Source organism: Bombina bombina, chromosome 4, assembly GCF_027579735.1.
Source record: "Bombina bombina isolate aBomBom1 chromosome 4, aBomBom1.pri, whole genome shotgun sequence".
In the NCBI taxonomy this organism is placed as follows: domain Eukaryota; kingdom Metazoa; phylum Chordata; class Amphibia; order Anura; family Bombinatoridae; genus Bombina; species Bombina bombina.
In genome coordinates, this window is record NC_069502.1 from 1,124,944,290 (window position 1) to 1,125,210,895 (window position 266,606).

Consider the following 266,606-nt stretch of genomic DNA (forward strand, 5'->3'; position numbering starts at 1 on the left):
GAAAATGGAAAAGTGCTGCAGTCATTAAGGGGTTAAGGTAGCAAGGTAGTTCACAAAATTTATGTAGCCTGATGAAACGGCTTGCAGCCGAGAAACGCGTAGCGAAGTTTTAAGATTTTTAATAAAAGTTTTTATATTGTTCTACCTTGCTTGGAATCATTGTACCGACTGGACATTAGAGAGTAGTGTGAGAAGGATCGCAGATTGTTTTGTTACAAGCAGCTTGTCCCTATTTGGCAGCCAATTCTACATATAGATCTAACACACTTGCTCAGCAGCAGTTACCATTGTTGGAAGTCAGCCGAACGGCTTTATAAAGTTTCGGTCCGCCTGATATTGCACTGATTGTGCACACACGTTTGTGAGTATATATACCTAACTCACTGTTGTTCGTCCGACATTGGTCGGGGTTATCTGCACCAAAGGTGTTTTGTGTTTTACTCCACTTAGGGGTGTGTTCATCGCCAGGAGCAGACCGGGAGAGCAAGAGTCAGCCGAACGGCTCTGAAGTTTCGGCTTGCGAATTATTGCACTGGAAGTGCAAATATCCTTGTGAGTATATAGTATACCCTATATTGGAAAATCTCACTCATTGTTGGGTTTATCTGCACCAGAGCACCTCTTCTTTTTTGTCTTTTCCAGGACAAAGTTTATCCTCACGCTTATTGTGGAGAGAGCCGCTGTTTGTTTTGGGGCTACCCTCTTTGCCTCTTCAGAATTTGTGGGACTCTTGTTTTTATTTGTGGGACACTCTATACATATGGACGATTGTGCTTACAACATCAAGGAATTCATTTAAGTATTCATTTTTTGCATTTATTTGTTATTGTTGATTATTCATACATTTACAGAAATTTATTTTTATTGTTGTATTATATTTTACAAAACATACTATACTTAGAATTTAATCCTTGGGAATAGCATAGAATAGGCGCACCTCTCGTTTCTAACACATTATCTATTGTGTTGTCCTCTCTTTCTACAATTACCATACACGGTTATTAGAGGTTTCATTGCTGCCATCATGCTATTGGTTAATGAACGTATTAACAAAAGGCTCACATTAGTTTCCTCTGTGTCTCCAGCCAATCCTGCACTCTGTGAAAACACTGATATTGATAGTTTGTATATACACTCATCTTTTTCTAAACTAGAAGAACTTATAAACACTGAATGCAGACATTGGAAGGATGCTGAGATGCTAAGAAAATATATTGAAAGGAAACAAATCCCTAGGGGATTGAGAATTTTTAAAAACTGCTCCTTCAAAGATGACACAGAATTATTATCCACATGGGAAGAGGCCCTAGGGGATTGTTCCATACGTTTAATGAAAATTCTGATATCACATAGGGAATCTTTAGTTACTAAAGTTACATTAGAAATTGAGAAAGTACAACTACATTTAGAACAATTCAAAACATCTACCGAATATGAAGAACTAAATAAATTAACACTGCAGAAAATAGATAATTACCAAAAAGAACTTTTGGAGAATAAGAATAGGAAATTACTACGAGACGAGGGAGACTATAATAGAGGCGAAATTCACACGTACAATCATGGAAGATCTAGAAACATAAACAGACAATATAATAGACACAATACTCAATCCTTCAATAGAATCAATCAAGAAATTGCAGAAAACACTCAACCCTCGGTGAACTTGTCCCATATGCAACAGTCGAACATTCAGTCTAATAGTGGTAACGACCCTAGGAATAGTGAGTGGACCGTTGTAGATAGAAGGAATCACTTTAGAAACAATAGTAACCACAATGGGATTAAACATACAGCACAACCCAATAGGACACATCAGTATTCTAATTCCTATGCTAACCCTACCAATTCATATCATCAAGGGAACGCATCTTCCTATTATTCTTCACAACATTCTATGTATCCCACAAGAATGAATAATGACAATCATAATAGACCTGTTTGGCATAATTCCAACCCTCTGAGTGATACTGACAATAGACGAGAATTCAATAGAAGAGATTCATATGATCACTCTATATCTGCCAATGTTCCAACATCTAATAGATTTGAAATACTAAATGAGCCTATGGCCCCCTTAAGGACTGATGTGGGAAGACAGATAACATCTGCTAATAATGAGAATTTCAATGAGAGGACCCACCCAATAGAAGTAGATAGTACGTTTTTTTTAGAACAAAGACAGAGACCACAATCTTGGTCACAGAGGAGAATTGCAAACTATCTAGAGCCAATCACCACACAGACCCAATTCCAAAAAGGAAAATGACCCTACACAGACGGGGGTGCAGAGGGCGTGGGACCACCCACAAAAAAACAAGACTACAAAAATTAAGTAAGGGTATATATAATTTATCATCTCATAGTCTAACTGACGATGAGATACGGGTATTGGGAAAGGGATTATCTTTCAATTTGTTTGTGGACTTGAACAGATACACACAGAAGCTCACAATGCAAAAATATTTCGCTGAGAAGAGTTTGAAAGAATCTAATGCTTTACCTATTCTCACAGATACCATGGAAGCCAGGATCACTTCTGGTTTTCCAATATATGAACCAGATACTCTTTTGGAACAATTAAATGAGGGTTTTATACAAACAAATTTTAAAAATAAGTCTAATTTTAAACCACAGATATCAAACGATTCTTATATTGAAATTTTCAAAGAACTTGTCTTAGAAGAGTTAGAACAACTCCCTAAAAACATCTCTAACCAAAATGTATTCCCGAATGAGATTAAAGCTTTAGATACATTAAAAAATAACAACGAACTGATAATTCGCCAAGCCGATAAAGGGGGCGGTATTGTCCTACAGAACCTTAGTGACTATATAAAAGAAGCAAATCGTATTTTGGAAGATAAGTCCTATTACTCCCTTCTTAAAGAAGACCCTACACCTAGGTATTTACAGACTCTTACAGGTCTAATAAACTTTGCCCACCAGGAGGGTATAGTATCCAAAAGAGAGAAAGAATTTCTGATTCCCAAGGAACCTGCCTGTGCCTTCTATTACCATTTGCCAAAAATCCACAAGGACACAGCCAACCCTCCGGGCAGACCTATAATAGCGGGCATAGGCAGCCTCACTGAGAATGTATCTGCATACATCGATTTTTTCCTTCAGAAATATGTTATCAATCTTGAATCATATATTAGAGATTCATCTGATCTTTTGGAGAAACTTACACACATCCCCATCACAGGTGATCTATTATGGATCACCTGTGATGTAGAAGCACTCTATTCTAATATCCCCAACAATCAAGGCGTAATTGCAATTTCCAACTATTTGGAAGAGGATATATACATTCCACCATTGCAAAAACAATTTATTTTACAATTAATTTTATTTGTTTTACAGCATAATTATTTTTTATTTCAAGATAAATATTTCTTACAGATCAAAGGAACCGCCATGGGCACCAGGTTCGCCCCTAGTTTCGCGAACTTGTATATGGGAAGTTTTGAGAACCAATTTATTTACCAATCGGAATTTGGGGCGAGCCTGGTGTTCTATGGTAGGTTCATAGATGATCTTATATTTTTGTGGAATGGCACTAAAGACAAAGCAGTAGAATTTGTTAATCACCTTAACACCAATGAAAGGGGACTTAGATTCACCAGCTGTATTCATTCAGAGAGTGTAGTCTTTTTGGATTTATGTTTGTGTTTTAATGGGAATGGAGGAATTGATAGTTCCACCCACTTTAAAACTGTGGATAGTAACAGCTACCTAGATTTCTCCAGTAATCATTATTATCCTTGGAAAAGGAATGTTCAATACGGACAATTTAAAAGAATAAGGAGAAATTGTAGCTTGTTAACAGATTACGACAAACAGAGTCTCATTCTCAAAGAGAGATTTAAGGAAAAACACTATCCAGTGGAACTCATCGAATCCAGTTACCAAAGAGCTAGAAATGAAAGAAGAGAAAATTATTTTATTCAGGAGAAGAGTAATAAACAAATAAGACTAGGAATTGATAAACCAGTAGATATTTATTACACAATTTAACAGCAACTATAGAGAAATTAAAAATATATTCCAGAAGCACTGGAGAATTTTAAAGAGAGATCCTATTCTCAACGATTTGATTGGTGATAGTCCATCTATAGTATACAAAAGGGCACCTACCCTGAAAAATATTTTAGCACCCAGTAAGGTCGTTAGACATCAAGCTAACAAGACCTGTAATATCACGAACAATTCAAACAAGGGTCACAATAATAGCTGTTCAACTAAGAATAGGGGAGCCTACAAGTGTAGGATCTCTAAATGTTAAATGTGTAACCACATTGGTCATGGCACACTCTATTTCTGTTCTCATGTAGACACTAAAACCTATAGAATTAAGAGTAGGATGACCTGTGCCTCCAATTATGTAATATATCTAATATCCTGCGAATGTGGGGTTCAATATATTGGCCGCACAATTAGACGTCTGAGTCATCGTTGGTCTGAACACTACTGTAGTATCCTCAGAAATAAGAAATCCCATAGTGTTATTAAACACTGTCATAAAAAACATGGAGGGAATCCTAACTGTTACACGATTGTGCCAATAGAGGAGATTCAACCATCTAATTTATATAGTAGATTCCCGAGGCTTAGGCAGAGAGAGACATACTGGATTCATAAACTAAAGACCATGCATCCTTTGGGTCTTAATCTCAATGTGGACTTGGCAGCATTTTAGATCCACAAAGTATTATTTACCCACCAGTGGTCTCTCTCTGCCTGATCTTGTAGGACTTCTTCACTTGCAATTATAGAGAAATGATGTTTCCCTATACATATACATGCAATACTATATATATGCATGTACATATATATGGGGGCCACCTTAATGCAAATCTAGTGATAATTATATATAGAAAAAAAAATATATATATATATATATATATATATATATAATTAATTAATGTGATTTATTAAAATGAGTGTTATGTAGCAAGGTTAGTCAGTAGTTGCTTATTTAAATTTTATTTCAGTTATAAATACACTTGTTCACTAAAAGATCTAAGTTATATACACTTTATTAAATCATTTATAATGTTATTATTATCTTGTATGGCACTATCACTATTAAATATTAAATATCAACAGCCACACTTATAGGCAACACAATACCACTAAATAGTAGTATTGCTATTATAGTATCACTTTTATCACCACATTACATTCATATTCACTACGTTAATGGAAAATACCCAGTATAGGGACTTTTGTGATTTTAGCATTATGCTATTGATATACCTATTCACGTTAATGAAAATTTTAGATTTTAGCATTATGCTATTGACACACTTATGCACGTTAATTCCTAACACGGGGGGTCCCGAAGTTGAAGTTTAGGATTGTATGGTAATTTATTTACAAAATTCACATCACTTTTTATATTCAAAACCTTTTATCTATATACAAGATTATTTTTAATTTTATTTTTATAAAAATCAATATAGACCATAAATGTTTAGAAATATTTCAAGACTTATTAACTTTAAATGAACACTATGGCACCCATTTATTAAATTACAATTTCCATGTATTAGGTTATCAAATTGTAATTATATATGTATTATGCATTGTATTATATATGTATTGGGTTATAGAATATAGAATATAGGATATATACGATTCAGGTATGGTAATACTTTATATTATTAGTATCTGTAGTTATATTTAGCAACAGTATAGTGGGAGTCACATTCATTCCCTGACTACACCTGCAAGAGGGCACATATGTATATAGTAGGAGAGACCTCTTGAATTTAGACTATTGCGCACATTTCAAATATAGGATATAAATTTGTATACCACGTATAAAATTTAGACCATCGCGCACATTTTGTGTTTCAAATATAGGATATGAATCTGTATACCACGTATTATCTGCAAAAAGTTGTATAATGTTGTTAATATTGCAATCTGTGGGTTATATGTTAATATCACTCGTTACAATGTACCATTGACAGCAGAAATACAATCCTGTTAGTCGTTTAGCTCTTGTGAGAGGCGTAGTACTAATCTGATTAATGCACATGTTATGATGGGTGTGTAATGTGTAAACTATTCTCATTGGTCAATCCAGCCTTTTTAAGGTAGCAAGGTAGTTCACAAAATTTATGTAGCCTGATGAAACGGCTTGCAGCCGAGAAACGCTTAGCGAAGTTTTAAGATTTTTAATAAAAGTTTTTATATTGTTCTACCTTGCTTGGAATCATTGTACCGACTGGACATTAGAGAGTAGTGTGAGAAGGATCGCAGATTGTTTTGTTACAAGCAGCGTGTCCCCTGTTTGGCAGCCAATTCTACATATAGATCTAACACACTTGCTCAGCAGCAGTTACCATTGTTGGAAGTCAGCCGAACGGCTTTATAAAGTTTCGGTCCGCCTGATATTGCACTGATTGTGCACACACGTTTGTGAGTATACATACCTAACTCACTGTTGTTCGTCCGACATTGGTCGGGGTTATCTGCACCAAAGGTGTTTTGTGTTTTACTCCACTTAGGGGTGTGTTCATCCCCAGGAGCAGACCGGGAGAGCAAGAGTCAGCCGAACGGCTCTGAAGTTTCAGGCTTGCGAATTATTGCACTGGAAGTGCAAATATCCTTGTGAGTATATAGTATACCCTATATTGGAAAATCTCACTCATTGTTGGGTTTATCTGCACCAGAGCGCCTCTTCTTTTTTGTCTTTTGCAGGACGAAGTTTATTTAAATAAAAAATATATTGAAATTCTATAGGGGAATATAAAATATTTTATAAGCTACTTATAGCTAAAATATACAAACAAGATTCAAAAGTGGATCCACTTAAAATTAACAATAAAATATGCATTATATCTATATAAAAAACAATACAATTGTGGTTAAAAACCACAACAATATACAATCTTAATCACAAAATAAATTACAATAAAACAGCTATTAACTGATAAGCTGGTTGATGGTTGGATAAAAAAAATATAAATATATAAAAACATCAATTTACTGAGTAGGTGTCCATAAATATGTAGGTCCCAAACTTTAAATTCTTTCCAGAGAGTGAATGTCCAATATGAAGATTCTATTTTAAAACAGTTATCCTTATGTATACCTCGATAAACGGTGAAATGATGAAGTGTGTAAAAAAGAAAAACGTAGTGGTTTTCAAATCAAATTTCAAAAATTATTGTGAATATCCAAAAAATCCTGAAAAGATGATGTGATGAAGTGGGCGTGAATAATCAAAAATATGTGTACCCAAAAATGAAAAAAGAAAAAAATGTGAAAAAAATAATCCAAATGAATATTTAGGATGTGTTAAAGTGAATAACACACTTATAAAGTGCACTATGTTATATTTGTTTTATTACAGGTATATCTTTGAATGAATTGATCCCTGAGACATAGGATCCATTTTTGTATTGTTTCATCGTTTACACACAGGAATAACTTTTTAGGAGCATCTCTTCACATCTTGTATTCACATAAGGGTCACTTTATAAGTGTGTTATTCACTTTAACACATCCTAAATATTCATTTGGATTATTTTTTTCACATTTTTTCTTTTTTGTGTACACACATTTTTGATTATTCACGCCCACTTCATCACATTATCTTTTCAGGATTTTTTGGATATTCACAATAATTTTTGAAATTTGATTTGAAAACCACTACGTTTTTCTTTTTTACACACTTCATCATTTCACCGTTTATTGAGGGATATATAAGGATAACTGTTTTAAAATAGAATCTTCATATTGGACATTCACTTTCTGGAAAGAATTTAAAGTTTGGGACCTACATATTTATGGACACCTACTCAGTAAATTGATGTTTTTATATATTTATATTTTTTATCCAACCATCAACCAGCTTATCAGTTAACAGCTGTTTTATTGTAATTTATTTTGTGATTAAGATTGTATATTGTAGTGGTTTTTAACCACAATTGTATTGTTTTTTATATAGATATATGCATATTTTATTGTTAATTTTAAGTGGATCCACTTTTGTATCTTGTTTGTATATTTTAGCTATAAGTAGCTTATAAAATATTTTATATACCCCTATAGAATTTCAATATATTTTTTATTTAAATAATCTTGTCACTACTAGTGTCTTAGCCTTTTAGGAGGCGCTCTGTGTATTTATTTTTAGCACTACATTCACCTTTTTGGGGGCGCTGGTACCCACAATACTAGGAGCTACAGACACAAGGTTGAGCGCTGTCAGATTTTAACAGATTTTTACTATCCTGCCTTTTGTTCAGCAAGGTCATTTAATGTCCTCAATAGACTTACAAGACACTTATCTTCATATTCCGATTCATTCAGACCATCTGTTTCTAAAATTCTCTTTTCTAGACAAGCATTACCAATTTGTCGCTCTTCCATTTGGCTTAGCGACAGCTCAGAGAACCTTTTAAAAAGTTCTTGGTGCCCTTCTATCTGTAATCAGACAGCAGGGTATTGCAGTGTTTCCTTATTTGGACGATATCTTGGTACTAGCTCAATCTTTTCATTTAGCAGAATCTCACACGAAACAACTTGTGTGGTTTCTTCAAAGACATGGTTGGAGGATCAATTTACAAAAGAGTTTCTTGATTACTCAAAGGTCATCTTTTTAGGTTTCCAGATAAAGAAAGACTCATGGACAATGAATCTAACATACAAGAGATGAATAAAGTTAGTTTTATCTTGTCTAAACCTTCAGTCTCTATCATTCCCTTCAGTGGCTATGTGCATGGAAGTTTTAGGTCTCATAACTGCAGGATCGGATGCGATCCCCTTTGCTCGTTTTCATATGAGACCTCTACAGCTTTGCATGTTGCACCAATGGTGCAGGGATTATACTCGGATATCACAGTTGATATACTTAAATCCCAACATTCAACACTCTCTGACTTGGTGGCTAAACCATCACCTTATTGTTCAAGGGGCCTCTTTTGTTCATCCTTCCTGGATTGTGATCACAACAGATGCAAGTCTTTCGGGTTGGGGAGCTGTCTGGGGGTCTCTGACAGCACAAGGGGTTTGGGAACCTCAGGGACCGAGGTTACCAATCAATATTTTAGAACTCCGTGCTATTTTCAGAGCTCTTCAGGCCTGGCCACTATTAAAGTTAGAACTTTACATTCGATTTCAAATAGACAATGTCACTACAGTGGCATATGTCAATCATCAAGGGGGGACTTGCAGTCCTTCAGCAATGAAAGAAGTATCCCTGATACTTTCTTGGGCGGAATCCAACTCTTGTCAAATTTCATTCATATCCCAGGAGTAGACAATTGGGAAGCGGATTAGCTCAGTGTCAGACTTTACATCCGGGAGAGTGGTCTCTCCATCCAGATGTATTTTTTCAATTGGTACAGATGTGGGGTTCTCCATAGATCTGATGGCCTCACGACTGAACAAGAAGTTTCCAAGATACCTTTCCAGGTCGAAGGATCCTCGGGCGGAGATGGTGGATGCTCTAGCAGTTCTTTGGTCTTACCAATCTGCTTATATTTTCCGCCTCTGGTTCTTCTTCCAAGAGTGATCTCCAAGATCATAACAGAACAATCTTATGTGTTTCTGATAGCAGTAAACTTGGCCTCTCAGGTTTTGGTATGCGGACCTTGTCAAGATGTCCAGTTGCCAGCCTTGGCCACTTCCTTTAAGGCCAAACCTTCTGTCTCAGGGACCGTTTTTCCATCAGGATCTCAAATCTCTAAATTTGATGGGATGAAAATTGAACGCTTAGTGCTTAGTCATAGAGGTTTCTCTGACTCAGTGATTAGCACTATGATACAGGCTCATAAGTCTGTTTCAAGGAAAATGTATTATCGGGTTTGGAAATTCTATATTTCATGGTGTTCAACTCATGATTATTCTTGGCATTCTTTTAGAATTCCTAGAATTTTATAATTTCTTCAGGATAATTTGAATAAGGGTTTGTCTGCAAATATTTTGAAAGGACACATTTCTGCTCTCTCTTGTGAGTCTCCTTATCTGATTTTCCATCAAGATAAAGCTGTTTTGCGTACTTCATTTAATTTTTTGCCTAAAGTTGTTCTAACAACATCAATAGGGAAATTGTTGTTCGTTCCTTGTGTCCTAATCCTAAGAATACTCTTGAAAGGTCTTTACATTCTTTGCATGTGGTAAGAGCTTTGAAATATTATGTTGAGGCTACTAAAGATTTCAGAAAGACTTCTAGTCTATTTGTTATTTTTTCTGACTCCAGGAAATGTCAGAAAGCTTCTGCTATTTCTCTGGCTTCTTGGTTGAGACTTTTGATTCAGAAAGCTTATATGGAGGCATTGCATTCTAAGCCTCAGAGAATTACAGCTCATTCTACTAGATCAGTTGGCACTTCTTGGGCTCTTAAGAATCAAGCTTCAGTTGATCAAATTTGCAAAGCAGCAACTTGGTCTTCTTTGCATACTTTTACTAAATTTTACCATTTTGATGTATTTGCTTCTTCGGAAGCAGCCTCTGGTAGAAAGGTTCTTCAGGCAGTTGTATGTTTGATTCTGATGCCTTTTGTTTTGAGTTTTTTTTATATTTTAAGAAAACGTAATTATTTTTTGGATTTAATTTCTCAGCAAAAATAGCTGTTTTTATTTTATCCCTCCCTATCTAGTGACTCGTGGACTTCCATGTCTTGGGTATTATATCCCATGTCACTAGCTCATGGACTCTTGCCACTTACATGAAAGAAAACATAATTTATGTAAGAACTTAAAGGGACATTATACACTCATTTTTTTCTTTGCATAAATGTTTTGTAGATGATCTATTTATATAGCCTATGTTATTTTTTTTTAAAATGTATAGTTTTACTTATTTTTAAATAACCATGCTCTGATTTTCAGACTCCTAACCAAGCCCCAAAGCTTTATGTGAATACCGTCAGCTACCTTCTCCAGCTTGCTCCTGTTTGTGTAAAGGGTCTTTTCATATGCAAAAGAAGGGGGAGGGGGGAGTGTCTTATTTCCCACTTGTAGTGGGCTTTCCAGCTACTTTTTCAACAGAGATAAACTAAGAGGTTCTAAGTAAGTTTTTAAACATTTTTATACTGGATTTTTATATCAGTATCTGTGCATCTTATTCTTTATAGTAGTGTCTATTACGTCCAGTTATGTGAAAATGAGTGTATACTGTCCCTTTAATTGATAAATTCATTTCTTTCATAGTGGAAAGAGTCCATGAGACCCACCCCTTTTTTGTGATTATGATTTTTTGTATAAAGCACATTATTTTCTCCAGTTCCTCTTTTTGTATGCTTTTTACTCCCTTTTTTTACACCTCACTTCTTGGCTAAACGTTAAACTAAGGTATGAGTGAGGTGGGAGGTTTATTTATTGGCATTTTCAGGTTTGGGAAACTTTGCCCCCTCCTGGTAGGAATGTATATCCCATTTGTCACTAGCTCATGTACTCTTGCCACTATGAAAGAAATTAATTTGGAAGTTCTTACATAAATTATGTTATTTTGACAAAATAGACACATCAAATTCAAAAGATAAAGGGTGTTTAGATAAAGTGCAAACTGGCCTTTTCAACATCTGACAACATTCTAAGAAGATTTGCAATAATGCTATTATACTGTACTTTTGTAATACACTCTGAAATGGTGACAGCTGCCATTTTAGATGTAAATATCACTATAGGGTCTAGATTTATTAAACCTATATTCACCCCTATTAGTGGGCAGAACAGATATTTACATATATATATATGGATTTAATAGACAGATATGTGATATTTTGTACAGCTGACAGGCAACGTGAGAAAAAGGAAATCACAATTTAAACTTTTGTTTTCTCACTGAAATTATTTACACACAACTGCTGCAGTCATAAGAAAAATGGTTGTAAACGCTTCTCTAGGATACCCTCTGTTGTAGAAATAAAAAAACATGTATGGCTTTCCCATACATATGGTTTCTGCAATTAGAAGACCACTAATTGCAGCTGTGCACCACACTTCTGAAATTCCTGGCAGTGAAGGGGTTAAAGGAAAATGAAACCCAAATTGTTTTCTTTCATAATTCAGATAGAGCATGCAATTTTAAGAAACGTTCTAATTTCCTCCTATTAATTTTTTTGTTCTCTTGGTTTCTTTATATGAAAAGCAGGAATGTAAGATTAGAACCCTTACTTCTTTGTTGGATGTTGGTACTAACTACATCAACACATTTAATAGAAGTAAATTAATAGAAGTAATCTCTATTAAAATTTAATAGAAGTAAATTAGAAAGTTGTTTAACCCGTTCATGCTGGGGCCAAGTGTTTAACATTGGAAACACATGCTTTAAAAATGAAATCACACGAGCATCGGTGCGATCACGTGATTTAAAGGGTGGGATCGGATCATGAGGGACTGCCTTCGATAACAAACTCCCTAGTCCGAGTTCCCATTCTGAAAATGCAGGAGGCTGTAGATTGGTTAGGAAGTTCCATACCGTCCTTAAGGTGTTAAAGCCCAGCGCTGTTAGGACGGCATGGGACGTTGTAACGGCATTAAGTGGTTAAAAATCACATGCTCTTTCAGAATCATGAAAGAAAAATTTGGGGTTTCATATCCCTTTTAATAAAGATAAAGCTATTTATTATTTTAATAGTGTTTTGGGTTTTTATACTCCATAATTTTATTTTCTGCTCTTGGTGATAAAAGGGTTAAACACAAAGTGTTGATTCTACAAAGATAAACTTTTGTGTAGCAGTTAAACCCAAAGTTTCTCTCTCATGTTTCAGATAGAACATATAATATTAAACAACTTTCCAATTGACTTCAATTACCACATGTTATTTGTTTTCTTGGTATCCTTTGAGAAACAGGGATGTAAGCTCAGGAGTGTGCACGTGTCTGCAGCACTACATGGCAGCAGTTTTGCAAGAGCACAAGATGGCAGCACTATTTCCTGTCATGTAGCGCTTCAGGCACGTGCACGCTACCTATCCTGATATCTCAACAAAGAAGAACATGAGAACAAAGCAAAATTGATAATAGAAGTAAATTGGTAAGTTTTTGAAAATTGTATTCTATATCTGAATAGTCAAAGAAAAATTTGGGTTTCATGTCCCTTTAAAACCCACAACATAGTAAATGTTAGATATGTGCATTCGGAGGTTTCGGATACCTCAAAATTTAGCCATTTTCTGAGCCAAATTTATTCTTGTGAACCTGCAACACTCCAAGATCTGTGCACATCTATGGCCCGATCCGATATGCAGCGTCGCCCGCTGGTTTGGGATCCTATATACGGCGTAACATAGAAGTTACGCTCATATATTTCTGCCTTCGCCCGTAGTTTTTTGCCCCATAGACTGACATACACAACACGCGCAGTTTGGTATCCAATATACAGCGTAAGGACTTACGTGGCGAAAATGGAGAAATCTTACTCCATTTTCACCTTGCCACAAAATGCAGGCGTAGCAAGCCTTACGCTGAGTATTGGAGCACCGTAACTCCCTAAACTGCCTGCAAAATAAAACCTAACACCTAACGCATGCGCAATGTCTATCTACCTGTCAACCGCAATCCCCCACCGCAATCCCTAATAAATAGCTACAATGTAATTATTAATTATATTGTAGCTATCTTAGGGTTTATTTTATAGGTAAGTATTTAGTTTTAAATAGGAATAATTTAGTTAATAATATTAATATTATTTAGATTTATTTAAATAATAATTAAGTTAGGGGGTGTTAGGGCTAGACTTAGGTTTAGGGTGTAATATATTTAATATAGGTGGCGGCGGTGTAGGGGGATCAGATTAGGGGTTAATATATTTAATGTAGGTGCCGGCGGTGTAGGGGGATCAGATTAGGGGGTAATATATTTAATACAGCACACCAGCAACTGTGCCACCACTACACCCAGCACATACAGTTCGCCAGGCACCAGCAGCTGTGCCACCACTACAACCAGTGCATACAGCTCACCAGGCACCAGCTACTGTGCCACCACTAAACCCAGCACATACAGTTCGCCAGGCACCAGCAACTGTGCCACCACTACAACCAGTGCATACAGCTCACCAGGCACCAGCTACTGTGCCACCACTACAACCAGCACATACAGCATGCCAGGCACCAGCTACTGTGCCACCACTACACCCAGCACATCCAGCACGCCAGGCAGCAGCAACTGTGCCACCACGACATCCAGCACATCAGGCAGCAGCAACTGTGCCACCACTACACCCAGCACATACAGCTCGCCATTCACCAGCAACTGTGCCACCACTACAACCAGCACATACAGCTCGCCATTCACCAGCAACTGTGCCACCACTACACCCAGCACATACAGCTCGCCAGGCACCAGCAACTGTGCCACCACTACACCCAGCACATACAGCACGCCATTCACCAGCAAGTGTGCCACCACTACAACCAGCACATACAGCTCGCCATTCACCAGCAACTGTGCCACCACTACAACCAGCACATACAGCTCGCCAGGCACCAGCAACTGTGCCACCACTACACCCAGCACATACAGCTCGCCAGGCACCAGCAACTGTGCCACCACTACACCCAGCACATACAGCTCGCCAGGCACCAGCAAGTGTGCCACCACTACAACCAGCACATACAGCTCGCCATTCACCAGCAAGTGTGCCACCACTACAACCAGCACATACAGCTCGCCATTCACCAGCAACTGTGCCACCACTACACCCAGCACATACAGCACGCCAGGCACCAGCAACTGTGCCACCACTACACCCAGCACATACAGCTCGCCATTCACCAGCAACTGTGCCACCACTACAACCAGCACATACAGCTCGCCAGGCACCAGCAACTGTGCCACCACTACAACCAGCATAAACAGTTTGCCAGGCACCAGCAACTGTGCCACCACTACAACCAGCATAAACAGTTTGCCAGGCACCAGCAACTGTGCCACCTACTGCTCATACAACTCAACCGACTCTAGTCTGGTAACCTAGGCAGCACATACTACTCGAGTCGCCAAAACGCAGCTGCGACACCGTAGTTTAAATGTTGCGCTAACGGTCAGATGGACACAGCGAGTAGCCAATCACAAGAGAGTTAGGAATCTTTCTCAAACTTCTGCCTAAAGAACATGACCTATGATATGCTCACTGTAGTGCGATAGGCCAAGTTACGGACGGGGGTTGGTTATGCCCAATAGGATGGATTATAGTGCTGCACATTGTCCAATAGCTTGTTGGGTGCTGTTGCTGCTGATCCAATCACAATCGCGTTCACATCAATCGTATTTGATGCTGTTGGTTGTTGTCGCTTATGGATGGCGCGTAGTTTGAATCGCTGGCTGCTGATTGACATGAAGTGAGAAATATAAGCTGATATTTGCTGCGAGTTTCCGCTTGTAAGGTCGGTAGTATATTTGTGAGTAAGAAATGAGTGCCGAGTAATACGCGCAATGATTCTTTGTGTTCCATCCCCGGTTGTATTTTTCTAGCATGAAGTCCGTTGAGATATTAAACGCAATCTCATTTTGACTACATGTAACACTTGAATTTATGTGCACACGCTCATACTGTATATACTCATCTCATAAATACACAGCTGCATGTACAGGGTTTTTGACAAAAATGCAATTTGAGGACACATCCTATACTTAGGTATCGTGAGGTATAACTTCTGAGGGGACTCTATGGGGCAGGCCATACAGACAGAGGGAGGGGAATACAGACACACATATTGTTATTGCAATGTTACTTAAAAAAAGGGATCAAACTAAAGTCAGCTCCAATGACAGATGTGTAGCTACCAATCACCAGCTAGCTCTCAGTAGTACATTGCTGATGCTGTGGAGAGTATGTGCATATGCTTTTAAAGGATATCAAACGAACAAAGCAAATTTGATAATAGAAGTCAATTTAAAGGTGTATAAAAATGACATTCTCTATCTGAGAAAGGGGAACTTATTTTTGCAGTGTTTGAAAAGCACCACAATGCATTTCACATAGAATCGGAACCATATTTGTATCAGGCTTTAACCCCTTGCCATCCAAAGTTCTGATGTAAACAAATAAGTTAAAAAGTGAAATCACGCGATCGTTCATGCGATCTCGTGATTTCAATAATGGTATTGTGTCTGGGGGGGGGGGGTGCTTATTACGCTAGGCACGCCCTGCAGCCCGCGATCCTATTCCTAAGGGCGTTAAAGCCCAGTGCAGTTACGGTATAGAACGCCCTACGTGCTGGAAGGGTTTTTTTATGATTAAAAAATAGGGTAAATACATTTTGTTTTTAAAAATAATGAATTATTAGCTTACAGATGAGGCCAGTTCAAAAGATATTATTTAGGGAAAAACACTAAGATAATCGCTGCAAACTTTACAGCAGCAGTAGTTTTAGTTATGCTGTGCTCAGTGTGCTGTCTACACACGTGCGCGCTCACAGCAAAGCAGAGACTTCTGGGTTTGTCTACATAACTTTCTGCCATGTCTGCACGGAGCGGTCAGAAAGTGAAATAAATGTAAAAAAAGAAAAAAAAAGTAAACATATAATAAAAATAAATAGCGAATTGCATTTAAAAAACATGAATAAAAAAAACAAAACAACCTAATGACAAGTGTTTAAAGTCCCTTTAAACACAAAAAGTACAACTCAGGAGCTGTAGGGAACTGCTGGTCCAGAGAGGAAACTGCTGCTGATCCAATCAGGTGGGTTGTGCAAATAGCAATGCTGATTGGATATGGAGCAGTTTTATAACAGGACCAGCAGTGCACTGCGGCTCAGGAGTTGTACCTCCACTATGTATTTAATCCCTTTGCAGGGGTTAAACACATAGTGTTGCTTGTGACAAAACAACAACCTCTAACAAATAAGAGCATTTCATTTTATTACGATAATGTACCTTTAATATGCAGGGAACCCAGTATAAATACTGCTATTGGCTGCATCTGTTTACAGTGCATGTGCTATGACTATGAACAGAGGACACACGGTAGATAACTCTGGACGTATCTAACTTGCCGCCATATTGGCAGTTAAAGGGACATGAAACCCAAATATTTTCTTTAATGATTCTGAAATACTACAGTTTTAAACAACTCTCCAATTTACTTTGATTATTTAATTTGCTTCCTTCTCTTTTTGCGGAAAGGTTTATCTAGGTAAGCTCAGGAGCAGCAAAGGACCTAGGTTCTAGCTGCTAATTGGTGGCTGCATATATATCGATTGTCATTGGCTCACCCATGTGTTCAGGTTGAAACCAGTAGTGCGTTGTTCTTTCAACAAATGATACCAAGAGAATGACGCTAATTTGATAAGTAAACTGGAAAGTTTTTTTAAAATAGTATGTGCTACCTAAATCATGAAAGAAAATGTTTGTGTTTCATGTCTCTTGTGATAATGCTTATAATGTGCCTTCAAAATTTAGCTTGGCATCTGGATTTTAAACTCCCAGGTGTTGCACGGTAATATTAATATACTTTTTACCTCTGAAATTACCTTGTATCTAGGCTTTTACAGACTGCCCCTTTATTTTAGTGCTGACCCCTAGGTATCTCCACGTGTGTGAGCACAATGTTATCTATATGGCACACACAAACTAACGCCCTCTAGCTTTGAAAAATTGTAAAAATGCCTTGAGATAAGAGGCGGCTTTCAAGGGCTTAGAAATTAGCATATGAGCCTACCTAGCTTTAGCTTTCAACAAGGAATTGCAAGAGAACTAAGCAAATTTGATTATAAAAAATAAATTGGAAAGTTGTTTAAAATTGCATGCCCTATCATGAAAGTTTAATTTTGACTAGACTGTCCCTTTAAATACAGTGTGCGTTTGTTGTGACTCATAGTATACTGACCCTCCAATTAAAGGGACAGTAAACACCTTATAATTACAAGACATTTCTATTGTGTTGTCTTAGAATAACAAATCAGCCAAGCTAAATGTTTTAAAACACATTAACCTTTTAGCGCCGTTATGGCGTTCTATTCTGTCCGATCGGCGCTGGGCTTTAGCGCCGTTAGGGCAGAATAAAACGTCATAGCCGTTTTGGCTGTCCTGAAGCCAACAGCGCTTCCTGGATATGATTGCAGTCTGGAGGGCGTGCCTAGCATCATAGGGAAGCCCCCCAGACCCGATCCCATACTTGAAATCTCGTGATTGCGTGCACGATTGCAGGATTTCAATTTGTCCACATCGGAACGTTGTTCCGCTATAGACATTATGACCCGGTCATGAAAGGGTTAACAACCTCATTTTTAATGTTGATATTTTTCAATAACCAAACTCCACCCACCATTTCCATATTTGGTGGAGCTAATCTTGCCTTTCATCTGCAGACAATAATGATAGTATAAAATGCATTGTTTTGTAGTTGTTGCCTGTTAAAGCCAGTTTGAGAAATGTATGTAGCAGGGTTAGCTTTGAGAAACCAGAAGGATGCATCTCAAATTCTGAAAATTCTAGACATTTTTGAGAGCTAAATTACAAGCAAAAGAGGGAAATAAATAATGAAAATATATTGCAAAGTATCAGTATGCATAACTAAAATCTAGTGTTTACTGTAGCTATGTGCATTTGGCAGTTTTGTTCACAAAGCGGAACAGACAGCCCCTTGTGGCCTGCGGCTCTTTTTGGAATCAGAATTATTCTTGTGAAAGTGTAGCACAGTGTGTTGCACTTTAAAAAAAAAAAAATTTGGCTCCATAAAGAGCGAATGAAACTGCTGAATACACATATCTAGTTTACTGTCCCTTAGTTTAAAGCATCATGTGAGAACCTGAGCTGAACAGAGTAGCTCTCCTCCTTACCTGCATATAATATGGGGGGGCTGACACTGGAAATTATGAAAAAGTTTGTTAAAGGGACATTATACACTAATTTTTTTCTTTGCATAAATGTTTTGTAGATGATCTATTTATATAGCCCATAAAGTTGTTTTTTTTTAATAAATGTATAGTTTTGCTTATTTTTAAATAACATTGCTTTGATTTTCAAACTCCTAACCAAGCCCCAAAGTTTTATGTGAATACGCTCGACTACCTACTCCAGCTTGCTCCTGTTTGTGTACAGGGTCTTTTCATATGCAAAAGAAGGGGGAGGGGGGAGTGTCTTGCTTTCCAACTACCTTTTCAACAGAGCCAAACTGACAGCTTCTAAGTACATTTTTAAACCATTTTATACTGGATTTTTATATCAGTATCTGTGCATCTTATTCTTTATAGTAGTGTCTATTACATGCAGTTATATGAAAATGAGTGTATACTGTCCCTTTAAAGGGGCAGTCTAGTAAAAAAATAAACTTTAATGATTCAGATAGGGCATGCTTTTTTAAATAGCTTTCCAATTTACTATTATCATCAAATTTGGTCTGTTCTATTGGTATTCTTTGCTGAAAGCTAAACCTTGGTAGGCTCAAACTGATTTCTAAACGTAAAAACCACCTCTTATCTTGTGCATTTTGACAGTTAGATAGTGCTAGTTCATGTGTGCCATATAGATAACATTGTGCGCACATCTGTGGAGTTATTAAAGAGTCAGCACTGATTGGCTAAAATGCATGTCTGTCAAAAGAACTGAGATAAGTGGGCAGTCTGTAGAGTCTTAGATACAAGGTAATCACAGAGGTAAAAAGTGTAGTGCTGGTTATGCAAAACTGGAGAATAGGTAATAAAGTGATTATCTATTCTGGAGTAGAAATTTAACTTGCATGATTCCGAAATAGCATGTCGTTTTAAAACACTTTTTTTAAATTCACTTCTCTTTTCAAATGTGCTTTGTTCTCTTGGTATCCCTTGTTGAAAAAGAATACACACATATCCTACACTAGTGGGAGTTAGCTGCTAATTGGTGCCTGCACACATTTGTCTCTTGTGATTGGCTAACTAGATGTGTTCATCTTGCTGCCAATAGTGCAATGCTGTTCCTTCAGCAAAGGATAACAAGAGAACAAAGGAAATTTGATAATAGAAGTAAATTTGAAAAGTTATTTAAAATGTATGTTCTATCCAAATCATGAAATAAATTGTTGGGGTTTCCTGTCCCTTTAAGCCCTGTGCTAGAATATCTCTTAAACTCACAGCTGAGGGTTTAGACTCTCAGGTATCATTGCAATATGGTAGAGAATTACTAATTTGCTATGTAAGGCTGAGTTGTTATTTAGTGATATCTATTTTGCCAATTGAATCTTCAGTCTTTTCACCAGCTTATGCAAGTTCAAAATCTAAATAAATATATTGTATGTCTTACATTTCCTTATTTAGGTGGTGAGGTAAAAACTGCAAAATGAGCTGGGTTGTCGAAGAGTGGAAGGAAGGGCTTCCCACAAAGACTCTTCAGAAAATTCAGGAACTGGAAAGTCAGTTGGACAAACTGAAAAAGGACCGTCAACAAAGACAGTTTCAACTAGAGTCTTTAGAGGCAGCATTCCAGAAGCAGAAACAAAAGGTAATAACATATAATTTTTATTAAACGTATATGTAACATTTTGGGGTTACCCCTGTCCTCAGGCAATACAAATTATACATTCAATACACTTACTTTTATACCCTCCACCTTAGGATCCTTGCCGTTCCGGAAGTGACGTCACGTCTCTACTGCCGTCACGAGAGTTGGCAGGCGTGTATTAGTTACCATGGTTACGGGACACCACCGGTGAGCAAGCGTGGCAGGTCCTATTCAATCTATTAAAAACAATATATAGAGGAGAATACAGCAGTTGAATTATTGGTAACCTGGTTATTTCTAACTCTGTTCTGTGAGTGAACATATAATCCTACATAGCCAAATTTTTAGCTCAAAAAAATCCCTTCCCTCCAATGTGTATAAATTCATAATGGGGTCCCAGGGCTTATAGGTACATGTTAACATACTATGCAAGTACATCACTATTTATAATCAACTGCTGACAAACTACTGTCTAATAATTGTTACAGGTAGGGATGCACCAAAATTTCGGCCGCAGAAAGTTTCGGCCGAAAATGGCATTTTTGGCTATTTCGGTTTTCGTTTTTTTTGCCTGTTATTTTCGGTAAAATTATTGTGTAGCATGTTTCAAATTTGATGCTAGCCTAGAGCTGCTGTTTAAGTTTATTACTTGACTAACTGTTCTGCATATAATGAGTTTTCTAGGACTATACTTTATTTGGATAATTGGTAAAATAAAACTGTTAAATATGATTCTGTTACATAGAACTAAATGAAGAATAATACAGTATATTGATATTTATAATTGTTTTAAGTAGGGATGCACCAAACGTTTGGTTGCAGAAACATTTTGGCCGAAAATGGCATTATTTTTTACCTGTTTTTTTATTGGTAAAATTATTGTGTAGCATATTATTGTTTTAAGATATTTTTGTCCAATGTTAGTGTGTTACTTTCAATAAAAGTGTGGGCTTTTTTTTATTGGCTCTAATTATGCAAAAAAAAATTAAATTTTAAAAAATACATTTTCGGTATCGGTTTCGGTTTTCGGCCAAGTGCATCCCGGATTTTCGGATTCGGTTTCGGTCCAGAATTTCCATTTCGGTGCATCACTAGTTACAGGTGATCTAATGTCAAAATTTAGAGTCCATGTTATCTGTTCCTATATTAAATGAAACAGTGCCAGTCCAAACTTGTGTTCAGTCCTCTAGGCACCAATGTGCCCAGTGTGTATATCCATCTGGATTCATTTTGGAGTAGCGTTTTCGCTCTATCCCCACCTCTGTTTGGCATGGGAATGTGGTCTATGATTGTGTATCTAAGATCCGATTCTTTATGCCGTGCCTCGTCACTGGCTGTTCTGTCTCCTTTTTCTCTAAGGCTGTTCTTATGACCATCCTATGGTTTGCCATACGAGTTCTCTGGGTGTCTATCGTCTTACCCACATAGAACTTTCCACACGGACAGTGGAGTAAGTATACTGTGTGGGTAGTGGTGCATGTTACTCTATGTTTTAAGTATTATTTCTTATTCTTGTAGGAATGGTTGAAGAATTTTCCTGTGGTTAATCCATTACAGGTGACACAACCTAGACATCTATAACATCCCTTGGTTTTTTGTAACCAGGTGGTGTTAAGAGTAACATGTTCTTGGATCTGTTTGTATTAGATGATCTCTGAGCGATTTTGCTCTCCTATATCCCACTCTTGGAGGCCTTTGTCCCTTAAATGGTAGATTTCTCCAACATTGGTGTGTCCGGTCCACGGCGTCATCCTTACTTGTGGGAATATCTCTTCCCCAACAGGAAATGGCAAAGAGTCCCAGCAAAGCTGGCCATATAGTCCCTCCTAGGCTCCGCCCACTCCAGTCATTCTCTTTGCCGTTGCACAGGCAACATCTCCACGGAGATGGTTAAGAGTATGTGGCAGAACTTCAAGGTTCCTTGCTACGGGTCCAGATCCAGGGATCCCAAGGCGACTCTAGTGGATGCACTAGTAGCGCCTTGGACCTTCAACCTAGCTTATGTGTTCCCACCGTTTCCTCTCATTCCCAGGCTGGTAGCCAGGATCAAACAGGAGAGGGTCTCGGTGATCTTGATAGCTCCTGCGTGGCCACGCAGGACTTGGTATGCAGACCTGGTGAATATGTCATCGGTTCCACCATGGAAGCTACCTTTGAGACAAGACCTTCTTGTTCAGGGTCCATTCGAACATCCAAATCTGGTCTCCCTCCAGCTGACGGCTTGGAGATTGAACGCTTGATTCTATCAAAGCGTGGGTTTTCAGATTCGGTGATTGATACTCTGGTTCAGGCCAGAAAACCGGTAACTAGAAAGATTTACCATAAGATATGGAAAAGATATATCTGCTGGTGTGAATCCAAGGGATTCCCTTGGAATAAGGTAAAAATTCCTAAGATTCTTTCCTTTCTGCAAGAAGGTTTGGATAAAGGATTATCTGCGAGTTCTCTAAAGGGACAGATTTCTGCTTTATCTGTCTTACTACACAAACGACTGGCAGCTATGCCAGATGTTCAAGCATTTGTTCAGGCTCTGGTTAGGATCAAGCCTGTTTACAGACCTTTGACTCCTCCCTGGAGTTTAAATCTAGTTCTTTCAGTTCTTCAAGGGGTTCCGTTTGAACCTTTACATTCCATAGATATTAAGTTGTTATCTTGGAAAGTTTTGTTTTTGGTTGCTATTTCTTCTGCTAGAAGAATTTCAGAGTTATCTGCTCTGCAGTGTTCTCTGCCCTATCTGGTGTTCCATGCAGATAAGGTGGTTTTGCGTACTAAGCCTGGTTTCCTTCCAAAGGTTGTTTCTAACAAAAATATTAACCAGGAGATAGTTGTACCTTCTTTGTGTCCGAATCCAGTTTCAAAGAAGGAACGTTTGTTACACAATTTGGACGTAGTCCGTGCTCTAAAATTCTATTTAGAAGCTACAAAAGATTTCAGACAAACATCTTCTTCTCTGTTTGTCGTCTATTCTGGTAAAAGGAGAGGTCAAAAAGCTACTTCTACCTCTCTTTCCTTTTGGCTTAAAAGCATCATCCGATTGGCTTACGAGACTGCCGGACGGCAGCCTCCTGAAAGAATCACTCCACTAGGGCTGTGGCTTCCACATGGGCCTTCAAGAACGAGGCTTCTGTTGATCAGATATGTAAGGCAGCGACTTGGTCTTCACTGCACACTTTTGCCAAATTTTACAAATTTTATACTTTTGCTTCTTCGGAGGCTATTTTTGGGAGAAAGGTTTTGCAAGCCGTGGTGCCTTCCGTTTAGGTAACCTGATTTGCTCCCTCCCTTCATCCGTGTCCTAAAGCTTTGGTATTGGTTCCCACAAGTAAGGATGACGCCGTGGACCGGACACACCAATGTTGGAGAAAACAGAATTTATGCTTACCTGATAAATTACTTTCTCCAACGGTGTGTCCGGTCCACGGCCCGCCCTGGTTTTTTAATCAGGTCTGATGAATTATTTTCTCTAACTACAGTCACCACGGTACCATATGGTTTCTCCTATATTTTTCCTCCTGTCCGTCGGTCGAATGACTGGGGTGGGCGGAGCCTAGGAGGGACTATATGGCCAGCTTTGCTGGGACTCTTTGCCATTTCCTGTTGGGGAAGAGATATTCCCACAAGTAAGGATGACGCCGTGGACCGGACACACCGTTGGAGAAAGTAATTTATCAGGTAAGCATAAATTCTGTTTTTTGTCAGTTTCTACAATTGGCCAGTACTTGCAAATGGTGGCAGCCGTTCTTTCATCCCCAAACATATAGGTGTCATTGTGCGTGGATCCTCTTCTTTATTGTCCCCTCTTGTTCCATACAGTAATGATTGTTGTGTATCCTCCCTTTGTTGTTCCTGCTTTCAGTTAGCAGTTTGTTGCTGTACCCTCTTATTTTGAATTGTTCTTCCAATTCTTGCAATTGTTTTTCCCTATTATCGGGCTTGGTGTTATTTCTCTTTTTAATGATAGAGGATGGCAGCTCGCTGCGTGTAATAGGGAATTTTTGTCTGTTGCTTTCCGGTATAAGGGGGTCTTTAGTTTCCCATCCTTTTTATACACTCTCAAGTCCAGGAAGTCTATTCTTTGCTGATTGTATTCTATCTTAAAATTTAAGGTTGGATGTACACTGTTTAACTCTCTGTACCATGTCTCCAGTTCCTCTGTTGTCCCGTTCCAAACTACAATCAGTTCATCTATGTACCGTTTGTATAGAATGACCCTCTTGTCCTTGAAGGCTTGGGTGCCTGTAGTTTTAAAGTCTGACATGTATAGGTTCGCATATGCCGGGGCCACGTTGGACCCTATGTCCGTCCCCAATGTTTGCAGGTATTATTTTTGTTCAAACCTAAAGTAATTTAACTCTAGGCACATTGGACCACCAGAAGATCTGAGCATGGAGTTACTAAGGATGTGCCTAGAGTTAAATTACTTTAGGTTCAAACAAAAATACCGGTGGCGTCCCGTAACCATGGCAACTAATTCACGCCTGCCGAATCACGTGACTGCAGTAGAGACGTGACATCACTTCCGGAATGCCGCCGGCAGCGACGAGGAGAGGATCCTAAGGTGGAGGGTATAAAAGTAAGTGTAATGAATGTATAATTTGTACTGTCTGAGGATGGGGGGGGTTAACCCTGAAAAGTTACATATACTTTTAATAAATATATGTTAAGACCCAGTGAGTGCTCCAATTTGCTTTGAATTGTACGTGGATTATTCGTTATGCACCCTGGGCAGATGAGAGGGCGCTAAACAGCGGCCATGGAAATAGGAGTACTTTCCAACACAGGAGGAATATGAATATATATATCTCCTCCAGCCTGTAATGCCAGTTAGGAAGCCATTATGGCTTCAGGGCAGCAGAACGGCTAGGGCATTCCATCGCCTAGCGCTGTTAGGACGGCACGGAACGTCCTAACGGCGGGAAGGGGTCTGTTTTGCAGCAAAATGTTATATTTTTGATATGATATATGAGCAAATTAAATATCTGTTTCAAATAACTTCTATGTACTGGATTGGAAAAGCTTGCCTAGATTCTTATAAATCATTAGTAAATATTCAACCCTCAATAGAGGTTTTTGCCTACTTTTAAAGTTTTTAATTATTTGGACAGGTTGATAGTGAAAAAGGTGAAGTGGTAGCACTAAGAAGAGAGAACCAGAGTTTGATTGAATTGTGTGACAATAATGACAAAATGAAGCAAAAACTAACCCATGATTACCAGATGAAGGAAACACAAGTCAACTTCCTGGAAGGACAAATGAGTTCAAGCAAAAAGCAAATCGAAAAACTGGAACAAGAACTGAAAAGGTTAATAAGGGTTTTCTTTTTTATTTATTTTTTTGCTTAAAGGTATAGAAAGGTCAAAATTGAAGTATAAGTATTTTTGCAATATACTTAAATTTTTAAGGGCATACGCACATATGCTGTGATTGTCCTGCACCAGTATGCAAACTCTGGGAGCTGGCGGTGTATATTGGCTAATGGAAGTATATTGCAAAAATACTTAATTAACTTAAAGTGAATGTAAATTTTGATGCTAAAGTGCCCGATTTTTAAAAATTTGATTAAAAACAGGGGCACTTTAATTCATCAAAATTTACATTTCACTTGTGTTGTGAAAAAATACTTGCCTTTTAATCTTGACAGCCGCTCCAGCTTCCTCCGCCCGTCGCTCCTGGGTCTAAAATGAGGAATCTGGCTTCCTCCAATCACGGCGTTGAATCAGACACTGATTCCCCCGGGGGGAAGCCGTGATTGGAGGATGACCCATCCATCATTTTTGATGTCAGAAATGGCTTGCGATGACTGGGAGAAGCTGCAGCGGCTGTCAAGTTTAAAAGGTAAGTATTTTTTTACGAGTGAAATGTAAATTTTGATGAATTAAAGTGCCCCTGTTTTTAATCGAATTTGTAAAAACCGGACACTTTAGCATTAAAACTTACATTCACTTTAAAGGGACATAAAACAAATTGGGATAGAGACAAAATATAATATGTACTTTAATTACTTTACCTGCAAATTTGTACTGAAGTGCCTCGCCATTAACCCTTTCTTTTTAGTTTCTGAATTGTAAAACTAACTCCCCCCACACATTTCCTTCTATGACTGTATCTATATCTATTGTTATTTTGGTAGAATGCAAAAATGCATAGGGATTATCTGCTGGAGCATGCCTAGAAGCTGTGAACTCAGTTGAAATACAATGCCTGTGTCTAAACATTGATAAGGGGGGTGGAGTTTGCTGCTCCAGGCAGCTAAGCTATGTAATTAATTTTGCTTATATTTGAAAATATTTTTAAAATACTTGCCAGCAATTTTTAAACATTTTTTTTAATGCAAACTATTTAATTAATTAGTCCTTTTAGGGTATGCACAGATCTCAACCTGTTTATGTCCCTTTAAATGCACCCATACAAGTTTCTAAATCAAACACATGCCTCTAGAAAATCTTAAAATTATAAATCAGATCTGCAAACATCTCAACATTAAACTGCTAGCTAAATATAGCCCCCAATCAACAAGCGCTATCCAGGTGCTAAACCAAAAACGGGCAGGTTTCTAAGATTTCATTCCTGCTTTTTCAAATAAAGATATCAAGAGAACGAAGAACAATTTGTGTTTAGTGTCCCTTTAAGCAGAACTACTAGGAGCTAGCTGCTGATAGGTGGCTGCACATATATGTCTCATGTCATTGTCTTACCTGATATGTTCAGCTAGCTCCAAGTAGTAAATGCTCCTTCAATGAAGGATACTTGGAGAAGAAAGCAAATTTGATAATAGAATTAAATTGGGAAATTGTTTAAAACTGTATGATCTATCTGAATAATGAAATTCTAGTGCCCCTTTAAGCTGCTCTGCCTTTAAAGGTAAAGATCCTATGCTACAGCCTCAAATGCTCATTCTTAGTGACGTCTTTGTAGCAGGCGGTATGGCTTTTTATTAGCTGTCCCTCCTGCAACGTCAAATTAAAAATAAATATGATGGCTGGCAGTGAGCCAGGGAAGAAGCACCAATCTGGGTTCTAAAATAAAACTCTGATGTCTGTTTCATGTGTCTAAGCAGTAGTGTTGCTGCAATGCACTACACTGCCACATGTTTAGACATTGTAAAGTCTACTGGTCCTCTAAAGGGACATTATACACTCATGTTTTCTTTGCATAAATGGTTTGTAGATGATCTATGTATATAGCCCATAAAGTTGTTGTTGTTTTTTTTAAATGTATAGTTTTGCTTATTTTTAAATAACATTGCTCTGATTTTCAGACTCCTAACCAAGCCCCAAAGTTTTATGAGAATACCGTCAGCTACCTTCTCCAGCTTGCTCCTGTTTGTGTAAAGGGTCTTTTCATATGCAAAAGAAGGGGGAGGGGGGAGTGTCTTATTTCCCACTTGCAGTGGGCTTTCCAGCTACCTTTTCACCAGAGCTAAACTGAGAGCTTCTAAGTAAGTTTTTAAACTGTTTTATACTGGATTTTTATATCAGTATCTGTGCATCTTATTCTTTATAGTGGTGCAGTTATATGAAAATGAGTGTATACTGTCCCTTTTTAAGGGACAATCTAGTCAAAATTAAATGTTCATGATTCAGATAGGGCATGCATTTTTAAACAATTTACTTTGATATTAGTTTTTGTTCGCTTGGTATTCTTTGTTGAAAGTTAAATCTAGGTAGGTTCATATACAAATTTCTAAGAACTTGATGGCCTCCTCTTGTCTGTGCATTTTGATCGTTTTTCACAGCTAGACAGCACTAGTTCATGTGTGCCATATAGTTAATATTGTGCTCACTCCCATGGAGTTACTTATGAGTCAGCACTGATTGACTAAAATGCAAGTCTGTCTAAAGCACTAAGATAAGTGGGCAGTTTGCAGAGGCTTAGATACAAGGTAATCACAGAGGTAAAAAGTGTATTATAATCGTGTTGGTTATGCAAAACTGGGGTATGGGTAATAAAAGTGTTATCTATCTTTTTAAACAATAAAAATTCTGGAATAAACTGTCCCTTTTAAAGGGACATTAAACACTTTGAGATGGTAATCTAAAATGATAAATCACATGTAAAAAGAAGTCTGCAATATACTTTCATTATTTATTTTGTCCCCTTTTCCTGTAATTCCATTTGGAAATTATGAGCCTTTCAGTTCCTGTTAGAAATGGAAATGCAGAACACTGTCATATTGCACACAGCCATTGGCTGCACACTCTAGTGACCTATTTATAACTGTCCCTAATTGGCCACAGCAGAGAAGGTAACCTAAGTTACATTGTTTTATAGACACTAAAACTTTACACTTATTTTGTCACTATTTAAACAGCTAACGACACTTTAAAAAATATGTCCACATGTTATTTAAAGACTAATAGTTTGTTTGAATGCATTAGTGTATCTAGCATTTATTTAGTGTTCAATGTCCCTTTTAAGGCTGTTTCTGGCATTCTGCAGTTTTACTTTTGTAGGTTTGAACTAAAATGGTTTTAAAGCTTTTATGTTTTTTTCCCCCTCTATTCAGATATAAAAATGATCTTGAAAGAAGCCAACAATCGTTCAATGTCTCGGACATGTCTTTGTGTGCGACTCCTCAGAAAAACTGTGCTACTTTTACTACCCCTAATAAATACAACGGTAATTCATCTAGACGTTATTTAATAAATGGAACAATATTTATTTATTCAAATTAAAAATATTTTGTGAACAATTCTAGATTCAAAATATGAGGAATTGGAAGAAAAGTACAACAAAGAAGTTGAAGAAAGAAGAAGGATTGAAAATGAATTAAAAATGCTACAGTTGAAAGTAAGCTTTTTAGAATTTAATTTAAATGGACATTTAAGCTCGTGGCGCTACTGAGTGGGTCTGTTTTCTTCTCCAAAGAGCATCGCGGGCTATTAAACTCAATGTAGCTCACTCCCGCTCTGGTAGCGGTAGCGAGCTACATTGAGTTTAATAGCGCGATTGGGCGCGCTGTGACTAGACAGCATGCCCGCGATGCGCTTTGGAGAAGAAAACAGACCCACTCAGTAGCGCCAGGAGCGGCGTTCTGTTTTCTTTGCAAGATATCTATTTAACCCTTCTCTTTAGAAATCTGGCGCTAAGCTAATGTTGTATAATTCTACACTATGTGCAGAATTATATAACATTATTTGCTAGGCTTTCTGGCCCTTTAAGTGTAATAGTTTATAGCAAGTCGAAATAAATGAAATGTCTTTCAAGCATTTAAACCAAATAGCATTGTTTTGCTAGCTCTTAGCAGTACACTGATTCGTTTATCTTATCTCCTTTGCTGTAGCCAAGTAGGGACAAAAATAAATGAACTCCTGCACTGATCAAGCAATCACTGTGTAATAAGTAACTAGATCAATGTTATTGATTCTGCAGGATGTACTCCAGCCTTTGATTAATATTCGATTGAGTCTACTATGAATATTTCTCTGTGTGAAAAAAATGTTTGAGGAGATTTGGTTCTGAGTTTAATGTCACTTAAAAGATCAAATTGTATTTTAAAGGGACATAAAAGCCAAACATTTTCTTTCATAATTCAGATAGTGCATGTTATTTTTTTTTTCCACTTTACTTCTATTACTACATTTCCTTATTGTCCTCTGTTGAAATACAGGAAGGTTTGCTCAGGAGTGTGCACGTGTCTGCAGCACTATGTGCAGCAGTTTTGTAAGAGTGTTATACATTAGCACGAGCACTAGATGGCAGCACTTTCTCCAACATAGGTGTGTCCGGTCCACGGCGTCATCCTTACTTGTGGGATATTCTCCTCCCCAACAGGAAATGGCAAAGAGCCCAGCAAAGCTGGTCACATGATCCCTCCTAGGCTCCGCCTACCCCAGTCATTCTCTTTGCCGTTGTACAGGCAACATCTCCACGGAGATGGCTTAGAGTTTTTTAGTGTTTAACTGTAGTTTTTCATTATTCAATCAAGAGTTTGTTATTTTCAAATAGTGCTGGTACGTACTATTTACTCAGAAACAGAAAAGAGATGAAGAATTCTGTTTGTATGAGGAAAATGATTTTAGCAACCGTAACTAAAATCCATGGCTGTTCCACACAGGACTGTTGAGAGCAATTAACTTCAGTTGGGGGAACAGTTTGCAGTCTCTTGCTGCTTGAGGTATGACACATTCTAACAAGACGATGTAATGCTGGAAGCTGTCATTTTCCCTATGGGATCCGGTAAGCCATGTTTATTACGATTGTAAATAAGGGCTTCACAAGGGCTTATTTAAACTGTAGACTTTTTCTGGGCTAAATCGATTGATTATTAACACATATTTAGCCTTGAGGAATCATTTTATCTGGGTATTTTGATATAATAATATCGGCAGGCACTGTTTTAGACACCTTATTCTTTAGGGGCTTTCCCCAAGCATAGGCAGAGTCTCATTTTCGCGCCGGTGTTGCGCACTTGTTTTTGAGAGGCATGGCATGCAGTCGCATGTGAGAGGAGCTCTGATACTTATAAAAGACTTCTGAAGGCGTCATTTGGTATCGTATTCCCCTTTGGGTTTGGTTGGGTCTCAGCAAAGCAGATACCAGGGACTGTAAAGGGGTTTAAAGCTTAAAACGGCTCCGGTTCCGTTATTTTAAGGGTTAAAGCTTCCAAAATTGGTGTGCAATATTTTCAAGGCTTTAAGACGCTGTGGTGAAAATTTGGTGAATTTTGAACAATTCCTTCATGTTTTTTCGCAATTGCAGTAATAAAGTGTGTTCAGTTTAAAATTTAAAGTGACAGTAACGGTTTTATTTTAAAACGTTTTTTGTACTTTCTGATCAAGTTTATGCCTGTTTAACATGTCTGAACTACCAGATAGACTGTGTTCTGAATGTGGGGAAGCCAGAATTCCTATTCATTTAAATAAATGTGATTTATGTGATAATGACAATGATGCCCAAGATGATTCCTCAAGTGAGGGGAGTAAGCATGGTACTGCATCATTCCCTCCTTCGTCTACACGAGTCTTGCCCACTCAGGAGGCCCCTAGTACATCTAGCGCGCCAATACTCCTTACTATGCAACAATTAACGGCTGTAATGGATAATTCTGTCAAAAACATTTTAGCCAAAATGAACCCTTGTCAGCGTAAGCGTGGCTGCTCTGTTTTAGTTACTGAAGAGCATGACGACGCTGATATTAATATCTCTGAAGGGCCCCTAACCCAATCTGAGGGGGCCAGGGAGGTTTTGTCTGAGGGAGAAATTACTGATTTAGGGAACATTTCTCAGCAGGCTGAATCTGATGTGATTACATTTAAATTTAAATTGGAACATCTCCGCATTTTGCTTAAGGAGGTATTATCCACTCTGGATGATTGTGAAAATTTAGTCATCCCAGAGAAACTATGTAAAATGGACAAGTTCCTAGAGGTGCCGGGGCTCCCAGAAGCTTTTCCTATACCCAAGCGGGTGGCGGACATTGTTAATAAAGAATGGGAAAGGCCCGGTATTCCTTTCGTCCCTCCCCCCATATTTAAAAAATTGTTTCCTATGGTCGACCCCAGAAAGGACTTATGGCAGTCAGTCCCCAAGGTCGAGGGAGCGGTTTCTACTTTAAACAAACGCACTACTATTCCAATAGAGGATAGTTGTGCTTTCAAAGATCCTATGGATAAAAAATTAGAAGGTTTGCTTAAAAAGATGTTTGTTCAGCAGGGTTACCTTCTACAACCCATTTCATGCATTGTCCCTGTCACTACTGCCGCATATTTCTGGTTTGATGAACTGCTTAAGGTGCTCGATAGTGACTCTCCTCCTTATGAGGAGATTATGGACAGAATCAATGCTCTCAAATTGGCTAATTCTTTCACTCTAGACGCCTCTTTGCAATTGGCTAAGTTAGCGGCTAAGAACTCTGGGTTTGCTATTGTGGCGCGCAGAGCGTCTTCCAAGAACAAGCTACTAAACATTCCTTTCAAGGGGAAAACGTTGTTTGGTCCTGACTTGAAAGAGATTATCTCTGATATCACTGGGGGTAAGGGCCACGCCCTTCCTCAGGATCGGCCTTTCAAGGCAAAAAATAGACCTAATTTTCGTCCCTTTCGTAAAAACGGACCAGCCCAAGGTGCTACGTCCTCTAAGCAAGAGGGTAATACTTCTCAGGCCAAGCCAGCTTGGAGACCAATGCAAGGCTGGAACAAGGGAAAGCAGGCCAAGAAACCTGCCACTGCTACCAAGACAGCATGAAATATTGGCCCCCGATCCGGGACCGGATCTGGTGGGGGGCAGACTCTCTCTCTTCGCTCAGGCTTGGGCAAGAGATGTTCTGGATCCTTGGGCGCTAGAAATAGTCTCCCAGGGTTATCTTCTGGAATTCAAGGGACTTCCCCCAAGGGGGAGGTTCCACAGGTCGAAGTTGTCTTCAGACCACATAAAAAGACAGGCGTTCTTACATTGTGTAGAAGACCTGTTAAAAATGGGAGTGATTCATCCTGTTCCATTAAGAGAACAAGGGATGGGGTTCTACTCCAATCTGTTCATAGTTCCCAAAAAAGAGGGAACGTTCAGACCAATCCTAGATCTCAAGATTTTAAACAAATTTCTCAAGGTCCCATCGTTCAAGATGGAAACCATTCGAACTATCCTTCCTTCCATCCAGGAAGGTCAATTCATGACCACGGTGGATTTAAAGGATGCGTATCTACATATTCCTATCCACAAGGAACATCATCGGTTCCTAAGGTTTGCATTCCTGGACAAACATTACCAGTTCGTGGCGCTTCCTTTCGGATTAGCCACTGCTCCAAGGATTTTCACAAAGGTACTAGGGTCCCTTCTAGCGGTGCTAAGACCAAGGGGCATTGCAGTAGTACCTTACCTGGACGACATTCTGATTCAAGCGTCGTCCCTTCCTCAAGCAAAGGCTCACACGGACATTGTCCTGGCCTTTCTCAGATCTCACGGCTGGAAAGTGAACGTGGAAAAGAGTTCTCTATCCCCGTCAACAAGGGTTCCCTTCTTGGGAACAATTATAGACTCCTTAGAAATGAGGATCTTTCTAACAGAGGCCAGAAAAACAAAGCTTCTGGACTCTTGTCGGATACTTTATTCCGTCCCTCTTCCTTCCATAGCTCAGTGCATGGAAGTGATCGGTTTGATGGTGGCGGCGATGGACATAGTTCCTTTTGCGCGCATTCATCTAAGACCATTACAACTGTGCATGCTCAGTCAGTGGAATGGGGACTATACAGACTTGTCTCCGAAGATACAAGTAAATCAGAGGACCAGAGACTCACTCCGTTGGTGGCTGTCCCTGGACAATCTGTCTCAAGGGATGATGTTCCACAGACCAGAGTGGGTCATTGTCACGACCGACGCCAGTCTGATAGGCTGGGGCGCGGTCTGGGGATCCCTGAAAGCTCAGGGTCTTTGGTCTCGGGAAGAATCTCTTCTACCGATAAATATTCTGGAACTGAGAGCGATATTCAATGCTCTCCAGGCCTGGCCCCAGCTTGCGAGGACCAGGTTCATACGGTTTCAATCAGACAACATGACGACTGTTGCGTACATCAACCATCAGGGGGGAACAAGAAGTTCCCTAGCGATGGAAGAAGTAACCAAAATTATTCTTTGGGCGGAGTCTCACTCCTGCCACCTGTCTGCTATCCACATCCCAGGAGTGGAAAATTGGGAAGCGGATTTTCTGAGTCGGCAGACATTGCATCCGGGGGAGTGGGAACTCCATCCGGAAATCTTTGCCCAAGTCACTCACCTGTGGGGCATTCCAGACATGGATCTGATGGCCTCTCGTCAGAACTTCAAAGTTCCTTGCTACGGGGCCAGATCCAGGGATCCCAAGGCGGCTCTAGTGGATGCACTAGTAGCACCTTGGACCTTCAAACTAGCTTATGTGTTCCCGCCATTTCCTCTCATCCCCAGGCTGATAGCCAGGATCAAGCAGGAGAGGGCGTCGGTGATCTTGATAGCTCCTGCGTGGCCACGCAGGACTTGGTATGCAGATCTGGTGAATATGTCATCGGCTCCACCTTGGAAGCTACCTTTGAGACGAGACCTTCTTGTTCAGGGTCCGTTCGAACATCCGAATCTGGTTTCACTCCAGCTGACTGCTTGGAGATTGAACGCTTGATTTTATCGAAGCGAGGATTCTCAGATTCTGTTATCGATACTCTTGTTCAGGCCAGAAAGCCTGTGACTAGAAAGATTTACCACAAAATTTGGAAAAAATATATCTGTTGGTGTGAATCTAAAGGATTCCCTTGGGACAAGGTTAAGATTCCTAGGATTCTATCTTTCCTTCAAGAAGGATTGGACAAGGGATTATCTGCTAGTTCCCTGAAGGGACAGATTTCTGCCTTGTCGGTATTACTTCACAAAAAGCTGGCAGCTGTGCCAGATGTTCAAGCCTTTGTTCAGGCTCTGGTTAGAATCAAGCCTGTTTACAAACCTTTGACTCCTCCTTGGAGTCTCAATTTAGTTCTTTCAGTTCTTCAGGGGGTTCCGTTTGAACCCTTACATTCCGTTGATATTAAGTTATTATCTTGGAAAGTTTTGTTTTTAGTTGCGATTTCTTCTGCTAGAAGAGTCTCAGAATTATCTGCTCTGCAGTGTTCTCCTCCTTATCTGGTGTTCCATGCAGATAAGGTGGTTTTTACGTACTAAACCTGGTTTTCTTCCAAAAGTTGTTTCTAACAAAAACATTAACCAGGAGATTATCGTACCTTCTCTGTGTCCAAAAACAGTTTCAAAGAAGGAACGTTTGTTGCACAATTTGGATGTTGTTCGCGCTCTAAAATTCTATTTAGATGCTACAAAGGATTTTAGACAAAAATCTTCCTTGTTTGTTGTTTATTCAGGTAAAAGGAGAGGTCAAAAAGCAACTTCTACCTCTCTCTCTTTTTGGATTAAAAGCATCATCAGATTGGCTTACGAGACTGCCGGACGGCAGCCTCCCGAAAGAATCACAGCTCATTCCACTAGGGCTGTGGCTTCCATATGGGCCTTCAAGAACGAGGCTTCTGTTGATCAGATATGTAGGGCAGCGACTTGGTCTTCACTGCACACTTTTACCAAATTTTACAAGTTTGATACTTTTGCTTCTTCTGAGGCTATTTTTGGGAGAAAGGTTTTGCAAGCCGTGGTGCCTTCCATTTAGGTGACCTGATTTGCTCCCTCCCTTCATCCGTGTCCTAAAGCTTTGGTATTGGTTCCCACAAGTAAGGATGACGCCGTGGACCGGACACACCTATGTTGGAGAAAACAGAATTTATGTTTACCTGATAAATTTCTTTCTCCAACGGTGTGTCCGGTCCACGGCCCGCCCTGGTTTTTTTAATCAGGTCTGATATTTTATTTTCTTTAACTACAGTCACCACGGTACCATATGGTTTCTCCTATGCAAATATTCCTCCTTAACGTCGGTCGAATGACTGGGGTAGGCGGAGCCTAGGAGGGATCATGTGACCAGCTTTGCTGGGCTCTTTGCCATTTCCTGTTGGGGAGGAGAATATCCCACAAGTAAGGATGACGCCGTGGACCGGACACACCGTTGGAGAAAGAAATTTATCAGGTAAACATAAATTCTGTTTTTTCCTGTCATGTAGTGCTCCAGACATTTGCCTAATACCTATCTAGATATCTCTTTAACAAAGATGATAATGAAGCGAATTTGATACGTCAGGTTTTTAAATATGTTTGAGAACATTATAAACTTTTTTCCAACCGAAATTGGTATCACTTGTATGTTGATGTATTTAATTTATTGCATTTTAAATAATGAATACATAATAATGAGTCTGAATTTGTTTTGTAGAATGTAAATCAGCCATCTCAGACCCAGAGTACCATGAACCATAGAGACATTGCTCGTCACCAGGCCTCTTCCTCTGTGTTTTCATGGCAACAAGACAGAACGCCAAGTCGCACTTCTCATAATAGTCACGAAACAACTCTGAAGAGAACGTATGCCTCATCCCAGTGCTCGTGGGATCAAGAGGAAACTCCAAGCAAGAGAGGCTTTAAACCAGACAATTCTAACAAAAGCTTCTGTGACTCCTACAATAATCAGGTTTCTGATCAGTTAAGAGTTCAAAACCAAGGTAATTTTTTTTATATTAAATTTAAATCACACGATCGTTCATGCGAACTCGTGATTTCAATGATGGGATCGGCTCGGGGGGGGGGGAGTGCCTACCTATGACGCTAGGCACGCACTCCAGCCCGCTATCCCAGTTAAGAAGCCGTTGTGGCATCAGTACAGCCAAGCAGCTAGGACGTTCCATGCCGTCAGGAAGGGGTTAAACAATAGGACTTGAACAATGTCTGTTTTGTGAACATGCTGGGATGACTTTGTTCCACTTTAAGTAATGAAAAAAATGAAATGCTTTTATGAATTAGAGCATGTAGTTTTTCCACAACATTTTCCCCTAAATTATGCTTCCTAGGGGAAGCCACAGTATCCGCTTGCCTGGGGACTGTTTAGCTCAGTACCAGGTCCCTGCAGGGTCAGCCTGCCTGGGGAGACACAGTAATGTTCATATTGCAGAACTATCTGTTTAGCTTGATGGTTTTTTATTGTGCTCAATAGAGGCTCTGTACTGTATATAAGTTAGTTGTACTGCCATCACTAACATTTTTTAAGACAAAACTATAATAGACATTCATAAAGCAATCATTTTACTGTTTTGTACATTTGCAATGAAGTTTCCTCTTTCCCCTGTTTTAAACTCTGAAACTCATTGTCTAAAGTATTTTATTTAGAGTTTTGCAGAGAAAATGACTTGTTTTTTTTCTTCAAGTATCCTCATTGTACTATTTACTCTAGTTCATAATTAGCTAAATTAGAGTGTAGATGCACAAGGGTAGAGCTGCCTTGTGTTGTTTCAGTAGGGCTATAGGGCAAGTGCAGTCGTCCGCTAATCGCCCCATAGGCAATAAACTGCAAGATAATCATCAAGAGAACACCTATAGGTGCTTGAGTGATATGGCCTCTTTCTTTTTTTAGTAACATAAAGTTGCTCACAATAAGGATTAAAAGGCACACATTAAAGAGACATGAAACCCAATTTTTTTTCTCTCATGATTCAGAGAGAGATTACAATTCTAAAAATGTTTCCAATTTACTTCTATTATCAAATTTGCATCATTCTCAGGTTATTCTTTGTTGAATAGATATCCAGATAGGTAGCGTGCACATGTTTGCATCACTACATAACAGGAAATAGTGCTTCCATCTAGTGCTCTTGCTTATGAATAACATGATTGCAAAAATGCTGTCATATTGTGCTGCAGGCACGTGCACACGCCTAAACTTACTTTCCTGCTTTTCAACAAAGGACAACAAGAAAACAAAGTAAATTTGATAACAGAAGTAAATTGGAAAGTTGTTTAAAATTACACATCCCATGACCCAGCAACATGCCAGCCCTATGTGCTAAATAGCACTCAAAAAAAGCTGTGCCGTCACCAGAGCCATATGCAGTTAACCCCAGACAGGAGAAGGTGCAAGAACCATGGGGGATTACAAAACAAATACAATGGGTGGGACAAGCTCAGGCACCACGTCAAGGTCCTTTCCAACACCTGAGTCCCTAACACAACCATACAATGCAGGCTCTCAAAGCCAGACAAACTGGGAACAATGGAGGGGTTCACAGGTATATGTAATCACCCAGCAACATACAAAACACGGAAAGGGGACTGCACTCCTAAACCGGACCAGGTACACATCCCATGACCCAGCAACATGCCAGCCCTGGGTGCTAAATAGCACTCACAAAAAGCTGTGCCGTCACCAGAGCCATGACCCAGCAACCTTTCCATTTTAAATCTTAGCTGTGAGTTAGCTGGTGAGTGCTGGGTTTCCTTTATGTGTTGTATTTGTTTTGTAATCCCCCATGGTTCTTGCACCCACTCCTGTCTGGGGTTAACTGCCTATGGCTCTGGTGACGGCACAGCTTTTTGTGAGTGTTTTATATGTTGCTGGGTGATTACATATACCTGTGCACCCCTCTCTTGTTCCCAGTTTGTCTGGCTTTGAGAGCCTGCATTGTGTGGCTGTGTTAGGGACTCAGGTGTTGGAAAGGACCTTGACGTGGTGCCTGAGCTTGTCCCATTTGGCCAGATGTGGTGACTAACCTTTCCATTTTAAATCTTAGCTGTGAGCTAGCTGGTGAGTGCTGGGTTTCCTTTATGTGATATATATATATATATATATATATATATATTATTTTTTTTCATTATTTTATTGAGAGATTCTGGTCAAGTGCAACAGGCATATGTATACATGTTAGAATACATGGAATTCCATAACAACCTTGGAACAGTTTTACAGTAGAGATGAAAAACACAAGTAGATAACAACAAGTATTTGGGCATAGAGGAAAAATCTGCTCCTCTAAGACTAGCAAGTTATGCAGAAACATTTAGGTAAAAGAGGATACAAATAATTCCAGTGTAAAATACATATATACCTTGTCTAATATAGGTTCTAATACAGATAATTTAAATAGTACCTGGTAAACAATAGCAAAAGAATACCAAAAGCTCTCATTTTCTACCCCTTGTATCTAAGCCTCTCTTGGACCTTAACTATCTAAATATTAGACATACAGGTTTTTTTTAGCTAGAGATTGGGCTACTTTTGAACCCTTATTCTACATAGTGTACTAGTAATGGATCTATCTCACTAAATATAAAGCTTTTCAAAGTCAAATTAATGTATAATGCAGCATAATAAGTCAACCATGCTAACCAGACAGAAAAAAACTCAAAATAAGTAATTGAAACCATCACTAATATTACAATTATACAGACCCAGCATATATGTAAAAATGTCCAGGAGCTTCTATATGTGCCAGCTACAAACAAACAGCATTTTTATTTCATAATAAACTGCAATCAAATAGTGACTATACAGTTTCAAGCATTGTCTTCATACATAAAGTCACTGTGAGAGCAAAAATATGGTGGGTGAGCATAGTGGTTATCATAAGGGTGTCCTTAAACACCAAATTTCACCTCACCTCGCAACATATTTGTGGAACATAAAGCCTCATGGGGAGTGCTATTATAGAGAGGTGAAAAAAATAAAAGAAAATAAAAATTGTCCCCTTTTGAGAGTTGTATTTTAGTTCCGGCATTTAGGTCGCAAGGCAATTTCCCACTTCTTGCAGAAGTATTATTTAGCCCACTCCAGTCCGATCTCTCAGTTCAACCTGCTCTCCACTACTGAGTGATATGGTTTCTGAAACAAGGAATGGTCCCTGAGACTTCAATCTGACCATGTAGCATAGGTGCCCCAAGCCTAAGCGGCAGGCCAGGGAATCGGCCGCACACTACCACCCGCCTCCAGGGCCTGGGACCCCACAAGCTGACCTCCTTACCAGGGACAGGATAGGGATCAGAAATTTTGGTATGAGATGAGGGTCGATCTTTTCCTTGGGTCTTTAACAACGTTTAGGTGGCATTATCTAGAGCCAGGTAACTGGATGGTTGTGCTCTCCGCCTGGCACATATGGCGTGCCGCTCTGAGGGCCGTGCCTCTCGCCCAATATCTTTCTTGGTAGAGAGAGCCACACGTTTCACTGCGGTGGTAGTTAGGGGTTCCGATATGTTCCCCTGCAGGTCCAAAGTAGAGAAGTCGGTCTGAGCATTGTTGTTTATTGCAATCTCTCTCACATACTCTTCAGATCTTGGTCGCTGTGATGTAGAGATTGGCTGTAAACTCTGTCTGACATTAGAAATGGAAGGATGGAAAGCTTCATTTAAGTCTTCTATCATGGCTGTACAAAAAGCTTCCAATACTTTGCTAAATTGAGTCAGGAAAGCAGTCTCCCTAGTAGTGTAGCACTTTTCACTACCAATGATCTTACGATCTTGAGGGGAAAGCGTGCCCTAACAGCTTGAGGGAACAAGATCACAGTGTAGGTCTCCCCAACATGTGCCCAGTCCCCAAGCTGTTAAGCTGAGGAACATAGGAAGATCCATATTTGTGAAAGTACTCACAGACTTCTCTGGGGTTTGTCAGGGCACCTCAGGAGTTATCCTCAGTACAATAAATCAATTTCAAGAGGGAATAATCCCTACTAGCCCAGCAAAAAAATCAGGAGCTCCCCACAAACACGTCCTTCCGCAACAGCTGCAGGCTCCGCCTACCCCATGTTATTTATTTTTTAAACATAGAGATATCACTTTCAAGTGATTTGAATATTTCAGGTGAAGTTTGTATTCTTTCTGCAGTATTCAATCACTCTCATAATTAGCTGCTTGTATAACTTTGTAATGAATACATATTTGATGGCATATTGCAGGTAAAAAAATATCATGTATTTCAAAGACCAATAGTGAAATATTTTAAAGAAAATACATATTGTATGTGTAGTAATATGCTAGTTAACGTGATCATATAGTTCAGACTTTTAATACACAGTATATAAAATTATTTACAGTGGCACTCTAATTCATTAAAATATTTAAACACATTTAAAATATTTACCATTTAGAGATGGTAAACATTGCGTCATTTCTTTGCCCACATCTCATCTTTGATTTAACTGAACAATGACGAATCCGCCTTCAGCCAATCTTTGGGTGCCCATGAGCTGGATGCCAAGTTGGGGCACGCAAGGATTGACTGAAGGCGGATTCGCCATCGCTTTTATAAATAGTGTTTTATACTGCGTATTAAAAGTCTAAACTTTACAATCACTTTAAAAGGGGTTTAATTTGAAATTGTCACCTACAGAACATACAGTATAGATGCATACCTTGACTTATCTACTGCTTACTTGCTGATAGCGACCGTTTCCAGGGTTCTTTTCAAAACAAAAAATATTTATAAAACACTTTAGTTTTACATAAATAAAAATGAGTTGTCTCTTTTTAATATCTTGTCAAAGTTTACAACTGTGTATTTCAAAGCATATGAAAAATGGAGTTATAAATAAAATCATACTTTCCCAGAATCAAAAGTTTTTTTTGAAACATGGATCAATATTTCTTATATATACAAATTGTTTATAAAGAATTTAACAAACAACCCACTTATTTTCTTTAGAGCTGCGATCAAAAATTAATGAAATGGAGATACGCTTACAAGTCCAGGAAAAAGATTTGAAAAATCAGCTTAACAAATTCCAGGAGACACAGATTCTGCTTGAGAAAACTCAGATGGAACTTCTTGAAAAGGATAAAGAACTAGCAAAAAGCAGGGATGACTTGGCACGAATGACTAGGCAATTTGAACAGTCTGTTGATAAGGTATGTGTGATAATTTTATTCTACTTGGATACATTTTTATTTAGGTGCTTTTTTTTAACATCAATAATTCTTCTTTCAGTTTAAATTCTTGGCTTTCCATCTGTTTTCTCAGTTGAGACCAGCTGGAATAGCAGATTTGAAATGTATACATAACATATATTTACTGGTTGAATCTCAAAGCGACAGTGTAGTAATAAACATAAGTGAGCTATTTAATTAAAACTTTAGATGTAGGTAAACCATGCAGAATACCAACATTACTCCTTTTGTATCTAAAGCTCCTTTGCTGTGTTTTCACTACATACGAGGTATGTAATACACGCTAATCACAGAGCTTTGGGGGTTCCCCTTTTTGAAATCAGATCAGGAATGTTAGCAATGTTTTAGATCGAGTTTAATTAATCAGTTGTAATGAAAATGCGCTATAACTAGCTTTTTAATATAGATATGAAATTCAAATACGCTGCACTCTGCCCCCCACTTCAAAAGTAAATTTTTCTGTGAGCTAAAGATTTTGAATTCTTGTCCAATCAGCGCTCTCGCCATATGGCACTTTTGTTGTAGCTATAGCGATGATTGGAGAACAATATAAACCGTTAGCTCACAGAAAAATGTACTTTTGAAGTGGGCGGCGGAGTGCAGGGGGGTCTTTGAATTTCAAATCTATATTAAAAAGTAAGTTATAGCGCATCTTCATTACAACTGATTGAAACTACATCTAAAATATCACTAACATTCCAGATCTAATTTTAAAAGGGAAGAGTTTACCATCACTTTAATATTATTTGTTTCCAGCCAGAAACATTAACAATTCTGTAAGCTCAGTCAAGCACCAGTATACCTTTTTTGTCTCACTCCCCCCATAAGCTCCAGAGAGCAGGGCATTCTTCCTCCCTAAGGATCATACTTTGCAAATAAATTATAGTGTGTTTTGTACTGTGTACACCAATGGTCATATGTTCATTGCTGGAATATTGTGCCGCTTTGCAAATAAATCATAATAGGTAATACAGTAGTGATATTATATACAATTACTTTAGCCTGCCTTATTATTAAACAGTGCAATTTGTCAGAACAAAAATTAAAGAAGGTTTCGGAAGAGCTGAGCTGTCAGAGGCAGAATGCAGAGAGTGCGCGAATCACTGTTGAGCAGAAACTGAAGGAAAGAGAAAAAGAAAACCAACAGGTAAAAACAATCCTGATACAACTGTGTGCAGTATTCCCTATGTATGGAAATAAAGCCAGTTTAAAGGTATAGTAAAGTGTTTTATTTATATATGTGTGTGTGTATATGTGTGTGTATATGTATGTGTATATATATATATATATATATATATATATATATATATATATATATATATATATATATATATATATATATATATATATATATATATATATATATATATATATATATAATTTTTTTTAAATATTTAAAACATTGTATATGTTAAGAATTAAAAGTAAATAAAAATACAGTAATTACATGTTTAATTGGATGGGTTAGAGCATTTTAATTTTAATGCTATTGTTTGCAGATAAATATGTGTTTAGCCCTTACAAAGGGACAGAAAATGGAAAAAAGAAAGTTATATAATGTGTTAACATTTTATTATTGCGCTATTGCGTTACATAATTATGTGTTTAAACCCTGTGTGTGTAGTCATCAATCACCAGCTAGCTCCCAGCAGTGCATTGATGCTTCTTAGCCTATCTAGGTATGCCTTTCATTAAAGGACACCAAGAGAACTAAGCAGATTTGATAACAGAAATAAATTAAAGTGTCTTACAATTGCATGCTCTGTCTAAATCCCTTGTAAATACATTGCAATTGTAATATGAGATGATTAATTGTATGCAGTAATAAATAAATACAACTTTACAATGTACTTTCAGGATTTATTTATTTTTAATGACACGATGAGTCCACGGATCATCTTAATTACTATTGGAAATACCACTCCTGCCCTGCAGGAGGCGGTAAAGAGCACCACAGCAAAGCTGTTAAATATCACCTACCTTCCCAACCCAGTCATTTTTTTTGCCTACGTTAAGTGCAAGGAGGTGGAAAATTAGGTGTTAGAAAAGATTCTTCAATCAAGAGTTTATTATTTTTAAAGTAGTGCAAGATTGGGCTGCTTTGTCCTAGAGTGTAGCCGTAGTCCATATCAGTGTCTTCAATAGAGCAGTGGTGGCTTTAGAGCAATGGGAACTTGTGGGGCATAATTCTCACTGCGCCTCTCATGTTTTTTATGCTGCCCTAACTCCTAAAGCCTGAGTGAAAGTACTCAGTCTTTTATTTCTCCACAGGTCGATGTGAGGGAGAGGACCTCGCAAACCTGGTGAGCTGCCTTGCTGTCAGGCAGATGTACGATGTAAGTGCTACTTTATTATTTATGGGGCAACAGGAAAGTACACTCAGGAACACTCTATTCCAAACAAATAGACAACATAAAGGGCTCAAAGTAAAAAAGGGGCACTTTGTTTGGGACACTGTAAACTCTCCTAGACTGGAGAGGACTTTTGACAGCATTAGGATGCAGGCACTAGGGCTTGGAGAGAAGCTTTTACTAGATGGCTCTGGTGGTTAAAATCTCCCGGCGGTTTAACTTGGAAAGATGCCGACCGGGAGATTGTGTTTTAATGGTAACGCCTACGATGGGTGGATCATAGCGGAGTTGTGCGCCATTTTCATAGCGCTTCAGTGTGGGACACATTTCGGATAAGAGATCTCCAAGGTCTGCCTAGAAACGCATGATTCTCTGTCAAACATGCATTTCTAAGACCGCAAAGCATCTACATTACTCTCCTGCTGAGTTCCGGACCGTCTTCTAAAATAATAGAGGAAAAAATAGCTCCGGTTTAGCGAGTCAGGTAGGCACCTCAGCAAAGCTGCTGAGGTGTAGAGGTGCTATATTGTTCTTAACTTGATTATTTAGTACTTTTTGCAAGCTCCGGTAAAAAAGTTACACTTTTAAATTTAAAGTGAAAGTAATGTTTTTTTCACTTAAAAGTTTTTATTATAAAATTAGGGTTTCTTTTTTATGACACGATGAGTCCACGGATCATCTTAATTACTAATTGGATATTCACCTCCTGGTCAGCAGGAGGCGGCAAAGAGCACCACAGCAGAGCTGTTAAATAGCTCCTCCCTTCCCTCCCACTCCAATCATTCTCTTTGCCTACGTTAGTGATAGGAAGTGGTAAAGTGAGGTGTTAGTATAGATTCTTCAATCAAGGGTTTTTAAAGTAGTACGTGATTGTGCTGCTTTGTTATAGGGTGTAGCCGTAGTCCATATCATTCTCTTCAGTAGAGCATTGGTGGCTTTAGAGCAATGGGAACTTGTGGGACATAATTCTCACTGTGCCTCCCATATATACTGTAGATGCTGCCCTAATTCAGAATATCTGAGAGCCATTTACTCAGGAATTTCTTTCTTTCTCAGGCCCATGTGGGGGAGAGGACCTCTCAAGCCTGGGGTTCTGCCTTGCTGTCAAGCAGACATAAAGGTAAGTGCTTCTTTATATTTTTCTGGAGCTAACATTGAAATGGACACTCTGAAAAGGATGGGAGCACTTCACTATTGTTTATATATAATATGGGTGACACAAAGATAACACTCTTTATTATGTTTTGGGCAGCATTGAACATTAGGATATTAAGCAGGCACTGGGTTTCAGTTGGCTATGATGCCTTTTACATTGCGCTCCTGTATTACGATCAAGCAGGGGACGACATAGGCAGAAGGTTCCAGTCTCTCACTAGAAGTGCATGTTTTAAGTCTGAACAAGCACTCCTAGGACCGGAAAACAGGGTTTTTTGTGCCAGATTGAATCCGGACCGTTTCTCTAAGTAAAAGGGAAGTCCTCCGGTTCTTGCAGTCAGGTAGGCACCGCTGTTGAGGTGTAGGGGTGTCATTTTATTTGGTCCTAAATGCTAGAAAGTAAGTTTTTTGCTTGCACAGTAAAAAAGTTAAATGTTTAAATTTAAAGTGACAGTAACGTTTTTATCACTTACAAATTTTTACTACTAAGTTGAGGTTTTATTTGATAATTACTCAATTGTGACTTAGTATGGACCAAGGGCACTTGCAAGATGTCACTTTCTCCTTATGTTTTGACGCTAATGTGGAACCACCAATCCTTTTCTGTCCCTCATGTATTGAGAGGACTTTGAATTATAGGGAAAATATTTTTTCTGAGCCAATCTCCTCTAGGGCAGATGTTGTCCAATAGGAAGGTGCTGCTGTAGCATCTGAAGGTGAAATTTCAGATTCAGAGAGTGTATTACCTATGACAGACACATAGGTGGTGTCTTTTAGGTTTAAGCTAGAACACCTTCGTCTGTTACTTAGGGAGGTTTTAGTTACCTTGTACGACAGTGACTCCACAGTAGTTGTTGTCCCTAAGAAGTCTAGTAAACTGGACAGATATTTTGAGGTTCCTTCCTACACAGACGTATTTCCAATTCCTCAAAGAGCTTCTGAGATCATTAAGGAGTGGGAGAGACCGGGCATAACTTTTTTTCTCCCTCTCCTATTTTTAAGAAGATGTTTCCAATAGCCGACTCTATCAAAGAGGCTTGGCAGACAGTTCCTAAGGTGGAAGGGGCCATTTCCACATTAGCTACGATAACTACTATTCCTATAGAGGATAATTGTGCTTTCAAAGATCCTATGGATAAGAAGTTAGAGGGTTTACTCAAGAAAATATATGTACACCAGGGTCTGTAATGACAGCCGGCTGTGTGCATTGCCACCGTCACTAGTGCGGCGGCGTATTGGTTTGATGTTCTGTCTAGATAATGCCTTTATTTTGGACGCTTCCCTTCAAGTTATCAACCTGGGAGCTAAGGTTTCGGGTTTCTCTATTCTTGCTTGCAGAGCCTTATGGTTAAAACCTTGGTCTGCAGATGTGTCAACGAATTCTAAGCTTCTAGCTATTCCTTACAAGGGGAAGACATTGTTTGGACCTGGCCTGACGGAAATTTTCTCTGATATCATGGGAGGTAAGGGTCATCTACTCCCTCAAGATAAGAGAAACAAACAAAAAGGACGACAGTCATTTTTGTTCCTTTCGAAATTTCATGGGAGATTCTTCCTCCTCCTCCTCCTCCTCCTCCTCCTCCTCGGAACAATCTAAACCTGCATGGAGACCCAATCAGTCTTGGAATAAGGGAATGCAATCCAAGAAGCCTGCTGGTGAATCCAAGACCGCATGAAGGAAATGTCCCTGATCCGGGACCGGATCTGGTAGGGGGAAAACTTTCCTTCTTAGTTCAAGCTTGGGTTCGGGATGTTCAGGATCCCTGGGCAATATAAATAGTGTCTCAGGGATACAAACTGGAGTTCAAAAGTTTTCCTCCCAGAGGCAGGTTTCTTCTTTAAAGATTATTTGCAGACCAGACAAAGAGAGAGGCGTTCTTACACTGTGTAGGAGACCTTTCCGTCCTGGGAGTTCCAGTACAGGAACAAGGTTTGGGATTTTATTCCAATCTGTTCGTGGTTCCCAAAAAAGAGGGAACCTTCAGACCAATTTTAGACCTCAAGAGTTTAAACAAATTCCTCAGGGTACCGTCCTTCAAGATGGAAACTATTTTTCCATTCTTCCCTTGATCCAAGAGTGGGGTCAGCCAGAATTGGATCTCATGGCATCCCGACAGAATGCCAAGCTCCCGAGATACAGGTCGAGGTCCAGGGACCCCCAGGCGGAACTGATAGATGCTCTGGCGGTTACTTGGAACCTCTGTCTAGCATACCTATTTCCTCCGTTTGCTCTTTTTCCTCGGGTAATTGCTCGAATCAAACAGGAGAGGGCCTCAATGATCCTCATAGCACCGGCCTGGCCTCGCTGGATTTGGTATGCAGATCTGGTGGAGATGGCATCGCTGCCACCTTGGAGACTTCCGTTAAGGAAGGACGTTCTAATTCAGGGTCCCTTCCTTCACCCAAATCTAGTTTCTCTGAAGCTGACTGCTTGGAGATTGAACGCTTAATTTTTTCCAAGCGTGGGTTCGCTGACTCGGTCATAGAGACCAGGATTCAGGCTCGTAAACCTGTAACTAGAAGGATTTACCATAAGATTTGGCGTAAATATCTACAGTATATTGGTGTGAATCCAAGGGCTACTCAAGGAGTGGAGTTAGGATTCCTAGAATTTTACCTTTTCTCCAAAAGGGTTTGGAGAAAGGATTATCGACAAGTTCCCTAAAGGGTCAAATCTCTGCCTTATCTATTTTTTACACAAACGTCTGGCAGATGTTCCAGATGTACAATCTTTTTGTCAGGATCAGGCCTGTGTTCAAACCAGTTACTCCTCCATGGAGTCTGAATTTAGTTCTTAAAGTTCTTCAAGGGGCTATGTTTGCGCCTATGCCTTCCTTAGATATTAAGTTGTTATCTTGGAAAGTTTTATTTCTTGTTGCTATTTCTTCTGCTCGTAGAGTGTCAGAGCTTTCAGCATTGCAGTATGAGTCTCCATACCTTATTTCCATTCAGATAAGGTAGTTTTACGTACTAAATTAGGATTTCTTCCTAAGGTTGTTTCTGATCGGAACATTAATCAGGAGATTGTTGTTCCTTCTTTGTGTCCTAATCCTCCTCCTCAGAAAGAACAACTTCTGCACAATTTGGATGTGGTCTGTGCTTTAAAGTTTTATCTGCAGGCGACTAAGGACTTTCGTCAGTCGTCTTCTTTCTTTGTGATTTTCTCAGGAAAACGGAAAGGACAGAAAGATACTGCTACTTCTCTTTCTTTTTGGCTGAAGAATATCATAAGAGTTACGGCTCATTCCACAAGGGCTGTTGCTTCCTCGTGGGAATTCAAAAATTAAGCTTCTGTGGAACAGATTTGCAAGGCTACAACTTGGTCCTCACACTTTTTCAAAGTTTTACAAATTTGACACTTTTGCCTCGGCTGAGGCTGCTTTTGGAAGAAAGGTTCTTCAAACAGTGGTGCCTTCTGTTTAGGTTCCCTGTCTTGTCCCTCCCGTATCATCTGTGTACTCTAGCTTGGGTATTGAATCTCATTAGAAATTACGATGATCCGTGGACTCATCCTGTCATAAAAAAGAAAAGAAAATTTATGCTTACCTGATAAATGTATTTATTTTTTGACACAATGAGTCAACGGCCCGCCCTGTTCTTGTAAGACAGGTTGTGGGTTATTGTAAACTTCAGGCACCCCTGCACCTTGACTTTTCTTTCCTTAAAGGGACAGTCTACACCAAATTTTTTCTTATTTAAAAAGATAGATAATCCCTTTATTACCCATTCCCCATTTTTGCATAACCAACACAGTTATATTAATATGCTTTTTACCTCTGTGATTACCTTGTATCTAAGCCTTTGCAGACAGCCTCCTTATCTAAGTGCCTTTGACAGACATGCAGTGTAGTCAATCAGTGAAGACTCCTAAATAACTTCACGGGAGTGAGCACAATGTTATCTATATGACACATGTGAACTAGCACAGTCTAACTGTGAAAAACTTTCAAAATGCTCTGAGCTAGGAGGCGGTTTTCAACTGTTTAGAAATCAGTTTGAGCCTAGCTAGGTTTAGCTTTTCAAAAATACCACCAAGGGAACAAAGCAAATTTGATGATAAAAGTAAATAGGAAAGTTGTTTAAAATTGCATGCCCTATCTGAATCATGAAAGTTTAGTTTTGACTTTACTGTCCCTTTAACTTCGGTCGAATGACTGGAGTGGGAGGGAAGGGAGGAGCTATTTAACAGCTCTGCTGTGGTGCTCTTTGCTGCCTCCTGCTGATCAGGAGGTGAATATCCCATTAGTAATTAAGATGATCCGTGGACTCATCGTGTCAAAAAAGAAATACATTTATCAGGTAAACATAAATTTTCTTTTTTATTTGATAATTGTACCATTGTGAATCAGAATGGACCAAGGGGCCTTGCAAAATGTCACTTGTTCCTAGTGTTTTGATGCCAATGTGGAACCACCAATCCCTTTCTGTTCCTAATGTATTGAGAGGACTTTAAGTTATAGGGATAAACTTTTTTCTGAGTGCAGGAGTCTGACGACGAGGTTCAATATATGCAGCAGCTTTCTGCTCAAGCGTCCCAAATTTTACCGCCCTCACATGCAGTGCCCTGCGCTTCCTCTCAAGCTCCCGCTGGAATTACTTTAAGGGACATCGCTTCTCTCATGTCTTCTACAATTTCAGATGCGTTGTCTGCTTTTCCAATGTTGCAGGGAAAGCGTAAGAGGAAAATCAGACATTCAGTAAGCGAGCTTTCTGACTGAGTTGTTGCTTTTTCAGATGCCCCCTCCCAGAAGCCTGAGGAGGAGGATACCGTAGTAGCATCTGAAGGTGAAATTTCAGATTCTAACAGTGTAATTCCTCTTGCTGATATTGAAGTTGTATCCTTCAGGTTTAAGCTGGACCACCTCTGCCTATTACTTAAGGAGGTTTTAGCTACTTTGGACGACAGCGACGGCCGTCAGTGGCTCAATGTATGGTGCTAATCGGTCTGATGGTGGCTTCCATGGACATCATTCCGTTTGCTCGGTTCCATCTCAGACCTCTGCAGTTATGCATGTTCAGACAATGGAACGGGGACTATACAAACCTGTCTCCGCATGTAGATCTAGATCAGGCGTCAGTAGACTGTCTTCCGTGGTGGCTTCTTCAGGATCATCTCTCCCAGGGTACTTGCTTCCGCAGACCCTCCTGGGTGATTGTGACCATGGATGCCAGCCTTCTAGGTCGGGGAGCAGTATGAGGCTTGTTGTAGGCTCAGGGCTTATGGACCCAGGAGGAGTCAGTCCTGCCCATAAACATCTTAAAGCTGAGAGCAATCTTCAATGCTCTTCTGGCCTGGCCGCAGTTAGCCTTACCCTGGTTTATCGGATTCCAGACGGGCGACATAACCTCGGTGGCCTACATCAACCACCAGGGGGGAGCTCGGAGTTCCTTGGCCATGACAGAGGTGGCCCAAATTATTCAGTGGGCGGAGACCCGCAACTGCTGTCTTTCAGCAATCCACATCCCAGGAGTGGACAATTGGTAAGCAGATTTTCTGAACAAACAGACTTTCCATCCCGGGAGTGGGAACTTCATTCGGATGTGTTTTCCAGCTTGAAACTCGAGTGGGGGCAGCCAAAGTTGGATCTCATGGCTTCTCGTCAGAATGACAAATTTCTGAGATACAGTTCGAGGTCAAGAGATCCGCAGGCATTTCCGATCATTGCTCTGGCAGTTCCTAGGAACTTCAGTCTTGCATACCTTTTTTCCTCCGTTCGCTCTCCTTCCAAGAGTCATTGCTTGAATCAAGCAGGAGAGGGCGCCTGTAATTCTCATAGCCTCGGAGTGGCCTCACAGGATTTGGTATGCAGACCTAGTGGAAATGTCATCCTTTCCACCTTGGAGACTGCCTCTGAGGAAGGACCTTCTACTTCAGGGTCCCTTCCTTCATCCAAATCTCGTTTCTCTGAAGCTGACTGCTTGGAGATTGAATGCTTAGTTTTATCTGAGCGTGGATTTTCAGAGTCGGTCATTAAGACCTTGATTCAGGCTCTTAGATTTACCATAAGATCTGGCGTAAATACTTGTATTGGTGAGAATCCAAAGGATACTCTTGAAGTAGAGTAAGGATTCCTAGGATTTTGTCCTTTCTCCAGGATGGTCTGGAGAAGTGTTTGTCGGCAAGTACTCTAAAGGGTCAGATTTCTGCATTGTCTATTTTGTTACATAAGCGATTGGCTGATGTGCCAGGCGTGCAATCGTTTTCTCAGGCCTTGGTTAGAATTCGGCCTGTGTTTAAACCTGTTACTCCTCCATGGAGTCTTAACCTTATTCTTAAAGTTTTACAACAGGCTCCGTTTGAGCCTATGCATTCTTTAGATATTAAGATGTTATCTTGGAAAGTTTTGTTTCTTGTTCCTATTTACTCTGCTCGGAGAGTTTCTGAACCCCCTACTTTACAGTGTGATTCCCTTTATCTTTTATTTCACTCTGATAAGGTGGTTCTGAGTACTAAGTTTGGTTTCCTACCCAAGGTTGTTTCGGTCAAGAATATTAATCAGGAAGTCGTTGTACCTTCCTTGTGTCCTAATCCTCCTTCTCACAAAGAACGGTTGTTACATAATCTGGATATTGTGCGAGCGCTAAAATTTTATTTGCAGGCAACTAAGGACTTTTGTCAGTCTTCTGCATTGTTTGTTTGCTTTTCTGGGGAACGCAAGGTTCAGACAGCTACGGCTACTTCACTTTCCCTTCGTCTGAAGAGCGTTATTCGCTTGGCATATGAGACTGCTGGACAGCAACCTCCTGAGAAAATCACAGCTCATTCTTTTGGGAGAAAGGTTCTTCAAGCAGTGGTGCCTTCTGTTTAGGTTCCTTTCTTGTCCCTCCCTTATCATCTGTGTCCTTTGGCTTGGGTATTGGTTCCCAACAGTAAATGATGATGATCCGTGGACTCAACGTGTCATTAGAAAACTAAATTTATGCTTACCTGATAAATGTATTTATTTCTTGACACGGTGAGTCCACGACCCGCCCTGTATTCAGTTTTTACATAAACCTCAGGCACCTCTGCACCTTGTGTTACTTCCTTTCTCTCCTTTCCCTTTGTTTGAATGACTGGGGGATTTTGGGTAGGGGAGTGATATTTACCAGCTTTGCTGTGGTGCTCTTTGCCTCCTGCTGGCCAGGAGTGATATTCCTAACAGTAATTGATGATGATCCGTGGACTCACTGTGTAAAGAAATAAATAAATTTATCAGGTAAGCATAAATTTCGTTTTATGCAGTCTGGGTACATGACATCTCAAGTACATTTATATTATCTTCTGTGCTGTTACCATTAGGGACGTGTATAAATGAGTTCCTGCATCATTCAAGGAATCTCTGTAAAGAAATGCACTGGTTTATAATTCAGAATACTGCAAAATCCACTCCATCCTTTCTTGGGTCATTGGGGATAAAAATCTTCAAAATTATTGGGGCAAAATAAACAATGAAAGAACAAGACTGTTTTTTTACTATCCATAGTAAAGATGTTTTTTTTTTTTTTTTTTTTTTTTTTTATTTCCCTTGCCATATAAAGCAAATCATAGTACTTCAACTGGCAAATTTACTTTAAATGACATAATACTCATTTGCTAAATCACTTGAAAGTGATGCTGCATAACTGTAAAAAGCTGACATGAAAATACCACCTATTACATCTCCATGTAAAAAGGGAAAATATTTTACCTCAAATTGTCTTCAGCTCGCCAGAGTAAGTGGTTTGTGAACAGTTATACTCCAGCTGCAAGTAAAAAAAAAAAAGAAGCCCATCTGCATCAGCAATGCTGAAGTTATGCATTGCCTTGCTGGGATCTCATGAGATTTCATAGAAAAATTCCTTAAACTGAATAGGAAAATAACATGACTGTGCCTGCACGTGACAGATGCACACTGCTTAAAGTCTCTTTACAGTGGGGTGTGAATACTTAGGAAATTTTGAGGTAAAATATCTTCTTTTTTTACATAGAGATGTTCAGGTGATATACTGTTTTCTAGTCAGCTTTTATAGCTATGCTGCATAACTTTCAATTGCTTCAACATTTGGATATGCCCCTTTAAAGGGACACTGAACCCATTTTTTTTCTTTCATGATTCAGTTAGAGCATGCAATTTTAAGCAACTTTCTAATTTACTCCTATTATCTATTTTCTTCATTCTCTTACTATCTTTATTTGAAAAGCAGGAATGTAAGTTTAGAAGCCGACCCATTTTTGGTTCACAACCTGGGTTGTCCTTGCCGATTGTACAGCACCAATAAACAAGTTCTCTCTATGGTACTGAACCAAAAATTTGCTGGCTCCTTAGCTTGGATGCTTTCTTTTTCAAATAAAGAAAGCAAGAGAACGAAGAAAAAATTGATAATAGGAGTAAAATTAAAATTGCATGCGCTATCTGAATCATGAAAGAAAAAAATTGGGTTTAGTGTCCCTTTAATTCCTTTGCTATTCTTTGTTGAAGGAGCAGCATGGTAAGCTACAGTAGCTGAACACACTGGGTAAACCAGTGAGAAGAGGTATATATGTGCAGCCACCAACTATCAGCTAGCTCCCAGTAGTGCATTGGTGCTCCTGAGCCTATTTAGGTAATCTTTTCAACAAAAGAGAACAAACAAAATTAGATAATAGACGTAAATTGGAAAGTTTCTGTTCTATCTGAAACTTGAAAGCAAATTTTGGGGTTGTATGTCCCTTTAAGGAAGTGATGTTAGTGTAATGTTGACCATCTTCAACACATTGGATTTCATCATCCTCTTTCTATTAAAGGGACATTATACACTAGATATTTTTTTTTTGCATAAATGTTTTGTAGATTATCCATTTATATAGCCTATACATTTTTTTTTTTTTTAAATGTGTAGTTTTGCTTAAGTTTTAATAACATTGCGCTGATTTTCAGACTCCTAACCAAGCCCCAAAGTTTTATTAGAATATTGATGTATACCTACTCCAGCTCGCTCCTGTTTGTGTAAAGGGTCTTTTCATATCCAGAGGAAGGGGGAGGTGGGGGAGTGTGCGATAGAACCACACTTGCAGAGGGTGTTCCAGTTAAACTTTTCAACAGTGCTAAACTGTGAGCTTCTAAGTTCTTAAACAGTTTTATACTGGATTTTTATATCGGTATCTGTGCATATTATTCTATATAGTAGTGTCTATTACATGCAGTTAAATAAAAATTGGTGTATACTGTCCCTTTAAGTGTTTTGCTTTGTTTTTTCCTTAGGAGCTATCACGGCAACAAAGTGCACTTCAAACTATGGAACAGCAGCTGAATCAGATACAAAACAAACTGAGCCAAGAGTCCCAACAAGCTAAAAATGACTTCAATTCAATCCAGTCGGAACTTGACAAAGTAAGATTTTTGTTGTACAGCAACTTTATGGTTTTGAAAATTTGAATTGCAATAATTTTTCTTTCAATTCTTCTAAAAAGTTATTCCATGTATCTTAAAAGGAAAATATAGTGGAAAAATGTTGTCTAATTAGAGCATTTCATTTTAGCACTAGTGATCCTGCAATGCTGTGTGTTTAATCCCCCACATTGTACCTCTCGGGAGCTGCAGCGCACTACTAATCCTGTGCAGATACAGCCCAACACATCTGTGCAACGTCCACTGCTGATTGGATCATCAGCAGCTTTTGCTCTGGACCAGTAAATCTTGGCGGCTTCCAAGCAGTACTTTAATTATATGTTAAATTTATAACATTGCAGAGTAGCTAATGCTAAAATGACATGCTACTAACTAATTAATGTAGCTATTTTTTCCACCATAATGAACCTTTAAAGGGACAGTATTCACCAATTTTCATATAACTGCATGTAATAGACGCTACTATAAAGAAGAATATGCACAGATACTGATCTAAAACTTCAGTATAAAACCTATTAAATAATTACTTAGAAACTCCCAGTTTAGCACTGTTGATGAGGTTAGGCTGGGACACCCAGTGAGAGGGGCTGGGAGCGGACACTCTCTGGGACACCCAGTGAGAGGGGCTGGGAGCAGACACTCTCACTCCCCCTTCCCTGCATATGAAAAGACAGATTAGACTAGCAGGAGCCATCAATAGTCTGTAAACAAGCGTATACATCTGATACTGTGGGGCTTGGTTAGGATTCTGAAAATCAGCACAATGTTATTAAAAAAAAAAATAAACAAAACTATACATTGTTACCAAAACACTCCCAGATGGGCTATATAAATGGATAATCTACAAATAAGATATGCAAAGAAAAATCTATGCTTGATATTGTCTGATTAAATGGTACCAATTACCAGAACAATCTGTTAGACGTGCTACATAATTCTAATTATTAAGAAGAATCTTGGAAGTGTCCAATTAAAACGATAGTGTTTTTTTTACCTGTAATTTCATGAATGTAATAGAAAGTGTCTATTTTCAGGCAACTCAAGCAAAGAAACTTTTAGAAATTGATACAGAAGAATTGAAACAGAAGCTCTGCAAAACACAAAAGGCCTTGCAAGAAAGCCAGAGTAAGGAAAGTGATTGTAAGAGACTTCTTGAAGTAAGTATCTGTCTTAAAGAAAATTGAAAAACTGCTTGAAGAGACATAAATGTACAAATATACTCTAATATGCACTGTAAATCCCTGTAAAGGGATTAAACACACAGTTAAATCCAGCTCCAGAGCAGAGCATCAATGACATTGCATATGCGTCGAGACACCAATTACTGCTAGCTCCCAGCATTATATTGCTGCTGAGGATATCAATATATACTTTTCAACAGAGAATACCAAGAGAACAAATAAATTAATTTTTGGCATTCATGTTCATTTAAAAGTATCTGAGTGGATTTCTTTGTTGTTATTTTTAAATATTTATAGTACGTTGTAAATGAAGAGTCTCGGCAAGAGTATACTACTGGTTTCAACTAGCATATAGCTGTGTGTGTGTGTGTGTCCACTTAAAGGGACAATATTTTAACATTTAGGCCCAGATATTCAAAACATTGACATACCGGCGAGAAACTGCCTGCTTGTGTACACCAGGCTCGTATTCTGTTGGTCTGTCGCTATATTCAAATAAAAGGTGCGGACTTGCGAAGATCCAGCGACTGGCGATGTGTCTCCCTTAGGATATAATATGAATCACGGCTTCAGTAAAAGTCTGCCATCATCACCACTTGTCAGCTTTTTCAGCGGGTGGGGAGGGGTTGGCTGTATTTGAAGTGTTCCTGCACAGTACGACAGCATGTTTATTGAAACAAAAACAAAAACAGTTTCTGTGTAGGAGCACTTCATAAAAATGCCTGTGTAACCAAACTTTAACTACACTATATGTCTCACGTTGTAAAGTCTCCCCACTGAAAAGGTGGCGAGACAAACATGGCTGAAACCCTACACGTAATCTGTGCTTCAGAGATTGGGCTATACCACCAGTAGTGGGATATAGTCCAATAAAAACACAGGTTACTCTCCTGTAACACCAAGCTAACTCCCACAGAATGCCTACATCTACGTTATGTTTTGCTATACCTGACTAATTATATTATAGCTATAGTAGCTATGAAGTGTTGTGGTGGTTTAGGGATTAAATAGTGTAGTTTTTTTTGCGGTGGTCTATTGGAAGTTTAGGGGTTAAGTATTTTAGGGGATAATACGGTGGGATATTGGCAGTTTAGGGGTTAATAGGTTAGGGGGATTCTTACGTTGGGTAGTTTGTGGCAGTTTAGAGGTTAATAGGTTAGAGAGTTTATTTCAGTGGGCTATTTGCGATTTAGAGGTTAAGTAGTGTAGGGGGATAATGTGATGGATGTTTGCGGTTTAGGGCTTAAGTAGTGTAGGGGATAATGCAGTGGGCTATTAGTGGTTTAGGGGTTAATATATTAGGACGTTTATTCTGGTTGGCTATTAGCGGTTAAGGTGCTTAGTAGTGTAGGGTTAGTTTGCGGTGGTGGGTTATGTTGGGTTAGGGGCACATAGGTATATTTATTAGGATTGGTGCTATATATTTAAAGTGAATGTAAATTTTCATGAATTAGTGCCCTGTTTTTAAAAATACCATTAAAAACAGGGGCACTTTCATTCATGAAAGTTTAAATTGCACCCTATTTTGAAAAATACCTTTATCTTCTGCAAAGCCGGATCGGCGTTCCCCGCCTCCTTCTTCCTGCTATACTTACACAGCAATGACGAAACCGGCTTCCTCCAATCACCGTGTGGCTTCACGAGATGGACGCTCTGATTGATTTTTCTTTTCATAGTATGCATTTTGGAAATGTAATATAATATTTAGATGGAATGGAACTTACTGACCTCTTATTGACTTATATACTTGGTTCCTAAAAGGACAAAAGTTACTTCAGGAACTGAACAATGGCATAACATACAGATACACACACATATATACTTCATATGGTTCTTGGATTAAAGTACCATGCTAATGTGTATAGACACCCAGATCCTCAAAAGATCTGTTTGCCTCTCAGCACAAATGTCTTTAGAGGGCCCAGGGTATTTTTCACAGTCTGGGTAATAATGCCTGTGCCAGGAGTCACTTGGCATCCTTCCTAGTTGTAGGACTTGATCACCTTAATACATCTGTCATGGAGCCTGTAAGATTAAACAACACGTGTGGCTAAAGTAAAACCTTGGTCTTTGACTTACTAAAAACTTTTTTTTTTTTTTTAAAAAAAGGTTTAAATATTATCAATGTTATGAATTTCTTTATGCATTTGTATTATGACCCTGGGGAAGTCTCCCTAAGGGTGAGGGGGGGAAACCAGATGTGGTCTCCTTGCCCATTGTGCTTGAAGGAATATGGCTGCACCTCCTTGAAGGGGCCCAATGAAGGCCGGAATGATCGTCTGGGGTTGTCATGTTCCTTGTTCAAGGGAGGATTGCCCGGTATTTCGGGGCTAGATTGACCTTACTGATGCAGGATCAGACTGATATATTTCCTGAAAATGCACAATTGTTTAAAATAAGCTGCTCCTGGGTGGTAACTCGCCATAGAACAAGCTACTGAGCTGTTTTCCGTTCCTGGTAGAGTCCATCTCTTTCTTTATGCATTTTGCACTGATGGAACCATAAAATTGTATGTGAGAAATGTATTCTGGGTAGCATGAGTGTAGATTAAAAAGGTGCATATACAAACATTTATAGTATTTCTTTATTACCATTCCCCAGTTTTGCATAACCAGCACTGTTATATTAATATAGTTTTTTAACTCTGTGATTACCTGTATCTAAGCCACTGCAGACTGCCCCTTTTCCTTCTTAGCTGATGAGAGTCCATAGCTTCATAACAATCTTGCATTTTTGCCAATCAGTGCTAGTTCTCGTATAACCATTATCGTTCTCCATGGGAGTGAGCACAATATTATCAATATGACACACATTAACTAGCACTGTTTAGCTGATGTGCATGATGTTTATGACATAATGTTCAATACAAGATATATATATCTCAATGTAGGTATGCCAATGCTCATTTTACATTTGTGTAATACTACCAGAAAAAAATATATGTGTGTATATACATACTATAAAATTGTAGATCATATAATATCAGGGCCTTACCTAGCTATGCCTCTTTGTTTTAGTTTGCATACCTGCTAGTATATGCCTGGCAACAGGGTACAGTGAAATGCGTATATCACTGTACAGATCCAGAACGCCATTCATACATGATCTCCCCAATATCCATCAGCACATATTTGCTGCTTAGATGGGAATATTGCTATTATAGCATTAAAGGGACATTTAAACACTTTGAGATGGGAATATAAAATGATAAATAAAAAAACTCTATACTGTTATTATTTAATTTGCCCCCTTCCTTTCCTGTAATTCCATTATGAAATTGTGAGCTTTTTTTAGTTCCTGTTGGAAATGGAAGTACAGAACACTGTTATATTCCACATAGCCACTGGCTGCACATTCTAGTGACCTTTTTAAAACTGTCTCTAATTGGCCACAGCAGAGAAGGTAACCTAAGTTACAACATGGCAGCTCCCATTGTTTTATAGACACTAAAACTTTACACTTATTTTGTCAATATTTAAATGGCTAATGACACTTTAAAAAACACATCTACATGTTATTATTTAGTGTTTAAAGGGACATGAAACCCACATTTTTTCTTTCATGATTTAGAAAGAGCATACAATTATAAACAACTTTCTAATTTTCTTCTATTATCTATTTTGCTTCATTCTTTTGATATTCTTTGCTGAAAAGCATATCTAGATATGCTTAGTAGCTGCTGATTGGTAGCTGCACATAGATGCCTCCTGTGATTGGTTCACTGTGTGCATTGCTATTTCTTCATTAAAGTATATCTAAAGAATAAAGCAAATTAGGTAATAGAAGTAGATTGGAATGTTGTTTAAAATTATATTCTCTACCTTAATCATGAAAGAAAATGTTTGGGTATAGTGTCCCTTTAATGTCCCTTTAAAGTATTGACAAATTACTTCTCGGTTCAGACACATGTAAATGCTTTGCAAAGCCACATATGATTTGACAAGCATGGGTCTGTTGGGAACCTGTGTTGTGTTTTTTTTTTTTTTTTTAAGGTTCATAATATTTATCCTAGTCAAGATTATTGTTAGATCCACGTTATTATGGGGTGGCACAATTTGCCTAAAGCTGTACTTCTTGGTATAATGCTGTATAACAAGTATGTAATGTTACATATAGCATCTCAGAAGACTGCTGGTTTGCCATTTCTTTCTGTGGAATCCTTAATATATCGCATGCAATATATTAGTATTGGTGTCCATCTGCTGCCACCGCTGACTGAAAATTAAAGGCTTGTTTCCAGCCTTTGCTTGCCAGTACCATCTGCTATGCATTGCTGCATTACCACTAGTACTTTATAGTTTTACATTGTAACAATACTTTTTGATGTAATAGTTTTAATGCTCCTTCTGCAAAACATTTACAGATTCACAATTTTAATATTACGTTTCAGTTTCTAATTTAGTCTTCCCAGCTATGCAGAAGGTTTGCTATGTACAGAACAGCTGATGTTTCATGAACCCTTTGGGAATGAAATCGCTTGCCTGTGTATTCAGAATACATACTTTCTTGCCAGTATATTAATGGCTCATTTTGTCTCCAAGTTAATCACAAATTTATTTTAATGTTGGCTTTTAATAGTGAAAATGATGTTGAGCAGTGACTTGTGAATAGTCATTGGCTAAACGTGTATCTCTTTAAAGGGACATGAAACCCAAATGTTTTCTTTCATAATTCAGATAGAGAATACAATTTTAAACAACATTCCAATTTACTTATATTAGTAAATTTGTTTCATTCTTTAGATATCCTTTGTTGAAGAAATAGCAATGCACATGGGTGAGCCAATTGAAAAAGAGGCATCTATGTGTAGCCACCAATCAACAGCTACTTGAGCCTATTTAGATATGCTTTTCAACAAAGTATATAAAGAAAATGAAGCAAATTAGAAACTAGAAGTAAATTGGAAAGTTGTTTAAAATTGCATGCTCTTTCTAAACCATGAAAGAAAAAGTGTTTCATGTCCCTTTAAAGGGACATCCAACACCAGAATTTTTGTTTTTTAAAAAGAAAGATAATCCCTTTATTACCCATTCCCCAGTTTTGCATATCCAACACTGTTATAGAAATACACTTTTTTTACCTCTGGATTACCTTGTATCTAAGCCTCTGCAGACTACCCCCTTATTTCAGTTCTTTTGACAGACATGCATTTTAGCCAATCCGTGCTTGCTCCAGGGTAACTTCACGTGCATGAGCTCAATGTTATCTATATGAAACACATGAACTAATGCCCTCTAGTGGTTAAAATGCATTCAGATTAGAGACAGTCTTCAATGTCTAAGAAATTAGCATTTGAACCTCCTAGAATTAGCTTTAAACTAAGAATACCAAGAGAACAAAGCAAAATTACTGATAAAAGTAAATTGTAAAGTTGTTTAAAATTACATTCCCTATTTAAATCATGAAAGTTTCTTTTTTGGACTTGACTGTCCCTTTAAGATAGGGAAGAAGAAAAGAGCGCACTAGGCTAGGGGTAATCTGAATATCCTAAATAGGAGAATATATATAATTATTTTTACAGCAGAAAGAGACTTTACTTATTCTGGTCTTATGTATGAAAACATTTAAAAGCCAAAGTACCATTATAGGATTGCTCCCTAATTGAACAATGTAATATATGGGTCATTTTAAATTCACTAGCTAAACATTAGGAAGGGAAATTCACGCAGGAAATTTCCACTAGAGCAGGTGATGACAAGTTTATATTAAAATGTATCTTATAATGTCTGAAAATTATTTATGATTTGAAAAATCCAAGGTAATTAAAAAAGTCAATGCTCCTTAAAACTCTCTCTCTTATTAATTTTAAAGGGAAAAAATGGATTATATAAGCTTCTTTTAGTTGCAAAAAAACCCATGGTATTAAAATGAGCTATTTTGTTGAGTACTTGGTTCCCAATCTTAAAGGTGACAAAAAACAAAAATGAGTAGCGCTTAAACAGACCCATATATGCTCTATTGAACAGGTATCAAAAAAGCCTATTATGACCGGTGAAAAGAATAAAGTATATACAGGTGGCCCTAGTTTTACAACGGTTCAATTTACACCGTTTCAGAATAACAACCTTTTCTCTTGTTAAGTGTATTCAGTCCACGGGTCATCCATTACTTATGGGATATATTCCCTTCCCAACAGGAAGTTGCAAGAGGATCACCCAAGCAGAGCTGCTATATAGCTCCTCCCCTCACATGTCATATCCAGTCATTCTCTTGCAACACTCAATGAGCCTTAACTGCAGTAGAAGCAACTGGTAGCAGGCTTATTAATAACACTACATAACCTTTAAAATGGATGTTAAAACGTTTACTGGCATGTTAATCGTTTTTGTGAGGTACTTTGGTGATAAGACTTATTGGGGCATGATTTTTCCACATGGCTAACGTATATTTCTGCATAGAAATTGATTATCCGTTTTTGGGTATTAAGGGGTTAATCATCCATTTGCTGGTGGGTGCAATCCTTTGCTAACTTAATACATTTGCTGTGAAAATTTGGTTGCTATAACTAATTTGGTTCATTGTTATTTCAACTGTGACAGCTTTTTGTGCTTCTTAAAGGCGCAGTAGCGTTTTTTATATTGCTTGTAAATTTATTTGAAAGTATTTTCCAAGCTTGCTAGTCTCATTGCTAGTCTGTTTAAACATGTCTGACACAGATGAATCTGTTTGTTCACTATGTTTGAAGGCCAATGTGGAGCCCCATAGAAATATGTGTACTAAATGCATTGATGTCACTTTAAATAAAAGTCAGTCTTTACCTGTAAAGAAATTATCACCAGACAACGAGGGGGAAGTTATGCCGACTAACTCTCCTCACGTGTCAGTACCTTCGCCTCCCGCTCAGGAGGCGCGTGATATTGTGGCGCCAAGTACATCAGAGAGGCCCATACAAATCACTTTGCAAGACATGGCTACTGTTATGACAGAAGTATTATCTAAATTGCCAGAATTAAGGGGCAAGCGCGATAGCTCTGGGTTAAGGACAGAGCGCGCTGATGATGTGAGAGCCATGTCCGATACCGTGTCACAATTTGCAGAACATGAGGACGGAGAGCTTCATTCTGTGGGTGACGGATCTGATCCAGGGAGACTGGATTCAGAGATTTCTAATTTTAAATTTAAGCTTGAGAACCTCCGTGTATTGCTAGGGGAGGTATTAGCGGCTCTGAATGATTGTAACACTGTTGCAATTCCAGAGAAATTATGTAGGCTGGATAGATACTATGCGGTGCCGGTGTGTACTGATGTTTTTCCTATACCTAAAAGGCTTACAGAGATTATTAGCTAGGAGTGGGATAGACCCGGTGTGCCCTTTTCCCCTCCTCCTATATTTAGGAAAATGTTTCCAATAGACGCCACCACACGAGACTTATGGCAGACGGTCCCTAAGGTGGAGGGAGCAGTTTCTACTTTGGCTAAGCGTACCACTATCCCGGTGGAGGATAGTTGTGCTTTTTCGGATCCAATGGATAAAAAATTAGAAGGTTACCTTGAGAAAATGCTTGTTCAACAAGGTTTTATCTTACAGCCCCTTGCATGCATTGCGCCTGTCACTGCTGCTGCGGCATTCTGGTTTGAGTCTCTGGAAGAGGCCATTCGCACAGCTCCATTGGATGAGATTATGGACAAGCTTAAAGCACTTAAGCTAGCTAACGCATTTGTTTCTGATGCAGTTGTACATTTAACCAAACTAACGGCTAAGAACTCCGGATTCGCCATCCAAGCGCGCAGAGCGCTATGGCTTAAATCCTGGTCAGCTGACGTGACTTCTAAATCTAAATTGCTTAATATTCCTTTCAAAGGGCAGACCTTATTCGGGCCCGGCTTGAAAGAAATTATTGCTGACATTACTGGAGGTAAGGGTCATACTCTTCCCCAGGACAGGGCCAAATCAAAGGCCAAACAGTCTAATTTTCGTGCCTTTCGTAACTTCAAGGCAGGAGCAGCATCAACTTCCTCCACTCCAAAACAGGAAGGAACTGTTGCTCGTTACAGACAGGGCTGGAAAGCTAACCAGTCCTGGAACAAGGGCAAGCAGGCCAGAAAACCTGCTTCTGCCCCTAAGACAGCATGAAGAGAGGGCCCCCTATCCGGAAATGGATCTAGTGGGGGGCAGACTTTCTCTCTTCGCTCAGGCTTGGGCAAGAGATGTCCAGGATCCCTGGGCGTTGGAGATCATATCTCAGGGATATCTTCTGGACTTCAAAGCTTCTCCTCCACAAGGGAGATTTCATCTTTCAAGGTTATCAGCAAACCAAATAAAGAAAGAGGCGTTTCTACGCTGTGTACAAGACCTCTTACTAATGGGGGTGATCCACCCAGTTCCGCGGACGGAACAAGGGCAAGGATTTTACTCAAATCTGTTTGTGGTTCCCAAGAAAGAGGGAACCTTCAGACCAATCTTGGACCTAAAAATCTTAAACAAATTCCTAAGAGTTCCATCATTCAAAATGGAAACTATTCGAACCATCCTACCCATGATCCAAGAGGGTCAGTATATGACCACAGTGGACTTAAAGGATGCCTACCTTCACATACCGATTGACAAAGATCATTATCGGTACCTAAGATTTGCCTTTCTAGACAGGCATTACCAGTTTGTAGCTCTTCCCTTCGGGTTAGCTACTGCCCCGAGAATTTTTACAAAGGTTCTGGGCTCACTTCTGGCGGTGCTAAGACCGCGAGGCATAGCGGTGGCTCCGTACCTAGACGACATTCTGATACAAGCGTCAAGTTTTCAAATTGCCAAGTCTCATACAGAGATAGTTCTGGCATTTCTGAGGTCGCATGGGTGGAAGGTGAACGTGGAAAAGAGTTCTCTATTACCACTCACAAGGGTTCCCTTCCTAGGGACTCTTATAGATTCTATAGAGATGAAAATTTACCTGACGGAGTCCAGGTTATCAAAACTTCTAAATGCTTGCCGTGCCCTTCATTCCATTCCACACCCGTCAGTAGCTCAGTGCATGGAAGTAATCGGCTTAATGGTAGCGGCAATGGACATAGTACCATTTGCGCGCCTGCATCTCAGACCGCTGCAATTATGCATGCTAAGTCAGTGGAATGGGGATTACTCAGATTTGTCCCCTCTAATAAATCTGGATCAAGAGACCAGGGATTCTCTTCTCTGGTGGCTTTCTCGACTCCATCTGTCCAAAGGGATGACCTTTCGCAGGCCAGATTGGACGATTGTAACAACAGATGCCAGCCTTCTAGGTTGGGGCGCAGTCTGGAACTCCCTGAAGGCTCAGGGATCGTGGACTCAGGAGGAGAAACTCCTCCCAATAAATATTCTGGAGTTAAGAGCAATATTCAATGCTCTTTTAGCTTGGCCTCAGTTAGCAACACTGAGGTTCATCAGATTTCAGTCGGACAACATCACGACTGTGGCTTAAATCAACCATCAAGGGGGAACCAGGAGTTCCCTAGCGATGTTGGAAGTCTCAAAGATAATTCGCTGGGCAGAGTCTCACTCTTGCCACCTGTCAGCGATCTATATCCCAGGCGAGGAGAACTGGGAGGCGGACTTTCTAAGTCGCCAGACTTTTCATCCGGGGGAGTGGGAACTTCATCCGGAGGTCTTCGCTCAACTGATTCATCGTTGGGGCAAACCAGAACTGGATCTCATGGCGTCTCGCCAGAACGCCAAACTTCCTTGTTACGGATCCAGGTCCAGGGACCCGGGAGCGGCGCTGATAGATGCTCTAGCAGCCCCTTGGGTTTTCAACATGGCTTATGTGTTTCCACCATTTCCGCTGCTTCCTCGGCTGATTGCCAAGATCAAACAGGAGAGAGCATCGGTGATTCTGATAGCGCCTGCGTGGCCACGCAGGACCTGGTATGCAGACCTAGTGGACATGTCGTCCTGTCCACCATGGTCTCTGCCTCTGAGGCAGGACCTTCTAATTCAGGGTCCTTTCAACCATCCAAATCTAATTTCTCTGAGGCTGACTGCATGGAGATTGAACGCTTGATTCTATCAAAGCGTGGCTTCTCGGAGTCGGTTATTGATACCTTTAATACAGGCTCAGAAACCTGTTACCAGAAAAATTTACCATAAGATATGGCGTAAATATTTATATTGGTGTGAATCCAAGAGTTACTCATGGAGTAAGGTTAGGATTCCTAGGATATTGTCTTTTCTACAAGAGGGTTTAGAAAAGGGCTTATCTGCTAGTTCGTTAAAGGGACAGATTTCTGCTCTGTCTATTCTTCTACACAAACGTCTGGCAGACGTTCCAGACGTTCAGGCTTTTTGTCAGGCTTTGGCTAGGATTAAGCCTGTGTTTAAGACTGTTGCTCCGCCGTGGAGCTTAAACTTAGTTCTTAAAGTTCTTCAAGGTGTTCCGTTTGAACCCCTTCATTCCATTGATATTAAGCTGTTATCTTGGAAAGTTCTGTTTTTGATGGCTATTTCCTCGGCTCGAAGAGTCTCTGAGTTATCTGCCTTACATTGTGATTCTCCTTATCTGATTTTCCATTCAGACAAGGTAGTTCTGCGTACTAAACCTGGGTTTTTACCTAAGGTAGTTTCTAACAGGAATATCAATCGAGATTGTTGTTCCATCATTATGCCCTAACCCTTCTTCAAAGAAGGAACGACTTTTGCATAATCTGGACGTAGTCCGTGCCCTGAAGTTCTATTTACAGGCAACTAAAGATTTTCGTCAAACTTCTTCCCTGTTTGTCGTTTACTCTGGACAGAGGAGAGGTCAAAAAGCTTCGGCTACCTCTCTCTCCTTTTGGCTTCGTAGCATAATACGTTTAGCCTATGAGACTGCTGGACAGCAGCCCCCTGAAAGAATTACAGCTCATTCCACTAGAGCTGTGGCTTCCACCTGGGCCTTTAAAAATGAGGCCTCTGTTGAACAGATTTGCAAGGCTGCGACTTGGTCTTCGCTTCATACCTTTTCAAAATTTTACAAATTTGACACTTTTGCTTCTTCGGAGGCTGTTTTTGGGAGAAAGGTTCTACAGGCTGTGGTTCCTTCCGTTTAAGTTCCTGCCTTGTCCCTCCCATCATCCGTGTACTTTAGCTTTGGTATTGGTATCCCATAAGTAATGGATGACCCGTGGACTGAATACACTTAACAAGAGAAAACATAATTTATGCTTACCTGATAAATTTATTTCTCTTGTAGTGTATTCAGTCCACGGCCCGCCCTGTCTTTTTAAGGCAGATCTAAATTTTAATTAAAACTCCAGTCACCACTGCTCCCTATGGTTTCTCCTTTCTTGTCTTGTTTCGGTCGAATGACTGGATATGACATGTGAGGGGAGGAGCTATATAGCAGCTCTGCTTGGGTGATCCTCTTGCAACTTCCTGTTGGGAAGGGAATATATCCCATAAGTAATGGATGACCCGTGGACTGAATACACTACAAGAGAAATAAATTTATCAGGTAAGCATAAATTATGTTTTTTCCCTGTCATGTGACTGCTATTGAAAAGCATTAAGAAGCAGTGCATTTATTAAAATAGTCAGTAGGTGGAGCTGTCCGCTTGTGTTGCAGCAAAGCCAAGCAAGCTTAAATTAATCAGTTTAACCAGACCTGAGCTATCGAGCAGATTTCAAAGGAACAAGATCTTCCTGTCTATAAATCGGTCCAGATTGGAATGCATAGAAAGAACTGTTTGCAGAAAATGCAAGTGAAGTCTGTGTTGTGTGATTATTTTATTAGGTTTATAATGCTGTTTAGCAAATGTTTTTGATCATTTTACTTAGTTTAATTATATATTCTGTGTTGTGTGATTATTTTATTAGGTTTATAATGCTGTTTAGCATTTAAAGTCTTCATTTCAAAGCTTTAAAAATAATGTATTAGGTGTTACTTATGACAATTTTGAGAGGGGCCTGGAACCTAACTCTCACTTCCCATTGACTTACATTATAAACTGGGTTTCAGTTTACAACGGTTTCGATTTACAACCATTCCTTCTGGAACCTAACCCCGGCGTAAACTGAGGGCTACCTGTATTTTAAAAAACTTTAGTCTTCATAAAGTTGACAAGGGAGTGTTGTCTAAATCACTGTCTCTGGTGTGATAATTACTGTCTTTGGTGTGATGTTTAGCACCTGTATAAGTTGCAACTGTATTACTTTCATATATTGATTAGTAATACAAAGTTAGTAATTCCATTTTGTAGACGATGTAGCTGATTATGTTCTATGTCAAAGAACTGCAGGAAGAAAAGGTATTACCTTAGTTTTCGGGCCGAGACTGCGTCCTTACTGACACCGCTATGGTACAGGGTATTTTACCTTTACTTAGACTCTCCAAATGTTGCCCATCTGGTAGTGTTTTACCTTTACTCTTAACCGTTTGCTGCTGTTTCCTGCCTGGATGGTAGCTCTTTGAGCTTGGTTCCACTTTCAATGTTCCACCCGGATACCAGCTGAGTCTTTGAACTTGCTGCTATGCTTTTTCAAAGTCTGCTCCTGCTGATTGGTCCTTTGATACCACGTGATTGTGGTAGCCAATAGAATGGCACTTATCCAGCGGATTTTTTGCAGGTAAAAAACAGGTAGTCTCTATATCTCGGAAATTACTCTGTGCAGAGATCTTTTCAGAAGAACTTTTATTGTATAAATATTTTCTTGATATATTGAATATTTGTGTATTTGAAACTGTTGTAATTGTCACAATTTTCATACATAAGACCAGAATAAGTAAAGTCTCTTTCTGCTGTAAAAATAATAATATATAGTCTCCTATTTAGGATATTCAGATTACCCCTAGCCTAGTGCACTCTTTTCTTCTTCTTTTTTCCTTGTTTAGCTTTTTTGATCTGTGAGTCACCTTTAAGATAGTGAACCAGGTACCCAACAAAATAGCTAATTTTTGCAACTAAAAGAAGCTTATATTATCCATTTTTTCCCTTTAAATGAGAGAGAGTTTTAAGGAACCGTGACTTTTTTTAATTACCTTGGATTTTTCAAGTCATAAATAATTTTCAGACATTATAAGATACATTTTAATATAAACTTGTCAACACCTGCTCTAGTGGAAATTTCCTGTGTGAATTTCCCTTCCTAATGTTTAGCTAGTGAATTTAAAATGACCCATGTATTACATTGTTCAATTAGGGAGCAATCATATAATGGTACTTTGGCTTTTAAATGTTTGAATTTATGTTAATGGGTCTAGATTCTAATACACTTTTATCTCTTATATTTATAATTGTCAGCTGCAGAAATATGCTTCTTCTATGTATACTAGTATGTAAGCAGAACCTGCTGATTGATAATTAAACTGATTGTAATATTTAAGGAATTAGTGCCCAGTATATAAAAATACTCTTAAAGTGCCCCTGTTTTTATTTAATTAAACTTTACAAACACGCTTTAGATACTGGGCACTAATTCCTTGAACTTTTATAATCACTTTAATAATAGAGATCTTCCTCAAAACATGTTATATATATATATATTGAAAATGCTTCTCTTTTTTTTGTTCTAGGAAGCAAAGTCTGCGCAAAATGCCATCAAAGGACAATATGATCAGAAGTCAAAAGAAACTCATAAATTAGAAGAAGAATTTAAGTCTACAAATGAAACCTTAAGGCACAACCTGGATGAAATTAAAAGTATGTGTATATATAATGTGTGTGAGGCTAGCTGCAGAATACTGGCATTATATGTAATTCCTTAGAAATATGTGTGTGTATTTATGTGTGTGTGCGTGTGTGTGCGTGTATATGTATGTATGTATGTATGTGTGTGTGTATATATATATATATATATATATATATATATATATATATATATATATATATATATATATATATATATATATATATATATATATATATATATATATATATATATATATATATATATATAATGTGTAATATTTATTTCTATTGACTCGATGAGTCCATGGATCATCATTAATTACTGTTGGGAATATCACTCCTGGCCAGCAGGAGGAGGCAAAGAGCACAACAGCAAAGCTGTTAAAGTGAAAGTAAATCCTAGCGTTTTACAAAAGCTAGGATATACTATTGAAACAAATAAAGGGCACTTTCATTCATTAAGTATGAGATATTTCATGTAGAAAGTTCCTTTATTTGATTCAATCGATAGTCGTTTTTAGATGCTACAGCAGCCCACGGTAAATCCGGCTTGGTGCCCATGGGAGCCGGATTTACCGCACGGCTATTGACTAAGAGGTGAAAACGTAATTTTTTAGCCGTGCTCTGCTGTAGGAGTTAAGAGCGGCGATCGATTGAATCAAATAAAGGAACTTTCTTTTACAAGATATGATGAGTCCACGGATTTCATCCTTACTTATGGGATTAAATCTCCTGTTAGCAGGAAGTGGCAAAGAGCACCACAGCAGAGCTGTATATATAGCTCCTCCCTTCCCTCCCACTCCAGTCATTTTCTTTGCCTGTGTCAGTGATAGGAAGAGGTAAAGTGAGGTGTTAGTTTAGATTCTTCAATCAAGAAGTTTTTTTTGTTTTAAAATGGTGCCAGTGAGTACTATTATTTCTCTTGTTAAGTGTATCCAGTCCACGGATCATCCATTACTTATGGGATATTCTCCTTCCCAACAGGAAGTTGCAAGAGGATCACCCACAGCAGAGCTGCTATATAGCTCCTCCCCTAACTGCCATATCCAGTCATTCTCTTGCAAGCCTCAACCAAGATGGAGGTCGTAAGAGGAGTGTGGTGTTTTATACTTAGTTTATTTCTTCAATCAAAAGTTTGTTATTTTTAAATGGTACTGGAGTGTGCTGTTTATCTCAGGCACTATTTAGAAGAAGAATCTGCCTGCATTTTCTATGATCTTAGTAGAAGTAACTAAGATCCATGGCTGTTCTCACATATTCTGAGGAGTGAGGTAACTTCAGAGAGGGAATGGCGTGCAGGTTTTCCTGCAATAAGGTATGTGCAGTTAATATTTTTCTAGGGATGGAATTTGCTAGAAAATGCTGCTTATACCGGATTAATGTAAGTAAAGCCTTAAATGCAGTGATAGCTACTGGTATCGGGCTTATTAATAGAGATGCATACTCTTATAAAAATGTAATATAAAACGTTTGCTGGCATGTTTAATCGTTTTTATATATGTTTGGTGACAAAACTTATTGGGGCCTAGTTTTTTTTCCACATGGCTGGTTTGATTTCTGCCTAGAGACAGTTTCCTGAAGCTTTCCACTGTTGCAATATGAGTGGGAAGGGCCTATTTTAGTGCTTTTCTGTGGAGCTAAAAATACTGACAGACATTCAGCTTCCCTCTGCATGATACAGGACATCTCTGAAGGGCTCAAAAGGCTTCAAAGTCGTGTTTGAGGAGGGTAACAATCACAGTAGACTGTGGCAGTTGTTGTGACTGTGTTTAAAAAACCTTTTTGTCATTTATTATTCTGTTTTTGTTATTAAGGGGTTAATCATCCATTTGCAAGTGGGTGCAATGCTCTGCTGACTTGTTACATACACTGTAAAAATTTTGTTAGTGTAACTGCCTTTTTTCACTGTTATTTCAAATTTTGTCAAAATTTGTTTCTCTTAAAGGCACAGTAACGTTTTTTATATTGCTTGTTAACTTGCTTTAAAGTGTTTTCCAAGCTTGCTAGTCTCATTGCTAGTCTGTACAAACATGTCTGAAACAGAGGATACTTGTTCATTATGTTTAAAAGCCATGGTGGAGCCCCATAGGAGAATGTGTACTAAATGTATTGATTTCACCTTAAACAGTAAAGATCAGTCTTTATCTATAAAAGAATTGTCACCAGATGGGTCTGTCGAGGGGGAAGTTATGCCGACTAACTCTCCCCACGTGTCGGACCCTTCGCCTCCCGCTCAAGGGACGCACGCTAATATGGCGCCAAGTACATCAGGGACGCCCATAGCGATTACTTTGCAGGACATGGCGGCAATCATGAATAATACCCTGTCAGAGGTATTATCCAGATTGCCTGAATTGAGAGGCAAGCGCGATAGCTCTGGGGTTAGACGAGATACAGAGCGCGTAGATGCTGTAAGAGCCATGTCTGATACTGCGTCACAATATGCAGAACCTGAGAACAGAGAGCTTCAGTCTGTGGGTGACGTCTCTGATTCGGGGAGACCTGATTCAGAGATTTCTAATTTTAAATTTAAGCTTGAGAACCTCCGTGTATTGCTTGGGGAGGTATTAGCTGCTCTGAATGACTGTGACACAATTGCAGTGCCAGAGAAATTGTGTAGGCTGGATAAATACTATTCAGTGCCGGTGAGTACTGATGTTTCTCTTGTTAAGTGTATCCAGTCCACGGATCATCCATTTCTTATGGGATATTAACTCCTCCCCAACAGGAAGTGCAAGAGGATTCACCCAGCAGAGCTGCTACATAGCTCCTCCCCTAACTGCCATTACCAGTCATTCTCTTGCACCCAACAAATAGATAGGATGTGTGAGAGGACTGTGGTGATTATACTTAGTTTCATACCTTCAATCAAAAGTTTGTTATTTTATAATAGCACCGGAGTGTGTTATTGCTTCTCTGGTAGAATTTGAAGAAGAATCTACCTGAGTTTTTCTATGATTTTAGCCGGAGTAGTTAAGATCATATTGCTGTTTCTCGGCCATCTGAGGAGAGGTAAACTTCAGATCAGGGGACAGCGGGCAGATTAATCTGCAAAGAGGTATGTAGCAGCTTATTATTTTCTGACAATGGAATTGATGAGAAAATTCTGCCATACCGATATAATGTAAACTCAGCCTTAAATGCAGTAGCAGCAACTGCTATCAGGCTGTCATGTATGTATATTTTACACTTCAGTATTCTGGGGAATGGCACTTCACTGGAATTATACTGTATTCATAAAACTTTAGCCTAATTTGCAGGGACTAGCAACAGGCTTTTTAATAACACTCAATTTATTAATGTTAAACGTTTTTTGCTGGCATGTAAAATCGTTTAATTTTCTGAGGTACTGGGTGAAAAAATGTTTTGGGCACTATTTTTTTTCCACTTGGCAGTCGTTTTATTTAATTTATGACAGTTTACTGATCTCTCTCTCACTGTTATGTGTGAGGGGGAGGGGCCTTTTTTGGTGCTTTTGCTACGCATCAAAAAATTCAGTCAGAAGTTTATTGTCTTCCCTGCATGATCCGGTTCATCTCTACAGAACTCAGGGGTCTTCAAAACTTGTTTTGAGGGAGGTAATCACTCACAGCAGAGCTGTGAGATTGTAGTTGACTGTGATAAAAAAACGTTTATTTCTGTATTTTTTTTCTGCTATCAGGGTTAGTTATCCTTTGCTAATGGGAGCAATCCTTTGCTAAAATTGTGTTTTTTACAAAGATTTGATGCTATAACTTTTCAGTTTATTAATTTTCAACTGTCATAACTTTTTCTGTGCTTCTTATAGGCACAGTACGTTTTCATATTATAGTAAATTACTTGAAAAGTATTTCCAAGTTGCTAGTTTATTTGCTAGTGTGTTAAACATGTCTGATTCAGAGGAAGATATCTGTGCTATATGTGCTAAAGCCAAAGTGGAGCCCAATAGAAATTTATGTACTAACTGTATTGATGCTACTTTAAATAAAAGTCAATCTGTACAAATTGAACATATTTCACCAAACAACGAGGGGAGAGTTATGCCGACTAACTCGCCTCACGTGTCAGTACCTGCATCTCCCGCTCGGGAGGTGCGTGATATTGTAGCGCCGAGTACATCTGGGCGGCCATTACAAATCACATTACAGGATATGGCTACTGTTATGACTGAAGTTTTGGCTAAATTACCAGAACTAAGAGGTAAGCGTGATCACTCTGGGGTGAGAACAGAGTGCGCTGATAATATTAGGGCCATGTCAGACACTGCGTCACAATTTGCAGAACATGAGGACGGAGAGCTTCATTCTGCGGGTGACGGTTCTGATCCAAACAAACTGGATTCAGATATTTCAAATTTTAAATTTAAGCTGGAAAACCTCCGTGTATTACTAGGGGAGGTGTTAGCGGCTCTGAATGATTGTAACACAGTTGCAATACCAGAGAAAATGTGTAGGTTGGATAAATATTTTGCGGTACCGGCGAGTACTGACGTTTTTCCTATACCTAAGAGACTTACTGAAATTGTTACTAAGGAGTGGGATAGACCCGGTGTGCCGTTCTCACCCCCTCCGATATTTAGAAAGATGTTTCCAATAGACGCCACCACACGGGACTTATAGCAAACGGTCCCTAAGGTGGAGGGAGCAGTTTCTACTTTAGCTAAGCGTACCACTATCCCGGTGGAGGATAGCTGTGCCTTTTCAGATCCAATGGATAAAAAGTTAGAGGGTTACCTTAAGAAAATGTTTGTTCAACAAGGTTTTATATTGCAACCTCTTGCATGCATTGCGCCTGTCACGGCTGCAGCAGCATTTTGGTTTGAGTCTCTGGAAGAGACACTTGAATCAGCTCCATTAGATGAGATTACACACAAGCTTAAAGCCCTTAAGTTAGCTAACTCATTTATTTCAGATGCCGTAGTACATTTAACTAAACTTACGGCTAAGAATTCCGGATTCGCCATTCAGGCACGCAGAGCACTGTGGCTAAAATCCTGGTCAGCTGACGTTACTTCTAAATCCATATCTCAGGGATACCTTCTAGACTTCAAATTCTCTCCCCCAAGAGGGAGATTTCATCTGTCAAGGTTGTCAACAAACCAAATAAAGAAAGAGGCGTTTCTACGCTGCGTACAAGATCTTTATTAATGGGAGTGATCCATCCGGTTCCGCGGTCGGAACAAGGACAAGGGTTTTACTCAAATCTGTTTGTGGTTCCCAAAAAAGAGGGAACTTTCAGGCCAATCTTGGATTTAAAGATCCTAAACAAATTCCTAAGAGTTCCATCGTTCAAAATGGAAACTATTCGGACAATTTTACCCATGATCCAAAAGGGTCAGTACATGACCACAGTGGATTTAAAGGATGCTTACCTTCACATACCGATTCACAAAGATCATTACCGGTATCTAAGGTTTGCCTTTCTAGACAGGCATTACCAGTTTGTAGCTCTTCCATTCGGATTGGCTACGGCTCCGAGAATCTTCAAAAGGTTCTGGGTGCTCTTCTGGCGGTACTAAGACCGCAAGGAATTGCGGTAGCTCCGTACCTAGACGACATTCTGATACAAGCTTCAAGCTTTCAAACTGCCAAGTCTCATACAGAGTTAGTACTGGCATTTCTAAGGTCGCATGGATGGAAGGTGAACGAAAAGAAGAGTTCTCTCTTTCCACTCACAAGAGTTCCCTTCTTGGGGACTCTTATAGATTCTGTAGAAATGAAGATTTACCTGACAGAAGACAGGTTAACAAAGCTTCAAAATGCATGCCGTGTCCTTCATTCCATTCAACACCCGTCAGTAGCTCAATGCATGGAGGTGATCGGCTTAATGGTAGCAGCAATGGACATAGTACCCTTTGCACGCCTACATCTCAGACCGCTGCAATTGTGCATGCTAAGTCAGTGGAATGGGGATTACTCAGACTTGTCCCCTACTCTGAATCTGGATCAAGAGACCAGAAATTCTCTTCTATGGTGGCTTTCTCGGCCACATCTGTCCAGGGGGATGCCATTCAGCAGGCCGGACTGGACAATTTTAACAACAGACGCCAGCCTACTAGGTTGGGGCGCTGTCTGGAATTCTCTGAAGGCTCAGGGACAATGGAATCAGGAGGAGAGTCTCCTACCAATAAACATTCTGGAATTGAGAGCAGTTCTCAATGCCCTTCTGGCTTGGCCCCAGTTAACAACTCGGGGGTTCATCAGGTTTCAGTCGGACAACATCACGACTGTAGCTTACATCAACCATCAGGGAGGGACAAGAAGCTCCCTAGCAATGATGGAAGTATCAAAGATAATTCGCTGGGCAGAGTCTCACTCTTGCCACCTGTCAGCAATCCACATCCCGGGAGTGGAGAACTGGGAGGCGGATTTCTTAAGTCGTCAGACTTTTCATCCGGGGGAGTGGGAACTTCATCCGGAGGTCTTTGCCCAAATACTTCGATGTTGGGGCAAACCAGACATAGATCTCATGGCGTCTCGACAGAACGCCAAGCTTCCTCGTTACGGGTCCAGATCCAGGGATCCGGGAGCGGTTCTGATAGATGCTTTGACAGCACCTTGGACCTTCGGGATGGCTTATGTGTTTCCACCCTTCCCGATGCTTCCTCGATTGATTGCCAGAATCAAACAGGAGAGAGCATCAGTGATTCTAATAGCGCCTGCATGGCCACGCAGGACTTGGTATGCAGATCTAGTGGACATGTCATCCTGTCCACCTTGGTCGCTACCTCTGAAACAGGACCTTCTGATCCAGGGTCCCTTCAAACATCAAAATCTAATTTCTCTGAAGCTGACTGCTTGGAAATTGAACGCTTGATTTTATCAAAACGTGGTTTTTCTGAGTCAGTTATTGATACCTTAATACAGGCTAGGAAGCAGAAAGATTTACCATAAGATATGGCGCAAATACTTATATTGGTGCGAATCCAAGAGTTACTCATGGAGTAAGGTTAGGATTCCGAGGATATTGTCTTTTCTACAAGAAGGCTTAGAAAAGGGTTTATCCGCTAGTTCCTTAAAGGGACAGATTTCAGCTCTGTCCATTCTTTTACACAAACGTCTGTCAGAAGTTCCGGACGTTCAAGCTTTTTGTCAGGCTTTAGCTAGGATCAAGCCTGTGTTTAAAACTGTTGCTCCACCATGGAGTTTGAACTTAGTTCTTAATGTTTTACAGGGGGTTCCGTTTGAACCCCTTCATTCCATTTATATCAAGTTGTTATCTTGGAAAGTTCTGTTTTTAATGGCGATTTCCTCGGCTCGAAGAGTCTCTGAGTTATCTGCCTTACATTGTGATTCTCCTTATCTGATTTTTCATTCAGACAAGGTAGTTCTGCGTACTAAACCTGGGTTCCTACCTAAGGTGGTCACTAACAGGAATATCAATCAAGAGATTGTGGTTCCATCTTTGTGTCCTAATCCTTCTTCGAAAAAGGAACGTCTGCTACACAATCTAGATGTAGTCCGTGCCCTGAAATTTTATCTACAGGCAACTAAGGATTTCTTTCATGTAATTAACAAGAGTCCATGAGCTAGTGACGTATGGGATATACATTCCTACCAGGAGGGGCAAAGTTTCCCAAACCTTAAAATGCCTATAAATACACCCCTCACCACACCCACAAATCAGTTTTACAAACTTTGCCTCCAAGGGAGGTGGTGAAGTAAGTTTGTGCTAGATTCTACGTTGATATGCGCTCCGCAGCAAGTTGGAGCCCGGTTTTCCTCTCAGCGTGCAGTGAATGTCAGAGGGATGTGAGGAGAGTATTGCCTATTGAATGCAGTGATCTCCTTCTACGGGGTCTATTTCATAAGGTTCTCTGTTATCGGTCGTAGAGATTCATCTCTTACCTCCCTTTTCAGATCGACGATATACTCTTATATTTACCATTTCCTCTACTGATTCTCGTTTCAGTACTGGTTTGGCTTTCTACAAACATGTAGATGAGTGTCCTGGGGTAAGTAAGTCTTATTTTCTGTGACACTCTAAGCTATGGTTGGGCACTTTATTTATAAAGTTCTAAATATATGTATTCAAACATTTATTTGCCTTGACTCAGAATGTTCAACTTTCCTTATTTCCAGACAGTCAGTTTCATATTTGGGATTATGCTTTAAATTATCATATTTTTTCTTACCTCAAAAATTTGACTTTTTTCCCTGTGGGCTGTTAGGCTCGCGGGGGCTGAAAATGCTTCATTTTATTGTGTCATTCTTGGCGCGGACTTTTTTGGCGCAAAAATTCTTTTCCGTTTCCGGCGTCATACGTGTCGCCGGAAGTTGCGTCATTTTTGACGTTATTTTGCGCCAAAAATGTCGGCGTTCCGGATGTGGCGTCATTTTTGGCGCCAAAAGCATTTAGGCGCCAAATAATGTGGGCGTCTTATTTGGCGCCAAAAAATATGGGCGTCGCTTTTGTCTCCACATTATTTCAGTCTCATTTTTCATTTGCTTCTGGTTGCTAGAAGCTTGATGTTTGGCATTTTTTTCCCATTCCTGAAACTGTCTTATAAGGAATTTGATCTATTTTGCTTTATATGTTGTTTTTTCTCTTACATATTGCAAGATGTCTCACGTTGCATCTGAGCCAGAAGATACTACAGGAAAACCACTGCCTGCTGGATCTACCAAAGCTAAGTGTATCTGCTGTAAACTTTTGGTAGCTATTCCTCCAGCTGTTGTTTGTAATAATTGTCATGACAAACTTGTTAAAGCAGATAATTTCCTTTAGTGATGTACCATTGCCTGTTGCAGTTCCCTCAACATCTAAGGTGCAGAATGTTCCTGATAACATAAGAGATTTTGTTTCTGAATCCATAAAGAAGGCTTTGTCTGTTATTTCTCCTTCTAGTAAACGTAAAAAGTCTTTTAAATCTTCTCTCTCTACAGATGAATTTTTAAATGAACACCATCATTCTGATTCTTTGGACTCTTCTGGTTCAGAGGATTCTGTCTCAGAGATTGATGCTGATAAATCTTCATATTTATTTAAGATGGAATTTATTCGCTCTTTACTTAAAGAAGTACTAATTGCTTTAGAAATAGAGGATTCTAGTCCTCTTGATACTAATTCTATACGTTTGGATAAGGTTTTTAAAGCTCCTGCGGTTATTCCAGAAGTCTTTCCTGTTCCTAATGCTATTTCTGCAGTAATTGCTAAGGAATGGGATAAATTGGGTAATTCATTTACTCCTTCTAAACGTTTTAAGCAATTATATCCTGTTCCGCCTGACAGGTTAGAATTTTGGGACAAAATCCCTAAAGTTGATGGGGCTATTTCTACCCTTGCTAAACGTACTACCATTCCTACGTCAGATGGTACCTCGTTTAAAGATCCTTTAGATAGAAAAATTGAATCTTTTCTAAGAAAAGCTTATCTATGTTCAGGTAATCTTCTTAGACCTGCTATATCATTGGCTGATGTTGCTGCAGCTTCAACTTTTTGGTTGGAAACTCTAGCGCAACAAGTAACAAATCGTGATTCTCATGATATTATTATTCTTCTCCAGCATGCTAATAATTTCATCTGTGATGCCATTTTTGATATTATTAGAGTTGATGTTAGATTTATGTCTCTGGCTATCTTAGCCAGAAGAGCTTTATGGCTTAAGACTTGGAATGCTGATATGGCTTCTAAATCAACTCTACTTTCCATTTCTTTCCAGGGAAACAAATTATTTGGTTCTCAGTTGGATTCTATTATTTCAACTGTTACTGGTGGGAAAGGAACTTTTTTACCACAGGATAAAAAGTCTAAAGGTAAAAACAGGGCTAACAATCGTTTTCGTTCCTTTCGTTTCAACAAAGAACAAAAGCCTGATCCTTCGTCCTCAGGAGCAGTTTCAGTTTGGAAACCATCTCCAGTCTGGAATAAATCCAAGCCTGCTAGAAAGACAAAGCCTGCTTCTAAGTTCACATGAAGGTACGGCCCTCATTCCAGTTCAGCTGGTAGGGGGCAGGTTACGTTTTTTCAAAGAAATTTGGATCAATTCTGTTCACAATCTTTGGATTCAGAACATTGTTTCAGAAGGGTACAGAATTGGTTTCAAGATGAGACCTCCTGCAAAGAGATTTTTTCTTTCCCATGTCCCAGTAAATCCAGTGAAAGCTCAAGCATTTCTGAATTGTGTTTCAGATCTAGAGTTGGCTGGAGTAATTATGCCAGTTCCAGTTCCGGAACAGGGGATGGGGTTTTATTCAAATCTCTTCATTGTACCAAAGAAGGAGAATTCCTTCAGACCAGTTCTGGATCTAAAATTATTGAATCGTTATGTAAGGATACCAACGTTCAAGATGGTAACTGTAAGGACTATATTGCCTTTTGTTCAGCAAGGGAATTATATGTCCACAATAGATTTACAGGATGCATATCTGCATTTTCCAATTCATCCAGATCATTATCAGTTCCTGAGATTCTCTTTTCTAGACAAGCATTACCAATTTGTGGCTCTACCGTTTGGCCTTGCTACAGCTCCAAGAATTTTCACAAAGATTCTCGGTGCCCTTCTGTCTGTAATCAGAGAACAGGGTATTGTGGTATTTCCTTATTTGGACGATATCTTGGTACTTGCTCCGTCTTTACATTTAGCAGAGTCTCATACGAATCGACTTGTGTTGTTTCTTCAAGATCATGGTTGGAGGATCAATTTACCAAAAAGTTCTTTGATTCCTCAAACAAGGGTAACCTTTCTGGGTTTCCAGATAGATTCAGTGTCCATGACTTTGTCTTTAACAGACAAGAGACGTCTAAAATTGATTACAGCCTGTCGAAATCTTCAGTCTCAATCATTCCCTTCGGTAGCCTTATGCATGGAAATTCTAGGTCTTATGACTGCTGCATCGGACGCGATCCCCTTTGCTCGTTTTCACATGCGACCTCTTCAGCTCTGTATGCTGAACCAATGGTGCAGGGATTACACGAAGATATATCAATTAATATCTTTAAAACCGATTGTTCGGCACTCTCTAACGTGGTGGACAGATCACCATCGTTTAATTCAGGGGGCTTCTTTTGTTCTTCCGACCTGGACTGTAATTTCAACAGATGCAAGTCTCACAGGTTGGGGAGCTGTGTGGGGATCTCTGACGGCACAAGGAGTTTGGGAATCTCAGGAGGTGAGATTACCGATCAATATCTTGGAACTCCGTGCAGTTTTCAGAGCTCTTCAGTTTTGGCCTCTTCTGAAGAGAGAATCGTTCATTTGTTTTCAGACAGGCAATGTCACAACTGTGGCATACATCAATCATCAAGGAGGGACTCACAGTCCTCTGGCTATGAAAGAAGTATCTCGAATTTTGGTTTGGGCGGAATCCAGCTCCTGTCTAATCTCTGCGGTTCATATCCCAGGTGTAGACAATTGGGAAGCGGATTATCTCAGTCGCCAAACGTTGCATCCGGGCGAATGGTCTCTTCACCCAGAGGTATTTCTTCAGATTGTTCAATTGTGGGGGCTTCCAGAGATAGATCTGATGGCCTCTCATCTAAACAAGAAACTTCCCAGGTATCTGTCCAGATCCCGGGATCCTCAGGCGGAGGCAGTGGATGCATTATCACTTCCTTGGAAGTATCATCCTGCCTATATCTTTCCGCCTCTAGTTCTTCTTCCAAGAGTAATCTCCAAGATTCTGAGGGAATGCTCGTTTGTTCTGCTAATAGCTCCGGCATGGCCTCACAGGTTTTGGTATGCGGATCTTGTCCGGATGGCATCTTGCCAGCCATGGACTCTTCCGTTAAGACCAGACCTTCTGTCACAAGGTCCTTTTTTCCATCCGGATCTGAAATCCTTAAATTTAAAGGTATGGAGATTGAACGCTTGATTCTTGGTCATAGAGGTTTCTCTGACTCCGTGATTAATACTATGTTACAGGCTCGTAAATCTGTATCTCGAGAGATATATTATAGAGTCTGGAAGACTTATATTTCTTGGTGTCTTTCTCATCATTTTTCTTGGCATTCTTTTAGAATACCGAGAATTTTACAGTTTCTTCAGGATGGTTTAGATAAGGGTTTGTCCGCAAGTTCTTTGAAAGGACAAATCTCCGCTCTTTCTGTTCTTTTTCACAGAAAGATTGCTATTCTTCCTGATATTCATTGTTTTGTACAAGCTTTGGTTCGTATAAAACCTGTCATTAAGTCAATTTCTCCTCCTTGGAGTTTGAATTTGGTTCTGGGAGCTCTTCAAGCTCCTCCGTTTGAACCTATGCATTCATTGGACATTAAATTACTTTCTTGGAAAGTTTTGTTCCTTTTGGCCATCTCTTCTGCTAGAAGAGTTTCTGAATTATCTGCTCTTTCGTGTGAGTCTCCTTTTCTGATTTTTCATCAGGATAAGGCGGTGTTGCGAACTTCTTTTGAATTTTTACCTAAAGTTGTGAATTCCAACAACATCAGTAGAGAAATTGTGGTTCCTTCATTATGTCCTAATCCTAAGAATTCTAAGGAGAAATCATTGCATTCTTTGGATGTTGTTAGAGCTTTGAAATATTATGTTGAAGCTACGAAATCTTTCCGTAAGACTTCTAGTCTATTTGTTATCTTTTCCGGTTCTAGGAAAGGCCAGAAAGCTTCTGCCATTTCTTTGGCATCTTGGTTGAAATCTTTAATTCATCTTGCCTATGTTGAGTCGGGTAAAATTCCGCCTCAAAGAATTACAGCTCATTCTACTAGGTCAGTATCTACTTCCTGGGCGTTTAGGAATGAAGCTTCGGTTGACCAGATCTGCAAAGCAGCAACTTGGTCCTCTTTGCATACTTTTACTAAATTCTACCATTTTGATGTATTTTCTTCTTCTGAAGCAGTTTTTGGTAGAAAAGTTCTTCAGGCAGCGGTTTCAGTTTGAATCTTCTGCTTATGTTTTTTGTTAAACTTTATTTTGGGTGTGGATTATTTTCAGCAGGAATTGGCTGTCTTTATTTTATCCCTCCCTCTCTAGTGACTCTTGTGTGGAAAGATCCACATCTTGGGTAGTCATTATCCCATACGTCACTAGCTCATGGACTCTTGTTAATTACATGAAAGAAAACATAATTTATGTAAGAACTTACCTGATAAATTCATTTCTTTCATATTAACAAGAGTCCATGAGGCCCACCCTTTTTTGTGGTGGTTATGATTTTTTTGTATAAAGCACAATTATTCCAATTCCTTATTTTATATGCTTCGCACTTTTTTTCTTATCACCCCACTTCTTGGCTATTCGTTAAACTGATTTGTGGGTGTGGTGAGGGGTGTATTTATAGGCATTTTAAGGTTTGGGAAACTTTGCCCCTCCTGGTAGGAATGTATATCCCATACGTCACTAGCTCATGGACTCTTGTTAATATGAAAGAAATGAATTTATCAGGTAAGTTCTTACATAAATTATGTTTTTCGACAAACGTCTTCCGTGTTTGTCGTTTATTCTGGTCAGAGGAGAGGTCAAAAAGCTTCGGCTACCTCTCTCTCCTTTTGGCTTCTTAGCATAATACGGTTAGCCTATGAGACTGCTGGACAGCAGCCTCCTGAAAGAATTACAGCACATTCTACTAGAGCTGTGGCTTCCACTTGGGCCTTTAAGAATGAGGCTTCTGTTGAACAGATTTGCATGGCTGCAACTTGGTCTTCTCTTCATACTTTTTCCAAATGTTACAAATTTGACACTTTTGCTTCTTCGGAGGCTGTTTTTGGGAGAAAGGTTCTTCAGGCAGTGGTTCCTTCCGTATAAAGAGCCTGCCTGTCCCTCCCGTCATCCGTGTACTTTAGCTTTGGTATTGGTATCCCATAAGTAATGGATGATCCGTGGACTGGATACACTTAACAAGAGAAAACATAATTTATGCTTACCTGATAAATTTATTTCTCTTGTAGTGTATCCAGTCCACGGCCCGCCCTGTCACTTTAAGGCAGGTAATTTTTCCATTAAACTACAGTCACCACTGCACCCTATGGTTTTCCTTTCTCTGCATGTTTTCGGTCGAATGACTGGTAATGGCAGTTAGGGGAGGAGCTATGTAGCAGCTCTGCTGGGTGAATCCTCTTGCACTTCCTGTTGGGGAGGAGTTAATATCCCATAAGTAATGGATGATCCGTGGACTGGATACACTACAAGAGAAATAAATTTATCAGGTAAGCATAAATTATGTTTTTTCCAATACCTAAAAGGCTTACAGAAATTATTAGTAAGGAGTGGGATAGGCCCGGTGTGCCCTTTTCCCCACCTCCTATATTTAGAATTTTTTTTCCAATAGATGCCACTACACGGGACATATGGCAGACTGTCCCTAAGGTGGAGGGAGCAGTTTCTACTTTAGCAAAGCGTACTACTATCCCGGTTGAGGACAGTTGTGCTTTTTCAGATCCAATGGATAAAAAATTAGAGGGTTACCTTAAGAAAATGTTTATTCAACAAGGTTTTATTTTACAGCCCCTTGCATGCATTGCGCCTGTCACTGCTGCGGCGGCATTCTGGTTTGAGGCCCTGGAAGAGGCCATCCATACAGCTCCATTGACTGAAATTGTTGACAAGCTTAGAACTCTTAAGCTAGCTAACTCATTTGTTTCTGATGCCATTGTTCATTTGACTAAACTAACGGCTAAGAATTCCGGATTCGCCATCCAGGCGCGTAGGGCGCTATGGCTCAAATCCTGGTCAGCTGATGTGACTTCAAAGTCTAAATTACTCAACATTCCTTTCAAGGGGCAGACCTTATTCGGGCCTGGTTTGAAAGAAATTATTGCTGACATTACTGGAGGTAAGGGTCATACCCTTCCTCAGGACAGGGCCAAATCCAATCTAATTTTCGTGCCTTTCGAAATTCCAAGGCAGGTGCAGCATCAACTTCCTCCGCTTCAAGACAAGAGGTAACTTTTGCTCAATCTAAGCAGGCCTGGAAACCTAACCAGTCCTGGAACAAAGGCAAGCAGGCCAGAAAGCCTGCTGCTGCCTCTAAGACAGCATGAAGGAACGGCACCCTATCCGGCGACGGATCTAGTAGGGGGCAGGCTTTCTCTCTTCGCCCAGGCGTGGGCAAGAGATGTTCAGGATCCCTGGGCGTTGGAGATCATATCTCAAGGATATCTTCTGGACTTCAAAGCTTCCCCTCCACAAGGGAGATTTCATCTTTCAAGGTTATCTGCAAATCAGATAAAGAAAGAGGCATTCCTACGCTGTGTGCAAGACCTCCTAGTAATGGGAGTGATCCATCCAGTTCCGCGGACGGAACAAGGACAGGGTTTTTATTCAAATCTGTTTGTGGTTCCCAAAAAAGAGGGAACCTTCAGACCAATTTTGGATCTAAAGATCTTAAACAAATTCCTCAGAGTTCCATCTTTCAAAATGGAAACTATTCGGACAATCCTACCCATGATCCAAGAGGGGTCAGTACATGACCACAGTGGACTTAAAGGATGCCTACCTTCACATACCGATTCACAAAGATCATCATCGGTTCCTAAGGTTTGCCTTTCTAGACAGGCATTACCAATTTGTAGCTCTTCCCTTCGGGTTGGCTACAGCCCCGAGAATCTTTACGAAGGTTCTGGGCTCACTTCTGGCGGTTCTAAGACCGTGAGGCATAGCGGTGGCTCCGTATCTAGACGACATCCTGATACAGGCGTCAAGCTTTCAAATTGCCAAGTCTCATACAGAGATAGTTCTGGCATTTCTGAGATCGCACGGGTGGAAAGTGAACGAGGAAAAGAGTTCTCTATCCCCACTCACAAGAGTCTCCTTCTTAGATTCTGTAGAGATGAAAATTTACCTGACGGAGTCCAGGTTATCAAAGCTTCTAAATGCTTGCCGTATGCTTCATTCCATTCCGTGCCCTTCGGTGGCTCAGTGTATGGAGGTGATCGGCTTAATGGTAGCGGCAATGGACATAGTGCCATTTGCGCGCCTACATCTCAGACCGCTGCAATTATGCATGCTAAGTCAGTAGAATGGGGATTACACAGATTTGTCCCCTCTGCTAAATCTGGATCAAGAGACCAGAGATTCTGTTCTCTGGCGGTTGTCTCGGGTCCATCTGTCCGAGGGTATGACCTTTCGCAGGCCAGATTGGACAATTGTAACAACAGATGCCAGCCTTCTAGGTTGGAGTGCAGTCTGGAACTCCTTGAAGGCACAGGGATCGTGGACTCAGGAGGAGAAACTCCTTCCGATAAATATTCTGGAGTTAAGAGCAATATTCAATGCTCTTCTGGCTTGGCCTCAGTTAGCAACACTGAGGTTCATCAGATTTCAGTCGGACAATATCACGACTGTGGCTTACATCAACCATCAAGGGGGAACCAGGAGTTCCCTAGCGATGTTAGAAGTCTCAAAAATAATTCGCTGGGCAGAGACTCACTCTTGCCACCTGTCAGCAATCCATATCCCAGGCGTGGAGAACTGGGAGGCGGATTTTCTAAGTCGTCAGACTTTTCACCCGGGGGAGTGGGAACTCCATTCGGAGGTGTTTGCTCAGTTGATTCATCGTTGGGGCAAACCAGAGTTGGATCTCATGGCGTCTCGCCAGAACGCCAAGCTTTCTTGTTACGGATCCAGGTCCAGGGACCCAGAAGCGACGCTGATAGATGCTCTAGCAGCGCCTTGGTTCTTCAACCTGGCTTAGGTGTTTCCACCGTTTCCTCTGCTCCCTCAACTGATTGCCAAAATCAAACAGGAGAGAGCATCGGTGATTCTAATAGCGCCTGCGTGGCCATGCAGGACCTGGTATGCAGACCTAGTGGACATGTCATCCTTTCCACCATGGACTCTGCCTCTAAGACAGGACCTTCTAATACAAGGTCCTTTCAATCATCCAAATCTAATTTCTCTGAGACTGACTGCATGGAGATTGAACGCTTGATTCTATCAAAGCGTGGCTTCTCCGAGTCAGTCATTGATACCTTAATACAGGCACGAAAGCCTGTTACCAGGAAAATCTATCACAAGATATGGCGTACATATCTTTACTGGTGTGAATCCAAGAATTACTCATGGAGTAAGGTTAGGATTCCTAGGATATTGTCCTTTCTCCAAGAGGGTTTGGACAAAGGATTATCAGCTAGTTCCTTAAAGGGACAGATTTCTGCTCTGTCTATTCTTTTGCACAAGCGTCTGGCAGAAGTTCCAGACGTCCAGGCATTTTGTCAGGCTTTGGTTAGAATTAAGCCTGTGTTTAAACCTGTTGCTCCCCCATGGAGCTTAAACTTGGTTCTTAAAGTTCTTCAAGGAGTTCCGTTTGAACCCCTTCATTCCATTGATATTAAGCTTTTATCTTGGAAAGTTCTGTTTTTGATGGCTATTTCCTCGGCTAGGAGAGTCTCTGAGCTATCTGCCTTACAATGTGATTCTCCTTATCTGATTTTTCATGCAGATAAGGTAGTTCTGCATACCAAACCTGGGTTTTTACCTAAGGTAGTTTCTAACAAGAATATCAATCAAGAGATTGTTGTTCCATCATTGTGTCCTAATCCTTCTTCAAAGAAGGAACGTCTTTTACATAATCTGGACGTAGTCCGTGCCTTGAAGTTTTACTTACAAGCTACTAAAGATTTTCGTCAAACATCTTCCCTGTTTGTCGTTTATTCTGGACAGAGTAGAGGTCAAAAAGCTTCGGCAACCTCTCTTTCCTTTTGGCTTCGGAGTATTATACGCCTAGCCTATGAGACTGCTGGACAGCAGCCCACTGAAAGAATTACAGCTCATTCTACTAGAGCTGTGGCTTCCACCTGGGCCTTTAAAAATGAGGCCTCTGTTGAACAGATTTGCAAGGCCGCGACTTGGTCTTCGCTTCACACTTTTTCCAAATTTTACAAAGGTTTTTACAAACGTTCTTCAGGCAGTGGTTCCTTCCGCTTAATCCCTGCCTTGTCCCTCCCATCATCCGTGTACTTTAGCTTTGGTATTGGTATCCCATAAGTAATGGAAGTAATTTTAGACCTGCCTTAAAATGACAGGGCGGGCCGTGGACTGGATACACTTAACAAGAGAAAACATAATTTATGCTTACCTGATAAATTTATTTCTCTTGTAGTGTATCCAGTCCACGGCCCGCCCTGTCATTTTAAGGCAGGTCTAAAATTTAATTAAACTACAGTCACCACTGCACCCTATGGTTTCTCCTTTCTCTGTTTGTTTCGGTCGAATGACTGGATATGGCAGTTAGGGGAGGAGCTATATAGCAGCTCTGCTGTGGGTGATCCTCTTGCAACTTCCTGTTGGGAAGGAGAATATCCCATAAGTAATGGATGATCCGTGGACTGGGTACACTACAAGAGAAATAAATTTATCAGGTAAGCATAAATTATGTTTTTTCTCAGGGAGAAATCGTCAGTTTATATCTTCCAAGAGGAGTGGAGACATTTTATTTTTCTACCCTGATGTTGATCATCTTAGCAAAAGTTATCTAAGATCCATGCTGGTTCCCAGAGAGCAGTTGAAGGTAGAGTAAAGAAACATCTTCAGTGTGGAGAACTGTGTCATGCTACAAGCAGCATTGAGGTATGTTCAGTCTTTTGTTTCTGGGTAGACTTGATCCATCAGAACAGGCTGACATTATTCCCTATCTGGGGAGGGTAATCTGTATACACTATAGTAAAACGAAATGGTGTACCTCGGAATTCCCTTTTATTTTCTTCATTTGAAAATGTGTTGGTGTTTCACTTTAAATTTCAATGGGCTGACGCTGGGAGCGGTTGCTGGCTGCTGTTATGATGCAGTGTTATTTGGCTTGACAGGGGATATATCTCTGTGTTGCGCTTGTGTATTTATAAGAGGGCACATGGCTTATATATTTGAACAGACATATTTATTTTTTCGACCCATGCGGGTCTCGGTAAAGGGGCCTATTTTCGCGTTCTCTACCGGGCAGTGTAATTTCCAGACGGCAGCAAGGTTCTGAGGCTCCGGTGGGGCCTAGCTCAGTTTTTGTACCCGAGGGTGCAGATAGACTTGTGACCATTGTCTTCAGTGTGATCTGGGGGCAGGTAGGCGCAGGGGCTGGTATTAATAGAAATTAATATAAGTTAATATACTGATAAATTGTTATATAATTGATATATACCATATCCTAACAAGTGGTGCAATATCGTTTAGCTATTTTGGGCACATATGGGCATTTTTTATTGCTGAAAACATTGTTTTGTCTAATAACAGAAAAATTGTTGGGCTTTTATTATTTAAAGGCGCAGTACATTTTTTAGTTAAACATTTTTTGTATATATTTTTGACTAAAGAGTACAATATATCAAGCATAAAACGACTATTATTGCTATTGCTAGTCTGTTTAACATGTCTGAACTTGAGGAAACTACTTGTTCTATGTGTTTAAATGCCATTGTGGAACCCCCTCTTACTTTTTGTCCTTCGTGTACTGAGAGGGCCTTACAATGTAGAGAGCAAATTTTCTTTAAGGAAAGTGTGCCTAAGGATGATTCTCAGTCTGATGAGAATCGGGGTATGCCGCCAAATTCTCCCCAAGCGTCACAACCTTTAACGCCCACCCAAGCAACGCCGAGTTCTTCAACCGCGTCTACTTCATTTACTCTGCAGGATATGGCTGTAGTTATGTCATCTACCCTTACGAGGTTTTATCTAAGTTGCCAGTATTACAGGGCAATCGCAGCAGGGCAGAAGTCAATGTGAATACAGCGATCTCTGATGCTTTGTTGGCTATTTTCGATGTACCCTCACAGGGATCTGAATTGGGGGTCAGGGAACTTCTGTCTGAGGGGGAACTTTCCGATTCGGGAAGTGTGTTACCTCAAACGTATTCGGACGTTATGTCCTTTAGATTTAAGCTTGAACACTTCTGCCTGTTGCTTCGGGAGGTTTTAGCGACTGGAGGATTGTGACTATTGTGGTACCACCAGAGAAATTTTGTAAGATGGACAAATACTTAGAGGTGCCTGCTTACTCTGATGTGTTTCCGGTTCCTAAGAGAATTTAGGAAATTATTACGCTGGAATGGGAAAGACCGGTTATCCCGTTCTCACCTTCTCCTAATTTTAAGAAAATGTATCCCATATCTGACACTGTTCGGGACTCTTGGCAAACAGCCCCTAAGGTGGAGGGAGCTATATCTACCCTGGCTAAGCATACAACTATTCCTATTGAGGACAGTTGTGCTTTCAAAGGCCCTATGGATAAGAAATTAGAGGGTCTTCTAAAGAAGTTATTTATTCATCAGGGTTTCCTTTTACAACCAAAGGCCTGCATTATACCAGTTACCACTGCGGCGGCCTTCTGGTTTGATGCCTTGGAAGAGTCTCTTAAGACTGAGGCTCCTTTAGAGGACATTTTAGATAGAATTAAGGCTTTTAAGCTGGCTAATTCCTTTATTACGTATGCCGCCTTTCAGATTGCCAAATTGGCGGCTAAGAATGCCAGATTTTCCATTTTAGCGCGTAGAGCGTTCTGGTTAAAATCTTGGTCGGCTGATGTGTCATCTAAGTCCAAGCTTTTGGCTATCCCTTTCAAGGGAAAAACCCTATTCGGGCCTGACTTGAAAGAAATCATTTCTGACATTACGGGAGGTAAGGGTCATCTCCTACCTCAGGATAGAACAGCTAAACTGAGGGGTAAACAAAATACCGTATTGTTCTGAGTATAGGCCGCACTTTTTTCCCCCTGATGTAAGTCTCTAAATCAGGGGTGCGGCCTATACTCAGTATCTTACAGTGAAAGGTCCGGGTGGGGCTTAGGTTGAAGTGCTGATGTTGCAGGGAGGGGTCCGGGCACACCCTGGGCTTCCTGGACAATTTGTGTGAGCACAGGTTTTAGACTTTTGCCCCCATAGTACTGGTAATTCCTAATATGCCGCCAGATGCCGTAGCTGATCACGTGATCCCGGAACAAGACTTTCCCTGTTCAGACGCAGGGAGCACTGTACTGGTAAGAGAAGTGAGGACTGTACTGGTAAGAGAAATGAGGACCGTACTGGTAAGTGTGATCCGAGGAGTGGACTTGACCAATAGCCCTGAGGACCGGGGTAAGTCACTCATTTTACTACGGTACTTTTGTGTGAAAATTCTCAAACTTGTACCAGTATATCACCCAGAAACAACATAGCACATCAATGTGCTCTGGATGGGAGTGAGAGGGGCTTAAGATGAGAGCGGGAGCTGCTGTTAAAGGAGGGTAAGTCAGGATTGATGAGGAGCGGGTTGTGTGAGGAAAAAGGGGGCTATGATTGGTGAGAAGGGCTGAGGGGAGGCTTATGTAAGGTAGGGGTAGTGTTAATAGTGTGAGTAGTGGGCACTGCTTGAGGGAAGGAGTGGGTTAAAAGGAAGCAGCCTGTGAGGGGGCTATGTGTGTACAAGGGAGGAGGGTAAGGAGACTTAGGGTATCTGTCAGGGCTAAGGCTAAGAGATTAAAGAGGGATCTGTGTGTGAAGAGGGTGAGAGAGGGCACTGCTTGAGGGAAGGAGTGGGTTAAAAGGAGGCAGCCTGTAAGGGTTATTTCTTAAAAATGGCACCAAACTATAAGGGTGCGGCTTATATTCAGGAGCGGCCTATACTCAGAACAATACAGTAATTTTCGTTCCTTTCGGAATTTCAAAGGAGTCCGCTCTTCTTCCTCTTCTTCCACTAAACAGGAAGGGAATTTACTCAGGCCAAGTCCGTCTGGAGACCCAACCAGGCTTGGAACAAGGGTAAACAACCTAAGAAGCCCGCTGCTGCTACCAAGACAGCATGAACGGGCGGCCCCCGCTCCTGGACCGGATCTAGTAGGGGGCAGGCTTTCTCTCTTTGCCCAGGCTTGGGTAAGAGATGTTCAGTGTATATAAAGATGATGTGTGTAGCGCTGGACTGAAAACCCAAATAAGCCTATCTAGTAATACTGTCTCCTTCCTAGACAGTTAATTCAAACATAAAATGATAAAAAGGTTAGATGGCGCTAATAGCTTTGGGTAAAATATGGTTATAAAATGGTCACCAGATATCCCTTTAAATATCTATATTCAAATAGGGTTTAAAACTTTAGAGGTAGCCTTCAGGTATGTCGTTCCAAAAATAAATTAGATAACTTATAAACACTTAAATATATTTTGTTTCTATACACCACAGGAGAAGATTTCTGATTCACTGTTATTAGATAACTTATAAACACTTTAATATATTTTGTTTCTATATACCGCAGGAGAAGGTTTCTGATTTGTTGCTATTTCCACCCATAGTCACAACACAAATAGTTTGATAGGGATTTGAGTTCGCATGTATGTATGAATGATTTTTGTTTTTAAACAGATTTTAATTGTCTGACATTTAACTGTTTGATCCTATTGGTGGAGAATAAAGTATATGTCTATTTAATATATAAATCCGGTCTAGTCTATCTTAATGGTCATAGTAAATAAGTGGAAGGTGCACTGATTAAACATTGCTATCACAATTTATTTTTGGAACGACATACCTGAAGGCTACCTCTAAAGTTTTAAACCCTATTTGAATATAGATATTTAAAGGGATATCTGGTGACCATTTTATAACCATATTTTACCCAAAGCTATTAGCGCCATCTAACCTTTTTATCATTTTAAGAGATGTTCAGGACCCCTGGACACTGGAAATCGTGTCCCAAGGGTATCAAGTGGAATTCAAAAATTCTCTCCCAAGGGGGAGGTTTCTTCTTTCACGATTGTCTGTAGACCAGATAAAAAGAGAGGCCTTCTTACATTGTGTGAAAGACCTCTTTACTATGGGAGTAATTCGTCCCGTTCCAATTCTGTAACGGAGGCAGGGGTTTTACTCAAATCTTTTCGTGGTTCCCAAAAAAGAGGGCATGTTTCAACTTATTTTAGATCTAAAAAGTCTAAACAAGTTTCTCAGAGTTCCATCCTTCAAGATGGAGACTATTCGAACAATTCTGCCATTGATCCAGGAGGGTCAATATATGACTACCGTGGACTTGAAGGATGCATATCTTCATATTCCTATCCACAGGGATCATCACCAGTTCCTAAGGTTTGCCTTCCTGGACAAATATTTTCAGTTTGTGGCTCTTCCCTTCGGGTTGGCCACAGCACCCAGGATCTTCACGAAGGTTCTAGGGTCCCTTCTGGCGGTTCTCAGGCCGCGGGGTATTGCAGTGGCGCCTTATCTAGACGATATTCTGATTCAGGCGTTGTCTTACCATCTGACAAAGTCTCATACAGACAGGGTTCTGTCCTTTCTGAGGACTCATGGGTGGAAGGTGAACCTAGAAAAGAGTTCGCTAATTCCACAGACAAGGGTTCCCTTCTTGGGAACTCTGATAGATTCCATATCCATGAAAATTTTCTTGACGGAGGTCAGAAAGTTAAAGATTCTGAATACATGCCGAACCCTTCAATCCAATCCTCGGCCATCAGTGGCTCAGTGCATGGAGGTAATAGGATTGATGGTGGTGGCAATGGACATCATTCCTTTTGCTCGGTTTCATCTCAGACCGCTACAATTGAGCATGCTCAGGCAGTGGAATGGAGATTATGCAAATTTGTCTCCTCAGATAGACCTGGATCAGGAGACAAGAGACTCTCTTCTTTGGTGGTTGTCGTCGGATCATCTGTCCCAAGGGACGTGCTTCCGCAGACCCTCATGGGTGATAGTGAAAACGGACGCCAGTCTACTAGGTTGGGGTGCAGTCTGGAATTCCCTGAAGGCTCAGGGTGTGTGGACTCAGTCGGAGTCTCTACTTCCAATCAATATTCTGGAATTGAGAGCAATATTCAATGCGCTTCAGGCGTGGCCTCAGTTGGCTTCGGCCAAATTCATCCGCTTTCAGTCGGACAACATCACGACTGTGGCTTACATCAATCATCAAGGAGGAACAGAGAGTCCCTTAGCGATGACAGAAGTATCCAAGATAATTTGATGGGCGGAGGCTCACTCTTGTTATCTGTCTACATCCCAAGAGTGGACAACTGGGAAGCGGACTTTTTAAGCAGACAAACGTTTCATCCGAGGGAGTGGGAACTCCATCCGGAGGTCTTTGCCACTCTGATTCTCAGATGGGGCAGACTCGTATCTGATGGCGTCTCGTCAGAATGCCAAGCTCCCGAGATACGGATCCAGGTCAAGGGATCCTCAGGCCGAACTGATAGATGCCTTTGCAGTGCCTTGGTCGTTCAACCTAGCTTATGTGTTTCCACCGTTTGCTCTCCTTCCCCGGGTGATTGCTCGGATCAAACAGGAGAGGGCTTCAGTAATTCTAATCACGCCTGCGTGGCCTCGCAGGACTTGGTATGCCGATCTGGTGGACATGTCCTCTCTGCCACCGTGGAAGCTTCCATTGAGGCAGGACCTTCTCATTCAGGGACCCTTTCAACACCCAAATCTGGTTTCTCTGCAACTGACTGCTTGGAGATTGAATGCTTGATTTTATCTAAGCGGGGGTTTTCTGATTCGGTCATTGATACTTTGATTCAGGCACGTAAGCCTGTTACTAGAAAGATCTACCATAAGATATGGCGTAAATATCTTTATTGGTGCGAATCCAAGGGCTACTCATGGAGTAGGGTTAGGATTCCCAGGTTTCTGTCTTTTCTCCAAGAAGTATTGGAGAAAGGGTTATCAGCGAGTTCCTTAAAGGGACAGATCTCTGCCTTGTCAATTCTGCTACACAAACGTTTGGCAGATGTTCTAGACGTTCAGTCTTTTTGTCAGGCTCTAACCAGAATCAAGCCTGTGTTTAGACCAATTGCTCCACCCTGGAGTTTGAATTTAGTTCTTAATGTTCTTCAAGGGGTTCCGTTTGAACCCATGCATTCCATAGATATTAAGTTGTTATCTTGGAAAGTTTTATTTTTGGTTGCAATTTCTTCTGCTCGTAGAGTTTCTGAGCTTTGACTCGCCTTATCTTATCTTCCATTCTGATAAGGTGGTTTTACGTACCAAACCTGGTTGTTTCTAATAAGAATATTAATTAATCAGGATATTGTTGTTCCTTCATTATGTCCTAACCCTTCTTCTAAGAAGGAGCGTCTGTTGCATAACTTGGATGTGGTCCGTGCCCTGAAGTTTTACTTACAGACGACTAAGGAATTTTGTGATTTATCTTCATTATTTGTTGTTTTTTCTGGAAAGTGTAGGGGCCAGAAAGCTACGGCTACCTCTTTCTTTTTGGCTGAAGAATATCATCCGTCTGGCGTATGAGACTGCTGGACAGCAGCCTCCTGAAAGAATTACGGCTCATTCTACTAGGTTGTGGCTTCCTCATGGGCATTTAAAAACGATGCTTCTGTTGAACAGATTCCAAATTTGATACTTTTGCTTCTTCTGAGGCTGGTTTTGGGAGAAAGGTTCTTCAAGCAGTGGTGCCTTCTGTTTAGGTTCCTGTCTTGTCTCTCCCTTTCATCCGTGTCCTATAGCTTTGGACTCGTCATATCTTGTAAAAGAAAAGGAAATTTATGCTTACCTGATAAATTTATTTCTTTTACGATATGACGAGTCCACGGCCCACCCTGTTATTTCTAAGACAGGTATTTATTTTTGTTAAACTTCAGTCACCTCTGCACCTTTGGCTTTTCCTTTCTCTTCCTAACTTCGGTCGAATGACTGGAGTGGGAGGGAAGGCAGGAGCTAAATATACAGCTCTGCTGTGGTGCTCTTTTCCACTTCCTGCTAACAGGAGATTTAATCCCATAACTAAGGATGAAATCCGTGGACTCATCATATCGTAAAAGAAATAAATTTATCAGGCATAAATTTCCTTATAGTTCAGGTGTCATCCTTCCTTCGAGCTATCTCTTTTTCAAGAGATTTTGTCCAATCTTATTTCTCAGGGTTGGGAATTGAATCTGGAGAAGTGTTTCCTTGTTCCATCTTCATGGGCGGATTTTTCCTTTTTCCTCTCTCTGCAGGCTACTGTCTAGCCAACAGCAAGTTCTAGTTGTCCGGTAGATGGCTTAACTCCAGTAGGTTGGGAGTTCGGATCTAACTGCAGCTGATTCTCCTTCACTTTTCAGTGATCCGATTTAGGAGGGAATTGGTCTAATGGTTTCCATGGGACATCATTCCTTTTTGCTAATTTTCATAAAAGGGGAGGGCATCGGATTTGTCTCAAAGGATAGATATAGATCAGTCGACAAGAGTCTCTCTACCAGAGTAATTTTCAGGATTATCTATTTCAGGGCTTGGGCTTTTTGATATATTCATGGGTGATGTGACCACGGATGCCAACCTGCTGGGCTGGTATGCTTTCTGGGTCTCGTTAAGATTATGGACTCAGAAGTGTCTGCTCTTCTCTTTAATATCTAAAGTAGAGAGCGATCTTCAATGCTCTGATAGCTTGGTCTCTTGGCATCAGTCGTTTCTTAGTTTGGTTCCAGTCGGGGAATGTCACCTCAATGGTTTAGTTCAACCAACAGGGAGGATCTAAGGTTTCCTTTGCCAAATAGAAGGTTGCTTGGATTGTTTAGTGGGTGGAAGGTCACAATGGCTGTCTGTCGTCCTCTCTCCAGAGGTGGACATTTGAGAGTTGGACTTCTGAACAGACAGATATTTCCTCCCAGGGAGTGGATGATTCTTCCGAAGGTGTTCTCTAGGTAAACCCTCAAATGGGGGGTCCAGAGTTGGCTTCTGAGGGCCTTTCGGCAGAACGCCTAGTTTCCAAGGTGCGGTTCACTGTCAAGTTATCCACTGACCGCCCTAATAGCTGTTCTGGCATTTTTTTTTCTTGGATTACAGTCTGTCATGCCTGTTTACTCTGTTCTCCTTCCACGAGTCATTGCTTGTATTCAACAGGAGAGAGTGGGAGGGATTCTAATAGCCTCTGCGTGGCCTTGCAGGGTCTGGTATGCAGACCACCTTGTAATTTTAACTCCACTTTGGTGACTGTACCTGAGAGAGGACCTTCTGAGTCAGGGTCCCTTCTTCATCTAAATCTAGTTTCTCTGATGCTGCCTGCTTGGTGATTGAACGCTTTGATTTGTTTACATAACTATACTTTTACATAACCAAAATTTTAATAACAACACAATTATTTAACTTTGTTTATAATTTGATATTGACCATTCTGCAGCTTTCTAGCCAAACAAATGTATACAACAAAAAAATTGGCTTTCTACAAAAGAATAATAATAAAATTTCCCCTTTAAATTGTTCCCAATGATCCATTGGCCTTACTTATAATAAAAATGTATTAAATAGCCTAAGCACACACAGCCAGCATAAAAAACACACTCACAGTGGGATGCAGGCTAGTTAAAGGGACATTTTACCCAAATTAAAAATTATATTTAATTGAAACTGCTGACACAGTTAAATATACTAGTGTTAGGCTTACAGTAAACCTCATTGTCTTCTCTGTAAATATTTCCTTAAAATCTCAGATTTTATATCAGTTTGCCTGTATCCCTTTAAATATTTTCTCTCCTTTTTTTTTCCCCCCGCTAGTCTCACAGATCGCAACACCAAGATTATAGACAATTTATCAGTTCAGCTTGCATTACAGAGAGAATTGAGTTACACTGCGTAAATATCTATCTAAACGGCAGATTTAAAAAGAATAATACAAAGAAAGGTCTCAACAAATATATCTTGCAAACTGCTAATACAGGGCTATTGCTACTCATGAACTCCTTTCACACGAGTGAACTGGTCCTTTAAATAATAAAATGACAATTTTCCATTGCTCTGTCTAAGCCCTAAGCTTCGGTTTTACAGACAAATATAACACAATAAAATATACTTTTCTCCAACATTGGTGTGTCCGCTCCACGGCGTCATCCTTACTTGTGGGAATATCTCTTCCCCAACAGGAAATGGCAAAGAGTCCCAGCAAAGCTGGCCATATAGTCCCTCCTAGGCTCCGCCCACCCCAGTCATTCTCTTTGCCGTTGCACAGGCAACATCTCCACGGAGATGGTTAAGAGTATGTGGTGTTTAGTTGTAGTTTTTTTTTTATTCTACTATCAAAAGTTTGTTATTTTAAAATAGTGCTGGTATGTACTATTTACTCTGAAACAGAAAAAGATGAAGATTTCTGTTTGTGAGAGGAAGATGATTTTAGCAGACAGTAACTAAAATCGATTGCTGTTTCCACATAGGACTGTTGAGATGAAGTAACTTCAGTTGGGGGAAACAGTTAGCAGACTTCTTCTGCTTAAGGTATGACTAGCCATTTTTCTAACAAGACTGTGTAATGCTGGAAGGCTGTCATTTCCCCTCATGGGGACCGGTAAGCCATTTTCTTAGTCTCAAACAGAATAAAGGGCTTAATATGGGCTATAAAACTGGTAGACACTTTTATGGGCTAAATCGATTGCTTTATTTGAACATTTCATATATGTTTATGCTGATATTTCACACTTATAAACTTGGGGAACGTTTTTTTAACGTCAGGCACTATTTTAGACACCTTTTCCAGTCAGGAAGGGCCTTCCCAGTTGTAGGCTGAGCCTCATTTTCGCGCCATTACTGCGCAGTTGTTTTTGAGAGCAAGACATGCAGATGCATGTGTGAGGACCTGAAAGTGCTTGGAAAAGTTCCTAGAAGGCGTCATTTGGTATCGTATTCCCCTCTGGGCTTGGCAAAGTCACAGCAACGGCTGTAGCTGGGACTGTATAGGGGTTAAATCTGTAACCGGTTTCGTTATTTTAAGGGTTAAAGCTCTGAAAATTGGTGTGCAATACTTTTAATGCTTTAAGACACTGTGGTGAAATTTTGATAAATTTTGAACAATTCCTTCATAGTTTTTCGTCAGATAAGCTATGTTCTTTATGTATGAAAGCCAATGTGTCTCCCCCTTCAAAATTGTGTGATAATTGTGCCATAGCGTCCAAACAAAGTAAGGACAGTACTGCCACAGATAGTAAAGTTGCCCAAGATGATTCATCAGATGAAGGGAGTAGACATAGTTCTACATCATCTCCTTCTGTGTCTACGCCAGTTTTGCCCACGCAGGAGGCACCTAGTACTTCTAGCGCGCCAATGCTTATTACCATGCAACAATTGACGGCTGTAATGGATAACTCTATAGCTAATATTTTATCCAAAATGCCTGCATATCAGAGAAAGCGCGATTGCTCTGTTTTAAATACTGAAGAGCAGGAGGGCGCTGATGATAATGTTTCTGTCATACCCTCACACCAATCTGAAGGGGCCATGAGGGAGGTTTTGTCAGATGGGGAAATTTCAGATTCAGAAAAAATTTCTCAACAGGCTGAACCTGATGTTGTGACATTTAAATTAGAGCATCTCCGCGCACTGCTTAAGGAGGTGTTATCTACTCTGGATGATTGTGACAACTTGGTCATTCCAGAAAAATTATGCAAGATGGACAAGTTCCTAGAGGTTCCGGTGCACCCCGACGCTTTTCCTATACCCAAGCGGGTGGCGGACATAGTGAATAAGGAGTGGGAGAAGCCCGGCATACCTTTTGTTCCCCCTCCTATATTTAAGAAATTATTTCCTATGGTCGACCCAAGAAAGGACTTATGGCAGACAGTCCCTAAGGTCGAGGGGGCAGTTTCTACTTTAAACAAGCGCACTACTATTCCTATTGAGGATAGTTGTGCTTTCAAAGATCCTATGGATAAGAAATTGGAGGGTTTGCTTAAAAAGATTTTTGTACAGCAAGGTTACCTTCTACAACCCATTTCGTGCATTGTTCCTGTCACTACAGCAGCGTGGTTCTGGTTCGAGGAACTAGAAAAGTCGCTTAGTAGAGAGACTCCATATGAGGAGGTTATGGACAGAGTTCACGCACTTAAGTTGGCTAACTCTTTTGTTTTGGATGCCGCTTTGCAATTAGCTAGATTAGCTGCGAAAAATTCAGGGTTTGCGATTGTGGCGCGCAGAGCGCTTTGGCTAAAGTCTTGGTCAGCGGATGTATCATCCAAGACAAAATTGCTTAACATTCCCTTCAAGGGTAAAACTCTCTTTGGACCAGAATTGAAAGAGATTATCTCAGACATCACTGGGGGAAAGGGCCACGCCCTCCCACAAGATAGGCCTTTCAAGGCCAATAATAAGTCTAATTTTCGTTCCTTTCGTAATTTCAGGAAAGGACCGGCCTCTAATTCTGCATCCTCTACGCAAGAGGGTAATGCTTCACAGCCCAAGCCAGCCTGGAAACCGATGCAAGGCTGGAACAAGGGTAAGCAGACCAAGAAGCCTGCTACCGCTAACAAAACAGCATGAAGGAGTAGCCCCCGATCCGGGACCGGATCTAGTGGGGGACAGACTCTCTCTCTTTGCCCAGGCTTGGGCAAGAGATGTTCAGGATCCCTGGGCGCTAGAAATAGTTTCTCAGGGTTATCTTCTGGAATTCAAGGAACTACCCCCAAGGGGAAGGTTCCACATGTCTCACTTATCCTCAAACCAAATAAAGAGACAGGCGTTCTTACATTGTGTAGAAGACCTGTTAAAGATGGGAGTGATACACCCAGTTCCAATAACGGAACAAGGACTGGGTTTTTACTCAAATCTGTTCGTAGTTCCCAAAAAAGAGGGAACCTTCAGACCAATTCTGGATTTAAAGATCCTAAACAAATTTCTCAGGGTACCATCGTTCAAAATGGAAACCATTCGAACGATTCTACCCACTATCCAGGAAGGTCAATTTATGACTACCGTGGATCTAAAGGATGCGTACCTACATATTCCTATCCACAAAGAACATCATCAGTTCCTAAGGTTCGCCTTTCTGGACAAACATTACCAGTTTGTGGCCCTCCCATTCGGATTAGCCACTGCTCCAAGGATTTTCACAAAGGTACTAGGGTCCCTTCTAGCGGTTCTAAGACCGAGGGGCATTGCAGTAGTACCATACTTGGACGACATTCTAATACAAGCGTCGTCCCTTTCAAAAGCAAAGGCTCATACAGACATCGTTCTGGCCTTTCTCAGATCTCACAGATGGAAGGTGAACATAGAAAAAAGTTCTCTGTCTCCGTCAACAAGAGTTCCCTTCTTGGGAACAATAATAGATTCCTTAGAAATGAGGATTTTCCTGACAGAGGTCAGAAAGTCAAAGCTTTTAAGCGCTTGTCAAGTTCTACATTCTGTTCCACGTCCTTCCATAGCTCAGTGCATGGAAGTAGTAGGGTTGATGGTTGCAGCAATGGACATAGTTCCTTTTGCGCGAATTCACCTAAGACCATTACAACTGTGCATGCTGAAACAGTGGAATGGGGACTATACAGACTTGTCTCCAGTAATTCAAGTAGATCAGAAGACCAGAGATTCACTCCGTTGGTGGCTAACCCTGGACCACCTATCCCAGGGAATGAGCTTCCGCAGACCAGAGTGGGTGATCGTCACGACCGACGCCAGCCTAGTGGGCTGGGGCCCGGTCTGGGAATTCCTGAAAGCTCAGGGTATATGGTCTCGGGAAGAGTCTCTTCTCCTGATAAACATTCTGGAATTAAGAGCGATATTCAATGCTCTCAGGGCCTGGCCTCAGCTTGCAAAGGCCAAATTCATAAGATTCCAATCAGACAACATGACGACTGTTGCGTATATCAATCATCAGGGGGGAACAAGGAGTTCCCTGGCGATGAAAGAAGTGGCCAAAATAATACAATGGGCGGAGGATCACTCCTGCCACCTATCTGCGATCCACATCCCAGGTGTGGAAATCTGGGAAGCGGATTATCTGAGTCGTCAGACATTCCATCCGGGGGAGTGGGAACTCCACCCGGAGATCTTTGCCCAGTTGACTCAATTATGGGGCATTCCAGACATGGATCTGATGGCGTCTCGTCAGAACTTCAAGGTTCCTTGCTACGGGTCCAGATCCAGGGATCCCAAGGCGACTCTAGTGGATGCATTAGTAGCGCCTTGGACCTTCAACCTAGCTTATGTGTTTCCACCGTTTCCTCTCATTCCCAGGCTGGTAGCCAGGATCAAACAGGAGAGGGCCTCGGTGATCTTGATAGCTCCTGCGTGGCCACGCAGGACTTGGTATGCAGACCTGGTGAATATGTCATCGGTTCCACCATGGAAGCTACCTTTGAGACAGGACCTTCTTGTTCAGGGTCCATTCGAACATCCAAATCTGGTTTCCCTCCAGCTGACGGCTTGGAGATTGAACGCTTGATTCTATCAAAGCGTGGGTTTTCAGATTCTGTGATAGATACTCTGGTTCAAGCCAGAAAACTGGTAACTAGAAAGATTTACCATAAAATATGGAAAAGATATATCTGCTGGTGTGAATCCAAGGGATTCCCATGGAATAAGATAAAAATTTCTAAGATTCTTTCCTTTTTGCAAGAAGGTTTGGATAAAGGATTATCTGCGAGTTCTCTAAAGGGACAGATTTCTGCTTTATCTGTCTTACTACACAAACGACTGGCAGCTGTGCCAGATGTTCAAGCATTTGTTCAGGCTCTGGTTAGAATCAAGCCTGTTTACAGACCTTTGACTCCTCCCTGGAGTTTAAATCTAGTTCTTTCAGTTCTTCAAGGGGTTCCGTTTGAACCTTTACATTCCATAGATATTAAGTTGTTATCTTGGAAAGTTTTGTTTTTGGTTGCTATTTCTTCTGCTAGAAGAGTTTCAGAGTTATCTGCTCTGCAGTGTTCTCCGCCCTATCTGGTGTTCCATGCAGATAAGGTGGTTTTGCGCACTAAGCCTGGTTTTCTTCCAAAGGTTGTTTCTAACAAAAATATTAACCAGGAGATAGTTGTAACTTCTTTGTGTCCGAATCCAGTTTCAAAGAAGGAACGTTTGTTACACAATTTGGACGTAGTCCGTGCTCTAAAATTCTATTTAGAAGCTACAAAAGATTTCAGACAAACATCTTCTCTGTTTGTCGTCTATTCTGGTAAAAGGAGAGGTCAAAAAGCGACTTCTACCTCTCTTTCCTTTTGGCTTAAAAGCATCATCCGATTGGCTTACGAGACTGCCGGATGGCAGCCTCCTGAAAGAATCACAGCTCACTCCACTAAGGCTGTGGCTTCCACATGGGCCTTCAAGAACGAGGCTTCTGTTGATCAGATATGTAAGGCAGCGACTTGGTCTTCACTGCACACTTTTGCCAAATTTTACAAATTTGATACTTTTGCTTCTTCGGAGGCTATTTTTGGGAGAAAGGTTTTGCAAGCCGTGGTGCCTTCCGTTTAGGTAACCTGATTTGCTCCCTCCCTTCATCCGTGTCCTAAAGCTTTGGTATTGGTTCCCACAAGTAAGGATGACGCCGTGGACCGGACACACCAATGTTGGAGAAAACAGAATTTATGCTTACCTGATAAATTACTTTCTCCAACGGTGTGTCCGGTCCACGGCCCGCCCTGGTTTTTTTAATCAGGTCTGATGAATTATTTTCTCTAACTACAGTCACCACGGTACCATATGGTTTCTCCTATTTTTTTCCTCCTGTCCGTCGGTCGAATGACTGGGGTGGGCGGAGCCTAGGAGGGACTATATGGCCAGCTTTGCTGGGACTCTTTGCCATTTCCTGTTGGGGAAGAGATATTCCCACAAGTAAGGATGACGCCGTGGACCGGACACACCGTTGGAGAAAGTAATTTATCAGGTAAGCATAAATTCTGTTATTACCTGAAATTCAACCCATTGTAATAACTGTGTCTTGAAAGCACAAAACTAGCTACTTAATATACACAAGGGGGGAGCTATATAGACAGCTCTGCTGTGGTGCTCTCTTTGCTACTTCCTGCCAGGAAGGACAATATCCCACAAGTTAGGATGAATCCGTGGGCTCGGTACATCGCAAAAGAAAGAAATTTATCAGGTAAGCATAAATTTTGTTTTTTATTTGTTAAAAGGTTTACTGAGCCGTTAAGTGGCCTTTTATAATGCATTTTACTTTATTTTTAAGTTACTTATCTCAGAAGCTCAGTATTTTAGAGCTTCTTCGGCCACATCCAGATCGGCTGCTTTTTATCTCATATTTAAAACTTCAAGCGATTATTACATTTGAATTGTTCTCTTAGTATCCTTTTTTTTTAAGGAGCAGCAATGCACTTCAGGGTGCTAGCTGAACACATCAGGTCAGCCAATCACAAGAGGCATATATTTGCTGCCACTAATCAGCAGCTAGCTCCCAGTAATGCATTGCTGTTCCTGAGCATACTTAAGTATTATTTTTAAATGAATCATACCAAGAATATGAAACCATAGATAATAGAAGTAAATTGGATTAAACATTTTAGGCTTCATGTCCCTTTAAGGTTGCTAATAGCTTAATTTGTGATGCAATAGTGAAAATGGTGTGTGAAAAGTGGTGCCATGGCATGCCTTATGGTTAAAGTCTCGGTCAGTGAACATTCTCTGAATGTAGACTTCCAGCTCTGACCTTTTTGAAGGTTAAAAAAAAAAACAATTTTGGGCTTGGCCTGGATGCTATCATACATCATTTATTGGGCGTAAGAAAGTCTTCTTGCATGGTAAGAAATCCAAGGGTGAACTGCAGAGTTTCTTTCCTTTTGTCACTTTACATTTCAAAAAGCCTCTTCCTCAGCTCAAGCCTCAGGATCTCCAAAAGCATCTTTTACACCCAGCTCCTCTTGGCAGGCCAAAAAGTCCACCCCCACTTCAAAGTCAGCATGAAGGTGCATCCCCCTGTCGGGATTCTCTTCCTGCTGGGGATGGGGTGCAGAATGTAACTTTTTTGAATGTTTTGGGTGCCCTCTAGTTTAGATTTCTAGGTCCTGGAAATGGTATCTCATAGATACAGAATCAGTTTTCCTCCAGGTCTCCCAGAGAGAGATTTAATCTGTTTTGTGTTATTCTGGACCTGATCTATACTCGGCCTTAATCTCTAGATGGTAACAAAGTGATGTTTCTCATTCTTTTGGATACGCTGGGTACTCAAACCTGTTTTTGTTTTCCGAAAAGGAGGGGCCATTTTGTTCTGTTTTGACTCTTAACTTCCTAAGCAAATTTGGAAGGTGCCAAACTTCACAATGGAGACTGTATGCACTATTCTCCCTTTGGTGAAGAAAGGTCAGTTCACATCTGCTACTGAAAGATAAAAATTGATACATCCTCATTCACAGGAATCATGTGGAATTCCTAAGTTTTGCCTTCCTAGACAGGCATTTCCAGTTTGTGGCTCTGTCCTTTGGCCTTGCCACGGCCCCCAGAGTACTCAAACTTCATCTGGGGGAATAGTCCTTATGATAGGAGGTTAGCAAATGACGATAGATCTAATGGCCTTTTGTTTGAACCACAAGCTTTGCCTATATGGTGCCACATCCCAGGATTTTCTCGCAATCCTGCTAAATGCCTTAATGGTATCCTGTTCATTAAACCTAATTTACTTCTTCCCTCTGTTTTACTACTCCCCAGAGTAATAGCCAGAACCAGGCGGGTATGGGCCTCAGTTATTCTGATTGCTCAGGCTTGGCTCCGAGATCTTAGTATGCAGGCCCAGTTCATATGTCCAGATGTCTTCTTGCCCACTGTGGTGTCTGCCTTTCAAGAGAGGTTTTTGTTAAGGTCTGGTGATTGAATGCATGATTCTATCTAAAAAGTGGCTTATCTGACAAAGTTATTGACACCTTGATTCTTGTGATGAAGCCTTTTACTAGACTTATTTATTATAAGGTCTGGAAGACTTATCTGACTTGGTGTGCAATTAGTCAGCTCTCTTAAAGGGACATTATACACTCATTTTTTCTTTGCATAAATGTTTTGTAGATGATCTATTTATATAGACCATAAAGTTTTTTAAAAAAATAAATGTATAGTTTTGCTTATTTTTAAATAACATTGCTCTGATTTTCAGACTCCTAACCAAGCCCCATAGTTTTATGTGAATACCGTCAGCTACCTTCTCCAGCTTGCTCCTGTTTGTGTAAAGGGTCTTTTCATATGCAAAAGAAGGGGGAGGGGGGGGGGAGTGTCTTATTTGTCACTTGCAGTGGGCTTTCCACCTACCTTTTAAACAGAGCCAAACTGACAGCTTCTAAGTAAGTTTTTAAACAGTTTTATACTGGATTTTTATATCAGTATCTGTGCATCTTATTCTTTATAAGAGTGTCTATTACATGCAGTTATATGAAAATGAGTGTATACTGTCCCTTTAAGGTTCAGGTTTCTGCCTGGTGTGTGCTGTTTAATAGGAAGATTGCCAGATTCATGATCTAAAAACTTTTTCTCCAGGCTCTGATCTGGATAAAACCTGACATTAGACCTGCAACCTCACCTTGTAGTCAAACAGATGGAAAACTTGTAACCTGTGTTTAGGATAATAGTTTTACCAATTTTGTTACATAAGTATTAAGACAAAAAAAATGAATGCAGCCTTTATAAAAATTCCAAATACTTTATTAGGGTCAATTTAAAAAGATATCCATAGCGACACCACTCCAACAGTAATACAGAAACACGCGTTTCAGAAGCACATTGCCATAATCATAGACCATAAGTATTAAGACTAAACTGCAATTGATACTAAAGCTGTGTATGGTTTATACTTTTATATAAAAGTTTATATTGAAATTACATTAAACACTTTGTGTAAGAAAATATATATATATATTTGCCATGCTCCAAAGAGAGGCTAATAAGCAAATCTGTAATCTGTAATCTGCAAATGCTGTAAATAAAATGGCTGGTTTAGGCAAGAGTTTGCTTTTTGGTCTCTTCTTCGTTGGGCAAAGTTTTTTTTTTTTTTTTAAATAAATAAATTACTGTATATGACTTTTTTCTTTACCTCTTTAATATTTAAATAAAATATTTTGTATTCTCATTAGATAAGCATAAAATCCTAGAAGAACAATTTAAATCTGCAACTCAGAATTCGCAAGTTCAAGAGTGTCCCAACTGTACCACTTTGAAAGCAACTCTGTCTAATTTGGAAAAAGAAAAAGACTTTGCACAAGAATTGCTGAAGAAAAGAGAATTTGTGTTGTCTCTAGTAATGGAAGAAAATGATACTTTAAAAAAACAATGTGAGAATAAAGGACAAGAGTGCATAGAACTTGGCAACAGGAAAAATGAACAAGAAAAAGTTAACGCTCAAGTTTGTAATGAAAAAGATTTGTTACTGAAGAAAATGAATGACCTTGAAATGTCACTTCAGTCCCAGGTACATTTGCTAGAAACTGAGAAGATAGAGTTAAATAATCAGATTAAGACTTTACAAAACATTGTTGATGTTAAAACGGCTGATTTACTTAATGAGAAAAATGCATTCAATGAACTTCAACGAGCACTAGATGCTGCTGACCAAAAATTTAAAACTGAAAATGATAACTTAGTGTTGAAAATATCTGACCTCCGAGCAAAGATTGAAGAACAAAAATCTTCCATTTGTTTGGATCAAGTCTCTGGTCTCGAGCATGTGTTACAGAAAGAGAAGCAACTGAACTTTGAGTTGCAAAGACAGTGTGAGGATCTTCTGAAAAACAAAGCGGAGGTTCAAGAACGTCTTACTGAATCGCAAGAAAACCATGAACATTTTGTCATTGAGTCCACAAGTCAACTTGAAAGCTTACAGAATAATGTTTCATCTAAACAAAATTATATTGAAACATTAGAATCTGCCATTAAAGAAAAAGAAAACGAAATTAGTGCATTATCAAATAAATTAAGAATTACGGACACAGACATACAATCCACTCAAGACTCCAATACATTGCTTAGAAATAAAATACAAGAACTGAATCTGCATTCTGAGTCATGGTCAGTTGAAAAGGAAAAACTGGCAACGCTAATTAGTTCTACTCAACGAGACATTGAATCACTTACAAATGAAAATAAAAGGATCAGTGAGGTCAACGAGTCTCTAAATTATGAAAAAACTCAATTGCTAAAAGCAAACATTGACTTAAATCATATATTACAAGAGAGAGAGAGAACTATTTCTGAAATGGTCAAAACAAAAAACGACGATGACCAGTTAATGCTTGATGATAGTAGAATTAACAGTGTAAATAAGTTTGACAACATGAAACTGGAATCGGTATATAAGGATCTGGAGAATAAAAATGAACAGTTGCTTAAAGCAAACAAAGAACTTGTTGCTTTAGTTGATTCACTCCAAAATAACGAGTTGTCCTTAAATAAAGTAATAGAAGAATTGAGATCTTGTTTAAAGGATGCAGTTAGCAAGCCAAATAAAATTGATGTCCTTCAAATGGACCTTGATGAAAAGGATGTTTGTATGGAAAATAGTAATGAGAAGGGTGCTCTAAAGGAAAGTTTTGCAAAAATAAATACAGAGAATAAACTAGAGCAAGATGAACTCATAACACTTAAGAAGAACAAGCTCCAAGAGTCTTCAGCTAACCTTAGTGTGAAAGAGCAATCTTTTGATATGGATGAAACTGAAATGAATGATGAATGTGTGAAAGTTTCTCATCTTTTGGTAGATCTCTCTGATGTCTATAGGACTGATGAAATAAATGAGAATACGTCAGAACATTGCAATGCTAAAACATTTGCTGATCATGATATACAGTATGTTAAAGGGAGTAGGTCACTTGCATTTGAAAGCAACAGAGCAGCTCTTGACAGAATTGTAGAGCTTCAATCCCTTAATGAGACTCTTAGAGTTGAAAATGTTGAGCTGCTGAATAAGTTGAAAGAGATGAGTTCTAATTCAAGAGACCTTAGACAAGATGTTTTTGAACACAGAGAGCAAAACTCTCACTTGCAGTATCGAGACCAATATGCTCTTGCTGAAGATACAGAAATCATCTCACTTCAGCATCTTAGTCAAGTAGAGGCGGCACCTTCAACTGATCAAGAAGACAACAAAACAGAAGGTAAAACTGAAAGTGATCTAAAAGATTTGCTGGCAGTTTACCAAACAGAATTAACCACTTTAAAAAAACAACATTCATCAGACATTGCAGCATGGCAAGAAAAGTTAAAAGGTCAAACCATAGAAATGGAAACAAAACTGGCAGCTGAGAAACAACATACTGAACATATATTCCTTGAACTTGAAGCAGCAAGACTTGAACTGCAGACTCTTGACTTAAGTTCACGATCATTTTTGGCATTTGACAGCGATGATGTAAGTACCCAGTAATAATTGTTTTTTATAAGTGAATATGTGTTAACTTACTAAGTTATTTTATATTAGAAAGTTAATTAACCAATTTCCTTGGTGTATTTGAGGAAATGACCTACAGAGATGCCATAACATTAGAGAATTTGTTAATAGATCAATCTGTAAAACCATAAGTAAGATTGCCATTAGACATCACAAAGTAATCTTTAGTAAGCGGATTAAGATCTCAGTTTGACACCAAACTAATCAATTAAATACAGAGAGAACCAGTGTATAAATCCAGTATTTCTTCTGTTAAGTGTGATCAGTCCACGGGTCATCATTACTTCTGGGATATTACTCCTCCCCAACAGGAAGTGCAAGAGGATTCACCCAGCAGAGCTGCATATAGCTCCTCCCCTCTACGTCACTCCCAGTCATTCTCTTGCACCCAACGACTAGATAGGATGTGTGAGAGGACTATGGTGATTATACTTAGTTTTATATCTTCAATCAAAAGTTTGTTATTTTAAAATAGCACCGGAGTGTGTTATTACCTCTCTGGCAGAGTTTGAAGAAGAATCTACCAGAGTTTTACTATGATTTTAGCCGGAGTAGTTAAGATCATATTGCTGTTTCTCGGCCATCTGAGGAGAGGTAAACTTCAGATCAGGGGACAGCCGGCATATGAATCTGCATAGAGGTATGTAGCAGCTTTTATTTTCTGACAATGGAATTGATGAGAAAATCCTGCCATACCGATATAATGTCATGTATGTATACTTTACACTTCAGTATTCTGGGGAATGGTACTTCACTAGAATTACACTGTAAGAAGTACATAAAGCTTTTTAATAAATAAGAAATTATGTTTAACGTTTTTGCTGGAATGTAAAATCGTTTTCATTTGCTGAGGTACTGAGTGAATAAATGTTTGGGCACTATTTTTCCACTTGGCAGTTGCTTAATCTTTTTTCTGACAGTTTCTGTTCTCTCTCACTGCTGTGTGTGAGGGGGAGGGGCCGTTTTTTGGCGCTTTTGCTACGCATCAGAAATTTCAGTCAGCAGCTCATTGTATTTCCTGCATGATCCGGTTCATCTCTACAGAACTCAGGGGTCTTCAAAACTTATTTTGAGGGAGGTAATTTCTCTCAGCAGAGCTGTGAGATTATAGTTGACTGAGATAAAAAACGTTTATTCTGTAATTTTTTTCCTGCTTTCAGAATTAGTTGTCTTTTGCTAATGGGATTAAACCTTTGCTAAAGTTGTGTTATTTACAAGGATTGAGGCTATAACTGTTTCAATTTATTAATTTTCAACTGTCATAGATCTTCTGTGCTTCTTAAAGGCACAGTACGTTTTTAATAATATTCTAATAGAATTGTATTCCAAGTTGCAAGTTTATTTGCTAGTGTGTTAAACATGTCTGATTCAGAGGAAGATACCTGTGTCATTTGTTGCAATGCCAAAGTGGAGCCCAATAGAAATTTATGTACTAACTGTATTGATGCTACTTTAAATAAAAGTCAATCTGTACAAATTGAACAAATTTCACCAAACAACGAGGGGAGAGTTATGCCGACTAACTCGCCTCACGTGTCAGTACCTGCATCTCCCGCTCGGGAGGTGCGTGAGATTGTAGCGCCGAGTACATCTGGGCGGCCATTACAAATCACATTACAGGATATGGCTACTGTTATGACTGAAGTTTTGGCTAAATTACCAGAACTAAGAGGTAAGCGTGATCACTCTGGGGTGAGAACAGAGTGCGCTGATAATATTAGGGCCATGTCAGACACTGCGTCACAGGTGGCAGAACATGAGGACGGAGAACTTCATTCTGTGGGTGACGGTTCTGATCCAAACAGACTGGATTCAGATATTTCAAATTTTAAATTTAAGCTGGAAAACCTCCGTGTATTACTAGGGGAGGTGTTAGCGGCTCTGAATGATTGTAACACAGTTGCAATACCAGAGAAAATGTGTAGGTTGGATAAATATTTTGCGGTACCGGCGAGTACTGATGTTTTTCCTATACCTAAGAGACTTACTGAAATTGTTACTAAGGAGTGGGATAGACCTGGTGTGCCGTTCTCACCCCCTCCGATATTTAGAAAAAATGTTTCCAATAGACGCCACCACACGGGACTTATGGCAAACGGTCCCTAAGGTGGAGGGAGCAGTTTCTACTTTAGCTAAGCGTACCACTATCCCGGTGGAGGATAGCTGTGCTTTTTCAGATCCAATGGATAAAAAATTAGAGGGTTACCTTAAGAAAATGTTTGTTCAACAAGGTTTTATATTGCAACCCCTTGCATGCATTGCGCCGGTCACGGCTGCAGCGGCATTCTGGATTGAGTCTTTGGAAGAGAACATTAGTTCAGCTACTCTGGACGACATTACGGACAGGCTTAGAGTCCTTAAACTAGCTAATTCATTCATTTCGGAGGCCGTAGTACATTTAACTAAACTTACGGCGAAGAATTCAGGATTCGCCATTCAGGCACGCAGGGCTCTGTGGCTAAAATCCTGGTCAGCTGATGTTACTTCTAAGTCTAAATTGCTTAATATACCTTTCAAAGGGCAGACCTTATTCGGGCCCGGGTTGAAAGAGATTATCGCTGACATTACAGGAGGTAAAGGCCATGCCCTGCCTCAGGACAAAGCCAAAGTTAAGGCTAGACAGTCTAATTTTCGTTCCTTTCGTAATTTCAAAGCAGGAGCAGCATCAACTTCCTCTGCACCAAAACAGGAAGGAGCTGTTGCTCGCTACAGACAAGGCTGGAAACCTAACCAGTCCTGGAACAAGGGCAAGCAGGCCAGGAAACCTGCTGCTGCCCCTAAAACAGCATGAATTGGGGGCCCCCGATCCGGGATCGGATCTAGTGGGGGGCAGACTTTCTCTCTTCGCCCAGGCTTGGGCAAGAGATGTCCAGGATCCCTGGGCGCTAGAGATAATATCTCAGGGATACCTTCTGGACTTCAAATACTCTCCTCCAAGAGAGAGATTTCATCTGTCAAGGTTGTCAACAATCCAGACAAAGAAAGAGGCGTTTCTACGCTGCGTACAAGAGCTCTTGTTAATGGGAGTAATCCATCCAGTTCCACGGTCGGAACAGGGACAAGGGTTTTACTCAAATCTGTTTGTGGTTCCCAAAAAAGAGGGAACTTTCAGACCAATCCTGGACTTAAAGATACTAAACAAATTCCTAAGAGTTCCATCGTTCAAGATGGAGACTATTCGGACAATTTTACCTATGATCCAAGAGGGTCAGTACATGACCACTGTAGATTTAAAAGATGCTTACCTTCATATACCGATTCACAAAGATCATTACCGGTACCTAAGGTTTGCCTTCCTAGACAGGCATTACCAGTTTGTGGCTCTTCCATTCGGATTGGCTACAGCTCCAAGAATCTTCACAAAGGTTCTGGGTGCTCTTCTGGCGGTTCTAAGACCGCGGGGAATCTCGGTAGCTCCATACCTAGACGACATTCTGATACAAGCTTCAAGCTTTCAAACTGCCAAGTTTCATACAGAGTTAGTACTGGCATTTCTAAGGTCACATGGATGGAAGGTGAACGAAAAGAAAAGTTCACTCGTTCCACTCACAAGAGTTCCCTTCCTGGGGACTCTTATAGATTCTGTAGAAATGAAGATTTACCTGACAGAGGACAGGCTAACAAGACTTCAAAGTGCTTGCCGCACCCTTCATTCCATTCAACACCCGTCAGTGGCTCAATGCATGGAGGTAATCGGCTTAATGGTAGCGGCAATGGACATAGTACCCTTTGCACGCTTACACCTCAGACCACTGCAACTGTGCATGCTAAGTCAGTGGAATGGGGATTACTCAGACTTGTCCCCTTCTCTGAATCTGGATCAAGAGACCAGAAATTCTCTTCTATGGTGGCTTTCTCGGCCACATCTGTCCAGGGGGATGCCATTCAGCAGACCAGACTGGACAATTGTAACAACAGACGCCAGCCTTCTAGGTTGGGGTGCCGTCTGGAATTCTCTGAAGGCTCAGGGACAATGGAGTCAGGAGGAGAGTCTCCTGCCAATAAACATTCTGGAATTGAGAGCAGTTCTCAATGCACTCCTGGCTTGGCCCCAGTTGACAACTCGGGGGTTCATCAGGTTTCAGTCGGACAACATCACGACCGTAGCTTACATCAACCATCAGGGAGGGACAAGATGCTCCCTAGCTATGATGGAAGTATCAAAGATAATTCGCTGGGCAGAGTCTCACTCTTGCCACCTGTCAGCAATCCACATCCCGGGAGTGGAGAACTGGGAGGCGGATTTCTTAAGTCGTCAGACTTTTCATCCGGGGGAGTGGGAACTTCATCCGGAGGTCTTTGCCCAAATACTTCGACGTTGGGGCAAACCAGAAATAGATCTCATGGCGTCTCGACAGAACGCCAAGCTTCCTCGTTACGGGTCCAGATCCAGGGATCCAGGAGCAGTCCTGATAGATGCCCTGACAGCACCTTGGGACTTCAGGATGGCTTACGTGTTTCCACCCTTCCCGATGCTTCCTCGATTGATTGCCAGAATCAAACAGGAGAGAGCATCAGTGATTCTAATAGCACCTGCATGGCCACGCAGGACTTGGTATGCAGACCTGGTGGACATGTCATCCTGTCCACCTTGGTCTCTACCTCTAAAACAGGACCTTCTGATGCAGGGTCCTTTCAAACATCAAAATCTAACTTCTCTGAAGCTGACTGCTTGGAAATTGAACGCTTGATTTTATCAAGACGTGGGTTTTCTGAGTCAGTTATTGATACCTTAATACAGGCTAGGAAGCCTGTTACCAGAAGGATTTACCATAAGATATGGCGTAAATACCTATATTGGTGTGAATCCAAAGGTTACTCTTGGAGTAAGGTTAGGATTCCTAGGATATTGTCTTTTCTACAAGAAGGTTTAGAAAAGGGTTTATCTGCTAGTTCATTAAAGGGACAGATCTCAGCTCTGTCCATTCTGTTACACAAACGTCTGTCAGAAGTTCCTGACGTCCAGGCTTTTTGTCAGGCTTTGGCCAGGATTAAGCCTGTGTTTAAAACTGTTGCTCCACCATGGAGTTTAAACCTTGTTCTTAATGTTTTACAGGGCGTTCCGTTTGAACCCCTTCATTCCATTGATATAAAGTTGTTATCTTGGAAAGTTCTATTTTTAATGGCTATTTCCTCGGCTCGAAGAGTCTCTGAATTATCAGCCTTACATTGTGATTCTCCTTATTTGATTTTTCATTCGGATAAGGTAGTTCTGCGTACTAAACCTGGGTTCTTACCTAAGGTAGTCACTAACAGGAATATCAATCAAGAGATTGTTGTTCCTTCTTTGTGCCCAAATCCTTCTTCGAAGAAGGAACGTCTACTGCACAACCTGGATGTAGTCCGTGCTCTAAAATTTTACTTACAGGCAACTAAGGAATTTCGACAAACGTCTTCCCTGTTTGTCGTTTACTCTGGTCAGAGGAGAGGTCAAAAGGCTTCTGCTACCTCTCTTTCTTTTTGGCTTCGTAGCATAATTCGTTTAGCTTATGAGACTGCTGGACAGCAGCCTCCTGAAAGAATTACAGCTCATTCTACTAGAGCTGTGGCTTCCACTTGGGCCTTCAAGAATGAGGCCTCTGTTGAGCAGATTTGCAAGGCTGCAACTTGGTCTTCGCTTCATACTTTTTCCAAATTTTACAAATTTGACACTTTTGCTTCCTCGGAGGCTATTTTTGGGAGAAAGGTTCTTCAGGCAGTGGTTCCTTCTGTATAAAGAGCCTGCCTATCCCTCCCGTCATCCGTGTACTTTTGCTTTGGTATTGGTATCCCAGAAGTAATGATGACCGTGGACTGATCACACTTAACAGAAGAAAACATAATTTATGCTTACCTGATAAATTCCTTTCTTCTGTAGTGTGATCAGTCCACGGCCCGCCCTGTTTTTAAGGCAGGTAAATATTTTTTAATTTATACTCCAGTCACCACTACACCCTTGGCTTCTCCTTTCTCGTTGGTCCTTGGTCGAATGACTGGGAGTTACGTAGAGGGGAGGAGCTATATGCAGCTCTGCTGGGTGAATCCTCTTGCACTTCCTGTTGGAGAGGAGTAATATCCCAGAAGTAATGATGACCCGTGGACTGATCACACTACAGAAGAAAGGAATTTATCAGGTAAGCATAAATTATGTTTTTTCAACACATTATAAATAAAGTTTGCTTGAAACCTTTGTGGCTTTTTACTGCCCACACAACATTCTACACAATGATTTCCTAATCAGTGTAGGAGCTTATTTGTAACAATCCCTAATTAGCCACAGCAAGGAAGATACACATATTCAAGGCATCTCATAAAGGGACACGAGTCAAAATTAAACCTATCATTCAGGAAGAGCAGGAATTTTTATCAACTTTCCAATTTACTGCCATTATCAATTAGTTCTGTATTTTTATATGCACACTTTCTTAGACACCATCTCCTACTGAATATGTGCAAGAGTTAACAATGTAAACGTATATCAGTCTGTAATTGGTTGATGGCTATCACATGACACAGTGGGTAGGGAAATTAGAAGCAATCTGAAATTTCTCAGAAAAAAATCTGATAATTTGAAATTCAGATTAAGTGCTATTGCATTGTGTTTTATTGTGCATTTATGGATTATTCAATTCTGTAGTTTGGCTAATGAAATTACAGTTCTAATTGCTTTTAAAATATTTACTTTGCATTGCAAAAATCTGCATGCAATGATATATTGCTGAAATGTACCATGTGTATATATTTAAATAACTGTAATGTTAAAAGGAATATTATATTTTTGTTCAATGAATACTGATGTATTTCATATCACTGGCTGAGAGGCAAAACACCCACAAGTTTATAGATAGAGAAACATACATTCCGCAAAAATAGCGAAATACTTTATTGAAAAATGTACAATGTTTATTTAAAGGGACATGAAACCCCCCAAAAATGTCATGATTCAGGTAGATCATGCAAATGCAAAAAACTTTCCAATGTACTTATATTATTTAATTTGCTTCAGTCTCTTGGTATCCTTTGTTGAAAGAGCAGTAATGAACTAATGGGAGCTAGCTAAAAGTGAATAGCAAGAGGCATACATGTGCAGCCACCATTCAATAGCTTCTGAGCCTACTTCGGTATACTTATCAGCAATGGATATAAAGAAAGTTGGAAAGTTGTTAAAAATTGTATGCCGTGTCTGAATCATGAAAGGGAAAAAAATTGAGTTTCATGTCCCTTTAAAGGGACACTGAACCCACATTTTTTTCTTTCATGATTCAGATAGAGCATGCAATTTTAAGCAACTTTCTAATTTACTCCTATTATCAATTTTTCTTCATTCTCTTGCTATCTTTATTTGAAAAGCAAGAATATAAGTTTAGAAGCCGGCCCATTTTTGTTTCACAACCTGGGTTGTCCTTGCTGATTGGACAGCACCAATACACAAGTGCTGTCCAGTGTACTGAACAAAAAATTGGCTGGATCCTTAGCTTAGATGCATTCTTTTTCAAATAAAGATAGCAAGAGAATGAAGAAAAATTAATAATAGGAGTAAATTACAAAGTTGCTTAAAATTGCATGCTCTATCTGTATCGTGAAAGAAAAAAAAATTGGTTTAGTGTCCCTTAAAGTTTAACAAATGTTCTTATTTGCCACCCTTACCCATTTTAAAAATACAGAAGGATCTCCAGTAAAAAAAAATCCAATAACTATTGGGCCTTGTCATTAATGAAGGGACTTCAGTAACTGCAGTGCTTTTAAAATATTGTCCAACAAGAATAGAACTTTCTTTGACAACTATCACTTCTTGTTTATTGTTTTTCACATAATATTAATATATTTTCTCCCTCTAGGTAACAAAAACATTTGAAGCCATGAATCAGACCATCTGCACTGTTTTGCCGATGGCAAAATTATCCATTGGTTTGGATTGCAGCGAAAGTTCAGTGTCTGAAACAGCATCTGTGGTCAGCAAAGTTGAAACTATTTTGGATCCTTTGAGTTTGGAGAAACATGGTGAAAAGTCGAGGACTTCTAAAGAACGAGATGAATATTCTTGCAGCTCTACAAGTAACAGTTCTTCACTTAATAACCCTTCAGAAAATACTTTGAGTAACCTTAAAATTCAAACCATTCTTGAAAACTTCAAGAGACAGATTCAGCAAACGTCTGGTGAAAATATAAAACTCCTTAAACTTGTTGAGGATGGGGAAAGGAAGGTGAATAGTTTATTTTTGCAAGTAGAAGATCTCAATAAGCAGATTGAGCAAGACCAGGCTGATCTTATTGGAAAAGAGAATGCAAACACAGTACTTGAAAATAAATCATTGGAACTTGAGAATGAAAGAAAACTACTATCTGAAAAAGTAGAGTTTCTTTCCAATGAGAAACTGCAGTTATCCAGTAGAGTTGGGGATCTTGAAAAGGAGCTCGATAACATTTCTAATACAATGGATATGCTTAAAAAGACAATAGATAGTTTGGAAATAGCTAGTGGAGATTGGAGAGAAAAGTATCTTGAAACTGAAAATGAGTTAAGAAGGTCAAAATCTGAAAACGCAAACATTGAAAAGCATGCTTTATCTTTGGAAGTAGATCTAGATAACCTTCATTCCAAATATCAACATTTACAAGAAGAAAATGAGGGCACTCTGAAGTCTATCACTGCTTTACAAGAGCGTCTTAATATGGTTCTAACAGAGAAAGCACAAATGAATCAAGAGATGGATAATATGGCAGAAGAGAAAGAAGAGTTTGAGCAGTTGTATCAAAAACTGAAAGAAAGGGAAAAAGATCTTGAATTACATCAAATAAATGATCGAGAAATGATAAATATACTAGAAGTTGAAATACGTACATTAAAGGTAGAGCTTCAAGCTGCAAAATCTGTCTCAGAACAGTTGTCTGCAGAAAAAGAAAGTCTTAAACTTTTAGAAGAATCTGGAAAAAGCACCCATTTGAAAATAGAAGAACTGCATGTCCAATTACAACAGATAGAGGCGGAGAAGCAACAGTTGCTGAAGAAACTGGAAGAGTTGCAAATTAAACTGAATGAAGCATACGATGAGAAACATACACTTTCCAAGGCTTTAGAATGCTGTCAGTTTGAGAAACGTGAAATAAACACAAGACTGAGCTCTACACAGGAGGAAGTTGCATTAATGCGCACTGGCATTGAAAAACTCAAAGTTAAAATAGAATCTGATGAAAAGAAAAAGCAGAATATGATCGAGAAGTTAAAAGAGAGTGGACGGAGTGCAGATAAGCTGAAAGATAGAATTGAGAGTCTTGAACGAGAGTTGCTCATGTCTGAGGAAAATCTTGAAGACGCAATCCTTCAGACAGAGGCAGCTAAAGAGGAAGTAGAAAAGATGAAGACTCAAAAGGAGGCTTTCGAGATCGATTTGAAAACTTTCAGAAGAAAAATAATAGATTTAGAAAAGGAGCTTCAGAAAAGTCATGAGAAGATAATCGAACTGGAAACAACAGTGGCAACCCTTTCAAATACGCTAGAGAAAACTGAAATTAAAATGAGCCATTTAGAGGAGACAGAGAAGGAAGTTAATTTTCTTCAGACTCAATTGAAAGAGCTGCATGACCAGAAATATCTTTCAGATCAGAGATCTGAAGCAGCTGCTGCACGAGAAGTTGATCTTGTTTCTTTAATGGAACAAACTAAAACACAGATGTTGCAACAGTTAGAGGAAGCAGAACTGAACATCAGAAATCTAGAATCATCTGGTGAGAAAATGGCCACTGAACTAGATGAAAAGACTCAGTATATTGTAATTCTAGAGAACAAAGTTAAATCTGCTGAAGACTTGGAAAGTAAATATTATGCTGAGTTGTCACATTTTGAAACTGAACAAGAAATCTTCAGAAATGAAAAGGCAAATCTTCAGATTATGCTAGATAAACTTGATTCAAAGGTCCAGAGCCTTTCTGTGATTAATGAGACTTTGGAAGGAACAGTTGCTGATCTGAAATCTACCTGCAAGGATCTTGAAATGCAATTGGAGTCCTCTACTGAGGAAAAGGTATGAGTTTTGTGTGTGTATATATATATATATATATATATATATATATATATATATATATATATATATATATATATATATATATATATATATATATAAATATATATATATATATATATATATATATATATGTGTATATATATATATATATATATATATATATATATATACTTTTAAAAGTTTTTGTATTAGCTAATTGTTATAAAGAGGTTGAATTAAGAAGCATATCACATTGAACACCTGTGTACAAAGATGAAAGTAAAAGTTGAAAATGAAATTAAACCAGTGAGGGGTAATGCATACAATATATTGCACTGTACATAATACATTTTTAAAAAATGTGAGAAGGAAACCATACAAAGACTATCAAATAAACCCACTCTCTATAACAGCTGTGAAATGTGTAGAGTGCCATTTTGGTCCAGTGTGCACTGTGTGATGTTTTTTAGACTTTTGTTATTTGTACTTACTTGGCTCTTAGTTGTCAGTACACAGATCCCTTGTACTTTTTATATAACGATCGTAACTATCACCATCAGGATAATTAGGAGTCCCTTCCCTTTGTGGCTCACTTGCAAGCAGTAATGGTTACGAAAAGTCTGATTACATTTGCTAGGAATCTTTTTCTCTGTGATTAGGCGATAGTGGGTAATCTGTAGCTATTTAACTGAAGCTGTCTTATTTTGGGTTTGCGCTTTTCATGTGAGCTGATAAGTAATAATAGCGTTTCACACTTTAAAAACCTGGATGGCTGTTGATTTTATTTATGTTTTAATTGACAATGTCTATTTCCCAGTTGTGAGTATAAATAAGTTATTTTTTATCTTCTCTAGCTTTGAGTACTTAAAGTGAATTTAAAGTTTCATTAATGAGTGCCCGGTTTTTAAAAATACTATTAAAAAAACAGGGTCACTTTCATTCATGAAACTTTACATTGCAGCGTTTTAGTTTTTTTAAATACGTTGCCTTTCATTCTAATGACTCGGTGAGTCCACGGATCATCATCAATTACTGTTGAAAATATTACTCCTGGCCAGCAGGAGGAGGCAAAGAGCACCACAGCAAAGCTGTTAAATATCACTCCCCTACCCACAATCCCCCAGTCATTCTGTTTGCCTGTAGTGCAAGGAAGAAGTGAAGTTTAGGTGTCTGATGAGAAGTTTTCTTCAATCAAGATTGTATTATTTTTGTAGCAGAGTAAACTTACTCTGTTCTTTTCTGGGGTCTAGCCTAGTCAACATCAGTCTCTTCAGTAGGGGCAGTGGTGGCTTTTGAGCACTTGAGAACTTGTGAGGTACAGTCCTCACTGCATTTTCTCAAGCATCTGCTCCCCTAACTTGAAAACCTGAATAGGTTTACTCAGTTTTTCTCTCTTCACAGGTCCATGTGAGGTGCTGCACCCTCTCAAACCAGGTGAGCTGTCCTGCTGGCGGACAGCACTTTCAGGTAAGTGCCATTTTAATTTTCTTTTGCAAGGAGATTGCTGGCACTTGTTACAACTAAAAGCTGTCTTATTTAATATGGGACTTTATTAAACCTTCATGTTTGGGTTTTTTTTAGGCAGTTTGGACATTGAGACTGTCAGGTGATTTATGGTGGCTAAGTGTGTTATAGTAGTTTTTATACTTTAACTTTTGGTCATGGAGATTACTGTTGTAAGCCGTTTTTTCCGGCAGTTAGGGCTCTGTAACCGCTCTGTATTTAAAAATGAACTGCAGGACAGGTAGGCACCTCAGTAAAGCCACTGAGGTGTATAGGTAGCCTGAGGTCTATTTGGTTTGTTGCGCTAACACACATTTCTATTTAAAGACGCAGTACACATTTATTTTTTATTTTCAAATAAATAATTTTTACACTTTATCCTTATTTATTACATAAGATGGATCAAGAGGCTTTTCCAACAATTATCCCAGGCGAAGTTGCTGCTTCTCAGTTATGTTTTGATGCTCAGGTGGAACCCCAGTTCCTTTTTGTTCCTCATGCATTGAGAGAACTTTAAGATATAGAGATAAAATATTTGTCAATGAGCCACCATTATCCCAGGCAAATGCTGTTCAGGTGTCTCCTGTTGCAGATATGCCACAGCTTTCTCCTCAAGCGTTCCAACATACAGTGCCCTGTGTTTCCTCTTGCAATCCTGTAGGATTTTCTCTACAAGACATTGCTTCCCTGGTATCCCTTGCGATATCTGAGGCCTTGTCAGCTTTCCCCATGTTGCAGGGAAGGCGTAAAAGGAAATTTAAGGAAACAGTAAGGTTTCTGATCAAGTTCTGGCTATCTCAGAGTGTCCCTTCCCATAAGCCTGAGGAAGAAGACATGTCGGTAGCATCTGAGGGGGAAATCTCAGACTCAGGCAGTGTAATTCCTTCTTCTGATGCTGAAGTGGTATCCTTCAGATTTAAGCTAGAACACCTTCGCTCATTACTTAAAGGAACACTGTACCCAAAAAATTTCTTTTGTGATTCAGATTGAGCATGAAATTTTAAGCAACTTTCTAATTTACTCCTATTATCAAATTTTCTTCATTCTCTTGGTATCTTTATTTGAAATGCAAGAATGTAAGTTTAGATGCCGGCCCATTTTTGGTGAATGGGTAGATCTAGATCAGATGTCAATAGACTCTCTTCCGTGGTGGCTTTCTCAGGATCATCTCTCCCAGGGTACTTGCTTCCGCAGACCCTCCTGGGTGATTGTGACCACGGATGCCAGCCTTCTAGGTTGGGGAGCAGTATGGGGCTCATTGAAGGCTCAGGGCTTAATGGACCTAGGATGAGTCAGTCCTGCTAATAAACATCTTGGAGCTGAGAGCAATCTTCAATGCTCTTTTGGCCTGGCCTCAGTTAGCCTTAGCCTGGTTTATCATATTCCAGTCGGACAACATAACCTCGGTGGCCTACATCAACCACCAGGTGGGAACTCGGAATTCCTTGGCCATGACAAAGGTGGCCCGAATTATTCAGTGGGCGGAGACCCACAACTGCTGTCTTTCTGTGATCCACATCCCAGGAGTGGACAATTAGGAAGCGGCTCTTCTGAGCAGACAGACTTTTCCAGTCTTTTCCCATCTTGACCCTCAAGTGGGGGCACCCGGAGTTGGAACTAATGGCTTCTCGTCACAATGCCAAACTTCCGAGATATGGCTCGAGGTCAAGAGATCCGCAGGCATTTCTGATCGATGCTCTGGCAGTTCCTTGGAACTTCAGTCTAGCATACCTGTTTTATCCGTTCGCTCTCCTTCCAAGAGTCATTGCTCAAATTAAACAGCAGCGGGCGTCTGTAATTCTCATAGCCCCGGCGTGGCTTTGCAGGATTTGCTATGCAGACCAAGCGGAAATATCATCCTTTCCACCTTGGAGACAGCCTCTGAGGAAGGACCTTCTACTTCAGGGTCCCTTCCTTCATCCAAATCTCGTTTCCTCTGAAGCTGACTGCTTGGAGATTGAACGCTTAGTTTTATCTAAGCATGGCTTTTCAGAGTCGGTCATTGAGACCTTGATTCAGGCTTGTAAGCCTGTGACTCGCAGGATTTACCATAAGATCTGGAGTAAATACTTGTATTGGTGTGAATCCAAAGGATACTCTTGGAGTAGAGTAAGGATTCCTAGGATTTTGTCCTTTCTTCTGGATGGTCTTTAGAAGGCTTTGTCGGCAAGTACACTAAAGGGTCAGATTTTGGCATTGTCTATTTTTGTTGCATAAGTCCTTGGCGGATGTGCCAGACGTGCAATCGTTTTGTCAGGCCTTGGTTAGAATTCGGCCTGTATTTAAACCTGTTACTCCTCAATGGAGTCTTAACCTTGTTCTTAAAGTTTTACAACAGGCTCCGTTTGAGCCTAAGCATTCTTGAGATGTTATCTTGTAAAGTTTTGTTTCTTGTTGCTATTTCCTCTGCTCGGAGAGTTTCTGAACTCTCTGCTTTACAGTGTGATTCCCCTTATCTTATATTTCACTCTGATAAGGTGGTTCTGCGTACTAAGTTTAGTTTCCTGCCCAAGGTTGTTTTGGTCAAGAATATTAATCAGGAAATTGTTGTACCTTCTTTGTCTCCTAATCCTCCTCACAAAGAACGCTTGTTGCATAATCTGGATGTTGTGCGAGCGCTAAAATTTTATTTACAGGCAACTAAGGACTTTCGTCAGTCTTTTGCATTGTTTGTTTGCTTTTCTGGGAAACGTAAGGGTCAGAGAGCTACGGCTACTTCACTTTCCCATTGGCATATGAGACTGCTGGGCAGCCACCTCTTGAGGAAATCACAGCTCATTCCACAAGGGCTGTTTCTTCTTCCTGGGCCTTCAAAAATTAAGCTTCTGTGGAACAGATTTGCAAGGCTGCAACTTGGTCATCTTTGCACACTTTTTCCAAATTCTATAAATTCGATACTTTTGCTTCGGCTGAGGCTTCTTTTGGGAGAAAGGTTCTTCAAACAGTGGTGCCTTCTGTTTAGGTTCCTGTCTTGTCCCTCCCTTATCATCTGTGTCCTCTGGCTTGGGTATTAGTTCCCAACAGTAATTGATGATGATCCGTGGAATCACTGTGTCATTAGAAAGAAAACAAAATGTATGCTTCCCTGATAAATTTCTTTCTTTCTTGACATGGTGAGTCCACGGCCCGCCCTGTATTCAGACAGTTTCTTTTTATATAAACCTCAGGCACCTCTGCACCTTGTGTTACTTCCTTTCTCTCCTTTCCCTTTGGTCGAATGACTGGGGGATTATGGGTAGGGGAGTGATATTTAACAGCTTTGCTGTGGTGCTCTTTGCCTCCTCCTGCAGGCCAGGAGTGATATTCCCTACAGTAATTGATGTTTATCTGTGGACTGACCGTGTCAAGAAAGAAAGAAATTTATCAGGGAAGCATACATTTTCTTTTTTCTTTAGCAAACACAGACTGTGATCCTCCCCCTGCGGCTCCTCTTTACTCAGCACTTCAATGACGAAACCGTCTTCCTCTAATCACGCCGTGACCTCACATGATGGACGCTCTGGGATGCACGCCATGATTAGAGGAAGCCGGTTTCGTCATTGCTTGGTTAAGTACAGAGGAGCTGCGGGCTTAGGAATGCCGGTCCTGGTTTGCTAAAGAAAAAGGTAAGTATTTAAAAAACAAACAAAAAAAAACCGCAGCAATGTAAAGTTTATTGAATGAAAGTGCCCCTGTGTTTAATAGCATTTTTAAAAACCAAGCACTCATTCATGAAACTTTACATTCACTTTAATCCATTGTAGTTAATTCACAAGTGATTTAATTGAATAATGCTTCTTGTTTCTCTTTTTTTGGTAATTCTACACACTAAAATCATAATAATAAAGGTACATAATAAAATGAAAAACTTTCAGCACTGTGCCAGATCTTCCATTAGATGTTGTTTTTTATTTGGGGGGGGGCACACCCCTTCCTCAGGTGTTCAGGGTTATATGCAAGTAATAGTTCAATAATATAAAATGCTCTGAGACAATAGAGCATTCTTTCCATCTTAATGGGAGGAGAGTCCACTGCTTCATTCATTACTTGTGGGAATTAAAAGGACATAATACTCATAAGCTAAATCACTTGAAACTGATGTAGTATAACTGTAAAAAGCTGACAGGAAAATATCACCTGAGCATCTCAATGTAAAAAAGGAAGATATTTTACCTTACAATCTCCTCAGCTCAGCAGAGTAAGTTCTGTGTAAAAAGTTATACTCAACTGCTCCCAGCTGCAGGTAAAAAAATTTAAAAAAATAAAGAAATGAACAGCAGCCAATCAGCATCAGCAGTGCTGAGGTCATTAACTTTTACTGTGATCTCATGAGATTTGACTTGACTCTCATGAGATTTCATTGTAAACTTCCTTTACCCGATTGGTGAAATAAGATGAGTTCACGATGCTCATCCCTTCAGATGTCCCAGGACAGACACACTAAAATGCTGCTTAGAAATCCTTTACAATGGGAGGTGGCTACTGAGGAACTTTTGAGGTAAAATATCTTTCTTTTTTACATAGAGATGTTCAGGAGATATTTTCTAGTCAGCTTTTTACAGCTATGCTGCATCACTTTCAAGTGTTTAAATATTTGGGTATTATGGCCCTTTAAGAACCTGGCCACCAGGAGGAGGCAAAGACACCCCAGCCAAAGGCTTAAATACCTCCCCTCATCCCCCAGTTATTCTTTGCCTTTCGTCATAGGAGGTTGGCAGAGAAGTGTCGGAAGATTCAGAGTAGTCTCTTATGGAGGGTAGTACTCTTCGAATTAGGACTGGAGTTTTAAGTAGTCCTGTCAGCCTCTCAGTGAGAGCATGGGTGAATGTTAGAGTCCGGAGATGCAGGGAGAGTCTTTCTGCGAAACCATCCCGACTCAGATTAACAGCTCTAAGCAATCAGCGTTGACAAGTTTCGCTGCCTGCTTTTCTGCTCTCAGGTCCATGTCAGGAGCGATGCTACTACCCTGACACAATTGAAAGGCTGTGTTCCTGTTCCACGGCATAAATTCTGGTAAGATTGTTCCATTTATACATATATGATAACGTAAGAAGACAGGGTCACAGTGTGGCTCCTTTATCTGTGTGGAATGAAGGGTAATACCCTCGGAAAGGGGGTTATTGAACAGGGGGGGATTTGTGCATAATATTATTTATTGTGTTTTTAATACTGCGTCATGTGTGAGATGAGGCTCTGTCAGTGTGTGAACAGTCAGTTTATTAGCGAGAGATTGACTCAGGGCTTTTTTGGCGTGTTTTCTTTCTAGTGCAGAGGCGGTCCTGCATGGCACTCCACGTGACAGGGTGTGGCCTCTTTAACTTTCTCTTTCTTGACCGGCGGTTGTAGGAGACAAAGCTGTTTTCTTTGTGGTCCGGGTCATAGGAGGTGGTGAGTGCCCCGGCCATTGGGATATAAAGGTACCATTTAATTTCTATCTAGTCCACAATAAAAGCGCAAGCTATGGAGGACTCTGATATGTTAGAGGGTACTCCCTCTTTAATTAAACCTAATAACTGTGTCTATTGTGAGGAGGTTCTGGTTGATCCGCCTGCTCAACTCTGTTCCACATGCTTTGATAAAATTGCAATATCTAAAAGAATAACATATTTCTCCAACATTGGTGTGTCCGGTCCACGGCGTCATCCATAACTTGTGGGAATATTCTCTTCCCCAACAGGAAATGGCAAAGAGCAGAGCAAAAGCTGTCCATATAGTCCCTCCTAGGCTCCGCCCACCCCAGTCATTCTCTTTGCCGTTGCACAGGCAGCATCTCCACGGAGATGGTGAAGAGTATGTGGTGTTTAGTTGTAGTTTTCTCCAACATTGGTGTGTCCGGTCCACGGCGTCATCCTTACTTGTGGGATATTCTCTTCCCCAACAGGAAATGGCAAAGAGTCCCAGCAAAGCTGGTCACATGATCCCTCCTAGGCTCCGCCCACCCCAGTCATTCTCTTTGCCGTTGCACAGTCAACATCTCCACGGAGATGGTTAAGAGTTTTTTTGGTGTTTAAATGTAGTTTTTATTCTTCTATCAAGTGTTTGTTATTTTAAAATAGTGCTGGTATGTACTATTTACTCTGAAACAGAAAAGGATGAAGATTTCTGTTTGTAAGAGGAAGATGATTTTAGCAGACAGTAACTAAAATCGATTGCTGTTTCCACACAGGACTGTTGAGATGAAGTAACTTCAGTTGGGGGAAACAGTTAGCAGACTTTTCTGCTTAAGGTATGACTAGCCATATTTCTAACAAGACCATGTAATGCTGGAAGGCTGTCATTTCCCCTCATGGGGACCGGTAAGCCATTTTCTTAGTCAAACATAAAAGAATAAAGGGCTTAAAAAAGGGCTTAAAAACTGGTAGACATTTTTATGGGCTAAAACGATTGCTTTATTGGGGCATATTATGCAGATTCTAGCTAATAATTGGCATTATAATCTTGGGGAACGTTTAAAAAAACGGCAGGCACTGTGTTGGACACCTTTTTTAGTCTGGGGGCCTTTCTAGTTATAGACTGAGCCTCATTTTCGCGCCATTACTGCGCAGTTGTTTTTGGAGAGCAAGGCATGCAGATGCATGTGTGAGGATCTAAGAATCACTAAAAAAGCTTCTAGAAGGCGTCATTTGGTATCGTATTCCCCTCTGGGCTTGGTTGGGTCTCAGCAAAGCATATTCCGGTTCCGTTAATTTAAGGGTTAAAGCTCTGAAATTTGGTGTGCAATACTTTTAATGCTTTAAGACACTGTGGTGAAATTTTGGTGAATTTTGAACAATTCCTTCATACTTTTTCACATATTCAGTAATAAAGTGTTTTCAGTTTGAAATTTAAAGTGACAGTAACGGTTTTATTTTAAAACGTTTTTTGTGCTTTGTTGACAAGTTTAAGCCTGTTTAACATGTCTGTACCATCAGATAAGCTATGTTCTATATGTATGAAAGCCAATGTGTCTCCCCATTTAAATTTATGTGATAATTGTGCCATAGTGTCCAAACAAAGTAAGGACAGTAATGCCACAGATAATGATATTGCCCAAGATGATTCCTCAAATGAGGGGAGTAAACATGATACTACATCATCCCCTACTGTGTCTACACCAGTTATGCCCACACAGGAGGCCCCTAGTACATCTAGTGCGCCAATACTTATTACCATGCAACAATTAACGGCTGTAATGGATAACTCCATAGCAAATCTTTTATCCAAAATGCCTACTTATCAGAGAAAGCGCGATTGCTCTGTTTTAAACACTGAAGAGCAAGAGGACGCTGATGATAACTGTTCTGACATACCCTCACACCAATCTCAAGGGGCCATGAGGGAGGTTTTGTCTGATGGAGAAATCTCAGATTCAGGAAAAATTTCTCATCAAGCTGAACCTGATGTTGTGACATTTAAATTTAAATTAGAACATCTCCGCGCACTGCTTAAAGAGGTGTTATCTACTCTGGATGATTGTGACAATTTGGTCATTCCAGAGAAATTATTTAAGATGGACAAGTTCCTAGAGGTTCCGGTGCCCCCCTGACGCTTTTCCTATACCCAAGCGGGTGGCGGACATAGTAAATAAAGAGTGGGAAAGACCCGGCATACCTTTTGTTCCCCCCCCCCTATATTTAAGAAATTATTTCCAATAGTCGACCCCAGAAAGGACTTATGGCAGACAGTCCCCAAGGTCGAGGGGGCGGTTTCTACTCTAAACAAACGCACTACTATTCCTATTGAAGATAGTTGTGCTTTCAAAGATCCTATGGATAAAAAATTAGAGGGTTTGCTTAAAAAGATTTTTGTACAGCAAGGTTACCTTCTACAACCAATTTCATGCATTGTTCCTGTCACTACGGCAGCGTGTTTCTGGTTCGAGGAACTAGAAAAGTCGCTCAGTAAAGAATCTTCGTATGAGGAGGTTATGGACAGAGTTCAAGCACTTAAATTGGCTAACTCTTTTGTTTTAGATGCCGCTTTGCAATTAGCTAGATTAGCGGCGAAAAATTCAGGGTTTGCTATCGTGGCGCGCAGAGCGCTTTGGCTAAAGTCTTGGTCAGCGGATGTGTCTTCCAAGACAAAATTGCTTAACATTCCTTTCAAAGGTAAAACATTATTTGGACCTGATTTGAAAGAGATTATTTCAGACATCACTGGGAGAAAGGGCCACGCCCTCCCACAGGATAGGTCTTTTAAGGCTAAAAATAAGCCTAATTTTCGTCCCTTTCGCAGAAATGGACCAGCCTCTAATTCTGCATCCTCTAAGCAAGAGGGTAATACTTCACAACCCAAACCAGCCTGGAAACCAATGCAAGGCTGGAACAAGGGTAAGCAGGCCAAGAAGCCTACCACTGCTACCAAAACAGCATGAAGGGATAGCCCCCGATCCGGGACCGGATCTAGTGGGGGGCAGACTTTCTCTCTTTGCTCAGGCTTGGGCAAGAGATGTTCAGGATCCTTGGGCGCTAGAAATAGTTTCTCAAGGTTATCTCCTGGAATTCAAGGAATTACCCCCAAGGGGAAGGTTCCACAGGTCTCAATTATCTTCAAACCAAATAAAGAGACAGGCATTCTTACATTGTGTAGAAGACCTGTTAAAGATAAGAGTGATACATCCAGTTCCAATAAGAGAACAAGGAATGGGATTTTATTCCAATCTGTTCATAGTTCCCAAAAAAGAGGGAACATTCAGACCAATTTTGGATCTAAAGATCCTAAACAAATTTCTCAGGGTACCATCGTTCAAAATGGAAACTATTCGAACGATCCTACCTACTAAAGGATGCGTACCTACATATTCCTATCCACAAGGAACATCATCAGTTCCTAAGGTTCGCTTTTCTGGACAAGCATTACCAGTTTGTGGCACTTCCATTCGGATTAGCCACTGCTCCAAGGATTTTCACAAAGGTACTAGGGTCCCTTCTAGCGGTTCTAAGACCAAAGGGCATTGCAGTAGTACCTTACTTGGACGACATCCTGATTCAAGCGTCGTCCCTGTCAAAAGCAAAGGCTCATACGGACATCGTCCTAGCCTTTCTCAGATCTCACGGATGGAAGGTGAACAAAGAAAAAAGTTCTCTGTCCCCGTCAACAAGAGTTCCCTTCTTGGGAACAATAATAGATTCCTTAGAAATGAGGATTTTTCTGACAGAGGTCAGAAAATCAAAACTTCTAAGCTCTTGTCAAGTACTTCATTCTGTTCCTCGTCCTTCCATAGCGCAGTGCATGGAAGTAATAGGATTGATGGTTGCAACAATGGACATAGTTCCTTTTGCACGAATTCATCTAAGACCATTACAACTGTGCATGCTCAGACAGTGGAATGGGGATTATACAGACTTGTCTCCGATGATTCAAGTAGATCAAAAGACCAGAGATTCACTCCGTTGGTGGCTGACCCTGGACAATCTGTCACAGGGAATGAGCTTCCGCAGACCAGAGTGGGTCATTGTCACGACCGACGCCAGTCTAGTGGGCTGGGGCGCGGTCTGGGAATCCCTGAAAGCTCAGGGTCTATGGTCTCGGGAAGAATCTCTTCTCCCGATTAAACATTCTGGAACTGAGAGCGATATTCAATGCTCTCAGAGCTTGGCCTCAACTAGCAAAGGCCAAATTCATAAGGTTTCAGTCAGACAATATGACGACAGTTGCTTATATCAATCATCAGGGGGGAACATGGAGTTCCCTGGCGATGAAAGAAGTGACCAAGATAATTCAATGGGCGGAGGATCACTCCTGCCACTTGTCTGCGATCCACATCCCAGGAGTGGAAAATTGGGAAGCGGATTTTCTGAGTCGTCAGACATTCCATCCGGGGGAGTGGGAACTCCATCCGGAAATCTTTGCCCAAATAACTCAATTATGGGGCATTCCAGACATGGATCTGATGGCGTCTCGTCAGAACTTCAAGGTTCCTTGCTACGGGTCCAGATCCAGGGATCCCAAGGCGACTCTAGTAGATGCACTAGTAGCACCTTGGACCTTCAACCTAGCTTATGTATTCCCACCGTTTCCTCTCATTCCCAGGCTGGTAGCCAGGATCAATCAGGAGAGGGCCTCGGTGATCTTGATAGCTCCTGCGTGGCCACGCAGGACTTGGTATGCAGACCTGGTGAATATGTCATCGGCTCCACCATGGAAGCTACCTTTGAGACAGGACCTTCTTGTTCAGGGTCCATTCGAACATCCGAATCTGGTTTCCCTCCAACTGACGGCTTGGAGATTGAACGCTTGATTTTATCAAAGCGTGGGTTTTCAGATTCTGTAACAGATACTCTGATTCAGGCCAGAAAGCCTGTAACTAGAAAAATTTACCATAAAATATGGAAAAAATATATCTGTTGGTGTGAATCCAAAGGATTTCCATGGAACAAGATAAAAATTCCTAAGATTCTATCCTTTCTACAAGAAGGTTTGGAGAAAGGATTATCTGCAAGTTCTCTAAAGGGACAGATCTCTGCTTTATCTGTTTTACTTCACAAAAGACTGGCAGCCGTGCCAGATGTTCAAGCATTTGTTCAGGCTCTGGTTAGGATCAAGCCTGTTTACAGACCTTTGACTCCTCCCTGGAGTCTAAATCTAGTTCTTTCAGTTCTTCAAGGGGTTCCGTTTGAACCTTTACATTCCATAGATATTAAGTTACTATCTTGGAAAGTTTTGTTTTTAGTTGCAATTTCTTCTGCTAGAAGAGTTTCAGAGTTATCTGCTCTGCAGTGTTCTCCACCCTATCTGGTGTTCCATGCAGATAAGGTGGTTTTGCGTACTAAGCCTGGTTTTCTTCCGAAAGTTGTTTCCAACAAAAATATTAACCAGGAGATAGTTGTACCTTCTTTGTGTCCGAATCCAGTTTCAAAGAAGGAACGTTTGTTACACAATTTGGACGTAGTCCGTGCTCTAAAATTCTATTTAGAGGCTACTAAAGATTTTAGACAAACATCTTCCTTGTTTGTTGTTTATTCTGGTAAAAGGAGAGATCAAAAAGCGACTTCTACCTCTTTCCTTTTGGCTTAAAAGCATTATCCGATTGGCTTATGAGACTGCCGGACGGCAGCCTCCTGAAAGAATCACAGCTCACTCCACTAGGGCTGTGGCTTCCACATGGGCCTTCAAGAACGAGGCTTCTGTTGACCAGATATGTAAGGCAGCGACTTGGTCTTCACTGCACACTTTTGCCAAATTTTACAAATTTGATACTTTTGCTTCTTCGGAGGCTATTTTTGGGAGAAAGGTTTTGCAAGCTGTGGTGCCTTCCATTTAGGTGACCTGATTTGCTCCCTCCCTTCATCCGTGTCCTAAAGCTTTGGTATTGGTTCCCACAAGTAAGGATGACGCCGTGGACCGGACACACCAATGTTGGAGAAAACAGAATTTATGCTTACCTGATAAATTATTTTCTCCAACGGTGTGTCCGGTCCACGGCCCGCCCTGGTTTTTTAATCAGGTCTGATGAATTATTTTCTCTAACTACAGTCACCACGGTATCATATGGTTTCTCCTATATATATTTCCTCCTGTCCGTCGGTCGAATGACTGGGGTGGGCGGAGCCTAGGAGGGATCATGTGACCAGCTTTGCTGGGACTCTTTGCCATTTCCTGTTGGGGAAGAGAATATCCCACAAGTAAGGATGACGCCGTGGACCGGACACACCGTTGGAGAAAGTAATTTATCAGGTAAGCATAAATTCTGTTTTTTTATTCTACTATCAAGAGTTTGTTATTTTAAAATAGTGCTGGTATGTACTATTTACTCTGAAACAGAAAAGGATGACGAGTTCTGCTTGTTAGAGGAGTATGATTTTAGCAGCAGTAACTAAAATAGTTTGCTGTTTTCACATAGGACTGTTGAGATGAGATAACTTCAGTTGGGGGAAACAGTTAGCAGACTTCTCTGCTTAAGGTATGACTAGCCATATTTCTAACAAGACTGTGTAATGCTGGAAGGCTGTCATTTTTCCCCTCATGGGGACCGGTAAGTAGACACTTTTATGGGCTAGATCGATGGCTTTATTTGGGCATTTTATACAGCTTGAGGTTGAAATTCACACTTATAACTTTGGGGAACGTTATTTTCACGGCAGGCACTGGCTTAGACACCTTCCCAGTCAGGAAGGGCCTTCTTGTAGTAGGCAGAGCCTCATTTTCGCGCCTTTTTTGCGCAGTTACTTTTGAGAGCAGGACATGCAGCTGCATGTGTATGGGTCTGGAAGTAGTTGAAAAGATCCCTAGAAGGCTTCATCTGGTATCGTATACCCCCTGGGTTTGGTAAAGTCGCAGCAAAGGCTGTAGCTGGGACTGTAGAGGGGTTAAAACTATAAACGGCTCCGGTTTTGTCATTTTAAGGGTTAAAGGTCTGAAATGTGGGGTGCAATGCTTTGAATGCTTTAAGACACTGTGGTGAAAATTTGGTTAAAATTGAACAATTCCTTCATAGTTTTTCACATATTCATTAAAAAAGTGTGCCCTGTTTAAAATTTAAAGAGACAGTAATGGTTTTATTTTAAAACGGTTTTTGTACTTTTTTGACAAGTTTAAGCCTGTTTAACATGTCTGTGCCTTCAGATAAACTATGTTCTGTATGTATGGAAACCAATGTGTCTCCCCCTTCAAAATTGTGTGATAATTGTGCCATAGCGTCCAAACAAAGTAAGGACAGTACTGCCACAGATAGTAAAGTTGCCCAAGATGATTCATCAGATGAAGGGAGTAGACATAGTTCTACATCATCTCCTTCTGTGTCTACACCAGTTTTGCCCACGCAGGAGGCCCCTAGTACTTCTAGCGCGCCAATGCTTGTTACTATGCAACAATTGACGGCAGTAATGGATAACTCCATAGCAAATATTTTATCCAAAATGCCTGCATTTCAGAGAGAGCGCGATTGCTCTGTTTTAAACACTGTAGAGCAGGAGGGCGCTGATGATAATTGCTCTGTCATACCCTCACACCAATCTGAAGTGGCCATGAGGGAGGTTTTGTCAGATAGGGAAATTTCTGATTCAGGTAGAATTTCTCAACAGGCAGAACCTGAGGTTGTGACATTTAAATTTAAATTAGAGCATCTCCGCGCACTGCTTAAGGAGGTGCTATCTACTCTGGATGATTGTGACAACCTGGTCATTCCAGAAAAATTGTGCAAGATGGACAAGTTCCTAGAGGTTCCGGTGCACCCAGACGCTTTTCCTATACCCAAGCGGGTGGCGGACATAGTGAATAAGGAGTGGGAGAAGCCCGGCATACCTTTTGTCCCCCCTCCTATATTTAAGAAATTATTTCCTATGGTCAACCCCAGAAAGGACTTATGGCAGACAGTCCCTAAGGTCGAGGGGGCAGTTTCTACTCTAGCTAAGCACACTACTATTCCTATCGAGGATAATTGTGCTTTCAAAGATCCTATGGATAAAAAATTGGAGGGTTTGCTTAAAAAGATTTTTGTACAGCAAGGTTACCTCCTGCAACCTATTTCGTGCATTATTCCTGTCACTACAGCAGCGTGGTTCTGGTTCGAGCAACTAGAAAAGTCGCTCAGTAGAGAGACTCCGTATGAGGAGGTTATGGACAGAATTCACGCACTTAAGTTAGCTGATTCCTTTATTTTAGATGCCGCTTTGCAGTTAGCTAGATTAGCGGCGAAAAATTCAGGGTTTGCAATTGTGGCGCGCAGAGCGCTCTGGCTAAAGTCTTGGTCAGCGGATGTATCTTCCAAGACAAAATTGCTTAATATCCCTTTCAAGGGTAAAACCCTTTTTGGGCCAGAATTGAAAGAGATTATCTCAGACATCACTGGGGGTAAGGGCCACGCCCTCCCACAAGATAGGCCTTTCAAGGCCAAGAACAAGTCTAATTTTCGTTCCTTTCGCAAATTCAGGAACGACCGGCCTCCAACTCTGCAGCCTCTAGACAAGAGGGTAATGCTTCGCAAACCAAACCAGCTTGGAAACCGATGCAAGGCTGGAACAAGGGTAAGCAGGCCAAGAAGCCTGCTGCTGCTACCAAAACAACATGAAGGAGTAGCCCCCGATCCGAGACCGGATCTAGTAGGGGGCAGACTCTCTCTCTTCGCTCAGGCTTGGGCAAGAGATGTTCAGGATCCCTGGGCACTAGAAATAGTTTATCAGGGTTATCTTCTGGAATTCAAGGAACTACCCCCAAATGGAAGGTTCCACATGTCTCACTTATCTTCAAACCAAATAAAGAGACAGGCATTCTTACATTGTGTAGAAGACCTGTTAAAAATGGGAGTGATACACCCAGTTCCAACTGTGGAACAAGGACTGGGGTTTTACTCAAATCTGTTTGTAGTTCCCAAAAAAGAGGGAACTTTCAGACCAATTCTGGATTTAAAAATCCTAAACAAATTTCTGTGTGCCATCGTTCAAAATGGAAACTATTCGAACGATTTTACCTACAATCCAGGAGGGTCAATTTATGACTACCGTGGATCTAAAGGATGCGTATCTACATATTCCTATCCACAAAGATCATCATCAGTTCCTAAGGTTCGCCTTTCTGGACAAACATTACCAGTTTGTGGCTCTCCCATTCGGGCTAGCCACTGCTCCAAGGATTTTCACAAAGGTACTCGGGTCCCTTCTAGCGGTTCTAAGACCAAGGGGCATTGCAGTGGCACCTTACACGACATTCTGATACAAGCGTCGTCTCTTTCAAAGGCAAAGGCTCACACAGACATCGTTCTGGCCTTTCTCAGATCTCACGGGTGGAAGGTGAACATAGAAAAGAGTTCCCTGTCCCCGTCGACAAGAGTTCCTTTCTTGGGGACAATAATAGATTCTTTAGAAATGAAGATTTTCCTGACAGATGTCAGAAAGTCAAAACTTCTAAACGCTTGTCAAGTTCTTCACTCTGTTCCACGACCTTCCATAGCTCAGTGCATGGAAGTAGTAAGGTTGATGGTTGCAGCAATGGACATAGTTCCTTTTGCGCGAATTCATCTAAGACCATTACAACTGTGCATGCTGAAACAGTGGAATGGGGACTATACAGACTTGTCTCCAATGATTCAAGTAGATCAGAAGACCAGAGACTCACTCCGTTGGTGGCTAACCCAGGATCACCTGTCCCAGGGAATGAGCTTCCGCAGACCAGAGTGGGTCATCGTCACGACCGACGCCAGTCTAGTGGGCTGGGGTGCGGTCTGGCACTCCCTGAAAGCTCAGGGTCTATGGTCTCGGGAAGAGTCTCTTCTCCCGATAAACATTCTGGAACTGAGAGCGATATTCAATACTCTCAGAGCTTGGCCTCAGCTAGCAAAGGCCAGATTCATAAGATTCCAATAGGACAACATGACGACTGTTGCTTACATCAACCATCAGGGGGGGAACAAGGAGTTCCCTGGCGATGAGAGAAGTGACCAAAATCATAAAATGGGCGGAGGATCACTCCTGCCACCTATCTGCGATCCACATCCCAGGAGTGGAAAACTGGGAGGCGGATTATCTGAGTCGTCAGACATTCCATCCGGGGGAGTGGGAACTCCACCCGGAGATATTTGCCCAGTTGACTCAGTTGTGGGGTATTCCAGATATGGATCTGATGGCGTCTCGTCAGAACTTCAAGGTTCCTTGCTACGGGTCCAGATCCAGGGATCCCAAGGCGACTCTAGTGGATGCATTAGTAGCGCCTTGGGCCTTCAACCTAGCTTATGTGTTTCCACCGTTTCCTCTCATTCCCAGGCTGGTAGCCAGGATCAAACAGGAGAGGGCCTCGGTGATCTTGATAGCTCCTGCGTGGCCACGCAGGACTTGGTATGCAGACCTGGTGAATATGTCATCGGCTCCACCATGGAAGCTACCTTTTGGTTGCTTCTTCGGAGGCTATTTTTGGGAGAAAGGTTTTGCAAGCCGTGGTGCCTTCCATTTAGGTAACCTGATTGGCTCCCTCCCTTCATCCGTGGTTCCCACAAGTTATGGAGGTTTTGCAAGCCGTGGTGCCTTCCGTTTAGGTAACCTGATTGGCTCCCTCCCTTCATCCGTGGTTCCCACAAGTTATGGATGACGCCGTGGACCGGACACACCAATGTTGGAGAAAACAGAATTTATGCTTACCTGATAAATTACTTTCTCCAACGGTGTGTCCGGTCCACGGCCCGCCCTGGTTTTTTAATCAGGTTTGATGAATTCTTTCTTTAACTACAGTCACCACGGCACCCTATAGTTTCTCCTGTTTTTTTCTCCTGTCCGTCGGTCGAATGACTGGGGTGGGCGGAGCCTAGGAGGGACTATATGGACAGCTTTTGCTGTGCTCTTTGCCATTTCCTGTTGGGGAAGAGAATATTCCCACAAGTTATGGATGACGCCGTGGACCGGACACACCGTTGGAGAAAGTAATTTATCAGGTAAGCATAAATTCTGTTTTAGTACAACTGAGCCATCCACCTCTGAGGGTTCTCCGTCCCGCGAGGTGCGTTCCCTACACTCGTCCCCGATTGCACATGCAGCTCCCCAGGGCACTACTAATCCTCCCGCGGGAGGGGCCCTTTGGTCGCCAGATTTCGCTGATCAGTTACAAACGTCGGTTTCTGCGTCTTTTAATGCCTTACAACGCCCTGCAAAGCGCAAGTGAAAGGTGAAACATAGCTATCCGTCCCAGGGGTCATCTACTCTGCTGGATGTCTGACAGATTATCAGCTGATGAGGACGACTCCGACTTTTCGGAGGACGTTTTTTCTGGGTCAGAATCGGCGACTTCTAGGCTCCGTCCGTGGAGGAGCCAGATTTAAAATTTAAGATGGAGCACTTGAACTTTCTGCTGAAAGAGGTGCTGGCTACGTTGGAGGTTCCAGAACTGAAATTGCCGGAGGACCCTTCGATCCCTAAACTATATAGGGTTTACGTGGACAGAGTGGTACCTCAGACTTTCCTGATCCCCATTAAAATGACTAATATTATTATGAATGTATGGGAGAAACTTGGTTCGTCGTTTTCCCCTTCTACTTCTTTTAAAAAGCTGTTCCCAGTTCCGGACTCGCAGCTTGAGCTGTGGGGGGCCATTCCGAAGGTGGATGGTGCTATCTCCACACTCGCTAAGAGAACGACTATCCCGCTAGAGTATAGCTCTTCGTTTAAGGAGCCCATGGATAAAAAATTGAAATCCATGTTGAGAAAGATGTTCCAACTCATGGGGTTCGTGTTTCAACCGGCAGCGTTGGTCGCTGCGGTGGCTGGTGCGGCCACCTATTGGTGTGACACTCTGTCAGCTAGGGTCGTGGTGGAGACTCCCCTCGGAGATACAGGAACGAATTAAGGCCTTAAGGGTAGCTTATTCTTTTATCTGTGATGCAAATATGCAGATTCGCCTGAATGCCAAGATCAGGTTTTTCTGTTTTAGCCCGTAGGGCTCTGTGGTTTAAGTCCTGGTTTGCTGACATGACTTCAAAGTCTAGATTACTTTCCCTACCGTTTAAGGGGAAGGTTCTTTTTAATCCAGGCCAGGACTCTATCATATCCACGGTTACGGGTGGTAAGGGTGCCTTCCTACCACAGGATAAGAAGAATAAGCCTAAGGGGTCTACTTATCGTCCCTTTTGTTCGGACAAGTCTCAATGCCAACAGCCTGCCGCGAAGACAGAGCAGTCCAAGGGATCTTGGAAGCCAGCTAACTCTTGGAAGAAATTCAAGCAAGATGCCCGCCGAGACAAAGTCGGCATGAAAGGGCGGCCCCCGATCCGTCTCTGGATCGTGTAGGGGGCAGACTATCTTTTTGCGCAGGCCTGGATAAGAGACGTTCAGGACCTTTAGGTTCTGGAGGTCATAGCCCAGGGTTACAGGATAGGATTTAAGACTTATCCGCCCAGAGACAGATTCCTCTTGTCAAACCTATCATCAAGTCCAGAGAAGACAGGCGCCTTCCTAGGATGCGTGAGGAATCTCTCCTCTCTCTGAGTAATCATCCCAGTTCCTCTAACAGAATGAAGTCTGGGGTATTGTTAAAACCTTTTCATGGTTCCAAAGAAGGAGGGCACGTTCTTCCCAATTCTGGACCTAAAATGTCTAAACAAGTTTCTTTCAGTCCCATCGTTCAAAATGATCAGGTCTATTTTTGCCCCTAGTCCAAGAGGGACAATTCATGACAATAGATTTGAAGGATGCTTACCTTCACGTACCAATCCACAAGGATCACTTCAAGTTCCTAAGATTTGCATTCCTGGACCAACACTTCCAGTTTGTGGCCCTACCGTTCGGTCTGGCGACTGCCCCAAGAGTCTTTACGAAGGTTCTGGGAGCATTACACTTGGTAGTGAGAGCCAGAGGTATTGCAGTGGCTCCTTATCTGAACGATATCCTGGTCCAGACTCCGTCCTGCAGTCTCGCGGAGTAGCACTCAAGGGCTCTTCTTCTTTGATTTCACGGATGGAAGATAAACGAAGTGAAGAGTTCCCTGGTTCCAAGCAACAGGGTGGAATTCCTGGGTACGATAATAGATTCTTTATCCATGAAGATATTCTTGACAGATCAGAGACGTTGCAAGATTGCGTCCACCTGTCTTGCCCTTCAGACCTCATCAAGGACATCTGTGGCAGGTGTATGGAGGTGATTGGGCTCATGGTATCCAGCATAGATGTCATTCCATATGCCAGGTTCCATCTCAGACCTCTTCAGTTGTGCATCTTGAGACAATGGAACAGCGATCACTCAGACCTAGCCCAACAGGTATCTCTGGACAAGTGAACAAGGGAATCCCTCTTGGTGGATCCGTTCGGGACAGCTATCCCAGGGGATGTCCTTCTTGAGACCATCCTTGGAAATTGTGACCACGGACGCAAGCCTATCAGGATGGAGAGCTGTTTGGGGTGCCAGAATGGCACAGGGCAGGTGAACTCGAGAGGAGTCGAGTCTACCAATAAATATTCTGGAACTTCAAGTGATATTCAACACTCTGAGTGCTTAGCCCCCCTGGGGTTGTCCCGATTCATCTGATTCCAGTCAGACAACATTAACTCGGTGGCTTACATAAACCATCAGGGGGGAACGAGAAGCTCCCTAGCCATGAGTGAAGTATCTTGGATTCTGGAATGGACATAGATACACAATTGTTCACTCTCAGCGATCCACATTCCGGATGTGGACAACTGGGAAGCGGATTTTCTAAGCAGACAATAGTTTCATCCAGGGAAATGGTCTCTCCACCCTGAGGTGTTCGCAGAGATCTACAACAGATGGGGGACGCTGGAAATAGACCTCATGGTGTCCAGACTCAGCTGTAAGCTACCCAGATACGGGTTGCGGTCCAGGGATCCCCAGGCAAAGCTGATAGAGGCCTTAGCGGTGCCCTGGGAGTTCAACCTACTTTACATTTTTCCACCGTTGCCTCTTCTTCCTCGAGTAGTGGCCCACATCAATCAGGAGCAAGCTTCGGCTATTCTGATTGCTCTGTCGTGGCTGCGGAGGACGTGGTTTGCGGATCTGGTGGAGATGTCATCGTCTCCTCCATGGAGGTTACCCTGTCGCAGAGATCTGTTAGTTCAGGGTCCATTTCTACACCAAAATCTCAATTTTCTGAGGTTGATACTCTCATTTAGGCCAGGAAGCCGGTCACTCACTGTCCTGGTGTAAGGAACAGGGATATCCTTGGCACAAGGTTAGGGTGTCCAGGATTTTGGCTTTTCTCCAGGATGGTCTGGATAAGGGTCTTGCCGCCAGTTCCTTAAAGGGACAGATTTTGGCTTTATCTGTACTGTTACACAAGAAGCTAGTGGCGCTTCCTGAAATTCAGTCTTTTGTTCAGGCTCTGTCTAGGATCAGACCTGTCTTTAGAAATTCTTCTCATCCTTGGAGCTTAAACTTGGTTCTTAAGGTTTTGCAGAGAGCTCCGTTTTTAAGCCTATGCATGCAGTTGACATTAAAATTCTTTCCTGGAAAGTCCTATTCCTACTGGCGATTGCATCAGCTTGCAGAGTCTCTGAGTTAGCGGCCATGCAATGTGAGCCTCCTTACCTGTTTTTTTCACGCTGATAAGGCTGTTCTTCGCACTGGATTGGGATTTCTTCCCAACGTTGTGTCGAATCGTAACATCAATCAATTCCTTCCTTGTGTACTAATTTAATTGTATTCTTCTGGCACCCTTTATACCCTGATATTTCTCCTACTGTTCCTTGTTACATTGGCAGAATGACTGGGGGATGAGGGGAGTGGGGGAGGGAGGTATTTAAGCCTTTGGCTGGGGTGTCTTTGCCTCCTCCTGGTGGCCAGGTTCTTAATTCCCACAATTAATGAATGACGCAGTGGACTCTCCTCCCACAGATGGAAATGAAATTTTCATGTAAGCATGTAAATGTTTATTGCATGACTTAAAGTTTTTCTGTATCTTTATGTAGGTTGAGCTATATCCTATAATATCGGAAAAAGAGAAACTTGCTCTGGAACTCAATGAATGCAAAGTGAAATTAGATGAGAAGACGGAATGCATTCTCATGCTAGAGGACAAAGTTAAAGAAGGGGAGAAATTGGAATATAAATACTCTGCTGCTTTGTCATGTTTTGAAGCTGACCGTGAGACCTTTATAACTGAAAAGGAAAATCTACAAAATATTCTAAATATGTTAGAATCAAAAGTACAGGTTATTTCTACCACTAATAATTCATATGAAATTACAATTGCGGATCTCAGAGCATCTTGCAGTGATCTTCGGACACAACTGGAAACAGCTGCTGCTGAAAAAACTGCTTTATTGCAAAAGGTAGGATTCCAAAAAGTAATTTATCCATTTAAACCACCTGTCTACCTAATTCTTATTACATATATACATGATGGTCCATGTGTTCATCTGACCTTAAAGACTAGTGAATATATTCATAGGGAGAGAGATTAAATTTCTTTACTTCATATTTTAAAACTTTATTAACTTTTAATCTGTTATAATCTAGGTTGAAGAACTGGAAGAAAAATGTACTGATCTACAAAGCAAACTACAAGAAGCAAATCTATATATCAAAACTATTCAAGAGGAGATCTCGCTGGAAAGGAAGACATGTGATGAGCGGATGCAAACCGTTGCACAGCAGTATGAAGAGAGCAATGTAAATTATTTAAATGTTTTTATATTAAGTGTACAGATGGAAGTTTAATCATACTCTCTGATCTGGTAAAGAAATTCAGGTTATTAAAGTTCTGCTTAACAAGTAACAAAGCTATAATGTTCATGAACTCAAAGGGACATGAAATAAAAAAAAAAATATTTTATGATTTAGATAGAGCATGCAATTTTAAATAACGTTGCAATTTACTTCTATTATTAAATTTGCTTAATTCTCTTGGTAACTTTTGTTGAAGGAGCAGCAATGCACTACTGGGAGCTAGTTAAACACATCTAGTCAGCTAATGACAAGAGACAACTGTGTGTAGCCACCTATCAATAGCTGTAGTGTAGGATATGTACATATCTCTCAACAAGGATATCAAGAGTACAAAGTACATGTGAAAAAAGAAATTTTATTTGTGTCTTAAAATTACATGATTTGTGCAAGTTTAATTTTAACTTTCCTGTCCCTTTTAATGATATCAGTCCAGCCAGTGTTAACAAAAAATGGAAAAAGATAACATATGCCCCCCTCTTTAGGCACTTCACTTGTACGACTTACTATATAACTGACAAGACACCAGAGAATAGGTAAACCTTAGTTGTGAGTGAGAATCTAGGCACCTAGGATCTTTTTCAAACTGTGATTATTTTTTGTTCATTTATTTACATGTCGTAATGAGCAAATTCCTTTTGCTTTCTTCATGTCCTTCAAAAAAAATATTTTTTTTCACTGCTGCTTTCTTTTAGGGTTAAAAGGACATAAAGGAGAAATAAGAAAACAGTTCTAATGCGTTAGATCATTTCATTATTGCACTAACTGATGAAAAAGAGTTATAAACATAATTAAAATCAGCTCACGTTCAGCAAAACACTGCAAATGTTTGTCAGGTACACACACATGCTATCTGTAACTGGCACACTGACCGTGTTCAGCTCAGAACTAGTAGAGCAGTGACAATTTAGAGCAGTTTGCAGGGGTTAATCATTCATTCAGTTCTCTGCAATTAATAGGGCAACAATACAATACATTAGCATAGGGGTCAGCATTTTATTAGCTTTTCACAGCCAGACAGTGCTAGTTCATGTGTTCTATATAGATAAAATTGTGCTCACTCCCGTGGAGCTATGCATGAACCTGCACTAATTAGCTAAAATGCAAGTTTGTAAAAAGCACTGAGATAAAGGACAGTCTGCAGAGGCTTAGATACAAGGTAATCACAGAGGTAAAACGTATTAATATAACCGTGTTGGTTATGCAAAAGTGAGGAATGGGTAATAAAAGGGATTATCTATCTTTTTGAACAATAAAAATATTCAAGTAGAGTGTTCCCTTAAGTATAAATACATTCCACAATTTTAATGTCTGCGATAAAGTGAGTGTTTTTTTGTTTTTACAGGAGAATTCATTTAAAAGGGTCTGCATTCATAATAAAATTAGATCTATTTAGAGGTTGAATTTAGCTCAGTATATTTGCATTATGATTGTTACATTTAAGAATGATGCATTGCTATTTAGATTTCTTATGTTGTTTGTAGGCTGAATTAGCTGCTATGTCTTCAGAAAAGGCTGAAACACTTACTCTGGAACTAGAGCAATACAAACTGAAACTAGATGAAAAGACCAAATGCATCCTTTTACTGGAGGACAAAGTTAAAGATGCTGAGCAGCTGGAAAATAAATACTCCACAGAATTATCTTGTTTGGAAGATGAGCGGGATACCTTAATAAAGGAAAAGGAGAATCTGCAGAATATGCTAGAAACCTTAAAGGCAAAGCTCCAGTCCATTACCATGGCCAATGATTCCTCTGAAACGACAATTGCTGATCTCGGAACGTCTTGTCAAGATCTTCAAGCACAATTAGAGTCATCCACTGCTGAAAAAACTGCTCTTTTACTTAAGGTAAGATTGTAAAAATGTATAGTTTGTGTATTCTTACATACATGTCCTTGTACAAACTCTGCTACATTCTGTCAATCTGCTTGTCTTGACATATAGAATAATTTAAGATCCCTTTCCTTATATCACACACCCACATCAGCCATAAGGCTTAACCCCTAGTCTTGCAGATCCTCTCAAACATATCCACTGTTAGTTCTACAGGGATAAAAAACCCAATTTCTTTCATGTAATTGGCAAGAGTCCATGAGCTAGTGACGTATGGGATATACAATCCTACCAGGAGGGGCAAAGTTTCCCAAATTTCAAAATGCCTATAAATACACCCCTCACCACACCCACAATTCAGTTTTACAAACTTTGCCTCCTATGGAGGTGGTGAAGTAAGTTTGTGCTAAGATTTGTATGTTGATATGCGCTTCGCAGCATTTTGAAGCCCGATTCCTCTCAGAGTACAGTGAATGTCAGAGGGACGTGGAGAGTATTACCTATTGTATGCAGTGATTTTCCCAACGGGGGTCTATTTCATAGGTTCTCTGTTATCGCTCGTAGAGATTCATCTCCTACCTCCCTTTTCAGATCGACGATATACTCTCATATTCCATTACCTCTACTGATAACTGTTTCAGTACTGGTTAGGATATCTGCTATATGTGGATGGGTGTCTTTGGTTTTTATTTCTTAAGACACCTCAGCTATGGTTTGGCACTTTATGCATTTATATAAAGTTCTAAATATATGTATTGTACTTATATTTGCCATGAGTCAGGTTCATGTATTTCCTTTTGCAGATTGTCAGTTTCATATTTGGGAAAGTTAATATTGAGGAATATTTTCTTATCTGGGGTTTAGTCTTTTTTTCAATTGACTACTTGTTTTTGCGGGCTGTCTCGCGGGTGCGCTAAATGCTACACTTTATTGCGTCATTCTTGGCGCAAGATTTTTTGGCGCGAATAGGCACGTCCGTTGACGCTATTTAGTCATTTCCGGCGTCGTAGTTGACGCAGGGGTTCACACAGGGTTGCGTCGTTGGTGACGCGAGTGTGTCATTTCCGGACATGGTTGGCGCCAAAAAAAATTCAGTTACGTTGTGCATCATACTTGGCGCCAAACTTTTTTCATTATTTATTACAATATTGCTTTTGCCTCTTGCCTTTTTCTATGTCAGAGGGCTATGCTATTTGCTTTTTTTCCCATTCCTGAAACTGTCATATAAGGAAATTGATAATTTTGCTTTATATGTTGTTTTCTCTTGTAAGATGTATCAAGTCCACGGATTCATCCATACTTGTGGGATATGCAGAGAGAGCACCCACAGCAGAGCTGTCTATATAGCTCCTCCCTTAGCTCCACCCCTCAGTCATTCTCTCTGCCTGCTTAACTGCTAGGAAGGGCAAAGAGGAGTGTGGTGACAAAAATGTTAGTTTTTATTTTCTCAAGCAAAAGTTTGTTATTTTAAATGGTACCGGTGTGTACTATTTACTCTCTGGCAGAAAAGGGATGAAGATTTCTGCAAGGAGGATGATGATCTTAGCATTTTGTAACTAAGATCCACTGCTGTTCTCACAAGGGCTGAAGAGTACAGGAAAACTTCAGTTGGGGGAACAGTTTGCAGGCTAAACTATATTAAGGTATGTTCAGTCTATTTTTTTCTAGACAGACTGTGTTATTTCTAGAAAAGGCTGGCAATATCCCCATGAGGGAAAGGTAAGCTGTATTCAGTAAAAGAGGAATCCAAGCTTGCATAAAGGGCTCATAGTTACTGGTGACACTAATAGGAAAAAACGTTTTGGTTTAATTACAAATAAAACGTTTTTTGAGGGACTTTAAGGGGTCTTTGTGGCTCGTTTAAGGGTTATTAACCCACATGGCTAGTTTAAGAAACACTCTGTGGTGTTTTTTAGGCCCCATAACATCGAGTGAGGTGGGTGGGGCCTATTTTCAGTTGCACAGTTTATTTACCTCAGAAGCATCCAGCTACTTCTCCAGAGATTCCTGCTGTATTTGACGGCTATAAAGAGATTTTTTCCCCCCACAAATCGTTCCTAAAGGGCAGGTAGGCGCCACAGCAGAGCTGTAGCAAGGTGCTGAACGTTATTTTACCGGTTTTGAAGTTTTTTCAATCCGGTTTTTACATTAAGGGGTTAATTGTTTATTTCCATAGTTGTGCAAAGTTACTAAGGCTTTATGATGCTACTGTAAAAATTTTGTTGTGTTTACTGCTTTTTTACACTGTTTTGCAGAGTTTGTGCAGCTTTTTTCTCTTAAAGGCACAGTACCGTTTTTGTTTAAAGTGTTATTTACTTTGATTAAAGCGTTTTCCAAGCTTGCTTGTTACATTACTAGCCTGTTTAACATGTCTGACACCAAGGAGAATCATTGTTCTATGTTTTTAGAAGCCATTGTGCAACCCCCTCTTAGAATGTGTCCCACTTGCACTGATATGATTATAAATTATAAAGAGCATATTTTAGCACTTAAAAATATTGCAATAGATGATTCTCAGTTAGAAGGAAATGAGGGTTTAGCATCTAGCTCTCCCCAAGTGTCACAACCAGTAACGCCCGCACGAGTGACGCCAAGTACCTCTAGTGCGTCTAATTCATTTACTTTACAAGACATGGCCACAGTTATGAATAAAACCCTCACAGAGGTTTTCTCTAAACTGCCTGGTTTACAAGGAAAGCGTGTCAGCTCTGGGTTAAGAACAAATGCTGAGCCGTCTGACGCTTTAGTAGCCGTATCCGATAAACCCTCACAATGTTCTGAAGTAGAGGTAAGGGATTTGTTATCTGAGGGAGAGATTTCTGATTCAGGAAAGATGCTCCCTCAGACAGATTCTGATATGACGGCCATTAAATTTAAGCTTGAACACCTCCGCTTATTGCTCAAGGAGGTATTAGCTACTCTAGACGATTGTGACCCTATAGTGGTCCCAGAGAAATTGTGTAAAATGGACAGATACTTAGAGGTTCCTGTTTACACTGATGTTTTTCCAGTCCCTAAGAGGATTGTGACTATTGTTACTAAGGAGTGGGATAGACCAGGTATTCCGTTCGCTCCCCCTCCTGTTTTCTCCAACATAGGTGTGTCCGGTCCACGGCGTCATCCTTACTTGTGGGATATTCTCCTCCCCAACAGGAAATGGCAAAGAGCCCAGCAAAGCTGGTCACATGATCCCTCCTAGGCTCCGCCTTCCCCAGTCATTCTCTTTGCCGTTGTACAGGCAACATCTCCACGGAGATGGCTTAGAGTTTTTTAGTGTTTAACTGTAGTTTTTATTATTCAATCAAGAGTTTGTTATTTTAAAATAGTGCTGGTATGTACTATTTACTCTGAAACAGAAAAGAGATGAAGATTTCTGTTTGTAAGAGGAAAATGATTTTAGCAACAGTTACTAAAATCGATGGCTGTTTCCACACAGGACTGTTGAGAGGAATTAACTTCAGTTGGGGGAAACAGTGAGCAGACTTTTGCTGCTTGAGGTATGACACATTTCTAACAAGACGATGTAATGCTGGAAGCTGTCATTTTCTTCTGTTATGTGTGATCAGTCCACGGGTCATCATTACTTCTGGGATATAACTCCTCCCCAACAGGAAATGCAAGAGGATTCACCCAGCAGAGCTGCATATAGCTCCTCCCCTCTACGTCACTCCCAGTCATTCTCTTGCACCCAACGACTAGATAGGATGTGTGAGAGGACTATGGTGATTATACTTAGTTTTTATAACTTCAATCAAAAGTTTGTTATTTTACAATAGCACCGGAGCGTGTTGTTGCCTCTCTGGCAGAGTTTGAAGAAGAATCTACCAGAGTTTTTACTATGATTTTAACCGGAGTAGTTAAGATCATATTGCTGTTTCTCGGCCATCTGAGGGAGGTAAAAGCTTCAGATCAGGGGACAGCGGGCAGATGAATCTGCATTGAGGTATGTAGCAGTTTTTATTTTCTGAATGGAATTGATGAGAAAATCCTGCCATACCGTTATAATGACATGTATGTATACTCTACACTTCAGTATTCTGGGGATGGTATTTCACCGGAATTACTCTGTTAAAAGTACACTAAACCTTTTAATAGGTATTTATCATGTTAAACGTTTTTGCTGGAATGTAGAATCATTTGCATTTTCTGAGGTACTGAGTGAATAAATATTTGGGCATTATTTTTCCACTTGGCAGTTGCTTGTTTTAATTGTGACAGTTTCGTTTCTCTCTCACTGCTGTGTGTGAGGGGGAGGGGCCGTTTTTGGCGCTCTTTGCTACGCATCAAAAATTTCCAGTCAGTTACTCTTGTATTTCCTGCATGATCCGGTTCATCTCTGACAGAACTCAGGGGTCTTCAAACTTCTTTGGAGGGAGGTAGATTCTCTCAGCAGAGCTGTGAGACTTTTATATTGACTGTGATTAAAAACGTTGCTCTGTAATTTTTATTTCAAATTTAATTATTGTTACTTTACTAATGGGAACAAACCTTTGCTAAAAGTTGTGTTGTTTTTAAAGATTGATGCTATAACTGTTTTTCAGTTCATTATTTCAACTGTCATTTAATCGTTTAGTGCTTCTTTGAGGCACAGTACGTTTTTGTTAAATAAGATTGTAACCAAGTTGCAAGTTTATTGCTAGTGTGTTAAACATGTCTGACTCAGAGGAAGATACCTGTGTCATTTGTTCCAATGCCAAGGTGGAGCCCAATAGAAATTTATGTACTAACTGTATTGATGCTACTTTAAATAAAAGCCAATCTGTACAATTTGAACAAATTTCACCAAACAGCGAGGGGAGAGTTATGCCGACTAACTCGCCTCACGCGGCAGTACCTGCATCTCCCGCCCGGGAGGTGCGTGATATTATGGCGCCTAGTACATCTGGGCGGCCATTACAGATAACATTACAAGATATGGCTACTGTTATGACTGAAGTTTTGGCTAAATTACCAGAACTAAGAGGCAAGCGTGATCACTCTGGGGTGAGAACAGAGTGCGCTGATAATACTAGGGCCATGTCTGATACTGCGTCACAGCTTGCAGAGCATGAGGACGGAGAGCTTCATTCTGTGGGTGACGGTTCTGATCCAAACAGATTGGATTCAGATATTTCAAATTTTAAATTTAAATTGGAAAACCTCCGTGTATTACTAGGGGAGGTTTTAGCGGCTCTTAATGATTGTAACACTGTTGCAATACCAGAGAAATTGTGTAGGTTGGATAAATACTTTGCGGTACCGGCGAGTACTGACGTTTTTCCTATACCTAAGAGACTAACTGAAATTGTTACTAAGGAGTGGGATAGACCCGGTGTGCCGTTCTCACCCCCTCCAATATTTAGAAAGATGTTTCCAATAGACGCCACCACACGGGACTTATGGCAAACGGTCCCTAAGGTGGAGGGAGCAGTTTCTACTTTAGCTAAGCGTACCACTATCCCGGTGGAGGATAGCTGTGCTTTTTCAGATCCAATGGATAAAAAATTAGAGGGTTACCTTAAGAAAATGTTTGTTCAACAAGGTTTTATATTGCAACCCCTTGCATGCATCGCGCCGATTACGGCTGCGGCAGCATTTTGGATTGAGTCTCTGGAAGAGAACCTTAGTTCAACTACGCTGGACGACATTACGGACAGGCTTAGAGTCCTTAAACTAGCTAATTCATTCATTTCGGAGGCCGTAGTACATTTAACCAAACTTACGGCTAAGAACTCAGGATTCGCCATTCAGGCACGTAGGGCGCTGTGGCTAAAATCCTGGTCAGCTGATGTAACTTCTAAGTCCAAATTACTTAATATACCTTTCAAGGGGCAAACTTTATTTGGGCCCGGTTTGAAAGAAATTATCGCTGACATTACAGGAGGTAAGGGCCACGCCCTGCCTCAAGACAAAGCCAAAGCTAAGGCTAGACAGTCTAATTTTCGTCCCTTTCGGAATTTCAAAACAGGAGCAGCATCAACTTCCACTGCACCAAAACAGGAAGGAGCTGTTGCTCGTTACAGACAAGGCTGGAAACCTAACCAGTCCTGGAACAAGGGCAAGCAGGCCAGGAAACCTGCTGCTGCCCCAAAGACAGCATGAACCGAGGGCCCCCGATCCGGGACCGGATCTAGTGGGGGGCAGACTCTCTCTCTTCGCCCAGGCTTGGGCAAGAGATGTTCAGGATCCCTGGGCGCTAGAGATCATATCTCAGGGATACCTTCTAGACTTCAAATTCTCTCCCCCAAGAGGGAGATTTCATCTGTCAAGGTTGTCAACAAACCAGATAAAGAAAGAAGCGTTTCTACGCTGTGTACAAGATCTGTTATTAATGGGAGTGATCCATCCGGTTCCGCGGTCGGAACAAGGACAAGGGTTTTACTCAAACCTGTTTGTGGTTCCCAAAAAAGAGGGAACTTTCAGGCCAATCTTAGATTTAAAGATCCTAAACAAATTCCTAAGAGTTCCATCGTTCAAAATGGAAACTATTCGGACAATCTTACCCATGATCCAAAAGGGTCAGTACATGACCACAGTGGATTTAAAGGATGCTTACCTTCACATACCGATTCACAAAGATCATTACCGGTATCTAAGGTTTGCCTTCTTAGACAGGCATTACCAGTTTGTAGCTCTTCCATTCGGATTGGCTACGGCTCCAAGAATCTTCACAAAGGTTCTGGGTGCCCTTCTGGCGGTACTAAGACCGCGAGGAATTTCGGTAGCTCCGTACCTAGACGACATTCTAATACAAGCTTCAAGCTTTCAAACTGCCAAGTCTCATACAGAGTTAGTTCTGGCATTTCTAAGGTCGCATGGATGGAAAGTGAACGAAAAGAAGAGTTCTCTTTTTCCTCTCACAAGAGTTCCATTCTTGGGGACTCTTATAGATTCTGTAGAAATGAAGATTTATCTGACAGAAGACAGATTAACAAAGCTTCTAAATGCATGCCGTGTCCTTCATTCCATTCAACTCCCGTCAGTAGCTCAATGCATGGAGGTGATCGGCTTAATGGTAGCAGCAATGGACATAGTTCCCTTTGCACGTCTACATCTCAGACCGCTGCAATTGTGCATGCTGAGTCAGTGGAATGGGGATTACTCAGACTTGTCCCCTACTCTGAATCTGGATCAAGAGACCAGAAACTCTCTTCTATGGTGGCTTTCTCGGCCACATCTGTCCAGGGGGATGCCATTCAGCAGGCCGGACTGGACAATTGTAACAACAGACGCCAGCCTACTAGGTTGGGGCGCTGTCTGGAATTCTCTGAAGGCTCAGGGACAATGGAATCAGGAGGAAAGTCTCCTGCCAATAAACATTCTGGAATTGAGAGCAGTTTTCCATGCCCTTCTGGCTTGGCCCCAGTTAAGAACTCGGGGGTTCATCAGGTTTCAGTCGGACAACATCACGACTGTAGCTTACATCAACCATCAAGGAGGGACAAGAAGCTCCCTAGCAATGATGGAAGTATCAAAGATAATTCGCTGGGCAGAGTCTCACTCTTGCCACCTGTCAGCAATCCACATCCCGGGAGTGGAGAACTGGGAGGCGGATTTCTTGAGTCGTCAGACTTTTCATCCGGGGGAGTGGGAACTTCATCCGGAGGTCTTTGCCCAAATACTTCGACGTTGGGGCAAACCAGAGATAGATCTCATGGCGTCTCGCCAGAACGCCAAACTTCCTCACTACGGGTCCAGATCCAGGGATCCGGGAGCGGTTCTGATAGATGCTTTGACAGCACCTTGGAACTTCGGGATGGCTTATGTGTTTCCACCCTTCCCGCTGCTTCCTCGATTGATTGCCAAAATCAAACAGGAGAGAGCATCAGTGATTCTAATAGCGCCTGCATGGCCACGCAGGACTTGGTATGCAGATCTAGTGGACATGTCATCCTGTCCGCCTTGGTCTCTACCTCTAAGACAGGACCTTCTGATACAGGGTCCATTCAAACATCAAAATCTAACTTCTCTGAAGCTGACTGCTTGGAAATTGAACGCTTGATCTTATCAAAACGTGGTTTTTCTGAGTCGGTTATTGATACCCTGATACAGGCTAGGAAGCCTGTTACCAGAAGGATTTACCATAAGATATGGCGTAAATACCTATACTGGTGCGAATCCAAAGGTTACTCCTGGAGTAAGGTTAGGATTCCTAGGATATTGTCCTTTCTACAAGAAGGTTTAGAAAAGGGTTTATCGGCTAGCTCATTAAAGGGACAGATCTCAGCTCTGTCCATCTTGTTGCACAGGCGTCTGTCAGAAAATCCAGACGTCCAGGCCTTTTGTCAGGCTTTAGCTAGGATCAAGCCTGTGTTTAAAGCTGTTGCTCCGCCATGGAGTTTAAACTTAGTTCTTAACGTTTTACAGGGTGTTCCGTTTGAACCCCTTCATTCCATTGATATAAAATTGTTATCTTGGAAAGTTCTGTTTTTAATGGCTATTTCCTCGGCTCGAAGAGTCTCTGAGTTATCAGCCTTACATTGTGATTCTCCTTATCTGATTTTTCACTCAGACAAGGTAGTTCTGCGTACTAAACCTGGGTTCTTACCTAAGGTAGTCACTAACAGGAATATCAATCAAGAGATTGTTGTTCCATCCTTGTGTCCAAACCCTTCTTCAAAGAAGGAACGTCTTCTACACAATCTGGATGTAGTTCGTGCCCTCAAGTTCTACTTGCAGGCAACTAAAGATTTTCGCCAAACTTCTTCCCTGTTTGTCGTTTATTCTGGACAGAGGAGAGGTCAAAAAGCTTCTGCTACCTCTCTCTCTTTTTGGCTTCGTAGCATAATACGTTTAGCCTATGAGACTGCTGGACAGCAGCCTCCTGAAAGAATTACAGCTCATTCCACTAGAGCTGTGGCTTCCACTTGGGCCTTTAAGAATGAGGCCTCTGTTGAACAGATTTGCAAGGCTGCAACTTGGTCTTCGCTTCATACTTTTTCCAAATTTTACAAATTTGACACTTTTGCTTCTTCGGAGGCTATTTTTGGGAGAAAGGTTCTTCAGGCAGTGGTTCCTTCTGTATAATGAGCCTGCCTATCCCTCCCGTCATCCGTGTACTTTTGCTTTGGTATTGGTATCCCAGAAGTAATGATGACCCGTGGACTGATCACACATAACAGAAGAAAACATAATTTATGCTTACCTGATAAATTCCTTTCTTCTGTTGTGTGATCAGTCCACGGCCCGCCCTGTTTTTAAGGCAGGTAAATATCTTTTAAATTATACTCCAGTCACCACTTCACCCTTGGTTTCTCCTTTCTCGTTGATTCTTGGTCGAATGACTGGGAGTGACGTAGAGGGGAGGAGCTATATGCAGCTCTGCTGGGTGAATCCTCTTGCATTTCCTGTTGGGGAGGAGTTATATCCCAGAAGTAATGATGACCCGTGGACTGATCACACAACAGAAGAAAGGAATTTATCAGGTAAGCATAAATTATGTTTTCCCTATGGGATCCGGTAAGCCATTTTTATTACATAAAGAAAAAAAGGGCTTCACAAGGGCTTTTAAGACTGTAGACATTTTCTGGGCTAAAACGATTTATTTATAAGCATATTTTATACTTCATAGCCTTGAGGAATTATTTTAATCTTGGGAATTATGTAAAATAACCGGCAGGCACTGTATTGGACACCTTATTCTCTAGGGGCCTTCCCTAATCATAGGCAGAGTCTCATTTTCGCGCCTCTATTGCGCACTTGTTTTTGGGAAGCATGACATGCAGATGCATGTGTGAGGAGCTCTGATACATAGAAAAGACTTTCTGAAGGCGTCATTGGTATCGTATTCCCCTTTGGGCTTGGTTGGGTCTCAGCAAAGCAGATACCAGGGACTGTAAAGGGGTTAAATATAAAAACGGCTCCGGTTCCGTTATTTTAAGGGTTAAAGCTTTCAAATTTGGTGTGCAATACTTTTAAGGCTTTAAGACACTGTGGTGAAATTTTGGTGAATTTTGAACAATTCCTTCATACTTTTTCACATTTGCAGTAATAAAGTGTGTTCAGTTTAAAATTTAAAGTGACAGTAACGGTTTTATTTTAAAACGTTTTTTGTACTTTGTTATCAAGTTTATGCCTGTTTAACATGTCTGAACTACCAGATAGACTGTGTTCTGTATGTGGGGAAGCCAAGGTTCCTTCTCATTTAAATAGATGTGATTTATGTGACACAAAATTTAGAGAAAATGATGCCCAAGATGATTCCTCAAGTGAGGGGAGTAAGCATGGTACTGCATCATCCCCTCCTTCGTCTACACCAGTCTTGCCCACTCAGGAGGCCCCTAGTACATCTAGTGCGCCAATACTCCTTACTATGCAACAATTAACGGCTGTAATGGATAATTCTATCAAAAACATTTTAGCCAAAATGCCCACTTATCAGCGAAAGCGCGACTGCTCTGTTTTAAGAAAATACTGAAGAGCATGAGGACGCTGATGATATTGGTTCTGAAGTGCCCCTACACCAGTCTGAGGGGGCCAGGGAGGTTTTGTCTGAGGGAGAAATTTCAGATTCAGGGAAAATTTCTCAACAAGCTGAACCTGATGTGATTACATTTAAATTTAAATTGGAACATCTCCGCGCTCTGCTTAAGGAGGTGTTATCTACTCTGGATGATTGTGAGAATTTGGTCATTCCAGAGAAATTATGTAAAATGGACAAGTTCCTAGAGGTCCCGGGGCCCCCCGAAGCTTTTCCTATACCCAAGCGGGTGGCGGACATTGTAAATAAAGAATGGGAAAGGCCCGGTATACCTTTCGTCCCTCCCCCCATATTTAAAAAATTGTTTCCTATGGTCGACCCCAGAAAGGACTTATGGCAGACAGTCCCCAAGGTCGAGGGGGCGGTTTCTACTCTAAACAAACGCACCATTATACCCATAGAAGATAGTTGTGCTTTTAAAGATCCTATGGATAAAAAATTAGAAGGTTTGCTTAAAAAGATGTTTGTTCAGCAAGGTTACCTTCTACAACCAATTTCATGCATTGTTCCTGTCACTACAGCAGCGTGTTTCTGGTTCGATGAACTAGAAAAGGCGCTCAATAATAATTCTTCTTCTTATGAGGAGATTATGGACAGAATTCATGCTCTCAAATTGGCTAATTCTTTCACCCTAGACGCCACTTTGCAATTGGCTAGGTTAGCGGCGAAAAATTCTGGGTTTGCTATTGTGGCGCGCAGAGCGCTTTGGCTAAAATCTTGGTCAGCGGATGCGTCTTCCAAGAACAAATTGCTTAACATTCCTTTCAAGGGGAAAACGCTGTTTGGCCCTGACTTGAAAGAGATTATCTCTGATATCACTGGGGGCAAGGGCCACGCCCTTCCTCAGGATAGGTCTTTCAAAGCCAAAAATAAACCTAATTTTCGTCCCTTTCGCAGAAACGGACCAGCCCCAAGTGCTACGTCCTCTAAGCAAGAGGGTAATACTTCTCAAGCCAAGCCAGCCTGGAGGCCAATGCAAGGCTGGAACAAAGGAAAGCAGGCCAAGAAACCTGCCACTGCTACCAAGACAGCATGAGATGTTGGCCCCCGATCCGGGACCGGATCTGGTGGGGGGCAGACTCTCTCTCTTCGCTCAGGCTTGGGCAAGAGATGTTCTGGACCCTTGGGCACTAGAAATAGTCTCCCAAGGTTATCTTCTGGAATTCAAGGGGCTTCCCCCAAGGGGGAGGTTCCACAGGTCTCAATTGTCTTCAGACCACATAAAAAAACAGGCATTCTTACATTGTGTAGAAGACCTGTTAAAAATGGGAGTGATTCATCCTGTTCCATTAGGAGAACAAGGGATGGGGTTCTACTCCAATCTGTTCGTAGTTCCCAAAAAAGAGGGAACATTCAGACCAATCTTAGATCTCAAGATCCTAAACAAGTTTCTCAAGGTTCCATCGTTCAAAATGTAAACCATTCGAACAATTCTTCCTTCCATCCAGGAAGGTCAATTCATGACCACGGTGGATTTAAAGGATGCGTATCTACATATTCCGATCCACAAGGAACATCATCGGTTCCTAAGGTTCGCATTCCTGGACAAGCATTACCAGTTTGTGGCACTTCCGTTCGGATTAGCCACTGCTCCAAGAATTTTCACAAAGGTACTAGGGTCCCTTCTAGCGGTGCTAAGACCAAGGGGCATTGCAGTAGTACCTTACTTGGACGACATTCTGATTCAAGCGTCGTCCCTTCCACAAGCAAAGGCTCACACGGACATTGTCTTGGCCTTTCTCAGATCTCACGGGTGGAAAGTGAACGTAGAAAAAAGTTCGCTATCTCCGTCAACAAGGGTTCCCTTCTTGGGAACAATAATAGACTCCTTAGAAATGAGGATTTTTCTGACAGAGGCCAGAAAATCAAAACTTCTAAACTCTTGTCAAATACTTCATTCTGTTCCTCTTCCTTCCATAGCGCAGTGCATGGAAGTAATAGGTTTGATGGTAGCGGCAATGGACATAGTTCCTTTTGCGCGAATTCATCTAAGACCATTACAACTGTGCATGCTCAGTCAGTGGAATGGGGACTATACAGACTTGTCTCCGACGATACAAGTAGATCAGAGGACCAGAGATTCACTCCGTTGGTGGCTGTCCCTGGACAACCTGTCACAGGGGATGAGCTTCCGCAGACCAGAGTGGGTCATTGTCACGACCGACGCCAGTCTGGTGGGCTGGGGCGCGGTCTAGGGACCCCTGAAAGCTCAGGGTCTTTGGTCTCGGGAAGAATCTCTTCTCCCGATAAATATTCTGGAACTGAGAGCGATATTCAATGCTCTCAAGGCTTGGCCTCAACTAGCAAAGGCCAAGTTCATACGGTTTCAATCAGACAACATGACGACTGTTGCGTACATCAACCATCAGGGGGGAACAAGGAGTTCCCTGGCGATGGAAGAAGTGACCAAAATCATTCAATGGGCGGAGACTCACTCCTGCCACTTGTCTGCAATCCACATCCCAGGAGTGGAAAATTGGGAAGCGGATTTTCTGAGTCGTCAGACATTTCATCCGGGGGAGTGGGAACTCCATCCGGAAATCTTTGCCCAAATTACTCAATTGTGGGGCATTCCAGACATGGATCTGATGGCCTCTCGTCAGAACTTCAAGGTTCCTTGCTACGGGTCCAGATCCAGGGATCCCAAGGCGACTCTAGTAGATGCACTAGTAGCACCTTGGACCTTCAAACTAGCTTATGTATTCCCGCCGTTTCCTCTCATCCCCAGGCTGGTAGCCAGGATCAATCAGGAGAGGGCATCGGTGATCTTGATAGCTCCTGCGTGGCCACGCAGGACTTGGTATGCAGACCTGGTGAATATGTCATCGGCTCCACCATGGAAGCTACCTTTGAGACGAGACCTTCTTGTTCAAGGTCCGTTCGAACATCCGAATCTGGTCTCACTCCAACTGACTGCTTGGAGATTGAACGCTTGATCTTATCAAAGCGAGGGTTCTCAGATTCTGTCATTGATACTCTTGTTCAGGCCAGAAAGCCTGTAACTAGAAAAATCTACCACAAAATATGGAAAAAATATATCTGTTGGTGTGAATCTAAAGGATTCCCTTGGGACAAGGTAAAAATTCCTAAGATTCTATCCTTTCTTCAAGAAGGTTTGGAGAAAGGATTATCTGCAAGTTCTTTGAAGGGACAGATTTCTGCCTTGTCTGTGTTACTTCACAAAAAGCTGGCAGCTGTGCCAGATGTTCAAGCCTTTGTTCAGGCTCTGGTTAGAATCAAGCCTGTTTACAAACCTTTGACTCCTCCTTGGAGTCTCAATTTAGTTCTTTCAGTTCTTCAGGGGGTTCCGTTTGAACCCTTACATTCCGTTGATATTAAGTTATTAGCTTGGAAAGTTTTGTTTCTGGTTGCAATTTCTTCTGCTAGAAGAGTTTCAGAATTATCTGCTCTGCAGTGTTCTCCCCCTTATCTGGTGTTCCATGCAGATAAGGTGGTTTTACGTACTAAACCTGGTTTTCTTCCGAAAGTTGTTTCTAACAAAAACATTAACCAGGAGATAGTCGTGCCTTCTTTGTGTCCGAATCCAGTTTCAAAGAAGGAACGTTTGTTGCACAATTTGGATGTAGTTCGTGCTCTAAAATTCTATTTAGATGCTACAAAGGATTTTAGACAAACATCTTCTTTGTTTGTTGTTTATTCTGGTAAAAGGAGAGGTCAAAAAGCAACTTCTACCTCTCTCTCTTTTTGGATTAAAAGCATCATCAGATTGGCTTACGAGACTGCCGGACGGCAGCCTCCTGAAAGAATCACAGCTCATTCCACTAGGGCTGTGGCTTCCACATGGGCCTTCAAGAACGAGGCTTCTGTTGATCAGATATGTAAGGCAGCGACTTGGTCTTCACTGCACACTTTTACTAAATTTTACAAATTTGATACTTTTGCTTCTTCTGAGGCTATTTTTGGGAGAAAGGTTTTGCAAGCCGTGGTGCCTTCCATCTAGGTGACCTGATTTGCTCCCTCCCTTCATCCGTGTCCTAAAGCTTTGGTATTGGTTCCCACAAGTAAGGATGACGCCGTGGACCGGACACACCTATGTTGGAGAAAACAGAATTTATGTTTACCTGATAAATTACTTTCTCCAACGGTGTGTCCGGTCCACGGCCCGCCCTGGTTTTTTAATCAGGTCTGATAATTTATTTTCTTTAACTGCAGTCACCACGGTATCATATGATTTCTCCTATGCAAATTTTCCTCCTTTACGTCGGTCGAATGACTGGGGAAGGCGGAGCCTAGGAGGGATCATGTGACCAGCTTTGCTGGGCTCTTTGCCATTTCCTGTTGGGGAGGAGAATATCCCACAAGTAAGGATGACGCCGTGGACCGGACACACCGTTGGAGAAAGTAATTTATCAGGTAAACATAAATTCTGTTTTTAAGAAAATATTTCCCATATCTGACAACATGCGGGACTCGTGACAGTTCCTAAGGTGGAGGGAGCTATTTCTACTCTGGCTAAGCGTACAACTATACCTATCAAAGACAGTTGTGCTTTCAAAGATCCTATGGATAAAAAATTAGAGGGTCTCCTAAAGAAACATTTTGTTAATCAAGGTTTTCTTCTCCAACCTATTGCATGCATTGTTCCTGTAACTACTGCAGCTGCTTTCTGGTTTGAGGCTCTAGAAGAGGCTCTCCAGGTGGAAACTCCATTAGAGGATATAATGGATAGAATTAAGGCCCTTAAGTTGGCTAATTCTTTCATTACAGATGCCGCTTTCCAAATGGCTAAATTAGCGGCAAAGAATTCAGGTTTTGCCATTTTAGCACGCAGGGCGTTATGGCTTAAGTCCTATTCGGACCTGCACTGAAAGAAATTATTTCAGACATCACTGGAGGGAAAGGCCATGCCCTCCCTCAGGATAAAACAAATAAGATGAGGACCAAACAAAATCATTTTCGTTCCTTTCGGAACTTCAAGGGTGGTCCTGCTTCAGCTTCCCCTGCAGCACAAGAGGGGAATTCTGTCCAATCCAAGTCAGTCTGGAGACCTAACCAGGCTTGGAACAAAGGTAAACAGGCCAAGAAGCCTGCTGCAGCCTCTAAGACAGCATGAAGTGGTAGCCCCCGATCTGGGACCGGATCTAGTAGGGGGCAGACTCTCTCTTTGCTCAGGCTTGGGCAAGAGATGTTCACGATTCCTGGGCTTTAGAAATTGTGTCCCAAGGATATCTTCTGGACATCAGACTCCCCCCCCCAAGGGGGAGATTTCACAATTCTCAATTGTCTGCAAACCAGACAAAGAGAGAGGCGTTCTTACGCTGTGTAGAAGACCTACATACCATGGGAGTGATTCGCCCAGTTCCAAGAGCGGAACAAGGGCTAGGTTTTTACTCCAACCTGTTTGTGGTTCCCAAAAAAGAGGGAACTTTCAGACCAATCTTGGATCTCAAAATTCTAAACCAATTCCTCAGAGTACCATCTTTCAAGATGGAGACTATTCGGACTATTCTTCCTCTGATCCACTAGGGTCAATATATGACTACCGTGGACTTAAAGGATGCGTATCTACACATCCCTATTCACAGAGATCATCATCAATTCCTCAGATTCGCCTTTCTGGACAGGCATTACCAGTTTGTGGCCCTTCCCTTCGGGTTGGCCACGGCTCCTAGAATTTTCACAAAGGTGCTAGGGTCCCTTTTGGCGGTTCTAAGACCGCGGGGTATAGCAGTGGTGCCTTATCTAGACGACATCTTAATTCAGGCGTCGACTTTCCAGCTAGCCGAGTCTCACACGGACATCGTGTTGGCTTTTCTGAGATCTCACGGGTGGAAGGTGAACATAAAAAAAGAGTTCTCTCCTCCCTCTCACAAGAGTTTCCTTCCTAGGGACTCTGATAGACTCAGTAGAAATGAAAATATTTCTGACGGAGGTCAGAAAATCAAAACTTTTAATCACTTGCCAAGCTCTTCATTCCATTCCTCGGCCATCAGTGGCTCAGTGTATGGAGGTAATCAGACTTATGGTAGCGGCAATGGACATAGTTCCTTATGCCCGCCTACACCTCAGACCACTGCAACTATCTATGCTCAAACAGTAGAATGGGGATTATGCAGATTTATCTCCTCAACTGCATCTGGACCAAGAGACCAGAGATTCTCTTCTCTGGTGGTTGTCTCAGGACCACCTGTCTCAGGGAATATGTTTCCGCAGGCCATAGTGGCTCATAGTAACGACAGATGCCAGCCTGCTAGGCTGGGGTGCAGTCTGGAAATTCCTGAAAGCACAGGGCTTATGGTCTCGGGAGGATCTCTCCTCCCGATAAACATTCTAGTACTGAGAGCAATATTCAATGCGCTTCAGGCGTGGCCTCAGCTAGCTGCGGCCAAATTCATCAGATTTCAGTCGGACAACATCACGACTGTAGCCTATATAAATCATCAAGGAGGAACACGGAGTTCTCTAGCGATGATGGAGGTAACCAAAATTATCCGATGGGCGGAGGATCACTCTTGCCATCTCTCAGGAATCCATATCCCAGGGGTAGAGAACTGGGAGGCGGATTTCCTAAGTCGTCAGACTTTTCATCCGGGTAAGTGGGCGCTCCATCCGGAGGTATTTGCCCAGCTGACTCAGCTATGGGGCACACCAGAATTGGATCTGATGGCGTCCCGACAGAACGCCAAACTTCCACGTTACGGGTCCAGGTCCCAGGATCCCCAGACGGTACTGATAGATGCTCTAGCAGTGCCCTGGTCCTTCAATCTGGCTTATGTATTTCCACCGTTTCCTCTCCTCCCACATCTGGTTGCCAGAATCAAGCAGGAGAGAGCTTCGGTGATTCTGATAGCGCCTGCGTGGCCACGCAGGACTTGGTATGCAGACCTGGTGGACATGTCGTCTGTTCCACCGTGGACTCTGCCAATGTGGCAGGACCTTCTTATCCAAGGTCCGTTCAAGCATCCAAATCTAATTTCTCTGAGACTGACTGCTTGGAGATTGAACGCCTGATTCTATCAAAGCATGGTTTCTCTGAGTCGGTCATTGATACCCTGATTCAGGCTAGAAAGCCTGTCACCAGGAAAATCTAGAGATTCTGAGTTATCTGCTTTACAGTGTGACTCACCTTATCTTATTTTCCATGCAGATAAGGTGGTTTTACGTACCAAACCTGGATTCCTTCTTAAGGTTGTTTCTAATAGGAATATCAATCAGGAAATTGTTGTTCCTTTGCTGTGTCCTAATCCTTCAAAGAAGGAACGTCTGTTGCACAATCTTGATGTGGTTCATGCTTTAAAGTTCTACTTACAAGCAACCAAAGATTTCCGTCAAACATCTTCATTGTTTGTTGTCTATTCTGGTAAGCGGAGAGGTCAAAAGGCTACGGCTACCTCTCTTTCTTTTTGGCTGCAAAGCATCATCCGTATGGCTTATGAGACTGCTGGCCAGCAGCCTCCTGAAATAATTAATTCTCATTCTACTAGAGCAGTGGCTTCCACATGGGCTTTTAAAAATGAGGCTTCTGTTGAACAGATTTGTAAGGCGGCGACTTGGTCTTCGCTTCATACTTTTTCCAAATTTTACAAATTCGATTCTTTTGCTTCTTCGGAGGCTATATTTGGGAGAAAGGTTCTACAAGCAGTGGTGCCTTCTGTTTAAGGAACCTGTCTTGTCCCTCCCTTCATCCGTGTCCTAAAGCTTTGGTATTGGTATCCCACAAGTATGGATGAATCCGTGGACTCGATACATCTTACAAGAGAAAACAGAATTTATGCTTGCCTGATAAATTTCTTTCTCTTGTGATGTATCGAGTCCACGGCCTGCCTTGTCTATTTAAGACAGGTAGTATATTTTTATTTAAAAACCACTGCACCCTATAGTTTCTCCTTTTTTTTTCTCCTAGCCTTTGGTCGAATGACTGGGGGGTGGAGCTAAGGGAGGAGCTATATAGACAGCTCTGCTGTGGGTGCTCTCTCTGCCACTTCCTGTAGGGAAGGAGAATATCCCACAAGTATGGATGAATCCGTGGACTCAATACATCACAAGAGAGAGAAATTTATCAGGTAAGCATAAATTCTGTTTTTTCTTTTACATTCTGCAAGATGTCTCAATCTGATCCTGCTTCAGAAGTATCGCTGAAACTTTGCTGCCTGACATCGTTTCTACCAAAGCTAAGTGCATTTGTTGTAAAATTGTGGAGATTATATCTCCTAATGTCATTTGTATTAGTTGTCATGATAAACTTTTACATGCAGATAAAGTGTCCATCTGTAATAGTACATTGCTGGTTGCAGTTCCTTCAACTTCTAATGTACATGATATACCTATGAATTTTAAAGAATTTGTCATTCACTTCTCATTCAGTTGATGGAGTTTCAAATGACCGACAACATAATGAATTATCCACCTCTGGTGAGAATCTATCTGATTCAGAAGATCCTTCCTCAGACATTGACACTGACAAATCTACTTATTTATTTAAAATAGAGTATATGCGTTCTTTGTTAAAAGTGTTAATTACTTTGAAAAATGAGAAAGCTAGTCCTCTTGATATTAAAACCAGTAAACGTTTAAATGCTGTTTTTAAACCTATTGTGGTTACCCCAGAGGTTTTTCCTATTCCTGATGCTATTTCTGACATGATTTTTAAGGAATGGAATAAGCCAGGTACTCCTTTTAATCCTTCTGCAAGGTTTAAAAAATTGTATCCTTTACCAGCGATTGCAATAGAGTTTTGGGAAAAGATCCCCAAAATTGATGGGGCTATTTCTACTCTTGCTAAACGAACCACTATTCCTATGGAAGAGAGTACTTCCTTTAAAGATCCTTTAGATAGGAAGCCTGAATCCTATCTAAGGAAAGCCTTTTTATATTCAGGTCATCTTCTTAGGCCTGCAATTACTTTGGCTGATGTTGCAGCTGCTTCAACTTTTTGGTTGGAGAATTTAGCGCAACATGAATTGGATTCTGACATATCTAGCATTGTTCGCTTACTGCAACATGCTAATCATTTTATTTGTGATGCCATTATTGATATTATCAAAATCGATGTTAGATCCATGTCTTTAGCTATTTTAGCTAGAAGAGCTTTGTCGCTTAAATCTTGGAATGCTGATATGACATCTAAATCTAGATTACTATCTTTCTTTCCAAGGTAATAATTTATTTGGTTCTCAGTTGGATTCTATTATTTCAACTGTTACTGGGGGGAAAGGAGTTTTTTTGCCTCAGGAAAAAAACCTAAAGGTAGATCTAAGGCTTCTAATCGTTTTCGTTCCTTTCGTCAAAATAGGGAACAAAAACCTAATCCTTCCCCCAAGGAATCTGTTTCCAATTGGAAGCCTTCCTCAAATTGGAATAAATCCAAGCCTTTCAAGAAACCAAAGTCAGCCCCTAAGTCTGCATGAAGGTGCGGCCCTCATTCCAGCACAGCTGGTAGGGGGCAGATTAAGGTTTTTCAAGGATATTTTGATAAATTCTGTCCAAAATCAATGAATTCAGAGCATTGTCTCTCAGGGGTACAGAATAGGATTCAGAGTAAGACCTCCTGTGAGAAGATTTTTCTCTCGCGCATCCCAGTGAATCCAGTAATAGCTCAGGCTTTCCTGAAGTGTGTTTCAGATCTGGAGGTTTCAGGGGTAATCATGCCGGTTCCTTTTCAGGAACAAGGCCTGGGGTTTTATTCAAATCTATTCATTGTCCCAAAGAAAGAAAATTCATTCAGACCCGTTTTACATAACGATTCAAAATTTTCAGATCCAAGAGTACCAACTTTCAAGATGGTAACTATAAGGACTATTCTGCCTTTTGTTCAGCAAGGACATTATATGTCTACAATAGACTTGCAGGATGCTTTCCTTCATATTCCAATTCATCCAGAACATTTTCAGTTCCTGAGATTCTCTTTTCTAGACAAGCATTACCAATTTGTTGCTCTTCCATTTGGCCTAGCAACAGCTCCAAGAATCTTTTCAAAGGTTCTGGGTGCCCTACTATCTGTAATTAGAGAACAGGGTATTGCAATGTTTCCTTATTTGGACGATATCTTGGTACTAGCTCAGTCTTTACGTTCTGCAGAATCTCACACAAATCAACTTGTGTTGTTTCTTCAAAGACATGGTTGGAGGATCAATTTACCAAAAAGTTTTTTGATTCCTCAGACAAGGGTCACCTTTTTAGGTTTCCATGACTCTGTCTCTAACAGACAAGAGACATTTGAAATTGGTTGCAGCATGTCAGCACCTTCTGTTTCAGTCATTCCCTTCAGTGGCTATGTGCATGGAAGTTTTAGGCCTCATGACTGCAGCATCGGATGCGATTCCTTTTGCTCGTTTTCATATGAGACCTCCAGTTTTGCATGTTGAATCATTGGTGCGGGGATCATTCAAAGATATCACAATTAATATCCTTAAATCCCAATGTTCGACACTCTGACGTGGTGGTTAAATCACCATCGTTTCGTTCAAGGGGCCTCTTTTGTTCGGCCAACCTGGACTGTGATCACAACAGATGCGAGTCTTTCAGGTTGGGGAGCTGTCTGGGGATCTCTGACAGCACAAGGGGTTTGGAAATCTCAAGAGGCGAGATTACCAATCAATATTTTAGAACTCTGTGCAATTCTCAGAGCTCTTCAGTTTTGGCCTCTGTTGAAGAGAGAATCGTTCATTTGTTTTCAGACAGACAATATCACAACAGTGGCATATGTCAATCATCAGGGTGGGACTCACAGTCCCCTAGCTATGAAAGAAGTATCTCGCATACTTGTTTGGGCGGAATCCAGCTCCTGTCTAATTTCTGCGGTTCATATCCCAGGTGTAGACAATTGGGAGGCGGATTATCTCCATCCATCCGGATGTGTTTTCTCAGATTGTTCAGATGTGGGGTCTTCCAGAAATAGATCTGATGGCTTCTCATCTAAACAAGAAACTTCCCAGATACCTGTCCAGGTCCAGGGATTCTCAGGCGGAAGCAGTGGATGCGCTTACACTTCCTTGGTGTTAACAAGTGTATCTTCCCGCCTCTAGTTCTTCTTCCAAGAGTGATCTCCGAAATCATCATGGAACAAGCATTTGTGTTGCTGGTGGCTCACAGGTTTTGGTATGCGGATCTTGTTCGGATGTTCAGTTGCCAACCTTGGCCACTTCCGTTAAGGCCGGACCTACTGTTTCAAGGTCCGTTTTTCCATCAGGATCTCAAATCATTAAATTTGAAGGTATGGAAATTGAACGCTTCTCTGACTCGGTAATTTATACTATGTTACAAGCTCGTAAATCTGTCTCTAGGAAGATTTATTATCGAGTTTGGAAGACTTAAATTTCATGGTGTTCTCATAAATTCTCTTGGCATTCTTTTAGAATTCCTAGAATTTTACAGTTTCTCCAGGATGGTTTGGATAGGGGTTTGTCTGCAAGTTCCTTGAAGGGACAAATCTCTGCTCTCTCTGTTTTATTTCACAGAAAGATTGCTAATCTTCCTGATATTCACTGTTTTGTACAGGCTTTAGTTCGTATTAAGCCTGTCATTAAATCAATTTCTCCTCCTTGGAGTCTTAATGTGGTTGGTTTTGAAGGCGCTACAGGCTCCTCCTTTTGAGCCTATGCATTCTTTGGATATTAAACTTCTTTTGTGGAAAGTGTTGTTCCTTTTGGCTATCTCTTATGCTAGAAGAGTTTCTGAGCTATCTGCTCTTTCTTGTGAATCTCCTTTTCTAATTTTTCATCAGGATAAGTCAGTTTTGTGGACTTCTTTTGAATATTTACCTAAGGTTGGGAATTCTAACAACATTAGTAGTGAAATTGTTGTGCCTTCCTTATGTCCTAATCCTAAGAATCCTTTGGAAAAATCCTTACATTCTTTGGATGTGGTAAGAGCTTTGAAATATTATGTTGAAGCTACTAAAGATTTCAGGAAGACTTCTAGTATATTTGTTATATTTTCTGGTCCTAGGAAAGGTCAGAAGGCTTCTGCTATTTCCTTAGCCTCTTAGTTAAAGCTTTTGATTCTTTCAGCTTATTTGGAGTCGGGTCACGCCCCGCCTCAGAGAATTACAGCTCATTCTACTAGGTCAGTTTCCACTTCATAAGCTTTTAAGAATGAAGCTTCAGTTGATCACATTTGCAAAGCAGCAACTTGGTCCTCTTTGCATACATTTTACTAAATTCTACCGTTTTGATGTATTTGCTTCTTCTGAAGCAGTTTTTGGTAGAAAAGTTCTTCAGGCAGCTGTTTCAGTTTGATTCTTCAGCTGCTGTTTTAAGTTTTTCTTTTTCTTCATAAGAATATCTTCTATTTGGGTTGTGGATTATTTTTTCAGCATTTGGCTGTTTTTTTCTTTCTATAATTTAGATAGAGCATATCATCATTTTAAAAAAACTTTCCAATTTACTAATGTAACTTCATTCAACTGCTTTACCAAGCTTGCACTTTCCAATGTATTCAGCGATAAGGATCAATGCCTCTTCAATACCCCTTACCGTAAGAGTGTTAAAGCAAATCATCTAAAAAAGCTCAGACTGCAATATCTTCCAATATATATAGTTAAGCTTCAATATTTGGTCACAGTTAATAGTAAATCGCCCAAGGAGGGTGAAGTTTAAAACATAAAAAGTTGTATTTTAAAAACATTTACAGACACAAGGATCCTTGATGCCTTATAATGTGTTTCGGGCTTAGATTTGCGCTTTCTCAAATATCTTTCAGAAAGTTCAAGTCTAAGTGTGAAACGCATTAGATGGCAAAAGAAAAATTCTCTTGGTATCCTTGAAGGAGCAGCAGTGCACTACTGGGAGCTAGCTAAACACTTCGGAAGAACCCCTGACAACAGGCATATATGTGCAACCACCAATCACCAGCTAGTTCCCGGTAGTGTTTTGTTGCTCCTGAGCCTACCTATTCATGCTTTTCAAAAAAGGATACCGTAAGCACCAAGCAAATTAGATAATAGAAGCTAATTGGAAAGTTGTTTAAAATTGCTCTGTCTAAATGAAAGTTTAATTTTGATTACACTGTCCCTTCAAATCAAACCCCCTGACCCTGTGTTCCCTCTATTATCCACATAACCACATCAAACCTAACACAAAAACCAAAGTTTTGCAGCACCATATCTGCATTTCCACATCAGACTCAACTCAGACCCGGGATCCTGCAGCCCTTAATCACCACATGGACCTTTCAGTGCATAAAAATTTAAATGAAGACTGAGCTGGGCTTGGCTTTTTATACTTGCTGACAGGACACCATTTTTGTGCTTTTTTCCCTATAGCTTACCACAAAGCCTTACAACATCAACTGAGTTCATCACTTTTTTTTATAAATATTACTTCCCGACAGCCAGGCAGAAATGTAACAACCCCCCCACACACACCCACACCAACCAAAGGACCTAATTAGTGTGGTACATTTACATGTCTCTTTTTTGTTATTTTTTTATTTGAAAGCCCTTTTAACTTCTAACTTCAGGGTGCTTGACAACACTACACATGAGCACCACTACCCAAAAGGAAAAATAAAACATGTGCTTGCCCCAATTCTTCATCTTCTGGTGGTGCAGTTACGGAAATGCCACACACCCCTTTCTTATTGTTGTACAACACTGCAACATTTAGATTAAAGAAATAATTATGTTGTCTTATACTCAAAATGTCTTAAAACTGACTTGTCCCAGATTGCTAGTCACTAAAATATTGCACGTTTAAAGCAAATTATTTTATTTGTCAAACAAATCTTTATACTTTTTTACCCATCTGACTTTAAAATTACTGCTTAGACCAATGGCTGTAAACTTGCAGTTTCAGTATTGTCTTAGTCCAACATGTTTGTATGTTATCCTTGTTGAGCTGCATCTAATATATATTCCTTATTTTTAATTTTCTAGAAATGTAACTATAGGAAGTAGTTTAGAATCTCTGACTTCTCCTACACAAAGACCCATGCAAAATTTTAACATTTTAGGCAATCTTTCTTCCATCCCAACTGGGAGTGTGATTTCCTCAGCGTCTTCTATAGCTTTTCTATAACCAGTACTTATGTACGTACAATAGGCAAAACAGCTATTTCAAATAACAAAATAATACTAAAGGAACTAATTGTAAACCGTTTAATACACTCCAGCAGGTTAAATTGAACATTGGAAACACATTAAAGGGGAGAAAGCAATCACATTGTACATTGTTCCTTTAAAGCTATTTAAATTTGATCTAAGGCAGCTGTATCAGTTGCGTATTCTCTACTAATGCTGTTTGGCTGATAGGTACTGCTTACTAATGCTCATTTGTTATGATGTAAATACAAACAAACAAAAAAACATATTTTAAATTCTTCTTTCTTATACATTATAAAACATTTTTGAGCTTATTTAAATGGTGGCTTACTTATTTTGTCATTGTTTGCCCTAATATTCAATCTGTTAAAATGCAGGTTGGGGAGTTAGAAGAAAAATGCACTAGTCTGCAATGCAAATTACAGGATGCTGATCTGCAAGTCAAAACTATTCAAGAGGAGATTGCTTTGGAAAGGACGATTCTTGATGAGAAAATGCAAGCAATTACACAACAATATCAGGAAGGCTATGTAAGTATCACCAATCACCAGCTAGTTCCCAGTAGTGCATTGCTGCTCCCAAGCCTGCCCCTGCATGCTTTTAAACAAAGAATACAAAGAGATGGAAGTAAATTTGATAAAATAAATAAATAGAAAAGTCTCTTAAAATGGCATGCTCTGTCTGAACCATAAAAGTTACATTTTAACTTCCATGTTCCTTTAAGGATTCCCTGCAGATTATTCAAAAAGAAGACAAAGTTGCTGTCCTAAACTTAACCCTGTGTTAACTAAATAGATCTTTTCCCATACTTCTTAGTTCATGTACTTAGTTAGACATTAAACACATAATCATGTGCTCTTTAATGTGGAACTTTCAAAACAGAATAATTTAATTCTCAGATGTGCTTATTGGATAAACAGTGGATTCTGCTCGGTACCAGCAGTGTTCTGCGGCTCATGAGCAGTACTTCTACTGTGCGTTATACTCTTTTGTGTGTGTTAAACACACAGTTGAGTAGGGACATTGGTCTTACAATGATATGTTGTTACAAATTTAGACCGTGCAATTTTTTAATTATTATGGCCCTATAATGCAGTTAATCAGGAGGGAAAAATGAATTAATGGATAATCAAGACTAGAAAAAGGGAGGCAAGGAGTATCTAAATAAATTAATGATGAAATTCTGAGAGGACCTGAAACAAGTTAAATTTAATTAACAGGGCGACTAGTTGCCTGAAAAAAATAAATTATAGTGGGGTAGGAAGGGGCGCTGAACCGCAATCTGGAAATGTATATAACTTAAGACCTTTGCATTAATTTATATTTAGTTGGGGTAGAGAATACCAATATTAAATCTTATATGAGGTGTGATGGTAAAATAAAATAATATAATAATCTTCTATCTTTTAGTTGGGGTAAAGAATACCAATAATGAGTTCAAGGTGTGATGATAAAATAAATTAGTATAATAATCTTCTATCTTTTCAGTGGTAATATAATGTGTGCTGCGTAGAAAGCTACTTAGTGAAAGTGTTAATGAAAGTGTTAATCTTTTAGTTAGGGTAGAGAATACCAATAATATAAGGTTCAGGTGTGATGATAAAATTAAATAGTATAATAATCTTCTATCTTTTCAGTGATAATATAATGTGTGCTGCGTGGAAAGCTGCTTAGTGAAAGTGTTAATGAAAGTGTTAATCTTTTAGTTAGGGTAGAGAATACCAATAATATAAGGTTCAGGTGTGATGATAAAATTAAATGGTATAATAATCTTCTATCTTTTCAGTGATAATATAATGTGTGCTGCGTGGAAAGCTGCTTAGTGAAAGTGTTAATGAAAGTTAAAACATGCTCATTTCTCCTTGTTTATGTAAGGTTTAAAAAAAAAAAAAATTAAAACGCGAGAGTAAATAGGTTTAAAAACTAGTTGCCTATTGTGCTGTACATGGCCTTTAATAGCTTCACTTCCAAACTTCATCCTTTTCAAGGAACATGAATGAAAACACTCTCTCTTTGCTCTATAAAACACAAGCACAAGGAAAATATAAACAGTTTTGCGGTGCTTAAGGCACTATATGGCCCATTTGATGATTCTGGGAGGGCAACTGAAGCCTTTTTAATCTTGGTCAAGTTTATCCATGTCCTAAACCATGAATATGTGTTTTATCTATTATGTGAGAGACCGTGAATGATTAAAAAGGCTGTGTACAACACTAGTGGGTTTGATTATATGAGGTGGGCTGTGTAAGAACCATATAGAATAGACAAAATTTGAATTGTTTAAAAAGATAGATAATCCCTAATTCCTTTATTACCCATTCCCCAGTTTTGCATAAACAACACGGTTATATTAATAGACTTTTTACCTCTGTGACCACCTTGTAGCTAAGCCTCTGCAGACTGCCTCCTTTTCACAGTTCTTTTGACAGACTTTCATTTTAGCCAATTAGTGCAAACTCATAAAAACTCCACAGGAGTCGGCACAATATTATCTATATGGCACACATGAGCTAGCACTGTCTAACTGAACAACTGTCAAAATGCACTGAGAAAAGAGACGGCCTTCAATTGCTCAGTACAAACACCAGTTTGGGCCTACCTACCGAGCAAATTTGATGATGAAAGTAAATTGGAAAGCTGTTTAAAATTGCATGCCCTATATAAATCATGAAAGTTTAATTTTGACTAGACTGTCCTTTAAAAGACTACTAAATACAGTAGAATTGAATAATTCACACGCATATAAAAAAAAAGACAAATGATTTAACACCTACTTTTAATTTCAAATGAGCAGCGAGTGGGTTTTTTTTCCTGGCAAATTTATTTTTTTCCCAAGTGTGTAAATAAGACTGTGTACAATTGATAATGGAGGTAAATTGGAAAGTGTCTTAAAACTGCATGCTCTATCTAAATCCTACACGTTTTTGACTTGTGTCCCTTTAAAATAACTGCTGGTGCATTTATTGGAAATAGCAAGTGCTTTAGATTTCTAACTCTGTTGTGTTTCATGAGCAAATCAAATTGACTATACGATTTCTTAATTTAAAAGAACATTAGCTTGATCATAATACACTGTTCAGTGTTGTACTGAATGTCACTAGTTTTAAGAAATAGTCCTCTAATGTTCTGCATTTTCTGAGAAGATTATTATGTTCCCTTCAGGCTCAGCTGATTGCTGTGTCATCAGAAAACGATGAAATGAAATTGATAATTGTAAACCTTCAGTTGGAATTGGAAGTGCAGACAAAGAGGGCAGTGGAATTTCAGGAACATCAACTTCAGATTGGTTCAGATCAGCGTTCTCTGCTAGATGACATGTCCACAAAGGTAAGCAGGAAGTTTCTCTGACACTTTCTAAATACATTTTTTACAACCGTAATCTGGAACCAGATTAGACCTGTGCACAATAAAGGAAAACCTTGTGGTGTTCAACATTATTGTGGGAGTAATGTTAGAAATAAAAGTCCCTCTACTTGCACGCTTCTGTTTGCATTTAGGTTTGCACACATTTCTGTCTTCCATGGAAAACATGGTTCATTTTCACTTTCTGTAACAGTAGGTTGCTCTACCCTGAAAACCAAATGTAGGGGCATCGCACCTTTTCAACTAAGATTAATTTTTTTAAATTTATAAGTGTTGAGCAATTTTTACATCTAATAATAAACAATACTTGTTTGTAGAGTTACTGCTTAGATATATGGGGTTTGATATTATTATTACATAGGACTACATGATATTTTTTATATTTGTTTCCTAAATTCTGACAATCAGTTATGAGATAATCAGACTTTAGTGTTCTTGACTTGTATCAGAATCATAAAGATCTTTTGTGAAAATGTCCAGCATCCTTGTTCAAGGACATATACAGTATGTGAAAGCTTACTCTCATATGTCACAGATACATGGCTCTGTACAAACATGCCAGTTTGTTGATGCTTGTGTTACCATCCTGTTATGGTTGCATGCCTCAACATCCAACATTCACAACCATAATCGCTGGAAGAGGAATTCAGCTCTCTTCTAAGTGTTCAAAAACTACTTGCCAAAGATCAAAACAGTGATCTTCACTCTTGCAACTTCTTAACGCATATAAAACTTCCATATAAATTCAATCAAATAATTGGCTGGGTATGAGCTGACTTTCTTTACCTACATAATGGCTGTGAATCCTTAATATTATCAGAATAAAAGAACCTAAAACCTGAATGATAAATGTTCAGAATGACTGCAAATGTTTGACATGATTTTACATATTTCTTTTTAAAGACACAATGACTCCATGGATAATCATCCTTGTGGGATTTCACCTCCTGGTCAGCAGGAGGAGGCAAAGAGCACCACAGCAGAGCTTCTATATATAGCTCCTCCCAGCCCCGTCATTCTCTTTGCCTACGTTAGTGATAGGAAGAGGTAAAGTGAGGTGTTAGAAAAGATTCTTCAATCAAGTATTTATTATTTTTAAAGTAGTGCCAGAGAGTGCTGCTTTGTTCTGGGGTGTAGCCGTAGTCCATATCAGTCTCTTCAGTAGAGCTTTTGGTGGCTTTAGAGCAATAGGAACTGGTGGGACATAATTCTCACTGCGCCTCCTATACATTGATGCTGCCCTTCTCCTAACAGCCTAAGCAAAGTTAACTCAGGCTTTTTGATTTCCACAGGGCTATGTGAGGGAGAGGACCTCCTAAACCTGCTGAGCTGCCCTGCTGTCGGGCAGAATACAGAGGTAAGTGCTGACTTTGTTTTTATTCTGGGAAACATTAATCTCTCAGAGGCAAGTGGGCACTTTAACCGTTTTCAGGTTACAGAGATCCTTGTGTAGGGACATCTATCTCTCTGGTTAATAGAGGGTAATGGAGGACAGCTATGGTACAGGTACTAGGGCTGGGAAGCTCATTTTTATTGTTGGTGGTGTTTTTTTTTCTTTCCTATCGGGTTAAGTTAGAGATTTGAGCAATAGTAACTTCTATATTGTTTTTTCCTATTGTGTTCAGTATGGACTTAGGAACCGTGGAAAATGTTACTTGCTCCATGTGTTTGTATGCCAATGTGGAACCACCAATTCCTTTTTGCCCCTCGTGTATTGAGAGGGCTTTAAGTTATAAAGAGAGAATTTTTCATGATCAAAATTTTTCTAAGACGGATGCTTCTCAGGACTCTAATGAAGAGGGCCCGTGTATGCCGCAGCTTTCTCCCCAAGAGTCCCAAACTTTAGTGCCCGCTCAAGCAGTGCTCTGTACTTCAACTCTAGCTCCTGCTGGAGTTACTTTAAAGGACATAGCTACAGTTGTGTCTTCCACAATTTCTGATGCGTTGTCTCTTTTCCTATGCTACAAGGCAAGCGTAAGAGGAAAGACAACCATGTTATCAGTGAGGTTTCTGATGCCATGGTGGCAGTCTCAGAGGTACCCTCCCAGGAAACTGAGATGGAGGGTATAGAGATTCTGTCAGAAGGTGAAATTTCAGACTCAAAGTTCATTGCCTTTGACTGATTCAGAGGTTGTCTCTTTCAGATTTAAACTAGAACACCTCCGCCTGTTACTCAGGGAGATTTTGGTTACCTTAGACGATTGTGATTCTACAGTAGTGGTCGCTCAGGCGAAATCGAGTAAATTGGACAGATATTTCGGAGTTCCTACTTACTCAGATGTTTTTCCAGTTCCTAAGCGAGCTTCAGAGATTGTTTCTAAAGAATGGGAGAGACCAGGTATTCCCTTCTCTCCTTCCCCTATTTTCAAAAAGATGTTTCCTATAGCTGAAGCTAAACAACAAAAAAGTATTGGTGCACATCCAACCCCTTAAGTCAACATATTTATAGCATATTTATATATACTTCTGTCTGCTAAATATACTTACATAGTTCAAATAAGATTGGGGTAAACATCTCGCAATAATATTGACTTATATTTATGCTGCAAAAATTGCCTATTAAATATGCTTTTAAATTGAAATAAAAACTTCTGTCTGCTAAATATACTTACATAGTTCAAATAAGATTGGGATAAACATCTCACAATAATATTGACTCATTTTTATGCTGCAAAAAATTGCCTGTTTAAATTTAAATAGGGATCTGAGTCACACAATATGATCATATTCTGCTAAGCCAGTCACCACTTACAAGGTGTCCCACGATAGACAGGTCCTAACACTAATCAGTTTCCACACTGCAGCAAATCATGTCTACACAGAGTAAAACTCCCTAGCTTTATATGTATACCACAGTTATACTGTCTGGGACACACCTGGGCTGGGTGGTGTGCATTAACCAAAAAGGGGGGGGGGGGGGGGATTTGGTCAACTCCTGTCATACTCTGCAAGGGAGCAGGTTCAGGAGTAAGGAGCTGTTGTGCAGAGGTGTCAGGTTTTGGGGTTAATGTTGTGTTTTGTCTGCGTGAGTCTTTCCTTTTAGGCATAATTAAACAGGTACAATGTTTTAGGAAATAAAGGAGAAGGTTTTATTTATAGGATAAAGCAATGTAGAGATATGCAATTAGATAAGACAAAGTCTATAGGTTGTAGTATTAGGCAGACTGGAACAGTGAAATAACAGGCAGGAATGCAGAGCTTTGTAATAACAAGCAGGGTACTTGCATATGCTTTAGAACTGTATAATAACAGGCAGGAATTCAGAGCTTTGTGTAACAGAGAGGATATTTGCATATGCTGAAGACTTGAACTGTGTAATAACACGTAGGAAAGCAGCGCTTTGTAATAACAAGCAGGATACTTGCATATGCTGTAGAACTGGAACTGTGTAGTATCAGGCAGGAAAGCAGGGCTTGTATAACAGACAGGATACCTGCATATGCTGAAGACTGGAACTGTATAATAACATGCAGGAATGCAGAGCCTTGTAATAACAAGCAGGATACTTGCATATGCTGTAGACTGGACACAGTTGTAATAAACTGGAAACTTGCATAAACGGCAAACTGGTACTTTAAGGAAACTTGCATAAACTGCAAACTGGTACTTTAAGGAAACTTGCATAAACTGCAAACTGGTACTTTGTAGAAACAAACAGGAAACTTGCATAAACTGCAAATTGGAACTTTGTAGAAACAAAGAGGATACTTGCATAGACTGCAATTTGGAACTTTGTAGTATCAGGAAACAAGCAAGCAAAAGTACCTGAGTCAGTCCTTAGGAAAGAGAGTTTTAGGCAAGATCAATTGCCAGGAAATCAGTCCCAAAATGAAACACAGTGCAAAGGGATTATCCAGAAGAGTAGTCAGTAATTGAAGCAGAAATCAGGAACCAGGAAATCCAACAAATCTGTATTTCACACAGGATACAGGAGCAGAGAGTCTTTCAGAGTATAACTCTTAATGTCCAGGCACAGAATTGCAAACAAACCTCCCAGATAAAGCAGGCTGCTGATTAAATGATTTGTTTCAGCTGGCAAGCAGGTGGAGCCAGAGAGCCAAAGTTGCAGCAAACAGAAAAACACAATATTCTTTTCCTGTGATCAAGCCATCTGGTGGCATAGTGGTAAAACAGGCTGGGAAAGAACATCAGCAGAAATAGAGACAGGTCCCAGGTTCAATTCCAGGCTGAACCATGACAGTACCCCCTCCTCAAGGACGACCTCTGGGCGGACCCAGCAGTCTCGTATAGCATCAGATCTTTAATACGTACCAGAGTGCCATCAGAGGCATATGTACAATCAGGGGGTATTTTCTTTTTTGAACGGTTCTTCAGGAGAGGATTCTCGGGACTGGAATTAGTATAGAGGGCCCCAACAGGACTGATCTTTGGTTTCTGTGCAGTTCTAGGCTTGTAGGTTCTGGAGTGGTGGGTCTGAGGTAGAGGGTGGTAAAGGACCTTTTGACCGAACAGCAGTTTGAAGCACTGTCCCTCCAGTGTCAGAATCAGTATCATCTTCAATGGTTGAATAGTTAGACATTCCTTCTGGAAAGCACAAAGATAAGAATGTAGCTGGGTCTGGTAGGAAAATCTCTGGATTCGTAGTACTAGGATTCTGTGGATGACATGTTAGTACTTCACAGGAATCAGAGTCTTTGAAAGGTGCAGTCCTAAGCTGATCAAATTGGGGATGTAAAATAAAACCCATGCAGAGCTCATCTCCAGAGGAATCCGAAGTGGGATCACAGTTTGACTTCCTCTCTGTAGCCTTTCCATTTGATGACTCAGGATTTAGAGGTGGAGACCGTGGATCAGACTTCTTAGGGGGTCTCACTGGACAATAGGATATTACATGCCCAGTAGCTCCACAATAGAAACCTAAGCCATTATTTCTCCTGGCCATTTCATCAGTGGTAAGAGGGGTTGAAATCCTCCTTTTGATTGATAAGGATACAGCCTTTGGGGTAGTGGGCACAGGAGTAGCAGTGCCAAACCCCAAATTTTGTTTATTGAAAAAGTCTTTCAGGCTATCCTGTAAAGTCTGGAATCCTGCAGTGAAATCTTGGATAAGTGACTTCAATGCATCCGGAAGAGATTTTAGAAGTTGGTTAAGTTGTAGTAGATGAGAGTCCACAGACACAATTCTCTCTGACACTTCAGTCAAAGAGTGAATCACCTCTGCAAGCTCCAATTTAAGGCCTTGACATTCTGTCATACTCTGCAAGGGAGCAGGTTCGGGAGTAAGGAGCTGTTGTGCAGAGGTGTCAGGTTTTGGGGTTAATGTTGTGTTTTGTCTGCGTGAGTCTTTCCTTTTAGGCATAATTAAACAGGTACAAGGTTTTAGGAAATAAAGGAGATTTTATTTATAGGATACAGCAATGTAGTGATATGCAATTAGATAAGACAAAGTCTATAGGTTGTTGTATTAGGCAGGAATACAGTTCTTTGTAATAAAAGGCAGGATACTTGCATATGCTGTAGACTGGAACAGTGAAATAACAGGCAGGAATGCAGAGCTTTGTGTAACAGACAGGATATTTGCATATGGTGAAGACTGGAACTGTGTAATAACACGTAGGAAAGCAGAGCTTTGTAATAACAAGCAGGATACTTGCATATGCTGTATAACTGGAACTGTATAGTATCAGACAGGAAAGCAGAGCTTGTATAACAGACAGGATACTTGCATATGCTGAAGACTGGAACTGTGTAATAACACGCAGGAATGCAGTGCCTTGTAATAACAAGCAGGATACTTGCATATGCTGTAGACTGGACACAGTTGTAACAAACTGGAAAGTTGCATAAACTGCAAACTGGTACTTTAAGGAAATTTGCATAAACTGCAAACTGGTACTTTGTAGAAACAAACAGCAAACTTGCATAAACTGCAAATTGGAACTTTGTAGAAACAAAAAGGATACTTGCATAAACTGCAAATTGGAACTTTGTAGAAACAAACAGGATACTTGCATAGACTGCAATTTTTGGAACTTTGTAGAAACAAACAGGATATTTGCATAGACTGCAATTTGGAACTTTGTAGAAACAAACAGGATATTTGCATAGACTGCAATTTGGAACTTTGTAGAAACAAACAGGATATTTGCATAGACTGCAATTTGGAACTTTGTAGAAACAAACAGGATATTTGCATAGACTGCAATTTGGAACTTTGTAGTATCAGGAAACAAGCAAGCAAAAGTACCTGAGTCAGTCCTTAGGAAACAGGCACAGAATTGCAAACAAACCTCCCAGATAAAGCAGGCTGCTGATTAAATGATTTGTTTCAGCTGGCAAGCAGGTGGAGCCAGAGAGCCAAAGTTGCAGCAAACAGAAAAACACAATATACTTTTCCTGTGATCAAGCCATCTGGTGGCATAGTGGTAAAACAACAGGCTGGGAAAGAACAGCAGCAGAAATAGAGACAGGTCCCAGGTTCAATTCCAGGCTGAACCATGACAACTCCCTATTCAAAAGATACAACAAGGATTTTTTTGGTTAAGCCCACCACAAAAGGACTGTTTAATCGTAACACACATATTGTGGGAGTGCTACCAAAGTGACCATAACAATTACAAAACAACAAAAAAGTATTGGTGCACATCCAATCACTTAAGTCCACATATTTATAGCATATTTATATATACTTCTGTCTGCTAAATATACTTACATAGGTCAAATAAGATTGGGATAAACATCTCGCAATAATATTGACTTATATTTATGCTGCAAAAAATTGCCTATTAAATATGCTTTTACATTTAAATAAAAACTTCTGTCTGCTAAATATACTTACATAGTTCAAATAAGATTGGGATTAACATCTCACAATAATATTGACTTATATTTATGCTGCATAAAATTGCCTGTTTAAATTTAAATAGGGATCTTAGTCACACAATATGATCATATTCTGCTAAGCCAGTCACCACTTACAAGGTGTCCCACGATTCACTGGTCCTAACACTAATCAGTTTCCACACTGCAGCAAATCATGTCTACACAGAGGGAAACTCCCTAGCTTTATATGTATACCACCGTTATACTGTCTGGGACACACCTGGACTGGGTGGTGTGCATTAACCAAAAAGGGGGGGCGGGGATTTGGTCAACTCCCTATTCAAAAGATACAACAAGGTATTTTTTTGGTTAAGCCCACCACAAAAGGACTGTTTAATCTTAACACACATATTGTGGAAGTGCTACCAAAGTGACCAAAACAATTACAAAACAACAAAAAAGTATTGGTGCACATCCAACCACTTAAGTCCACATATTTATAGCATATTTATATATACTTCTGTCTGCTAAATATACTTACATAGTTCAAATAAGATTGGGATAAACATCTCTCAATAATATTGACTTATATTTATGCTGCAAAAAATTGCCTATTAAATATGCTTTTAAATTTAAATAAAAACTTCTGTCTGCTAAATATACTTACATAGTTCAAATACGATTGGGATAAACATCTCACAATAATATTGACTTATATTTATGCTGCAAAAAATTGCCTGTTTAAATTTAAATATGGATATTAGGGATCTCAATATGTGTGTTAAGATTAAACAGTCCTTTTGTGGTGGGCTTAACCAAAAAAAACCCTTGTTGTATCTATAGCTGAAGCTGTCAAAGAAACTTGGCAATCGGTTCCTAAGGTGGAAGTGGCTATCTCCACCTTAGCCAAGCGAACTACTATTTCTATTGAGGATAGTTGTGCCTTTAAAGACCCCATGGACAAGAAGTTGGAGGGTCTACTTAAAAAGATTTATGTTCACCAGGGTCTGCTATTGCAGCCGGCTGCGTGCATTGCTACTGTCACTAGTGCGGCAGCTTAGTGGTTCGAATCTCTCAAGACTGAGACTTCTCTAGAGGAGATCCAGGATAGGATTAAAGCTCTGAAGTTAGCCAATGCTTTTATTACGAATGCTTCTCTGCAAATTACTAAATTGGCAGCTAAGAGTCCAGGGTTCTCTATCCTAGCCCGCAGAGCCTTATGGTTAAAACCTTGGTCTGCGGACGTGTCATCCAAGTCTAAGCTTCTAGCAATTCCTTACAAGGGAAAGACCTTGTTTGGACCTAGTCTGAAGGAAATTATCTCTGATATTACGGGAGGTAAGGGTCATCTCCTTCCTCAGGATAAGAGAAATAAACAAAGAGGACGACAAAGTAATTTTCGTCCTTTTCGAAATTTTAAGGGAAATTCCTTCTATTCCTCCTCTAAACAGGAAGGAAACTATTCCCAATCTAAGCCTACTTGGAGACCCAACCAGCCTTGGAACAAGGGTAAACAGTCCAAGAAGCCTGCTGCTTATTCCAAAACAGCATGAAGGGCATGCCCCCGATCCGGGACCGGATCTGGTAGGGTGCAGACTTTGTTTCTTCGTTCAGGCTTTGGTGCAATGTTCAGGATCCCTGGGCTATAGAAATAGTGTCCCAGGGATACAAACTGGAGTTCAAAAATTTTCCTCCCCGTGGAAGATTTCTTCTTTCAAGATTATCTGCAAGCCAGATAAAGAGAGGTGTTCTTACGTTGTGTAAGGGACCTCTCCTCCCTGGGAGTAATTATTCCAGTTCCTGTACAGGAACACGGGCAGAGTTTTTATTCAAATCTGTTTGTAGCTCCCAAAAAGGACGGAACTTTCAGACCTATCTTAGACCTCAAGAGTCTAAACAAGTTTCACAGAGTTCCATCTTTCAAGATGGAAACTATTCGTACCATTTTTTCCCTTGATCCAGAAGGGTCAATTTATGACGACAGTGGACTTAAAGGATGCATATCTACATGTTCCTATCCACAGAGATCATTACAAGTTCCTAAGGTTTGCCTTTCTGGACAAACACTTCCAGTTCGTGGCTCTTCCTTTCGGGCTGGCCACGGCACCCAGAATTTTCACAAAGGTTCTGGGGTCTCTGCTGGCGGTTCTAAGACCGCGGGACCTTGCGGTGGCGCCTTATCTGGGCGATATTCTAATCCAGGCGCCATCTTGTCATCAAGCAAAGTCCCATACCAACATTGTACTATCCTTCCTGAGAACTCACAGGTGGAAGGTAAATCTGAAAAAGAGTTCCTTAATCCCGAAGACAAGGGGGACTTTCTTGGGAACTCTAATCGATTCTATATCTATGAGGATTTTTCTGACAGAGGTCAGGAAATTAAAGATTCTAGATACCTGTTGAGCCCTTCAGTCCAATCATCGGCCGTCAGTGGCCCAGTGCATGGAAGTAATCGGACTGATGGTGGCGGCAATGAACATCATTCCATTTGCTCGGTTTCACCTCAGACCTCTGCAGTTAAACATGCTCAGGCTGTGGAATGGAGATTATGCGGATTTGTCTCCTCAAATAATCCTGGGACAGGAGACAAGGGACTCACTTCAATGGTGGTTGTCTCTGGATCATCTATCCCAGGGAACATGCTTTTGCAGACCATCCTGGGTGATTCCTTCTAGGGTGGGGAGCTGTCTGGGTTTCCCTAAAGGCTCAGGGAGTGTGGACTCAGGCGGAGTCTGTTCTTCCTATAAACACAATTAGCAAGAAAAAGATACGCTGACTCAAGTAGATATTGCTGGAAACAACTTGTTTATTTGGAAGTCAAAAACAAGTCAGAATAATTAGGTCACAGTCAAAAACGCCTGACGCGTTTCGCACACTGTGGATAGTGAGACGTGATAGGGCAGAGAACAAGCCCGGGAGCCAAATTGGATACGGCAAAGTGAGCACCTGATCAGAAGCGGTATACCCAACCACTGTTGAACACAATTAGCAATAAAAAGATATGCTGACTCAAGTAGATATTGCTGGAAATAACTTGTAATTATTCTGACTTGTTTTGGACTTCCAAATAAACAAGTTGTTTCCAGCAATATCTACTTGAGTCAGCATATCTTTTTATTGCTAATTGTGTTCAACAGTGGTTGGGTAAACCGCTTCTGATCAGGTGCTCACTTTGCTGTATCCAATTTGGCTCCCGGGCTTGTTCTCTGCCCTATCACGTCTCACTATCCGCAGTGTGCCTAGCTACGTCACGGGTGACGCACTGAGAAGCACGTCTTCACTACAGCCGGATCTCTTCGCACGCCAAGGAGGACACACAAGCTGCACCCCCCCGGAAGGGTCCTATCGCCAGTCCGAGGTGAAGTACAGCAGTGTGCCCAGGCACCCCACCAGACCAGTGGAGGGTAAGAGATGACGGATGATCTGTTACCACAGTGACTTTCATATATAATTTGTATTTGTTACCCGTGACACCTAGGCTGAAACGGAATGTACAGACACTCCGGGAACTTGTTTTGAGACTTTAAGCTTGGAATTTCCTGCAGTGGATTATTAGAACTGTTTTTGACCGCTTTGTCCCTTCCGACACGGACTGTATTGGGACTGTATCCCCCTTTGTTTGGGTCTCTCATATATACATCTAGAGCACACAGGGGACTTATTTCCTGAACACTTTTGTTATTTGCTATTTCTTCCTATAAACATCCTGGAACTGAGAGCGATCTTCAATACTCTTCTGACCTGGCCTCAGTTGGCTTCGGCCCAGTTCATCAGATTCCAGACGGACAACATAACGACAGTGGCTTACATCAGTCATCAGGGAGGAACGAGGAGTTCCTTAGCGATGACCGAGGTAGCCAAGATAATCCGGTGGGCGGAGGCCCATTCTTGCCATCTGTCAGCGATCCACATCCCAGGGGTGGACAACTGGGAGGCGGATTTTCTGAGCAGGCAGACCTTTCATCAGGGAGAGTGGGAACTCCATCCGGAGGTATTCTCCAACCTGATTCTTAAATGGGGTTGGCCGGAGTTAGATCTCATGGCATCTCGTCAGAATGCCAAGCTCCCAAGATACAGGTCAAGTTCCAGGGATCCCCATGCGTTAGTTCCTTGGTCCTTCAGCCTTGCATATCTTTTTCCCCCGTTTGCTCTTCTTCCTTGGGTCATTGCTCGAATCAAACAGGAGAAGGAATCTGTGATTCTCATTGCTCCTGTGTGGCGTCGCAGGATTTGGTATGCCGATCTGGTGGACATGTCATCCCTGTCACCTTGGAGACTACCATTGAGGAAGGATCTTCTCATTCAATGACCCTTCCTTCATCCAAATCTAATTTCTCTGAAGCTGACTGCTTGGAGATTGAACGCTTAATTTTATCCAAGCAGTGTTTTTCTAACTCTGTCATAGAGTCCTTGATTCAGGCTTGTAAGCCTGTAACTAGAAAAAATTATTATAAGATATGACGTAAATATCTTTATTGGTGTAAATCCAAGGGCTACTCATGGAGTAGAGTTAGGATTCCCAGAATTTTGTCTTTTCTCCAAGACGGATTGGAGAAGGGTTTGTCGACGAGTTCCCTAAAGGGTCAGATCTCTGCCTTATCTATTTTGTTACACAAACGTCTGGCTGATGTCCCAGATGTTCAATCTTTTTGTCAGACCTGTGTTCAAACCAGTTTCTCCTCCATGGAGTTTTAATCTAGTTCTTAAGGTTCTTCAAGGGGCTCAGTTTGAGCCTATGCATTCCTTAGATATTAAGTTGTTATCTTGGAAAGTTTTATTTCTTGTTGCTATTTCTTCACCTCGAAGAGTGTCTGAGCTTTCAACGTTGCAATACAATTCGCCTTACCTTATTTTCTATTCGGATAAGGTAGTTTTACGTACTAAACTAGGGTTCCTTCCTAAGGTTGTTTCCGACAGGAACATTAATCAGGAGATTGTTGTTCCTTCTTTGTGTCCTAATCCTTCTTCTCAGAAGGAAAGGCTTCTGCATAATTTGGATGTTGCCCGTGCTTTGAAGTTTTACTTACAAGCAACTAAGGACTTTCGTCAGTCTTCTTCTCTATTTGTAATTTTCTCTGGAAAACGTAAGGGTCAGAAAGCTACGGCTACCTCTCTTTCTTTTTGGTTGAGGAGTATCATCCGCTTTGCTTATGAGACTGCTGGACAGCAGCCTCCTGAAATAATTACGGCTCATTCCACTAGGGCGGTTGCTTCCTCATGGGCATTCAAAAATGAAGCTTCTATGATTCTATGAACAGATTTGGAAGGCTGCAACTTGGTCTTCTCTTCACACTTTTTCTAAATTTTACAAATTTGATATTTTTGCCTCGGCTGAGGCTGTTTTTGGGAGAAAGGTTCTTCAAGCAGTGGTGCCTTCCGTTTAGGTTCCCTGTCTTGTCCCTCCCTTATCATACGTGTACTCTAGCTTTGGTATTGTATCCCACAAGTAAGGATGATGATCCGTGAACTCATCGTGTCTTTAAAATGAAAAGAAAATTTATGCTTACCTGATAAATTTGTTTATTTTTAGACATGATGAGTCCACGGCCCGCCCTGTTCTCTTAAGACAGGTTGTTAATTTTTGTAAACTTCAGACATCTCTGCACCTTGGCTTTTCCTTTCTCTTCCTAACTTCTGTCGAATGACTGGAGTGGGAGGGAAGGGAGGAGCTATATATAGCAGATCTGCTGTGGTGCACTTTGCCTCCTCCTGCTGACCAGGAGGTGAAATCCCACAAGTAAGGATGATGATCCGTGGACTCATCGTGTCTAAAAAGAAACATTTATCAAGTAAGCATAAATTTTCTTTTTAGTTGTTCTAAAGGGTCTTATACTATAGTTCTTTTAGTTTTGCTGCAGTTATATACAAGTTTGTAAAATGTAACATAATAGATGCTATGGAAGAAAATGAGCCAGACATTTAAAGGTCTATGTCCTCAAGTAATAAATTCATCCTCAATTTTAATATGCTAAGATGTATAAAGATAAATATAGATTCTATAAAATCTTCTGTTAGTTATTTCTGAAAGTTTCTAAATATAAAACTGAAGCACTGTTTTACATGTTAGGATGCTCTTTGTTGAATGCATATTCAAAAATGATTTTTTTTTTTGGCAAAATAGATTTATAATAGCGGCAGCATTTTATGAATAACTGTTGTAATCATTATCATTTTTTAAAGCACAAAGAAGACATTCAGCATTACCAAGAGAAGCTATCATCAGCTGAAGGACTTCTAAACGCTCACAAACATGAGATTGATTGCTTAAAAACAAGCAATGGGGAATTGGCTCAGTCATTGAGCAATGCACAGAGGCAGCTGGTAGAGTTTAACCAACTTAAGGCAAGTGTTGACTTGGCAGCAATATTTGTTTGTATTGTATCACTAATCTCTAAATACTGCTTAGCATTGTAGCATCTGAAAACTGAATTGTGCAGTTCTACTATGGCCTTTGCTTACATGCTAAGCTCTTGCATAACAGTTTATCTCAGTATGTGTATTCATGTTTAATAATTGCAAGAAAAACAGTCTGCAATGATTTGTTGGTTTGTTGTAGGAGATACAAGGAATGAACATATAGTATTGATTTTGTTTCCATATCAATATTTGTGTGTTTTTACTATATCCAATAATATCTATTCTTTACTTCTTAGACCGACATTGCTCAGCTGAAGAAGGAAAATGAGACTAAATGCAATAAACTAGATCATTTAAAGAAATCATGTAAACAACTGGAACATGATAAAGAGCAGCTGCAGAAACATATCTTGAAGCAGGAACAGGCCTCAAATGACTTCATTCAGAAACCGAAAAGTATGCAATCTTGTTTGTATCTGTCTATCTATCTAAACGCTTTTATGTCATTTTGATGAGTTTTGGATCCATTGATGTCACCAATGGTAATCAGGCTTACAAATGTATCTTAAAGGGGTTCATGTCCCTTTAAATACATAGCAAAATTGCGAATAGTGCTCAGTAGTACTCTGCATTTAAAGAAACACATTTTTTCTTTTAAATTAAGCTGTTTAAAGTTATGTTATCTCACAGTTAAATTAGGTACCGTAGCAAAATGTTGTTCATGTTATTTAGCTGGAAATTGCTGCCTTCAAAATCTGTAATCTCTCCAAGATATTATGATGCATTTCGGATGTACACATTTTACCTGTACCATAGTCATGATTTGCATATGCTATAAACCTGTTTGAGACTGTATCAGTCACTTTAATAGGTTTCAGTAAGTGCTAGCGATTATTTTAATACACTCTGCCTACTTCATTAGAAAATCTTTTAAAAGATTACAGTTTATGTAACAAATTAATTTTTCATTTAGGTGCAGAGTTGGACACTAGTGAGAATGATTTAATATCAGAGATGGAAGAACTTAAGCAGTCCTTGGAAGAAAAGACATTGGAAGCCGATGAGACAGTTGAAAAATACTGTACTTTGCTAATAAAATCCCATAAACTTGAGGATGCTAATGATACATTAAGAAATCAAATAGACTTTTTGAATTCAAAGCTGAAGCAATATGAAAGTGCAAAAGAAGTTAGCGCTACGTCACAGCCCTCTGAAACTACCGTAAATAACAAAAGAGGTTTGAAAAACAAGGGAACATTACAGGGTGAAAGAAAGAAATGTGGCAAGAGGCAACGAGGTGAAGACAACTCTGAAGAACAAAAATCTACAACACCCCTGAGGATGTCAAAAAGGATAAGAAAGACAGCAAGTAATACTAAACATACAGGGAGTGAGGAAGAAGCGTACTTTGAGCCAGATGGACTTCCAGAGATTGTAAAACAAGGTATGATTTGCTTAAACCTGTTCTCTAAACTGGCAGTAACATTCATACATGGAGTTAAATTAAAGTGAATGCAAATTTTGATGCTAAAGTGCCCGGTTTTTAAAAATTAGATTAAAAACAGGGGCACTTTAATTCATATACATTTCACTTGTGTTGTGAAAAAATACTTGCCTTTTAAACTTGACAGCCGCTCCAGCTTCCCCTGGTCATCACAAGCCATTTATGACATCACAAATGATGGATCAGTCATCCCCCAATCACGGCTTCCCCCCGGGGGAATCAGTGTCTGATTCAACGCTGTGATTGGAGAAAGCCGGATTTCTCATTTTAGACCCAGGAAGAGGCCTTGCGACGGGCGGAGGAAGCGGTCAAGATTGAAAGGTAAGTATTTTTTTACAACACAAGTGAAATGTAAATTTATTTCTAATGACACGGTGAGGACACGGTGAGTCCACGGATCATCTAATTACTATTGGGAATATTACTCCTGCCCAGCAGGAGGCAGCAAAGAGCACCACAGCAAAGCTGTTAAATATCACCTCCCTTCCCTCCAACCCCAGTCATTCTCTTTGCCTACGTTAGAGCAAGGAAGTGGTAAAGTTTAGGTGTTTGAAAGAAGTTTCTTCTAGCAAGCTTATATTATTTTTCAGCAGTGCAAGATTGTTCTGCTTTGTCCTAGGGTATAGCCATAGTCCATATCAGTCTCTTCAGTAGAGCAGTGGTGGGGACAGTCAAGTATAAATTAAACTTTCATTATTCAGATAGAACTTTTAATTTTAATCGACTTTCCAATTTACTTTTATCATCAAATTTGCTTTTTTCTCTTGGTATTCTTAGTTTAAACTAAACATAGGTAGGCTCATATGCTAATTTCTAAGCCTTTGAGGGCTGCCTCTTATCACATGCTTTTTAAATCTCTTTTCAACACAAAGAGACAGAAAGTACACGTGGGCTATATAGATAACACTGTGTTCAGGCACAGAAAGTTATTTAAGATCTAGCACAATACAATGCTAAATTTAAGACAATAGATAATAAACAGTCACAGTCATGTGATCAGGGGGCTGGAAGAAGGTTCCTAGATACAAGGTAATCACAAAGGTAAAAAGTACATTAATATAACTGTGTTGGTTATGCAAAACTGGGGAATGAGTAATAAAGGGATTATCTATCTTTTAAAACAATAACAATTCTATGGTTGACTGTCCCTTTAAGCAATGGGAACTTGTGGGGTACAATCCTTACTGCGCCTCCCATGTATTTAATGCTGCCCTAACTTTGCAAGCCTGAGTAAGATTACTCTGTCTTTGTTTCTTCCACAGGTCCATGTGAGGGAACTGGCCTCTCAAACCTAGTGAGCTGCCTTGCTTCCTGGCAGAAGTCTAAAGGTAAGTGCTGACTTTATTTCTTCTGGGATAAAGATGGACCAAGAGGCCCTGCAGGATTTTACATGTTCTTTATGTTTTGATGCTAACGTGGACCCACCAATCCCTTTCTGTTCCTCATGTAATTGAGAGAACTTTACATTACAGGGATAGACTTTTTTCTGAGCCAACATTGTCTAAGGTGGATGCTGTTCAGGAGTCTTCTGACAATGTTAAAGATATGCCGCAGCTTTCTCCTCAAGTGTCCCAAAATTTATCGTCCACACATGCAGTGTCCTGCGCTTCCTCTCTTACGCCACCTGGAATTACGTTGCAAGACATCGCTTCCCTCATGTCCTCTGCGGTATCTGATGCGTTGTCCTCTTTTCCCATGCTGCAGGGAAAGCACAAGAGGAAATGTAAAGAATCAGTGAGTAAGTTTCTGACACAGTCGTGACTATCTCCAATGTTCCCTCCCAGAAATCTGAGGAGGAAGATACTTCGGTAGCATCTGAGGGTGAAATCTCAGACTCAGTGTAATTCCTTCTTCTGATACTGAAGTTGTATCTTTTAGGTTTAAGCTGGAACACCTCCGTTTGTTACTTAGGGAGGTTTTGGCTACCTTGGATGACTCCGACACTACTGTTGTAGTTAATCCTAAGAAGTCTGACTCTATCAAGGAATCTTGAGGATAGTTGTTCCTTTAAAGATGCAATGGATAAGAAGTTGGAGGAGTTGCTTAAGAAAATGTATGTACACCAGGGTTTACAATGGCAACCTGCGGTGTGTATTGCTACCGTCACTAGTGCGGCGGCGGCATACTGGTTTGATGCACTGTCTGATTCTATCCAGACAGACACTCCCCTTGAAGAGATCCAGGATAGGATCAAGGCCCTTAAGTTGGCCAATTCCTTTATTACGGATGCTTCCCTACAGGTTATTAAGCTGGGAGCAAAGATTTCCGGGTTTGCCGTACTGGCCCGCAGAGCTTTATGGTTAAAATCCTGGTCTTCGGATGTGTCATCTAAGTCTAAGCTTTTGGCGATTCCTTACAAGGGTAAGACCTTGTTTGGGCCGGGATTGGCGGAAATTATTTCTGACATTACGGGAGGAAAGGGTCATTTCCTCCCTCAGGATAAGAGGAATAAGTAGAAAGGACGTCAGTAATTTTCGTTCCTTTCGAAACTTCAAGGGTAAGCCTTCCTCTACCAAGCAGGAACAGTCCAACCCTTCCTGGAGGCCCAATCAGCCTTGCAACAAGGGAAAACAATCTAAGAAGCCCGCAAGTGACTCAGTCAGCATGAAGGGACTGCCCCCGATCTGAGACCGGATTTTGTGGGGGCAGACTTTCTTTCTTTGCTCAGGCTTGGGTTCGGGATGTTCAAGATCCCTGGGCGGTGGACATCGTGTCCCAGGGATACAAACTAGAGTTCAAGACCTTTCCTCCCAGGGGCAGGTTTCTGCTCTCAAGATTATCTGTAGACCAAATAAAAAGAGATGCATTCTTACACTGTGTTCGGGACCTTTCCAACCTGGGAGTGATAGTTCCTGTTCCAATGCAGGAACAGGGTCTGGGATTTTACTCCAAGCTGTTCGTGGTTCCCAAAAAAGAGCAAACTTTCAGACCAATTTTAGATCTCAAAAGTCTAAACAAATTCCTCAGAGTACCGTCCTTCAAGATGGAAACTATTCGTTCCATTCTTCCCTTGGTTCAAGAGGGTCAATTTATGACAACAGTAGATTTAAAGGACGCGTACCTGCATGTTCACATCCACAGTGATCATCACAAGTTTCTGAGGTTCGCATTTCTAGACAAACACTTCCAGTTCGTGGCTCTTCCATTCGGCCTTGCTACAGCTCCCAGAATTTTTTCAAAAATTCTGGGATCCCTGTTGGCTGTGCTCCGGTTGCGGGGCATTGCAGTGGCGCCTTATCTGGACGACATTCTGGATCAGGCGCCATCCTTTCAACAAGCAAAATCCCACACGTTGATGTTATCCTTTCTGCGATCTCACGGATGGAAGGTGAATTTGGAAAAGAATTCCTTAATTCCAGCTACAAGGGTATTGTTCTTGGGAACTATAATAAATGCCCTATCGATGAAAATTTTTCTGACAGAAGTCAGGAAATCAAAGAGTTTCGATTCTTGTGTGGCGCTTCAGTCCTCTTCTCGGCCATCAGTGGCTTACATCAACCATCAGGGGGGAACTCAGAGTTCCTTGGCCATGACAGAGGTAGCCAAGATAATTCAGTGGGTGGAGACCCACAACTGCTGTCTGTCTGCGTTCCACATTTCAGGAGTGGACAACTGGGAAGCGGATTTTCTGAGCAGACAGACCTTTCACCCTGGGGAGTGGGAACTCCATCCGGAAGTGTTTTCCAGCTTGATTCTCAAATGGGGATAGCCGGAACTGGATCTCATGGCATCTCGGCATAATGCCAAGCTCCCGAGGTACGGGTCAAGGTCAAGGGATCCTCAGGCTGTACGGATAGATGCTCTGGCGGTCCCTTGGAATTTCAGTCTTGCATACCTATTTCGCTTTCCTTCCTTGAGTCATTGCTCGAATCAAATAGGAGAGGACGTCTGTGATCCTCATTGCACCGGCTTGGCCTTGCAGAATCTGGTATGCAGATCTAGTGGAGATGTCATCTCTCCCTCCTTGGAGACTTCCACTAAGGAAGGACCTTCTACTTCAAGGGCCTTTCCTTCACCCAAATCTAGTTTCTCTGAATCTGACTGCTTGGAGATTGATCGCTTAATTTTATCTAAGCGTGGGTTTTCTGAGTCGGTCATTAAGACCATGATTCAAACTCGTAAGCCTGTTACCAGGAAGATTTACTATAAGATGTGGCGAAAATATCTGTATTGGTGTGAATCCAGAAGCTACTTTTGGAGTAGAGTTCAGATTCCTAGAATTTTGTCTTTTCTCCAACAGGGTTTGGAGAAGGGTTTATCAGCAAGTTCCTTAACCCCTTGAGTGCTAATGACGGCTCAGAGCCGTCATTAGCACTCAACTACCTTTTATGCAATCTGCAGGCCCCCAACAGCTCCTACCCCGGCGATCGGGCCTGCATAGTGACGTTACGTGTGGTGACGTCACGCGCAATGACGTAATGACGTCACCGCGCAACTTTATTTAAAATTGTTAATACAAAGTATAGGGAAAGGGGGCATGCTGCTTAGAAACCTGTATCTCAGGGATCTAAGCAGCTACAGACCCACAAGACCTACCATTGGTAGGTAATCGCCTAACCTTTCCAATGGTATAAGTCTTGGAGATCTGGGGGGAAAAATAAAAATGTAAAAAAAAATGTTTTATGAAATTAGTAAAAAACAAAAAAAAAATATTAAATTCAGCTTAGCACTCAAAGGGTTCAAGGGTCAAATATCGGCCTTGTCTATTTTGTTACGTAAACGTCTGGCGGATGTACCAGACGTGCAGTCGTTCTGTCAGGCCTGTGTTTAAACCGCTTACTTCTCCCTGGAGTCTTAACCTTGTTCTTAAAGGGACACTGAACCCAACATTTCTTTCATGTAATTGGCAAGAGTCCATGAGCTAGTGACGTATGGGATATACAATCCTACCAGGCAAAGTTTCCCAAACCTCAAAATGCCTATAAATACACCCCTCACCACACCCACAATTCAGTTTTACAAACTTTGCCTCCTATGGAGGTGGTTAAGTTTGTGCTAAGATTTCTACGTTGACATGCGCTTCTCAGCATTTTGAAGCCGATTCCTCTCAGAGTACAGCGAATGTCAGAGGGACGTGGAGAGTATTACCTATTGAATGCAATGATTTCCCTAACGGGGGTCTATTTCTTAGGTTCTCTGTTATCGGTCGTAGAGATTCATCTCCTACCTCCCTTTTCAGATTGACGATATACTCTCATATACCCTTACCTCTACTGATAACTGTTTCAGTACTGGTTTGGATATATGTGGATGGGTGTCTTTTTGGTAAGTATGTTTTTATTACTTAAGACACCTCAGCTATGGTTTGGCACTTTATGCATTTATATAAAGTTCTAAATATATGTATTGTACTTATATTTGCCATGAGTCAGGTTCATGTATTTCCTTTTTGCAGACTGTCAGTTTCATATTTGGGGAAAGTTAATATTAAGAAATATTTTTCTTACCTGGGTTTTAGTCTTTTTTTTAATGGACTACTTTGTTTCAAATTGCGGGCTGACTTAGGCTTGCGGGTGCGCCAAATGCTACACTTTATTGCGTCATTCTTGGCGCGAGAATTTTTTGGCGCGAAAGGCACGTCCGTTGACACAAGTATGTCATTTCCGGCATCGTAATTGACGCAGAGGTTCACACAGGGTTGCGTCGTTAGTGACGCAAGTGTGTCATTTCCGGACATGGTTGGCGACAAAAAAATTTCCAGTTACGTTGTGCGTCATACTTGGCGCTACATTTTTTTCATTATTTATTTGCCCCATTGCTTTTGCCTCTTGCCTTTTTCTATGTCAGAGGGCTATGCTATTTGCATTTTTTTACCCATTCCTGAAACTGTCATATAAGGAAATTGACAAATTTTGCTTTATATGTTGTTTTTTATTTTACATTTTGCAAGATGTCTCAATCTGATCCTGCCTCAGAAGTATCTGTTGGAACTTTGCTGCCTGATGTCGGTTCTACTAAAGCTAAGTGCATTTTATTTCCGAATGTCATTGTATGATAAACCTTTTACATGCAGATATTGTATCCATCAGTTAATAGTGCATTTCCTGTTGTTTCTTCAACTTTTAATGTACATTATACCTATGAAATTTAAAGAATTTGTTTCTGATTCTATTCAGAAGGCTTTGTCTGCTATCTGCCTTCTAATTAATATAAAGGTCTTTTAAAACTTCTCATAAGGTTGATGAATTTTCAAATGACCGACAACATAATGAATTATCCCTTTCTGATGAGGATCTATCTGATTCAGAAGATCTTTCCTCAGATATTGACACTAACAAATCTACTTATTTATTTAAAATGAAGTATTTTCGTTCTTTGTTAAAGAAGTGTCAATTATTTTGGATATCGTAGGAACTAGTCCTCTTGATATTAGAACTAGTAAATTCTGTTTTTAAACCTCCTGTGGTTGCTCCAGAGGTTTTTTTCCATTCCTGATGCTATTTCTCTTATGATTTCTAAGGAATGGAATTAGCCGGGTACTTATTTTATTCCTTCTTCAAGGTTTAATAAATTGTATCCTTTTACCAGCAATTTCTATAGAGTTTTGGGAAAAGATCCTCAACTTTTTGGGGCTATTTCTACTCTTGCTGAATGTACCTCTATTCCTATGGAAGATAGTACTTAAGTTCTTTTAGATAGGAGACTTGAATCTTATCTAAGGAAAGCTTATTTATGTTCAGGTCGTCTCATGCCTGCATTTTCTTTGGCTGTTGTTGCAGCTGCATCAACTTTTTTGTTGGAGATTTAGCGCAACAAGAATTGGATTCTGATTTATCTAGTATTTTTCGCTTTCTGCAACATACTAATCAGTTCTGATGCCATTTTTTGATATCATCAAAATTGATGTTAGATCTATGTCTTTAGCTATTTTTAGCTACAAGAGTTTTGAGGCTTAAATCTTGGAATGCGATATGACTTTTTAAGTCTAGATTGCTATCTCTTCTTTCCAAGGTAATAAGAGACCTAAGGGTAAATATTAAGCTTCTAAATTGTTTTCGTTCTTTTTTTCAAATAAGGAACAAAAACCTAATCCTTCCCTATGGATTCTGTTTCTAATTGGAAACCTTCTTTAAATTGAATAATTCCAACCCATTTAAGAAACCAAAAAGCCAGCCCCTAAGTCCGCATACGACTCTCTCTCTTTCCAGCTCAGCTGGTAGGGGGCAGATTAAGGGTTTTTTCAAGAATGTTTTGGATAATTTGGTCCAAATCAATGATTTCAGAGTATTGTCTCTCAGGGGTTTCGAATAGGATTCTAAATAAATCCTCCTGTGAGAAGATTTTTTTCTCTCACGTATCCCAGCAAATCCAGTTAAAGCTCAGGCTTTCCTGAAGTGTGTTTCAGACCTGGAGTTTCAGGGGTAGTCATGCCAGTTCCTTTTCAGGGACAAGGTCTGGGGTTTTTATTCAATTCTATTCATTGTCTCAAAGAAGGAAATTTCATTCAGACCAATTCTGGATCTGAAAATTTTTAATCGTTATGTAAGAGTACCAATTTTCTAATGGTGACTTTAAGGACTGTTCTGCCTTTTATTCAGCAAGGACACTTTTAGGTCCATAATGGATTGCAGGATGTATACCTTCATATTCCGATTCATTCAGATCATTATCAGTGCCTGAGATTCTCTTTTCTAGACAAGCGTTACCAATTCGTTGCTTTTCCATTTTTGGATTAGCAACCGCTCAAAGAATCTGTTTTAAAGGTTTTTGGTGCCCTGCTTTATGGAAACCAGAGAGCAGGGTATTGCGGTGTTTCCTTATTTGGACGATATTTTGGTACTAGCTCAGTCCTTCCGTTCTGCAGAATCTCACACGAATCAACTAGTGTTGTTTCTCCGGAAACATGGTTGGAGGATCAATTTACCAAAAAGTTACTTGATTCCTCAGACAAGGGTCACCTTTTTAGGTTTCCAGATAGATTCAGTGTCCATGACTCTGTCTCTAACAGACAAGAGACGTTTGAAAGTGGTTGCAGCCTGTCGGCACCTTCAGTCTCAGTCATTCCCTTCAGTGGTTATGTGCATGTAAAATTTAGGTCTCATGACTGCAGCATTGGACGCATTTCCCTTTGCCCGTTCTCACATAAGACCTCTCCAGCTTTGTTTGCTGAATCCATGGTGCAGGGATTATACTAAGATATCACAATTAATATCCTTAAATCCCATTGTTTGACACACTCTGACGTGGTGGTAAATCACCAGCGTTTAGTTCAAGGGGCTTCTTTGTTCGGCTAACCTGGACTATGATCTCTACAGATGCAAGTCTTTCAGGTTGGGGAGCTGTTTGGGGATCTCTGACAGCATAAGGGGTTTTGGAAATCTTAAGAGGCGAGATTACCAATCAATATTTTAGATCTCCGTGCTATTCTCAGAGCTCTTCAGTTTTGGCCTTTGTTGAAGAGAGAACTGTTCATTTATTTTCAAACAGACAATATCACATACAGTCATGTCAATCAGCAGGGTGGGACTCACTGTCCACAAGCTATGAAGAAGTATCTTGGATACTTGCTTGGGCGGAATCCAGTTCCTGTCTAATTTCTAATTTCTGAACCACCATTTGGCTGGCTTCTTAGCTTAGATGCCTTCTTTTTTTTAAAAAAGACAGCAAGAGAACGAAGAAAAAATTATAATAGGAGTAAATTAGAAAGTTGCTTAAAATTGCATGCTCTATTTGAATCATGAAAAAAATTGGGTTCAGTGTCCCTTTAACTACTTTCTTGGAAAGTATTGTTCCTTTTGGCCATCTCTTCTGCTAGAAGAATTTCTGCGCTATCTGCTCTTTCTTGTGAATCTCCTTTTCTGATTTTTAGTCAAATTCTTTTATTGAAGTGAATCGATACACATCCAACATCATACATGTACAGCATAGTATACATTACGGTACTAAATATGTTAAAGGAAGGCATAGATCCAAACATTTTGTAGTATGAAGGGAGGAAAACAAGAAGGGGGGAAAAAAAAAACTTGGTATGGCCGTTAATTTAGGTGAAGGGAAAGAGGGGAAGGGGGAGTCTGTCCAGCCTCGGGGTCATGTTGATAAGCGGTATTCTGCTTTTCCGAAATGGAACTCTAATAACTTATTCGGGTCTCAGTGTTCTAACGTATTCATCCATATTGCTTGTATAGAGATGAAGTTGTCTGTACCACCTTTCTTGTAAAGGGAATACTCTTCAAGCTCTAATAGCTCGGTCACTTTAGCTCTCCACATTCCCAAAGTGGGAACATCTTTTGCTTTCCAGTGACTGGCAATCAGGATTTTCACACTGTTAGTGAGTATTCGAAACAAAGGGAGAAGAGATTTAAAAGGGAGCTTGACAGACTTATTTAGTAGCCAAATAAGTGGGTCAGCAGGTAGGGTCGTATGTAATATATTGCCGACTTCATCCATTATCTTGTACCAGAAGTGGTTTAGCTGGGAGCACCACCACCACATGTGGCCCATGCCACTCCCCACGTGGCCACATCTCCAGCATTTATTACTGGCATTATGATATAGCCGGTGTAATTTCCGTGGGGTTAGATACCAACAGTGTAATATTTTATAATTGGTTTCTAAGATAGATGCTGAGGTGGAGGACTTTTTGGTATTAATAAATATGTTAGTGGCTATTTGAGGTAGAATAATTATGCCCAGCTCCCTTTCCCACATTTCTATAGAGTAAGGAAGATTACCTGGGGTGGGTTGGGTTAGAATTTTATATATAGCAGACAGAGAGTGTTTAATTGGTGAGGTTAGGAGATAGAGTTTCTCAATATTAGTTGGAGGGCGAGTCATGTTATTTTTATGTTTATGTGTGGTTATATAATTATGGAGTCTTCTATAGGAAAACCAGTTGCGTGCCCATTCGTAACCCTTATCTATCAGCTGTGTTTGAGTGTTTATGGATTCGTCGGTAGTCACGTTATGTAATAGAATATCATCCTCATATGAGATGTTAGGTGATGATGTTTGTAGGAGATCTATGGAGAAGTCAGGGTTATTTCTGAGAGAAGTTAGAGGACCAGGATTAGAGGATAGACAAGGGTGATGGTAAGAAGCCCTATTCCACTGTATGAAGGTCTCTTTTGTGATAGGATTAAGTAATGTTTTAGTTTTCACACGGAAGTTAGGGCTCCAACACGTAGAAGCTAGTGATAAGTCGGGATTTAGTTGTCTCTCAAGTCGGACCCACCTCCTCTGATCATTGCCTACTCTCCAGTCTAAAATTCGCTGCAAGTAAATGGACATTCTATATTTTTCTAGGTCGGGTAGACCCAACCCACCATGTTCCCGCGGTAGCAGCATGGTCTTTTTATTTATTCTAGGGGGTTTTTTCTTCCACACGAAAGAGTTAATTAAGTTTTGTATTTGGGTGAGGTACTTAGGAGGTAGAGGCACCGGCACTGCACTCATGATGTAGAGTAATCTCGGGAAGATATTCATTTTTATGGTATTGATTCTACCCCACCAGGAGAGTTTTTTTGAGCCCCATGAAGATAGATCCCGCATGATTGCTGTTTTAATAGGTATGTAGTTAGTATGAAATAGGTTGTCGACTGACCGGGGGAGGTAGATTCCTAGGTATTTAAGAGCTTTAGAACACCACTTTAAGGGGCAGTTATTTTTAATTGTGTTTACAGAATGGTCGGGTAGACCGAAGGCCAATATTTCAGATTTGTTCGGATTGATTAGGAAATCTGTAAGCTTGTTAAAGAGGGATAATTCAGATAGGAGCAGGGGGATGGAGGTTTCGGGCTCGGTCAAAGAAAATAGGATGTCGTCAGCAAATAGCGAGATCTTATATTCATCGTTCTTCACTGTGACACCTTGAATTTCAGGTGTATTCCTAATCTTCAGTGCAAAGGTTTCTATAAATAGGGCAAATAATAAGGGTGAGAGGGGGCAGCCCTGTCGTGTTCCATTTGTTATTTCAATCGGCGAGGATAGGGAGCCGTTTACTAGAATACGAGCACTGGGCGAGGAGTATAGGGCAAATATACGTTGAAGGGTTTTTGGGCCAAGGCCGAAAGCATTTAGGGTAGCTCTTAAATATGACCAGTTAACGCGGTCAAATGCTTTCTCAGCATCAGTGGATATGAAAGTTGTCGGGATGTTTTTATTTGAGACATGCCAGATTAGGTGTATATTTCGTGTTGTGTTGTCCCTAGCCTCTCGCCCAGGGACAAATCCTACTTGATCGTTATGTATGAGGGAAGGGAGAAGTCTATTAAGACGGGTTGTGATTAATTTAGCGAAGATCTTAAGGTCAGTGTTAATAAGTGAGATAGGGCGGTAATTAGTTATTAAGTCCGGGGATTTGTTAGGTTTGGGGATTACAGTGATATGGGCTTGAAGTGAAAGTGGCGAGAAAACACCTACCTCGTCTATGCTGTGGAAGTATTTTAATAAGTGTGGGGATAATATTTCCTTAAATGAAGTATAATATGAGTTTCCAAAGCCGTCGGGGCCGGGAGCCTTCCCAGAAGGGAAAGAGGTAATAGCATGTAATAGCTCTTCCTCCGAAAATGGGGCGTCTAGTTCGTCCCTCTGTTCCTCAGTCAGTTTGGGAAGGTTAATGTCGCTTAAGTAGTCTGTTATTTCTGTCGGGAGAGGATCAGAGGAACCTCTGCAGATGTTATAGAGGGCGTCGTAGTAATCCCTAAAGGCCTGAATGATGTCTTTGGAGGTGGATAGTCTAGCACCTCCAGGGTCGCGTAGTCCCATAATATATTGCTTATTTGTGCGTTTCCGGAGCTGCCGGGCCAACATCCTGCCTTGCTTGTTTGCTCCTTCATAATAAACTTTTCTGAGATATAAGGCCTTGTTCTTGGCCTCTGTGCCTAGAAATATACGAAGCTGGTCTCTTTTGTGGGAGATACTATCTATCAAGGAGGTACTTGTGGGATGTAATTTATGTAAGTCCTGTAATTTATGTATGTCAGTTAAAAGAGAATTAAGATACTCATTCTGCTGTTTCCGTTTCGCTGCCTTAAGGGCGATTAATTCTCCTCGCATAACGCATTTATGAGCGTTCCATATATTGTGTATGTGAACTTCAGGGGTGTCATTTGTTTGGAAATAGTCGATCAGTGCTTTTTGTAACTGTATAAATATCTGGGGGTCTCTAAGTAGGGAATCATCAAGTCTCCATCGAGAGTTGGACGGGTCAATGGGGTGCCAGTGAAGTTGGCAGCTGATGATGGCGTGGTCTGACCAAGTTATGGGGTTTATATGAGTCTGGGCGATAGAAGATAGGCTGGAGACATCAGCAAAAATGTAATCTATTCTTGTGTACAGTTGATGGGGGTTAGAAAAAAAGGTAAAGTCTCTTTCAGTTGGGTGGTGGAGGCGCCAAGTGTCATGTACAGCTAAACATGTGAGGGAGTGTTTAATTAGCCTTAAAGTTTTATGTGGTATAGAAGATGTGCCGGAAGAGCAGTCAAGTGTTGGGTCAAAAGCTAAGTTAAAGTCGCCCCCCAGTATGAGGCTACCCCTAGCTACTTCTAGAATTTTATTACTAAGTTGGCGAAAAAAGGGAGCTGGGTTCACATTGGGGGCATAGATATTAACCAATGTCAGAGGTTTATGGTGGAGATGTCCCACTAGGATCAAGTATCTTCCCTCCCTATCTTTATAAATAGAGGAAGCAACAAAGGGAAGACCTCTGTGTATCAGGATTCCAACCCCATTATGTTTCGTGGTATTAGAAGAGAAGAAACTCTGTCCGAATTTCATAAAACTAGCTTTAGGTTCGCTTCCTCTTTTAAAATGGGTCTCTTGTATAAAGAGAATGTCTCCTTTGTGTCTCTTATAGTCTCTTAGAGCCATAGACCGTTTGTGTGGGCTATTGAGGCCTTTGGTATTATGGGAGAGAAATTTAATTTTAGAAGTTAAGTTACTCATTGATAGGGAATTTAGTGGGAGAGGCCAATGTATACAGATGTATAGTGCCGCCTACCTGGAGTGTGTGTGTAGCTCCCGAGGCTGGACAGAGGGGAAGGGAGAAAGGAAAGTTTAAATGAAAAGGACAAAAATTACAAACTGAAAAATGAGAAAAGGCATAATACGAAGTCATGAACATCATTTCAGCAATAACAATTATGCAAAGTGTAGAAAACAATCTATAATACACCTTGCAAATAGGGGGGAGAGTATCGCCTAACATACTCTTAGGTTATGTTATATGTATTCGGGATCAGGATTAGACAATTAAACAGGGTAACTTAGTCTTAAGGAACAGGCATATCAATTGACCGTGGTCTAAACCAGCGGAGGTTGACACTACCACAAGGTAAACAAAATAACAATATGTAATGTGGAACATTTGAGCCTTGAACAGAGTAACAGCAAAGCAATATAATCATGGGTTGCATGGATAATAACTATACACACATAACCTGGTAAGTAAAATGGTATAAACATTTCTAGAGTCCCTAAACCCTATTCTGATTTTATACACTTATATATAGCGTCCAAAAGGAGGTCTAGTTTATATTAGGTCATATGTATTTGTTAGATGACCTCTAAGGACCGGGGCAATCAGTAATATAGTGAGCATATAAACTAGGTGCCCTGTGGGATAGGTGACGAACATTAAACATGTGAACCTTGAGCGTGTTAAGATCGTTACCATTGTGTGTCATGAAAATAGGTGAAAAAGGATTTCCAACATGCAATCCAAAAATTAAGCAACATAAAGGGCCCTTGGGACCGTAGCCTAGTGTTATTTGCACAGTTACAATATGAGGAAGGTGATGTAGTATATAACAGGGATTAAGTTGACTCTATTTGTCATAAGTATGGGAGGGTGACCGCTTATTATATATAGGAATTTCAGTTTAAATCTAGAGTGGTATATAAACATCCTATCGGGATTAGCGGGATAGTGTCATAACAGTGTAACTTAAGGATGCATGATCAATACATTGTAGAGCTAAACCCTGGTGAATCTATTTCTCCGAACATTTACCAAGTATAATTACAGGGTACATTGTGAGATGAGTGAAGGTATTAAGCATCAAAACCTTAGACAAATTGCATTATAACAGTTGTGCAAGGATAACATGGGTGAAAACTTTCAACATATAACCTGATAAGATAAACAATATAAATGTCCTTTGGGCCCACAGTCCAGCATAGTTTGCCCAGTCACAGAATTGTAAAGGTGGTGCCTATTATAATTAATCAGGGTTGACTGTAGTATGGGCACAGTTGTCTAACAGGTAGGAAATGACAACGTGTTGCTTGTTAAGTAACAATTCTGAGCTTAGGGGTTATTTGAACCTCTTGAGAGTTATAAACAAAGAACTGTTCAGATTCGATATTACCTTATAACAGTTGAACAAGAATAACATGAGTGAAAACTTTCAACGTATAACCTGATAAGATTAACAATATTAATGTCCTTTGGGCCCACGGTCCAGCATAGTTTGCCCAGTCATAGAATTGAAAAGGTGTTATATATTATAATTAACCAGGGTTGATTGTAGTATGGGCACAGTTGTCTAACAATTAGAAAAAATGACAACGTATTGCTTGTTGAATGACAATTCTGAGCTTTGAGGTTAAGTGAACCTCTTGATTGTTATAGACATAGAACTGTTCCAGGTCGATAGTTCTACAGACAATAAAAAGGCAAATAATAAAAAAGATACGTTACCAGGAGTAAATCGATCTCTTCTTCATAGGACCGCCACCCTCACCACCGCGTAAGCCAGAGATGGCGTAGAGCAGTAGATGGTAGGAGGTTTGGCTGTATACGGTCTGGGTAGAGCCCAGATCTGAGGCTATATTTTAGAATATAGGTAAAGAAAGAAAGGTTGGTTTTATAGAACCTGGCAAGAGCGTATAATCAGGAAGTGGGGTCGTTTGCTCTCGATGTTCCTCTTTCAACTTTTCGTTTCGGTTGAGCTCTCTGCCACTGAGGTCTCTGTTCTAAGGGACGAGAGGAACCAGGATCAGCTGTTAAAGGGGGTGACAGGACATTAGATTCGGCTGGAGGTTGTAATGGGATATCCAGGGAGTTTGAGAGCCGATCTAGGTCTCTGTAATCTTTGTATACAATCTGTGTTCCATTGTGATTGACAATAAGACTAAAGGGGAATCCCCAGCGGTATTTGATGCCGTGTTCCTGTAGAGTGCTGGTTATAAATTTAATGTCCTTGCGTCTTTGGATTGTCAGGGGGCTGAGGTCTTGGTACAATTGGAGAGAGTGACCCTGATATGATATGGATTGTCGCGTTCTGGCAGCTTGCCAAAAGGTGTCCTTTGTTGTAAAACGTAGAAATTTAACGATAACATCCCGCGGTGGCAATGGGGGCCTCGGGAGAGGGCGTAAAGCTCTATGAGCCCTGTCAATGTCCTCATTCAGTAATGGCGGGGAATTAGGGGAGAGGAGCTGGAATAGGCCGGAAATATAAGTTTTAAGCTGATCCTGAGGTATATCTTCAGGTATTCCCCGAATTCTTAAATTATTTCTGCGCCCTCGATTGTCCAGGTCCTCCACTTTATCCTGAAGGGACTGGACCATAGAGTCCTGAATAGATATTTGCTGTGTGTTGGCGCTGACCAAGGTATTTAGGGTTTCCTGGCCTTCCTCCAGATACTCCATGCGTGTCCCCATCTCATTGAGGTCTCTTTTGAGGTCTTTCATTTCCTCTTTGATAAAAGATTTAAGTGATTCTAGGTCAGACTTAGAGGGTAGTGAGGCCAATTTTGCCTGAATAGCCTGTAGAGAATCTTGGTGTGGATTCGTCATTTCCGTGGACCCTATTGAGGCCACAGTATCAGATGTGCCCCCTGATGCCATAGGAGTAGTGTCTGTAGTGTGAAAAAAGGAAGACACTGAAGGGGTCTGGGAAGAATTCTTAGTTGGTCTTTCTGATTTCTGACCCTTCTTTGGGGTCATCGTTAGCAGCGTCTCCTAGTAGAGATATGTCTTGTGAGGCAGGGTCAGTGGCAAGGTTTCTATAAGGGTAAGGTAAGCGGGAAGCCTTTGTTGATTTGTCCCCGTGGTATGCGCTAGAGAGCGCTGGGTAGGCCCTGGACTGAGCTTGCAGCAGCTGAGTGTGGATTGGTAGGCCCAAGCACCCCTCTTGATTTCGTGCCTGAGGGCCAAAAAAAACACTGTGGGTAGAGTGATATAGGCTGTATAGTATAGTTGGGGGGGACACCCAAGATCCCACAGAGCGGCCCACAGAACAGGGGTAAGAAAGCTGTGGTTCACTTCCACTTATGGCTGGTCGTGTGGAGTCAGCCGTTTAGCCACGTGTAGTGCGTGTGACCCCGGGGAAGGCTGCAAAAGCCAAAAGAAAGCTAAAGATCTCACCTCAGCGAACCGGACAGTGAAGTATAGGGCTGTCACGAGTCGCCACCCGGTTTGCCCAAGTAACGCTGTGAGCAGTCACTGCGATGAGCAAAGATGGGACCTGCGCCTCAGTGATTCCAAGATGGCGTCACTCCTTGTGTGAGCGGGTGAGATTCCGAGGTCCCAAAAAGCACAAGGAGTCGAAAGAGGAGCGCCGGTAGGGTGAGAGGTCTTCTCGAGGCTGTGGGTGGTATAGATGAATCCGGGGTGAGCCTCTGCAAGGTGATTTATTGTGCGGCTCGTTAGGATTGCTGTATTACAGCATAGTGTGGAGCGGGATCCCAAAGGCGCTCCCTCCTGCCGACAGTCACTGCTAGAGGTTATAAAAGTGACAACCTAGCTAGATAGCATCAAGTTAAGTCAAGTGCGATTATTAAAACTGATATCCCAATCGGTTATGTTAGCTAAGAGATAAGGCTGATACGGAGCTCTGTGATTATGCGGCCATGTTCCTGCACGGCTCGGCTCCGCCCCCTCCTTTTCTGATTTTTAATCAGGATAAGGTGGTTTTGCAGACTTTATTTCAATTTTTTCCTAAGGTTGTGAATTCTAACAACATTAGTAGAGAAATTGTTGTTCCTTCCTTGTGTCCTAATCCTAAGAATTCTTTGGAAAGATCTTTACATTCTTTGGATGTGGTGATAGCTTTGAAATATTATTTTGAAGCTACTAAGATTTCAGGAAGACTTCTAGTCTAATTGTTATATTTTCTGGTCCTAGGAAAGGTCAGAAAAACTTCTGCTATTTCCTTGGACCTAGATTTGGAGTTTGGCGGTAGCCGTGAAAACCAGCGTTAGAGGCTCCTAACGCTGGTTTTAGGCTACCGCCGGTATTTAGAGTCACTCAAAATAGGGTCTAACGCTCACTTTTCAGCCGCGACTTTTCTATACCGCAGATCCCCTTACGTCAATTGCGTATCCTATCTTTTCAATGGGATTTTCCTAACTCCGGTATTTAGAGTCGTTTCTGAAGTGAGCGTTAGACATCTAACGACAAAACTCCAGCCGCAGGAAAAAAGTCAGTAGTTAAGAGCTTTCTGGGCTAACGCCGGTTCATAAAGCTCTTAACTACTGTACTCTAAAGTACACTAACACCCATAAACTACCTATGTACCCCTAAACCGAGGTCCCCCCACATCGCCGCCACTCGATTACATTTTTTAACCCCTAATCTGCCGACCGCCACCTACGTTATCCTTATGTACCCCTAATCTGCTGCCCCTAACACCGCCGACCCCTGTATTATATTTATTAACCCCTAATCTGCCCCCACAACGTCGCCGCCAGCTACCTACACTTATTAACCCCTAATCTGCCGTCCGCACGCCGCCGCCAGCTACATTATCCCTATGTACCCCTAATCTGCTGCCCCTAACACCGCCGACCCCTATATTATATTTATTAACCCCTTATCTGCCCCCCACAACGTCGCCTCCACCTGCCTACACTTATTAACCCCTAATCTGCCGAGCGGACCGCACCGCTACTATAATAAAGTTATTAACCCCTAATCCGCCTCACTAACCCTATAATAAATAGTATTAACCCCTAATCTGCCCTCCCTAACATCGCCGACACCTAACTTCAATTATTAACCCCTAATCTGCCGACCGGAGCTCACCGCTATTCTAATAAATGTATTAACCCCTAAAGCTAAGTCTAACCCTAACACTAACACCCCCCTAAGTTAAATATAATTTAAATCTAACGAAATTAATTAACTCTTATTAAATAAATTATTCCTATTTTAAAGCTAAATACTTACCTGTAAAATAAATCCTAATATAGCTACAATATAAATTATAATTATATTATAGCTATTTTAGGATTTATATTTATTTTACAGGTAACTTTGTATTTATTTTAACCAGGTACAATAGCTATTAAATAGTTAAGAACTATTTAATAGCTAAAATAGTTAAAATAATTACAAATTTACCTGTAAAAGAAATCCTAAACTAAGTTACAATTAAAACTAACACTATACTATCAATAAATTAATTAAATAAACTACCTACAATTACCTACAATTAACCTAACACTACACTATCAATAAATTAATTAAATACAATTCCTACAAATAAATACAATTAAATAAACTTGCTAAAGTACAAAAAATAAAAAAGAACTAAGTTACAAAAAATAAAAAAATATCTACAAACATAAGAAAAATATTACAACAATTTTAAACTAATTACACCTACTCTAAGCCCCCTAATAAAACAACAAAGCCCCCCCAAAATAAAAAATGCCCTACCCTATTCTAAATTACTACAGTTCAAAGCTCTTTTACCTTACCAGCCCTGAACAGGGCCCTTTGCGGGGCATGCCCCAAGAAGTTCAGCTCTTTTGCCTGTAAAAAAAAAACATACAATACCCCCCCCCAACATTACAACCCACCACCCACATACCCCTAATCTAACCCAAACCCCCCTTAAATAAACCTAACACTAAGCCCCTGAAGATCATCCTACCTTGTCTTCACCTCACCAGGTATCACCGATCCGTCCTGGCTCCAAAATCTTCATCCAACCCAAGCGGGGGTTGGCGATCCATCATCCGGTGCCTGAAGAGGTCCAGAAGAGGCTCCAAAGTCTTCATCCTATCCGGGAAGAAGAGGCGATCCGGACCGGCAACCATCTTGATCCAAGCGGCATCTTCTATCTTCATCCGATGACAACCGGCTCCATCCTGAAGACCTCCACCGCGGACCCATCTTCTTCCGGCGACGTCCAACTGCAGAATGACGGTTCCTTTAAGGGACGTCATCCAAGATGGCGTCCCTCGAATTCCGATTGGCTGATAGGATTCTATCAGCCAATCGGAATTAAGGTAGGAATATTCTGATTGGCTGATGGAATCAGCCAATCAGAATCAAGTTCAATCCGATTGGCTGATCCAATCAGCCAATCAGATTGAGCTTGCATTCTATTGGCTGATCGGAACAGCCAATAGAATGCAAGCTCAATCTGATTGGCTGATTGGATCAGCCAATCGGATTGAACTTGATTCTGATTGGCTGATTCCATCAGCCAATCAGAATATTCCTACCTTAATTCCGATTGGCTGATAGAATCATATCAGCCAATCGGAATTCGAGGGACGCCATCTTGGATGACGTCATTTAAAGGAACCGTCATTCGTCGTTCAGTCGTCGGCCAGGATGGATGTTCCGCGGTGGAGGTCTTCAGGATGCTGCCGCTTCGCTCCGGATGGATGCCGCTTGGATGAAGACTTCAATCGGATGGAAGAACTCTTCTGCCCCGCTTGGATGAAGACTTCAGCCGGATCATGGACCTCTTCAGCCCCCCGCTTGGGCTTGGATCAGGACATCGGAGGAGCTCTTCTGGACCGATCGGTGAACCTGGTATGGTGAAGACAAGGTAGGATGATCTTCAGGGGCTTAGTGTTAGGTTTATTTAAGGGGGGTTTGGGTTAGATTAGGGGTATGTGGGTGGTGGGTTGTAATGTTGGGGGGCTTGGGTATTGTATGTTTTTTTTTTACAGGCAAAAGAGCTGAACTTCTTGGGGCATGCCCCGCAAAGGGCCCTGTTCAGGGCTGGTAAGGTAAAAGAGCTTTGAACTGTAGTAATTTAGAATAGGGTAGGGCATTTTTTTTATTTTGGGGGTATTTGTTATTTTATTAGGGGGCTTAGAGTAGGTGTAATTAGTTTAAAATTGTTGTAATATTTTTCTTATGTTTGTAAATATTTTTTTATTTTTTGTAACTTAGTTCTTTTTTATTTTTTGTACTTTAGCTAGTTTATTTAATTGTATTTATTTGTAGCAATTGTATTTAATTAATTTATTGATAGTGTAGTGTTAGGTTAATTGTAGGTAATTGTAGGTAGTTTATTTAATTAATTTATTGATAGTCTAGTGTTAGGTTTATTTGTAACTTAGGTTAGGATTTCTTTTACAGGTAAATTTGTAATTATTTTAACTATTTTAGCTATTAAATAGTTCTTAACTATTTAATAGCTATTGTACCTGGTTAAAATAAATACGAAGTTACCTGTAAAATAAATATAAATCCTAAAATAGCTATAATATAATTATAATTTATATTGTAGCTATATTAGGATTTATTTTATAGGTAAGTATTTAGCTTTAAATAGGAATAATTTATTTAATAAGAGTTAATTAATTTCGTTAGATTTCAATTATATTTAACTTAGGGGGGTGTTAGTATTAGGGTTAGACTTAGCTTTAGGGGTTAATACATTTATTAGAATAGCGGCGAGATTCGGTCGGCAGATTAGGGGTTAATGTTTGAAGTTAGGTGTCGGCAATGTTAGGGAGGGCAGATTAGGGGTTAATACTATTTATGATAGGGTTAGTGAGGCGGATTAGGGGTTAATAACTTTATTATAATAGCGGTGCGGTCCGGTCGGCAGATTAGGGGTTAATAAGTGTAGGCAGGTGGAGGCGACGTTGTGGGGGGCAGATTAGGGGTTAATAAATATAATATAGGGGTCGGCGATGTTAGGGCAGCAGATTAGGGGTACATAGGGATAATGTAAGTAGCGGCGGTTTACGGAGCGGCAGATTAGGGGTTAATAATAATATGCAGGGGTCAGCGATAGCGGGGGCGGCAGATTAGGGGTTAATAAGTGTAAGGTTAGGGGTGTTTAGACTCGGGGTACATGTTAGAGTGTTAAGTGCAGACGTCGGAAGGGTTACCGCATAGCAAACAATGGGGCTGCGTTAGGAGCTGAACGCGGCTTTTTTGCAGGTGTTAGGTTTTTTTTTCAGCTCAAACAGCCCCATTGTTTCCTATGGGAGAATCGTGCACGAGCACGTTTTTGAGGCTGGCCGTGTCCGTAAGCAACTCTGGTATCGAGAGTTGAAGCTGCGTTAAAAATGCTCTACGCTCCTTTTTTGGAGCCTAACGCAGCCTTTATGTGGACTCTCGATACCAGAGTTATTTTTATGGTGCGGCCAGTAAAACGCGGGCGTTAGTTTTTCGGGTCATTACCGACAAAACTCCAAATCTAGCCGTTGGTTTGTTGATTAAAGCTTTTGATTCTTCAAGCTTATTGGAGTCGGGTTAGGCCCCGCTTCAGAGAATTACAGCTCATTCTACTAGATCAGTCGCCACTTTGTGGGCTTTTAAGAATGAAGCTTCAGTTGATCAAATTTGCAAGCGACAATCTGGTCCTCTTTACATACATTTACTTACGGTAATTCTACCATTTTGATGTATTTGCTTCTTCAGAAGCAGTTTTTGGTAGAAAAGTTCTTCAGGCAGCTGTTTCAGTTTGATTCTTCTACTGATGTTTTTAAGTTTTTTTTTCTTTTTAAGAAAAACTTATATTTTGGGTTGTGGGTTTGAGCCTATGCAGTCCTTAGATATTAAACTGTTATCTTGGAAGGTTTTGTTTCTTGTTGCTATTTTATCTGCTCGTAGAGTTTCAGAGCTCTCTACATTACAGTACGAGTCTCCTTACCTTGTTTTTCATTCGGATAAGGTAGTTTTGCGTACTAAGTTAGGGTTTCTCCCTAAAGGGGTTTCCGATCCGAACATTAATCAGGAGATTGTTGTTCCTTCTTTATGACCTAAACCTTCTTCTCATAAGGAACGTCTGCTGCACAACCTAGACGTGGTGCATGCATTGAAATTCTATTTACAGGCGACTAAGAATTTTCGTCAGTCTTCTGCTCTGTTTATGGTTTTCTCGGGGAAACATAAGGGTCAGAAAGCTACGGCTACTTCTCTTTCTTTGTGGCTAAAGAGTATCATTCGCTTGGCTTATGAAACTGCTGGACAGCAGCCTCCTGAGAGAGTTACGGCTCATTTTACGAGGGCTGTTTCCTCTTCCTGGGCATTCAAAAATGAAGCTTCTGTGGAACAGATTTGCAAGGCTTCAACTTGGTCCTCTCTTCACACTTTTTCAAAATTCTATAAATTTGATACTTTTGCCTCGACTGAGGCTTCTTTGGGGAGAAAGGTTCTTCAAGCAGTGGTGCCTTCTGTTTAGGTTCCTTGTCTTGTCCCTCCCTTATCATCTGTGTCCTCTAGCTTGGGTATTGATTCCCAATAGTAATTAGATGATCCGTGGACTCACCGTGTCATTAGAAAGAAAACAAAATTTATGCTTACCTGAAATTTATTTCTTTCTTAAAACGGCCCGCCCTTTTTTTTAAGACAGGTTTTTTTGATATGTTATAAACCTCAGACACCTCTGCACCTTGTTGCTTCCTTTCTCTCCTTTACTTCGGTCGAATGACTGGGGTTGGCGGGAAGGGAGGTGATATTTAACAGCTTTGCTGTGGTGCTCTTTGCCGCCTCCTGCTGGGCAGGAGTGATATTCCCAATAGTAATTAGATTATCCGTGGGCTCACAGTGTCAAGAAAGAAAGAAATCAAATCAGAAATAAATCAGGTAAGCATAAATTTTGTTTTTGATTAATTTACGTGCCCCTGTTTTTAATTGAGTTTTTAAAAACTGGGCACTTTAGCATCAAAATTTACATTCACTTTAATACCAGATTGATAATAAAGTGTATCAAATAACAAAAATCTATCACAGATGGCACAATCAAATAAATGTGGAAATTATATAATGAAATCTGTAAAATAATCATTTATATGTGGTTTAACAGTTCAAATAAATATTTATTTCCAATGGCATGGAGAGTCCACAAATCCATTCCAATTACTAGTGGGAATTGAACTCCTGGCCAGCAGGAGGAGGCAAAGAACACCTCAGCAGAGCTGTTAAGTGTCACTGCCATTACCCATAATCCCCAGTCATTCTTTGCCTTATACATCAGGAGGATGTGCGAAGATGGTGTCTGAAGAATTCAAGTATAATCCTTTCATGGGTACTTTTCCCTGCAAGCAAGGATTGGGGCTATCCTGTGTCCATGTAATTCTCTTTAGTAAGAGTAATGGTGGCTTTTAGCAATTGGAAGACAGTGAGGTAGCCCTTGCTTACCTTCCAAAATTTATGCTACCCCTATATAGAAAACCGGAGTTGGTTACTCCGTTTTTCTTTTTTCTTCAGGTCCCTGTCAGTGGCCGGATAAGGCTCACAGACCTGAAGCTGCTGTGACTGCTCCACAGCTGAAGACCCTGGAGGGTAAGTCCTTTTCATATATATTTCACAGGGAGATCTCCTGAAGGCAGGACTGGAAGATCAGGGACCTGGTGGGACCTGCTACCTCCTGAAGGGGTTCACATTTTATTATTTCTATATATCTGTTACTTCAGATATATTGCGGCTGAGCAGCTAGCTGATTTTTACCAGATACAAAAGGGAATTCTGCCGCTCCCATAGCAGGGTATTTCTATTGCTAACCTTAGATTTATGGTGTGTGGGGATTGGGTATTGGGGTAATGCTTTCACTCACACTTAATTTTCCCTACTCAGTTTGTTTTTATTCGGGATAGACCGATATATTGGAGAGGCCGAATTATGGCTGATATTTGGAATTTCTGAAATATCGGTATCGGCCAGAAACTTACCGATATTACTGATATGGAGCAAATCAAAAGAAATTGAGCTCTGTGTACTTCAGGGGAACTATGTAGTTTTAAGTAACACAAATCATCACACAAATCATCTATAACACATATAAGCTGGACATAGCATCTAATAATAAATAGCACTGATAAGAGTCAAAGCCCAGGTGTTTCAGGGAACTCGGTTACCAACTACCACCAATGGCAGGCCTGTAGATGGACTTGCATAAAAAACATATATGATTTATGAAATGGAAAATGGGATCTTTAAGTGGCACTTAAAGGTACATAGTTTCCCTGAAGTACACAGAGCTAAATTACTTTTGATTTGCTCTTGGGGTCAGCAATATATACAATTAATCTGCGTGCTAATTGCTGTCACAAATAGAACATTATTTATTGCATTCTGATAAATTTTACACATTTGCAAAACATTTCACTAAAGCTGCTAAATTTGACGATTTTTTTTATTTAAATATTTTATTTTCCCCTTTCATGGGCATAGAAAAAAACATTTAAAAAAATGCTAGTTCAGACATATCAATTAAATGTCCACAACAACAAACCTTGAGTAGAAAGCTATGCAGTATAGGAGACTAGTATCAATATTATCTAGCAGTGGATAACAATGCTCTCGCCATTAAGTGGCGCTGTTACACATGTATAAAACTGCCCATAAGTGACATAATAAAGAAACCTATAGTCCACTCCTCAGTACCATGGAAGGTATTTGCAATCCGGTAAATATATGAGCATATTAAAAATAAAAGCAAATAAATAAATCTGGCACTGATATTCCAGCATGTCCTTTCTTTCTCTGTCAAGTGGCAATATATATATATATATATATATATATATTTTATTTTATTTTCCTTTTATCTGTAAAGTGTACCAAGTGAGCGTGTTTTTATTGAAGTGGCAGCAATATATAAAAAAAACAGAAGCCATTTAACAGGAGAACATGCTGAAATGTTATGCTTTCTGCACTATAATGTTTTTCTTCTCAACTGGGAGTACTAAATCGTGTCTAGCTTTACAGTAGTGACTTAAATTTAATTGTGCAGTTTAAAGGGATTTATGCAATTTTTTTCTATGTTTTGGGAAGCAATTTAATTAATTTTCAAGCAATTATTTTTCCTAGTTGTTTACTTTTAATGTTTAAAATTTTAATAAGCATGTTCAGTTTATACCAGATTTGTGTAGAAATTGTGTTGATTTTTCAAAACTTTAAATGTACAGAATATCGGCCTCGGTTATCGGCCTGAAAGGCGTCAGTAATCGGTCTATCCCTAGTTTTTATGGACCCTTATAGTGCTTAGAATTTTTGGCACATATTTCTTACATATTTCCTCTGCTATTTTGTGAGGGATAGGGTGTTTGATGGTACAGTATGTTTTTTGCGCCTGTTTTTGTTATAAGGGTTACGGCCGTAAGTACTAGTTTTCTTTTAATTGTTAACTCCTTTGTGGACACAGCTTTCCAGGTCTGGCAGCGGAATTAAGGTCGGACTTGCCTTTTGCCACGAAGTGTGGTTTACTTAGCAGAGTCCTGAGTAATTGCTGAGTATGTAATTTACTCCGCCATTGTGGGGGATACCTAAGGCCGCTCTGTTATTTTCGCAGTGGTGCGTTCAGCTCTGATATCACCAACAGAGCAATTACATTTGTTGGTTTTAGAGCTGTTTATGTTGCGCTATATCTTTCTTCAATAAAGGACTTTGTGTGTGAGGATTTCTGCAGTCTGCAGATGTTAAGGATGCCGGTTATCTCAAATGTGACGCTTCTGACTGAATTGAGATATTTTTTTGGTTCGTGTATTTTCTATGAACTAGCCCGTTTTTATGATGATATGAGTTTTCTAATATCCTGCCTTTCTGCACTTCATTTTTCTGGACGTAATTCTCTGGAAATTTGTGTGTTTTTATAGTATCTGCCGCCATCTGGTGGCAGTTCAATGTAAATGTTTTTATTTTGTCTTTTTATAATCCTTTTCTGTGGTTCAAAGGATTCAATTCTTAGCACAGCACAGTAGTATGCTAGGTTAGGACATGTATATAAGTTACATTAACATTCTCTTTCATACTGGAGAATTGATTATAGTGTGGTTACATATTTTTGTATCATGCAATATTTAATATTATATACTTCTTTTCTCCAACATAGGTGTGTCCGGTCCACGGCGTCATCCTTACTTGTGGGATATTCTCTTCCCCAACAGGAAATGGCAAAGAGCCCAGCAAAGCTGGTCACATGATCCCTCCTAGGCTCCGCCCACCCCAGTCATTCTCTTTGCCGTTGTACAGGCAACATCTCCACGGAGATGGCTTAGAGTTTTTTAGTGTTTAACTGTAGTTTTTATTATTCAATCAAGAGTTTGTTATTTTGAAATAGTGCTGGTATGTACTATTTACTCAGAAACAGAAAAGAGATGAAGATTTCTGTTTGTATGAGGAAAATGATTTTAGCAACCGTCACTAAAATCCATGGCTGTTCCACACAGGACTGTTGAGAGCAATTAACTTCAGTTGGGGGAACAGTGAGCAGTCTCTTGCTGCTTGAGGTATGACACATTCTAACAAGACGATGTAATGCTGGAAGCTGTCATTTTCCCTCTGGGATCCGGTAAGCCATGTTTATTACGATTGTAAATAAGGGCTTCAAAAAGGGCTTATTAAGACTGTAGACTTTTTTTGGGCTAAATCGATTGATTATTAACACATATTTAGCCTTGAGGAATCATTTTATCTGGGTATTTTGATATAATAATATCGGCAGGCACTGTTTTAGACACCTTATTCTTTAGGGGCTTTCCCAAAGCATAGGCAGAGCCTCATTTTCGCGCCGGTGTGGCGCACTTGTTTTTGAGAGGCATGGCATGCAGTCGCATGTGAGAGGAGCTCTGATACTTAGAAAAGACTTTCTGAAGGCGTCATTTGGTATCGTATTCCCCTTGGGGCTTGGTTGGGTCTCAGCAAAGCAGATACCAGGGACTGTAAAGGGGTTAAAGTTCAAAACGGCTCCGGTTCCGTTATTTTAAGGGTTAAAGCTTCCAAATTTGGTGTGCAATACTTTTAAGGCTTTAAGACACTGTGGTGAAAATTTGGTGAATTTTGAACAATTCCTTCATGTTTTTTCGCATTTGCAGTAATAAAGTGTGTTCAGTTTAAAATTTAAAGTGACAGTAACGGTTTTATTTTAAAACGTTTTTTGTACTTGTTATCAAGTTTATGCCTGTTTAACATGTCTGAACTACCAGATAGACTGTGTTCTGAATGTGGGGAAGCCAGAATTCCTATTCATTTAAATAAATGTGATTTATGTGACAATGACAATGATGCCCAAGATGATTCCTCAAGTGAGGGGAGTAAGCATGGTACTGCATCATTCCCTCCTTCGTCTACACGAGTCTTGCCCACTCAGGAGGCCCCTAGTACATCTAGCGCGCCAATACTCCTTACTATGCAACAATTAACGGCTGTAATGGATAATTCTGTCAAAAACATTTTAGCCAAAATGAACACTTATCAGCGTAAGCGCGACTGCTCTGTTTTAGATACTGAAGAGCATGACGATGCTGATATTAATATTTCTGAAGGGCCCCTAACTCAGTCTGATGGGGCCAGGGAGGTTTTGTCTGAGGGAGAAATTACTGATTCAGGGAACATTTCTCAACAAGCTGAACCTGATGTGATTGCATTTAAATTTAAGTTGGAACATCTCCGCATTCTGCTTAAGGAGGTATTATCCACTCTGGATGATTGTGACAAGTTGGTCATCCCAGAGAAACTATGTAAAATGGACAAGTTCCTAGAGGTGCCGGGGCTCCCAGAAGCTTTTCCTATACCCAAGCGGGTGGCGGACATTGTTAATAAAGAATGGGAAAGGCCCGGTATTCCTTTCGTCCCTCCCCCCATATTTAAAAAATTGTTTCCTATGGTCGACCCCAGAAAGGACTTATGGCAGACAGTCCCCAAGGTCGAGGGAGCGGTTTCCACTTTAAACAAACGCACCACTATACCCATAGAGGATAGTTGTGCTTTCAAAGATCCTATGGATAAAAAATTAGAAGGTTTGCTTAAAAAGATGTTTGTTCAACAGGGTTACCTTCTACAACCAATTTCATGCATTGTCCCTGTCGCTACAGCCGCATGTTTCTGGTTCGATGAGCTGATAAAGGCGGTCGACAGTGATTCTCCTCCTTATGAGGAGATTATGGACAGAATCAATGCTCTCAAATTGGCTAATTCTTTCACCCTAGACGCCACTTTGCAATTGGCTAGGTTAGCGGCTAAGAATTCTGGGTTTGCTATTGTGGCGCGCAGAGCGCTTTGGTTGAAATCTTGGTCGGCTGATGCGTCTTCCAAGAACAAGCTACTTAACATTCCTTTCAAGGGGAAAACGCTGTTTGGCCCTGACTTGAAAGAGATTATCTCGGATATCACTGGGGGTAAGGGCCACGCCCTTCCTCAGGATCGGCCTTTCAAGGCAAAAAATAAACCTAATTTTCGTCCCTTTCGTAGAAACGGACCAGCCCAAAGTGCTACGTCCTCTAAGCAAGAGGGTAATACTTCTCAAGCCAAGCCAGCTTGGAGACCAATGCAAGGCTGGAACAAGGGAAAGCAGGCCAAGAAGCCTGCCACTGCTACCAAGACAGCATGAAATGTTGGCCCCCGATCCGGGACCGGATCTGGTGGGGGGCAGACTCTCTCTCTTCGCTCAGGCTTGGGCAAGAGATGTTCTGGATCCTTGGGCGCTAGAAATAGTCTCCCAAGGTTATCTTCTGGAATTCAAGGGACTTCCCCCAAGGGGGAGGTTCCACAGGTCTCAGTTGTCTTCAGACCACATAAAAAGACAGGCATTCTTACATTGTGTAGAAGACCTGTTAAAAATGGGAGTGATTCATCCCGTTCCATTAAGAGAACAAGGGATGGGGTTCTACTCCAATCTGTTTATAGTTCCCAAAAAGGAGGGAACGTTCAGACCAATCTTAGATCTCAAGATCTTAAACAAGTTTCTCAAGGTTCCATCGTTCAAGATGGAAACCATTCGAACTATTCTTCCTTCCATCCAGGAAGGTCAATTCATGACCACGGTGGATTTAAAGGATGCGTATCTACATATTCCTATCCACAAGGAACATCATCGGTTCCTGAGGTTCGCATTCCTGGACAAACATTACCAGTTCGTGGCGCTTCCTTTCGGATTAGCCACTGCTCCAAGGATTTTCACAAAGGTACTAGGGTCCCTTCTAGCTGTGCTAAGACCAAGGGGCATTGCTGTAGTACCTTACTTGGACGACATTCTGATTCAAGCGTCGTCCCTTCCTCAAGCAAAGGCTCACACGGACATTGTCCTGGCCTTTCTCAGATCTCACGGATGGAAAGTGAACGTGGAAAAGAGTTCTCTATCTCCGTCAACAAGGGTTCCCTTCTTGGGAACAATAATAGACTCCTTAGAAATGAGGATTTTTCTGACAGAGGCCAGAAAAACAAAACTTCTAGACTCTTGTCGGATACTTCATTCCGTTCCTCTTCCTTCCATAGCTCAGTGCATGGAAGTGATCGGGTTGATGGTAGCGGCAATGGACATAGTTCCTTTTGCACGCATTCATCTAAGACCATTACAACTGTGCATGCTCAGTCAGTGGAATGGGGACTATACAGACTTGTCTCCGAAGATACAAGTAAATCAGAGGACCAGAGACTCACTCCGTTGGTGGCTGTCCCTGGACAACCTGTCACGAGGGATGACATTCCGCAGACCAGAGTGGGTCATTGTCACGACCGACGCCAGTCTGATGGGCTGGGGCGCGGTCTGGGGATCCCTGAAAGCTCAGGGTCTTTGGTCTCGGGAAGAATCTCTTCTACCGATAAATATTCTGGAACTGAGAGCGATATTCAATGCTCTCAAGGCTTGGCCTCAGCTAGCGAGGGCCAAGTTCATACGGTTTCAATCAGACAACATGACAACTGTTGCGTACATCAACCATCAGGGGGGAACAAGGAGTTCCCTGGCGATGGAAGAAGTGACCAAGATCATTCTATGGGCGGAGTCTCACTCCTGCCACCTGTCTGCTATCCACATCCCAGGAGTGGAAAATTGGGAAGCGGACTTTCTGAGTCGTCAGACATTGCATCCGGGGGAGTGGGAACTCCATCCGGAAATCTTTGCCCAAGTCACTCAGCTGTGGGGCATTCCAGACATGGATCTGATGGCCTCTCGTCAGAACTTCAAAGTTCCTTGCTACGGGTCCAGATCCAGGGATCCCAAGGCGGCTCTAGTGGATGCACTAGTAGCACCTTGGACCTTCAAACTAGCTTATGTGTTCCCGCCGTTTCCTCTCATCCCCAGGCTGGTAGCCAGGATCAATCAGGAGAGGGCGTCGGTGATCTTGATAGCTCCTGCGTGGCCACGCAGGACTTGGTATGCAGATCTGGTGAATATGTCATCGGCTCCTCCTTGGAAGCTACCTTTGAGACGAGACCTTCTTGTTCAGGGTCCGTTCGAACATCCGAATCTGGTTTCACTCCAGCTGACTGCTTGGAGATTGAACGCTTGATCTTATCGAAGCGAGGATTCTCAGATTCTGTTATCGATACTCTTGTTCAGGCCAGAAAGCCTGTAACTAGAAAGATTTACCACAAAATTTGGAAAAAATATATCTTGGTGTGAATCTAAAGGATTCCCTTGGGACAAGGTTAAGATTCCTAGGATTCTATCCTTCCTTCAAGAAGGATTGGAAAAAGGATTATCTGCAAGTTCCCTGAAGGGACAGATTTCTGCCTTGTCTGTGTTACTTCACAAAAAGCTGGCCGCTGTGCCAGATGTTCAAGCCTTTGTTCAGGCTCTGGTTAGAATTAAGCCTGTTTACAAACCTTTGACTCCTCCTTGGAGTCTCAATTTAGTTCTTTCAGTTCTTCAGGGGGTTCCGTTTGAACCCTTGCATTCCGTTGATATTAAGTTATTATCTTGGAAAGTTTTGTTTCTAGTTGCAATTTCTTCTGCTAGAAGAGTTTCAGAATTATCTGCTCTGCAGTGTTCTCCTCCTTATCTGGTGTTCCATGCAGATAAGGTGGTTTTACGTACTAAACCTGGTTTTCTTCCAAAAGTTGTTTCTAACAAAAACATTAACCAGGAGATTATCGTACCTTCTCTGTGTCCGAAACCAGTTTCAAAGAAGGAACGTTTGTTGCACAATTTGGATGTTGTTCGCGCTCTAAAATTCTATTTAGATGCTACAAAGGATTTTAGACAAACATCTTCCTTGTTTGTTGTTTATTCCGGTAAAAGGAGAGGTCAAAAAGCAACTTCTACCTCTCTCTCTTTTTGGATTAAAAGCATCATCAGATTGGCTTACGAGACTGCCGGACGGCAGCCTCCCGAAAGAATCACAGCTCATTCCACTAGGGCTGTGGCTTCCACATGGGCCTTCAAGAACGAGGCTTCTGTTGATCAGATATGTAGGGCAGCGACTTGGTCTTCACTGCACACTTTTACCAAATTTTACAAGTTTGATACTTTTGCTTCTTCTGAGGCTATTTTTGGGAGAAAGGTTTTGCAAGCCGTGGTGCCTTCCATTTAGGTGACCTGATTTGCTCCCTCCCTTCATCCGTGTCCTAAAGCTTTGGTATTGGTTCCCACAAGTAAGGATGACGCCGTGGACCGGACACACCTATGTTGGAGAAAACAGAATTTATGTTTACCTGATAAATTACTTTCTCCAACGGTGTGTCCGGTCCACGGCCCGCCCTGGTTTTTTTAATCAGGTCTGATAATTTATTTTCTTTAACTACAGTCACCACGGTACCATATGGTTTCTCCTATGCAAATATTCCTCCTTAACGTCGGTCGAATGACTGGGGTGGGCGGAGCCTAGGAGGGATCATGTGACCAGCTTTGCTGGGCTCTTTGCCATTTCCTGTTGGGGAAGAGAATATCCCACAAGTAAGGATGACGCCGTGGACCGGACACACCGTTGGAGAAAGTAATTTATCAGGTAAACATAAATTCTGTTTTTTCCTAATTACTATAGGAATGCTGTATATTATTTCTCTCATTCTGAGGTCAATATGTCTGACATGTCTTTTGCCCTATGTTATAGGGACTTATTATAATCTCTCTCTTATAAGCGGACGCTCCCTTATTGAGGGATTTTATGATGTCTGCAACATTTATGTTGCCTTCTTTGTATACAAGGTTATGTGCGTGGTCCTAGTTTATTTATAGTGACTTATTTTAATCTCTCTTTTTTTGAGACAATTTTGGCTCTTGTGTGTGTCCGTAGGCTGCTCTATTTTATATCTAGAGTCCTATAGTTATCTCTCTCTTATCAAGGGGATTTTTCCTATGGGTCTGTGTCAGTAATGAACCATGTACCATACTTCATTTATTAGTGTTTCATGACACTAATATTTAATTTTATGTTTCCTTTTTAGCAATACATTATTATAATTTTCCTCATACTGAGGGATATTTCCTTAGGTCTGTGACACAGGCTTTCATCAGCTGTAATAGCCTGATGGTTAGCTTAGCTGCCTAGCAAGCGGAAGTTTTGCAGTTTGAAACCAGCTGGAGCTACTTGCACATTGAATGTCTGCTTGCTAGCTGGTTAACCGTGTTTTTTAGACTCAAATTTGTATTGTTGAAATAAAGACTTTCTTCAGTGATGCAGACAAAGCAAACTGGTCCCTGAACCTGGAGCCCCAGGTTCAATACCAGGCAAGGCCCAACCAGGGGGTTTCCAGTGACGTCCCGCCGTGCAGTTTGCATTTTAGGACAAGTTATATCTTACTCATATTGAGGTCATGTTTTCTATTTTTTGTGACATTCCCTGTTATGAGGGAAAGCCTGAGCTATTCTAATGCTCTAGGGGAAATAGGGCTTGTTAGTCAGTCCCAGCCCTGGTGTAAGAGTTGGCAATCTAAGAAGCCTCCCTTTGTGCAGTTTGCATTTTAGGACAAGTTATATCTTACTCATATTGAGGTCATGTTTTCTAATTTTTGTGACATTCCCTGTTACGAGGGAAAGCCTGAGCTATTCTAATGCTCTAGGGGATATAGGGCTTGTTAGTCCCAGCCCGAGTTGGCAATCTAAGAAGCCTCCCTTTGAGAACATTCTCCTTGGTGACAAGATAGGATTACATCTGGTCCTCCCCGAGGCAGATTTATTAATTCAGATTTCTGAATTAGGGGAACAGGAGCAGGTTTTTTTTATCCTGCCTATTCATGGTCCCTTTTAAAGTAGGAACTTTTCAAAAACAGGCCAATGTAGCCTAGTGGTAATTTTTGTGGCTTTGCAACTGGAAGGTCGATGGTTTGAATCCAGCTGGATGTCCATTTACCCATTTTAAAACTCAAATGTGTCAAAAACAATTTTCAAGGTGCCGTGCTTCAATTGGGGACTATCCGTTATATTCTCCCTTTGGTTCGAGGGGTCAATTCTTGACTTCCATAAACCAGATGGACACGTACCTTCATGTTCCTATTCACAGGGACAATACTAATTCCTGAGGTTTGCCTTTCTGGACAAATACTTTTAAATTTGTAGCCTTTCCTTTTGGCCTTGCCACTGCTCCTTAAATCTTTACAAAGGTCCTAGGGGCTCTTTTGACGGTGGTCAGATCTCAGCGAATTGCGGTGGCTCCGTACCTAGATGATATCTTGGTTCAGGCGCCATCTTTTCATTGAGCAAGATTCCATACAGTCTCTCTGTTGGCTTTTCTATGCTCCCATGGGTGGAAGGTAAATCTGGAAAAATAGTTCCCGGGTACCAAACACCAGGGTAAGCTTTTTGGAAACAGTCAGTCTTTCTGTCCATAAAGATTTTCTTGACGGTCAGAAGTTCCAAAATTTTTACTTCCTGTCTTTCCCTTCAGCCCTGTATACTTCCATCAGTGGCTCAGGTATGGAAATAATTGGTCTAATGGTTGCTTCCATGGACATTATTCTTTTTGCTTGGTTCTATCGGAGATCTCTACAGTTATGCATGCTCAAACAATGGAACGGAGACCACTCGGATCTCTCTTAGAGAATAGTCCTAGACTCTGTATCGAGAGACTCTCTATCTTGGTGGATTTCTCAGGATCATCTGTCTCAGGGAACCTGCTTCCTGAGACCATCTTGGGAGATTGTGACCACGGATGCGAGCCTGTCAGGCTGGGGAGCAGTTTGGGGTTCTTTAAAGACTCAGGGTCTTTGGACCCGAGAGGAGTCTTCTCTCCCAATAGACATCTTGGAACTGAGAGCAATCTTCAATGCTCTAGCAGCTTAGCCTCAACTAGGTTCGGTCTGATTTATCAGATTTCAGTCGGACAACATCACTTCAGTGGCGTATATCAACCACCAGGGAGGAACTCGTTTCTTAGCTATGAAGGAGGTGACTCGCATTCTTCAGTGGGCGAAATCTCACAATTGTTTCCTCTCTGCCATCCACATCCCAGGGGTGGACACTGGGAAGCAGATTTTCTTTCATCCAGGGGAGTGGGTTATCCATCTGGAAGTATTCATATGGATAAACCTCAGGTGGGGGGTTCCAAAGTTGGATCTGATGGCGTCTCGTCTAAATGCCAAGCTTCCAAGGTACGGGTCAAGATCAAGAGATCCTCATGCAGTTCTGATCGATGCTCTAGCAGTTCTTTGGGACTTCGATCTAGCATACTTAGCTCCTGCCTGGCCTCACAGGATCTGGTTCGCAAATCTGGTAAAGATATCATCTCTTCCCCCTTGGAGGTATCCTCTGAGGAAGGATCTTCTACTTAGCTAGGCATGGTTTTTCTGAGAAGGTCATTGATACCATTCTTCAAACTCTTATACTTGTTTACCATAAGAAATGGCGTAAATACCTTTATGGTGCAAATCTAAGGGGTTTTTTTGAGTCTGGTGTGGATCTCCCTATTTTATCCTTTCTTCAGGATGGCTTGGAGAAAGGTTTGTCAGTCGGTACCCTGAAGGGTCAGATTTCTGCACTGTCTATTCGGTTACAAAAAAGTTTGGCAGATCTGCCAGATGTTCAATCTTTTTTGTTCAGGCCTTGGTCAGAATCAGGCTTGTGTTTAAACCTGTTGCTCCTCTATAGAGTCTTAACCTTGTTCTTAGAGTTTTACAGCAGGCTCCGTTTGAGCCTATGCATTCGGTTGTTATTAAGTTGTTATCCTGGAAAATTTTATTTCTCCTCACTCTTTCTTTCGGCTCTGCAGCAAGACCCCCATTACCTTATTTTTCATGCGCATAAGGCGGTCCTTTGTACTAAGTTGGTATTCCTTCCTAAGGTAGTGTTGGATCGCAACATCAGTCAAGAAATTGTTGTTACTTCCTTTTGTCCTAACTCTTCTTCTCAGAAGGAACGTCTGTTGCACAACCTGGTTGTTGTGTGTGCTCAAAATTTTTATCTGCAAGCAGCCAAAAAATTTCCGCTGTCCTCTGCCCTGTTTATTGTTTTTGCTGGTAAGCGTAAGGGTTAGAAGGCCACTTCTACTACTACTACTACTACTACTCTCTCTCTCTCTCTCTCTCTCTCTCTCTCTCTCTCTCTCTCTCTCTGGTTGAGTAGTGTTATCAGGTTAGCTTATGAGACAGCTGGACAAAAGCCTCCTGAGAGAATTACGGCTTATTCCATTAGGGCTGTCTCTTCTTCCTGGACTTTCAATGAAGCTTCAGTGGAGCAAATCTGCAAGGCGGCCACTTGGTCCTCATTGCATACCGTTTCCAAATTCTAGAAATTTGATACTTTTGCCTCGGCTGAGACTTCCTTTGGGAGAAAAGTTCTTCAAGTGGGTGGCACCTTCTGTTTAGGTCCGCCTGTCTTGTTCTCCCTCCCTTCCATTCTGTGTCCTCTAGCTTGGGTATTGGTTCCAACTAGTAATTGGAATGGGTTTGTGGACTCTCCATGCCATTGGAAAGAAAACAAAATTTATGCTTACCTGATAAATTTCTTTCTTTCCTGGCATGGAGAGTCCAACCCCCCCCCCCCCCCCCCCCTCTTAATTTGAGTTAAGACGGCTTTTTTATATAAACCTCAGGCACCTCTATACCTTTGTGTCATCTTCTTTTTCCATTTTACTTTCACTGAATGACTGGGGATTATGGGTAATGGGAGTGACACTTAAAGGGCCACTAAACCCAAAATCTTTCTTTCATGATTCAGATAGAACATACAAATTTAAACAACATTACAATTTACTTCTATTATTTATTTTGCTTCATTTTGTAGATATCCTTATTTGAAGAAAAAGCAATGCACATGGGTGAGCCAATCACATGAGGCTTCTATGGGCAGCAACCAATCAGCAGCTACTGAGCATATCTAGATATGCTTTTCAGCAAAGAATATCAAGAGAATAAAACAAATTAGATAATAGAAGTAAATTAGAAATATGTTTAAAAATGCATTATCTTTCTAAATCATGAAAGAAAAAATGTGGGTTTCATGTCCCTTTAACAGCTTTGCTGGGGTGTTCTTTGCCTCCTCCTGCTGGCCAGGAGTTGAATTCCCACTAGTAATTGGAATGGATTCGTGGACTCTCCATGCAGGAAAGAAAGAAATTTATCAGGTAAGCATAAATTTTGTGTTTCAAAACAAAGGCATACTAAATGGAATAATGTTTCATGTGGGGGTTTTTTTAGGCAATAAAGGGTTGACTGTTCCAAAAATAGATTTAAAGGGACATAAAACACAATTTATTTTTATTTCCTGATTCAGATAGAGCATACAATTTTAAAGAATTCTCTAGCTTTCTTCTTCATCCTTTTGGTATCCTTCAGTTGAAGGAGCAGCAATGCACTACTGGGAGTTAGATGAAGACATGTGAGCCAATGACAAGAGAGGTATATGTGCAGCCACCAATCAGCAGATAGCTCCCAGTATTGACTTGCTTCTCCTGAGCCTACCTAGGTATGCTTTTCAAGAAAGGATACCAAGAGAACAAAGCTAGTTGCATAATAGAAGTAAATTGGAAAGTTGTTTAAAATTTTATATTATGTCTTAAATCATGTTTAATTTTGACTTTACTGTCCCTTTAACACTTTAAAAGCAGTCTAGTGGTTATGTTAGAACATTTTTCTTTTTTTAACACAAATAGATGACCCTCTTGTTTTCCGGGAGAATGGAAACTTTTAAAATTCTCCTTCAACTACAATTTCCCATAACTTTCTCTTTATTTACTTTCTTTAAGGATTTTCTGACATTCCATCAGGAAAACGAAGTCCATTTGTTTTGCGCAGAACTGCGTTACCTGTAAGGACAAGTCCTCGTCTTGCTGCCCAAAGTAATTCTCCTTCTGCACAAACTTTATTCAAAGATAATTTGGAAAATTGTGATGTATTTTCTAGTCCAGCAGCAGGTGGCAGTAAAGCACAGATGGTAAGAAAATACTTTGGTAAATTGAAATGCTTAAAATATTCTGTTTATCTCTGGAAGGCAGATACCACTTATTTCAATATTTATCCAGCAATGTAAAGCCCCTATAGCTAATCATCAAAATGACTATTACTATGTTATTTTTAATAAAAATGTAAATGCTGCTCTAGCAACCATTCATGTGTGTATAGGATAATCATGTTTATTCAGGTTTCACAATTACAAAAGAACGCTAGTGCCAAGCAGTGTATCTTATACAAAGACTTTTATTCTCTTATTTTAGTTTTACACATGTGCTTATTTGTTTTAAAAAAGGTACTGTCTGCTCCTGCTATATACAGTATTTAACAACCGTAGCAGTAATCACTGACAAAGCAAAGAAAAAAAATAGTAATTTGTAAACACCTTGAGGTTACAAGACATTTCCGTTGTTTTCCTATAGAATAATATTCACATCAGCCGAGTCTAAACATTTTTCTTCTTAAACGGGAAGAGACCACAGCTGCATTCATTACTTTTGGGAATTCAGAACCTGACCACCAGGAGGAGGAAAAGACACCCCAGCCAAAGGCTTAAATACCCCCCCCACTTCCCTCATCCCACAGTCATTCTTTGCCTTTCGTCACAGGAGGTTGGCAGGGAAGTGTCAGAAGTTTAAAGATAGATAAGATAAGATAGTCTCTTATAGAGTTCTCTTCGAAATGGAACTGGAGTGTTAAGTCATCCTGTCAGCCTCTCAGTGAGAGCATGAATAAAGGATAGAGTCCGGAGATGCAGGGAGAGTCTTTCTGCGAAACCATCCCGACTCATATTAACAGCTCCTTGGCAATCAGCATTGACGAGTTTCGCTGCCTGCCTTTATTTATTCAAGTCCATGTCAGAAGTGAGGCTACTATCTGTCACACTTGAAGGGCACAGATTCCGGTAAGATCGTTTCATTTTATTTCGATATGTAGGAGCAGGGTCCCAGTGGGACTCCTTTATCTTAGGGAATTGAGTGGGTTAATATCTCCTGAGGGGGATTATTGAACGGGGGACTTTAATCATGTTGGTAATGTGATTCTGTCTGCTAATGTGTAGTGATACTTGGGCTCATGGTTATTCGGAACATAACAGCCTTATCAGTTGACGCTGTTTTGTTTTTTATACTTGCATGCCCTTTTTTTTTACTTGCACGGTGCACCTCGTGACCGGGTGCGGTTACGTTGTATTCCACTTCTGTATTCTGACCGAGTGGCGAGAGAGTCTGCTCGTTAGTTGTCTGGTTCACAGGAGGTGACGAGTGCCGCAGCCATTGGGGGTGTAAGGTGCCGTTTAGTGCTTGTCCATATTTACAATCCCAAAGTTATGAAGGATTCTGATTTTTTTAGACACGGATGTCTCCGATTCGGAGAATACGTCTTGTAATGAATATGAAATGGCCCGGGTTACGAATGCCCATCAGTTATGTTCCGATTGCTGTTCTAGAGTGCTCTCTTCTCCTGATTAGAATGTGTTGAGCCATCCGCCCCCGAGGACTCCATGTCCTGTGAGGCGCATGCCCCAGAACCTTCTTTTACTATGCAAGCAGGTGTCCCTATGGCCGTTACTCCTCCGGAAGGCGGCGTGTTTCCTCCAGAGGTTACGGCACGGTTCCCCATGGCCATATCTATGGCGATGGCTCATTTATATCTCCCATGTTTTTAAGGTACTGTCCGTGTTCTGTCAACGAGGGCCTGTCGGGCGTGAGATCGCTGGATTCAGTTCGGCCTTCTGGGGAAGCGATGGCCTCTGAGGCTTCAGGGGCCCCCTTCTCGGGGCCGGGGTCGTCCATCGATCCAGCGAGGGATCATTTTGCTTTCCGTTATAGGCTAGCACTTCTTCGTATCCTACTAAGGCATGTTTTGCCAGTGTTGGAGGATCCCAGTCCTAGTGGGCCGAGGAATCCTCGGCCTTCTGTGCCGGATGGCAAGCTGGGTTAGACGTATGGGGATAAAACCAATGTCCTTGACGTCTCCGTTTTTTCTTTTCTTTCTTTTATGTATCGGTTCCAGTTCTAAACTTAGGAGAATGGTCCTCTGATCGTCTGGTCCTGTTGGCGTGCCCATTCTCCTTGGGTGTTCACCCACAGGTGCTGCCTTACTTTTATTTTGATCCGGTTAGGATGTGTTTGATTTTTTTTGGAAAGCTCATGTCTGATATAATTCCGTTTTGGGAACGTTCCTTCTCTGGAACTGATACTTGCGATTTTGTGGTCGCGTGGGCACTTCCTCGAAAGTTGCACATTTTTTGTTAATAGCATAGTTATGTTTCTAGTTCATTTATCATTACTTGCGGGTTGTTTTTTTTCTTGGACCTTGGACAGTAGTGTTTTTGTATCAGTAGGGTTCTAATCAGGCGCTAGCTGCTGTTCCTTAAGGTTCATGTCACCCTTGTGGTGCTGATTATCCTGTCGGATTCGTGATGTCACTTTGGCCTATTGATGCGGGATCCGGGCTCAGATCCTACTACAAGTTATGGAGCCTAGTGTTTAGATCCAACGCTTCTTAGGAAGGTTGTAAGCTCAAATCCAAGTTGGTCCTTCTAGCAATTTGCTTGTAATACGTGACCAACTTTTTAAAGCTTCTCGTGGTTTCTAGAGGTCTTTTTGGACTCGGAACCATAGTGCTCCATTCCTTTAGAGTTTGGAGATTTCGATGACCTCCGGATGTCTGGAGATATGTTTTTCCCTTCTTGGTTTGGGTCATCTGTGTCTGGAAGTGCAGGCATGTCCTTCTTCCTGTTTTTTTTTTCAATATCTCGCTTGCTCTAGTACTTGGGAGTGCAAGGATGATTCACCTAATTTTTTCTCCCGGTTTAGTCCCCAGGTCAGCTTGGCTACCAGGTGTTGCGAGGCTCCCATTGTTGTCCTGTTGAAGGGATTTCTTGGAGACTGATCCGGTAAGGATCTCTGGAGATATGTCATCTTCTCAATCTAAGAGCTGTCCCTTGTAACCCTATGGTCGTTAGACTCTCGGGTGTTGTCCTTCTGTCCGGGGTCAGATTAATACAGTCATTCGCATTTTTGAGGTCAAGTAACTGGGTTCCTTTTTTCCATCTAAAGGGGAGGAGAGTCCACGGCTTCATTCATTACTGTTGGGAATTAAGAGCCTGGCCACCAGGAGGAGGCAAAGACACCCCAGCCAAAGGCTTAAATATCTCCCCCACTAACCTCATACCCCAGTCATTCTTTGCCTTTCGTCACAGGAGGACGGCAGAGAAGTGCCAAAGATCGGAGTAGTCTCTTATGCAGGGTAGTACTCTTCGAATTGGGACTGGAGTTTTAAGTAGTCCTGTCAGCCTCTCAGTGAGAGCCTGGGTGAAAGTTAAAGTCCGGAGATGCAGGGAGAGTCTTTCTGCGAAACCATCCCGACTCATATTAACAGCTCCACAAGCAATCAGCATTGACGAGTTTCACTACCTGCTTTTTACACTCCAGTCCATATCAGGAGCAAGACTACTAACCTGTCACACTTGAAGGGCCGTGTTCCTGTTCCACAACATCGATTCTGGTAAGATCGTTTAATTTTTTATTACATAATGATAACTCGGAAGACACAGTGTTACGCCTCTTATCTTTAAAGAATTAAGGGTTAATATTCCTGGAAAGAGGATTATTGAACAGGGGGGGTTTATACATGATATTGTTTATTGTGTCATTGCTGCGTTATGTGTGAGATGAGGCTCTGGCAATATGTGGAACTTTCAGGTTACTTACGGGAGTATTGTGCGTTTTCTCCTTAGGCAGGGGCGGTCCTGCCAGGCATTCCATGTGACCGGGTGTGGCTATCTCTTCCTCTGTTGATCAGCGGCGCAGGAGACAAAACGGTTTCTCTAGTCCGGGTCATAGGAGGTGGTGAGTGCCCCAGCCATTTAAAGTATAAAGGTGCCTATTTATTAAGTTAATCTAGTCCGTAATAACAGCGCAAGCTATGGAGGACTCTGACGCGTTAGAGGGTTCTCCCTCTTTAACAAGGTCTCATTCCTGTGTTTATTGTGAGGAGGTTCTGGTAGAACAGCCTGCTCAACTATGTTCCACATGCCTTAATAAGGTTAAGACATCTAAAAGTAATTGGATGTCTAGTACTACTGAGCTGTCCACCTCTGAGGGTTCCCTGTCCCGTGAGGTGCGTTCCCTGCATTCATCTAATTGCACATGCACCGCCTCAGGGTCCAACCATTACTCCTGCGGGAGAGATTCGTTGGACGTCAGATTTTGCGGATCAACTGCAAACGGCGGTATCGAAAGAGATCCATGCCTTACCACGTTCTGCTAAGTGTAGGGCGTCTCATGGCGGCCAGACCCAGGGGTTGTCTACACCTATGGAAATATCAGAGGCGTTATACGATGACGAAGTCCACTCCGAGTCTTCGGAGGAGGCCCCTTCTGGGTCAGAAGAGCAGGTCATGTAAACCTCTGGCTGCGGAGGAGCTTGACTTTAGGTTTAGGATAGAGAATTTGCGCTTTTTGCTGAAGCAAGTGCTTGCTACTCTGGAGGTTCCGGAACAACCTGCGATTCCTAAGCTTGATAAGGTATATGAGGACAGGGTGGTGCCTCAGGCCTTCCCGGTTCCTGTTAAGATGGCTAATATTATTAAGAATAAATGGAAGCGATTAGGTTCTTCCTTTTTCCCTTCTTCTTCCTTTAAGAAACTTTTCTGGATTCTCAGCTTGAGCTGTGGGGTACTGTCCCTAAGGTGGACGGTGCTATCTCCACGCTCACGAAGTGGACAACTATTCCCCTTGAGGATAGTTTGTCGTTTAAAGAGCCTATGGATAAAAAGTTGGAAAACATGTTAAGGAAGATGTTTCAACACACAGGGTTTGTTTTTCAGCAGGCAGCAGCCGTAGACGCGGTTTCCGGAGCTGCAACATATTGGTGTGAATCCCTTTTTGAAATGGTCGAGGGGGAGACTTCCATCGACGAGATACAGGATAAGATTAAGGTGCTGAAGGTCGACAGTTATTTCATATGTGATGCCAATATGCAAATTATTTGCCTGAACAAATTATTTGTCAGGGTTTTCCATTTTACCTCGCAGGGATCTGTGGCTAAAGTCTTGGTCTGCGGACATGACCTCTAAATCGAGGCCTTTTCAAGTAAAGATTCTGTTCAGTCCAGGATTGGATTCGATCATATCCACGGTTACGGGAGACAAGGGAGCTTTCCTACTGCAGGATAAGAAGGCTAAGCTTAAAAATCTACTTTTCGTCCCTTTCATGCGGACAAAGCCCAGCGCAAGCAGCCCGCTGCGAAAGAGGACCAGTCCAAAGGAACTTGGAAACCGGCTCATTCTTGGAACAAGTCTAAGCAGGACAAGAAGCCCGCCGAGACAAAATCGGCATGAAGGGGCAGCCCGGTCGGGGGTCTCCAGACCAAGTAGGGGGCAGATTATTTCTCTACTCAGAAGCCTGGTTACAGGACGTTCAGGACCCTTTGGTTCTGGAGGTTGTTGCCCAGGGTTACAGGATAGGGTTCAGATCCCATCTGCACAGGGGCAGATTCCTCCTGTCAAACCTGTCTTCAAGACCAGAAAAGAGAGAGGCCTTTCTAGAGTGTGTGAGGGTTCTCTCCTCTCTCGAGGTTATCGTACTAGTACCCCAAGCAGAAAGGGGTCTAGGGTACTATTCAAATCTTTTTGTGGTCCCAAAGGAGGAGGGCAAGTTCCGCCCGATTCTGGACCTAAAGTGTTTAAACAAGTTTCTGAGTGTTCCATCGTTCAAAATGGAAACGATCAGATCTGTTCTGCCCCTAGTTCAAGAGGGACAGTTCATGACAACTATAGACTTGAAGGATGCTTACCTTCATGTGCCAATTCACAGGGACCACTTCAAGTTCCTAAAATTTGCATTTGTGGCCCTCCCCTTTGGTCTGGCGCCAGCCCAGAGAGTCTTCACGAAGGTTCTGGGGGCACTACGTGCAGTGGCCAGAGCCACAGGTATTGCTGTGGCTCCCTATCTGGATGACATCCTAGTCCAGGCGCCGTTGCTCAGTCTCGCAGAGGATGATTTGTGGGTTCTTCTTCTTTGGCTCCAATCTCAGGGTTGAAAGATCAACGCAGGAATGAGTTCCCTGGTTCCCAGCAACAGGGTGGAGTTCCTGGGCACGATAATAGACTCTATGTCCATGAAATTATTTCTCACAGACCATCGACGCAGGAAGATTGCGTCCTCTTGTATTGCCCTTCAGTCCACCTGAAGCCCCTCAGTGGCTTAGTGTATGGAGATGATCAGACTCATGGTTTCCAGCATAGATGTCATTCCATTCTCCAGTTTCCATCTCAGACCTCTTCAATTGTGCATGTTGAGACAGTAGAACGGCGATCATTCAGATCTATCACAGCAGATATCCAAGGATTCTCGGACTCGGATCTCCCTCTCTTGGTGGATCCGTCCTGAGCAACTGTCCATGGGGACATACTTCTTGAGACCGTCCTGGGAGTTTGTGACCACAGGCGCGAGTCTGGCAGGATGGGGTGCTTTTTGGGGTGCCAGGATGGCACAAGGAAAATGGACCTGGGAGGAGTCTCTCCTTCGGATAAATTTTCTGGAACTCCGAGCAATCTACAATGCTCTGAAGGCATGGCCATTACCTCGGTGGCTTACATCAACCATCAGGGGGGTACGAAGAGCTCCCTAGCATTGGGGGAGGTGTCTCGGATCTTGGAGTGGGCGGAGTCCCACAGCTGCTCGCCCTCAGCGATTCACATTCCAGGTGTGGACAACTGGGAAGCAGATTTTCTCAGCAGGCAATCTTTCCATCCGGGGGAATGGTCTCTCCACCCGAAGTGTTTGCAGAGATTTGTCTCAGATGGTGATCGCCGGAGATAGATCACATGGCGTCCAGACTCAATTGGAAGCTACCCCGATACGGGTCGAGGTCCAGGGATCCCCAGGCAGAGCTGATAGATGCCTTGACGGTGCCTTGGGGGTTCAGCCTAGCTTACATTTTTCCACCGTTACCACTTCTACCTTGTGTAGTGGCACGCATCAAACAGGAGCGAGCTTCGGCCATTCTGATTGCTTCATTGTGGCCGCGGAGGACGTGGTTTGCGGATCTGGTGGGGATGTCATCCTCTCCACAGTACAGGTTACCCTATCGCAGGGATCTGCTGGAACAGGGTCCTTTTCAACATCAAAATCCCGATTCTCTGAGGCTGACTGCATGGAGATTGAACGCTTAGTCTTGGCCAAGAGAGGTTTTTCTGAAAGTGTGATTGATACGCTAATTCAGGCAAGGAAGCCAGTCACTCGTCGCATCTACCATAAGGTGTGGAGGACTAACTTGTCCTGGTGTGAGAAGCGTGGATATCCTTGGCATAAGGTGAAGGTATCCAGGATTTTGTTCTTTCTCCAAGAGGGTTTGGAGAAGGGTCTTGCCGCCAGTTCCTTATAGGGACAGATTTCGGCATTATCAGTCTTGTTGCATAGGAGACTCGCTGAGCTCCCTGACATACAATCTTTTGTTCAGGCTCTGTCTAGAATCAGGCCTGTCTTTAGACAGTCTGCTCCTCTATGGAGTTTAAACTTGGTCCTTAAGGTATTGCAGAAGGTTCCGTTTGAGCCTATGCACTCCATTGACATTAAGATTCTGTCCTGGAAGGTTATTTTCCTGTTAGCCATTGCATCGGCACACAGAGTATCTGAACTGGTTGCCTTGCAATGTGAGCATCCTTATCTGGTTTTTCATGTGGATAAGGCTGTGCTTCGCACTGGTTTGGGGTTTCTTCCCAAGGTGATGTCTAACCCTAACATCAATCAGGAAATAGTTGTTCCTTCTTTATGTCCTAACCCTTCTTCTTCTTCTAAGGAGAGGTTACTTCATAACCTGGATGTGGTTCGTGCCTTAAATTTCTATCTTCAGGCTACAAAGGATTTCAGACAGTCTACATCTCTTTTTGTGGTGTATTCAGGGAAGCACAAGGGGCAGAAAGCCTCTTCTACTTTTGTCTTTTTTGGTTGAGGAGCTTGATTTGCTTGGCCTATGAGACAGCGGGACATAAGTCTTCTCAGAGGATCACGGCTCATTCAACTAGAGCTGTGGCTTCGTCTTGGGCCTTCAAGAATGAGGCCTCTATGGAGCAAATTTGTAAGGCGGCTACCTGGTCCTCCTTACACAATTTACAAAGTTTTACAAATTTGACGTTTTTGCTTCTGCTGAAACTGTTTTTGGGGGAGAGGTTTTGCAGGCTGTGGTGCCCTCAGATTAGGGTCCGCCTTTTACCCTCCCGGTTTCATTCAGTGTCCTCTAGAGCTTGGGTATATGTTCCCAACAGTAATGAATGAAGCCGTGGACTCTCCTCCTCTTTATATGGAAAACATAAATTATGCTTACCTGATAATTTAATTTCCATTGAGGGGAGAAGAGTCCACGGCTCCTGCTCGTATCTCCGATGGGCGGACCTAAATTTAATTCATCTTCAGGCACCATTTATACCCTGATGTTTCTCCTACTGTTCCTTGTTCCTTCGGCAGAATGACTGGGGGATGAGGGCCAAAAGGTTTTCATCCTCTATGGTAGGACATTTCCAGTTTTTCTCTACTCCTCACCTAGGGTGGGGGATGAGTTTCGTTTGCCCTTCTTTAATTTGGAGGTACCTCAGTATCTGTTAAGGCCTGTGGGTCTTTGGAGGGTTTTTTCCTTCTTTGCGTACTCAGGATCACGGGTCTGGATTCTGGTATTGGGTCGCTGTGGGGCAGAGCACTATCTTCCTTTTTGTAGTGTTCCTTTTTTAGGGAAGGCAGCCGTGTAGGGGTTCTGGAACCTGAGTATGTATTTTCTGTCATGGCTCATGGTAGCGTGCCAGTTTTAAGTAGCGGTCAGAGCTCTACAAAGAGGTTTCGCTTCCTCGTAGACCCATCCTTTCTTTCCCGGAGGTCTGAGCGGGGTTTTTTGTATTCTATGTTTTCGGTCTTGTCAGCCTTTGGGCTGGGCCCGTTATCTTAGAGTGAAGGTTAGGTATCGGTCTACTCTGTTAAGTATTGACCGTGTACTTCAATCGAGTCTGTTCTCCCCTTCGGTGGGGGGTTTGTGATGTCCATCTCTCCACTAGTGGCATCTGCTGCTGGGATGGGACGCTCCCTGGGGTCTGGAATTTTACTGGATGGGAGCTGTTGCCGATGTCTCTCCTTGGGATGAGGTCCCACGATGGCTTAAGGTCAGCTTTGCTGCCTTGGGATTCGTCATCACGAGTTATTGTTTAGAGGTGGCTCTGTGTGCTCACGAAGAGCTCTTTTTTTAGCTGCTAGGACGGTAAACCTACCTGTGCTGTCTAGTCTAAGGGATTTATCGACTTGACTATGATACGATGGGGAACTCGCAGATTTTTGGAGCACCATATGTTGTATGGTGCTGTGTCATGGATCTGAGGGTGGGCCTCTGGTCATCCTAGTGATCGTTTTTTCTGGGTATGGAGTTTTTCTCTCTGGTCCTTGCCCTTCTAGGGAGTTCATGTTCTTGGGCAGTGGTCTTGTAGCAATCTTGGGTTTGCTCTAAGTTTTGCCTTTGAGTTCTCTTTTTTTCCCTTGTTGGATGGTCCTTTGGATCTCTTATTGGGTCCTCTGTACTCCCTATAGGGGGTACAGAGAGGTTCTTTTCCTTTGGGTGGTGGGTGCGTTTTGTGGTAGTCGAGAGCCGCAGGGCTGGCTCCTCAGAGGCTTTTGTGCTCTGAGTGGTCTCTAGCACAGCTTTGCAGTTTGCATAACTGATGAGCGGTTACCGGGGATTCCGTTTTGTCCCCCTTGTCTTTTACGGATACATTTTTCTTTTTGGGTAATTTCAGACTGTGGTACCTTTCGAAGGGACCGCATTTTGTACCCGCCCTTTGTTTGCATTCAGTGTCCTCTATAACTTGGGTATTGTTTTCCCAAAATTAATGAATGCAGCTGTGGACTCTTTCCGTTTGAGAAGAAAAACTTAAATTATGCTTACCTGATAATTTTCTTTTCTTCTGACGGGAAGAGTCCACAGCTCCCCGCCAGTGTTTATCGTTGAGGCGGCTGTATTTTAGTTTCTTTTTCTAGCACCTTGTTCACCCTGATATTTTTCCTACTGTTCCTTGTTCCCTTGGCAGAATGACTGGGGGATGAGGGAAGTGGGGGAGGTATTTAAGCCTTTGGCTGGGGTGTCTTTGCCTCCTCCTGGTGGCCAGGTTCTGAATTCCCAAAAGTAATGAATGCAGCTGTGGACTCTTCCCGTCAGAAGAAAAGAAAATGATCAGGTAAGCATAATTTAATTTTTTTTCTGCTGAATTCCTTTTAGGGAAGGATGTGAATCAGGGTTAAAGGGACAGTCTACTTGAAATGTTTAATTGTTTGAAAAAATAGATAATCCCTTTATTCCCCATTCCCCAGTTTTGCATATCCAACACTGTTATATTAATTAGTGATGCACCGAAATGGAAATTCTGGACCGAAACGGAAAATCCGGGATGCACTTGGCCGAAAACCGAAACTGATACCGAAAATGTATTTTTTCAAATGTATTTTTTTTATTTTTTTTATTTTGCATAATTAGAGCCAATAAAAAAGCCCACACTTTTATTGAAAGTAACACACTAAAATTGGACAAAAATATCTTAAAACAATAATATGCTACACAGTAATTTTACCAAGAAAAAAACAAACCAGGCAAATGCCATTTTCGGCCAAATTGTTTCTGCAACCAAAATTTTGGTGCATCCTTACTTAAAACAATTATAAATATCAATATACTGTATTATTCTTCATTTAGTTCTACAGAATCATATTTATCAGTTGTTTTTTTTTGTTTTTTTACCAATTATCCAAATAAAGTATAGTCCTAGAAAACTCATTATATGCAGAACAGTAAGTCAAGTAATAAACTTAAACAGCAGCTCTAGGCTAGCATCAAATTTGAAACATGCTACACAATTTTACCGAAAATAACAGGCAAAAAAACCCGAAAACCGAAATAGCCAAAAATGCCATTTTCGGACGAAACTTTCTGCGGTGCAATATTAATACACTTATTACCTCTGTCATTACCTTGTATTTAAGCCTCTGCAGACTGCCCCCTTATCTCAGTGCTTTTGACAGTCTTGCATTTTTGCCAATAAGTACTGACTCCTAAATAACTCCACTTGAGTAAGCACAGTGTTATCTATATGACACACATGAACTAGCTCTGTCTAACTGTGAAAAACAGTAAAAATACACTGAAATAAGAGGCGGTTTTCAAAAGTTTAGAAATCAGTTTGCGCCTACCTAGGTTTAGCTTTCAAAACAAGAATACCAAGAGAACAAAGCAAATTTGATAATTAAAGTAAATTGGAAAGCTGTTTAAAATTGCATGCCCCATCTGAATCATGAAAGTTTAATTTTGACTAGACTGTCCCTTTAACGATAAGTCTGCAGTGTGCATTTCCATTTCTGAGAATTAGAAAAGCCACGATTTTCACATTACATGAAAAGGGGACAAAATACATAATGAAAATATATATCTCAAAGGTGTTTTAAAATACATAACTAAACATTTTATATTAAAATCTCTGTGTTTAATGTCACTTTAAATGCCATTTCTTAAATGCTTATCACTTTATAGCGTCTGAAATATAGCATCACTGCATATTCAAGATGCTGTATGCAAGATTAAATAGATTGCAGCTCTTTACCAAGCACCTCATCATTTAAAAAAATAAATCTTCAAAATATGTTTGGAATAAAACTTTTCCTTCCCAAGATAGGGAGAGTCCACGGCTTCATTCCTTACTGTTGGGAAATACAACACCTGGCCAACAGGAGAAGGCAAAGACACCCCAACCAAAGGCTTAAATATCCCTCCCACTTCCTCATTACTCCAGTCATTCTTTGCCTTTCGTCATGTTAGGAGGTGGCAGAGAAGTGTCAGAAGATTTGGAGAGTCCTAAAAAAGGTTATCTAACCATTGAGATAGGACTGGAGTTTTAAGTAGTCATGTCAACCTCTCAGTGAGAGTATTGATGAAAGTTAGAGTCTGGAGATGCAGGGAAAGTTTTTCTGCAAAACCGTCCAGACTACTGCTAACAGCTACTAAGCAGTCAGTGTTGACGAGTTTCACTGCCTGCTTTCTCTCACTCAAGTCTATGTCAGGAGCGCTGCTATAAGACTGTCATATTTGAGAGGCTGTGCTCTGTTCCACAGCATGGATCATGGAGGTAAGATTGTTTCAAATTTTACACATAAAACGCTATAACAGGGTCACAGTGTGACTCCTTTATACCTTGATAGGATCCAGGGTTAATATCCTCTGAAGGGGGTTTATTGAACAGTTGGGGTTAATTAATCAGTGTATTAATTATTAGCATGCTGCTTTGTGTCATTTTTTTTTCCTGGACTGATAGACTGTGTGTTTTTGGCTGGAACAAACAGGTTTCACTTTCGTTTTTGAAAATGTTGCACAGCTCCTATTATTTTCTGTACTTGTAATAACAGGGGAAGTACTGTCTTGCTCTCCATGTGACCGGGTGTGGTCTATGTTCATTTCCTCCATTCAGGCTGAGACTTGAACCTGAGGAGAGCGTTCCTCTGTTAACTGTCTAGGTCTAGGAGGTGGTGAGTGCCCCAGCCATTGGGAGTATAAAGGTGCAGTTTTCTATAATAAAAAAGGTTTTTATTTGTGTCCTCCTGTGGGTATAACCCGACCTATGGAGGACATGATAGAAGGTACTCCTTCCGTACTAAATCATACCTGTTTATATTGTGAGGAGGCTGTGGTTTTCCTGCCCACTCAATTATGTTCCACATGCCTTAACACCGTTATAAAGTCTAAGAAGGGAGACAAGCCTGCTAAGGCTCTTAGTCTCTCTAAGCTGTCTACCTCTCAGGACTCTGCATCCTGTGAGATTACTACCCTTGCTACATTATCCACTCCACATGCAGTTCCCTGTAGCACATCTAATCCTCCATCCGGAAGGGGCCTTCTTCCTGCGGACTTTTCCGCACAGTTACTAACGGCGGTTTCTGCGGCACTCAGTTTCCGAAGACAGGAAAGTTCCTTTGACTTTTCCTGTGCCGGTTAAGATGAAGAACATTATTAAGAATGAAAGGGAAAGAATTGGTTCATCCTTTTCTCCATCTACTTTTAAAAAGTTGTTCCCGGTCCGGACTCTCAAACTGGATTTGTGGGGCTCCATTCTTAAGGTGGATGGTGCTATCTCTACACTTGCTAAACGTACTACTATACCTCTTGAGGATAGTTCTTCGTTCAGAGAGCCGATGGATAAGAAAATGGAAACCTTTCTGAGAAAGATGTTTCAACATACAGGATTTTTGTTTCAACCGGTGGCTGCAGGTGCCGCGGTTGCCGGAGCGGCTACCTACTGGTGCGACTCTTTGTCGGAAATCATTGAGGTGGAGTCTCTCCTCAAGGAAATTCAAGACAGAATTAAAGATCTGAGAATTGCTAATTCTTTTATCTGTGATGTGAACATGCAAATTATTTGCCTAAATGCAAAGGCTTCTGGCTTTGTGGTCCTAGCCCGCCGGGCGCTCTGGTTAAAGTCTTGGTCTGCGGATATGACTTGTAAGACTCCTTTCTCTTTCCTTCAAGGGAAAGATTTTATTTGGTCCAGGCCTGGACTCCATTATTTCTACGGTTACTGGAGGCAAGGGTGCCTTCCTACCACAAGATAAGAAGAACAGAAGAGACAACAATCTTCTAATTTTAGTTCCTTTCATTTTGACAAATCCCAACGACAACAATCCTCCAAGCCCGAGCAACCCAAGAGTACTTGGAAGCCGGGTCAGTCATGAAATGAATCCAAGCAGAATAAGAAGCCTGACAAAAACAAATAGACATGAAGGGGCGGCCCCCGCTCCAGGATCGGATTGTGTAGGGGGCAGACTGTCTCTTTTTTCAGACGCCTGGTTCAAGGACGTACAGGTCCTGGAGGTGGTATCTCAGGGATACAAGATAGGCTTCAAATCTCATCCGCCAGGGGGCAGATTCCTTCTCTTGAATCAGTCTACCAGACCAGAAAAGAGGGATGCCTTTCTAGGGTGCGTTTGGGATCTATCCTCCTTAGGAGTTGTTGTCCCGGTGCCTGTCGAAGAAAGAGATTTGGGGTTTTATTTAAACCTTTTTGTGGTCCCAAAGAAGGAGGGAACTTTCCGCTCAATTCTGGACCTAAAATGCTTAGAATTTCTCGGTGTCCCTTTCTTCAAGATGGAAACGGTAAGGTCAATCCATCCTTTTAATTCAGGCTAGTTTATGACCACTATTGATCTGAAGGACGCTTACCTTCATGTTCCAATCCACAGGGAACACTTTCAGTTCCTGAGGTTTGCATTCCTGGACCAGCACTTCCTGTTCATTTCCCTTCCGTTTGGCCTAGCTACTGCTCCAAGAATCTTTATGAAGGTTCTGGGGGCTCTTCTAGCCGTTGCCAGAACTCTGGGTATTGCAGTAGCCCCATACTTAGACGATATTCTGGTGCAAGCACCATCCTTTCGTCTTGAAGAAGAATTCTCAGAGTCCCTTCTCAGTCTTCTTTGATCACATGTATGGAAGATAAACTTGAAAAAGAGTTCTCTTATCCCAAGTATAAGGGTGGAATTCCAGGGTACTATAATAGACTCCATATCCATGAGGATATTTCTAACAGACCAGAGACATTGCAAGCTAACTTTGGCATGTCTTTCCCTCCAAACCTCCTTGAGTCCCACTGTGGCTCAGTGTATGGAGGTGATTGGTCTCATGGTATCCTTTTGCCAGGTTCCGTCTCAGACTTTTACAACTGTTCATGCTGAGGTAGTGGAACGGCGATCATTCAGATCTGTCTCAACAGATTGTATTAGACAGCCGGTCAAGAGAATCGCTCTCTCGGTGGCTCTGTCCAGATCATCTGTCCCGAGGGACATGCTTCTTAAGACCATCCTGGGAAATTGTGATTAAGGAACGCAAGCCTATCCGGATGGAGAGCTGTTTGGGGTGCCAGGAAGGCACAGGAGTTGTGGACTCAGGAGGAGTCCTCCCTCCCGATCAATATTTTGGAACTACGGGCAATCTTCAAGGCCTTGAAGGCTTGGCCACTTCTGGGTTTGTCCCAGTTTATCAGATTTCAATCAGATAATATAACCTTGGTGACTTGCATCAACCATCAGGGGGGAACGAGAAGTTCCTTGGCGATGAAGGAAGTGTTGCAGATTCTGGAGGGGCTGTCAGCGACCCACATTCCGGGTGTGGACAACTGGGAGGCATATTTTCTCAGCAGGCAATCCTTCCATCCATGGGAATGGTCTCTCCATCCCAAGATGTTTGCAGAGATATGCAGCAAGTTGGGGACACCGGAGATAGATCTCATGGCGTCCCGTCTCAATACCAAGCTACCCAAGTACGGGTCGAGGGATCCCCAAGCAGATCTAATAGATGCACTAGCAGTGCCCTGGAGGTGCAAACGCATCTTTTTGCTTCTATTACCGCTTCTTCCTCGAGTGGTGGCCCGCATCAAGCAGGAATGGGTATCGGTAATCCTGATTGCTCCATCTTGGCCGCGAAGGACGTGGTTCGCGGATCTAGTGGGGATGTCCTCTTCTCCTCCGTGGAAGTTACCTTGTCGCAGAGACCTGCTGATACAAGGTCCATTTGTTCATCAAAATCTAGATTCTCTGAGGCTGACTACATGGAGATTGAATGCTTTGTCTTCACCAAGAGAGGTTTCTCTGAGAGTGTCATTGATACTCTTATTCAAGCTCATAAACCAGTTACTCTGCGTATCTACCACAAGGTGTGGAGGTCCTACTTATTCTGGTGTCAAAAGTGCGGTTTTTCCTGGCACAGAGTTAAGGTTGCCAGGATCTTATCTTTTCTCCAGGATGGGCTGAGGGGACAGATTTCGGCCCTGTCGGTTTTAGTGCACAAGAGACTGGCTGAGCTTCCAGATGTGCAATCCTTTGTTAAGGCTCTGATTAGGATCAGACCTGTGTTTAGATATGGGGCTCCTCCTTGGAGCCTAAGTCTTGTTCTTCGGGTTTTACAACAGGTTCTGTTTGAGCCTCTGCATTCCGTTGAGATCTCTGCTTTGCAATGTGAGCCCCCTTATCTGATTTTTCATGAAGATATGGCAAGTTTACGTTCTAAATTAGGTTTTCTTCCTAAGGTTATGTCAGATCGCAACATCAATCAGGAGATTGTGTTTCCTTCCTTGTGTCCTAATCCTTCATCAAAGGAACGCTTACTTCACAATTTGGATGTGGTTCGCGCATTGAAGTTCTATCTTAAGGCTAGTAAGTAGTTTAGACAATCTTCCTCTTTGTTGTCTATTCGGGGAAGCCTAAGGGGCAGAAGACTACTTCGACTTCCCTATCTTTTTGGTTAAGGAGTATCATCCGCTTAGCTTACAAGACAGTGGGACATCCACTAGAGCAGTGGCTTCATCTAGGGCCTTTAAGAACGAAGCCTCTATTGATCAGATTTGTAAGGCAGCTACCTGGTCCTCCTTACATTTTTCACTTTTTCAAAATTTTACAAGTTTGATGTTTTTGCTTCGGCTGAAGCATGTTTCGGGAGAAAAGTTTTGCAGGCTGTGTTGCCCTCAGAATAGGGTTCACCTCTTCCTTTTTGTTCCCTCCCGTTATTCATTCAGTGTCCTCTGGAGCTTGGGTATAGGTTTTCCAATAGTAAAGAATGAAGCAGTGGACTCTCCCTATCTTAGGAAGGAAAACATAATTTATGCTTACCAGATAAATTCCTTTCCACCGGGCATAAATTATGTTTTCCCAATGACCCTTTAATCCCTAGTGATGTGTTGTATACATGCATGCCTTTGCCATTTTTTTTAAATCAGTTTTAAATACACATGTTTCATGATTCAAATAGGGCATGTAATTTTAAACAACTTTCCAATTTACTTTTATCACCAAATTTGATTTGTTCTCTTGGTATTCTTAGGTGAAAGCAAAACCTAGGTAGGCTCATATGCTAATTTCTTAGACCTTGAAGACCGCCCAGGGGCAAAACTACAGTGGGTGCAGAGGTCGCAACTGCGACTGGGCCCCTGAGGGTGGGGGCCCAGTTTAAAAACAAACAAACATTTTTTCCCCCAATAAAAAAATGTTGACCTGCCACTGCCTGCACTGATATGTGAGTGTGACATGATGCCTCATTAGTGTCTCTAACTACAGGGGTTAGTGTTTCTGTTTTACGCATGGTGTTTATGTGTGTGTATGTATGTAGGTGACCATGTGTGTATTTATGCATGTATGTGTATGTTTGTGGAACCAGCAAATTACAGACCTTGTTACTACAGCATGGGGGGGCATGGGGTAAACAGTGTCACTATACAGTACCACTATATACAGTACGGGGGGGCTGGACCATGTCACATACTACTGTGGTCACTCTATAAAATACTGGGGCATGTAGGGTCAGGCCAGCCATCTCACCGGCAGATAACAGACTGCGTCACTAACTCACTATATACAGTACTGGTGGGTTAAACAGTGTCACTTTATACAGTAATAGGGGGTCAGACCATCTCACAGACTGTGAGCACATGGTACCTCCTTTTGCAGACATGTAATCTGATTCACATTTTTTTTTCTGTGTTAAATGTAAAAAAAAAAAAAAAAAGTATTGAATTCACCTTTTTTTGGGGGGGCTGGGTCCTTCTTAGATTCTTGCACCTGGGCCCTGTGGTTTCTAGTTATGCCTCTAAAACCGCCTCTAATCTGAATGCATTTGGACAGTTTTTCACCACTAGAGGGAGTTAGTTCATGTGTGTCATATAGATAACATTGAGCTCACGCACATGAAGTTACCTAGGAGTAAGCCCTGATTGGCTAAAATGTCTGTCAAAAGAACTAAAATAAGGGGCCAGTTTGCAGAGGCTTAGCTACAAGGTAATCACAGAGGTAATAAAGTGTATTATTTTTTTTACTGTGTTGGTTATCCAAAACTGGGGAATGGGTAATAAAGGGATTATCTATCTTTTTAAACAACAAAAATTCTGGTGTTGACTGTCCCTTTAACTGATTTTTCCCCAGACGTAACAATACAGATACAGAATTTTTCCTTCTTCTTTTTTTTTTTTTTTACTGAATTTCTGTTTTCTATTCTGCAGGTAAAAGACTTAGAAGCTACTCAGCTGGCATCAGATATTCGATCAATGGAAATTTCATCACCACTTTCTGCCCACAACAGGCTCAAAAGAACAGCTCCTGAAAGCCCAATGTGTATTGGGAACGTTGCTAAAGAAAAAACAAACATCAAGGCTTTACATGAAGAATCTGAAAACGAAGAAACATGTCATGTACAATAATATTAACATGAGACATGTAATAACATAAATACAATTGTTTTTATTTTATTTTATAATTCAAACGGCTACATTTTAGAATGGAATGCTAGAGAGATGTTGTACAGAAAATGTTTTTGTAAACAGTTTTATAAATAACTTTTTAAATTCTTTTTAGATATTTTATACTGTGTAAATATTGCTCCTATGTATAGAGAAAGCAGCCATAATTATTTTACCTTGTCAGTTTTAATTGTGAGGCCCTAACATAATTTTTCTTGGTAAGCGGAGTTCAGGAATGAGCTTGCATACTTCACTTAAAGATCTGATATAGACTTGTCAACAATGACATTAAATACCTGTAAATTATCTTGTAATCTGTTTTGTATAATTTGCTTGTTAAATTAAAATGTCTCTGTTCAGTCATTAGCATTTTTTTTTTTGTAACTTTTTAGGTGTCATGTTGGTTATTCAGTACTTAAAAATGCCTTTATCTTGGTTCCCCTAGATTAAAATTCACCAGTGAAGAACCCACTTCAGTTTAAAGAATGGAAATAGCTTCCACTTTACCAGCTAAACAGTGAAATCCACTTACCACTTGCCTCATTCTTAGTAATGTCTGTGTTTAGTATGGACGGAGAGTACATAGCTAAGCTTGTTTCCCAAGAGGAATGGGTTCTTCCCCTTCTTTGCTTATCCTACTTAACTCGGACATGCTGCCTGATTGGGAACTCTCTACATATTACCAAGGTGTACAACCACCATTTACTTCCAAGTTTTCAGCACAATAGAACAGTTGACCAGTTCAACTGTTGTTTTCTCATACTTCTGTTGGACTCTCTGACCTCCAGTGTGTATGGTTGTAAGTTTACAGTTCTTTATGGGAGCCACTATCCTATTGTGTTCAGGCAGAGGTGGGAGCACTTGTTTTGACAAAGACTTTATAAGAAGGATATTTTAAATCTATTTAACATACAGTCAGTTTCCTCTTGGTCCCCATCTTTCCAATGCTCTTTGCATAATTGCCAAAACAAGTCCTGGGGGAAGTGCTTTGACACTCTACTACAGCACTCTTCTATCTATGATGGGATTTGTATTTGATTCAGCAAAATCTTTTTGCATTTGTACCGATAGTGTAAATGCTGCACAAACTGCTTTACAAGGCAATATTAAGTACCTTGTACATGTAGCAGTATTTCTCTTGTTAAGTGTATTCAGTCCACGGGTCATCCATTACTTATGGGATATATTCCCTTCCCAACAGGAAGTTGCAAGAGGATCACCCAAGCAGAGCTGCTATATAGCTCCTCCCCTCACATGTCATATCCAGTCATTCTCTTGCAACCCTCAACATAGTAGGAGGTCGTGAGAGGAGTGTGGTGTTTTATACTTAATTATTTCTTTAATCAAAAGTTTGTTATTTTTAAATGGCACCGGAGTGTGCTGTTTTTTTTTCTCAGGCAGTATTTAGAAGAAGAATCTGCCTGCGTTTTCTATGATCTTAGCAGAAGTAACTAAGATCCACTGGCTGTTCTCGCACATTCTGAGGAGTGAGGTAACTTCAGAAAGGGAATAGCGTGCGGGGTCTCCTGCAAATGATGTATGTGCAGTAAAATATTTTTCTAAGGAATGGAATTGACTAAGAAAATACTGCTGATACCGAAGTAATGTAAGTACAGCCTTAAATGCAGTGGTAGTGACTGGTATCAGGCTGATTAAATGTATGTGCAGTAATGTAATTTTCTAAGGAATGGAATTTGACTAAGAAAATGCTGCTAATACTGAAGTAATGTAATGAGCCTTAACTGCAGTAGAAGCGTCTGGTAGCAGGCTTATAAATAACAATACATACTCTTTAAAAAGGGATCTTAAAAACGTTTACTGGCATTTTTAATCGTTTTTGTGAGGTACATTGGTGATAAAACTTATAGGGGCATGAATTTTTCTACATGGCTGACTTATATTTCTGCAAAGAAACAGTTAACTGAGGCTTCCCACTGCTGTAATAATGAGTGGGAGGGGCCTATTTTAGCGCTTTTTTTGCGCAGTAAAAATTCAGTCACAGTCTTCCTGCTTCTTCCTGCATGACCCAGGACGTCTCTAGAGAGCTCAGGGGTTTTCAAAAGTCATTTTGAGGGAGGTAATCAGTCACAGCAGACCTGTGACAGTGTGTTTGACTGTGTTAAAAACGTTTAAATTGCATATTGATTATCCGTTTTTGGGTATTAAGGGGTTAATCATCCATTTGCTAGCGGGTGCAATGCTCTGCTAAATTAATACATTTACTGTAAAAATTTGGTTGCTATAACTGATTTGGTTCATTGTTATTTCAACTGTGACAGTTTTTTTGTGCTTCTTAAAGGCGCAGTAGCGTTTTTTATATTGCTTGTAAATTTATTTTAAAGCATTTTCCAAGCTTGCTAGTCTCATTGCTAGTCTGTTTAAACATGTCTGACACAGATGAATCTGTTTGTTCACTATGTTTGAAGGCCAATGTGGAGCCCCATAGAAATATGTGTACTAAATGTATTGATGTCACTTTAAATAATAAAAGTCAGTCTTTATCTGTAAAGGAAATATCACCAGACAACGAGGAGGAAGTTATGCCGACTAACTCTCCTCACGTGTCAGTACCTTCGCCTCCCGCTCAGGAGGCGCGTGATATTGTGGCGCCAAGTACATCAGTGACGCCCATACAAATCACGTTAGAAGACATGGCTACTATTATGAATACCCTGACAGAAGTATTATCTAAATTGCCAGAATTAAGAGGCAAGCGCGATAGCTCTGGGATAAGGACAGAGCGCGCTGGGGATATGAGAGCCATGTCTGATACTGCGTCACAGTTTGCAGAACATGAGGACGGAGAGCTTCATTCTGTGGGTGACGGATCTGATCCGGGGAAGCCGGATTCAGAGATCTCTAATTTTAAATTTAAGCTTGAGAACCTCCGTGTATTGCTTGGAGAGGTTTTAGCGGCTCTGAATGACTGTAACACAGTTGCAATTCCAGAGAAAATGTGTAGGCTGGATAGATACTATGCGGTGCCGGTGTGTACTGACGTTTTTCCTATACCTAAAAGGCTTACAGAAATTATTAGCAAGGAGTGGGATAGACCCGGTGTGCCCTTTTCCCTACCTCCTATATTTAGGAAAATGTTTCCAATAGACGCCACTACACTGGACTTATGGCAGACAGTCCCTAAGGTGGAGGGAGCAGTTTCTACTTTAGCTAAGCGTACCACTATCCCGGTGGAGGATAGTTGTGCTTTCTCCTGTTAAGTGTAGTCAGTCCACGGGTCATCCATTACTTATGGAATATTTCTCTTCCTAACAGGAAACTGCAAGAGAATTACCCAGCAGAGCTTGCTATATAGCTCCTCCCCTCACCTGTCATACTCAGTCATTCTCTTGCAGCCTAACTAGATAGGAAGCTGTGAGAGATCTGTGGTGTTTTTTAACTTAGTTTATTTCTACAATCAAAAGTTTGTTATTTTTAAATGGCACCGGAGTGTGCTGTTTATTCTCAGGCAGCTTTAGAAGAAGAATCTGCCTGGGTTTTTTTTCTATGGTCTTAGCAGACGTAACTAAGACCCACTGGCTGTTCTCATCTGAGGAAAATGTGAGGTAACTTCAGAGAAGGGGAATAGCATGCAGGGTCCCCCTGCAACAAAGAGGTACGTGCAGTAAATTATTTTCTGAGGAATGGAATTGACTGAGAAAATACTGCTGATACCATTGTAAAGTAAGTTCAGCCTTAAATGCAGCGATAGCGACTGGTATCAGGCTGATGTGTGTGTGTGTGTGCACTGAATGTATTTTCTAAGGAATGGAATTGACTCTGAAAATACTGTAAATACTGAAATAATGTATGAGCCTTAACTGCAGTAAAAGCGACTGGTAGCAGGCTTGTAAATAATAATACATTACTTTTAAATGTATGTTTAAAACGTTTACTGGCATGTTAATCGTTTTTTGTGAGGTACTTGGTGATAAAACTTATTGGGGCTTGATTTTTACCACATGGCCATTTTTGTTTTCTGCATAGAAACAGTTTCTGAGCTTCCCCACTGTTGTAATATGAGTGGGAGGGGCCTATTTTAGCGCTTTTTTGCGCAGTAAAAATTCAGTCACAATCTGTCTGCTTCATCCTCCATGATCCAGATCGTCTCTAGAGAGCTCAGGGGTCTTCAAAATCCATTTTGAGGGAGGTAATCAGTCACAGTAGTCCTGTGACAGTGTATTTGACTGTGAGAAAAACGTTAATTTTATAATTGTTATCCGTTTTTTGGGTACTAAGGGGTTAATCATCCATTTGCTGGTGGGTGCAATCCTTTGCTAACTTAATACATTTACTGTGAAAATTTGGTTGCTATAACTATTTTTGTTCATTGTTATTTCAACTGTGTCAGTTTTTCTGTGCTTCTTAAAGGCACAGTAACGTTTTTTATATTGCTTGTAAATTAATTTTGAAAAGTATTTCCAAGTTTGCTAGTCTCATTGCTAGTTTGTTTAAACATGTCTGACTTAGATGAATCTCTTTGTTCACTATGTTTAAAGGCCAATGTGGAGCCCAATAGAAATTTGTGTACCAATTGCATTGATGCTACTTTGAATAAAAGTCAATCTTTACATGTAAAGAAATTATCAACCGACGACGAGGGGGAAGTTATGCCGACTAACTCTCCTCACGTGTCAGTACCTGCGCCTCCCGCTCAGGAGGTGCGTGATTTTGTGGCGCCTAGTACATCAGGGAGGCCCTTACAAATCACTTTGCAAGACATGGCTACTGTTATGACAGAAGTATTATCTAAGTTGCCAGATTTAAGAGGCAAGCGCGATAGCTCTGGGTTAAGGGTAGAGCGCGCGGATGAGATGAGAGCCATGTCAGATACTGCGTCACAGTTTGCAGAACGTGAGGACGGAGAGCTTCATTCTGTGGGTGACAGATCTGATCCAGGGAGACTGGATTCAGAGATTTCCAATTTTAAATTTAAGCTAGAGAACCTCCGCACATTGCTAGGGGAGGTATTAGCGGCTCTGAATGATTGTAACACGGTTGCAATTCCAGAGAAATTATGTAGGTTGGATAAATACTATGCGGTACCGGTGTATACTGACGTATTTCCTATACCAAAAAGGCTTACAGAGATTATTAGCAAGGAGTGGGATAGACCTGGTGTGCCTTTTACCCCTCCTATATTTAGGAAAATGTTTCCTATTGACGCCACCACACGAGACTTATGGCAGACGGTCCCTAAGGTGGAGGGAGCAGTTTCTACTTTAGCTAAGCGTACCACTATCCCGGTGGAGGATAGTTGTGCCTTTTCAGATCCAATGGATAAAAAATTAGAGGGTTACCTTAAGAAAATGTTTGTTCAACAAGGTTTTATTTTACAGCCCCTTGCATGCATTGCGCCTGTCACTCCTGCGGCAGCATTCTGGTTTGAGTCTCTGGAAGAGGCCATTCACTCAGCTCCATTGGATGAAATAATGAACAAGCTTAAAACACTTAAGCTAGCTAACGCATTTGTTTCTGATGCCGTTGTGCATTTAACCAAACTTACGGCTAAGAACTCCGGATTCGCCATCCAAGCGCGCAGAGCGCTATGGCTTAAATCCTGGTCAGCTGACGTGACTTCTAAATCTAAATTGCTTAATATTCCTTTCAAAGGGCAGACCTTATTCGGGCCCGGCTTGAAAGAAATTATTGCTGACATTACGGGAGGTAAGGGCCATGCTCTACCTCAGGACAGGGCCAAATCAAAGGCCAAACAGTCTAATTTTCGTGCCTTTCGTAACTTCAAGGCAGGAGCAGCATCAACTTCCTCCGCTCCAAAACAGGAAGGAGCTGTTGCTCGTTACAGGCAGGGCTGGAAAGTTAACCAGTCCTGGAACAGGGGCAAGCAGGCCAAGAAACCTGCTGCTGCCCCCAAGACAGCATGAAGAGAGGGCCCCCTATCCGGAAACGGATCTAGTGGGGGGCAGACTTTCTCTCTTCGCCCAGGCTTGGGCAAGAGATGTCCAGGATCCCTGGGCATTGGAGATCATATCCCAGGGATATCTCCTGGACTTCAAGACTTCTCCTCCACGGGGGAGATTTCATCTTTCAAGGTTATCAGCAAACCAAACAAAGAAAGAGGCGTTAATACGCTGTGTACAAGACCTCTTACTAATGGGGGTAGTCCACCCAGTTCCGCGGACGGAACATGGGCAGGGATTCTATTCAAATCTATTTGTGGTTCCCAAAAAAGAGGGAACCTTCAGACCAATCTTGGACTTAAAAATCCTAAACCAATTTCTAAGAGTTCCATCATTCAAAATGGAGACTATTCGAACCATCCTTCCCATGATCCAAGAGGGTCAGTACATGACCACGGTGGACTTAAAGGATGCCTACCTTCACATACCGATTCACAAGGACCATTACCGGTATTTGAGATTTGCCTTCCTAGACAGGCATTGCCAGTTTGTAGCTCTTCCCTTCGGATTAGCTACGGCTCCAAGAATCTTTACAAAAATTCTAGGATCACTTCTGGCGGTACTAAGACCGCGAGGCATAGCGGTGACTCCGTACCTAGACGACATTCTGATACAAGCGTCAAGTTTTCAAACTGCCAAGTCTCATACAGAGATAGTTCTGGCATTTCTGAGGTCGCATGGGTGGAAGGTGAACGTGGAAAAGAGTTCTCTATTACCACTTACAAGAGTTCCCTTTCTAGGGACTCTTATAGATTCTGTAGAGATGAAAATTTACCTGACAGAGGCCAGGTTATTAAAACTTCTAAATGCTTGCCGTGTCCTTCACTCCATTCCACACCCGTCAGTAGCTCAGTGCATGGAAGGTAGCGGCAATGGACATAGTACCATTTGCGCGCCTGCATCTCAGACCGCTGCAATTGTGCATGCTAAGTCAGTGGAACGGGGATTACTCAGATTTGTCCCCCCTACTAAATCTGGATCAAGAGACCAGAGATTCTCTTCTATGGTGGCTCTCTCGGCCACATCTGTCCAAGGGGATGACCTTTCGCAGGCCAGATTGGACGATTGTAACAACAGACGCCAGCCTTCTAGGCTGGGCAGCAGTCTGGAATTCCCTGAAAGCTCAGGGATTATGGACTCAGGAGGAGAAACTCCTCCCAATAAATATTCTGGAGTTAAGAGCAATATTCAATGCTCTCTTAGCTTGGCCTTAGTTAGCAACTCTGAGGTTCATCAGATTTCAGTCGGACAACATCACGACTGTGGCTTATATCAACCATCAAGGGGGAACCAGAAGTTCCATAGCGATGTTGGAAGTCTCGAAGATAATTCGCTGGGCAGAGTCTCACTCTTGCCACCTGTCAGCGATCTACATCCCAGGCGTGGAGAACTGGGAGGCGGATTTTCTAAGTCGCCAGACTTTTCATCCGGGAGAGTGGGAACTTCATCCGGAGGTCTTTGCTCAACTGGTTCGTCGTTGGGGCAAACCAGATCTGGATCTCATGGCGTCTTGTCAGAACGCCAAGCTTCCTTGTTACGGATCCAGGTCCAGGGACCCGGGAGCGGTGCTAATAGATGCTCTGACAGCCCCTTGGGTCTTCAACATGGCTTATGTGTTTCCACCATTCCCAATGCTTCCTCGTTTGATTGCCAAGATCAAACAGGAGAGAGCTTCGGTGATTCTGATAGCGCCTGCGTGGCCACGCAGGACCTGGTATGCAGACCTAGTGGGCATGTCGTCCTGTCCACCGTGGTCTCTGCCTCTGAGACAGGACTTTCTAATTCAGGGTCCTTTCAAACATCCAAATCTAATTTCTCTGAGGCTGACTGCATGGAGATTGAACGCTTGATCCTATCAAAGCGTGGCTTCTCGGAGTCGGTTATTGATACCTTAATACAGGCTCGGAAACCTGTTACCAGAAAAATTTACCATAAGATATGGCGTAAATATTTATATTGGTGCGAATCCAAGAGTTACTCATGGAGTAAGGTTAGGATTCCTAGGATATTGTCTTTTCTACAAGAGGGTTTAGAAAAGGGCTTATCTGCTAGTTCGTTAAAGGGACAGATTTCTGCTCTGTCTATTCTTTTACACAAACGTCTGGCAGAAGTTCCAGACATTCAGGCTTTTTGTCAGGCTTTGGCTAGGATTAAGCCTGTGTTTAAGACTGTTGCTCCGCCGTGGAGCTTAAACTTAGTTCTTAAAGTTCTTCAAGGTGTTCCATTTGAACCCCTTCATTCCATTGATATCAAGTTGTTATCTTGGAAAGTTCTGTTTTTGATGGCTATTTCCTCGGCTCGGAGAGTATCTGAGTTATCTGCCTTACATTGTGATTCTCCTTATCTGATTTTCCATTCAGACAAGGTAGTTCTGCGTACTAAACCTGGGTTCCTACCTAAGGTAGTTTCTAACAGGAATATCAATCAAGAGATTGTTGTTCCATCATTATGTCCTAACCCTTCTTCAAAGAAGGAACAACTTTTGCATAATCTGGAGGTAGTCCGTGCCCTGAAGTTCTATTTACAGGCAACTAAAGATTTTCGTCAAACTTCTTCCCTGTTTGTCGTTTACTCTGGTCAGAGGAGAGGTCAAAAAGCTTTGGCTACCTCTCTCTCCTTTTGGCTTCGTAGCATAATACGTTTAGCCTATGAGACTGCTGGACAGCAGCCTCCTGAAAGAATTACAGCTCATTCCACTAGAGCTGTGGCTTCCACCTGGGCCTTTAAGAATGAGGCCTCTGTTGAACAGATTTGCAAGGCTGCGACTTGGTCTTCACTTCATACCTTTTCAAAATTTTACAAATTTGACACTTTTGCTTCTTCGGAGGCTGTTTTTGGGAGACAGGTTCTACAGGCAGTGGTTCCTTCCGTTTAAAGTTCCTGCCTTGTCCCTCCCATCATCCGTGTACTTTAGCTTTGGTATTGGTATCCCATAAGTAATGGATGACCCGTGAACTGAATACACTTAACAAGAGAAAACATAATTTATGCTTACCTGATAAATTTATTTCTCTTGTAGTGTATTCAGTCCACGGCCCGCCCTGTCTCTTTTTGAGGCAGATCTAAATTTTTAATTAAAACTCCAGTCACCACTGCACCCTATGGTTTCTCCTTTCTTGTCTTGTTTCGGTCGAATGACTGGATATGACATGTGAGGGGAGGAGCTATATAGCAGCTCTGCTTGGGTGATCCTCTTGCAACTTCCTGTTGGGAAGGGAATATATCCCATAAGTAATGGATGACCCGTGGACTGAATACACTACAAGATAAATAAATTTATCAGGTAAGCATAAATTATGTTTTCTTTTATAAGATGGTGAGACAGAGCTTTAATCCCTCCCACTTTCCTATGATTCCCTAGTCAATTTTTTAGCCTCCAGCAAGGAGTGATACTGAAGCTTGAAGTGCTGCACAGCGAAAGGGGTTCTGTAACTGATCTAAGACCTATTATTCTCCTCACAGAACCTAAAAACAGGGCAGAGTAGTGTTCAGTAGTTCACCAGGCAAGGAAAATCTCCCAGTGCTGAGATGCCACCAGCCTCCCAGGTAAAGTATGGGCATGCCCGCCAATCCCTTTTCTTTCATAAGATATGGAGAGTCCACAATGTCATTTCAATTACTAGTGGGAATATCACTCCTGGCCATCAGAAGGAGGCAAAGAGCACCACAGCAAAGCGGTTAAGTGTCACTCCCCTACCCATAATCCCCAGTCATTCTCTTTGCCTCTGTCAATGGAGGAGGTGAAGTTTGGTGTCTAAACAAATTAATTCCTTTTCTCTTGTAAGGTGGATCCAGTTCACGGATCATCCATTACTTGTGGGATATTCTCCTTCCCAACAGGAAGTTGCAAGAGGACACCCACAGCAGAGCTGCTATATAGCTCCTCCCCTAACTGCCATATCCAGTCATTCTCTTGCAACTCTCAACAAAGATGGAGGTAGTAAGAGGAAAGTGGTGATAGATAGTTTTCTCCTACATTGGTGTATCCGGTCCACGGCTTCATCCTTACTTGTGGGATATTCTCAATCCATACAGGAAGTGGCAAAGAGAGCACACAGCAGAGCTGTCCATATTGCTCCCCTCAGGCTCCGCCCCCCCCAGTCATTCTCTTTGCCGCTCTAACTAGTAGCATCTCCACGGGGGGGGTAAAGAGTATGGGGTGTTTAGTTGTAGTTTTTTATTCTTCTATCAAGAGTTTGTTATTTTAAAATAGTGCCGGCTTGTACTATTTACTCTGCAGCAGAAAGTGATGAAGATTTCTGCCGAGAGGAATATGATTTTAGCACCAGTAACTAAAATCCATTGCAGGACTGTTGAAACCAGAGAACTTCAGTTGGGGGGAACAGTTTGCAGGCTTAACTGCTTCAGGTATGATCAGTCATTTTTCTAACAAGACCTAGTAATGCTAGAAGACTGTCAGCAATCCCCTCTGGGATAGGTAAGCCATTTTTCTTAGACTCTGTATAAAATTATGGCTTATAATAAGGGCTCTATGCTGGTTGACACTATTGTGGGCTAAATCGATTGCCTTTTGGCATGTTTTAAGTGTAAATAAGGTGTTTTTTCAGACTTTGAAACACTCTTGGGGTTTAGTATTACGCCTGGCAGTTACTTAGACACCTAATCTAGTCAGAAAGGCCCCTCCACTCTGGAATGTAGAGGGAGGAGGCCTCATTTTCGCAGTTGTTTTTCACTAGGCAGTTCATGCAGCTTCACGTGGGGAGTCCAGAGGCATCAGAAAGGACTTCATAGAGGCTTATTTCCTAATAAAATAATCCCTAAGGAAGGTAAAGGCCACAGTAGAGACTGTGGCATGGGACTGTAGTGTTTTTAACCGGTTAACTGCTGTTATTAGCTCCGGTTTGGGCATTAAGGGGTTAATTGGTTTTAAAATTTGTGTGCAATCTTCTCAAAGCATTAAGACACTGTGGTGAAAATTTCATTAAAATCGGATGTTTATTTGATGGTTTTTTGATGTTTCAGTAATAAAGTGTGCACTTTTATTATTTAAAGAGACAGTAACGTTTTTGTCAAAAATAATTTTTATTGCATTGAAGTTCTATCTAAGTCTGTCAAACATGTCTGACCCTTCAGATAGCCTATGTTCTGTATGATTAGAGGCCAAGGTGGTTCCCCCATTAAATTTATGTGTGAAGTGTGCCATAGCGTCCAAACAGCTTAAGGACCGCACAATCACGCTTAAAGATGTAGCCCAAGATGATTCTTTAGCTGAAGGTAGTAAGGATAGCCCGCTATCCCCTCCTGTGTCAACACCAGCTATGCCCGCGCAAGCGATGCCCAGTACATCTAGCGCTCCAATTGCTATCAGATACCATAGCATTTAAATTTAAGCTAGAACACCTCCGCGCCCTACTTAAGGAGGTCCTAGCTACACTTGATGATTGTGACCCTTTGGTGGTCCCATAAAAATTGTGTAAAATGGATAAATTCTTAGAGGTCCCAGTACACACTGATGCGTTTCCGATACCTAAGAGGGTGGCGGATATAGTGAATAAGGAGTGGGAGAAGCCAGGTGTACCTTTTGTTCCCCCTCCTATATTTAAGAAAATGTTCCCCATTGTTGACCCCAGACGGGACGCATGGCAGACGTTCCCTAAGGTAGAGGGGGCAGTTTCAACGCTAGCTAAGCGCACGATTATACCAATAGAAGACAGCTGCGCTTTCAAAGATCCTATGGATAAAAAATTAGAAGGTTTACTTAAGAAAATTTTTGTTCAACAAGGTTTTCTTCTTCAACCAATTTCTTGCATTATTCCTGTAACCACTGCAGCTGCTTTTTGGTTTGAGGAATTAGAAAACTCGCTCCAGAAGGAGACTTCTTATGATGAAGTCATGGATAGAATTCACGCCCTGAAGTTGGCTAATTCTTTCATTACAGATGCCGCTTTTCAGTTAGCTAAATTAGCGGTGAAAAATTCTGGTTTCACAATAGTGGCGCGTAGAGCGCTTTGGCTAAAATCGTGGTCGGCGGATGTGTCGTCCAAAACAAAATTGCTTAATATTCCTTTCAAGGGTAAGACCCTATTCGGGCCAGAGTTGAAATAAATTATTTCAGATATCACTGGGGAAAAGGGCCATGCCCTTCCACAGGATAGACCTTTCAAAGCTAAAAATAAGTCTAATTTTCGTTCCTTTCGCAATTTCAGGAACGGACCGGCTTCTACCTCTACAGCCACTAGGCAAGAGGGTAACACATCCCAGCCCAAACCAGCATGGAAACCATTGCAAGGGTAGGGGGCAGACTTTCTCTCTTTGCTCAGGCTTGGGCAAGAGATGTTCCGGACCCCTGGGCTCTAGAAATTGTCTCTCTAGAAATTGTCTCTCAGGGGTAGCTTCTAGAATTCAAGGACCTTCCTCCAAAGGGAAGGTTCCACATGTCTCGCTTGTCTTTAGACCAGATAAAGAGACAGGCATTCTTACTTTGTGTAGAAGACCTTTTAAAGATGGGAGTGATACACCCAGTTCCAACAGCAGAACAAGGACTGTGTTTTTACTCAAACCTGTTTGTAGTTCCCAAAAAGGAAGGAACTTTCAGGCCAATTCTGGATTTAAAAATCCTAAACAAATTCCTCAGAGTTCCATCATTCAAAATGGAAACCATTTGGACAATCTTACCAATGATCCAGGAGGGTCAATATATGACTACTGTGGACTTAAAGGATGCGTACCTGCATATTCCTATCCACAAAGATCACCATCAGTTCCTAAGGTTCGCCTTTCTGAACAAACATTACCAGTTCGTGGCTCTTCCCTTCGGATTGGCCACTGCCCCCAGAATTTTCACAAAAGTGCTAGGGTCCCTTCTAGCGGTGCTAAGGCCAAGGGGCATTGCAGTAGCACCTTACCTAGATGACATCTTAATACAAGCGTCGTCCTTTCACAAAGCAAAGGCTCATACGGACATTGTTCTAGCCTTTCTAAGGTCTCACGGATGGAAGGTGAACATAGAAAAGAGTTCTCTGTCTCCGTTCACAAGGGTTCCCTTCCTGGGAACAATAATAGACTTGGTAGAAATGAAGATCTTTCTGACGGAGGTCAGGAAGTTAAAACTTTTAAACACTTGTCGAGTTCTTCAAGCCATTCCTCAACCCTCCATAGCTCAGTGCATGGAGGTAATAGGACTAATGGTGGCGGCAATGGACGTGGTTCCATTTGCTCGAATTCATTTAAGACCACTGCAACTGTGCATGCTCAAACAGTGGAATGGGGATTATGCAGATTTGTCTCCCCAAATACAAATGGACCAGGAAACCAGAGAGTCACTCCTCTGGTGGTTGTCTCAGGATCACCTGTCTCAGGGAATGAGTTTCCGCAGAGCAGAGTGGATCATTGTCATGAACGACGCCAGCCTCTTAGGCTGGGGTGCGGTCTGGGAGTCCCTGAAAGCTCAGGGTCTTTGGTCTCGGGAAGAATCTCTTCTCCCGATAAACATTTTGGAATTGAGAGCGATATTCAATGCGCTCCAGACATGGCCTCAACTAGCGGAGGCCAAATTCATCAGATTTCAGTCGGACAACATGATGACTGTAGCGTACATCAATCATCAGGGAGGAACAAAGAGTTCCCTGGCGATGAGGGAGGTAACCAAGATCATCAAATGGGCAGAGGATCACTCCTGCCATCTATCAGCAATTCACATCCCAGGAGTGGACAACTGGGAAGCGGATTATCTGAGTCGTCAGACTTTACATCCGGGGGAGTGGGAACTTCACCCGGAGGTTTTTGCCCAGTTAACTCAACTATGGGGCCTTCCAGATCTGGATCTGATGGCGTCACGTCAGAACTCCAAAGTTCCACGTTACGGGTCCAGGTCCAGGGATCCCAAGGCGACATTGGTAGATGCCTTAGTGGCGCCTTGGTCGTTCAATCTAGCTTATGTCTTTCCACCGTTTCCTCTTGTCCCTTTGCTAATAGCCAGGATCAAACAGGAGAAGGCTTTGGTAATTCTAATAGCTCCTGCGTGGCCACGCAGGACTTGGTATGCAGACCTGGTGAATATGTCATCGGTTCCACCATGGAAGCTACCTTTGAGGCAGGACCTTCTAATCCAAGGTCCATTCGAACATCCAAACCTAGTTTCTCTGCAACTGACTGCTTGGAGATTGAACGCTTGATTCTAGCTAAGCGGGGGTTTTCAGAATCAGTTATAGATACTCTGATTCAGGCTAGAAAGCCTGTCACCAGGAAAATTTATCATAAGATATGGCGGAAATATCTTTGCTGGTGCGAATCCAAGGGTTACTCATGGAGTAAGATTAGGATTCCAAGGATACTATCCTTTCTCCAAGAAGGATTGGAGAAAGGTCTATCAGCTAGTTCCTTAAAAGGACAGATATCTGCTCTGTCTGTTTTGTTACACAAGCGTCTGGCAGCCGTGCCAGATGTTCAGGCGTTTGTACAGGCTTTAGTCAGAATCAAGCCTGTCTACAGACCTGTGGCTCCTCCATGGAGTCTAAATTTAGTTCTTTCAGTTCTTCAAGGGGTTCCGTTTGAACCTCTACATTCCATAGATATTAAGTTACTATCTTGGAAAGTTTTGTTTTTAGTAGCTATTTCTTCTGCTAGAAGAGTTTCTGAATTGTCTGCTTTGCAGTGTAATTCACCCTATCTGGTGTTTCATACAGATAAGGTCGTTTTACGTACCAAGCCTGGTTTTCTTCCAAAAGTGGTTTCCAATAAGAATATTAACCAGGAAATAGTTGTTCCTTCTCTGTGTCCTAATCCAGTTTCTAACAAGGAACGTCTGTTACACAATCTTGATGTGGTTCGTGCTTTGAAGTTTTATCTAAAAGCAACTAAAGACTTCAGACAAACATCGTCCTTGTTTGTCGTCTATTCTGGCAAGAGGAGAGGTCAAAAGGCGACTGCGACCTCTCTGTCTTTCTGGCTGAAAAGCATCATCCGGTTGGCTTATGAGACTGCTGGAAGGCAGCCTCCTGAACGAATTACGGCTCACTCTACTAGAGCTGTGGCTTCCACATGGGCTTTCAAGAATGAGGCTTCTGTTGAACAGGTCTGTAAGGCAGCGACTTGGTCTTCACTGCATACATTTGCCAAATTTTACAAATTCGATACTTTTTGCTTCTTCGGAGGCTATTTTTGGGAGAAAGGTTTTACAAGCAGTGGTGCCTTCCGTTTAGGTTACATGACTTGTTCCCTCCCTTCATCCGTGTCCTAAAGCTTTGGTATTGGTTCCCACAAGTAAGGATGAAGCTGTGGACCGGATACACCAATGTAGGAGAAAACAGAATTTATGTTTACCTGATAAATTTCTTTCTCCTACGGTGTATCCGGTCCACGGCCTACCCTGGCATTTGGTCAGGTTTAAATTTTATTTTTGTAAACTACAGTCACCACTGCACCCTATGGTTCTCCTTTTTCTCCTAACCGTCGGTCGAATGACTGGGGGGCGGAGCCTGAGGGGAGCTATATGGACAGCTCTGCTGTGTGCTCTCTTTGCCACTTCCTGTAGGGATTGAGAATATCCCACAAGTAAGGATGAAGCCGTGGACCGGATACACCGTAGGAGAAAGAAATTTATCAGGTAAACATAAATTCTGTTTTTTCTTCAATCAAAAGTTTCTTATTTTTAAATGGTACCGGAGTTGTACTATTTTATCTAAGGCAGCATTTAGAACAAGAATCTGCCTGTGTTTTCTATGATCTTAGCAGAAGTAACTAAGATCCACTGCTGTTCTCACATATGTCTGAGGAGTGAGGTAACTTCAGAGGGAGAATGGCGTACAGGTTATCCTGCAATGAGGTATGTGCAGTTTTAAGTTTTTCTAGGGATGGAATTGCTAGAAAATGCTGCTGATACCGGATTAATGTAAGTTAAGCCTAAATACAGTGATTTAATAGCGACTAGTATCAGGCTTACTATCAGAGATATATACTCTTATAAATGTGCAATATAAAACGTTTGCTGGCATGTTTAATCGTTTTTATATATGCTTTGGTGATAAAACTTATTGGTGCCTAGTTTTTTCTACATGGCTGGCTTGATTTTTGCCTAGAAACAGTTTCCTGAGGCTTTCCACTGTTGTACTATGAGTGGGAGGGGCCTATTTTAGCGCTTTTTTGCGCAGTTAAAATTACAGACAGAGACATTCAGCTTCCCTCAGCAGTCCCCTGCATGCTATAGGACATCTCTGAAGGGCTCTAAAGGCTTCAAAAGTCGTTTATTAAGGAAGGTACAGCCACAGCTGAGCTGTGGCAGTTGTGACTGTTTAAAAAATGTTTATTTCGTTTTTTTTATCCGTTTTTTGCATTAAGGGGTTAATCATCCATTTGCAAGTGGGTGCAATGCTCTGCTAACCTATTACATACACTGTAGAAATTTCGTTTGAATTACTGCCTTTTTTCACTGTTTTTCAAATTTTGACAAAATTTGTTTCTCTTAAAGGCACAGTACCGTTTTTTTATATTTGCTTGTTAACTTGATTTAAAGTGTTTTCCAAGCTTGCTAGTCTCATTGCTAGTCTGTATACACATGTCTGACATAGAGGAAACTCCTTGTTCATTATGTTTGAAATTGTGCAATTCATCCAGCAGCAATACTCACAGGTTAGAGCTTCAAGGAGTCACTACAAAACTCCCCAACAATAGTAGAATAATGTAAAATGAAACTCTCCAACATGCCAAAGTTTCAATACTTTATTTAAGAGAGTGCAGAGTCAAACAGCCACGACGTTTCGGGGAGCCATGCCCCTTAATCATGTGGTAAGTGATAGTACAGGTACACCTGTTTAAATAGCTCACCTTGGGATTTTAACCCTTACAATCTTGTAATTTACATTCTATAAATGCAACAGCACCATCTGCTGGTGAAAAATAGGTAGACCATGTACAAAAATTAAAAACAAAACAGCTATGAAGCCCCTATAACAGAACCACATCTACACATACAAAAACACTGCAATTTATTCATTAGAATTTATTTACACAACATTAAGCAACATGATTTAAGATTAGTACTGCAGAATATATGAACACAAGAGCAACACCAGTTCAATAGAACACAGACCAGTCTATCTCTCTATTAAGCCCCCTAGGTTCCAGGGTATCCAACTTGAAAATCCAATAGGATTCACGTTGTTTCAAAAGGACATCCCTATTGCCACCCCTACGGGGGGTCTTAATCTGTTCGATTACCTGGAACCTCAGTTGGCTAATATGGTGTCCCATAGCTAGAAAATGATAAGCTACTGGTGCAGTGAGTACCTTACACCTGATGTTGCTCTTGTGTTCAGTAATTCGATCCCGTACCCTCCTAGAGGACTCGCCAATGTAGGCTTTCCCACATGGGCATTTGATCATATAGATAACATAATTGATTATTATTGTCACAACGGTTTATCACCAAAAAGAATTTAGGCTGTTTCCCCTGTCTAGGGTGTAGCAATTGTAATTCAATAGTAAAAAGTCCCTATTTTTTACACCCACATAGCGGTTATAAATTTTATTATAGGGACTATTTACTTGTAATAGCAATTATGTTATCTATATGATCAAATGCCCATGTGGGAAAGCCTACATTGGCGAGTCCTCTAGGAGGGTACGGGATTGAATTACTGAACACAAGAGCAACATCAGGTGTAAGGTACTCACTGCACCAGTAGTTTATCATTTTCTAGCTATGGGACACCATATTAGCCAACTGAGGTTCCAGGTAATCGAACAGATTAAGACCCCCCGTAGGGGTGGCAATAGGGATGTCCTTTTGAAACAACGTGAATCCTATTGGATTTTCAAGTTGGATACCCTGGAACCTAGGGGGCTTAATAGAGAGATAGACTGGTCTGTGTTCTATTGAACTGGTGTTGCTCTTGTGTTCATATATTCTGCAGTACTAATCTTAAATCATGTTGCTTAATGTTGTGTAAATAAATTCTAATGAATAAATTGCAGTGTTTTTGTATGTGTAGATGTGGTTCTGTTATAGGGGCTTCATAGCTGTTTTGTTTTTAATTTTTGTACATGGTCTACCTATTTTTCACCAGCAGATGGTGCTGTTGCATTTATAGAATGTAAATTACAAGATTGTAAGGGTTAAAATCCCAAGGTGAGCTATTTAAACAGGTGTACCTGTACTATCACTTACCACATGATTAAGGGGCATGGCTCCCCGAAACATCGTGGCTGTTTGACTCTGCACTCTCTTAAATAAAGTATTGAAACTTTGGCATGTTGGAGAGTTTCATTTTACATTATTCTATCATTATGTTTGAAAGCCATGGTGGAACCCCATATGAGAATGTGTACTAAATGTATTGATTTCACTTTAAACAATAAAGATCAGCTTTTGTCTTTAAAAAATTTATCACCAGAGGATTCTGACGAGGGGGAAGTTATGCCGACTAACTCTCCCCATGTGTCAGACCCTTTGACTCCCGCTCAAGGGACTCACGCTCAAATGGCGCCAAGTACATCAAGGGCGCCCATAGCGATTACTTTACAAGACATGGCGGCAGTCATGGATAATACACTGTCAGCGGTATTAGCCAGACTACCTGAATTTAGAGGAAAGCGTGATAGCTCTGGTGTTAGGCGTAATACAGAGCATACAGACGCTTTAAGAGCCATGTCTGATACTGCCTCACAATATGCAGAAGCTGAGGAAGGAGAGCTTCAGTCTGTGGGTGATATCTCTGACTCAGGGAAACCTGATTCTGATATTTCTACTTTTAAATTTAAGCTCGAGAACCTCCGTGTTTTGCTTAGGGAGGTTTTAGCTGCTCTGAATGACTGTGACACAATTGCAGTGCCAGAGAAATTGTGTAGACTGGATAAATACTTTGCAGTGCCGGTGTGTACTGAGGTTTTTCCAATACCTAAAAGGTTTACAGAAATTATTAATAAAGAGTGGGATAGACCCTGTGTGCCGTTTCCCCCCCCCCCCTCCTATTTTTAGAAAAATGTTTCCCATAGACGCCACCACACGGCAGTTTCTACTTTAGCAAAGCGTACTACTATCCCTGTCGAGGACAGTTGGGCTTTTTCAGATCCTATGAATAAAAAATTATAGAGGGTTACCTTAAGAAAATGTTTATTCAACAAGGTTTTATCCTGCAGCCCCTTGCATGCATTGCTCCTGTCACTGCTGCTGCGTGTTCTGGTTTGAGTCTCTGGAAGAGGCTTTACAGACAACGACTCCTTTGGAGGACATACTTAACAAGCTTAGAGCACTTAAGCTAGCTAATTCTTTTGTTTCTGATGCCATTGTTCATTTGACTAAACTAACGGCTAAGAATTCTGGATTTGCCATCCAGGCGCGTAGGGCGCTATGGCTCAAATCTTGGTCAGCTGATGTGACTTCAAAGTCTAAACTACTTAACATTCCCTTCAAGGGGCAGACCCTATTCGGGCCTGGTTTGAAGGAAATTATTGCTGACATTACTGGAGATAAAGGTCTTGCCCTTCCTCAGGACAGGTCCAAATCAAGGGCCAAACAGTCTATTTTTCGTGCCTTTCGAAACTTCAAGGCAAGTGCAGCATCAACTTCCTCTGCTACAAAACAAGAGGGAACTTTTGCTCAGTCCAAGACGGCCTGGAAACCTAACCAGTCCTGGAACAAAGGCAAGCAGGCCAAAAAGCCTGCTGCTGCCTCTAAGACAGCATGAAGGAATGGCCCCCTATCCGGTAACGGATCTAGTAGAGGGCAGACTGTCTCTCTTCGCCCAGGCGTGGGCAAGAGATGTTCAGGATCCCTGGGCGTTGGAGATTATATCTCAGGGGTATCTTCTGGACTTCAAGGCTTCTCCTCCATAAGGGAGATTTCACCTTTCACGATTATCTGTCAACCAGATAAAGAAAGAGGCATTCTTACACTGTGTGCAAGACCTCCTTGTTATGGGAGTAATCCATCCAGTTCCAAAGGAGGAACAGGGACAGGGTTTTTACTCAAATCTGTTTGTGGTTCCCACAAAAGAGGGAACCTTCAGACCAATCTTGGATCTAAAGATCTTAAACAAATTCCTCAGAGTTCCATCATTCAAAATGGAAACTATTCGGACCATCCTTCCTATGATCCAGGAGGGTCAATATATTACTACGGTGGATCTAAAGAATGCTTACCTTCACATTCCGATACACAAAGATCATCATCGGTTTCTAAGGTTTGCCTTTCTGGACAGGCATTACCAGTTTGTGGCTCTTCCCTTCAGGTTAGCTACAGCCCCAATAATTTTTACAAAGGTTCTGGGGTCACTTCTGGCGGTCCTAAGGCCGCGGGGCATAGCAGTGGCCCCTTATCTAGACGACATCCTGATACAGGCGTCAAATTGCCAAGTCCCATACGGACATAGTTCTGGCATTTCTGAGGTCGCACGGGTGGAAAGTGAACGAGGAAAAGAGTTCTCTGTCCCCATTCACAAGAGTCTCCTTCCTAGGGACTCTGATAGATTCTGTAGAAATGAAAATTTACCTGACGGAGTCCAGGTTATCAAAACTTCTAAATTCTTGCCGTGTTCTCCATTCTATTCCGCGCCCTTCGGTGGCTCAGTGCATGGAGGTAATCGGCTTAATGGTAGCGGCAATGGACATAGTTCCGTTTGCGCGCCTACATCTCAGACCGCTGCAACTATGCATGCTCAGTCAGTGGAATGGGGATTACACAGATTTGTCCCCTCTACTAAATCTGGATCAAGAGACCAGAGATTCTCTTCTCTGGTGGCTATCTCGGGTCCATCTGTGCAAAGGTATGACCTTTCGCAGGCCAGATTGGACAATTGTAACGACAGATGCCAGCCTTCTAGGTTGGGGTGCAGTCTGGAACTCCCTGAAGGCTCAGGGATCGTGGACTCAGGAGGAGAAACTCCTCCCAATAAATATTCTGGAATTGAGGGCAATATTCAATGCTCTTCAGGCTTGGCCTCAGTTAACAACCCTGAGGTTCATCAGATTTCAGTCGGACAACATCACGACTGTGGCTTACCTCAACCATCAAGGGGGAACAAGGAGTTCCTTAGCGATGTTTGAAGTCTCCAAAATAATTCGCTGGGCAGAGAAACACTCTGCCACCTATCAGCGATCCATATCCCAGGTGTAGAGAACTGGGAGGCGGATTTTCTAAGTCGTCAGACTTTTCATCCGGGGGAGTGGGAACTACATCCGGAGGTGTTTGCTCAATTGATTCGTCGTTGGGGCAAACCAAAATTGGATCTCATGGCGTCTCGCCAGAACGCCAAGCTTCCTTATTACGGATCCAGGTCCAGGGACCCAGAAGCGACGCTGATAGATGCTCTAGCAGCGCCTTGGTCTTTCAACCTGGCTTACGTGTTTCCACCGTTTCCTCTGCTCCCTCGACTGATTGCCAAAATCAAGCAGGAGAGAGCTTCTGTGATCTTGATAGCACCTGCGTGGCCACGCAGGATCTGGTATGCAGAGCTAGTGGACATGTCATCCTTTCCACCTTGGACTCTGCCTTTGAGACGAGACCTTCTACTTTAAGGTCCTTTCAATCATCCAAATTTAATTTCTCTGAGACTGACTGCATGGAGATTGAACGCTTGATTTTATCAAAGTGTGGCTTCTCCGAGTCTGTTATTGATACCTTAATACAGGCACGAAAGCCTGTTACCAGGAAAATTTACCATAAGATATGGCGTAAATATCTTTCTCTTGTTAAGTGTATCCAGTCCACGGATCATCCATTACTTGTGGGATATTCTCCTTCCCAACAGGAAGTTGCAAGAGGATCACCCACAGCAGAGCTGCTATATAGCTCCTCCCCTCACTGCCATATCCAGTCATTCTCTTGCAACTCTCAACTAAGATGGAGGTCGTAAGAGGACTGTGGTGTTTTATACTTAGTTTATTTCTTCAATCAAAAGTTTGTTATTTTTAAATGGTACCGGAGTGTACTGTTTATCTCAGGCAGTATTTAGAAGAAGAATCTGCCTGCGTTTTCTATGATCTTAGCAGAAGTAACTAAGATCCTTTGCTGTTCTCACATATTCTGAGGAGTGAGGTAACTTCAGAGGGGGAATAGCGTGCAGGTTTTCCTGTAATAAGGTATGTGCAGTTAAAATAATCTTAAATCATGTTGCTTAATGTTGTGTAAATAAATTCTAATGAATAAATTGCAGTGTTTTTGTATGTGTAGATGTGGTTCTGTTATAGGGGCTTCATAGCTGTTTTGTTTTTAATTTTTGTACATGGTCTACCTATTTTTCACCAGCAGATGGTGCTGTTGCATTTATAGAATGTAAATTACAAGATTGTAAGGGTTAAAATCCCAAGGTGAGCTATTTAAACAGGTGTACCTGTACTATCACTTACCACATGATTAAGGGGCATGGCTCCCCGAAACGTCGTGGCTGTTTGACTCTGCACTCTCTTAAATAAAGTATTGAAACTTTGGCATGTTGGAGAGTTTCATTTTACATTATTCTATCATTATGTTTGAAAGCCATGGTGGAACCCCATATGAGAATGTGTACTAAATGTATTGATTTCACTTTAAACAATAAAGATCAGCTTTTGTCTTTAAAAAATTTATCACCAGAGGATTCTGACGAGGGGAAGTTATGCCGACTAACTCTCCCCATGTGTCAGACCCTTTGACTCCCGCTCAAGGGACTCACGCTCAAATGGCGCCAAGTACATCAAGGGCGCCCATAGCGATTACTTTACAAGACATGGCGGCAGTCATGGATAATACACTGTCAGCGGTATTAGCCAGACTACCTGAATTTAGAGGAAAGCGTGATAGCTCTGGGGTTAGGCGTAATACAGAGCATACAGACGCTTTAAGAGCCATGTCTGATACTGCCTCACAATATGCAGAAGCTGAGGAAGGAGAGCTTCAGTCTGTGGGTGATATCTCTGACTCAGGGAAACCTGATTCTGATATTTCTACTTTTAAATTTAAGCTCGAGAACCTCCGTGTTTTGCTTAGGGAGGTTTTAGCTGCTCTGAATGACTGTGACACAATTGCAGTGCCAGAGAGATTGTGTAGACTGGATAAATACTTTGCAGTGCCGGTGTGTACTGAGGTTTTTCCAATACCTAAAAGGTTTACAGAAATTATTAATAAAGAGTGGGATAGACCCTGTGTGCCATTTCCCCCCCCCCCCTCCTATTTTTAGAAAAATGTTTCCCATAGATGCCACCACACGGCAGTTTCTACTTTAGCAAAGCGTACTACTATCCCTGTCGAGGACAGTTGGGCTTTTTCAGATCCTATGAATAAAAAATTATAGAGGGTTACCTTAAGAAAATGTTTATTCAACAAGGTTTTATCCTGCAGCCCCTTGCATGCATTGCTCCTGTCACTGCTGCTGCGCGTTCTGGTTTGAGTCTCTGGAAGAGGCTTTACAGACAACGACTCCTTTGGAGGACATACTTAACAAGCTTAGAGCACTTAAGCTAGCTAATTCTTTTGTTTCTGATGCCATTGTTCATTTGACTAAACTAACGGCTAAGAATTCTGGATTTGCCATCCAGGCGCGTAGGGCGCTATGGCTCAAATCTTGGTCAGCTGATGTGACTTCAAAGTCTAAACTACTTAACATTCCCTTCAAGGGGCAGACCCTATTCGGGCCTGGTTTGAAGGAAATTATTGCTGACATTACTGGAGATAAAGGTCTTGCCCTTCCTCAGGACAGGTCCAAATCAAGGGCAAAACAGTCTATTTTTCGTGCCTTTCGAAACTTCAAGGCAAGTGCAGCATCAACTTCCTCTGCTACAAAACAAGAGGGAACTTTTGCTCAGTCCAAGACGGCCTGGAAACCTAACCAGTCCTGGAACAAAGGCAAGCAGGCCAAAAAGCCTGCTGCTGCCTCTAAGACAGCATGAAGGAATGGCCCCCTATCCGGTAACGGATCTAGTAGAGGGCAGACTGTCTCTCTTCGCCCAGGCGTGGGCAAGAGATGTTCAGGATCCCTGGGCGTTGGAGATTATATCTCAGGGGTATCTTCTGGACTTCAAGGCTTCTCCTCCATAAGGGAGATTTCACCTTTCACGATTATCTGTCAACCAGATAAAGAAAGAGGCATTCTTACACTGTGTGCAAGACCTCCTTGTTATGGGAGTAATCCATCCAGTTCCAAAGGAGGAACAGGGACAGGGTTTTTACTCAAATCTGTTTGTGGTTCCCACAAAAGAGGGAACCTTCAGACCAATCTTGGATCTAAAGATCTTAAACAAATTCCTCAGAGTTCCATCATTCAAAATGGAAACTATTCGGACCATCCTTCCTATGATCCAGGAGGGTCAATATATTACTACGGTGGATCTAAAGAATGCTTACCTTCACATTCCGATACACAAAGATCATCATCGGTTTCTAAGGTTTGCCTTTCTGGACAGGCATTACCAGTTTGTGGCTCTTCCCTTCAGGTTAGCTACAGCCCCAATAATTTTTACAAAGGTTCTGGGGTCACTTCTGGCGGTCCTAAGGCCGCGGGGCATAGCAGTGGCCCCTTATCTAGACGACATCCTGATACAGGCGTCAAATTGCCAAGTCCCATACGGACATAGTTCTGGCATTTCTGAGGTCGCACGGGTGGAAAGTGAACGAGGAAAAGAGTTCTCTGTCCCCATTCACAAGAGTCTCCTTCCTAGGGACTCTGATAGATTCTGTAGAAATGAAAATTTACCTGACGGAGTCCAGGTTATCAAAACTTCTAAATTCTTGCCGTGTTCTCCATTCTATTCCGCGCCCTTCGGTGGCTCAGTGCATGGAGGTAATCGGCTTAATGGTAGCGGCAATGGACATAGTTCCGTTTGCGCGCCTACATCTCAGACCGCTGCAACTATGCATGCTCAGTCAGTGGAATGGGGATTACACAGATTTGTCCCCTCTACTAAATCTGGATCAAGAGACCAGAGATTCTCTTCTCTGGTGGCTATCTCGGGTCCATCTGTGCAAAGGTATGACCTTTCGCAGGCCAGATTGGACAATTGTAACGACAGATGCCAGCCTTCTAGGTTGGGGTGCAGTCTGGAACTCCCTGAAGGCTCAGGGATCGTGGACTCAGGAGGAGAAACTCCTCCCAATAAATATTCTGGAATTGAGGGCAATATTCAATGCTCTTCAGGCTTGGCCTCAGTTAACAACCCTGAGGTTCATCAGATTTCAGTCGGACAACATCACGACTGTGGCTTACCTCAACCATCAAGGGGGAACAAGGAGTTCCTTAGCGATGTTTGAAGTCTCCAAAATAATTCGCTGGGCAGAGAAACACTCTGCCACCTATCAGCGATCCATATCCCAGGTGTAGAGAACTGGGAGGCGGATTTTCTAAGTCGTCAGACTTTTCATCCGGGGGAGTGGGAACTACATCCGGAGGTGTTTGCTCAATTGATTCGTCGTTGGGGCAAACCAAAATTGGATCTCATGGCGTCTCGCCAGAACGCCAAGCTTCCTTATTACGGATCCAGGTCCAGGGACCCAGAAGCGACGCTGATAGATGCTCTAGCAGCGCCTTGGTCTTTCAACCTGGCTTACGTGTTTCCACCGTTTCCTCTGCTCCCTCGACTGATTGCCAAAATCAAGCAGGAGAGAGCTTCTGTGATCTTGATAGCACCTGCGTGGCCACGCAGGATCTGGTATGCAGAGCTAGTGGACATGTCATCCTTTCCACCTTGGACTCTGCCTTTGAGACGAGACCTTCTACTTTAAGGTCCTTTCAATCATCCAAATTTAATTTCTCTGAGACTGACTGCATGGAGATTGAACGCTTGATTTTATCAAAGTGTGGCTTCTCCGAGTCTGTTATTGATACCTTAATACAGGCACGAAAGCCTGTTACCAGGAAAATTTACCATAAGATATGGCGTAAATATCTTTCTCTTGTTAAGTGTATCCAGTCCACGGATCATCCATTACTTGTGGGATATTCTCCTTCCCAACAGGAAGTTGCAAGAGGATCACCCACAGCAGAGCTGCTATATAGCTCCTCCCCTCACTGCCATATCCAGTCATTCTCTTGCAACTCTCAACTAAGATGGAGGTCGTAAGAGGACTGTGGTGTTTTATACTTAGTTTATTTCTTCAATCAAAAGTTTGTTATTTTTAAATGGTACCGGAGTGTACTGTTTATCTCAGGCAGTATTTAGAAGAAGAATCTGCCTGCGTTTTCTATGATCTTAGCAGAAGTAACTAAGATCCTTTGCTGTTCTCACATATTCTGAGGAGTGAGGTAACTTCAGAGGGGGAATAGCGTGCAGGTTTTCCTGTAATAAGGTATGTGCAGTTAAAATATTT

At 41.2% G+C, this 266,606-nt stretch overlaps 1 protein-coding gene across 1 annotated transcript; it reads left to right on the top strand.

Annotated features, from left to right (window-relative positions):
- Window positions 1–15,228: 15,228 nt before the first annotated feature.
- CENPF (centromere protein F) lies at window positions 15,229–240,818 on the top strand. Its single transcript, XM_053712493.1, has 23 exons — window positions 15,229–15,355; window positions 20,204–20,387; window positions 25,493–25,689; window positions 28,894–29,006; window positions 29,086–29,177; window positions 36,157–36,442; window positions 41,401–41,603; window positions 42,664–42,789; window positions 54,352–54,480; window positions 55,533–55,655; window positions 69,140–69,266; window positions 105,836–108,105; window positions 115,962–118,145; window positions 139,921–140,283; window positions 140,471–140,623; window positions 142,162–142,527; window positions 167,348–167,500; window positions 170,133–170,297; window positions 183,297–183,458; window positions 183,770–183,929; window positions 184,447–184,917; window positions 221,956–222,143; window positions 240,219–240,818. The coding sequence occupies exons 2-23, from the start codon at window positions 20,226–20,228 to the stop codon at window positions 240,414–240,416; spliced, it is 8,391 nt and encodes a 2,796-aa protein (XP_053568468.1). The 5' UTR covers window positions 15,229–15,355; window positions 20,204–20,225; the 3' UTR covers window positions 240,417–240,818.
- Window positions 240,819–266,606: the final 25,788 nt, after the last annotated feature.

Coding starts and splice junctions, on each gene's coding strand:
- CENPF (XM_053712493.1), top strand. CDS start 20,226: ATGAGCTGGGTTGTCGAAGAGTGGAAGGAAGGGCTTCCCACAAAGACT. Junction 140,284..140,470: donor AAACTGCTTTATTGCAAAAG/GTAGGATTCCAA, acceptor GTTATAATCTAG/GTTGAAGAACTGGAAGAAAA. Junction 183,459..183,769: donor TAGAGTTTAACCAACTTAAG/GCAAGTGTTGAC, acceptor TTTACTTCTTAG/ACCGACATTGCTCAGCTGAA.